We start from the raw sequence: 288,358 nt of genomic DNA on the forward strand, positions 1-288,358 counted from the left end.
TGATAAGTTTTTGAGGGTGCAGACCCCCTATAACCTCTACGTTCAGTGAAGGGTTAGAATTTGAGCAAACGTCTACATTCAGGAATTTAGCAAGGACTGGAAATAATGCCAGTTAGCTTCCTCATCAGGCTAGCCTCAGAAAGGCTCACTGGAGGTGGTCACTGAAGAAACAGAAGGCTGGTAATGGCCTGGATTTTTTGATAATGGTAAGCCATCAGCAGAACATCAGACTCTCTGCAAGAAGAGGGACAGAACTCTATGAGCCCTGGCTGGGAAAAGCTGTACCAAGAGACTGGGGAGCATGGCTGGTTTCTGGACAACCTATGAAGCTATGAGGGGTGTGACCAGGACTTTTTTCAGGGGGAACTCAAGGGAACTCAGTTCTGGCACCTCTCAGGTAGGTGCTATTGTCATTCTAAGAGAAAGAGGGAGGTGTTTATGGTGAGTTCCAGCACCTCTTTTTCTAGAAAAACGGTGCTGGGTGTGACAAGAGACACACTTGGGGTACAATGCTCTGCACCCCTTCTGTTGAAGGCGTTAGGTTGTAAATATGTGTAAATAAGGCATATTTGGTAAGGACACTAACCTCCATTGTGCCTCATTTTCCCTGGTTAAGTGCCAAGAAGCTAGAATCTCTCGCTACCTCCAGGCAGAGATTGGGGTGGTAACATTAGGGCTGGAATATGTCCAGAATTTCCCAGACATACCGAAACAGTGTCCGGATATAGCTCAAAAACTTTGCCGGAAAAAAACTTTTGTGTTCGCATTTTCACTCTTTTAAATATGGCAACCCTAGGTAACAGTATTTGTCTGACATTTTTCTTACCTCAAAAATTGCATGGTATTTTGTGGAGGGTGAGAGGGGAAGTGGCCTTGTTGCACAAGAGCATGAAATCCACTTGAATCATACCTATCAAAACAGTGACAGTCTGGAAGCAGCTGAAGAATAATAGCTTTGGCTCAATACTGCTAGCCTACATGCGCTGCACAGCTCAGTTTTGAACATCTGGACCCAATCAAAAGATCACGAGCTGGAAAGCACTCCTAGAAACAAACTTATGTAGCTTAGAGCTTTGCAGAACTTTATTGTGTTAATGAGAGACTGTGGGAGCCTAAACAGCCATTTTAAATCACACAGTTGTTAAGTTTTGTTTTTGCTTGCACACAGCACAGTGCTGGGCAGAAATTCAACGGAAGCCTGTAGCGTCAGTGTTTAGGGTGTTTGAAGGTTTAATGCAACAATGGCAGCCATACAGCTCAGATTCTTATTAGTTTCATTCTTTACAAGTATTGCGGGAGAAGCACAATATGTAATGCAAGATGCTGGATTGGTGCACTACATGGACCGCCGAATTCTCTCAATAGAGGTATGTGGCTATATCAGTGATATCTGAAAAATGATTTGATTTTCTGTGTAAAGTGGATGTGTGCTGGGGAAATAAATTGCTTTCCTTTTAAAATGAGCTCCTTTTTATAACTGTAGCTTTGATTATGCACAGTGAAGGTATAAGGAACAGCCCAAATGCAAGGTTGTTTATGAAACTTGTTCCTGTTGATTTTATTAGCAAGTAAACATGTTTGCTTGGAATGGGTGCAATCCAGCTAGAGTTAAAACACTTTTAAGTTAGTTGATTTTTCATTGGAAAGCAAGCAAAGGTTTACAGTGTGCTGAACAAGGGCAGGATGGGATCTGGGATATTTTCACTCTTTGGGGGGGGGGATCCATTTGACAGTGTATGAAATTTGAATGCCACAAGGAGCCATCTACTCTTCAAACAGGACTTCCAATATCTCAATTTCTGACCTTTACTACATAGGTGTTCTGGTTAAGCTAAAGAGATTCATTGCATCCATTTTCACAATGCTAAGAGGGCAAATGAAAACTCCTGGATCTTGAAAACACACTTTTTTACTCTAGCAGTTGGGTCCCCAACATGATCACTGTGGGCACCATGGTACCCTCATACACCTCCTTGTTGACAAAGGTTGGGAACTCCTCCTGTAGCATTATGAATCTTATGCATTCAGTCAATGTAACAAGCAGTGCTATTTTTCTAGAAAAAGAGGTGCCGGAATTCACCATAAATACCTCCCTTGTTCTCTTAGAAAGGCAATGCCAGCCACCTAAGAGGTGCTGGAACTGAGTTTCAGCAAGTTCTTGCTGAAAGAAAGCTCTGGTAACAAGCTTTAAGAAGTTATAATTGTTTCAACACTGCATGTGGGTTAGTAGAACAGGAGTCCGCTGTTAACTATGTATTGTACTAATTAGCAATGCAATTCTATATTTGGGTAATAATAATAATAATATCCACTGGGGCTTACTCCCATGTAAGTGTGCCTAGGATTGCAGTTCTATGTATACTTGCCTAGGAGTAAGCCACCCAAAAAATCAATGCTTGCTTTAAAAATCAATGCCTGCTGTTCTCTTTCCCATTATGAGTGAGAATGTTTGAAATTTTGAGGTGATGTTGACATTTCTTGAGAAAAGGTGCAGGCTAGCTATTGTGCACAAGAAGGACCCATGTTTTACTTAGCAGGAGTCCATTAACTTTCACAAATCCTTGACGTGAAGGTTTTTAGCATCGTTTCATCTTCAGGCCAGGTCAATAGCAGCACAGGAATGCTTCAACAACAACAAAGCTGGCAATTCTGCACCATCTCTTCTCAAAGGGCTTACAATCTGAGGTAGATGGGCACAGCAAAGGGAGCAAAGTCAGGAAATGGCAGTGATTAATGGAGATAAGTTAGAGGACAGACAAGTAAGAGGCAGTGAAGAAGCAAGCAGGGTGAAGCCAAGATTATGTGTGATTACTACAGCTGTCACTTGATACGGCTGAATAACTGCTATAATCAATCATTGTGTGATCAATTGTCATGGCTTGCTGCCTATTATCTCCTCAGACAGTCACGCCAAGATTAGAACCAGGCTGGAAGGTGATAGCTATAGAGATGTCAATGAGACTGCTTTGTCCTGACTCACAGAGCCAGGGGTTTATAATACTCACCTCAAATAGGAAGTGAGAATTACAAACCCTTAATTCTTCCCTGGCTCAGATTTCAATCCAATCTGATGAAGAATTCCACTACTCCCTGCCCCTAGCTCTGCCCATCACTCAGACAGTCCTCAAACCTGCATCCTCCCACCCCCTTTCACTACTAACCACTTACCAGGCTGTGGATATTACTCCAAGAAAGGAGGTCTCTCTCACCCACAGTTCCTCATATACTGCTGTTTGGTGTCCCAGGCATGAGAAATATGTTTTCCCAAGAGTTAATGATATCCAGTAGGATGGGGAGGGCACCTAGAACTTGCCCCCCAGATCTGAGGTTCCCTGTGCCTGATTTATAGGGTAGGAGTGGTGGGTGGCAGAGTGTGTTTCTGATCTTGCTTCTTCCATGAATTTGCAGTTACTCCAGTCATTTGTGATGTTACACATCTGAGTCAAATATGCAAGCTCACGTATTTGCAATCTCCATACAGTACTTCTATTTTTCAAGACAGGCAGGTAGGAAAAAGGGTCTTTGCCTTCCCTTCTCTCACACAATAGCTCCAGTCAAGGAAAGAAGGGGAAGCTGGCTTTGGAGGATTTGCAAAGCTGGAGCTCTGAGTAACTGTACTCAGCGGACTCTTTTCTTTGGCTCCATCCCCTCCAGCTGTGCAACATCTGGATCAGCAGGGGCCTCACTGGTGTCTTCCGCCAGCACAGCTACTATTTTTAATGCCTCCGGGGGGGGGGGGAATCAGTAGGTTGTGGTGAAATTTTGCACTCAGCTGTTCTCAAACTTTTTGTAAATGCCCCCCCATTTTTAAGTGTACATATGACAAACACATGTTTGCAAATATATATATATATCATAATATAGTGTACCATATAGGTATACTAATCCTGAAGCCAGGACTTGGTTTTTACTCCCTGTTAAGTTTATACTTGGTAGCAATCCTGCGTTTGCTCTATTAGTATGTGAAAAAGCTATGTGTTTGAGGCAAATCCAGTCTTAGGGATTGATGGAACCCTGGAGGCAGGAAGGATATATTTGTGCTGATGTATATTTGAATAGGGAAAATCCATAAAGAACAGGAAAAGTGCATTTATACACCCAAAAGTCCACCATAGTTACCAGCAGTGATACTGCTATGTTTTCTGGAGAAAATAGAGGCTGAACTTTTTAGAATACAGTGGTACCTCAGGTTACATAAGCTTCAGGTTACATGCGCTTCAGGTTACAGACTCCGCTAACCCAGAAATATTACCTTGGGTTAAGAACTTTGCCTCAGGATGAGAACAGAAATTGTGCTCTGGCAGCGCGGTGGCAGCAGGAGGCCCCATTAGCTAAAGTGGTGCTTCAGGTTAAGAACAGTTTCAGGTTAAGAAAGGACCTCCGGAATGAATTAAGTACTTAACCCACTGTACCACTGTATTCTTTTATGAGGGGGGAAAAAGAATTACGATTCTGCCAAAGAATTAGGTGGGTTGTGTTTTTTTCATTGGGCATACATGTTGCTTATATAAGAATAAGTTTTCTACCTCTTTTTTCATTCAGTACATTTACCTTGCACCAAAACAACACTCCTAAAATGTCCAGTTTCCAACTGTTCCATAGTGCATGCCTAGACATGTCTACTCAGAAGCAAATTCCACTTTTTGTAATGGAGTTTACTCCCAGGTAAGTGTGTATTGGATTGCACACCCAGCTCCTTAAAAAAAAAAAAAAGTTTCTGTCCTTTTGGGCCTCATTACGCTTCAACTTAGGACCAAACTGACCAGTTTTACCTCACATGGTTGTTTCTTGTTTAGTAACCACTACAGCAGGACTGAGCCATCAGGAACATGGTGGCAGGGAAGGACTTTAAAACTTTGTCCCTGCCATGGTCCCAAGCAGAATTACAACCCTTGTCTGCCATTTGCAATGGGAAGCTCTTGTTGAGGAAACAAGTTCTAAGGCATCGATGTGAACTCACCCTCAGTCTGCCAGGATTCACGTAGAAAACAATGCTGGTGGCGTGAGAGATAAGATGCCAGAACCTGACCTCTGGGAATTCTGACTTGAGACGTCCACTTCCACTACCACCCTCCAAGGGCCATACTGCGTGCTTCAATGCTAAAATTAATTTTAGAAAAATCTCTTAGTTAAGCCAGAAGAGAAATGGAATGCTGAGCAACACAAACAAGAGGGACAATAAAGTAATGGAATGCAGCTTACCAAATCAAGGAAGTTGTTTTTGGTGGTTTCACCGGTGACCTTCTCATAAAAGAATATTAACTTTAGAGTAGTTTCTCAGTGGGGTTCTCCTGACAAGCCGTCTGCAGATTTCCTGGTGGAGAGGGTGGGAATATGACCTCACCCCACTTTTCTGCATTATTCCAAAATATAAATTTGTACTGTGCCCCTTCTCAGCCTTCCTTGTTCCTAGGGGCATCTCTGCATGTGTTTTTAACATATCAGAGTGTTGTTTTCCATATGAGCAAGCCCACGATTGGGGACACGGGTGGCGCTGTGGTCTAAACCACAGAGCCTAGGGCTTGCCGATCAGAAGGTTGGCGGTTTGAATCCCCGCGACGGGGTGAGCGCCCGTTGTTCAGTCCCAGCTCCTGCCCACCTAGCAGTTCAAAAGCACATCAAAGTGCAAGTAGATAAATAGGTATTGCTCTGGCGGGAAGGTAAATGGTGTTTCCGTGCCCTGCTCTGGTTTGCCAGAAGCGACTTAGTCATGCTGACCACATGACCCGGGAGCTGTCTGCGGACAAACGCCGGCTCCCTCGGCCTATAGAGCGAGATGAGCATGCAACTCCAGAGTCATCCACGACTGACCTAACGGTCAAGGGTGCCTTTACCTTTAAGCCCACGATTGACCCAGGACTATACAGCTGTAAATATAACGTTTTGTGTTTTAAGTGCATTATACAAATGTGACACTAGATGGTGCAGATAAGCTTGCAGCTAATTCCATATATATTTTAAACGTGTTTTTTTAAAAAAGTATTTTCACAGTGTTTTTTATATCTGTGTCGATCCACCTCCACTGTCTCATCCTTCCCCCATGGTAAAGGACTGCATGGACTGTTTCTGTTACTCTCCACTGCATTCAAAACACCACGTGTGGCATGGGTGTTCTATGCAAAGGATCAGTTCACATGCTTCCTCCTCTTTTTCTAGAAAAATAGCATAGGTTATGTGCATGGTAGGAGGAAAATGCAAGTGCCTGCTCTGTCATGGAAAGCAGATCATTGCTGGCTCCATAAGCTTAGGAACCAGCTCTATAAGGATGGAACAGACCATCTATAAGGGACCGGATAATTAAAATCTGGAACGCTGTTTATAGGGTAAAGCTAATAAATATGGTAAGAATCAGAGAAAGCAGACAACTTGGTGACCTCTTTCTAGAAAAACTACATCTCTTCATAAATTATTGGTGTAAATAAGATTCAAGGCCATGTAAATCTGTATTACTCAGAATTTGGCTTATTTTCGAATTTCCCCCCCTTTTGTTCTTTGTTCTGGTGGTTGTTGTTGTCTTTGCTTTGCTTTTGTAAGGTTTAGAATTTTTTTATAAAAAAAAGACATTTGAAAACAGATTGCAACATTACAAAGAAAGCTTTTCAGATAGAATAAACGAATAAGGAACCTGGCACCATGCATACGGATTCATTCTCAGAGTTTGATCCCAATAATTTCTGGCAACAGACATTCAGTAACATGTCGCAGAAACAGGAGACATAGTTAATTCGTCTGAAATGGAGAAAAGGAAGGTTATTCTAAATGTAGAGCCTATTTAGGAAAACCATTAAACTAGTTCTCTGTCTATAAATGCCCCTGTCTGTGTTCTAACTAAAGAACAGGTTAAACAAATGCAATCAAGATATTGCAGATTATGTCCAGGAATTCCGAGAGTTTTCCAAGAGGATGATGTCGCGCCTGGAAGGACTCAACGTTTTGAAGACAGATCTTAAAAATGATGTTGACCATTTGCTAACAAGAGTGGAAAGAGCGCAAAGGGAAATTGACTATTTTGAATCGGCAAAGGAGTCCCCCGACACCTGCGTGGAAGTCGACGAGGACCTGGTGGAGCAGCAATTAATGGAACAAGAGGAGTCGAAACAGAAAGTCAAGCTCATGCTCAATGCAAGTAAGAACAGTTTAGCTACAACTTTTTAAAATTATCCTTTTAGACCAGGGATAGTGAACCTGTGGCTCTCCAGATGTTGTTGGACTCCAATTCCCATCAGCCCCGGGCAGGTTGGGCAATGGTCAAGGAGGATGGGATTTGTAGCCCAACAACCTCTGGGAGGGCTATAGGTACCACATGCCCACTTTAGTCAATGTATCAGTATTTCAGCTCAGTTCTCATGGTGTGAATCTTTCAGTGTATACATACAGTATCCTGTTGAATTGAAAGCGGATCAGCCTGATGAAAACATTATGGTAACACACCAATTCCCATCCCTGTTTGCAGCATCAAACCATGAAATAGAAGAGTAAGAATTTGTGTTTCATGGTTTTATGTTGCAAAGCAGAGATGGAGTTGCTGGACTCCAGTTCCCATCATCATTGACCATTGGCCGTGCTGTCCGGGACTGATGGAAGTCAAAGTCGAACATCTGGAGGACAACAGGTCCCCCCGTTCTGCTTTAACATCAACATAATTGGCACAGGACGGTATTCATCTAAATAACTGTGCAGGTGAACTTTCCCCCTTTCCTCTCCCCTGATGTGCCCCCATCACCCCCAGATCTACTGTGGAGGGTTGGGTCAATCACCAGAACAGATTTGGGTGAAGGCAGAGAGGGGGAGAACATTCTGTTGCACAAGAATAAATCCTTGAGATGATGGATCTTTCCCATTAGTATTACTCTGAATACAACCCACATATATAAACAGGGAGGGATTGTAAAGAGATGGAGATGGCTTCCATCTGCAAATGATTCCCCCCCCCATGTGTCTCATTATTTCCTGCTGTTCAGTGTCAAGATCACGCAAGAACGTGAGTAACTTACAGCACCGTTTTATACCAGGCTACCCAGAAGTATGTCCCAATGGGTTCCATAGGACTTGTTCCCAAGTATTTGTTTATAGGTTTGCACGGTTAGCTGCAAACTGCAATAAATAAATACAGAAGTTAAGAAGAGCACATCAAGATTTAGTGAAAGTCTTTATTCCTTCTCAAATCACCCCAGAGGAATGTTTCTGGGTTCGGAAATACTGAAATATAATCCATACACCTTGGACTTCTTCACAGTTTTCAATTTGGGGTGATCAGTCGTTGCACTGGTTATTAGATTCAAGCATGGCATGCACACCAAATAACAATAATTTGTAATTTGAGTTTCAAAAGCAATGGGTACTTAGTCCTAGGAGGACAATATTATTGCTCTCTTTTTTTCTCTCTTCATTGCATGATTGCACACAAACACACACAAGAATATTCTTGTACCTCCTGTTCATATACTTGTTACATTACTTTTGTAGTACAGGAAAACATACAAAAACGGTGGCATTATAAGAAGATTGCTCTTGGGAAATTACTTATCACTAAGCTAGGGAAGAAAAATGACTTGTTCTTCCACAGTGTGCTTTCGGATATTCACATAAACATTACAAGCTATGCAAGCCCTTTGCTGCTCTGTGAATATCCCTTTCTAAACAGTTAATGCACAAAACATTCAAAACTACCAATATTTTCTATATTATCCATATATCTAACCGAAGGTCATAATGGAGGTCTTCCACCTTTGGCTGATCCGCCTTAAAATCTGTTGTGGTTTTCTTGCAGCAGACGTTGTTAAAATGTGGGCAATCTGTCTTGATCTAATTTAATTTTTGCTGCAATAACTATTCTTTGTTCAGCCTATGCCTAATTGTCACCGTTTTGACACGGTCTATAAATTTATATTTTCAATTCAGGAAACTCTTGGTTTGTTACCTTTCCTTTTTTCAGTTACTGGATTGGATTCAGACTAAAGATATTTGACCCTAGCTCTGCTATAAATCAATGGGACAAATCAGTAATGACTGGATTTCCAATTGATTTTAGTGAGAACCACAACTGTCCCCAACTCTTAAGCAAGTGGGACAGATGTGGGAGGTACTTTGCAAGCACAAAAGAATCATTTCCTTGTTATTGGTTTTGATGCAGGCTGGCTGTGATATGGAGCACTATCTATTGTGAATGTTTCCAGTGCAAGGCTGACCAAACTGAAGTTGTGGACATCACTGATCTTCATTTCAGTGGCTAGAAGTACTATTTGTCCTTCTTTCAAATAAAGCACAAAAGTCTCATTTTAGTCTGACATGATTCAGGGCTCCCCAGTACTGAAAGGCTTTCAGGGCTGTTAGTTATCCCCCAACTGTATACATAAGCAATAGCTATGGGCATCCAAGACTACAAACTCCCCCAAAGGGAATGGAAATATATCCACTTGTTTCAATTAATTTGGAGTAGGCTCCCGAAGAGGAAAGTGATAGTACTACAGAGATAGTTTCATAAGCCTGTTCTGTAATGTTTTCTGCTGCAGCTTCCTACCTAAAGGGCTTGTTTACTCTGTTTGGCTGGATTGTGCCCCAGAAAGAGCTGTGCAGCCCCCTACTGCGGATTTACAGTGGTACCTTGGTTCTCAAACTTACTCCGTTCCGAAAGTCTGTTCCAAAACCAAAGCGTTCCAAAACCAAGGTGTGCTTTCCCATAGAAAGTAATGCAAAAGGGATTAATCCATTCCTGACTTTTAAAAACAACCCCTAAAACAGCAATTTAACATGAATTTTACTATCTAAGGAGACCATTGATCCATAAAATGAAAGCAATGTACTGTGCTATAAAATAAATAAGACAATATTGTAGAAGATAAAAATTAAAATTATTATTTTTTCTTACCTGCACTGATGTTAGTCATTGGATGGGGGGGGGCGTCTTTTATCCATTTCTGCATTCACACAATCAGTAGCTGAACTGGGTTCCACAGTGACAAAAACGCAAAATAAATAGCAAAAACAAAAGCACCAAACTTAATCCGTTCTGTTTGACTTCCAAAATGTTTGAAAACCAAGGCACAGCTTCTGATTGGTGCAGTCACCCGGGAAACAATAGCTGACAATCACACTAGATGTTTGGCTTCCAAAAAACATTAGAAAACTGGAACACTTACTTCCGGGTTTTTGGTGTTTGAGAACCAAGGTAGCACTGTAGCTGGGGAGGATTGCCCTCATGACGAAGTATACAGGACTTCTTCAGGAATGTTCCAATATCGGGACAGAACTAAGGGCTGGTTCAAATCAGTTTTTCTTAGCCCTCATCAGAGGCCGCTGTTTGGGTAGAGAAAGTATGTGGAGGGACATACTAACCCCCCAGCATTTCAGAACCAAGGTCTTTCATCATGTGAGGAGCCTCCATGCGAATAGGAGGCTCCCTGTTTCAGACTTTTGTCCTTCTTTAACTTAGAAGGTGATCAGAACAGCAATGGGGGGGGTGAAGTTAGTGCCCTTGCCCGTGCCCAACCCCATGTTTACTTTCCCTTACCTGCAATGCCTGAAGGTGTCTCATGTGGTGTTTTGGTAATTATACTGTGGTGAATGTATGAGTGTTGCTGAATGTATGCTTGGCTGGCTTTTGCACGCAGAAGCTTCCAGAATCAGCTTATAGTGTCTCCAGTTTTGTTTTCATTTCTTTTAAGAAGGAAATCAGGTAGCAGAACTCCTGCCAGGAGAATAACTCCCAGTCTAAGTAGATAATGGCCTGCCTGCCTCATGTGGCTTTCCTCTCTGCTAGTCTAAATGCAAACAAACCAATGTACCAAAAGAGTATTGTGGCTTATGGGGATTCTATTAACAAAAACAGGTGGAATGCCAGCGTGAGGAGAGACTGAAAGTTACTTCAGAATAACCCAAAAGTTAATTTCTCTTTCATCTAAAACTAGAGCAAAGTCTGGTGCATGTGGACTATCCATAACAAACCATATCTGTCTTTTGGACTTAAAATGGTTCTTTTTCAATTACTCTAAACACGGGGGAAGCATCTGCCTGATTTCAGAGGACAGGTATAATTTCAAGGAAAAGAGATGCAGATGTTAAGGACATCTGGTCAGCAAGTAGTCGAATGGGAAAACCATGCTGTAGAATGGGGAAGTGTGAAGAGCTCCACCCTAGTCCCTGTAGTGACTGCTACATCCTCTTCCATAGACTTTGTTTGCTGCTAAATTGATTTGACAACTAGGAGGTCCAGGTGGTACTCGGTGAAATTGACTTTGGTTTGGGGGCATCCAGTTGCTGATCTCTGATGTGTCCAATACCAGCCACTCCTATCCCTAAAATTCTTCGAGGGCAAGGAGTTTTGCTCATGGTTCCTGCTAGGATTCACTCTGTGGAGATTACAGGGCCTTTTTAATAGTGGCACCCCAACTTTGGAAGATTCTCCCCTGGAGCCATGTTTGTCTCCTTGCCTGTTTATATTTAGATGTCAGTCAGGAGTGCCAACTTGAATGAAATATTGTGGGGACCCAGGTAAGCCCCACCCCATGTAATCACATGACACGGTGCACCCACACACAATTTGAATGGCAATGCCCAGCAACCTTGCAGGAGCCCGGCCCCCTCAAATATTTTATTGTGGGGGGTGAAGCCCACATGGCCCCACGGAGTTGGCTCCTATCAGTTGTCAGTTAAAGACAGATGTGAGTACCCGGGCTTTTATAAATCGAGGCTACTTGTTTTGATGCCCAACAGCTGGAAATGGTTATTGCATTTAAATGGTTATGATATTGTACAGATATTTATGGCTGTTTACATGAGTTTTATTTATTGGCTGTATTTTGTTGCTCTGCTTTATCACCCTGGGATCTTTTGGGAGGGAGGGCAATTCAGAAATCAAATAAATAAGCAAGCAACTGGCTGTGAAGAAACAGGAGACTATAACAGCACAATACACCATAGAATACATCATATCTGCGGATGCTTTTCTGGAAGTCTACTAAGGCAATTCTGGCTTGGGGTGTATCAGACGGGATAGAGATAGGTCAATTTTGATAATCTATTCACTGTTCCATTTCGTTGTTTTCTTTGACAGAATGTAGACCAATTGTGACGTGTGATGGTACAGGAAACAATTTACACTTTCCTGAATTATGCCGGATGGGGAAAATATTCAAATGCTAAAGCAGAGAATTTACGGCATATGTGTTGATGCTTCTTTTTGTATTTACCTCCCTCCCCCCCCCTTTCAAAGGTTGTAACCACATGATTGCAGGCTTCAAATCCCTGAAGATTGTAAAGAAGTCTGGAGACACACAGGGCTCATGGCTGAAGGACCCCATCAAGAACCCCCAAAAGATCTATTTCTTAACTGGGGTAAAGAACAAAATTGTAATGGAGTTTGCAAATATCCGGGCTTTTACTGAAAGTGGTGAGAAACAGTCAGCTCGCAGAGTTAACCTGCCTTTTCCCTGGCAAGGGACAGGCCATGTTATATATGACGGTTTTCTGTTTTATCACAAATTTGGCTCCTTAAATGAGATAATTAAGTTTGACATTCAGAAAAGAAATGTCACTGGCCGGCTGCTGCTGTCAGGAGCAGGAGAAACCTTCGCCTACGATCTTCTTCCTTCCACTAAGATAGACCTAGCTGTGGATGAACTGGGATTGTGGGCAATCCACACAGAGCCAGATCCTGGTAGAAAGCTGGTCATTTCTAAAATCAACTATGAAACCATGGCCGTGGAATATACCTGGGACACATCCTGCAAAAGCCAGAATGCCGAAGCGGCTTTTATGATGTGCGGCGCCCTGTACGTAGTGTACAATTCACCAGGGGGAGGTACATCTCGCATCGAGTGCATTTATGACACCTTAGATGCCATCAATCCTTATGAAATCCCAACGCTTCCTTTCCCCAAACGCCAGACAAGTCACTCCATGGTGCATTATTACCCCAGAGAAAAGCAACTCTTTGCCTGGGATAATGGATCCCAGGTCATTTACAAGCTCCTGACAAAGCTAAAAAATTAATAAAAGCAACAAGATAGAAATCTCCTCCAAACTAAAAAACTTGCCAGTGTAAATATGGTAATGAATTTACAAGTACTAGTGACTGAGAGGTTATTTTTTTCTGCTTGCCCACAGCTTACACTTATTTTTACACTTTATTTTGCCTTTAAAAAATAAGATTTTTCACCCCTTTCTCCTAGATTGGTGCAGTGCTCTGGAAAGGCCTTTCCCTTCCTTGCAAACAGAGCCAACTTTCTGAGGCAGCAACCTGAATTTGGTGGCAGATTGGGAGGGAGGCGGCAAATCAACAGGTTAGGGTGTCTGAGGAAGTGAGAGAAAGAGAAGGCAATACTGGTTGGTACCCCCCTCTCTCCTGATAAGAACTTGCATGAAAGTGGCCCCCCAACTTTTCTCACAGGCTCATATAAGATCAGTATAAACAGTTAGACCTGGTGAGCATTTAAGGTCCCCATCCCTAATTTGCGGGTTGCCATCTGATTAGATTTCACTTTGATTCTGATTTGATTTTAGGATGTATTTTGATTGATCAGTTGATTTTATGGTAATATGTTATATATTTGATGTTAGCCGCTCTGAGCCCGGTTTTGGCCGGGGAGGGTGGGGTATAAATAAAAATTATTATTATTATTATTTGTGAAAGAGACAAGCATGTAATTCTTGGCCTGGGCACAAGGGAGAATAGTACATAGTTACTGTTGTTTTGCTGCAGCCACACAACATTGTACACACTGGTTGCTTTCAGTCCCCCTTCTCTCCCAGCTATCTTTCTCTTTCCTTTCCTGCTCATTTTCCTCCCACCTCTGTTCCCACCCAGAACTTCTCTTTCCCTGGAGTAAACAGGGAGTCCCATTCAGTGTGGGATAATGGCTTGTTACTTGTAGGTCTGATTAGCACCTGGGAGACTAGGGTTCAAATCCCCACACAGTCATGTAGCTCACTGGGTGACCTTGGACCAGACACTCACTCCCAGCCTAACCTGCCTCACAGAGTTGTTGTGTGAGGATAAAACGGGGAGGAGGAGAACTACGCCCCCCACTCTGGAGCGCCTAGGAGAAAAGATGGTATATATATAGGCAATAAAACAAAATAAATAAAGCCACACTATAGATACAGCACACTTTTAAAGCACACGATTGCCCCAGAGAACTGTAGTTGGTTACAGGTGCTGGGAATTGGCTCCGTGAATGGTAAACTCTGGTTCCCAGGTTTCTTTGGAGAAGGCCATGTGCTTTAAATGTATTGTTTGGATATCACCAGGGATACCATTGGTGTTCTACTTTAACAGCAAAATGACTTGCGGTACCACAACAAACAGATGGTCGGGGGGGGGTGCAGAGGGGACTCCATAACTGCAGCACCAGGTACCGTATTTTTTGCACCATAACACTCACTTTTTTCCTCCTAGAAAGTAAGGGGAAATGTCTGTGCGTGTTATGGAGGGAATGCCTACGGGTGGCATGCCTACGGATTTTCCTCCTCTAAAAACTACGTGCGTGTTATGGTCGGGTACGTGTTATAGAGCGAAAAATACGGTACTTCAGATCAGGTTTCCCACTGTAAACACGCAATAGGTTACAGGCAGTTCCCTCTTGACAACAGTCTCCTGCACATGTGGTCTCCTCCTGCAGCATGTTTGTGTGTGAGAGCTGCCCTCTCACTAGAAGGGGACCTAGGCATAAAATTCTGACTGCTAGAATCATAGAATCATAGAGTTGGAAGAGACCACAAGGGCCATCGAGTCCAACCCTTGCCAAGCAGGAAACGCTCTTGTAGCGCCTTTTAATTCTGATATATTTTAATGGAGCACAGCGAGTAACTCTACATTCCACCATGTAGACGCATGCTATCTATATAACGTCATAGCAAACGATGAACTTGTTTGTACTGTAGAGGATATATTTTTAAAAATGTAAAATAAAAGATCTATATCTTGGCACCTTTGGCTCTTGATATTTAAGATGGTCAGAATTCCAGGTTATTAGCCAGAGCAAATAATGGAGTTGGGGGACAAAAATGAGCTGCTATGACGGAGCCATTCTCAACTGAAGCTCATCACTTGGAAGGCAAGCTATAATTCAATACAGAGCAGAAAACTGGTAGAATGATTAGGGAAGTGGTGTTTTAGTACAAGACTCAATCCAGTTGGTCGGTGTGAAATATCTGCTGCTGTGAAATGTTTGCAATGTGAATCATCGTAGGACACTTGAAAAGTCAATCGGAAATAGTAGGGCTCTTGAGAATTCATAATAAACAAGAGGGGCTTGTGAAGTGTTTAGAGACACATTTATGAAAAGGATGTCTAATCTGAGTAAACCAGTAGTCAATTAACACCAGTTTAAACAAAGCCCAATAAAATAAATCTTTTGTCGTGGGGAAGTGATTTATATAAAGATTTTATGCCTGATTAGCCTGGATCTTTGAACTCGCATCTTGACACTATTTCTTCAACCCATGTGGAATTACTACTAGTACCACCACTACTACTACTAACAACAACAAAACAACAACAACAACAACAGATTAGGCAATCAGTCCTTTTGAATTTGCTTCTTAATACTTCAAGCAAAAATGGTTAAGCTAAACATTTCCTCCTTGCCTTTGTTTTTCTTCTAAATAGCCCAACAAATAGCTATGGTTGCTTGTTCCTGGGTAAATGCTAAAAAAGCTACAGTCAGGCTTCTTCACAAGTAAATGTGTTTTGGAGGACATCATTTAATAGGGTTTTACACGTTTGCATAATTGGTATCTGTCTAGGGCTCTTATGATGGGCATGTGTGAGAGCAAATTTGGATAAATAAAACAAGGGAAGGCTATTTCCAGCTCAGCTCTAAATAAAGCACCATGAATAATGTATGCTCATCTTGGAAGGCAAGCTTTTGATTTTAAACATATGTGCATTAGATATTCATTCCCGTTCTTCTGCAGTGTTTCTGTGTAAAGTGAAGTTAATACTTCACAGGAGACAACATGCAAATTAAGGTCTGCCTGCCTGCAATCTGTGGTCCAGAACAGAGATGATCATAGCAGTTATGGTAGTACCTGGTACAAGGAGAGAGTTTTCCAGCTGTGCAACTGAATGTAAGAAGAATCCTGCCAGGTCCATACAAAGCTTCATCTCTTTCAGCATACTGATTCCCGTGATCCCTGAGTCCCTGATCAATAAGCATCTCTGGCTGTTGTCCCCAACAGCTGGCATTCGCTAGCATATTATTCCTAAACATGGAGTTTTGTTACTCAGTCATCATGGCTAAGAACCACTGTCATACCGTATTTTTCGCACCATAGGACGCACCGGACAATAGGACGCACTTTGTTTTAGAGGGGGGAGAACAAGAAAAGAAAATTCTCCCCCTCTCTGCCCAGCGCCCCTTCAGTGAAGCGGCAGGAGGCGCTGCGCAGAGAGAGGGAGAACTTTCCCCCTCTTGTTTTCCCGCTCTAAAACAAGGTGCCGTTTAAGGTGCGTTCAGGTGGCTACCTTGGAAGCCTGGAGAGCGAGAGGGGTCGGCGTGCACTGACCCCTCTCGCTCTCCAGGCTTCAGGTTCCTTTCGACCTGCTCTTTGGGGCTGGTGGGGGGGGAGCCCACCACCAGCCCCAAAGAGCAGATCAGGGAGCAGCGGAAAGGCGCAGCGGAGAGGCTCCTGCCATAGCCGCGCGTCACCTCTGCAGCCGGGAGAGGGTCACGGGGCTATGGCGTCTTCACTCCATAGGACGCACACACATTTCCCCTTCATTTTTGAAGGGGAAAAAGTGCGTCCTATAGAGCGAAAAATACAGTACTTCCCCAACATAAATTTGTCAAATTTTTAAAGCTGTCTAAGTTAGTGGCCATCACCATATGCTATGACAGGGAATTATGTAACTGAAGTGTGCACTGTGAAGTATCCTTCCTTTTGTCTCTCCTGAGCCTACGGTTGATCAATTTATTTTGGTGACCCCCAACTTATTTTGAAAGAGGAAGAAAGCTTGTTTCATCTAACCACTTCCTTCACACCTGCATAATTTTCATATAGCCCTATTCACACACTTGGTCAAACATGTGTGGACTTAAAGTGAGGAGAGGGGTGTGTGAACATGTACATAAAATAAAATATCTAAAGCATGTTGCATTGTTAGATATTTTTACTCCTCTGCAATTGGCACAGTGGACATTAGATGGCAGCAAATCATTGCCTTTGCTCGTCTTCCTCCAGAAGCAGTTTCAAAGCAGTCATAGAGCATGTTCAGACTGTTAAAAACCTGTTGTTTTTAGTGAAATATTATTTCAGAAAATCCTGGCATCTTCCCTCAAAAATATACTTCAAGAGAGGTTGTTCCCATGGGCATAGCCAGGATTTTCGTTAGGGGGGGTAGGCTTTTGTTGGGGGGGCAGGCTTTTGTTGCAGGGGAGGCAGAACCTCAGATTTATATTGATTTTGATTGATTTAGGCATTCCCCCCCCCCGGCTACGTAAGTTGTATTGGTACAACTTGTTCTCCAGTAAAACTGCAGTATTTATTACTGGGAAAATGCAGTGTCCCAGCACCTGGCTCTGTAGGACGGCAGTTACTCAGGTGTAACAGGCACCTTTTGGATAGTGCCTGTGACTTGACTAATAATGTCTGACACAAATTCTTCCCACGTGTGTGGGGGGGAATTGCATTGTAGCAGCAGAAATCCTCCATCACCTCATGTACTTCGTGAATATCTGAAAAGAGATCCTGTGTAGACAGCTGGTCTTTTTTCTTTTCTTTTCCAAAATAGAAGGCTTTAGCACTGTTTTAGAATGAATTCCATACAAAGCCATTATCATTTACGATATTGTTGTCAACATACCTTAAGAAAATGACAGAATGAACGGCAACGGCAATTAACTAGCAGCAAAATTTAGCTGCTGAAAGACTTAATAAATTAATTCCAGAAACTAAAACCCAGGAAAGAATAATTTTTTAAAAGGTAGAAAGGGAAATACTTTGGTGGGGTGATTCAAGAGGAGAGATACTGTTTCTCTGTTCCTGTCTGTCTGTTCCCCATCTACCTCACCCTACCCCACAACTCTTCTTGGAAAACTGAACTCCCTATTCTTTTTTAAAATGCACCCCATTGTTATTGGGGGGAAACAGACATCTAATACGAACAGAAGTTTCTTTGTGACATTAGCATGTCTCCACTGTGGCCGAACTGAAACAAATAATTCTTTGTGACTGTGAAAAGGATTCTCAGCACGATCAATTAGCCAAGAGACCAGGACAGCTGGGAGAGTACAAGGTCCAAGAACAGCTGAGCCTTTAATCTGCAGTGACCAAAAGTGCCATGCTTGGGTATGTGTTAAATAGCACGCTTATTTTGCCACTGTGCTTGGACTTGTAGATGTCAGCTGTGTATGGTGGGCTGAGAAACAGAATACACTCTTAATGCACTATTGAGGTCATGTGGGTCTCTGACAATGTATTAAGAGAGTTACAGGAGAAACTTCCACTCACATTCTAAATTCTTCAGAGCTCTGATATTCACATTTGACTGGGGCAGGAGTCTTTGGGGAAAGACAAGCGCAAGTTGGGAGAATGCCATTTCACTCATGTCTTGCTTATGGAATTTGGCTCCTTCAATAAGAGCTCGTCAGCATGGACTTATTTCCTCTGCTTCTGGATATTTCATGGAGCCAATGATGAATTGTAGATAATATATGGGAAGGAGTGAGTCTGTTGTCTGACCAAAGCTGCATTTGAAGAGGTGACCAACATTGCTAATAATGCATTGTTGGAGATCTGGGCGACCAACTTCCTGTTAACTCAAAAGAGTTCTTCAGAATGCAAGCTTTGGCTGTTTGCTAAGAAGATACTCTAGCACAACCAGAAATAATTGCCATTGGCTCACAATAATGAATGTGCACTCCAACAGGTGAGAGGTTTCAGAGGAGCAGCATTCCCTTCGGAAGGCGATCACTGAAGATTTATTGGTGTTTTGTTACATTTTGCACTTATTCTACAAAGATACAGGTTGACCATAGGTGAAGGTACAGGATGAAACACCCCAACAGTCCCGCCCATATCAAGTCTTCTAGGGAAGACTACCAATACTTTCAGAGGCCCCTTGCCCGGCCCAGCCCTGTCCTTTTTTTTAAGCTTCAGAGCTCCCAATCTTTCCTTCTTAATTTCTTCCTTAAAGAGAAACCTGGATTGCCCCATCCTTTAGAGAGAAGGAAAGTGCCCCCCCCACTTCCAGAGCAGTCTGTTTGCTCACTATCTAGTCACTGTGAGACAGCTATTGACATCTTCCTTGCAAAGCTTCCCAAAGTCACCCAGACCAATTCCCCAAATTATAACAATATGAATATTCAGAATTCAATGCACTTCCTGACAGGGGAGAAAAACGGCAGAACCAAACACAAATCCATTAGACACACTCTCTCTCTTGTCCAGTGGTAGATTTACGTATAAGCTAAATAAGCTATAGCTTAGGGCCCCGCTCTCTTGGGGGACCCCCAAAAAAATTAAAGGAAAAAAAACTTGGATGTACATTTCCAAAATATAAGATAAAAAACAAATAAAATAAAACCTACATACAGCAACAGTGTTTCGTGTCGTGTAGGCTCTTATTTGTTATGTGCAAATTACTTTAGATACCTATTAGGGCCATAAATTACCATATAGGATATATTCAACACAAAAAACAGTGACAATTTGTTGTTGACAAAGGACAGCTGGACATATAAAGGGCCCCATTACCTTCAGTAGCTTAGGGCCTCATCCGGCCCTGCTCTTGTCATACACATAGTTGAGAAATATCAATGGGGAGAAAGGTGGGATGCAATTTTAAAACACCCCCACACAAGCTGCAATCCTAGCCTCATTTAACTGGAAGAAAGCCTCCACTGAGTTCCAATATGACTTACTTCTGAGTAGACAAGGTTGGATTGCATGAGATAGACTACAAACATTTTTTTAATCATTCAGTTGGGACTGGAGATGATCTTAAAAGCAAGCTATAGACCCTATGTGGGGAATCTTTGACCTTCAAGATGTTGCTGAGATACAACTGCCATCAGCACCAGATGATGGCTAGGAACATACAGTACTATAATGCTACTATGTTTCTGTGTCACCTGCATACTGACAGCATCCAACACCTATTTCCCTGATGACCACACCCATGGGCTTCATATTTATGTTGAATAGCACTGGGGTCAGAATAGAGCCCTGTGGGAGCACCCAAAGCAACCGCCATGGGATTGAATATGTGTTGCCCAATGCCATCCTCCAGAACCAGCCCTCTAGCCAGGATCAGAATCAACTTCACACCAGACCTCCCCCTCCCAACCTAAAGATCAAGTCCAGTAAAATGTCATGGTCAATGATATCAAAAACCATTGAGGTCCAGGAGAAACAACTGGGTCCCACTCTCTTTGTCTAGCTCCCAGAGAAGGTGGTCCATCAGGACAACCAAGACAATTTGGGCCCCAAAATAAAACCAGACTGAAATGGGTCTAGATAATCAGCGTTCTCCAAGCACATATGCAGCTGACTTGCCACAACTCCATTCTCTCAAGCCCCTTGCCCTCAAAGGGGGAGATTTGCAACCAGATGATAGTTGTCAAGTATCGCTGGATTCAAACAGAGGTTTTGAGCAGCTGCAGCACCACTGCCTCTATCAGAGTGTTAAGGACTGCCCCCCCCATTGATGCAACAATATGTTAATCATCTAACATTTGGGTGGTACCAAAATGCAATGCTCCGTGCTAATATAGAAAAGGTTAATTATAGGATTGCAATAAATATAATTTCAGTTCATTAAAAAGCAACAACCTATTCTTGCCACCTTTTAATTACGCTGCACAAGTACATTATAACTAATTGCGCTTATTATGACTACTTAAACTCTGCTTGCTATAAATCCCAAACGAACACAGTCACATTCAAGAACACCAAGAACGCTCAGGAAGCAGATGTTGTTTTGGTCTCAGTGTTGAAGATGTGCAGATATCACGCACACTCAGTCACCTGTATAGGTGACGAAACACAAGATAACAGAAGCTGTTGTCAGGCTCCAGATCAGCAACCTGCACTCACGAGAACTGCTCAGCAAACCCTTTGGGCTTGTTATGTCTCACTATGTGACATGCTATCCTAAAAACCAGATAAGCAGGAGCGAAAGATGTATTATCAGCTTGAAAACTTGGTCTACTTTAAAAATAAAATAAAATTATCCAGGACACAGTTTAGAATGGGGACCCATTCTAAATTTCATGGATTTGCTTTATTTTTTAAAACACCAATGTACACCTGTCACTCATTTATGCAGACTCATTCATTTGAAAGTAGATTGGCTGGAGGAGAAGCCCAGAGAAAGCTTTGTTTCCCCCCAGGAGGCAGTTCTTTACGTCTACCTTCCCCTTCAGGGGCTGTTTCCTATCTCCATCTCTGATTCTGTGCTTATTTCTTTAGACATGCATTGGCTGCATTTGGACAGAACTCATTTGAGCTGGGACAAACTGCGGTTAGCTGGCCTGAACAGGTCACCTGTAATATTTTATGATCCTGACTTGCTCTGGTAAAAGTTTAGCTGCATTTCCTATTAACAGAAAGCAACAGTTGTTGAAAATGGAAGTCGATGCTTCTGATCTCACAGCCATGCTGAAGGGGGAACAGGCTTGTGCATGTAACACTAGACGAGCACTAACTCCAAATCATGCCACTGTCTGCAGCCCATGCGATGAGATTTGCTGGGAGTACTGAGCATCATGCCTTGAACTTCAGATAGCACACATTTCACTCGTTTGCATGACCCTGGCATGCTAATCACACACCCGTTTTTGCATCTTCCTCAGCCCAGGTGGAATGCAGCAGGGAGATTTCACACAAGCAAACTGTGGGGAGGGTTGCCAAAACATGTGCCCTCAAAACACTAACATGCTATGGATTAGTGGTGAATGGCAGAAGCGCATATCTGACCTCCCAGCAGGTGAATCACAGCTGCTTACTGGGAGAGGAAAGGTGGCAGAAAGTGTGGTGCAACGCAAATGCACCAGGAGATGCACCAGATTGGTTTTGCTGGTGCATCGGCAGTGCGCTTTGCCCTCCCCCAGTCCACAACAGTGATTCACCTGCCAGGAGGCCAGGTATGCACCTCCTCTCGACCATGCCATCCGCTACTGCTATGGCTAAGTGCAGTAGAGAGTAACAGGATCTCCTTTTCTTTGCAATGACTCCTTATCCACCACAAATGAGCATGGATATTAATTACTGTTTTCCTTCCTCATAATACCAGAACCCAGGCTCATCTAATGAAGCTGTAAATGGCGAGAGATTTAAGATAGACAATGGCCAACGATGAGAGCAAAAGTCCTCTGTACAAATGGAAGTGGCACATCGCCACCATCTCTCCAGTAGTCTTTCATAGCCTCGTTTTCCATGAACTTCTAAGTTGCCATCTGAGTTGGTGGCCATCACTGCCTCTTGTGGCAGATAAATGTACTAGAACTAGAAATGGTGCTACCATCTGATTTTGCTGCGTTGCACAATCTCTTACTTTTGTGCTGGTTTTAATGGTATTATGAAGTAGATCTTTCAAATGCTTTCAAATCATATTTGATTTATGTTTTGGTGTGTGTATTATAACGCCGCTTTAGGAAGAACGTGGCTTGAAAAGCAGGTTACAAATCTGTTAACTAAATCAATAAATGTGCTCTGTGAAGAAGTACAGTGGTACCTCAGGTTACATACGCTTCAGGTTACATACGCTTCAGGTTACACACTCCGCTAACCCAGAAATAGTGCTTCAGGTTAAGAACTTTGCTTCAGGATGAGAACAGAAATTGTGCCCTGGCGGTGCAGCAGCAGCAGGAGGCCCCATTAGCTAAAGTGGTGCTTCAGGTTAAGAACAGTTTCAGGTTAAGTATGGACCTCTGGAATGAATTAAGTACTTAACCTGAGGTACCACTGTACTTCCTTTTGCAGGAAGGAGGATGCTGGGTGACATAAGCCTTTGATCTGATCCAAAAGGACCCTTCTTATGTTCTGAAAAGTCCCACTGTGGTCAGTGGGAATTACTCATAAGAAGCTGTGCATAGGATTGCATCCTTAGTTTGCTCACCACCACCCAGTTTCTGGTATCTCTTCCCTTAAGGAAGCAAACTGGCTTTGCTTTTAACCACAAAAACATAGGCAGTAATTCTTTTTGAAAAAAATCCTGAAAGTGGAGGTTCTTATGATTTCAGCAGTTAGGATTTTAAAAACAACGTATAATGGAAAAAACCCACAATACAATTAAGGGAATTGGCAACATCCTGTACATTTAACTAGTCAATGGAACTGTGCAATTGTATGTTAAATGGAAATACATATATTGTGACTTCCGTGGAATCCCATGAATTTCACAGACACACTGTTGAGCAGATTAGCAGGTCTAGACTCCTTGGGGATTTATGTACTTTAAGGTTCTCTCTCTAATCCAATTTAGAGGTAATGATCATTGAAATCAGTGGCATTTATTTCTGAATAATCATGGCTCACATTAGGCTGCAGTTCTATACACACTTACTTAGAAGTAAATTTTACTGAGTTCCTTACTCCCATGTAACCATACATAACAAGGAAAAGTACCTCAGGTTAAGAACTTAATTCGTTCTGGAGGTCCATTCTTAACCTGAAACTGTTCTTAACCTGAAGCACCACTTTTTAGCTAATGGGGCCTCCCGCCACCGCCACGCGGTTTCTGTTCTCATCTTGAAGCAAAGTTCTTAACCCAAGGTACTATTTCTGGGTTAGCAGAGTCTGTAACCTGAAGTGTCTGTAAACTGAAGCGTCTGTAACCCGAGGTACCACTGTATGTTTATTGGGACTGTACATTCAACTGAAATTAATGTGACTCCCATGTAAGTATGGAAGAAATAGGATGAAAATAGCACAGAAGGAAAAATATCCCCAGCTTCAGTTTTTCTTATTGCAGGGCTATAGTATACGGATGGGGAACCAGTCAGTGTAGACAGGGATGAGCCAGGGATGTTGTTGGACTCCAACTCCCATTATTTCCAGGCAGCATGGTCAATATTCAAGGATGATGGGAGCTGGAGTCCAATGACGTCTGAATGGAAACAAGTCCCACCATCCCTGGCACTGACAATGATGGAAAAATAAATAAAGGAGAATTCCTGGATGCCCAAATTCAAGTCTGGGGCAAGTACTCATTGGTGAGAGAACTCCAGTCGACATGAACTCAGCATGTAGAGAGGTTTGAGCTGGTGACTCCAGTTTGGCTGCACAGCTCTTAAAGCCACTCTTTTGAGTTCCTATACCAATAAATTTAGGAACTTTCACTTTGTAACTAAGCTAAGGTTTACTGCCTGTGCAATCATTCTGAAACACATGAATCTGGCCTTTGGGGGAATTTGTAAGTACAATCATTTTTAACCTTACCATATGTGTGCTCTTTTCCTATGCTGGGGAGAAGAGGGAAACTTGGGAAAGAAACTGTTTCAGGGGGGCTTTTGGAACTCACAGTGGGGCATATTCTAAAGGTCCAACGGCCTCTATTTCCACGCTTTACTTTGCTGCCTATGTTGTGACTTTACATATCTGCTGGGGATTCCTTCACCAAGGAGAACTTGCCCCGACCTTGGCCTCCAGCAATTCTTCCTTCTATATTTTGTCCCTTCAACCAACAAATACTAAGTGAGCTGGATGCGCTTTTTTAAAGTCAGCTTCCTAGTTCTGATGAGTTTTAACCCCAGCAACCTCAAGGTGGCCGCAGGTGTCCCCCCCCCTTCTGTAGTGGAGGCGTAACTGCACCTGCTGGCATTCTCCCTTCCATGGACCCCCCCTCCCCCTTGCAAGGCCCCTTTACTCAGAACTAAGCCCCACTGAAACCATCGGGACTGACTCCCGAGTAAGCGTACAGAACCCCTCTAACCAGCAGGCTAAGCTTGCTGCTGCACGCAGGAGCCCAGAAGCAGCAGCCCGAGGCTCGAGCGGTCCGCGCGTCTCCCTCCGCCCCGGAGCAAGGCCGGCGGGACTCCCCCTCGCCCGGGACCCGCGTCCCGGCGCCACGCTCCTCTCCGAGTGGAGAATCACGTGGGGACCCTCGCGGCCGTCTGGCCCCGTCTCGGGAGCCAATTGGTGCGCGTGCCGCGAGCGGGCTTGGAGGCGCCTAGGAGCCCGAGCGCGCGCAGCAGGGACGCGGCTGCTTAAAAGAGCTGCGCGGAGAGAAAGGCAGCCGCGCGTTCTTCCGCGGCAGCGGGAGCGCCGCTGGACCTCACCCGGCAAGGTTAGTCGCGTCGCGACCTCCTTTCGGGGCGCAAAGCCGGGCTGGCTGGGCAGAAACCGCCGTCGAGCTCTCTGCTTTGCAACCCCCCAGCGAGTCCCTTGGGGTGGGGGACTGGGACTGGGGAGAGGGAGTCTTCTGTCGCTGCTTCCTCAGGTGTGTTGCATAGGCTTGTTTCACTGGCCGCCTAACTTTCTTTCGCAAACTTAGAGCGTAGCTTCTTTTCTCTCTTTTTTTGCGGGGGAGGTGAGGTAGTTATTAAACTATGGAACTCGCTGCCACAGCATGTCGCGACAGCCACTAACCTGGATGGCTTTTAAAAGAGGAGGATGAGACAAATTGGTGAAGGTGGAGGCTATTAGCCGTGATGGCTCTGCCCTGCCTTCGTGGGCAGAGGCAATAACGCTGCTTGAAACCACAGGAGGTGGGGGGCGGGGAGTGTTCTGGTGCTCAGGTTTCCCACCTGGTTGGCCACTGTGAGAACAGGATGCTGGACTGGATGAGCCACTGACCTGACCCGACAGGCTCTTCTCGTGTTCTTGTGTCTGCGATGGGGGGAGGGGGGCCCCTCTTTGCTTCTTCCTAATGGGTTGTGCTGCTCAGCACATTTTTAAAAGAAGTAAATTTCCATTGAAAACAGAGTATCTTATTTCTGAATGTCTTGGGTTTTTTTTTAAACAACTTGCAGTGCGATACTAATTGTGCTTTTACTTTGGAGCAAATTCCATTATTTCCAGTTAGACTCAAGAGTGCAATCCCATATTCAGAAGTTAGCCCTGCTGAGTTCAATTCCCAAGTACTTGGGGATCCAATCCTGCACGTACTGACTTGGAGGTTCCATTTTCTGAGGGGGGAAATGCCTGGGATCAGACTGCAGTTTCGGAGTTAGCGTTTTAAGATTGCAGCCTCACTGGAATGTAAGGTCCTGAGATAAGCACTACATTTATTAAAGGGAAATGTCCTGGGAGGTGCTTTGTACCAGGGCACACTATGTACCCAGCACTGTCTCTGGCTGGCAACAGTTCTTCAAAATCTCTGAGCAGACAACCTTCACATCACCTGTGATCTTTTCTTTTAACTCTAGGTGCCAAGGGTAGAAGTTGACTTTCTGCATGCAAGCACAGTACTGTGATCCTCCCCTTCCTTAGTCTTTGGAAACATTTGCCCTTAATTCTGACTGTGTGGGACAGTGAAGGGAGGCATGCTTTGCACATGCTCAGAGGCACATGAAGGAGTGAGCAGAGCTGGGCCTGCTGCCCCTCCCCAGTCTTCACTCTGGTGAAGGTGTGAATACAAGTTGCTTTCTTATAGACCCTCTCAATGAGATTGGGAACCCTATAGGAGATGGGGTTTCTGGTCATTTATCCAGAGCAGGAATAGCCAATATGGTGTATTCCAGATGTTGCATACTACAACTCCCGTGATCTGTGACCACTGCCCATTGTGACTGATAGGGCTGATGGGAGTTGTAGTGCTAAAAATCTGGAGGACATCATGTTGACTACCTCTGAGCCAGAGCTGGCTCTGTTCTCACCTTTAGCAGACTACGTGCATGTAGCGGATGTGGACAGCAGGGACAGTTTTTGCATGCACTCTCTCTCTCACACACACACACATACAGTATCTTAACTTGACTAGGCCATATTATGCCTTCTCCAAGCAGCTGGTTCTTGGACTTGAGGTATGATGCTATTCAGAAGTAAATCCTGCTGTTTTCCATGAGGCTTGTAAGTGTGCAGGCTTTTGTAAACCGCTTTGAGGTGTATAAATAAATTAAAGGTTCTAATCTTGAATTCCATTCATCCCCATCTATAATATAATCCCAGCAGTATGCTCCTTATGGCTGCAATCTTGTACTTGCTTACCTGGGAGGAAGCTTTACTGAACTCAGTTGAACCTACTTCTGGGTAGGCAGGCTGCCAGGTAAATGCCTCTGCGTTTAAAAAACAAATAAATTGTATTTTTTGTATTAAACCGTCAGTCTTTTGCATAGGTAAGAATGCACTCTTACCCTCTGTGTTAGTCTACTCTATACTTTCAAGCATATCACACTAGGAGCTGTGGGCCTGCATCATCCTGGGATGTGTGTGTGATGAGCTGAATATTATTATTATTATTATTATTATTATTATTATTCCATCCTATACCTGGTGGTATATAAAACCACAAAATACATAATCAAAATGCACTAGCTGCCTGAGCACATCAATCTTTGACAGGTATCTTATGCAGACACAACTTAAGGCTTGAGTTTGACAGAAGCTGATGAGCGTTTGAAACTAGTCACTTTGAGCCTTTGTCTTTTTTTGGGTCATCCATTGCAAATGGGTTCAGAGTTGTCAAGAAGTCAAAGCATTGCAACAAAATCAGCTGCACAAGCTGGAAGTATGTTTTACATTTAATTGCTTTCTTCCCAGTACATGTGCTTGGTCTCTTGGACTTAATGTGGATTTAGTCCCAGTCCTCTCTATGTTCACCTTGAAGTAAATCCCACTGTGTCTTAGCATGGCTTATACTGGAATAAGGGTAACCAGGAGTTGTGTTTGAGTAGCTATTGAGTTTCACTCTTGGGGGAATATAGCAGGGTTCCTGGATTACACAAAGCTTTTCTTTATATTTTTGGCTAACATAGTTCAAAAATATTTGGATGTCCTATAATGGTTAACAGGCAACTTCAAGTCCTACAAATGGCTTTTGATTTCTAGGGTAAAAAGTGTTGTCTCTTCTTTTGGAACACAAGGCAATAGATACCAATGGTATGAAATAAATGGCAACATGGAAGTTTGGCTGAAGCATGGATGACTAGAAATGGGAACCATATACAGTGGTACCTCGGGTTACATACGCTTCAGGTTACAGACTCCGCTAACCCAGAAATAGTGCTTCAGGTTAAGAACTTTGCTTCAGGATGAGAACAGAAATCGTGCTCCGGCGGTGCGGCAGCAGCAGGAGGCCCCATTAGCTAAAGTGGTGCTTCAGGTTAAGAACAGTTTCAGGTTAAGTACGAACCTCCGGAACGAATTAAGTACTTAACCCGAGGTACCACTGTATTCTGCGATGCACTCTTGGGGTCTTGTAAAGTTGATGTCTTTTAAACAGTTGTCATCTTTTTGGGGTTTATTATTTCTCTTACCCAAAGCATATTACTTTGATCTCACAAGTTTTGTGTCTTACTGCTTTGTTGTAAGATAGTAGCTTTATAGCAGCTGAGAAATGCAGATTTAAGTGTCACTGATAGTTTATTTACAATGATGAGAGTGGCAATCTCCTATACAGTACTTGAGATGTGACACTCTGCGCAAATGGAAAACGTTGCTATGAGACAGAAGCATTGTTACTCCAAAAATATTCTCTGGAGTCTGTGGTTCCATAAAGGACCAATTGAGAGCCACTGAAATCAGGGGGACTTCCTAATAAGTAAATATGACTGCAAAACTATCCCCACCTCCTGGGAGCGAGCCACACTGAATTCAATTACTTACTTCTGAGTAGACCAGGTTAAGATTGCTGGGTAAGTCAGTGCATTTTCTGGTGCGGACGGGTATGCATTTCTACTGAAAGTTTGGTATTGCAATGAAATGGTGACTCCAGCTCCCATAAGCCACAGCAAGCAAGGCCACTGGTCAGGCATGATGGAAGTTGGAGCCAAACAACACCTAGAGGGCCAGAGTTTAGCCACCACTGTGCTATATTGAGACATGATAAAATCAGAAGTTGTTGTCACTAAATTGTCACTTCTGACATTCTTGAGGCTGGAAAATATACCTGGAGCTAGGCTGAATAGGCACATTAAAATATTCTCTTAGCACTTAAGATTTCAGAGGGTGGTGTGTATGTGTGTGTCGGCCCCAAACAATTGGTATCATGTTGTTATCAATTAAGAATTTTATATATTTTTCCATCTCTTCTAACAAAATGGGGAAGCCACACTTGCCCTGTGTTGTTGGGTTTTTTTTTGGGGGGGGGCGTTCGACTCACCTTCAGAATGAAGCAGGAAGCTACTGATTTGCCACCCATCCCCCTTTTATTTTTATTTTTAAAAGAAGCATACTTCTCAGATGAAATAGAGGTTTTTTGAAACATCAGTCTGCTCTGCTGTTTTCCAAAGAAACTCCTAATTGCACTTCTAATTGATGTTGTGGATTACAATTTGGTTGTAATATATCTGAAGAGACTAGGTTTTTGTGTTGTGGTCAAGAGAATCATATTCCACATTTTTGAAAGATGACTTCTGCATCCCTTGAGGTAAAGTCTGCTGGAAAAATTATAACTGTTGGTTTTTGCTGTATTGATAGTACATAAAGCTGAGGAGGCAAATACTGACATTCTAGACTGCATGAGGTGAAGTCTATTTACAGGGAAAGTGCTTTTCACCATAGTTTGGTTCTGGAAATGGAAGTTGTAGAGCAGTGCAAGATCTAGGCTTAAGACCAAACTCATTACAGATATTGCACAAGATTAGTATTAGAGGCGGTTTTTATCACAGTAGCCTTACTGAGGTCAACAAAACTGTGCATAGAATTGCTTTGAAGTGGACTGTTGCGGTTTCAGATGTTGATAATACTCTGTAATTCTCAGTCATGTAACAGGATTTGTGGATCAAGGACCCTTGAAGTGGGTTTTTTTTTTTAAAAAAAGTGCTTAATTGAAACCACGTCATGAAGTGTTTGTGCTTTCTACCTAATCTGTAGCTAACTAGTTAATACAATTTGCCTTAAAATCCCTGGCCCAACGGTGCTGTTGGGAAGGTTACAGTACTGGTGCTTTTGTTTTTCTCATTAGCCAGACTTTGGCTCCTGAATTATATTGTGGTCGCTGGACAGTGTGAATGGAAATAGGATTGAAAGTAGTCCCTAATCTGTCAATGCATGGTGCACCAGCTCACTTTGGGCCTTTCCCGTAGATCGGTTTCTATCACAACAAATGTATGTATGTTTCTGAGTTGCGCAGAATCCAGGTTTTTCTTCTTCCCCTGTAAGAAAGCACTTCTGTTTAGGCGACGTCTCCTATTCCTAGCATTCAGACAGCCATCTATTGTCGCTGGGGGAAATGCATTCCTTTCCTCAGCTGGTGGGACCATTCTCATTGGGAGTGCTGCCTGAAATGACACTATTGGAAGATGCTTGTAATTGGCGACATAAGAGCCACCACAACTTCTCCTCCACTAATGCTGCCCTCATCCTATCCCATGCTGGTGTTCCCCAATGCTTGGTCTGCATGGGAATTGAAGTGGAGACTGAGAATTGCCAATGCAATTCTGGGCTGCATCAATAGGAGTATTAGCATCTAGATCAAGGGAAGTAATAGTGCCACTGTATTCTGCTCTGGTCAGACCTCACCTGGAGTACTGTGTCCAGTTCTGGGCACCACAGTTCAAGAAGGACACTGACAAACTGGAACGTGTCCAGAGGAGGGCAACCAAAATGGTCAAAGTCTGGAAACGATGCCTTATGAGGAACGGCTAAGGGAGCGGGGCATGTTTAGCCTGGAGAAGAGGAGGTTAAGGGGTGATATGATAGCCATGTTCAAATATATAAAAGGATGTCATATAGAGGAGGGAGAAAGGTTGTTTTCTGCTGCTCCAGAGAAGCGGACATGGAGCAATGGATCCAAACTACAAGAAAGAAGATTCCACCTAAACATTAGGAAGAACTTCCTGACAGTAAGAGCTATTCGACAGTGGAATTTGCTGCCAAGGAGTGTGGTGGAGTCTCCTACTTTGGAGGTCTTTAGGCAGAGGCTTGACAACCATATGTCAGGAGTGCTCTGATGGTGTTTCCTGCTTGGCAGGGGGTTGGACTCGATGGCCCTTGTGGTCTATTCCAACTCTATGATTCTAAGTCCTGTGGAAAATGTCAGCATAATTTCAGCTCCAGTGTGGGTTTACTCCATACAGAATGAATGTGTGTGATCCAGTCTTTCTTTAAAACATTTCGAATGAAAATTCCTAGGGCAATTAAAAACTCAGCTCAGGAAGCACAACTACCTTCTTCCTATTCAGTGTAGCGTCAAGTATCTTGCCAGCTTCTCTACCTCTCTTCCTCATCCCCCCCCCTCATCCCCCCCTCATTCTACCTTTACATGTTATCATGCTCATGTATTCTGCCTTACAGCTGAAAAAAAACAGGAAGGGATATTTGATGCTGGAAGAGATGGATGCATTATTGAAGCATGGGCATAGTCAAGGGGGGCAGGATCCCCCCAGATCAAATAAAAATACTTAACAAACTGAGGTTCTGCCCCCCACCCCGGCATAAATCCTGGCTATGCCCATGTTTTGGAGCATGACCAGACCTCTTCACCCCACCCAGTTGCTGCAGATATCAACCCTCCTGAAAACAGTTTTCTGGGGCATAGCAAATGGGTAGAATGTGTCAGAGGTGCCAAGTGTGTCAAGCATTCTCCCGGTGTGGTCTGGGATGTTCATGGAGGTTGCCCCAGTCATGTCTGCCATGGTCCAGAGGTGATGAAAATACCATTTGTTTCGCCATGCAGAAGAATTGGGGAAGCAGCCCTCTGAATCAGGTATGCACAAAGAAGCCTGATGGACATGGCTTTGTGCATCACTGGAGTTCATTGCGGTTTCCACTTTGCCCAAGTCTGGAGTGGACTGTAGAAGCCAAAGTGGCATGGAACCATTCTGCTCTCCACCCAAACTTTGCATATCTTGCCAAAACTAGCAGTGCTGGATTTAGGGCACAGGACATTAAGCCAAGGGGGTGCATAATAATAATAATAATAATAATAATAATAATAATACCATATTACCCTGAAACTAGGAGCCCAGCGAGTTTGGCAAGATTTTAAATTCAGATTGCATCATTGCATACCATACTCGTTGGCTTTGGCAGTAACTAGTTCTTGCCTACACATGGCATTATTTTAATGTTGTAGACATAGATCTTCAATATTAATAGGGAATGATTCATCCACACTAATTATGCCTTTATACAACCCACTGGAGTGCGTGTGTTTGTGTGCCTGAGTTTTTCTTGGATTTTTTTTAAAGCTAAAAACTGATTAATCTTGAGGCTTTAGTCATTTTGATTACCATGGTCAGCTGAGCTCTGAATGCAGAATGAATCTGCCTGTAGATTCTGAGGAGTTTCTGTGATGGCATTTGCTCAGTTTACTCTCCTAATTGCATTATTTAGGAACCTTCAAGGAAGTGGTGCATTTCTTTAGTTTGCTGAGGGGGTGGAGTTGGTGTGTGGGTGTGTGTAACTGAGCATCCTTGGTTGCAAAGCTGCTAGTTCTCAGATGGGTGTCTGTATCTCTAATTTCTAATATGCAAAGCATATGTTTGAACCCAAAGCTGTGTTAGTGCAATAACCACGCTAAATGATAACATATGCTTAGGAATCTGTAATCAGCATACTCTCAGCTGACTCATTGCGCTAAGACTTTTTGATGAATTATACTAATGGTAAATTGTCAACTAATGCTTTCTAATGGTACCTCTTCCCAGAAATTATATGAAGCAAATCAGGTTTGTTGAAGAGATAAGAGACTGACATTAAGGGAAGATCTTGGAAACATTAACTTGTACCTTTTGAAGCATTGTACATTAGCAAATGAGATGCACATTGAGAGCTAAATAGTGTTCTTTCCTAGTTAAGTTTCCCTCATTATCCAATGTAGATTTGCAGTTTGGTTGTTTTGACTTCATTGAAATCTGGATTTGATGTTAATTGGTCTGATTAATTATCTTTCAATGTAATCAGTGCAAGTCCAAGGCTGATTTGCATAGTCATTAATCCTGTTTAGAAAGAGAAAGTGCAGGGCTCACTGAATATAAATGGCAAGTATGCACAACATAAAGTGTGCATCCATTATACCTGAAATGTGCTGTTACACGCTTTACACACCTCATGTCTTCACAGAAATGAAAGCTACAAATAGTATGTTCAAATACTTCACATCTTCTGATATTTGTTGCTAAAGTTTATATTTGTACTGTCAAAATTTCAAAGACACTGAGATCTTGGAGTACTTAAAGTGGCCAGATTATCATTCTTTTTTTGGGGGGGGGGGACCACTCCTCTTTAGAAGACTAAATGTTGAAAGAAGGATTTATACAAATCAGCAAGAATACTGAAATCTAGAATGAATATGGTTGGTACCTGACTAAGCTTAGAGTAGACTAGTTGAAACAGAGTCACAGAATCAGCGTTGGACGGCACCATGAGGGTCATCAAGTGGGGCTCAAACCCATAACCCTGAAATTTATAGTCACATGCTCTACCGACTGAGCTATCTCTCTGAGTTAGTCATAACTAGCTTGCATGCTCCTTAAGTTAGAGGGGACTGACCTTTTGGGGCCTGTGGTCGTATTTGTAAACCAGGGAAAACTGCAATGGGCATGACATGCACGCTGCAACTTTCCTCTCCCTAGCAATAATCCCCATTGAAATTGCCTCTGTACAAAATTGGGGGGGGGGAGCGTTCTGCTGGTTAAGGATGCATAATTTACTTGGGGGAAAAGACCTTGGGAGAACTAAGAAGGCTTTTGCAAGCAGCTACGTGGCTGTGGATGCTGTTAGCAAGCCATATAAATTGTTTCAGTATGGTATACGTAAAGGGATTCCACAGTTTGATAAACTCGACAGCAGTGCTTAAGGTCTGTAAAGTACAGTTGTAGTAACTTTGTCCATAAGCATCATGCCACATCCTTGGATTGTGAGTAATCTTGCCGGCCTGTGGTATAATTTTATACAACAAATAATTGGGATACTACTATTATTATTACCACTGCTGCTACTGCTACTACTACAATCTGCACCATTTTTCTTTCAATTCAGTGATGTAACCATGCATCTAAGGGGCATATCAGTTACCTCAGGAAGCATGTGATCTCAGCGTGCCATTTCCTTAGATAACAGTGAGGTGTGGCAGATGAGAGAGCGCTATGCTTAACCTCTTCCATGTCTGCCATGAGGCCACCTCTCCCTTGGCCTCACTTCTGGTGCTGGAGTTCAGTTTGCAGGGGCACCTGTATAATGACAGGTACATTCTCAGGAAAATATCAGTGGGTGGGGAAACAGTTAATGGTATTCACTGACTCACTCTGGAAAATACCCTCATGGTCACATTAGCCTTAGGAGGGAAATAATAGAATTTGGAATCCTGTGTTTTCCTTGTGTAGGTTGGCCCCAACCATCTTGTACAATTTCAGTTTAGAAGCTATTCGCGTAAGTTGGTGGAAGAGATGTCATTGGCCGACACTGGTATAAACAGAAATGCATGCCACATCGCCTCTTTTTAAAGAAGCAATGAACTGAAAGAATTAATACTAATTGGAATGCGTGCCAAGACTGACAACTATATCCACTCTGTTCCTAGCCTTCAAAGTGACATTACAAAGTACTCCACAAATAAATAATAACTATATTTTCGTCCATTTCATTCACATATTTGGGACATTTGCCAGCCTTTGAGACTTGCAGGCGTCATTATTCATGAATTGCTGTGTTGTGGGAAGAAGCTTGCCATGGCGGGCTTGTATGGGTATTTATGGCAATTTATAGCTTGACACTGGTTCACTTTCATGAAATCAGATGTACAGAATATCTTCTTTTGTTTGCCTTAAACCATAAGGAATCTCCAAACTTTCGGCCTCTGTCTCTCCTGCCATATAATATGTGAGTTAAAGTCTGCCCTATTTCATGGAAACCGTTGTAACAGTCAATGAAGTGTGACACATTTATGTTGTGCTTTTCACTAAGTGTTGCAATTTGTTGTTGCTTCAAGAAAATAAGAACATAATACTAAACTGTTAAGCTGGTCAAAATGTGCCTTAAGAACCAGATGCATCACTTCCCAGCTAATTCAATTAAGTAGAGAGAGGGGCCATTGTATACATTGTGGCAACTTGTTGTCTCCCCCTCCCCTCTCTGCCCATGCTAGGACCAAAGGAACTTGTGAGGTAAAGGCTTGTTTGGCATAAGAAGAGTTTCTAGGGGACATAAACCAAGAGAAGAAAAGATAATCGGTCAAGTAAGCATTGGCTGTGAACAACTGCAAGGAATGAAAGGTGCAAAATGTACAGCTAGTTCCTGGGTTTCCCAGAAGACTTCCTTGGACTGGTTCATAAACAGAAATTTTGGTAGAGAAAAGAGGGGAAAGGTGTTGCTGATGAAGAACGCTGTCTTCAGTTTATTGAATTCATTCATATATATAATTTTTAAAGAGAGATGTTTACAGACTTAAAAGAGACACAAGGAAAGGGGAGTAGAGGAGAAAGGTAAGGAGTGGATGTCCTTACCAAGGATGCCAAAACAGAGGGGCTGAGTTGTAAACAGGCATTTATATTCAGTTAGGGCCACAAGCACACCAACTTGCCCTGCAAGCCTTGTTTACTGGCTGGTGACAGAGGCCAGACTGTACTTCCTTCAGCTTCAGGAACAACTGTTAGTTGGCATGGAGTGTTCTTTCTGGCAGGGAGGGGAGAAACTCACTGCCTGCTGCTGCTGCTCCTTCCTTCCCTGGATAGATGGGGCTGGCCTGGCCTTCCCCTTGCCATGATGGCCTTCCAGGTGGCTGGGGGTGCAGCCTCCAAGAATGACTCTCAGCACTTTGAAATGGTCTTATGGGTGATGTGCGGTCCTTGTGGATTAAAGACACCAAAATGTTGCTATACTTTTACAAAGTGATGTTTCCGAGCAGCTAGAGACTCCCCACCCCCCAATGAAAGGGCCACACGTCTTCTATATAAGAAGTAGATCAGTCTCCATAATAAAGGATTGAGTTGCAGCTGGATAATATTTTGTATAAGAATTTTCCCTCTACAATTAAGGACCTAAGTAAGCAACTTGCATTTTGAATGATGGGACTGGCTTTTTGTTTCTGTTATTCTCCCTTTTTCTCTCTGTGTGTGTCACAGGTGAGTATCTATGGTGATGATTTTTAAATGTTTGCTTTCCAAATCTGTCTTTTAGAGCACAGCTTCAGTCTTTCATAATTTTGACCGTTTCAAAGGAGTGTTGAAGGTTCTGCCTTTATCTCATGTTAATGTACCTTCAATAATTTTTGCTGAAGTAATAATTCTTAAAGATCTGCCCCTGGATCATTATTCTCCATTTCCTTCACAAATGATAGATGAAAGATCAGATAGTTTTTTTGGGGTTTTTTAAGGGAATTAATCAAACTGGCGTTTTGCCTGAAATCAAGAATAGATAATCAAATGCTTCCTGACAGTACAGTAGTTTTGGGTACATCGTGGGCAATGGAAGGAAGTGATTCTCAGATTTATCTCTGATGGTGCTGCTTCTCTGTTGCAGTATCGTGATGGGTGTAACACATTTTCTAGGTTGTCGTCATGCTACTATTATAGAATCATAGAATCTTTTATGCTGCAGTCTGTAGTGTAATATGGATTATAAAGGTAAAGGGACCCCTGACCATTAGGTCCAGTTGTGACCGACTCTGGGGTTGCGGCGCTCATCTCGCTTTATTGGCTGAGGGAGCCGGCGTACAGCTTCTGGATCATGTGGCCAGCATGACTAAGCCGCTTCTGGCGAACAGAGCAGCGCACGGAAATGCCGTTTACCTTCCCACCTCAGCGGTACCTATTTATCTACTTGCACTTTGTGCTTTCAAACTGCTAGGTTGGCAGGAGCAGGGACCAAGCAACAGGAGCTCACCCCGTCGCAGGGATTCGAACCGCTGACCTTCTGATCTGCAAGTCCTAGGCTCAGTGGTTTAACCCACAGCGCCACCCACATCCCTAATATGAATTATACTTGTCCCCAAAATGCAGAAAGCTATGAATGTAGATCTGGATCCCAAAGGGGCTTTGCAGCCCCTTCTCTAGTCTAGCGCCATTGTTTTATTTTTCCTTAATTAAAACAAAATTGTTAAAATGTCTTAAGTTATGCGCAAGTTAACATTTTTTGGGTTTTTAGAAGGTCCTTGGGCAGTGGGAAGAGGCGTAGCTCAGTGTTAAGAGCAAAACATCCCAGATTCAAGCCTGCCTTCTGCAGGCAGTGCTAGGAAAGACTCCAGTCACTGGGAAATACTCCAGAGATTCACTGGCAGTTGGTGAACACTCACCTTCCCCACCTTCTGATCCCAGATGCTGTTGGACTACAGCTGTCATCATCCCCTGAGCACTTACTGGGGATGATGGGCATTGTAGTCCAACAACACCTGAGGACTCAAGGTTAGGGAAGCCTGGTGTAGACTGAGCTAGATGGAGCAATGGTCTGACTCGGTGTAAGACAGCTATCATTCTCTGATATAGATGGATATATTTTGTTCACACAATGTGTTAAGTCATCTTCCTGACTTGGAACGAGGATACCTGAAGGACTGCTCATCTTTACATGTGCTTGCAGATACACTAAGATCTTCCTTATTCCTTACATTGCTCTTTTATGTTGTGGTGGCTTAATGTCCTCATTTTGACCGTCTTGATTTATTGTAAATTTAACTTTTTGTAGACCTCTTTTTTTTGGGGGGGGTTGCAAGATGGAGCCCTGCAGCAGCTGCTACTTAAATCTTTTTTATTTATTTGCTTAAGGGAGAGGAACGGTGTTGAAAGCATAGGTGGAATTCAGCATAGTGCTAAGTGGGGTATGTAGGCAGGGAACAAAGTTCCCTTTCTCCCCCCCCCACCCCACCTGACATCACCTAAACCTGTTTTGTGGGTTTCCACAACCTTCCAGAGCAGAGGTTGTGGGGCAGGTGGGGAGACAGGTTGTGCGAGCACAACTTAGTTGAATCTTGCCCCAAATGTTTAACCCCCATTGTGTTTAGTTTGGGCCTTATTAATGGTCCTGACTAGTGCTCTTCAAGCAAACAAACGAAGAAATCATGTAACTAAAATTTGTTGTTTACTTCATCTACAGTGTGGTTGGTGCTGTTGATCCTAATATATATGTGTTTTGCTTTTATTGGTGTGCATTGTATATATTAAAGTGTATCAGTATCTCCTGCGTGCATAACACAGTGGAAGATCTCCCGTGGCTAAGAACTTCAGGCATGTCAGGCATGCTGTTGATAAACTGCTCTATATATAAACAAAAGCATTCCAGTGTTTCGCATGTCATGACATCTGATATGACAGACTATTTGCGTCGCCCTCAACACTTCATGATTTTTTCAGGCGCTTCTCTTCATGCACCCTTCCTGGCTTTCCTGTGGATCTGATCCTGCACCATGGGAGAAACCAAGACTCTCTCCCGCCCCACTGAATGGGACAAAGTGGCCCTTTAGCAGACTTAAACTTTGTGCAGGGTTTGGGCAAATGTATCTGTAACTCTTCCATGCATGTTGAGTCACTGTTATTGAAGACATGTCATTTGAATCGTCTCTCTTTGGGAACTGTAGTTTCTGAAGTGCAAACAGGCGACTGCTTGGTGATATCGGCTTGAGAAATAATTTCGATTTGCTTTCTTTGCGAAACAATAGCTTCTTGGCACCCAAAGTTTAATCCTGAAATATTACTGATGGAGCTGCTGACAAGAGAAGAAGAAGAAGAGGAGGAGTTTGGATTTGATATCCTGCCTTTCACTCCCCTTCAGGAGTCTCAAAGCGGCTCACAGTCTCCTTTCCCTTACTCCCCCACAACAAACACTCTGTGAGGTGAGTGGGGCTGAGAGACTTCGGAGAAGTGTGACTGGCCCAAGGTCACCCAGCAGCTGCAGGTGGAGGAGCGGAGACGCGAACCCGGTTCCCCAGATTACGTGACTACCGCTCTTAACCACTACACCACACTGGCTCTTGGTTGCATTTTAAAAGCCATCTTTAGGCTGCCTTCTGTCTAATACTTTCTTTAATAAGATTCTTGCTACATTTTTTTCTAAAGCACTTACATTTCTCTCTCCACGAGGACAGATCTTTTGATATTCTGCTGGGATTCTTCCTGGAAGGGGGAAACTGAGGGGAAAGTGGCACCTGGTTTGTTTTCTTTCACTTGAGATGCTGAGACAACAAGGTGTTTTTTTTTTTCTAATTGGAAAGCTCTCATATTAGAAGGTGACAGCCAGGTGGCTGCTGAACTCCCAGGTCTGATGGTATCGCTGCAAACATACAATACACAGATGCATAATTAATACATGGGTAGTGTGCATGTTTGCTAGGACCATCAAAAGGTTTACAGGCTTCCCCTTTCTCAACAATGTGCAAGCTTTCTCATGCCAGTAATAATTTTACCAGGTCTGTGACTGTATAATGCTCTTTGCATCATGTAAGTGATAAGATGCGTAAACATACTACTGCTTGTTCGCTGCTAATGCATGAGGAAGCCAAATGCCTTCAGAACCAGTTTTTTAAAAAAACCGTTGGGGTTGGAGGGAAGCAGTGCCAAACAGTTGTATAATTTTAGAAAGGTAGGTTTCTCTTGGAGGATGAACGCATTTGTTTAGGCACTCTGTCAATTTGAAATCTTGGCATTTCAAGGAACCTATCAGTCACATCTCCCCACCTCCTTTCTTCTACTGCGTCCTCTTCCCATACTGTATGTTGCATGTAGCTGGGCAAATGGTACTCTGTGGAACCGGCAGCTGATCGTTCTGACAGGTCTCCTTAGTGGGAAAGCTGTTGAGTGATTATGATAAAATGGATCACAGCGTTTTGTTTGTGGGCTGGGCTTTGAATTATTGTAAGCATTTCATGTGTGGGTTGGGCTTTTATTACAAGCATGTGGCTTAGGGGTGGTGGTTGTGAATGAAAGCTGTCGTCGTTTGCTTTGCACCGAAGCTGTGATTAGTAGCAATGAGATTTCTCTTGGGCAAGAGCCCAAGTGAGCTTCCCTCCCTTGGCGACTGGTAAAGGTAAGTTTTTTTGTGACAGGTTTAATATTCTTTTATGGGTTTAATCAGCTTTGTATTGTAATAAATGTGTTAAGGTGTCACTTTTGCTTCAAAAGTCCAGTTTGGTTACTACTCTGCAAATTGAATAGGGAAAGTTTCCTTTCCCTCTCCTCCTAGAATTGGGTTAAAATTACCCTCAAACTATGTTTCATCTTCTGCAGATTTCTTCCTTTTTCTCTAACAATTGATATGTTGACTCTGTCCTTTGATATTTTGTGTGTGTGTGTTGCCAGATGGGAGTAAAAACTGTATTTAAATTTATTTTTGGTAGTGACGAGAGTGAGTGCTCAGGGATGGCCAATCAAACCTCTGCTTTTCTATGAGCTCATGAGGTAGCTTTAGGCATTGCTACTGCTCCATGAGCATCAGCCCCCCATTTGCAAGATGGGGATAATAGTTATATGCCTCCTATAGAGCTGTTGTAAGCATCAATGGTCATAAGGCATGCAAAGTGTTCTAAAAGTGCTCAGTGGTCTAGTTTTCATTACTATCTTGATGGTTTATGTTTCGTGTCACACAGATCGTTACTTAGATCTCAGACCATGTTGGAAAGCAGGCAAGGTCTCAGTTCAGTTGTGTGGACTTTCAGGCTCCTCTGCCAAAATGCAGGTGTTCTTTTCTTAGACAGGTACAGATAGATGCATTTGTGTGTGTTCGTTGCTGAAAGATTAGCGATCCCCCCCACCCCCCACTGATAGATCCAATTCTGATGCCAGTGGATTGATAGCATGTTGTAGTGAAGAACACACAGGAGAGGCATGTGTTGAGTTAAAAACTTCGACTTGAAGAAGGCAAATTGAAGGGAGTGTCTGGGAAAAACTGACTCGCCTAAAGCTGTGGTAACAGGTATGACTAGAAAAAGATGCCGAGCCAGTAATATTACCTTATTAATCTGGAGCCGAATGCACAGTACTGTTGGTTGCATTTTAAAAGAGTTCTATCTGCTTCTAGGTTTTCAGTTAAATTCAGAAGGATGAGGTGATTCTCCCCTCTCCTCTTTATTGGGGGAAGAAATATTGGCTTCAAAACACATCTGCTTACACTGTTTTGAGTGAGGTAAATGTATGGCATGGGTTCTGAAAAGCAGAGGGTGCAGCAGGTGAACTGTGTGCTACACTGGCTGCATGGGGTTTTTCTTCTCCTTAGATTGAAGGGCTGCAGCTGCTGACTCTGCGGATTGGAGGCTTGTGTGCCCCATCACAAGCAACTCCAAAACAGGTTTTAAGGCATCGAAAGAAATCCTGCCTCCTCCGCCCTGCCAAACAACACGATAATTTGCATGCCCTTACACAACCACAGTGGCAACCTCTTTTTGCATATTGGCTTTTATTTATGTGTTCTTCATAAATAGCACCGTTGTGGATCACTAAAATCACATCGCTTCATTAGAGTGTGGTGCTGATAACACCAGGGTTGCAGCTTTGACCTCCATATGGGACAACTGCAGATTTCTGCATTGCAGGGAGTTGGACTAGATCAGGGATAGTCAACCTTTTTATACCTACCGCCCACTAATGCATCTTTCTTGATGGTAAAATTTCCTTACCGCCCACCAGTGCTCAATGGAAGGAGGATTCAGCGCAGAACCCACTACCGCCCACCTAGAATCCTGAAACGCCCACTAGTTGGCGGTAGGGACCAGCTTAACAACCCCTGGACTAGATAGTCCTAAGGGTCTCTTCCAATTCTATGGTTCATGCAACTGTGGTGAGCTTGTTCTTGTTGAGATATGTGGGGGGGCTTCTGTTTGGTTTTTTGTACCCCTTTCTCCCACCCATGTGGCAAGTAGCTGCAGCCCCTTAGTTCATGTAGCAAACAGCTTCCTTCCAGCACCACCTGATTTTTGGAATGTATGCTGCACACTTTCGTCCTATGAGCTCATGGGAAACACTGCTGGTAAATGATTTCTAGGTATAGCACAAAGATTTCCAAATGTAAATTGCATATGACCAGTGCAAAGAGGATGTTGCTGTTGAGGCTACCACAGATGTTTGTGCACATAATAATAATATTTATAAGCCACCTATCTGACTGGGTTGCCCCACCCACTCTGGGCAGCTTCCAGCAAATTAAAACACCAAACACAGTAAAACACCATACATTTACAAAACTTCCCTACAAAAGACTGCTTTCAGATATGTTCTTTCCTCTCCCTCACTGATTTTGAATTCCTTTTATTTTACAAGCACAACAATGGCTAGCATGATGTTAGCATCATTTATAAGCATTTCATATGTGCTAGGTGCTGTACAGAAGGGTGTTGTTGTTTTTAACTAGATTCACAGTCTAAAAACATCTGAATTGTGCTCAGCTTCAACCAATGTCCTGGCAATATTAAATTAAATATTAAATAAATTAAAGCAAGGGAAACTCTTTGTTTCTCATCACTTTGCAATTAAATAACCTGATCTTAAATGCTTACTCAGTGCTTCAGAAGTGTATGACAAAAAGTTCTGAGACAACACAAAAAATATTCCGTCTTGTTTTCTTGCTCTTCTAAAGTTTAGGAATCCTGAAACTACATAAGGTTGAAAAAGTTACAAGGTGCTTTTTCACTCCGCAGAGACAGGTGACAGTTTCCCCAATCCATTCATCTGCCCCACATGTTGGGATTTTGAAACACTGTCTCCTTCTAGTCATTAACCGCTGGGTTTTCTAGCATTCGGGTTCTTTCTCTAGGCAATATGAAGTTGCTACATATCCCATGGAAAGTAATTGTTAACAAGCTGCAGCAGGAACACCCTTTGCATAACTAACTTTCCTACAGGGGAAACTTATCTGCATTAATTGGAAAGGTGGATCCTTGCAGGCACTATGCAGTTCTGCCCAAATAAACAGGTTTCATTCAGATTAATATTCTCTGAGGAATGTAAAACTGAGACATGTTTTGTCATAGCAAGCTTGAAAAGTGATGATTTCTGGTCTCTGAAGTGTGTTTCTGAGCACAGTTCAAACTCTAAGCACTGCTTGTTACCAATTAAACCCTATATGATTTGGATCTAGGATACCTGAACTCCCATGACTCTGCCAACCAGTTAGGATCTTCTGGAAGGCCTCTCATTTGGGTCCTGTGTGGAAGCAAACTTAGGCTAGAACCCTTCAGCTGCGCTTCTAGATTTTTATATGAAAGGATTCCTTCCCTACTTAATCACAAGAGCCTCTTCCCCATATGAAGTGGTATAGCCCAAATCAGATCCTTCCTCAATGAGAACTAGTCAACTGTTACTATTTTAAAAAAGATTATGATTCTGCCATTCCCAAATGAGCTTGGGGTGCAGAGTCAATTTTATAGGCACTGGAAATAGGCTGTGATGCTGCTAGCATCTAGGTAACTCTAATTTTGGAGATTCCGAACATGGGTTCAGTGTTTAGGTAAAGTTGTTCCTGTCAGGCCACCCAATTAAGGGCAATCTTGTTGCATCAAACCCAAATCTCAAACCCAAATGGTTCTGCATTTTAGCAATCTGAATCAGCATAGGGTGCTGGGGGGGGGGTTGGTTTCATGAAATAATGGATAATCGGGGAGGGATGGTCTACTTTTTCTAAGACTGTTTTGGTATTTCTGGCTATCGGTTACTATGCCTAACAAGGGAGTCAGCTAGAATGCTAAAGAAAAAGCAATTTATATGTGTTGTTTTCCCTGTTTATATTTACAATGCTTTAAACTGAAGTGCTTCTTTGTGTCTAGATCCAGCCAAGAAATGTGGGGAGCTCCTTTTTGGATAAATCCCTGGAGAGAATGCAACCTAAATGCGTAGGTTCTAGATGAGGAGAACTAAACCCACAAACCAGTGACCGGAATCAATATAGGATAGCTTCCTGTGTTCCCATGTTAGAGTAGACATGGGAGTTTTCTGACTGATAATGAAGTGTTCAGGAGCATTTAGGAAAAGCCTTACATAAGCATCATTTCTTAAATGAGTATAGATTGCTTCTTGATGAAGAGGAAGGGAAGAAAGTGTGGCAAAGTAACATTCATTATTAGAATGCACATCTACAGGAGATGCAAGACCCTTTAAAAATATTATTTCAGCCCCAATTCTTTCAGAGAAAGCTACAAACTTAGTTTCAGTCTTGGTTCCTAAAATGAACTTCAAATCTGCTTGTGGGCAGCAGTCTTAAAACAAGAGGTTCTGTTTAGGAATGTCAGACTTCCGGCCAAAATCATTTTGCTGGCTCCACCACCTGAAGAGCTCTCAGAATCTGGGTTGAACAAGTCTGGGAGAGCCGAAAAACATCAAAGAACTCCAGTTAGCTATTGGCAGGTGCTGTGAACTGAAATATGTGAAGCTATTAAAACAAGGTTTTAGAGAGCATGCATGTAACTATACAACAAAATCTGCACTGATATATATATATTTTAAGAAAATAAATCAGTGGTCAGATTGTTCAGTTCAGCACATTCTCTTTTTAAATGTCACTTTTCATCCTTTTGGAAACTAAAAGAGAACCTAAAAGAAGGGGTAACATGCTGAAGTTCTAGTGCAGGCATGTCCAAAGGCCGTTTTGGGGGCCCAATCCAGCCTGCCGGTCGATTTAATCTGGTTGGTTCCTGCTGCAGTATATGTCCTGGGGTAAAATTGTAAATAAAGTTCAACTTCAATCCTAACAAAAGCTCAACAACTTTGATCACGCATGTTCACTTCATCAAATCTGGCCCTCTTTGGAAAAGGTTTGGGCACCCCGTTCTAGTGCAACTGGCAGAAGTGTATGCAAGGGCAGAAAGCTCCCCGCAGCTACTCCCAGTAGCCACTAGTAAGTACCTGCTCTCTAACATATCATTGCACAATACCCCAATCTCTGAGAGGTGCAAGATTCCAGGGGTTCTAGGTGCTTACTCAGGGTTCAGTTTCCTCAGAATGAGGGACAGTGAAGAATGTGCTGACTTTATGATATATGATTTATTTACCCATATATACAAACTGAGCCTCACTCACAGCATTAACAGCCCAAGAGGGTTTTTCTTCTCCCATAGCTGCAGCCTCCATAGTCAAGCAGAGATCAGGCACATCCTTCTAACTACCCCCCCCACGCATCTTCTGTCTGGCACAGAGCCACTTCCTTTGTTACCTTAATGGCCCATACTTACAGGGTCATTACCAAGAAACTTTATTTGGCTATTTCAACAATTTGAATACTTGCTTAGATTATACCCTTGCTGGATGCAGGAATTAGTAGGGACTCAGGCATACGGTCTACTTGCCCCCCCCCCACCTACAGTTGTATTTACACTCTGAACAAAGTTGGGTGCATGGGAAGATATTTTGTATAGGGCTCTTCCTTTGTCATGCTGCTTCCATAGTTTCCTAGAGTGACATAAATATGTAGTAATTTTGTTTTTTCAAGTATTTGCAGAGGTATTGAGCTTTCAGGAGTACTGTATATTACACTAGGAAGAATTCCAATTAAAAATAACTTTTGATTGGTCAAGGAAAATGGACTGTGGAATAGAGAATTTGATTGGATTGGGCATCTAGACCTTTTTCATGAAGTAGAATCATGTAGCCAGAAAGAAATGCCATTTAAAAAAAATATGGGAAAAGTCACATGATATAGCTCTGTTAGTTTGCCTTTTATGTTTAATGCTGTGTAAAATATTCACAGAGTTCTATGGAAGGTTAAAGGATAACTTCAGAGACATAATTCCAGAGGGGTAGCCGGTTGGAACAGAAATCAACCAAGAGTTCCTTAACATCTTTTAACTCTTGATTTTTTGGGAGGGGGGAATAGACTCCCATGAGAGGTGGTGAACTCTCCTTCTGGGAGGTTTTTAAGCAGAGGTTGGGTGCCCATCTGTCACGGATGCTATAGTTGAGATGCCTTCATTGCGGGGGATTGGACTAGATGACACCCCCCCCCAGTCTCCCTTCCAACTCTAGGATTCTGTGATTTTGTTGTGTCCTGAGTTGTTTTGTATCGCACTCCTGTTTTTCAGACTGCAAAGGGGAGCTACTAGCTTCAGCAGGACTGGGTTAGGCTTGTGAAACTCCCTGACCTGCTCTATGGTGTCTCTCTCACCCACTCTGCCCCTTCTCTTCTTCAGCTCCACCACTTAACTTTGCTTCTTACTTCTGAGGCTTCCCTCACACCTCCATTTGCTCTCTCTCACCTGTGTGGATGCGTGTTGAGAAAATGGTGTCAGTTTCACTTACTGTACGCCACTTTCCTTCACTTGTCCCCCTTCTGCGTTATCCTAAAAAACAGACAAACCTGGCAAGGTTGGACCTTTAATGGAAAGCTTTTTTGGTGTAAATAAATTTTTATTGGTTTTACAATTTCAACTTCAACAATTATTTTTCCATAAAAAAGAATGAGCGATACAAAATATCCAACATGAAGTACAAGAACTAAAATAAAAAAATTAAAAACATCATTTCGGAGGTTCTCTTTAACCTCCTGCCTTCCCTCCATTTTCTTTCCTGGTTCATTGAATATATATATTTTCTGCATAATTATACTTAAACCTCTTTTTCTTATCCTTATTATTTTCTTCATCATCAACCTTTATTACGGTCCAGAGACCCAACAAATCGTTACAAAGCAATACACAATCCTTATTATTTTATCCAAATTACATACACTCAGTTTTTATTTTTTCAGTTCAAATTTCCTTCCATAAACTTTACCTTATTTTAACTACAGTGGTACCTCGGGTTACAAATACTTCGGGTTACAGACTCTGCTAACGCAGAAGTAGTACCTCAGGTTAAGAACTTTACCTCAGGATGAGAACAGAAATCGTGCGGCAGCAGCAGGAGGCCCCATTAGCTAAAGTGGTACCTCAGGTTAAGAATGGTTTCAGGTTAAGAACGGACCTCTGGAACAAATTAAGTTCGTAACCCCGAGGTACCACGGTACTTACAAGTGTTTAGTCAAAGCCTGCCAATGTTTCCACTTGTTTACAATATTTTTGTACATATACAATAAATTCCTCCCATTCTTTTTTAAATTTCTCAATGTCATTGTCTCTGAGCTTTTCTGTAAGTTTTGCTATTTCTGAGTAGTCCATCATTTTCAATTGCCATTCTTCTATTATTGGTATCTTATCTTCCTTCCACCTTTGGGCTAGTAGGATCTGGGCTGCTGTTGTTGCGTACATAAACAGTTTTTTCTTTTCCTTCGAGATTTGATTTTCTGTTATTCCTAGCAAAAATGCTTCTGGTAGCATTCCTTCTGCTTAATGACCTTCCTGTCCAGTAGCGCTTTGGGGCAAGTACTTACTTATTTATTTAAAGGTTCCTGTACTGAATTGTTTTCGCTACTCAGAAGTGCCCAATATGTACTAAAACTTCCTCTATTTTTAGTAACTATTTGTCATTTGTTGTATTACATTGCCTTTTTAAAAAAGTTCAAGGTGGTTAACAGTTTAAATGATTTGATTGAACTGTTTCCCTCTACAGAAATTTTAGAAATAAGTTGGGAATGGGGATAGGTAGCCCTAGCAGTTTCTTAGTTTTTTTAAATGTTTGTCAGGATGTTCATGTGTAGAGTAAAAAAGCACTGCCAAGCCTTGTAGATTACCGTACTTTTTGCACCATAACACTCACTTTTTTCCTCCTAGAAAGTAAGGGGAAATGTCTGTGTGTGTTATGGAGCGAATGCCTACGGATGGCGGGGGGATCTGCTGCAGTCGTGAGCAGAGGATCCATAGTTCCCCTTCCTTCCCTCCTCCATGGCTCACTTTGAAACAGCAAAGCGGGAGAAGAGCTGCTGAGTGGGGAGGAGGCAGAGAAGCAGAGCCTGCTTGCTTCAAAGTAGCAATGCGGGAGAGGAGAGGAGCCGCTTACACGAATGTAAGCGGCTCCTGTCTGGTTGGCTCCTTTAAAGCAACCATGTCCCTCTCTCCTCCCCACTCAGCTCGCTAAATAGCAGCGAGGTTTTTCAGATCGCTAAGCGCTAAGTCGGGGAGGTGGGAGAGAAGCAGAGCCTGCTTGCTTCAAAGGAGCAAAGCGGGAGAGGAGAGGAGCCTTCTCCTCTTATACCCCTCTTCTGCATTATTGCAGCATCCTTCTCCACACACCCCATGCGTGTTCCCAGCGGCGTAGCGTGGGTTATCAGCACCCGGGGCAAGGCAAGTAATTTGCGCCCCCTAACCCCTAACCATGGTCATTAATACTGACGGCTTTACTCTGGGGCAAACTTCGTGGTGACTACTGCCCTCCGTGGTGTTGTTTTTGCAATTAAAGGACCCCTGCCTCAAATAAAGCATCTTGGGGATTGGGGACTGGGATTTGCCAAGGGAGCTGGAAATTGCAGTTCAGTGGCGGGTCAGGGGGAGAGGGTCCCTTCCGCGTCTGGGTGCCGCGGGCCCCTTTGTGCCAAGACGCGCGTCTTTGGGCGTTGCGGCACAGCCTTCTCGGTCTCCCTCCCCGGCCCAGCTAGTCCCGACGCGGCTTCTTTCTGGCGTGGGGAGGGGGCTTCTTTCTGGCGCGGGGAGGGGGCGGCTCTGGGGCAAGTTTGTCGGCCGGCCTCCGGCGCGGGTGGGGGGGCCGTCGGGGCGGGTGGGCGGTCTTGGCGCGCAGGCACTAGAGCGCAGGTGGCTCCGGCTGGGCGCTTCATTCGCCGCCGATGGCGCGTTTGGCGGGCTGCGCGCGTCCAGACAGCGACCCGAGCCTGGGCGGCGTGGCGCTTGGTGCCAGAGCCTCCGCCCGCAGCGCCCCGTCGGGAGACCCGGCCGGAAGGAGCCTCGAGCCGGCTGTCGGACGCGGTTGAAGCAGCCAGGGCGGCATGGCAGGCGGCGGCGGCTCCTCGGCGACTCCATGCGGCCAGCCCAGCGCGCTGGCCGAGCCCCGCAGGCGAACGCTGCCCGTCGGTGAGGAGCGGCTGCCTGGCACGCCCTCCGCGGCCCTGACGTGCGGGGACCGCGGCGAGTGCTGAGAGCCGCTGCCAGCTCGTCGGTTCCACGAGACATGGGGCTCTGCTACAGCCTGCGCCCGAGGCTCTTTGGCGACTCCGGAGGCAGCGTGCAGCCCCCCCCAGAAGTTGCGCCCGGTGCGGCCGGCCCCCCTGCACCCCCCACGCTACGCCACTGCGTGTTCCTTCTCCTCTTATACCCCTCTTCTGCATTATTGCAGCATCCTTCTCCACACACCCCATGCGTGTTCCTTCTCCTCTTATACCCCTCTTCTGCATTATTAGCAGCATCCTTCTCCACACACCCCACGCGTGCTCCTTGTCCCTTGAGTGCTTTTCCTTCCCTCCCCACCTAAAACGGATCCACATGGATCCTCAGGATTTTTGCACTGGGTCACCCCAAATTCACCATCAGATCACATAGCATGTCCATGGCTACAGCTTGCACCAAAAAAAGCACACACCCACTGCGGCCTGGGGCCGCAGTGGTGCAAAAATGTGGTTACAAAGCATGGATCCACATGGATCCTCAGGATTTTTGCATTGGGCTACCCCAAACTCACCGTCAGATCACATGTCTGTGGCCACAGCACGAACCACAAAAATCATACATCCACTGTTTCGTTTAGATTTTTTTTTTCTTGTTTTCCTCCTCTAAAAACTATGTGCGTGTTATGGTTGGGTGCATGTTATAGAGCGAAAAATACAGTAGTTCACGGTGCATTTGGATTTCTACAGCAGTATCCTTAGAAAAAATTTAAAATTTGCATAAAAGGGAGTTCCCCAGCATTTGTAGGATGAAAATTTGCTGGGATATTTAACATTCTGAGAGCAGGAGGATCTGCAGCTCTGTGATTGGCCCATGTAGATTTGGCTCTGTAGCTCTTCCAGGTGATGATACTAGTTGTCAGTTTTACTAAGGGATATATGGCACTTCTTTTATTCTTATATAGTTTTGTGGAGATGTGGATAACTTGGGATCTTTGTTCCCACTTAAAAATGGAAGGGTGAGAACTACTAATTTCACCTCAGTCAGTGACACAAATAAAATTGCTCCTAAAAATGTGCTGCTCTTTGTCAGCAGTTGGTTAAGCTAATATGTTAGAATTGATGGCAGAGTGATGTTGATGCAATCTGATAAGGTGAACTTTCTCTCCCTCCTTTTTAGACCAAGAAAACAAGGCCTGGAGAAGCTAGAAAACATGGCTTCTGATGCTAGCCATATGCTTGAAGCTGCTCTAGAGCAAATGGATGATATCATTGCAGGTATTGTAATTGATTATTTTTAGTCTGCCCAACAGCAGACATGCCCACAAATCCATTTAATACGTGTGGTAATAATGAAGAGTTCACTTTTCAGGAGAAATTCTGTGTTTCTGTTTGTGCGGGTCTTTCTAAGTCATCCTTTGGAAGTTTGCTCTAGCACGTCTGGCCCTAACTGTTCCCCTATGAAGAAATTCACCACACGCCACTGTTTGCTAGGCATACAAACAGGACGGGGATGAGATTGCAGACTGAAGTTACAGAAGCGCTCGTGACGTATCGCCTCAGAGATAAACATTGTATTCCCATGTGCGGTGCTGAGATCGTTCAGCATCTTTCTCCCATATAAAAGTTTTAAGCACTTTTTTGTTCCCACCCCCAATTCAGTTTTCCACTGTTAGTTGTCCTGCCTGTTCTGGCAAAACTGTTCAGGAGATAGCAAATAGAATGAATGAAAATCAGAGGTGTGAGGCGTTAGTCTGGAAAATTAAGAAACTGGCTGTAATGTTGAATAGGTTTTACCCTGCCTTTTTGAGAGAGCATCTGAACCACCTGATGACCCATAACCCTGCAGTGTGTTACTATGCTAACCAGTTGAATAGGAACGTAAATGAAAGTAGTCTTAAGTTTAACAGGGCAATCTTGTGCAAGTCTGCTCTAAGACAAGTCCTAGTAAGTTCAATGGGACTTACTCCCAGGTAAATGTGTGCACAGGGTGTAGCCTAAATCTCATGAGCACACCTCAATAATGTTGGCTTATGGTTAACAGTTTTGGCAAAAGTAACAGTGAGGCTTATGGTACCATTCCATGATATTGATCCCTTATTTTGGAATGCTGCAACTTCTCAGAACTTGACATCAAATCCCAAGTATAACTTATGTTTGAAATGTTGACCCTAACACAAACTGTGTAAGATCAGCCCACCAGGCAGTGGGAGTTTCCAGACAGCTTTGCATAGCTCCACGTTTCTATGGAGAGAAGGTCCCTGTATCACAATGTTTTGCAGAATTCTGCTTGTGTACAGATGACTTTCTGAAGGTCTTAGGAGAATGCAGGAGGACCAGTCCTGAAACAACAACATGGCTGCCCTTCTAGCAACTTTTCCCTTTCAAAAATGTGAGATCAGTTTATTTTTCTACTCGGATCAAATTCCGAACATTCTTTCAGGTCCCACATGGGCAGGTCAGGTGTTAATTACATTTGAAATGCTTGCATTATAGCACATAGTCCATTCCCTCCCCTTCTTTAATTAGGCCAAACCAAGCCTAGGGAAAGAGCCACTTGCCTTGAAAGAGCGTCAAAATGTCCCTGTGATAGGGGTGAACATCACCGCACCATCCATAGATATGGATGCCTCAAGGGGGAAAAAGGTGACCTGGTAATTTTAATTGATAATATATAACATTGCATTTGAGTTCTGTATGTGATGGACTTGTTCAAGGGCACAATGTAAGTAACTGAAATTGGGCATATTATAGACTGTTTTTCTACTTAAAAGAAGAAGAAGAAGACTTGGAATGAATCCAGAGCAAGTCAAAATAAAAGCTTTCTTGCTTGCAATTGTGCTCAGTGGAAATATGATATTACATCTGGAGCGTATGAGGGTAAGACTGTCAGACCAGATCACCAAGTAGAATTGCATTTGACGTGATAAAATTTGACAGATAAGTCAGTGTCTCCAGGCTCTTCTGCTTTGGTACATCTATAATGATAACTGCTCTGAGAATTAAGGATGCTGGATGGTCAGCCTTAGCTAGCTGTCTCTGCCTTGCAAATGCAGAAGAAATTATAATGAGTGTGCCCAATCCCTTAGCTAACATGTTATGCAAGTGCATTAGCACTGTGAGACCCTGTGCTTGAAACAACCCCATCAAACTGAGTGTGGTAAAATCTCTCTGTGCAAATAAAAACAAACAGAAAACCTTGGAGACTGTCTTTTGTCTGGCTTACATAGATCACCTCACATTGGGAAGCACCACAGAATTATAGCTAATTTAAATATTTAGAGAACTATGTGGATAATCTGTACCCCCCCTACATACACAACATAGATGGCTGCTATAACAGTAAGGGCTTATGCGCAGTTACCTTTTGCCTTGCTTTTTCCAGGCACAGGTCTGATCTTTAAAGCTCCATGCCTGAGAACTCTTTCTTTCGCTCCAGAGCTGAAACAGAACAAACGACAATTTGCAGAAAACCCAAATTGCTGTTTGTTGCGCTTCAGCTTTAAAGAGCGGGTTTTTATGGGGAAAGCTCCAGAGCACTTGGACATGGAACTTTAAAGCATGGGCAGTGGCTGGGAAGTGTGGAGGAAAGATAGGTGCAGATAAGCCCTAAGGTAGCTAGGGACAAAGCCGTTAAACCAGGGATGGAGAACCTCTGGTCCCTAGACATTGTTGGAGCACAGCTCCTATAATCCTTGGCCATTGGCCACAGTGGCTGGGACTGATGAGAGTTGTGGGCCAACAAATCCTGGGGGACCAAAAGTTTTCCAGTCCTACATTAAGAACTTTAAACCACATTCCCCAGATGCTTCTTCCAAGTGTGGCTTAATGTAACAGAAAGAACCGATTTGCCTTGGTAGTTCCATCAGTGTTAATGAAATGGAAAAGTTAACTCCATAAATTTGCTCCCAGCAGTACAAAGACAAAGCTTATCCAACTTATTTTGATTATAATGGAATCTCTGAATTGTATGGCTGTGATACTGCTAGGATCTTCGCTTTTCAAACTTTTCTTATGCCTTTGAATAGAGTGGTACCTTGGGTTAAGTACTTAATTCGTTCCGGAGGTCTGTACTTAAGCTGAAACTATTCTTAACCTGAAGCACCACTTTAGCTAATGGGGCCTCCTGCTGCTGCCGCACCGCCGGAGCACGATTTCTGTTCTCATCCTGGAGCAAAGTTCTTAACCTGAAGCACTATTTCTGGGTTAGCGGAGTCTGTAACCTGAAGCGTATGTAACCTGAAGCGTATGTAACCTGAGGTACCACTGTATGTGATTCCGCACGCCGCCACCCCAACTTCACAAGCAGTGCTTGTGAAGAACTGTAGGATGTAGGCAAGGAAGGTGGAAACAAATAATTGAGAACTGAGTTCTGGCTGAGGCTTATGGGAGTTGTAGTCTAGTAATACCTGCATGGAGCAGGCTTCCAAAGCTGCCTTATATAGCATTGATTGCTGAGTTCCAAGGTGAGATGAGCAGGAATTTGGTGTCCTAGCCCTAAATCCATTTGGCATTGGGGCTGATATCTGCCTCACAGTTATGCTCTGCCCCCTTCACAGATGAAAGGGTGATTACTACATCCATACAGGACTCATTTGGGGATCAGTGCCTTTAAAAGTTTGAATACATACATGCTCTAGCTCTAATTCCTCTTTTAAGATACTACAGGCTGTTAGGAGTTCAAAGAGCCAATTTCAATTTTCCTCAACCATCCTTCAAACTCTTAATTGCCCTGAGCATTTCATAACTACTGGAGTCCAATGATTATGCTCAGTTCTCCAGGGGCTATTTTGTGGCTTGTTAAAGGCAAAGCAGAATCTCTACAAGGTGGCATGAGTCAAAACAGGAGGCCCTCAAGTGCATATTACCTAGAATTATAACTGTAAGAGAAGTAAAACCTTTAAAACAGAACAAGACTTGCTGGAGGGGAGGGAATTATAAAACTAGCAGTAACGTAGGCAAAGGGAACCATTGAAAACAGTGTTTACAAGGCTCTCTTCTGCTTAAGTCTTCTGACCTGTTCTTCAGTCAAGGCTGGTCTACAGAGTATACTGTCCACAGTAGTTAGAGACTGGGCTGTGTTTGGGAAGACTTAGGTTCACATCCCCACTCCGCCATGAAGCTCATTAGGTGATCTTGAGGTGGTCATTACCTCTCAGCCAATCCTATTTCTCAGGGTTTTTGTGAGAATCGATGGGCAGGAAAAATTATACATGCTACCTAAACTTTCTGGATTAAGGGTCTCTTGGTACTGCTTGCCATTAGGGGCGGCCTTGAAATGGCTTCCCTTAAATGGTTTCCCTGGCGTGGAGACTTCCAATGCCAGGGAAGCCTTTTACAGGTCGGGACCATGCTGGTCTTGGGACTCACATAGTCAGGAAGAGCCACGTGATAAAACATGAGGATGCAATTTGAAGCTTGTTGCATGCAGTGAGCGAAAACTGTAGAATGACCATTAAAGGTAAAGGGACCCCTGACCATTAGGTCCAGTCGTGACCGACTCTGGGGTTGCAGCACTCATCTCGCTTTATTGGCTGAGCGAGCCGGCATACAGCTTCCGGGTTATGTGGCCAGCATGGCTAAGCCACTTCTGGCGAACCAGAGCAGCGCACGGAAATGCCGTTTACCTTCCCAGCGGAGCGGTACCTATTTAACTACTTGCACTTTGACGTGCTTTTGAACTGCTAGGTTGGCAGGAGCAGAGACCAAGCAACGGGAGCTCACCTGTTGCGGGGATTCGAACCGCCGAACTTCTGATTGGCAAGCCCTAGGCTCTGTGGTTTAACCCACAGTGTGAGATATTTGCTTATCAGTTTAAACGGCCTCGGCCCAGTATACCTGAAGGAGCGTCTCCACCCCCATCGTTCTGCCCGGACGCTGAGGTCCAGCACCGAGGGCCTTCTGGCAGTTCCCTCATTGCGAGAAGCAAAGCTACAGGGAACCAGGCAGAGGGCCTTTTCGGTAGTGGCGCCCGCCCTGTAGAACACCCTCCCATCAGACGTCAAAGCGATAAACAACTACCTGACATTCAGAAGACATCTTAAGGCAGCCCTGTTCAGGGAAGCTTTTAATGTGTGACATTTTAGTGTATTTTTGGTGTCTGTGGAAGCCGCCCAGAGTGGCTGGGGAAACCTAGCCAGATGGGCGGTGTACAAATAATAAATTATTATTATTAAGCATCTTCCTGTATAAATACCAACTTCCATAACACTTGGAAGTATTTTGTCATTCATTTACCTTTTCAGTTGGCGTAAAGCATTGAACTTTCCCCCTCCTGCAGTCAATTTGTTTTTTATTTCAGAACAGTTGTTTGGTTTTTATTTCAGAACATATATACTTCTTGGTTGCAATGAAATCTCAATGCAGTTGTAACAAACCCAAACAATAAAGCATTGGTAAAAAAGAGACAGAGAGAGAAAACAGAATTAATTAAATATTCAACAAATAATGGAAATTACTGAGAAAATACTATATGGTTACCACTTTGTTAAACCATTACATTAAGCCGTTACATTTCACCCTTCTAACATGCATAGCTTGCTTGCTTTGGATATCTTTCTGGGTGAATACATTCAAGTGTGAAGGTGAGTTAGGAGCCAAATCAGAGGCAGCTGCTCTGTAACCTATGTTGCCATGTTTATGCTCGGTTGACTAAATGGGAAATGGTATGGTTTAAGTCCTTTCCTGCATTTCTACTTCACTTCTCTTTCTGTGTGCTTCATCGTGAATTCCTCTGCAGGCAATGTCATTTCTCCCCTTCTCCCCCTTCCAGGCAGAAAGTGAAAGGGCTAATATGGCAACCGCAAAAAGTTGGGTTAAAAATAACACTGCACAAAAGAATGGCATGTGGCTGGAAGAGAGGGTGTCATGGAGATTGTATTTCCGCCGTCATATGCTGGTGCCTATTCTGCCCACACCCCATAATAAAAGCAACTCTGGAATATCTCTACCCTGTGATACTTGGATATTTTCTAATATTCTTCTTTTGCTTTTTGTCCAACTTTTGCTTAAGTCATAGCTACAATCTGAACAAGTAGCATATTAATTTACAAGCAGATGTGAACAGATCCTGGGCTTCCTTTGAGGTATTCCTATGTAGCAACTCTCATTCTGAATTGACAAACCGCTTTGAAGACTAACCTTGTTGTGCCACATCCTAGTGGACATCAGAGGAAGGGCCTTTTCTGTGGTGCCACCCATACTATATAGATTCACCTTCCTTCTGCCCCTTAGGCAAACATATAAAAGTTATGACGCTGGAAGATGAGCCCCTCAGGTCAGAAGGCATCCAACATGCTACTGAGGAAGAGTAGAGGTCAAGTACAAGTAGATTCAGAGCCGATGAAGCTGCTTGGCCAAAGCCGAAAGGTCGCTCAGTTGCGGCTATGCCTGGAAACGAAAGGAAAGTCCAATGCTGTAAAGAAAAATATTGCATAAGAACCTGGAATGTAAGAATCATGAATCTTGGTAAGTTGGATGTGGTAAAAAATGAGATGGCAAGAATAAATATTGACATCCTGGGCATCAGTGAACTAAAATGGATGGGAATGGGCAAATTCAGTTCAGATGACCATCATATCTACTACTATGGGCAAGAATTCCTTAAAAGAAATGGAGTGGCCCTCATAGTCAACAAAAGAGGGGCAAAAGCTGTACTGGGATGCAATCGAAAAATGATACAATGATATGAATCCAAGGCAGACCTCTTAACATCACAGTAATCCAAGTTTATGCAGCAACTACTGGTGCTGAAGAAACTGAAATTGACCAATTCTATGAAGACTTACAACACCTTATAGAAGTGACACCAAAGAAGGATGTTCTTCTCATTATAGGGGATTGGAATGCTAAAGCAGGGAATCAAGAGATAAAAGGAACAACTGGCAAGTTCAAAACGAAGCAGGGCAAAGGCTAATAGAGTTCTGTCAAGAGAACAAGCTGGCCATCACAAACACACTTTCCCAACAACACAAGAGACGACTCTACACATGGACATCACCGGATGGGCAGCATCGAAATCAGATTGATTATATTCTCTGCAGCCAAAGATGGAGAAGTTCTACACAGTCAGCAAAAACAAGACCTGGAGCTGACTGTGGCTCAGATCATCAGCTTCTTATAGCAAAATTCAAGCCTCAACTGAAAAAAGTAGGAAAAATCACTGGGCCAGTAAGATACAATCTAAATCAAATCCCTTATGAATACACAGTGGAAGTGAGAAACAGGTTTAAGGATTTTTGAGTACAAATGGAGACGATGATTAGGAAAGCTGTATGTGTGGATCTCTGGGTGTAAAAGGAGTTGGTCAAATTCTTGGAGGCCAAGGCTTTCAGTGGCTACTAGTCATGATGGTTATATGCCACCTTTGGGTTCTAAGGCTGCAATGCCTCTGAATACCGGTTGCTTGGGAGCAACAACAGGAGATGGCCCCTGCTTTGGGGCTTCTAAGGGGCATCTGATTTCCCACATTTCATGGAAAGCATTGCTGGACTAGATAAGCCTTTTGCCTGATCAACGCTCTTGTGTTCTTAAACAGTGATGCCTTGTTCCTTAACATAGCTTTTGACCACTTCTATTTATTTCCAAAGAGCTTTTGTGGAGTGTCTCACAAGCACCACCCAATTGAACGGAAGCTTTAGAGAAGCACTGCTTGTTGGAATACAAACACAAAAAGGTCTCAGTTGGACCTGACAAAGTAATTATTCAAATGATTACATGTGTGAAAGTGCTGGAGGAATTGCACTGTTAAAAGTGGGCTAAAGCAAACTTGTTTGACATTTATGATGGCAGTAAAAATACCCTTGCATTTCCCTGCAAAATTGTAAAATAAATAAATAAATACTTGTGGTTTTTAGTAGTGTGTCCCTGAAAAGATGGTGACACCTAATGGTTTGTAGGGGCAATTGCAGGTAGCTAGTTTGGATTTGCTATCTTCAATTTTTTCCATAAGACTGAAATTATCTTTGGCATATCCACCCTGAGATTACTATAATTATTGAGTGATTATGATAGGTAAACAAAAATAAAGAGTAATGTTGAGTTGCAGCGGGGGTGGGGGGCAGGGGGGGCAGATCTAAAAATGGGGGTGCAAAATTACATAAGTTAAGTAAAAAGTTCCTTCAGCAAGTTACTCGCGTTTTGAATAACATTTCTGGAAAACTTTTTGAAACTTAGTAGCTTTGTTTTGGAGTTTGCCCAATTTTGTTCCATTTTCAGGTCATCGTTTGGTTTTGTATGTTTTCAGTGTGCTGTTTTAACAGGTCATAACTGTGCTGGGCAGCATTCAATTATGTCTGTTGGTGAGTGGAATGGATTATAACGCTGTAAGGATTGGTCAGATAGGATAATTTTGGCCTTACTTCCCATCCCCTGTGAATGTTACCATTATTGTATCTTGCATGTAAATAACTTATAAGTAACTGGTTCCTCCTAAATTGCTTTTTCGGGTTTTTTTTTGTTTTCTTTTAGGTACCAAAGCAGCTGCGGAATATACAAATGGCGTCTATGACATGGTGTCACCTGCTCAGTCAGTATATTTCGGCACACTACAGATTCTTCATCTTCTGGAAGACTTGAAGCTGGCATTAGAAATGGTCAAGGATCCACAAGAGAGAGAAGCTTTGCGGAATCAGATCCCAGGGACTACAGCAGCATGCATACACGCCTGGCTGGAAGAAAATCTGGTAAGGAGAAACTCAGTGTGTTTCCATATTATATTGAGAGACTAAAGACTTGTGCACTGAAATAAGCAGCCAGCTAACCAGCAGATAGGAGTTCCTTTGTACAGGTGCTACTGGCCTTTAAGAGAGATCATAGTGCATTGGTTTTCCTAGGTTCAAACCATGATAGCTCTAGTTGAAGAATTCCAGTTTGCAGGGCTTATTTATAAAAAAAAGATTATGCCACTTAATATAATAAGGAACTTTTAGGAGTTTACTTAAAAATACAACAGTCAATAAGATTTCCCAAAAAGTAAAACACAATTTTATATTGCACGTAAAAGTGATTAGTGTACAAAACAGAGGATTAAACATTAAGAGTCCATGGGTGGAATTCAACAGTGAGCTAATGCTAATGTTCTGTCAGCACAATTCTGCTTGCCAAATAGAACAAGCGCCTCTCCCCCTGGAGCACATATGTAAAGTTGAATGTTGCGCTAAGAATCCTAGCAGCAACATTTTACAACAGCTGTGCTGCCAAACCAGGTGCAAGAGTAACCCCACCTATATCCCCATAAAGGTAAAGGTACCCCTGCCCGTACGGGCCAGTCTTGACAGATTCTAGGGTTGTGCGCTCATCTCACTCTAGAGGCCGGGAGCCAGCGCTGTCCGCAGACACTTCCGGGTCACGTGGCCAGCGTGACGAAGCTGCATCTGGCGAGCCAGCGCAGCACACGGAACGCCGTTTACCTTCCCGCTAGTAAGTGGTCCCTATTTATCTACTTGCACCCGGGAGTGCTTTCAAACTGCTAGGTTGGCAGGCGCTGGGACCGAGCGATGGGAGTGCACCCCGCCGCGGGGATTCGAACCGCCGACCTTTCAATCGGCAAGTCCTAGGCGCTGAGGCTTTTACCCACAGCGCCACCCGCGTCCCTATATCCCCATACAGTAGTCTTAATTGTGAGGTTACTGTAGCAAGGCTATCCCTGTCAAGGTGTGGGCATAGGTGTGCACCAGCTGAAGTTGGCAATGGGCACTGTGAACCACTGAAATCACCTGAGCCTTTAGTGTCAGCAATGAATCTAGGAGCACCCCCAAAACTATGCACGTGCTCTTTCAGATAGATTGCAACCCCGTCCAGAGCTGGTATATAAACCGAAGTCCTAGATCAACCATCCGTAAGGTCAGAATTCCATTGCAGCTATTAGCCCCCATCCAGCCCATGACTTCAACCAGGTACCAGTTTAGGACATAGATGGCCTCTGCTTATTTAGATGTTGCAGAGAGATCATCAGCATCCTGGTGGCACCTTGCTCTGAACCTCCTTATCATCATCATCATCCCCAGTGGGCTTTGCATAACATTGAGGACAAAATCATTCCTGCGGACAAACTGCCATGGACCTGACCTATACAGTGGTACCTCAGGTTAAGAACTTAATTCTTTCTGGAGGTCCATTCTTAACCTGAAACTGTTCTTAACCTGAGGTACCACTTTAGCTAATGGGGCGTCCTGCTGCCGCCCCACCGCCGGAGAACGATTTCTGTTCTCCCCCTGAAGCAAAGTTCTTAACCCGAGGTACTGTTTCTGGGTTAGCAGTGTCTGTAACCTGAAGCATCTATAACCTGAAACGTCTGTAACCCGAGGTACCACTGTAATAGTCTCTGGATCAGGCCCCATAAGTAGGAGTGAAACAGTAGGAGTGGTCCATGGAGATAGTCCAGGAGGAAGTCAAAACTTCCTGGCAGGAGTAGACATGGTATCAGCAGATGGGGAGTTATGCACAGTCTCAAAGAACACTCTGCTCACCCACTTTGTGACTTCTGAAGTAGAAGAAGCACCTGATTTTAGGATGATATAAGGAGTGTGACACTTCCACTTGCCCACCGCTGATTTCCCAACAGCTCCTTTTCCTCCCAGCCAGGCTTCCTTCCTGTATCCGAAGGCAGATGAAGGGAGAAGAGTGTTCAAAGGAAGGCTAAGGGGAAATGAGTCATGGGTATGGTGAGATTTCTGCATTTGCCACCTGTCCCTTTTACTGACAGCCCCCCCCCCACTTTCTGTGTGATTGTGCTAGAGGCGGGTCTGACTTTAACAGACAGATCTGCTTTGAGCATAGCGTAGCTCAAAGACTTTCAGAAATTGTTGCCACTCAGAGTAGGCAACATAGGATTGGATGGACTGATAAAACATAAGGTAGCACTGCGACATTGACCAATGGCAGGTTTGCAAAATATGTGTATGGAGTCAGCCAATTCTGAACATGATGGTTGATAGTGACATAGCACCAACAACAAACTGTGCAAAAGCAGTTTTGTGAATTTGGCCTCCGACCTAGTTTGGGAAAGAGTTCCTAGAATGCCAAGGAGACTTTGTCTTGCAGGTTAATGTGTCCTGTCGCTTTGGAACAAGTTAATGTGTACTAGGACTATGGAACACTTTCAGGTTGTTTGTTAGCAAAGTGACCTGGCTTCAGATTGCATGCCTCCAAGGTATTGTATCACAATTAGCAACATAGCACTGGAAACTGGAGACTGATGCAGATTTCTAAACATTTCACTTTGAATGGGCTGTCTGTCTCATCAAGTTGGCTCTTACCGTTCAGGATTTTGCCGTCTAAAATAGGACAGTTTGTCTAAAGAAGCTAGATGGCTATACATGGAAGGTCCACCCCATAGTGGGGATCTGAAAATTTGCCATATGGTACAAGTCTAGCAGTGCATGTACTATGTTTTTAAAAATAGTTATTTATGTTAGATAGCCTTGAAGCATAAATCTTAAGAGTCTTAGTATCTTAATTTTTTTCAGTGTTTCCTCTGTAGTAGTCTTATTATTAATTACAGACATAAAGGTAGGAAACGGGTATTTTATTTGACAGCAGATTTGTTTTGTAATAATCTTACAAGTAAATGAATGCATACGCTGCTAGGAGCTTCCTGTACAGGAAATTGCCCAATATTGAGAAACCACAACACTTCTTTTTCTCTCTTCTTAATTAATATATGTCAAGTCATGCTAGTTTTGGCTCTCGGTTGTTAAGCATGATTGACTTCATGCACAATTGGCTTCACTATTTTTCATTCTGTGCTAATATTCATTCTATGCTAACTTCTGCTTAGCTCCTTGTGAAGCGTGCTCTGGTTGACAAATACCAGGGTTAACATTATTTGATACAATTTGCCCCCAAATGGAAAATTAATCTTTAAAACTCTAAATATTTATACATAAACCTTTGCTGAGATTACCTTTATCCTCATATATACGCAATATGACAGAATTATCTTTTGGGTGTTAATAAAATGGATTTCTGTACAGGAATTGTAAGGTAGCTCCAAATACGTTTCCCAGATGTTTCCTATCAATCAAGGTTCTGGTTAGTTTCCTGCATCCACTTCTACAGCTTGAAAAACAAACAAACTTGGAATTCAGTATTAGTGGTTAAGAAGTTTTCCTTCCCAGCTCTTTTTATACATTCATCCAACCGCTACATGTTTAGGGGGAGAATGGAAATAGCACCTTTCCATCTGTACCTTTCATCTGTAGGTCATTAGTTCAAATGTGGTGACAAGCTAGCAGTCTGAAAACCACTGCAATCTGTTTAGTTAGCAAGCGATCTGGAGGTCAAGGTTTCCAGTTGCATTCTTTGTGTTGCATTACGGTTCTTTAAAACTCAAACAGCCTAACTGGCATCCATTGTTCATCTGAATTAGAAATATGACGTACTTAACTTTGTATCTTTAGCAAATATATAGTTCTATCCCATTAATGATTGTGTCTGTGGTGAAAGGTGGGCAATACAACAGCTTCCTGCCCTACAGACTGTGGCTCTGCTATTGATTACTCATTCAATGTCCTCAGTTTCTCCTTTTGAGTTCAGTGATCGTAAACTGATACTTCCTGATTAGGCCATGTCGTCTTTCTACAGTCAATGTGTGCTTCTCATCTGACACAAATCCCTTCAAAGCCAATGTGAAGGTGTGCTTTGATGAAAGCGATTCAAGAGAGACTCCACTTCAAGGTTTAGTCCACTTTAAGGTTTTGCACTACATGTGTTGTCATCCTTTGTTGTTGTTCTAAGTCAAGTTATTGTTGCCAGAACGTCTGCTTTGCAAGTAAAATTTCCCTTGTGCGGCTCTGTTTTTGTCAGGCTTAAGAACAAACATTCAGGTACCCATTTCATTCAATCATTCTTCTTCTCACAGAACACAACCCCTCTCCCTTTTTTCTCCATCAGAAAGCAGTTGTGTATGTTTTGGAGTTGGTCCAAATCCTGATGTTCCCAGAGTCTCTGTGATCTGTTGAAAAAAATTGTAATACACATATGAAGTGCCCTTAGGAAAGAAACATGCCTCCTTAGATCTTAACATACAATAAAGTCCAATTCACTGGCTTTGAAGAAAGCAATCTTTGTCTTACTTGATACATCCCTTTCAGTAAAAGAATGTCAGTAATGAAAATATGAGTGTTCAGTTTGTTGTCCCTTCTTCTTGCAAGTGTTGGAATTGAGGTATTGAATCTAGAGTTCATACGCTGTGCAAATAAACCTTGTCTGGGAGGAAAGTACAACTTGCTTCTAACCTCACTGCCCAGCCCACCACAGATTGGCACTTCTACCAAAAGCGAAAAATGGCTTGCCTGCTTAAATTACAGGCCAGTCCATATTGTCAAAGGCAATTTTGGCGTCTGAGCCTTTTTTTTAAAGGCGGGTTGGATGTAGGGTTGTCTCCTGACTAACCTTTTCATGGAGAGAAGACCTCCTTCCATTTATGGACAGTACTGCTATCCAGCAGAGGCTTCCCCTGGAGAAAGGATCCAGTGGAATCCCAATCCCCCCCTTTCTCCTGCAGCCTCCAGTACCAAGGTCCCAACCCTCCAAAGCAGATTTTTCAGGAGCCACAGGAAGTTGCAGGGAGAAGGAAGAATGGACAAAAGTCCCCTCTTTTCCCTGACAATGGCAGTATCCCAAGAACAAAGTTACATACAGGGGATTTTGGAACAAAGCTCTACATTTCGGGAGTCTAGCCTAAAGCTTTGCCAAATCGATTTGTCCAGTTACCAGTCTTTTGAGTTTAAGTAGGTTAGGCATTTGAGGAGTCTCGTGAACATCTGTAGTTCAAATGTTACTGAACTACAACTCCCATCACACCTGCCTGTTGGTCATGCATACCTGGGGCAGACAACCACCTTCAGTGGGTCACAAGTTCCCCTATCCCTATTTTTAATGATGTTCATATTCATTAACTTATTGCAAGCTGCTTTGTGAAGGCTTGTATTAAGATGGGATGTGTAAGTAAATAGACATGTAAGTAAATAAATGTCAGTAAATAAACAATGCAGAGAGGTGCTGGATCTTCCAAAAAATAAAATAAAAGATCTAGAATTAAAAACCTACTGTGGATGTAATCTTGTTGGTCTGGTTTCTGTTTGATGGAATGAGGGGGGAAATGAAATGTTTCTTTTACAAAATATGGAGGACTGGGTGCACAGCATTTATTTCAAACAGCAATCTGGGTAACTGTGCCAAATAGTTTTCCTTCCGAACAAGAGTAGGAAGTTGACGGTATCTGTTTATGCAACACTTTGAGCTATATTGTAATGTTGTATGGCATTGAAGTATTAAGTCATTGTATCCATATGTATTCATATGTGAAAACACTGTCTGTGTCTCTGTTTCTGTGTGTGTGCTCACTAAATAACACTTATCTCTGGGAATACTTTAGGCTTCGAAACAACAGAACACAAACTGAAATAATTATTGGTTACTTGCTGATATTGGATACAATGACATAATTATTTGCTAAATATTTTAGCAGTGAGGGATCACAAAGTGGGTAGTAATCTTAACATTAAAAATTATACACTAAACCATTCTTGGCATGATCTGCTGAACTATACACTAGTGGAAACTTTTGGGGAAAGTTGTATTTCTAAGGTTTGATGGCTCATAACAGCAGTCCTTTTTAGAATAACACCACAAAATAATACCATAAAATTATATACCATTAGAAAGATAATTTAATGCAGAATATGATGCAACAAACTCTGCCGAAGTATCTTTATTCTATCAAATGTTATAGCCTAATAACTCAAAAAAGAAAGCATAGCTGCCTTATGTAAGAAGTGGATTTCCATAACTGAAAACTGACCTAGAACAAACAGTGAAAAACGTTGGCTGGTCATCTAGAAAGCGATGTAACAGCTAACCTGAATCCAGAAAAATCTGTGAATCTGATTAAAGAAGCAACCAAGGAATAAAGCACAATTGACAGATGCAAAATCCTTGGTTCACTCCTTGGGACACCATTGTAGGGCTGTAATTGCGGCAAAAGATATCCATACAAAGTACTAACAGAAATTATGAGAAGCTATGCAATACTCTTTATCATGGTTTTCTGTGTATAACTTCTTTATTTGGCTATAACTTTTGATAAAATAAAGATAATTAAACAGTTTGTTGCATTATATCCTGTATTAAATTATATTTCTAGTGATATTTAATTTCATAGTATTATTCTAAATAAGAGATGTTATTAGCCATCAAACTTCAAAAATATAAATTTTCTTAAAGGTTTCCACAGTTTTGGCCATTAGCGTTTATACTTTGTTACTATTCCTCCACCTGACTTTACATTTCTCAATGTTGACTTTTCGGTCTTAATGAAGGATTTACAGCTACCACTGCTACTCTGAAAATGTATTTAGATGTGCACTATGAATACTTCTACAACTTTGAGGGGAGAGGGAGATTTGGTATTGGTATTTATTTTGTAAGTTTTTAAAAAATGATGAGGATACAGTGCTCTAGTTCTACCGGCACTGAAGAATGGAAAAAATCCTTCTTAAATATCTTACTACTAAATAAATGACAATAGTTTTTGACTTTCCTTACAATTAAGGATTTGCTTTGGAGCAAATCACTGAATCACCTTGAAGCATCAATTGCTTGATCTTGGTATTGACATAATATGATACATGGCTTTAATTTTGCAAATGTTGATGCTGCATTCTTAAAGGCAGCATTGATAAAATACCTTAAAACTCCTCTTGAAAGTATAGCTAAGAAGAAAGATTTGGATCAGAATTATGTTTGCATAAGAAGATGTAGTAGAATATCCTCTCACCCCCAATTCCAGAGTGATCTTTAGTTTGAATACTTTTTTAAAAATTTATTTTAAAAAAAGACGCAAAAAGCCATTCCTGGAAGTATTCTGAATGTTGAAGTGAGCTATGTAATTATATACTAATCTTACTGTCAGTGCCAAAAATATAATGTATAGTTAAACTGGCCAATATACCAACCTATAATTTGGGCAGGAATCTTGCATTTCTAGTGTTTCTGAACAAAAATGCATAAAACTACAGAATATTATTTAGGGCCCAATTATTAAGAAAGTGGTGTCTCTCTACTTATTTCCCTTTGTGTCATTGCTTCTCTTTCTTCTACAATTACTTGTAAATAGAAGGGGAAGTGTGTTATGGGAAGTGGTCGGAGCTGCAGAAACTTTTGGAGACAGTGATGATTGGTGCACAAGGCCTCAGATTGACTTGGAAAAATTATTTTGAGTTCCTCCATTTTTTGGGGGGGGGATGTCCAAGTTAATCTGTGGAGAGTTTGCTCATTTCTACTCTGGTTTGGCTTCCAATGTGCTCAGTGATATCAACATATGTTCCAATCAGATTTAGTGATATAACGATGAGCAGGTTTGCACATAAGGCTAGCCAAACCATGGCTAAGAGTGAGTTCATGGGGTTCCCAAAGAAGAGATTGTTGTCATTGCACACCTGCTGCTTGGCTTAGTGGGTTGTCCAAACCTGGGCTCATGATTTGTCTCCCTTCAGATGAACCATGAGCTGCATTCAAGTGTTCTTTGTTTAGAGCCAGTGTGGTGTAGTGGTTAAGAGCGGTGGTCTCGTAATCTGGGGAACCGGGTTCGCGTCTCCGCTCCTCCACCTGCAGCTGCTGGGTGACCTTGGGCCAGTCACACTTCTCTGAAGTCTCTCAGCCCCACTCACCTCACAGAGTGTTTGTTGTGGGGGAGGAAGGGAAAGGAGATTGTTAGCCGCTTTGAGACTCCTGAAGGGGAGTGAAAGGCGGGATATCAAATCCAAACTCTTCTTCTTCTTCACAGCTCATGGTTTGTCTAGACAAAGCACAAGCCGTGGTTTGGACAACATGCTAAGTCAAACCATGGCTTAGCTTGCAACGATGCAGCAGCAGGACTGGGGAGGAGGACAGCAGCTACAAGGAGACCCACATGTTAAGCCATGATTTGACTGGGCACTACATGCAAACCAGTTCATTGTCTTGCACTCAAATGTTTCTAGAATGAAAATTACCAAGGAAAAAAATAGTGCTGAAATTGTACTCTTGTTGTGCAGCAATGCACTGGCACAAAAATAAAATCTTTGGGGCATTTTTTAAAAAATGTATAGAAACTCGCATCCTGAAATATTTTTTTCATGCTGGAAATATTTTTAGCCCTATAATCATAACCAATGGACACATTTTTAACTTCAGGTGAAATTTGTAACTGAAAAGTAGCACATTTTTTTTAGTGATGTGGATTTCATTTATTCTATATAAAAAAAGTAATATCTTGGTATTTCTAGTTACTGCAGACCTGACTTTCTGACCTAAATAAATAGTAGAGATCCTCAAATTGTGGCCTGAACACCATGACTTTATCCTTGCCTATAGCCAGAGGCAGGTACCATTTACTGCTACAGCTTCTGAGAAGACAGAGTGGTGTATTGAGAGTAGTGGTGTTCAGTGACAACACACATTAGATATCCCAAAATCTACTGCACCTGCTAGGGGAACTCTGTTTTTCATTCAGGATATGCAACCTGAGTCTAGTTTAATCATGCAGGCTTGGAAAGGGAAAAAAGGAAGACAGGACAAAATAAGCTGTAATAGGGCTTGCAATTAAAACATCATATGCGTTTAAATATGTTCTCGTTTACAAGTAGTGAAACACGAGGCACTGTATTTCTAGTTTGGTAGTGTTTTATGCAAATCTCTGATAGTGGTTTTTCATTGTTCTGCACCCAGAACCGCTTAAAGAAAGGGTGTGGGGTGTGTGTGTGTGTGTGTGTGTGTGTGTGTGTGATAAAAATGTAAGAAAATGCTTAGTTGTACATTACGTTTTTCTTTTTTTAAAAGATATTGGGAAGGTATTATGTAGCTACCCAAGTTTACTAGTGTTTTTGGTTGTTTCCCACTCATGCTGTAATTAGAAAATCCCTGTAATGAGTGTGGAGACTAGACAACTTAGATCATGTATTAAAAAATTGTGAGTCTGTGATATCCCACCTTTCTCATGGGACTTGCAGAAGCATAGATAAAGTTTGCCGTGGGAAACATACCTGTTCAACTTTCAAGGTGGATTCACGGGTTACAGTTTCTAGGCTCACCTTGTCACATTACTGTACAGTGGTACCTCGGGTTACGAACTTAATTCATTCCAGAAGTCCGTTCTTAACCTGGCGCGGATTCCCTACATAGGCCTCCCGCGGCCCTGGAAGCGGATTGCGTTCATATCCCAGGGTAAAGTTCGCAACCCGGAACACCTACTTCTGGGTTTGTGGAGTTCATAACCCAAAGCATTCGTAAGCTGGACTGTTCGTAACCCGAGGTACCACTGTAAACTTGAATGCTTGACATGGAATCTGGATCCAGAGTATATGGGGGAATGCTTCATTCCCTGTAAGCTCCCACCCCCCTGCTTTTTCATTTAATCACCTAAAGCTCTCCTTAAAGGCAAGGGAAGCTATAGCAGAATGTTGCTTTCTGTGGGAGTGCACATTCTGTAGAACTTGTTTTTTCTACAGAGAGATTTATCTGGCTAACTTTCTTCAGGTTTTTAAAGGGACAGTACAGACTTCTTTATTCAACAAAGTATTTGCATATGTTTAACGTGCAGGATTTTATTTGACTGTATTTGACTTTCTTCTGAAGGGACCTTGTTTGCAAAAATGTCAATGAAATATTGGCACTGGAGCAAAGTTGGTAGGTGGCTTTAATGCAGTGGCTGCTTTTATATTTGTAGTGGGAGCTATTTTAGGATAGAGTGGTGGTATATAAATTTTAAAAGTCATAGCAACAAACAAAGAAGAAAAAGGAAGTGATGAAAATGTCTAAAATGCTTTGAAGGAGCTCATCAGTGTGTGTACTTAGGAAAAAGAAGCAGATCTTGTTCCACTGGTTTTGTAAACTCAAGGGTTAACTCTTCCGATTATGTTCCAGGAAGTAGTAGTTTGTCTGTACAATGACACTTTACTTTTATTTTCTGACATGGAGAGATGGCAAACCGTACACTTCTAAACAAAAAGTGGACTATTAAATCAACGTAGCAAGTGGTCTACTTTCAGCAGAGTTCTGCATTTGTAAGTATATAATGCCAAGTAATAAATGCACTGTGTTTCATAATTGAGAATACATATTCTTTATATCCTGGACAAAATAAAATGAATGGGCTGGAAGGTGGAAGGCTTCAATCACTCCTAGGTATCTTATTTAGAAAACATTCACACCAGTTTGTTAAATAGAGAGGTGGGTGTTTTAAAGTTTGTTTAAACTTATTTTTTCTTGCATTTACATGGGGCCAAAGCTCAAAGCTGACATAAAACTAAGACTCAGGTAGCATGTGACTCAACGGAATGTACTTTATCAACATTCCTAACCGATAGGGCACTGACAGGAGTGCCAGATAAAAGCCTCTGAATTTCTAATTTCCTTTTTGGCTCAGAAGAAGGTGCAGGGGGAAAATCAAGGTGCAGTTACATGAAATCTGGAAGAAGTTGCTGAACCAGAAATAGGTATGTTAGATATTTTAAAAGACCGTTTTTGACAAGTGCTGCTAGTGTTCAGGTGTTTAGGCTAGCAAACAGGATGGTGTAGCTCTCCCTTATTGCCTGTTTTCAGGGAGGGGACCTGGTTCTGGGCAGGGACAGCTGGGCTTGAGTGGTGTGCTTCAGTGTGGTAGGATAATGGGGGAAGTGCTAAGCCAATCAAACAAAACTCTTCTGTAACCAGTGCTTTCAGAGCCGCAGCACATAGGAAATACAGTCAGCTTAACTAAAGACCTAGGAGATTTTAACCGAAAACATACATGTAGTAAAGCTTAGCTGATGAAGTAACTAGTCAAGGATCTAACTTCTCTTAAAAAATAAATTACCATCTTCTAATAGTGTGGTCTTGGTGGTCCTACTCATGTATCGCCAGTCTGTCCAAAAACACAGATTCCAGTGCTTTTAATTTCTAGGACATGTTCAGATTCTTCCTTTTGCCTCTCATTTCCACTGAGAATTATGCCCAGGGAGAGAGTAGCAGTTGGCTTTGGGCTCACGTAATCTCTCCCTGCCCCTGCCCCTGCCCCAGGCTCCTTACCCTGGGAGAAACAAACATTATTTTTTTCTGTGTTTATTAGATCATGGGATCTCCTTGGCTCTCTCAGGTATATAACCCACAAGTGAAGAAGTGGGAGAGGTATAGAAGTGTTAGTTGAACTGAAGCCTGTTCTCAGTTTGCCCATTGATGGTGGTGGTGGTGGGTATATTGCCTATGGAGAGCCCTTGTTTTTAAGTTGAGACGCATGCTGACTAGGATGCTCAGGTGTCTTAACAGCAGGCGTTCCTCTCACCATAAATGGTGGTATGATGTGTGGGTGGTAAGAGAACGCTGTCTTGGCAATCTGCCAGAACTTGCTGTCCTCAAGGCTTGAAACTCATTGAAATGTCTGTGGGATGTCTAATTTGTTGAAATAGAAACCAGTATGGGTGGTCTTGGGGAGATTGTTTTAAGTGACCTACGTAGGTTTTCATTGGGGCGTATGTTTGTATATGCTGTCATAGTACGTTACTGCATACCAACATGCCTGAAATATACCCACACTTAAGTTTTTCACCCCCATTTTTGATATATTATGTAGATTTAGAAAATGCCACCAGCCATGATTCTGATTAGGCCCCGCTGTTGCTGCTGCTGTTATGCAAAGTAGAAAAAATGACCCTGCATTAAACTATGTATTGAACATAATACTTGGTTTGGCCCATAGTGAGATTTGGATGAGGAAGCTACAGTAGTTGGAAACTGCTTGGGGAGATAGAATTCCATGCCAGATCAAGTAACCCACAGCTTGGACAAGCTGGAAGCTGTCTTTCACATCTTGTTCTTCCTGTGGGGTACTATTTTGGGGTAGCTATTTTTGAGCCATTCTTAATAACTTCAGTAGTACAATCCTGATATTGTTGTGAAGATGCTCGACTGTTCCCAGTGCCTAGCATTGCTGTAATTCCAAGAGTACCTTTTTGTCATGGTTAAGTGATCAGCTGGAAAAGCTCGTGCCATTCTGTTGCTGTTGCATACCCTCTGGGTTTTGCTTCCTGTTTGGGTACTTCTGTTTCAAGGTGTGCATTCTCCCCATTCGTGGATGCTGCACAGAGCAAGACACTGAGATGGAGATTGCTTCTAGCTCCCACCCCATTTTGTCAAGTGGCCTTTGGCCATTGTGAAAGACAAACTGGTAACAGTGGCACTTGGAAATTCGTTGTTTGCTTAAGAAAAGGCATGTGCGCACAGGTATATAAATAAACTGTGCACATGCCCAGAACAGAAAAATGGGGAGGAGTGGAGGGTGGGGGAAGAGTGACTGAGGATAGAGGCAGAAAATCACCACAGAGATACTTTCTGTCAACCCCCACCCACTGGTGTGCTCTGAATATCCATGGCTGAAAACAGGAATGTGTGGGACCTGATCTGCCCCTCCCTCCAAAACCCCCAGATCTTTGTGACTTCCTGTCTTGAAGAAGCACCCCTAGACATCTCCCTAAGAAAAAGAGGGCCTAGCAGCTGGCACTTTTTGCTGTGGCAGATGACAGTTTCTTTCCATGATCAACAGTTACCCATAGTAAGCATGTCTAGTCTAGGTGAGTTACTTCATGTAGATGTTTCTTTGGGGCCTTCTGTTAAGAAAGGTCGATAGCTCAGTGGGACAGCTCATGCTTTGGGAGTGACAAGTGATAAAATCCCCACCTTCTCCAGGTATGACTGGAAAAGATTCCTCTCTGAAACTGTGGAGAGGTACTGCCAGTCAGTGTGGGGCATTACTGAGCTGGATGGACCAGTAGTCTGACATGGCGTATATATTTTCCAAACGAATAGACACAGTCTGCCTGTTTTAAAGATACTTGGGTATGTTCTTGAGTTTTATTGGGAAATAGCACAACAGGGACACATTTTGGGGTGGGGGTGGGGAGGTGCAGCTAAGAGCTTGTTAGGCATGCAATATGTTCACTTGCCATTTCCCCTTCTCAAGTATTACATGCAATGTATCTGAACGAGTCAAGAGCCAAAGCTAATGCTGTTGCAGAGAAGAAGAAAGGGGTACACTTTGTTATGGGGATTCGATGAAGAGGGCTGAACCATGTGAGCTCCTTAGAGAAAAAGGACGGGATATAAATGCAACAAACACACCTTAAGCATTGCTTTGATATGTGTCCTCATGTGACTACAACAATACCTGAATGCTTCCATCTTCAGCCAGGGAATGTAAACACGTTGAAGGTATTTTTGCAATCTGTTGATGCATTGCCCCCTCTTGGAAATCTGTACAAGAAACGCTTGGCTTTGTGCAGAAGGGGGCTGTCCTAAAATATTTGTGCCTTTGTGAGAATGGAGTAACCAGCAATTCTCAAACGGCAGGGCTTATTTTTAGCTAAGTCTCAGCCTGAAATAAATTGGAAGCTGAGGAGCGTTCTGATAAACACGAGTAAAACAGAGACAGGAAATAGAGGGTCTTTGGGTAATGAGTTCCAGCCACTCTTGAAACAGAAAGCTAGTGAAGGCATTACTTGAAAATAGTTTCTCTATGACAGCCTAGCAATTTTTAGCTTGTTATTTTACCATTAAAAGGGAACACTCTTACTGCACTACAGAGTTTTCAACTGCACTACAGAAGCTTCCCTTTCTCCCTCCCTCCCTCTCTCTTTTTTCCCCTCAGACCATCTGGCATTATGCATCTTTTGAAGCCTTTAGAATGATATTACTGCCTGTTGATGACTGATCTCTGCTTAAAAAAACCCAGATGCTCTCTGGGTTGGGGAGGTGGGGAGACGCTGCCTGAAGTTTGTACAGTTGTGTGTGTACATTCAGCAGAAGAGTTTAGAAGGAGCCCGGGGGACAATTTTAAGTCAAATATGTACAGACATCCAGCTTGCTAGAGGTAGAGAAACTCAGTGTGAGTTGGGGAGAGCGCTAGATAGAAAGATTGTGGTGTCTCTCCAGAACAAAGCTGTGAACCCAGGGAATATAATTGCTGAGATGGGCCCGAAGCATGGAGAGTGAGATTGATATTTACAAACACTTCACGTGGCTAAAGAGGGTAAGTGACTCTTCTGCAGTTCTGTTACTTAACAGCTTTGTGGGTAGAGAAAATGGAATACATTAACTTTTTCCACCTCTGTGGGAAATTATGGCTTGTCCCACAGTCTGAAAATGGGACAGGCATTGAGGAGAGAACCAATATTCCTTTGTCTTTACAAAGATCAGTGGAAGTGTTCTGAGTACTGTTTTAATGTGGTATTAAATGATAACTGTCCAAAGAGGGTTTCAGATCTGATCCTAGTTCACAGCTAATGGTGAAAATGCATGTGTGCATTTCACGTTACCAGCTTTTCAGGTAACCCTTTCTTTCTTTGTCTAACGTTTGCGCATATACTATAGTTGCGTGCTTTTAAACATGGCAAGCTAACCTGTGGATTTTAAATAACTCAATCCCATTGACCACAATAGGTTTGAAATCAGTTTCTCCCAATTCGTTTTGCATTTAGATCACAATGATCATCTTAATTTTTTAGTGGCTAATTTAAATCCAGTATTGAGAAGCACTTTAACTATATTTTATCTATAGGGGATGTGGGGTAGCGAGGATAGCATAAGGCAGAATTTCTTCATCTTCTTGAAGAATTTTTGTTTGTCTCTCTACATAAATGTACTTAAGGTTGCAGTGAAATACACTTCACAAGGAGTATTCATATCACTACTCAGTTGAAATAATGCTAAGTAGTACTGGAACATTCCTCTTCCAAGTGCCTTTGCGTACTAAGGAAAATAATATACAACCTTGGCAAAGTGCAGTATTCATCATTGGCTCTATTAATGACTAAAGTGAAGTTTAAATGAACTGGGATTACATAGTTGAGTTTTTGCACTGAGGAAGTTTGTTTCACTATGCAATATTATGAATGTCTACTTATAAGCAAAGCTCATTGAGCTTAATGGTCCTTACTCCCAGCTAAGTGGATATAAGATAGCAGCCTCAGGTCTGCCATTCTGGAGACTCAAAAGGACAAGAAATGGCAGTTAATATTTTAAAGGATATGCATCTGAGTGATAAAATAATGCACATTTTATTTGTGTAGGAAGTCTGATTTTAGCTCCGAAAGTAAATGGTCAGATTACGTATTTAGCATCATATATTTTCAAAGCTAAGTGGTGAAAGTTCATAGTAAGTAGGACATACAGCATTTGCACTAAATTGATCTTAATATTGGTTCTCTTCAGCTAAACAAATTTTCAGAAAGCCGGACTATGCTTGCAAACTAAGCTCTGGTTTCCTGTGGCAGAAAGGACATTGACACTGTGCAACATTCTTGTGGGAGAACTCATTCTCAAGATTGTGGGCGTAATTGGGATTATATCCAAACACAGTTTGCTAAATATGTGCACGGTGCTCTGTTAGAACAGCCTGTGGAGTCTCTGCTCTTATTCTAAGGAAATGGAAGTGTGATGGAATGTCAGTAGCTGTGAGTAGCTTCTTTATATGTAGAGGGTTTTAAAAGTGTGGTACACTGATTGCAACATGCCTGTGAATAGTGATTCTTAAAGAATGGTTGTCGGGGCAGCGGAGGGATGTAGTAAAGACAGAACTTATGTTGTGGTCCCGTGGGGGATAAAATGAGGAAATGCAGTAAAAGGGCTCCAGGCATTTCTGCATTTCTCCCAGGAAAAACTTGATTCCCATTGTGCTCACACAAGCTCCTTTGATAAGTAATTAAAACATTTGCAGAAAGCTGTGCAGTGAATTCATTCTGATGCCACATGATCCCGTTGCTGTTGCATGCTTGGGCACCAACTGCGGTGGTAACCTGATGCTCTTTTGGCTGGTAATAAAAGCACTGCTTCCTCCAATAGATGCTGGGGGGGGGGGGGAGAGCAGCAAGGGTGAGGAACTGAACTGGGCTCCCGTCAGTTCTCAGTTACGTGTGCCAAACCTGGCTCTAGTTTCACGGGACGGGGGAATGAAATGGGCATAACATCAGTTTTGTTATTGCAAGAGTGCAGAGCCAGGTTTGCTGAATGATTTAGTGGTGAGTTGTAAGGCAGGAGGAAAAGTATGAAGTGGCTAAAATACTCAGTTGATCAAATGATTCAGCTGCCCAAACCTTTGAACCCACTTGCATTTTATAAGCCATAGAATCTAAGGGCTTGTGGTTGCTCTACTTGAACTTGCTTGAAAGTGCCATTCATGATATCTGTAGCACTCCTATCAAATGTCCATGACAAAACACCCCTTCCTTGTAAGCAATTCCAGCCAAGAAGAGGCTTGTTCAAAGTCCAGTCAAGAGATCTTGGGGCACTGGTCATGTGGCAGCATGCGAAAGGGACAAGTAACTGGAGCCAAAACAAACAGCCTCCCCTTTTCTTTGATCATAAAGCAAGCAGAGTTGCTTTTCCCCCCTCTTATCAAAGAGGCTTTGGTGACAAGTAGAGGAGGGATGTGTTATATGTGTATAGTGGCGTAGCGTGGGTTGTCAGCACCCGGGGCAAGGCAAGTAATTTGCGCCCCCTAACCCGTGGATTTGCGCCCCCTAACCCTAACCCCCAGATGTTGCGCCCGGTGCGGCTGGCCCCCCCCTGCACCCCCCACGCTACACCACTGTATGTGTACTCTCATTTAAGGGGGTGATGTAAATTGGCCACAAAAAGCACCTCATTACTTTGTTTTAAATTATATATGCATGGATCTCCTTTCCATTAAAGAAATTGTGGCTTCTAGTAAGCAGGATAAGACTGCAGATTTGAATAATGGTAATACTTTTATTAATGTTAAGTCATGGTTTGTTCAGCTAAGTTACAGTTTGTTTTAATATCCGAAGCAGAAAAAGAAGGAAGAATAAACCAGAATCCTTTGAACCAGCATAATTTAAAGCTGATTTTCAAACTCTCAGATTTTCTGTTCTCTCTGAATTGATAGACCATTGGCAAGTCATGGTTCGGGCTCTGATTCTACTTGAAGAGTGTGTCACAACTTTGGAGACAGAAGTAAACGAATGAAGCTGAGTTCTGAGCAGATGATAGACAAGGGTAGAGGAGCTCTAAACAATGATTGGCCTGTGGTACGTCAGAGTGCTACTCCATTCACTTTGTGTAAAGGACTCTTAGCATAACTCCACCCCCACACCCACACCCATCATGGAGCTCTTGCATGTACCAGGACATCTAAAATACTCTAAGCCCATTACTGGAAGCATCAGTATTACAAACAAGTTGACGTATACCTAGAAATTTCTTTAAAATCCAGTATTTGCTGTAATATGAAGAAATTGGTCATGTAGTAGGCACATTCAAATGAGTGGTTCGCAACAATGGACATTAGTTTTTCTCTTCTTGATATTTTTCCAGACATGAGTGCAGATTAACTAAATCCAAAGTCTTCAAAATGGTCTGTAGGGCTGAGCTACTGAACGAATAGTTGGATGACTACATTTTGTTGGCTCTGCTCTGTTTCCATCTGCCAGTTTGCATTTAAAGGAAAGTCAGAATACATTGAACATGTCTCAACAGCTACACTTGTCTGCACAAGCAGTTGCTTTTATCATCACATGGCTATTATTCAGTATTCCAAATGGAATATAATGGCTTCACATAAACAAACAAAGCAACCAGTCCTTGCGATATAGCTGCAGTGAATAGCCTGGGAGAAAAAAGCAGCTAATCTGAGTAAATTCACCAAAGCACTCCTGCATGTGTGCTGCGTGGAAGACCAGCCTTGTTTGTGCTCAGTTGAATTAAGGAAAGGATGTTTTTGAGTTCTTCTTCATGACAGTTGTTCATACAAGGCTATGCAAGGCTACTAGTAGTGTTGTTGAAACTTGGCATGTCTCTCACCTGCTTCCTTCCACATTTAGCCTGTTACCATGTTGTGTTCCCATAAAATGTTGTAAAAATTTGTCCCCTCCTCCATTTACAAACCATGGGGGCATCTTTCTTCTCTCTGGTCTCCTACTTTTTACATTCTTTTCTTACATTCAGACCTTGTAATACTTCCTCCAAAATTAATGCACAGGCTTTGTATCTTCTTCCTAATTACCTCACATGGTCATTTGTGAGTATAAAATGGGGGTATGTTCCTTTGAGCCCCTTGTTGGAGGAAAGGTGGGTGATAAATGAAGTAGAAAAATCTATTTTCTTTTTTTTAAAAAAAGCACTGAACACTGCAGAAACCTTATATACCTTTCTCCCTCAGTCCACCCAACACACAAATTGCAGTATGCCCCACAAAACTCTACCGTGGCCCTCTTAAGTTATGTTTTCCCTTTGAATTGTTTTAGAGGCTTTTGGAAAGAATTTCTTGCACATTAAGTTAGAGATGAAAGGGCTTCTACCAGGCACACATAATTTATTGGCTCTTTGTGTTAGGTACCCAGGTCCTACTTTTAGGCGCAGAGTAAGGCAGCCACTTCAGGTAGTTGGTTTTTGGATGTATTGAAAATGCAGCGGATTGTAGGTATTTAATATATTATTATATTTCCACTCACGCGAGTCACGTTTGTGCTGCCAAAATAACTCGGCAAGCATTGGGCGCACTATGCATCTTGGGTGCTTTGTTCAGCCTTCAGGCAGCAAAATGTCTTGGGCCAGTCCTGCAGATGCCCAGTACTCCCTGTTCTTAGAGAGCAGTGTCTCTCTCACCTGCCTATGTAAACACATTTCTGAATAACCTTGGAGTCCTCCAGGGCATGTCTTTGACTTTATGCAACCTGTCCCACTCCAGATTGTCTCTGGAGCCTCTTGATAGCAGTCTCCCCTTGTTCCAGTTCTGAGCTCTAGGTCCTGGGATGGTTGCTCCAGTTGTCCACTGCTCCCCTACCTCCTCCTACAATCTACGCAATTCCGAAGCCATATGTGAAAGCTTTCACGTTAATTTGGAAAAGTGTGGATAACTGTGTAGCTCATACTGCTCAAGGAAAATGTCTACACTTCAAATATGACATTCTTTAAACACAGCCAGTGAACGGCTGCCAAAACTTTAAAAGTTCAAAAACCAGATGTTTCTGGGGTCTGTGATCCTTTACCAGGTGAATGACCACAGGAGGTTCTTCTTGGGGAGCCATGACAGCACTTGCTTCCATCATAATCTACAAGCCTGTACCCTTGGGCCATATTGCTATGTTTTTTATCTTCTCATTATGTTTGCCATAAAGAGAGCCAGTATCTTAAGAGATGCCGTCTGAGACAGAGCAGCTGTTTGCTTAGTAGGTGAGCCTGTCTGGACTGCATTTGTCTGTTCTTATTAAACCTCGAAGCAGCTGATGTTTTGGCAGAGCTGATATTTTCTCCTTGGATTACTCTGTCTGATGTGGATGTTGGCTGATGTAGTTCCATCCCAAGATATTTTGGAAGCGTTAATCAGAGCAGGAAGCATTGTAATACATTATCTATTTATGGCTTAATGCAGGATGAATCTTTATCCAGAATTTAATGAATTGTCCTGAGAGAGGCAAAACCTATTTCAACGTACAAAATACACCTGCTCTTCTAGTTGCACCAAGGGGCTTTTATCCTATAGATTCATCCTATTATGGACTTTCTGGGTCAAATGTGTCAGCCCAATATTAGGTCTGGCTACCTAATGAACAGAGGTCAGGAATATGCTGAGCAAAGTTATATCCCGATCATAAAGAACGTTGTGAAAGGAAATAAGACACTCTGTTTCCAGGTAAGTATGTAGATACTGCCCTCTTGGCAATGCCTGTTGCTGCCTTTCGATCCTGCACAAAACTGACTTGAGGACAGGCTCAAGTGAGTAGCCATGAAACTTGCTGGGTGGCCTGTGTCTCAGCTTAACATCCTCTGCAGGGTGGCTGTGAGGATAAAATGGAGCAGGGAGGAGAACCATGTATGGCAACTTGAGTTCTTTGGAGGAAAGGTGGCATCTACATTGACATACTCGATAAGTATCTGAATAGAGGTGGTTAACTCATTTTACCTTTCAAATCCTGGCTGTGGCATCTTCAGCTGTGCCGGGAGTTTGTATGTTTTTTGCTACATACTGGAATTCAAGGAATGTTCTTTATAAAGAATTCAGCAGTTGCATGGAACTGTGTCACTCTTATTGCTTGATTTTCATTTGTTGTGATAAGGGTGAACTGTTGACTTTTCATAAACTGTACAATACTTTTTCCAGTGCATGGGAAGAAGTAATGAGTGTATTAATTGTTCGTCAACAGTGAATCTGAAGAACATGGTAGGATTGCCACCTTGCAGGCCTGGATGCGTACCTTAAAAAAAAAAATCAAAAATTCCCAGTACTGTGAGAGAACGTAGCTGTGTCTTCTCTCTTCTGTTCTCTTCCCTGGTTCTGATGTCTCTGCCTGTTTTGCCCTGGTATCTCACCCACCACAGCAGCCAATGGCAGGACCAGGATAAGAATAGGTGGGATATGCAGGGGTTTAAAGGCAACTGAACTAGAAAATATGTCTGTTTTACATATTTAAAAAATGTGCATTTCCTGTTTTGAAGGCAGGAGGGTAATAAGTAGCAGACAGCTCACTGATTTTTGGATCTGATTTGTCTTTTGTGGAATTCCAGAAATATGCTGGAGTTGGATGGGTGGCAGTGGACTGACCTTACAGCTGGGATCAATTAATTCCCCTCTTAACCACCCCCTTCTCTCTCTCTCATATATGGGTGTAGAGAGGGGGAATGGGAAGATGTTTTCCCTTTTGCCACGATTATATCCTAGGAAATTGAAGGTGTTCCAACTTAAATTTCATTTTAAAATCCTGTAAAATGTTTGTGGCTTAGACTTTGCCTGCAGTCCTAACCCCATTTACCTGGGAGTAGACATGGTTAGGACTGCACTGTCAGCTGAGAAAATTGTAAGCTATGTGATACAATTGTGGCATGTTCTTATAGCTATGATGATTAGACAGTGCTTTGAAGTTCAAGGCAAGATCTAACAATACAATCACATTTCAATTACTTGTAATCTTAACCTGTTGTTCTCTTTAGTCCCAGGTGAATCACCATACTTCTGCCAGTAATGAAACCTATCAAGAACGCCTGACAAGACTAGAGGGTGACAAAGAGTCTCTCATACTTCAGGTATGCAATTTATAGCATCACCATTTGCATTTGGAATTTATTGGTGTGTTTGTTGCTCATTGTGAAAAGCAGGAGAATAGAATATCATTATCTCATGTATTTTATATTCTGCTTTTCAGGGCAAGGACTATTTTTAAAAAATCCCTGTACCTACTTCAAATGAAAGAATTTTGGTCTTGGCCTGTGTGGTGTTGAATTCACTTTATTCTTTTAACAGTGTTATTTGAAATATAATAAAAGTCTTATGCTCTGTTTCTTGGGGGTTAATCGCAGCAACTGTTAGTTATTGTAGTGGTTGTTGTCAACTTTTAAATTCAATTTCCTATCTGAAAATTCTACATATTTTAGATACACATATATATTATAATGAGGGACGCGGGTGGCGCTGTGGGTTAAAGCCTCAACGCCTAGGGCTTGCCGATCGAAAGGTCGGCGGTTCGAATCCCCGCGGCGGGGTGCGCTCCCGCTGCTCGGTCCCAGCGCCTGCCCACCTAGCAGTTCGAAAGCACCCCCGGGGGCAAGTAGATAAATAGGTACCGCTTACCAGCGGGAAGGTAAACGGCGTTCCGTGTGCGGCTCTGGCTCGCCAGAGCAGCGATGTCACGCTGGCCACGTGACCCGGAAGTGTCCCCGGACAGCGCTGGCCCCCGGCCAATAAATGTGAGATGGGCGCACAAACCCCACAGTCTGTCAAGACTGGCCCGTTCGGGCAGGGGTACCTTTACCTTTACCTTTATATATTATAATATTTAAGTACTGAGAGAGCAGAAAACCTTAGGCCTCTATACTCTAAATTTCTGGGTCAAATAGATTGTGGATTCAACTAGATATCAGCAACAGTAACAAAAAACACACCAAAAAATTCACATCCCTAATGGGCAATTGACTTTTAAGGGGGACCTTTTAAGTGTGACCCCATAGCCTTTAATAGTGTCTTGAAACTGCTTGACTGCTGCCTCTCTCTTTATCTCTGCCAGGAACATGTGTTCAAAGCTAGAACAAAGCTCACTTCAGTGTTTAGCAGTAGGAAAATAGTATCAGTCCATTTTGCATAGCCTAAAAAAATTGAAATTTGAGTGAGAAACTCCAGGCTGTAATGTTTGATGGTAGCACCTCTTGTTCCCCTGCTTACTTTTGACTGAAATGAAATGTACAATTGTTCTCAAACTTGGGAGTTCAGTTTTGGTTGGTGGTGCTCATTTTATCCAAGAAGAAAGAGCTTCTCGGTCCAAAGTCTTAAAACAGAGAGGAGAAGGAAAGGAAAGATTTGTGTGATGGGCTTTTTGAGTACAGTCGTACCTTGGCTCTCGAATGCCTTATGTCTCGAATGTTTTGGCTCCTGAACTCCCCAAACCCAGAAGTGAGTGTTCCGGTTTGCAAACGTTCTTTGGAACCTGAACATCCAACACGGCTTCCAATTGAGTGCAGGAAGCTACTGCAGCCAATCGGAAGCCATGCTTTGGTTTTCTAATGTTTTCAGAAGTCAAACAGATTTCTGAACGGATTCCGTTCAAGAACCAAAGTACCACTGTACTGTATTGTGTACAGGGCTTTTTTCAGCTGGAGCTCACCAAAGCTCAGCTCTGGCACTTCTCAGTGGGTGCCCTTGCCATTCTAAGAGAAAAAGGGAAATGTTCAGCACCTCTTTTTCTAGAAAAATAGAACAGCTTCTTATGCTGGTTACAATGTCCAGTCTACACTCTTACCTTCCAACACGAAAATTACATTAAGGGAATGTAACTCACAAGCTGTGTACACTGGTGTTCTACAGGACGGACTGAAATGGGTGTTGAAATTAAGTCAGCGTGTTGGGTGTTCTTTGTATTGTTATGCAGAAATTATTTTCTTCCTCCCCAACACCCAAACATAAGCAGTGAAGGAGAGTGAAATAATTCACCAGGATACTCTCATGCAGTCTGCACTGTGACTGAGAAGTATGGGGCAGTCCCAGAAGCATCATCACTGCTCAGAAAGCAATGGCTCATAGCTGAGTTATGAATAAATGGGCAAGGAAAGCAGGACATGGCAAAATAATATCGCACAGATGCACATAGCTTCAGGATCAGGAAGAACACAAAATGTATGTGTGGTGTGCAAGCTTGAAGTGTTCATCTGTTTTAATCCAAATAAACCCAGTAAGATAAGGTATCTTATTTTCATGAATATTTTCACCTTCCTATGCACTGGCATTGAATATTCAGGGCAATTAGCTGAAGAGATGATCTGATCTGATCATAGTTGTGAGTTCCATGAGTATTATCAGTTCCTGTGCATCTGTTTACCCATTCAAAAGTACAGAAAACAATGTGTGTGTCCTTGATGTTCATGTTACGAGCAGTTGGCTTAATTGTGCATTTTGTTCATTAATCAAACATACAGAAATCAGTGGGCAATTGATGTGCATTGCTTGGATAATTTGCTTAATTGCTGCAAAGCAACTTTCATGGTTAAGCTGATGCATCAGGTTTTCTCAAGAATTTGATTATAATACATGCCACCAGTTAGGGCCATTGTCGAAAGCCGTGAAATGAGGAGTACGGTATTTTACGAGAGGAATATTACAGTGCTTGCAGCATCTCTGTGTGATTCAAGTATCGCAAATGGTTCATTAAGAAACTATTGCAGTAATGTTTATAGTTTGTTTAATTGCTGTCATTCCTTTAGTATAAGATGTAATGACTACTAGGACACAGACCTTTTGACCAGCTTTTGTCTTAATAGGTGTTTATACTTACTACTCAAGAGGCATGAAGGGAATAGAAATATTTGAAGCAAGAATACATACATACTTAATATAGATTATGCCTTAATTATAACTGTTAAGTGATATTGAGTTAAGAGATCATTTTTTTAAGGGGGGAAAAACAATATACCAGTAGACCCAGGGAATTCCCAATGTATTAAAATAGTAGACGGACCATGAAGACTGAAATTGGCCCACCAGTAAAGTAGACAGCGAACTCGAATATGATGCCCCTTTTCAGGTTGCACAAGTAGGGCTGTTCAAAATGTTAATATGTGAGCATTTTTACAGTTGTTCGTGGAGCTGAAATGCTACCCAAAGATTATGAGGAGGCAGATGCTAATTGTTAGTAGATTTTTTTTGGGGGGGGGATTTGTAACTGGTTAATGAGGTGGTCCAGGGACTAGTGTTTTGTTTTCTGTCTCTTGTTTTAAAATGAAGGGGCAGCTTGACAACACACACTTGGGAAATGGGCCCACTAAAAAAAAAGAATAAGAGAATCAGCCCAATCTGTATCAAAGTTAGTAAAGAATACATTCACCACCACCCTCACATTTCAGAGAACTTGGGGCCCTTCCCCTGGATACCACAAAATGTCTCCCCTTGTTTCTATTCAAAGGTCTACTGAAGGTGGGAGAGAGGGTTTTATGCTGTCCCAGGCACAGGATCACCCCCAAATATAGTCCTACTTACCAAGAGACAAAACTGCCCTTGGCTGCTTTTCCAGACTAAAGCTGCTTATATATAATTACTCTTAACTTTGGATAATTGGCTTCCTAAATAAGTAATGCCATTGTGATTTAGTTGGCATTGTTTCTAATGGACACAGGAGATTTGGATTTAAATCTCCGCTCAGCCCTGAAATTCTCAAAGTCTGCCTTGGGAAGCTCACTCTAGTGCAAGAGCTTTGCCCCATGTTTGCCCCATATTTCTGGCTAGTCAGCTACATATTGCAGGTGAACATTGTGTGCATATAGACATTTTCAAAGAATCACATCCGCCTAGACCGATTGGGTGAGACACCTTTTGAAATAGCCCCAGAAAGAAGAGCTACTCTGCAAAATCAAGTGTCTCTCTCTTCAACATTCCTCTATTGTAGCGGCCAACCAAAACTGTTGTGGGCATCACTTGGAATCTGAGCTCCATGAAATGATTTCTTAATGCAGCAGGCATCATTTGGGGTTCAGAAATGGGAACTATGGCAAGAATCTAAAATTCCTAATTAAATGCAAATCCCTTCTGGATTCTATCCAGAAGAGCCAATCCCGACATTGTCTGCTCTTCATGGACAAAGCAGATTTCAGTTCTGAGAAGTAAAAACTGTCTATGAGGTTTTGACATACAGGCTTCCATTGTTGGTTATTTGCCTATTCCATACAACACAAAGCAGGAAAACATTCAGTTGGCAGAGATACAGTTCATTAGATGTAATGTAGCTGGGCACAGGCATCTCTTTGCCTTAATGTTGGCCACCCCAATTCTGCAGACCTGTGAAAGAATTAGCAGCCTGTCAAATGACAGTTGGTTTCCTATATGGTCAATGCGGCTAGAAGTCTTTATGTTAAATGTTGGAGATTACAAACCATACCAATAAAAAGTATGGGTTGGGGAAAACCTGGGAAGCCAGCTTAACATATTTTCTAAGAGGTTGAGAAAGAAGAGACAAGACTGGAAAAATGGATGAAATCTATTGATTATAGTAAGGGATTTCAAACCAAACAAGCATTATGGATTTAAAATGGAGTAGTATTTGTGAATCACTATTTTGGAAAATAGATATGTTTTATTTATTATGGGATAGAATAAGGAATCTATGGAAATAGTGCTTTATGTTTTAACATGGGATTATAGCAGGTAGGAGGATTAATCTTCTGAATAAGCTTTTAGTTAGTAACATTATTGTTAAGTGATTATTAAGGGATAATGGTTTTGCTCACTTATAATTAATAATCTTACTCATTTTGTGTTATAATTATTTATGCTGTTGTGAAAACAATAAATTATTTTATTTTTTTTTTAAAAAAAAGAATTTGTAGTCTGTCTGCCTACAAATCCTGGCTCTTGGCATGTGGATGACCTCAAAATGTGGAGGTGTCTCTATTTCAGCTTGCAAAATCTTTGTAAATCACAAGAGGTGATTTTTCCTTTGCAAAGTAGAACTAGGTTAGCATTTTTTTTAAAAAAAAAAGAAGGCAGCTGGTTTTAAATATGACAGGGCTTGCTTTGCTACACAGTCAACTGCTTTCTCCCTAAATCTGGATTTTTTGGAAAAACCTACAATTATGTACTTTTACTGAAGTACAAAAGGTGTGTCTCTGACGCATACCACTGCAATATTTCTTTCCCAATTTTTATGTTAGCAAACTTCTCAAACAAAGGAGGAGGCAGAAAAGAATATCAAGTCCTTGAAGCTCTTCAGTCCAAATTATTCCAGCGTTCAGGTTTAATTGGCTAAAAGAAATCTGGAGGTGTTAGTTCTGAGAGGTAGGAAGCCCAGGGAACCCTCTGACAATCCAGATTTGCAGAAGGCACACAAAGTCTGTTTGCTTGCTTGTTTGTTTCAGTTACATTAGCTACCATTGGGTTCCGCTGCTATTTATTTCTTCGCATAGAATGAAGAGTTCATGTTGTTTTCTGTAGCTGTGGGGTGACCATTCTTGGATCTCCCTGAGAATTCTTACTAATTTATTCCCAACAATTCAGTGCCTAAACTCTGGCATTCATGTTTAAGCTTGTAATACTTTGCACCTGTGAAAAGCAGAGCACTGCCAATGTTAAAACATGTCTTTTGCATATTACGTTTTTTAAACAGTCACAGAAAGCTTTGTTGATAGGTAAGCTGTTCCCGTGCTCTCGTAAGGAGAAAGGTAATTGGTTGGCTTCCTACAAGACTCTTTCCCTTACGTTTCCCCCTTTCTAAGGAGAGAAGTGTTGGCAGAAGCTGAAAGGGTTGTGCGTGCTCAAAGCCCACTTAAAATATTAACAGGATTCTTCAGGGGCTTTTTCCCTTTGAAGGATTATTTACTCTAAATGCTAGTACATGATCTTCAGTGTTCTGTTTTCACATCAGCATTTGTTTGTTTTTCTAACCTTCCAAATGCCTCTTTATTCATTTTTTTAAAATGTTGCTGGTATTTTTCTTCTTCTCCAAAGTGTGATGCAGTGACTTCTTAAGGTAAGTAGCAAACTGTCATTTTGAAAATAGAGTAAGACATTTTAAAGTCATTTAGTAACTAGTTGAATGCTTTGAGGGGATTAAAAAAAAGAAAAAGCCTGTGTAGTGAGGTGTATGTTGGACTGAAGCCTGGAAAGGAGTGGGTTCAAATCCCTATTTGGAGATGAACTTTATCAAGATGACCTTGGTTCAGCTACTTGCTGCCTTTAAACCAAATCTATTTTATCTGGCTGTTAGAGAACATGAAGAGATTATTCCATGCCACCACCCTATAAGGAAGAGTGGCCAACACATGTGGGTGGGTGCATATAGCTATGATTCGTTACTAACAGTAATGGCTTTTATCCCTGAAAGTATGGAATATTTCCTTTTTATGACTGTTCATTTTTTGTCCTCAATTGTAGGTGAGCGTCCTTACAGACCAGGTGGAGGCCCAAGGAGAAAAGATCAGAGATCTAGAAGTTTGCCTCGAGGGGCACCAGCTGAAACTTAATGCTACCGAAGAGATGCTTCAACAGGTAGGAGGAGTGTGGGATTTATAAGGAATTTTTTTGTGAATAAGCAGACTCCATGTACACATCTGGCTCTATAGTCCTTTGAGATAAATAGGTGGAATTAGATATGTCTCTAGCCTCCTTACAAATAAATTTTTATGAGTTGCTTTTGCTTTCTTGATTAGTGTGTGGTGTTCTATGTTTCAGGCATATAATGCTGTGACCAGTAGGCGTGTAAATTGATACCATTGTGTGTATTATTCTTCATTAGTGTGACAAAGAAAAGTCAACAAGAGGGCTGGATGTGGCTGAAAACCTGTTAAACTGGTTAGATGTTCTTTTTTTATATAGCTGTAGAGGTTAACCTAATGAAATGGGTGGCTCAGAAGCTGTTTTCACAGAGTTTGGTTTGAGGTTTAAATAATGAGTGATTTTATCGAATTTGGGAAGTTTTAAGAGTTTTAATTGATATTCATTATTTTTAACTGAGCACCTGCGTCCGAAGGTCTCCTTATATGCAGCCATTTGCTCGCAAAAGCCCACCTTTCTACAGCAGCAGACAAAGAGGGGTCAGTCTTTGCAACTTGAAGTGACTTGCTGAGTAGAACAAAAGCAACTGTTAATACATAAAACAAATTCTGAGGGATTTGTTCCTTGCAGTCTCCAGGCCTGCCTATAATCTTGGGATTCTAGAAGTACATCACACTCTGAGATCCTGGCACAAGGAGATCCCCGTTGCTTTTCTCCAACACTAGGAGCTGACCCCTGTCTTGAAGCCCCCAAGCATGTGTTTCCTATATGCCTTCATATTCACATAAATTAGAGGATAGCTCAGTCAGTAGAGCATGAGACTTTCAATCTCAGGGTCATGGGTTCAAGCCCCATGTTGGGCAAAAAATTCCTGCATTGCAGGGGTTGGACTACATGACCCTGGTTGTCCCTTCCAACTCTACAGTTCTATGATTCAGATCCTGGAGAAAATATGTGGCAAGCATGCTTCAAAAATACATGCTTGAAGCATGCTTCAAAAATATATTTTTCTGGAACATGCGAAGCATCCCATAAAAGCACACTAGTGAAAATGTGTTTGATAATATCATCATTTGCAAGGGAAATTTAATTTAAATTGGTGAGTTGCATTAAAACAACAACCAGGAATAAGCCCTCCATAATCTTCTCTTATGAAGTACAGTATCTAAATTGCATGTTGCTTTCACTGCCCTGAAGTTGCTTGATAGCCCTAAGCAAGCCATGGTCTCTCTGCAATATGAGGATAGCAATACTGACACACTCAGCATGGTACTTTGCTTGTAAAACTTACAAGATAAGGTAGGTGGGGCGGCTTGAATATTTGTATAGCACTCTAAAGGTTAGGTGTCATTATTCCTACACACAATTTGATACATGGTAGAATTTATCTTCTGTTTCTCTTCCGTACAGCAACGGTAGATCTTCTCAGACGTTTTAGTTGGGATATTCTTCAAGCTAGGACTGACTCACATAATCAAATACAACTGCCAGCAATATGTTTATAAATATATACTGTGTATATATATATATAGTCTCCAGGCTTGGCTATATGGATTCAAAGATGCTAGTGGCAAAGTATTTCCTGGAGTGCAGTGTTGCAAGTACAAACTGTGGTTCAGCATGCCAACTCTCATTGCACATCAGGTTGGTTTTGGAGTTTAGTTTAATTGTGGCATTTGCCATGAGCGTTCTTGAATCTGGGCTGTTGTGCTCTAAACAAAAAGGCACAAACTGCACAGTCCTCAAAATGTTAGTCTTCTTCTTCTTCTTCTTCTTTGGCAATCACTCATAGCCGAATAAAATTGTCTTCCATAAAGACGTTTTAACAATGAGTCCGTAAGTGACTGTGGAGACCAATTCTGGATCCACACGTCCTTTTACAGTGGGGAAATTGGTTTCTGGGCGGGAGTTGATTACGTTGTAGATTTGCCAAGCGTGCCTTCCTCTTAGCATGTTTCTCCCTTGCGTCCTGAGTTTGAGTGTCTTCAAAGCCCATTACTCCTTTGGTAAAGGCTGTTCTCCAGTTGGAGCGCTCACAGGCAAGTGTTTCCCAATTGTTGGTGTTTATACTGCATTTTTAAAAATTTGCCTTGAGACAGTCTTTAAACCTCTTTTGTTGACCACCAGCATTACGCTTTCCATTTTTAACTTCGGAATATAGTTGCTTTGGAAGACAATAATCAGGTATCCACACAACATGACCAGTCCAACAAACGGATGTCGAAATGTTAGTACCCAAATGGTGACACTTTCATCACGTCTATGTCACAGAAAGCATGCATTCATGAGCATAAAGAACTGGTTATCTGTGAAGGTTGGGGCTCTGACTTCTTTCCCAGCCATGTGGCAGGAGCAGTGGAGGAGAGTCAGAGCTTCTCAGTAGTGTGCTCTAACCGTGGTTTCAATGTGACATGTGGGCCAAGCCTTACCCTATCTTTGATCATCACAGCCATTGACTAATTTACTTGGTATCCAGCTATGTTTCCATTTGGTCTCGCTCATGATCCAAAAGCACGTGAGGCAGCTGCATCAGCTGAAAGTGAGCAGGTCTGGGCCAATTCAGTGTCTAGATGGAAGGCTGCCCAGGAACCCGATGTGCACTGCCTTGCATGCCTTGAGGAAAGGCAGGATACAAAGAATGTTAAATAAGCACCGTCTTGGATGTTTGGTGTATTTAATTTCCAAATACTGCTTTCTGATATGAAAGTGCTGTCCCTTAGTCATTGGTGTCTTAGGCTAGTTAGGATTTCTGGGTGGTAAGAGGAAGGTGATGCTCGTTTTTCCTTTTTTGCTATGCTTGAGGTCTCACTTTCAGCACCTGAGGAAAGTTCTGGGTCTAAGCACTGGTGAGGTATGTTTGAAATCAGTCTTTGGCTCTTTTTGCAGGGACTAAGTGTTCAAACAGTCACCCTCCTGGCAAGTTGCATGCTTCTCCTTTCTTTCTAACTTCTCTTTTTGGACTCGTGGTGTGTAAACAGAGAAGTGGAAGCCTGCAATCCTCTGCCTCTTACTGTGTCATCTTGAAATGGTGCAAGAAGCCACATTCTCAGCTGTGTTTTAACTTAAGCGAATATTCCATTTATACCACAGCTGACACACAGCTCTTGTAAAAAGTGCCGCCCTCATCCTAGCGTGATTCTTGCTGAATTTTGGGTAGGACTCTAGCCTGTTTGTTTCCATATTGCTTTAACGAAGGAATGGATTGTACCAGCTTCAACTTTCAGCAGTGTATTTCCCACAAAGTACGTATTAAATGTTGTGGAGTTTAAATGGAATATTCTTTTGGGATGTTCTGTTATACAGCATGAGTTCCTGCTTGCTTTTGTCTTTTTATTATCTTGGAACAGGATGGTGGGGATTTGTGACGGATTGTAAATTCCACTTACCAGGTGAATACTCTCTGTGGGTGAATACCTTGGTCTTACACCAACTATGCAATTCAAGCTAGCTAATATTCCTCAACCCTGTCACCATTTCCAAGTTTCCAGTAAGCATAAATATGCCTGTGCTGCTGTTTTTTGTTACAAATTCATTTCATGCTTAGATTTCAGGAAGATTAAACAGCACTTCAGTGTGAAAACTGAACACAATGTGTTAACCTCGTGCAATGTGGTTTTTATGTTGCGGTTTAGACATTAATATGACTTTAAAGACAAAGCAAACTTAATATATGACATTGTTTTAACAGTTTCTGCAGGGTTTGCATTTTTGGATCCTTGAATTTGGGTCTTCTTTTTTTTTCTTAAGAAAGGAAAAGATTTGGAGGGGGTGTTTCTTGCAACTTACTTTGATCAGTAGTAAATGACAGATTTATAGCAGTCAGAATAAAACAAAGACGTTGCATCATGTACTGCCAAATTTTGTTATGCTTATTTATAAATGTACTAAACAATATAGATTATACTCTGTCTGGCTGTCTCTGCTACTGTCTTTTTACAGATCCTCCTGAAACCCTTGTAGCCAAAATTAGCTCTGCACATGACATGTATTATCTTTTCACTTCAAAACCAATAACGCAATCTGTACTTTTACTTCTTACAACTCTGTATTTATTCAAGTTGCCTTCCAATTGCATCATACCGCTGGAATACTCTGTAATTTCCCCATAACAAAGTGGGTCATATTCCACTAATGAACTGCTCAACATAAGCATCTGCTTGAAGATGGAAATAATGACTTCCACATGTTAGCAACTGCACTGTGGCATTTTATTCAAGCTGTGCTTCAGATAATTTTCAGTTCAGTAGACTTTCTGGACCACAAGTCTCATCTGGCTAAAATTAAAGCAGCACCACTGAAGTATAACATCGGCGTTTGCTTTTCTAAAAACTAAAAGTTAGGGAAGTTGCAAGGGTGCCATGCATTGTCACTTTAAGTAAGGGTTGTATGTAAGTCCTATTCACACATTTCTGTGTTATATTCCACAGATGTGTTCACCAACTATTTTGCATCTCTTACTTTTGTGCTAGTTCAACATGTCTTTCTAACACTCTGGATGGTGATCTCTGCTTGCTTCCTTTTATAACTGCTAGCCTGATTCAAAGTTTGTCCTTACTGTTTGTGGGATAACACCGAAATCCATCTGTGTTGAATTCAAGATTAGAGCTCTTGCTTTCTAGCTGACCCTATTTGCATTTTAATGCCGGCTTCAGAAATACTTAAATTGGGACAAGACTCTCAACAGTTAGCTCCAGATCCTGTTTTCAGTGCCAAGACTTAGTCCTGGATAATGTGAAATAGCAGTTAGGGGAGAGTAGCTTTCAGCTTGTGCACTGTATCACTACACCACACAAGCAGTATTTATAAATTGGGGGTTAAGAGGGGAGGTATTTTGGGGGTGAGAGTTTAAAACAGGATTGGACAAATTCATGGGACAGATCCCTCTTTAGCCATCAGCTGCCATGGCTGTATGGAATCCTCTCCTTCACTAATATAGCACTGCTCTATACATATCCACAAGCTACTTTTCTGTGTTCAGGAACTGCGTGCTTCTGGAATACTAATGACTTGAAGAATCTTGTTCAAGAGTGCCGGGTAAATTGTTTCTCACTGCAAGCCTGGAGACTTTCTGTCCAATAGAGCTGCTTCAGAACCCCCAGAACGCCAATGTTGGAGATGGCAAGAGGGGGTAGCACTTTTTCCCCTTGGCACATAGTTAAATTATGGAAGTCGTTCCCAGAGGAGGCAATGATGGCCACCAACTTGGATGGCTTTAGGGGAGGATTGAATGAATTCATGAAAGATAAGGCTATCCATTACAACTTGCTGTGATGGCTATGATCTGCCTCCATAGTCAGAGGACATCCTGCCCCACTGAAGGGGGTTTGGTATGCTAGGAACCTGAGGCACATAAAGCATTAGAGATGACAAAGTTCTGTTTCAGTTTTATAGGGAGCACTCCCAAGCTGTTGAGGGCAGCCTAACCACCACTTAAAGCAACAAGAGTTCTTCTTTTGTGTGGGGGAAAACCCTCAGCCACCTCATCTTCAAAGTTGAGGCCACACCACCCTTTGCAAGTTCTGTGATCTCCTCCTCTCCCAAGTTTAATCCAGTATTCTAGGTTGGTGGGTTTGCCCCACCCTGCTCCAAAAAACAAAACAAAAAAAGATTTTAAAAGTCTGGACCAAACACTACTCTGTATATGCCTGCAAACTACTTTCCTGTGTTTGGGAAATAAACTCTTCTGGAACACACATTTAGCACAAGCCCAATGCACATTCCAATGCAAGCCTGACTTGGTTGTGCCAGATGACTTTCTGTCCAGTAGAGCTGGCCCAGGAACGAGCAAATTTACCGAAATACATAGGAGCACAGCCGACAAATTAGCCTTAAGAGTTATATTGGGCAGCACTGAACTGGAAAACTGCATGAGCAGAACAACTTGAGCAAGGGGACTTCCTGCCTGCCTCCTTTATGCATGTCCCGCATCACTCCAAAATCTGCTCTGGAGTATTGGGGAAAACCCCAGAACAGATTTAGGGGGTGTGCTGGGGGAGAAGTAATTCTGCTTGCACAAAGCGCTACAGCCTATGATCTGTAGGAATCATGTTGTGATATGTCATTTGAATCCATCCCGCAGCATGATGTTTCAAAAACAAAATTAAAAGCAAGGTCTGATATGTAGGATTCCACACATATCCTGCCTCTGAAATATGTCTGATATGACCATAGGCAGATCTGCAGGAAGGTGAGACTGCTTAACCCTTCAGCCTTATCCATTTTGCCACTTAAAAATCTTCCCTCCAAAATCTCTTTTCACAACCACAAGTAGGAAACAATATGAATACAAGTAGGTCTTCTGCGCGTGGAAAAGCGGGGACAGGGGGTGAGGCTTAAGCAGAGGGAAAGGGTTAAGCACCTCTCCTTCTGACGCTTTCTCCATATTTCAGCCTCCCATGACAACTTCAGGTTTTTAAAAATAAAGCAGGGAATACATATACACAATTGTGTGTAACGTGTATATGAAACAATACGCTAACGTTTAAGAAGCAGAGCTGCAAAATTCATTGCTAAGCTTTCAAAACACACTCAGTACTAACAATTGCTGTGTAATGAATTTGTTCCACTGCCTCAGCAAAAGACCCCTGTTCTGTATTCTCAAGTAAACTTGAAAATCCCTTGCCTTGTGGTGTCTTTATTTTGTCCCAGGTCTAAAAACAATTATGAAGGGTTGCTTTCCTTAATGGTAGTGAACACTTGGGTAAAATGTTTCCATAAACTAAAACATTTTTAAAATGCCTATGTGGCTCTTAACGTAATATTCATATTCAGTAAAGTGTTGCCTGTAAATTGTTCGATTTGGAGAAGGAAGTACTTTTTCTGTCAGCCATGGAATTGAGTGAATAAAAAATATCACAGACATACACTCCTATTTTTGCAGGAGCTGCTAAGTCGAACATTGCTGGAAACTCAGAAATTGGACCTAATGGCAGAAGTTTCAGATCTGAAGATTAAGCAGGTTGGGATGGAGAAGGAACAAAGCGAATATGAAGAGAAGCAGAACAAAGCTGAGGTGAGCCTTGCTTGGTTGCCATTTGAATTCATGACACTGAGAACAGACCTACATGCTCCATCTCCTAAGTAGATATTTAAAATCTGGCCACGAGCGTCTAGTTACCAGCCATGACATGGTGCATGGGAGGGTAATGCTGTGCACTTCCTTCACCCTTTGCTAGTCTCTACCAACTATTTCCAAGTTGCTTTTCACGCAGCACAGATCCCAAGCTCGTTTCTGCAAGCTTTACTGCTCTGGTAATTTTGCTTTCTGGTCAGTCTTTGCCAAGGCTGGCGAAGTGAACTGCCATCTCTCTTTGTTGAACAATCCAGTTATTCCTGATGCAGAAAATTACCCATCCTCCATGGAGGCTGGTGTCTCTGATGAGTCACTGCTCTGGGTAACCTTGTTCCAGTGAGGCGACATGCACATAATAGCACCTTACAGATAAACACGGAGTGGTCTCCAGTGAGAAAGTTCATTCCACTCTAGACATCTTTGGATGCAAGAGTGGACTCCCTAATTTTACCTCTGAAAAAAAGTGTGCCACAGGTGCTAGAAGTCTGGTGAATACTCTGGCTAAGCAGTTTTTCCAAATATGACTGGGAGCAAACAAAGTGTGTGTGTGTGTGTGTGCGCGCACACACACACACACACACACACTTTACCATGTACCTCATTTACCATATCATTGTGACCACTCAAACTCACTCTTCTTATCGCATAGGTGCTGTCATTTGTTTGTTTGTTTGTTTCGACTTCATTCCATGTTTCCTTCGGTCTTAATTTTCTCTCTTCCTCTTGTGTAGTCAGTAGTGAACCTGATCAGTGAACTACAAGAACAAATGTGTAGACTGCAGCTGGACATTAATAGTAAAATCCAGGAAAGAAAATCCCACAGTAGGAAGCCAAATATGGCAGCAGTCGGTCCTCAAGATAGCATTGACTCGGTGACAGAGGTCCCTGTTTGGAAGAATTGCACTCAGTGTGATGTATGAGAAGTAAATTTTGGCCTGAATTTGTGCATTGCCCCCTTTCAGAGACCAAACTAAACTACTAACTGGAGCTTGCTGTGACCAATTGGCATTAGTTTGCGTAGCTTTCAGTAGACAGAGTGCTGTGTTTAAGAAACCAACAGGAAATTTTTGCTTGTCTTGGCCCAGCATGCTTTCATCCAGACCAAGTAAACATGTGCTTTATCTCCCAGTTGTAAATCAGTTTTGTCTCCTGTTTGGAATGATTTTCTCAGGAGTTGCTCCATGTGAAATTAGGAGGGCTGCTTAAATTGTGCTGCAGCTAAGTTGGCCTAACTTACAAGATACTTATCATGGTGTTCAACAGTCTTTTGTATCTATTATGGGATGCTTTGGTAATGGTCTGGTTGAATAAATGCAGGTAGGCACCTTGATTGTGGGTTACATGGTTATTCTTTGTTGTTCTTTGTCTCTCACATATGACATACGTAGAAGGTTTGCTAATGCCCAGAAAAAAGGATACACTTTCAGTATAGGAGGGGGGGGGAGTCAAATTGAGTATGTACTGATTTACATGTGATTATTGCTAAACTGAGGATCATGAAAAGACATGTAAGGATAGACCCAGGGACCTCTCAGGGAGAGAGGGGTAGTCTAGGTCTCTTCATTTCAAGAAGTTAGCACTGTTGCCTCATGAAATCATCATCATCATAAATTTATATGCAGCCATTTTGGGTGGCTGTAAGGGGAAAGAATTCAGAAAGTGTTCCACATAACTGCTCAGTATAGTAAACCTGATTTTCTACAGCACCAAGGGCAATAAAGGATTGTTATGTTTAGCAATTAGTGGTGTGTTTTTTAATTGGAATAAGTTATTTAATATATTTAATAGACAACTTGCATTTAGAACTTCCCTGTTTTATATTAACACCCTATTAAAAACAAACAAACCACCCCCTTCCCTCAGGGCCATGTATATTTTTGGCTGCAGGCTTTCATTTAGGAAAATGAGCTTTGGAGTGTCTTAAAATCATAGGCATATGATTTTTGCTTATTGTGTGCATTCTAAGAGGATCAAATGAAGGGGGAGAGGCATGGTGAATGCTCTGTCGTGTGTTTCTTTGTTTAAACCCCATAAATTTTGATTGCTTATCCTGCATAACAAGCACTTCAGTGAAGGCTTTCTGGAATTTATAGAACAAACCTTTGCTGTGTTTGATCAGAAACCACTTCACATGTCAGGCTGAAAGCTACTTTGGTTAAGCTGATGAAGTTGAACAGAAGAGGAATGACAGTGGTATGCCTAACATAAGCTCGTTTAAAGACTTACTAGCAGCTTGGTTTGTTCATGTTGCCGTGTTGTCTTCTGAATTTTGTAGAATCACATTTTGGAGATACAGTAATACGTTTTTAATCAGTTCATGTTTGATTTTTTTTAAAAAAAGAAAATTATGGTGGCTTTCTCTACTGTGCCATTACCTTCCTTTAAGTGTGTTCCAGATATTGGTTGCCCAACAATGGCAGCAGAACACATCCTGTGTTGTGAACCACCGTGTAATCTTTGAATGAAGGGTGGTATACAGATTTAATAAATAATAATAGCCATTCTGGAAGAGAGAGACCCAAAAGATTTCATCTGCAAGCACATATAAACACAAAAGAACATGATGTGATTGTGGTTCCTGAGAAAAGTGCTGTTAAGAAAATAGTTCTGAACAGTTCGAGCAGTCGGAAATCTAGTTTCTGAACTGCATTGAACTCCTATTCAGAGAGGGAAGGATATAAAAATCACTTGTGTGGTTCATACATTAACTAGCAGAGTCAGCTGCTCTGGAGAATTTTGTGTGTGTACCACTCACTGAGTCGAACTTGTATGCCAGATTTAAAGCAGTTCCTCAGATGACATAAAAATTGTCAGTGGTGTCTCAGAGACAGAGCATTGAAATGAGACAGTTAAAAAAAGAGAGTTTAAAAAAAGCAGCAGCAAAGCATGAAGCTTTTGATTCTATTCAAAGGCACCAACTTGCACCAAAGATGAAGGGGGCCTGGCGTTGCATGCATGTAACATCATGTTCATGACGTCACATTGTCGGGAGGAGGCTGAGTGTGCAGCATGGCTTCAATGGCTGGCGGCGCCTCCTCTCTCGTGCTCAGCCTCCTTCCATGGCAGGAGGAGATGCTGGCCAATGAAGCTTAGCCTCCTCCATCCCCTCAGCATTGGGGAGGAGACTCCCAAAGGATATAGGGGGCCCAAAACAGCTCAACCCCCATAATAAGCTAGTGTCCCTGACTCTCTTTATCACATAGGCAAATCTGATTGGCTATGTGGTTCTTTGGCATCATGCTGGCTACATGTTCTGCAGTTGATGCTGATGAAACAAGCCTTCAAAACATTGGTTTGCAAAGCCAGTTAAAACCATGGCTTCAAATCACTGTGATTAGTTAGACTCTTCAAGATTGTTCTTTCCTTGACAGCTGTCTGGGGTTATTAGTAAAAGAGAGTTCATTTTAACAGACTACCAATTCAAGACTGCTCTCTATCAGCAGTCAGGCCTGGGGTAATTTTATTTTATTGAGATGGGTGCAGTCACTTGACAATTTCACCCACGAGTCCGGTCTCACGAGTAAATGTGTTTTCTCTCTCCCCTCCCCCTCTGCAGAACTTATTACAGGAACTAAAACACCTAAAAATTAAGGTTGAAGAGCTGGAAAATGAAAGAACGCAGTATGAATGGAAACTGAAAGCAACCAAAGTAAGCCACACAACCATTTCACATATTATGCAGAAACAACCCAAGTTTGTCATGCAGTGTAAACTCAAAAGAGGCCTGTAATTCCTTTAAAATGTCATGTGGTCCTAGAAAAGTTTTCTCACCTCCCCAAAGGGAATATACTTACATCCATCCTTTTGCTATGTTTCTGCGTTGGCTGGCAATAAAAGTTTTGAGTGTCAAGGAGCAAAGGGCAAGAGAAGATTTGGGTGCAGTGTGCAAAAAATAATAACAGCATAAAAATGCTTTGTCTGAAGTTTTTGTGTTTCTAACATGCATTAGAGAAAATAATCTATAGTGGTTCTTTGTAATTTATTTTTTTGGATGAGATAGAGATGAAAAGAAAGCTAATGTTAATCTGTTCTTTCAGGCTGAAATTGCACAGCTTCAGGAACAGTTAGCTCTAAAAGACTCGGAGATTGAACGATTACAGAGTCAAATCTCGAGGACATCGGGAAATAATGAAATTGCAGAAAGAGGTAATGATGGGGGGATAGCAAAGTTGCTATCAAAATGTTTTGTCTTCAGTTCTGTTACTGTTATCCATTCTCAAATGGAGAATGGGGTATGGCTTATTACATTTAGGGGAAATATTTTCCAGGAAGTGTAGGTGCCAAAGAGATTGTTTTGTAATCCTCTGTTTGTGGCCTATTTTTTTCTCACTTATCCAAAATGTGATTGCTCTTTTTATGAAAGTTTCTTTTAAAGCATTCCTAAATTGACACAGCAGTTTTATCCCTGTATCCTAATCTTACTATTATCTGTTATATAGTACATTTAAGCATACAGCGCTGTATACAATAAGTACTTTAATCCACATAACCCATTTTACTGGAGGAGTGACAAGCTTTTTAGCCTAGGTCACCCAGGTAGAAGTCCAAGAGTGGCTCTAATGTCAAACATATGGAGTCTGTTTTCTTTTTTTAATAATAAAAAACAGAGAATAAATCTTACCTTTCTCTTTATCTTTTTACTGTTCCCCTTCCCCTTGCTGTTCTATCGATGTCAGGACTTCATAGGGAAATTCTATGCAGTGCTATGAATTTCAGCTCTGAAGGGATTGGTTTCAATAAATGGTTAATATGTAGCAGGGTATACTGGTCAAATATGAACAGCTATTTGCAATGTGCAGCATTTATTAAGGCTATCTCTTACCAAAGTGATGACTGAGCTTTGACAATCCAGTATGATAATCCTTCAGCCTACCATTTCATGTATGAATGGCTGGCTCTCTCTAGTCGAAATGAATCCATTTGTTACTTTGAGAAAGGTAAATAACTCTTTTTAGGTGAGATCCGTTCAATGATGTATTGACACACATTAGATATTATGTTGTTTGTTTATATAGCCTTGAGCTTTGGTATTGGTTTCCATTGTTTGTAGTGTCTATGCATGTTTGGTATAATAGGGTTTGCATGTGTTACTATTTCTCTAACAGTAACTAGGGAATGTCAGCAAGCTTGTTTCCTGCTGAAGTCCATTGATTCCAAAAGGAGGAAGGTTCAAATATTTGAGATGCCTTGGGTTGCCATTCTAAAGCCTCAGTAGTATTTATAAGCCCCATTAAACCTGATAGTGTTGGGTGATCATACATTCGAAGATGTTTACTCTTAATGAGCCCAAAATGGAGTTTGTTGCATTTCTTAACAACAAAGCTTTGTCACCCTCCTTGTCAACGTTTGAACACTGATAGAGATCAGCGGTCATCTCAAATTGTATCTTTTATTTCTGAATGCCTATTCTGATGAAATTGCATACAGTCTCTGATCTGTGTTCTTTCTGCATACCTTATTTGACTCTCTTCATTTCCCACCGTAGAGGAAGTGTATAGGCGAAGGCTAAAAGAAAAACGTAAGCCCTAAGATTTCGCTTTATTACTTTTCACACACAAATTATACCTAAAGTGCACTTCTGCAGCAATAATCATTCAATGTTGGCTCTGTAGTTGACTGCTGAATCGTAACATGCGGGGTGAATATCTCATTGCTTACAGCAGACAGAATGGCTTTAATACAGTCAGATTTATTATCTCACACAAAATCTCCAATGTTGCGTAAGTGAACAGAAAATGGGCATTAAAGAGGCTCTGTCAAAGTTGGTGGACTCCAGAATAGACATTTGTATATTTAAACCACAAAAGATGCATTGCTCATGCACAGCTTTTACCCCCCCACCCTTTTTGGAAAGGGGGTTTTTCTTCCAAACCTTCAAGACCTAGCATTTTAAATATTTCCATCTTAATTGTAGATAATACCTTATTTTTGAAGAAGTCTTCATAAAAGTGAGAAAACCTTGACATAGCTCTTTTAAAAGTCTTTTTTCCTCCTTTAAATCTGACTGGGTGCTTGTGCCTTGCTTGTCGTTAAGTGTGGCTTTAAGAAAAGCAAAAACTGTGTCTGTCCATGCCACATCTATGTGGAAATTCCACTGCCTGCTAAAATATGATTAAAACACATAACCCACTAATTGGATCACTCCCACCACTAGATTTGCAGTACAGCTGTGATAATCTAAACTTTATTTTTTTTTAAAAAAAAACTACTGAATACTAATTCTCCCCCTCCCTGTACTAATATTTTTGCAACACTATTCTTCTTTTCCTTGTGTGTCACATTGCCATCTTTGCAAATTATTGTTTTGAAATGTCACTATTTTAAAAATGCCTAAGATTTGGGATAGTTTTGTTTAGAACACCTAGGAATGTGTGTTGCTAGGACAACTGCTGTAGTCAAATCAGTCCCTGCATTCTCAGTCAGCTGTATCTTCATCCCAAGCCAAAGACTGTTAGCTCTAAAGTTACTTCCATGTCTGCAGTGAGCAAAAAACGATCTAATGAACGCGTACAAAACTTCAACTTCTTCCCAGAAGTTTTTCTCTTTGAAGGGTACAACCTATTCACAAGGTGTATATTCTTATTGGAGAAAGAAAGACAGTGACTCCCATACGAAGGCTTGAAAGCTGATAACCAAAACTTAAATTTTGCCTGTTGATGATAGCAGGGTATAAGGCAGTTAGAAAGTGAGCCCCTAACTAAAAAGCATCTGCTGCTGTTTGGTAAATGGCTTTAGCACGGACTAGGATTTCTTTTGCACTACTTGGTACAGGGGTGTGGAACTTGAGGCCTAGAGGCCAGATGTGGTCTTCCAGGTTCCTGTAACTGGCCCTGGAGACTCTCACTAATCCTGCCCTCCAGTGCTTTTGTGTGGCTGGAATGTATGCTTGAACTGTGATGATGCCTCCCGTTTGCCTAATTGGAGAAGTGTGTGTGTGTGTGTGTGTGTGTGTGTAAGCCCCTGGCTTTTGAGTGACTGGAATGCAGCCTGTTGTACAAAGGTGAGAGTCTCTTGCTGCCTTTTGCCCACCCTTTGCACATCTTTGGTCCAAAAAGTTCCCCCACCGCTGGTTTCCTTCGCCATACAATGAAGATAGATGAATGCAAGTAGCAACAAAATCTGTATTCTACCAATCAATAGTTTTCAAGCCTCTGCATCCAATACCTTATGCAATTTACTATTTTTGAAAGGTCCACGGTTTTATTTTAAATAATGAGTTATGTGCAGAACACTTTGTTTTCTGTCAGAGGGTAATTACTTTGGCTTTGAAACCAGCCATCTAGCTAGTTGTAGTGCTTCTTATTTTGCTAGAAGTGTTTATAAAACAACAGTTTTTGCACTCCATAGATTTTTGTGTGTGCCTGAATATCAGCAAGTGCTTGAAGATGCTGGGCATTAAAGCATTGAATGTTTCAATCACAAAAAATTTTAAAATCGCAATTCCGTTTAGTGGCTGTATTCGGATAGCACATTAAGCCATAACCCGTTGTGTGCCTCAACGAACAGTGAGTCATTTCCACAGTGCCCCTTCCCTAGCACTTAAAATCATGGTTTGTTGGAAGAGAAACAAACCATGAGCACAGATTGGAACACGACAGTAACCAAATGTTTGTTGCTCCTGCTCATGATATGGAAGGAGTGTGTCAGGAGCGATTTCAGCAGCATTCACTCGAGCACTCCTTGTTCATGATAAGCCATGGTTTAGTTGGAGGCCAAGAAGAATCCATATTTTTAGCAGTCAGGAAATTAAAACATTATGTAGTGTGTCATGTCTGTTTCCCTTGAACATGCCATACCTGAGCATCAAGTAGGGGGCCTCAGGAAAGACCTAGTTTGTGATGCAGTGGGAGGGTGGAACTGGCAAAAGAAACTGGCAGCTTGCACAAATTTCAGCTTGCACAAATTTCAGCTCTCGCATCTCTGCATCCAGCCCATTGTCGATCTGTGAATGTTACTGGTTTTTGTTTGTTTGTTTTGTAGGCACCCTGGAAGTGAGTGGAACTGAAGGGTGGCACATAACATTCTAAATGCATTTATTCAGGGAGGTTGTTTTTATCTCATTCCAAGAGACTTCTGCAGTGATGTAGAAAGATCTCACCTGATAAAAACGTGTCACGTAGAACCAGCAGAAAGTGCTTGTGCATGCCCTGTGGTGACAAGAGCTACCACATTGCATAATTTAAACAGAGGCACAGAGATGTAAGGCACTGGCACAGTTTTTTGTTTTGCTTTGAGAAGATTGCCGAAAGTAATGTTACGATTGCACATCTGATATAGCATTACCATTTTGTATACTATAATGGCAGGTAGCAATGTATGTGTATTTTCACATCCTTTATTTCCTTCTGAAACATTTCTTTTAGATCAAGAGGTCCAATGTTTGAAAGTAGGAATGGAATCATTATTGGCTGCAAATCAAGAAAAGGTAAGAAAAGTGCAACCGTTAAGTGTTGTTGTTGTTTGTTGTTTGTTGTATATGCCTCCTTTTCCCAGGCTAGGGCTCAAAGCAGCTTACAGATAAAAATGGGGAGGGGCAGAAAAAAACTAAAAACTGAGAAGATCATCATTTATAAATACATATATATGGGCAAGTCCCCATTTACGTGAGAGTTACGTTCCAAGACACCGTGAATTAAGTGAAATTGCACACATTTGAAACACCATTGGAAATGCCTGCAAACACCCTCTAAACCCTTGGAAACCCCTTTAAAAAACCAACAGCACTTACCAAACGCCACCACAATTGCTCCCTCCAAATCTCCTTGATCAAACTCTCCACAGGCCTCAGCGATTGGCGCAGGGTCTCCTGGGATTGCACTTGCAAATACTTGTGGAATTGCTAGGCACTGTTTGTGTGCCTTTTTGCCCTTTCTGGGCTCTTTTAGGGATGCTTTTACCATTTTTAAAGTCCCTTTCAGGTTTGGCTCCATGTGCATGTACGCAGTCACGTGTCAATTTGATGCGCATAAATTATTGGTTGTTCCCTGTACATAAAATAATCTATTTCAAATGCAGATAATAATAACAACATCTCAGCACGAACCCTTTGATTGATGGTCATGAAAACAGATCATACACTAGGGGCCAGAACTGCAAATAGGGACACCTTACTCAACCAGCAGCACCAGGGCTCCCCATTATTGCTTGCATGCCATTCCTTTTCCCCAAAGATGATAGTAGTTTTGATTTTAAAATCTAAAATTATATTGATACATTAAAAAATAGACAATGGAAATAGCAATGTTACAAGTATTCTTTTTGTCCCCTTCCATGGAATATATCTGATTATTCCTGGTGCTTTTACTGGGGAAGGCACTGGATTGTAAGAGGTGTTTTATTCAATACCCAGCAGTAGGTAAATTGCCCTTCATATCGTGTCTGGCCATTTCAGAAAGCTGTAACTAGTTTAAACTGTAGGCCTTGGTGCCCTGAACTTTCCTATGACTCACACTTTCTTGTCACACCTATTTTCATGAAGGAAGTGCCATGGGGAGAATTTAATCATAAGATAGCCTTGACCCCTCTCAACTTTCCATCACTGGAAACTACCTCAAGCAGGTGGTGTCTCATGACTGGGGAGAAAAATGATTGCTGGACTCCATTAACAGGGTGCCAATATACAGGCAGGCTGTCCCTGCTGATAATATTTCCTAAAGCGCAGAGTGGAGGTGTGTGGGTCCATGTGCCCCCACCCCCAATATGATTGACATCAGCATGATTTCGACAAAATGAGGCAAGGGTATGCCTGCAACATGTAACAAGCTAAATATGATAAAAGCACTTATTTATTTGCACTATTTATAGCCCACTGTACATTGAAATTTTCATTCCAAGAACAGGCACAAAGAAATAAAAGGAAATGGAGAAAAACCGCAATATATAAGCAATCACAAAATCATATAAAGGCGTCCAATAAACAACAAATTAACTGCTTCGTCATAATGTGAAAGCAAGACTACAATAACAACAAATAATATTTCCCCCCAAAGAAACCCATAAGAGAAACAGATTAAGCAACCAGTGAATGGTCTTTGCAACAGTTCCCACCCCATTCTTCACTCATAGCATTCCACTCATTCCCGCTCTGTCTCACACTAGCCCCTGTGTGCGTCAATAGACTCTCCCTCTGTGACAACAGTCCTGAGGATTGTTCCCAATCCTGAGGAAACCCACTGGCTTCAAGGTCTGTAAGGCTGCCAGGTACAGACATGGAGGAGGATTTGATGACCTCCTTCACCTCTTTTCTTCTTACCTGCCAGCACAAAGAGCATTCGGGGACCTCAAGGTCCACACTTCTGTGTAACTACAGTAGAAGTATGTGATAAGAGGGACAGGTAACAGGTGCCCCATGGACAGATTCCAGGTTCAGCTTTCTTTCTCATTTCTTGTGAGCGAATAATCATACAGCAACAAGTCTCAGGGCTGCAGAGACTAGGAAAGGTCTCATGGGCCTCACCTTATTCCCAATATATGTAGATTCCTGTATATTGAAATCCTCACACCATTCAAATCTGTCTGTTTTCCTTCTCTTCGCTTCCTTTTCAGGACCGCCGAATAGAAGAGTTAACTGTATTGCTAAGTCAGTACCGAAGAGTGAAAGAGATCATGATAGCAGTACAAGGTATGATTGGTGGATATACATCACATGGAAGAGCTTCCAAAACTTTGAGGCAATTCTAACAAAGAGTTTTAATTTTTATATTCAGAAAAGGGTTGTGAGGGGAAACTGAGATAGCAGCCCTAGAAAGGCAGAGGGCTGGTTTGTGTGACACAGTAATCCAAACTATGCCTTAGTGAAACTCTGAATACGTGGGCTCCAGTAGAAGAATTTCCAGCTGCTTCGCTCCTTTCTGGTCCTTTTTGCTGACATGCCGTTAAGTCAAGGTTTGACTTAGCATGTTGTCCAAACTGGGACTCACGATTAAGCTCACTAACCAGTAGCTGCAAGTGTCCAAGATACATTCCTGTGGTGGAGAACCATAATAAACACAGTTTCTTCGTCGCCATTCTTATGTTCCCCAACAAGCTTCTTTCCTCTCTCCATTTCTCTTCCAAGGTGCTAAGCCAGTGATGCTTTGCTTGATTTACTGTAGCTTTTAATATGTGGCAATTCTTAAGCATAGAATAAATTTATAATTAGGCCTTTTGGAGTAGTTACTTCATGGAAAGATTCCACATTAAGTATTTGTTAGCATATGGAGCAAATAGATCTTGGGTATTTAACCACCAATGTTCGACTTCATTCCAGTCACTTCTTTAGTATAAGCAAATATCCCAGTGTTTCATTCCATAGGATCTTGAATGGGATTGACCTGCCACAACAGCACACGTAAACTTGAGACGTGGGGCTGCATGGAATGTTTTATCCAAGGGATGATGAACTCGTGTGGGGCTATGTCCCTCCCCTTTGTCCGTGACTAATACTGCTTGGCTCTGCCTTTTGATACATACAATTAGGGCTATCAGCATGTGTTTGTGGAAGCCCTCTGCCTTTGGGGGGGGGTCAAAGAATGGTATTCCTTATTGCTTTTATAACACAAAGTTCATTGACATTAAGAACAGAGTTCTTGGACTAGTCAGTGTTCAGAGACACTCTGCACTGTCAAAATCAGTTCCAATACATGCAGCTGGACAGTGAAGCTTCTGTTTTAGTTACATATAGGACCAATGCATTGCTGTCATCACCTGGGAGAGCTTACCTGTTTGAAAATGTGGCAGACACATTTACCTGCTTGTAAATGTGGCAAACAGCAGGCTACTGGTAACGGATCTGTATTTTTCGGAGGTCGGTTTGAGTAGCTTCCATGTGTGGTCCTGAATACATTGTGTTTCTTTCTGGGAAACACATAGCAACAGCCTGTCCATCTTGACGACAGTCAGCAATACTGAGCAAGATGGAGGGGGTGGTCAAACTTGTTACAGTGCAGCTGCCTGCATTCCTAGGCTAGTGGTGTCACACACGTTCTCGGATCTTCATATTATTTGGCAGAGCAGATAGTGAAAGTTAATTTATTGTCTGCATTGTGAGCTGTTTATCCATAATAAGTCATGCAAGTATTTTTTCATGTCTAAGAAGGAATAATTCATTTTTCTTGTTAAGAGACTTATTTCGAAAAGTTGCCTAGGAAAGCATCTCCCCTTGCCTGACTAGACAGCCACATGAAATGTTATACTTCCTGTCTGCATTTAGAATAACCCAGCCAAGAAGATAAGTGAATAATATATATATAAAGCACAATGGGGCCCAGGATCCACTGAACATGCTTTTACATCCCCTACCCTACAAGGTTCCTTTAAACTCAGAGTGACTGCCCCTTTGCAGTTTAAAGGAAATGTGTGGGAATGGAAATGGAGAGAGGAATGGCTTTCTGAGACCAATCTTCACTCTTTCATCTACGATTATTTCTCATCCATCCTCAGTTGTTATGACTGAATAAGTTTCAGTGTTATCATTACAGATTTTACTAAACATATGGTGGTGGTTGAGATGATAAGCCTGAGATGCTATTTTTAAATCATTGACTTTAAAATGTTATTGGGGGGGGGCAGTGCTTGGCCTAAACCTTATTTTGCTTTTCTTAAACATGAGGTCTAGCAAGAAGCCCATCTGAAATTGCTGGTCTTTTTCTATACAATAGACATATGAGAAGCTGGAAGTAATTTTCCTGTTTTGTAACCAATCTTGCACTCTCTAATATGTGAAATAGATGGGATTAGGCAACATTTTATTCCACACGGTTATATTTTCCAGTGACTTAATGTAACTTTAAAGAGCGTGCTTGCCACAGCGACCCAGTTTGCTTTAATTAACTACAGAACATTTGGCTAATATATGCATAACTGTTTTAGATTGTGAAAAATAAGTTGATCGTATCCCTTTCCTTCTACATCAGCTAGAATTGGAAAGCTGACCTGAGCCCTTAACTAAAAAACAAAATAAAAAAAAAACTTTAATTAAATGGTGTAGGAATTAAAAGCTAAGAATTATAAACTAAACCTAACATTGAAATAAATGACATGTACCAGAATGCTGAATACAAATAAAGTCAATAGGAGCTAGACGCCTGCTTGATTTTATTACACTTCCTGCTCATTTTAACTAATTAAGTAGTACTAAATATAAATACCCTTTTCTTTTGAGCATTGGTAATGAGAGATTTTTAAGTGTTGCCTGAATCAATTTAATCAGTTTGTTATTCAACTAAAGTTTTAATTACAGTTAAAATTACCCCCCCTTTTTTTTTTACTGTTTATACAGTCTATTCCAAATATTATCTCTTAATTGGTGGGTCTGAAATGAAGCAACACAGTGCTGTGCAGACACAGACATTCCAGTCCCTTCTTCCCTGCCAATGTTATATATATATAAACTTAACAGCTTTTCTTTCTAGTTGTATAAAGCTAGCATTTTGGAGTGAAACAGTTGAGATGTTCCTTCTAGAGATAAAGGAACACAGGTAAGTATCCTCCCTTAGATGTGTATCTTCCACAGAGGGATCTGAATCTCTTTTGGTTTGCTCTCCATCCTTACTGTACTAATTTAAAGCAACATTGAACTAGTTACTAAGTTTAAACAACATTTTTAGCTGCTGCAGCAAAACAACAGTACAGGCATTTTTCTGGCCACCTCAGTCAGAATACCTTATCCTTAGAAAGGGCCTGCCTTGGCCCTTCCTCTGAGATGAGGACGGGGCAGCAGAGAGCCTTGCTGAGTGAGTGAGTGAGTGAGTGGATGGGTGCTGGCAGCAGCTGGGGTGACTGAGGACAGTATGGCGAGTGAACAGGGGCTTGTAGGACCAGTTACCTGCTCTCTGCAAGCACCACCTGAAGCGATTCTCTTGCTTATTATCATTGTATGACCCACCTTGTAAATTCTAAAAGCCGTGTTTTGAAGTGACACCATTTCTAAAGCAGCTGAAAGCCACAATCTTGTATCTGAAATGACATTTGGGGATTCTGTGAGATTTGCAAAATTATACTTAGTTGGATATATGTGTCTGCTTCGTGTTGTGGGCTGTGAATTACCAGCTTGGTTTGCACATCATGGTAAGATTATGACCCTATGTTTGGACAACATGCTAAGCCGCACAGAGCTAGGAAGACCAGGAGCAAATCAGCTGTGGTCTCCTCCCCGGGAGTCAGTATGTTCATATGAAGCTGTGGCTGAATTACATGCAAATATGACCAATGTTTCACTGACTGGAATATCTCAAAACCTGAAGAGATTGAACTTTCACTGTGCTTGACACATAGTTCCATACCACCACCTGTTACAAGGGGCTGTGAATGAGGATGTATGAATTAGACCTAAATATGTTAAGAGTCATTGTGAATTTTTGTTTTTGTTTTCTAAAAACAGCCTTTAACCATGCTCTGCTCTAAATTTCAAAATTTTATCATGTTTAGAGACACACATCTAAAAGAAAATATTCTATGCATCTAAATGTTGAACTGATTAATTAGCAAGACGTATTGGAAATTTACTTGCTAAATAATAACTGTACTTTATTGGTTCTGTCTGTTGGAATCCTTCTGTTGTAATACTATGGCTGCTCGATTGAATAATTGATAATTTTAGGCTCTCGGTGATTTTTGGTCTGTGTACGTATATATGGAATCCTCTAACCATGCACAATTTTAAATTCCAATCCTTTTAGGAACTTCAGAAAGAGTTTTGTGTGGAAGCAGTGAAGATGATATTGAAGTAACTTTAAGAAAATGGAATCCCATGAATAAGCCCCAAATAGAACTATATAAGCCAGAGGTTGGTTGGTTCTTTTTTCCATTATTCTATTTTTTTTTCTTCCCATACCCATACTAAAAAGTACTCAAAATAAAATTCTTTTTACACAGGTACCTCCAGGGGAATTGAACCTACCTATGTTGCCTCCTCCTCCACAAAAAAAAATGCTGGAAATGAGGCAAGAACAATTTTTCTTTGTTAAATCTGTGTTTCTCAGAACACTCTTTTTTCATATTGTAAAACATTCTTTGAAATACTTGCTTTTGTGTCAAGAGCATGTGGTCAATTGGGGCAAAACAGTTAAATTTAGAATGCATCAAGAAACCTGCTCTTTAAAATGTGTTCTTCTGTTTACCATTACGATTAACAGTGGAAGCTCCCCAGTTCCTTCAAATAACCTGTTTTCTGCAAATGGACAAAGCCTGGAAGTCCAACATAGGTAAGAAGAATAACGCTGTCAACATTTACCAATCAAGTTATCCTAGACATTTTGAATGGGGATCCTTTCCCCCAAATGAGCAACCACAGCTCCAGTTCAAAGGGCCCTGAGAAATCCAGTGCAATCGGAGATTCCCTACATTCAGGCCTGGCCATTTTAACTGAATGAGACTTTCCCTCCAGGGATACAAAATATAAAGCCAAATCCCATATTGAATAGTTGACCTGACACACAGTTGTTACTGGTTTGACATTTCTGTTTTATTTCTGAATGATAAACAAGAGCTGCGTGTTCTGGGCATTTGGGTGACAAGAAGATCCACTCATGCCTATGGAAGTAGCCAGATGTCAAAAAGCATCATACATCTGGTCCTCAGGCCCAATTTAGATGTGATGCAGGCCGCAGGTTGCAGCTTAATGCGTAGATGAGGAGCATTCCACATGCATCCCATCACATTTAAAAGCCCTTAATTATATTTGCTGGCCCATTAGCATGTAGCAGTAGCTCCACTTTGCTGATCTCCCCCTGGCTGCTGACCACCTTGATGTATAACAAACTGAGTTAGCAAATCACACATGCACATTATGTTTTAAAACTTAATGGGGAGAGTGTGGAATGTTTGCACAAGTAAGAACTTACCTGTGACCCTCATGTATAAACTAGACCTTAAGCTTGCAGTTTATTTGATAGTGAAATCAGATTGCCCAGTTACTCCTGCTGAGAGTGTGTGTGTGTGTGTGTGTGTGTGTGTGCATTAATTGTTGCCTTTCTCACTTTAAGGGCACCTCAGAAAAAAATATCAAGTAGTCTTGAAGACTTGCAAAGTGAATCCTTGGAAAAGGTTGGCTCAGAAATCTTCGCTTTGCCTAATTGTGGATTGCATGTAGAAAATGTTTAACAGCTGAGTCATTCCACTCTGTTCTTTTCTGAATTTTGAGATCAAAGGAACGTGGTTGGTCTGTTCAACACCAAACCCAATCAGTATTCTACCACAGCAATTACTGCTGGTGTATTCTGACCAATATATCTGTGCAATACAAGTCAGAGTCTGCCCAAATTGAATTCTGCATAACACTCAAATTGTACTCAGTTTGTTTTTTTTTATTATTATTATTTTTATTTAAGAAAGATACACTCTTTACATCGTTATACAAATATATACACCCATAAAAGTTTCCATCATAGGAAGAAATAAGAAAAAAAGAAAAAAAAGAAAAAGAGAAAAGAAAAACAAAAGAGAAAGAAAGAAAGAAAGATAACATAAAATAATAAATTGTACTCAGTTTGAAGGTGGCCTTTACTTGTTGCTGTTGTTAAAAACTGTCACCTTCAAATTGATGCATCAATCTAATAGTATTCAGAAGGAATGTGGCTAACCCAGAACTACTTCCGGTGTTTCTTCAGCATGTTTAATGTGAGTTTTTCATTTTATGTATGTAGTCTGTTTTGTAATGTTGTATATGGCAAATGAATGAAGGTCTAGCTTCTCTAGTTATTCCAGAATTCAGAGGTCTATTTTCTCCTTCATCATATTCTGGGTATTTATTGGGTATATAATTTGGATGTGCGAACACTAGAATTTATGGAGATACATCACAAATTTCTATCTAAGAGTGCCAAGTCTACCACTTGGCTCAAGAATACAAACCATTATGCACTTGAGCAAAGAATTTCAGCTTCTGCCTAGAAACCGCACATCCTTCGAACCCGTAAACAACTCACTTCTGTGCACTTTGTGTTAATTATTGCAAGTATTTAAACAGTTTTTGTATATAAAACAAACAAGTGTTTTATATGCCGAAATTTGAAAGCACTTCCTTAGACACAGTGGGACATATCCTTCTGAGTCCTACATGAGGTCATGTCCATTAATTTCAATAGGTTTACTCTGAAGAGGACTAACGTTGGAGGCAACCCTGTACACACTGCCTGTAGAAAATGAAACAAATTCTATTAGCCTCTGTAGAAGCTGTATTTGAGATGTATTTATAAATTTAGAAGGCATGAGACCCGCAGTAATGCCAGGTCGACATGGCACTCTATACTGAGGAGAAAATAAATCTGCTATTGTCCTCGCTGAGGATCACTAGAAATTAGACTAAAAATGGCACGCTCCATTTGACACTAACATTTTGTTTGTTACTTTCTCTCCCTCACATTTCCTGCAACTTCATAGCATGTAGATGCGAAACCAGTAGAACGTGATGTAGCACAAGAGGTATATTAACTCCATTTTAACATTTACTTAACATAATCATCATTTTATGTTGTGGTTCTTCTCTTCTTTGTTTTCCCCTTGAATGCCTCTCTGTGAGAGTTTATATGCTGATAAGTTTGAGCAAACTAGTTAAACTTCAACTTTTTGATCTTCACTTATAAGCAAGTTTTCCTTGGGGGCAGCTGGATGAAGACGCATGCCAGTGCGATTGAGCTAAATATGATGATGCCATTCCTTGCTTTCCCACAAAGGCAGAGCCATGAATTCCCCATGGCTTCAAAGAAAACAAGTGCTCTTCATGTGCTGCAAAGAGTATGAGGGAGAAAGTTCTGTGTGCTGGAGATGATGGAGGCAATTGTGAGCGTAGGGATGTGCTTAGCTCCAGGCCCAATAAGTGGCGGTATTTATTTCATGCAAGAATATCAAAAGTGATTCAGAAAATAGGTAAAGGTAAAGGTACCCCTGCCCAAACGGGCCAGTCTTGACAGACTCTGGGGTTTGTGCGCCCATCTCACATCTATTGGCCGAGGGCCAGCGCTGTCCGAAGACACTTCCGGGTCACGTGGCCAGCGTGACAAAGCTGCATCTGGTGAGCCAGAGCCGCACACGGAACGCCGTTTAAAATAGCAGCACACAAAAATAAAACAGTATAGAAAGGAGAGCATGCATTCTGTTGGTGACCCACAAAACAGTTAAACAAATTGATGTACTTGCTAATGTCTTCATCTTTCTGGATTTTGAAATTGTCAGATGTTTCCTACTCAATAGCATCATTCAGAACAGGGCCACACCTTGACTCCTTTCCTACTTCTGATGTCCCCAATTGTTATCTCAAATGACCACAACAAGAGCGATCTGATGTGAAAAGCTCCTCATTTCCCTGGGAATCTGTGTGCATAAACTGGGGAACATTCCACCGAAACCTGGTGCCACCATGGAAAACTATGTATTGTCCCAGCACTGATTCTTCTGAAAAGCTAAAAAGTTCGTCTGCTTCTGATTGAAATGAATATTGTGCACTTTATTGTTGTTGTTGTTGTTTTAAAAAATCTTTTTACAAAAACACAGAATAAGCCATTTGTGAAAAGCAGCAAATACCAAACCTTGCCAGGGAAGCTTCCTCGACCTGCGCACAACGGCGATACTGGGGCATACAGTACTCCTTCTCCAAGTACGTGCCGTGTGAATGGCAACGGAGACAACAGTATACAGAGCCTGAGTACGTACTTCAGGGAGGAGAACAATTAAAGCATGCCTTCGTGTGATATGCAGCTTGGGTTTTAGCTACTTAATAGCAGTCAGTCAGTCAATTTTATTGTATATCGCTAAAGGCCTTTACAATGGAGGACAGAGAATTTAAGGAAAACTTTCATCTAAAATCATACAACATAACCTGAAGCAATTTACAGCATAAAAAGAAATTCACAACATTAAAATTTAAGATTCACATAGCTGGAATGGAGCTTCTTGGCTCCCAGCGCAAATTTGGCTTCCTGGTGTGTAATATATAGGTGTTTATCTGCTAGGAATTCAACTATCACCTCCTGTGCAGATTGACCTGGAAGCCAATTAAGAATTGGCGATATAAATTTCCTCTGGGCATTGTATACAGGGGGCAAATCAGCAGGGAGTGTGTAATGTCTTCTGCCTGAATGCATCCGTATATACATTTGCGATCCTTATAGGGAATTCCCCAATCCCCTCTAAATATGCTGAGGGCATCTGTTGGAATTTTATTTCTACAAAGGCCCTCCATAGTTGTGGGTAGGTCAGTGTCTCAAGGTGATTGGTCTTAAATTTGGGGGTACCAAGTAGAGTAATAGGTAGCAATGATGGATATTCTGTCTTGGTTGGCATCCTGATCAAAAATCCAATTTCTAAGGTCACGTGGGCTAAAGGCTAAGTAGTTCTCCATTTGAAGACTATAAGCCCTAAGCTTATCTTGGCACTTCTGTGCCTAGTCCCCAGTCCTTAGTTGCTCTGACCAGCAGAGCTTAGTGAGAGTGTGTTCCTCGAAGGCATTTAGCCTGTTCCACTATCTCAGATAGGCTAGATCAATTCTGGCTGATAGCGAGGGGGTGCCCAACTCAGCTCTGACGTGGGCTGCCGATGTCCCGCCAGAAAGCTCCAAATCTGCCTGTAGGACCTCTATTTCAGATTTAATACCAATTCCCCATATTTCAGCTCCACAGAGCAGTTGGATGATGATTTTAGAGACAAGGATCTTAAAAGCTGGCTTGATTAACTGCCCACCCTTTGAATGAAAGAACCCATATAGCTGCCCAGTAGAATGGCCAGATATTAGCTTAATGGCTTCCAGATGGGGTTTCCATGATGACTTACCATCGATAAGTAACCCTAGATATTTAAATCTGGGTACTTGCTTTAGGGTGTTACCGTCTAGAGTCCACCTGGACTTAGTAGTCCTCTTGCCAAATAAAGTGACCTTGGTTTTATAGTAATTAATGTTTAGATGCTCTTTTTTACACAGCTGTCCAAATTTAACCAGCATCCTTCTAAGCACATAGTATGATGCTTTGCTAAATTAAAGGAGGAAACCTGTTTCCACCTACTAGAAGGTGGAAAGTTGGATTTCCAAGTAGCTTAGACCCCAGGACTCTGCTTGGTCATGTTTAATGTGAGCCATTACAACAACTGGGATGTACAGAATATGGAATTTTGTTTACCCCTGCAAAGACTACTGTTAGACAATTTGCAGGGGAGGCTGAAATTTCACATGCCGAATGCTCTGTGGGCATGGCTTCATCTAGGCTAGCAGCTACCATGCTTGGCAAGGCTGTGTAAAGGGAAAACCTGTCCCTAAGCATGTCTGCTTGGGACTAAGCTCCATTAAATACAGTGGAACATCAGATAATGGACCTTGCACATCTGTCTGCAACTATTACCTTTTGATATTGGAGTCCCGGAAAGAAGTAGACTACATGCATACGTCTACTGTTTTAATTACAGAGTGTTAAGCTGCTCCTTTTAAATATCCTAGACAATTTAAAATATTAAGTAATAGTTTCAAACCTAGACTTCACTGGGGAAAGCAAAGTTCTCTGGCTGCTCTCTATAAATCAAGCTGGTAATTGAGTCTAAAGCGGAGTTTTGATTTGTTTTTTGTAAAAAGAAACATCAAACATCAACTACATATTACTGGGATTTATTTTGTGTTTAAGTGGGAACAGCCTGCATTTTATTCCTATTTTCTTTTTCACTTAGGAGTGTTCCATATGAAAAGCAATTTTTTTAAACTGCATAATACATTGTGGATCCTTTTTTAAAAAAAAATCACAGGTCTCACTTTAGAATATTTTCTAGACAGCAGGCCCCAAATGTTCAACTTCATCTGCTTTGTTACTTTTGCTTCCTGTCAATTTTTTATTTCCTGCTTTTGGCTTTTGGCTTTCTTTGCTTTTCTGTAACTTTCCTTTGCTTGAATTTCCCATCGTCTTTGCTTCTTCATGTGGCTTTCTGGTTCTTGGAATGATTGAAGATCGCATCAGGAGTGTCAGTGCACCAATCTTAGGTATCGTACACCTAGTCCATGCTCAGCTTTTAAGCTAGGAATGAATTGCGGGGGGAGTCCCCCGTTACTTCTTGAATTGCACATAGTGGACTGTCTGAAATCTTGATTTTTTTACACTGAAAGGGAAGAGCCCAATTTAGCTCCTAGTAAATGAAATGTAGACAGACAGTGCTAGACTTCAATCTCTGAACTAGAACAGAGATTCAATATAGTGGTTGATTCTAATTGGAGCTAGACATCTATTACTTTGGAAGCAAAATTCATATATTGGAAAGGGGGGGTTAATGTGGCTCCTTATTTAACCATTTTTTAAAATATAAAAACCTTCCTAAATTTATTTTGGCAATAATGTTTTAACATAGGCACCCACAATAATCTTAGAAATTCAACTGCCATAGTTTTTTCAGAAGGATGCACCGTATTTTTCGCTCTATAACACGCACCCGACCATAACACGCACATAGTTTTTAGAGGAGGAAAACAAGAAAAAAATATTCTAAACGAAACAGTGGATGTATGATTTTTGTGGTTCATGCTGTGGCCACAGACATGTGATCTGACAGTGAGTTTGGAGTAGCCCAGTGCAAAAATCCATGTGGATCCATGCTTTGTAACCATGTTTTTGCACCACTGCGGCCCCAGACAACAGTGGGTGTGTGATTTTTTGGGTGTAAGATGTAGCCATGGACATTCTATGTGATCTGATGGTGAATTTGGGGTGACCCAGTGCAAAAATCCTGAGGATTCATGTAGATCCGTGCTTTACACTCGTGTAAGCAGCTCCTCTCATCTCCCGCTTTGCTCCTTTAAAGCAAACAGGCTCTCTGTCCCTCACTCCTCCCCACTCAGCAGCTCTTCTCCCGCTTTGCTGTTTCAAAGCAAGCCACGGAGGGGGGAAGGAAGGGGAACCATGGATCCTCTGCTCACGACTGCAGCAGACCCCCCCCCCCATAGGCATTCCCTCCATAACACACACAGACATTTCCCCTTACTTTCTAGGAGGAAAAAAGTGAGTGTTATGGTGCAAAAAATACGGTAATTTTCAATCCTATATTCATATTACAAATAAGATGAATGTTATTAATCGGTAGTTTTCTGGTAAACCTGACAATTTTATAATGTGATTGCAGAAATCTTTAGCTAGTTCTTCCAGTCTTTATATGTTTTGATACATTCCGGGGGGAAGTCCTCTAACTAGTAATAAAAAATGCAATTTCTAAGTCTGAGAAGAATCACGGACCATTATTTCAGGAATGTTGCCGAGTAAAATTGGAAGTACTTAGCCCTATATGATTTAAGATGTTTTGGGGATTATGAATTTTTGTGAAGTTTTTCCTTTTGCATTTTATACCATGGCTTCATAAATCTCAATGGCATTTATCAATCACAGGGGACTCTGACAATATGGATGGTACAATGAATTCAGATGACCTTTCACCTTTGTCATCGGGAACAGAATCTGGTGCACAGTCTCCATTATCTCCGGAAAATAAAAGAAGTCCAAGAGGAATAAAGAAAATATGGGGAAAGTGAGTTTTTTCAATCTTCTGTATCTTTTTTTTTTTTAATGCCAGTACAGAGAACTAACTAGAAGCATTCCTGCTATCTTGAAAGTTCTTGTGTTTTTATATTAAAGCTGCACCTTGCATTTTGATGTCTAGCAACTTCCTATTTTGAATCTTTCCAAAAAGAATACGCAGGACCCAGTCTGGAAATTTCCCTGGAGATGATCTGGGCTTGGTTGAATTTCGAAGAGGTGGCCTCCGTGCAACAGCTGGACCTAGATTGTCTCGGTCAAAGGACACCAAGGGACAGAAGAGGTAAAGGCTGAGTTCATGCTTTCTGTTTTGCCCTTGTGGATTATTGCATAATGAAACTCTCTTTGTAAACTGTTTCGAGGTTTTATTAAAACCAAGTAGTGTATAAGTTTTGTGAAGTCCTACAAAGAATTTTATAAATTTTGTAGAGTTCTGTTGACTGTTTTCAGCAAAACTGCACCATCGAGCAAATATTACCCCCCCCCCCCTTCATAGAGCAGTGGGAAAAGTGTACCTCCAATTCCAGGAGAAAGTCCGAGCTATTTGCTTCGAAACCTTTGACTTCTTACTAGTAAATGGTCCATTGTCGGACAAATCCCATCTATTGCAGGAGTGCTTGATAGCAGTGTCTCGGGCGGGGCCAGGTTTTTCTGCCTTTCTGTTCCACACTGTATCTTATTACCTTGTCCCTGTGGGATTCAGTGGGAATCGTTGCGAATGGAGCTTTTGTTTGTTTGCTTTTGTTGCTTCCAAGTTGCTTCCATATGAATGGCTTTCTTCAGCATTTGCAACAAGACTACATTGTGTGGCACAATGTTGCCTAACTGCTGTTGTGCCTTAAGTATCAATACACTTGCCAACTTTCATGTCAACCATATTTCCTCATTTAGCTTTGACACAGTGACAAGAAAAGAGAGGGATTTTCTAATCAGAATGGAGCCAAGTGCACCATCCATTAAGTGATTTATATTCCAGTGTTATTACTGATCAAAGGCAAATGATACCTAGTGACATTTAATGATTCGGTATAACAGTAAACAAAAGTCTGTTTCAAGAGGGTGTGAGCCTCTCTCTCAATCTCCCTCCCCCATCAGTAACCGTGGATGACGATTATTAATTTGTAGCCTGCCCATCTGACTGGGTTGCCACAGCCACTCTGGGAGGCTTCCAACATATATAAAAACATAATAAAGCATCAACGTTAAAAGCTTCCCTATAAAGGGCTGCCTTCAGAAGTCTTCTAAAGGTTGTATGGTCACTTAATTATTGTGAAAGTGAGCCTGACAATTCAAGTGCAAAGTGGTTTGCCAAGTGTTGCAAGAAGCAGTCATAATGTTACACTAACATGAACCTCCATTCTTTATCTGTGCTTCCTAGTGATCATAACGCCCCATTTGCCCAATGGGGCACTGAACGAGTCTGTAACTGGCTTGAAGACTTCGGTCTTGGGCAGTATGTCATTTTTGCACGACAATGGGTGACATCTGGCCACACCCTCTTAACAGCAACACCGCAGGATATGGAAAAGGTAAGAAATCTAGAATGACAGTGGTACCATTCTGAGGGAAGTCAGAGCAGCCGAGTTTTTTCCCTTCAAAAATCCACCTCTGATTCATCCTCATTCACATACAGAGTATGGAAGATGGGGGGGGGGGGTTGGATCCTACCCTTAAGTGTCAGAGAATTTAAGCTGACATCCTCACATTGAAACCAGTGGTTGTGATACAGAGGTGCACATACTGCAGATTCTAATATCTATCATGTTTCATTGAATAATTGCTCTTTCAATATGTCCCCTTTGATGAACCATCAATCAAGAATTTTGACTCCCTTGGGGTATAATTTTTCACAAAATAACTTCTAGAACAGTCTTTCTCAACCTGTGGGTCCCCAGATGTTGTTGAACTACAACTCCCATCACTGCTAGCTAGCAGCCAGAGCTCATGGATGATGGGAATTATAGTCCAACAACATCTGGGGACCCACATGTTGAGAACCACTGCTCTAGAAAGTTTCAGAAGTACAGCAGGTAGTTGCAGGAGCACATTCTCTCTTTGGGGACAAAATGTGTCCAAGTGCCAAGTTGGCAGACCTGTTTTAATTTTCATTATTACTGTACTTTGCAGGAACTAGGAATAAAGCAACCTCTGCACAGGAAGAAATTGGTTTTGGCTGTTAAAGCTATCAATACAAAACAAGATGATAAGTCCGCTCAGCTAGATCATATCTGGGTGACTCGTAAGTATTTTAAGTGGTAAAAATGAAATGAAAGAGCTGCTGGTGAGCTTTTTCACCCACTTTGCAAAATCTGTTTTGGTTTAGTTTCAGGGTGAAGGGAGGCAGGGATGAAAAACTCATATTTCATCTTCAAAAACTTTCAGTATACTATTATCAGGGTACAGGGACTCAGAATTGGAGTTTTGTTTTTCATTTTATCAGTAAACTCCAGGAATAGTCACATTAGGGTTATATGGCTTTGTAACACCTGTTAACAGTATTAATGTCAGTCTTCATATTTAAGTAGCTGTTGTAATTGCAAAACTCGAAAAGATGAGCATATATGGTGAGAAATAGAACTCAGAGGTTATAGAAGTGGCAGGAAAGGTACCATTTATTCTCTAAATAAAAAAGACCTTTAGAAAAGATTTTTATATTGTATCATGGACTCTGTGTGTTCTGTAGGATGGCTTGATGATATTGGCTTACCTCAATATAAAGATCAGTTTCACGAATCGAGAGTTGATGGCAGGATGCTGCAATATTTAACTGTGGTAAGAAGCCTTGACCTTTCATAATTTGTGCATAGAAAGAGCCTTTTCTTCTGCTCAAATAAAAGTTGGGGAGGGGGAGATTCCTCACACTGGAATTACAGTTTTACATTTGGATTTTGAGAAATTGTGTTCCTAATTTGTTTTTAAATGTATAAAGTTTAATTTCAAAATCATAAAACATAACACTTCTGTTTCTGGACCAGTAAGAATTTGTAGGCCATGATTTGCCCTCAAGGAACTTTGTGAAGAAGTTGTCTTTTCAGACCATTTCCAGACAAATAGTGTCTGGAATACAGGAGACTGAAAAGGTTGGGAAATGGGCAAATTTCTTCCAACCTGGCTAGGACTGAGATGCAGCAAGTCCAGGCCCTCAACATCATAAAATGGGGCTGTGTCCTACTGGTTACTTGCATACTGAGGAACTGTACCAAATCAAAAAGAGCCCCCCTAGATAATCTTAGAGGGAAACAGTCTGTGGGCAAAAGCAGGGAACCTCTAAGTGAGTGGTGTGCCCCTTTCCCTGAGTTACTGGAAGGGGCTCTGTAGGTTTTGGCAACCATAAAAGTCAAGGCAGCGATCTGGTTCATATTGTGCGCCCCAAGCAAAAGACAGGTTTCAGTTGAGCCATATTCAGGATCTTCGAAGGAGGTGGTGAAGGGTGAGCATGCTTGTTCCACACCCATTCCTACTCATGAGTTGGAGGGTGACTGTTTCAAGCATGGAAGCCTCTTGTACTTGTGGAAGCTTCTGTGTGATGGATAACGAAGAAAAATCTGAGTCCCATGGAGAATCTGCACAAGCAGAAGTGAGCTCCTTGCTTCAGATGGTTGCCCAACTTGAAGAAAATATGAGATGGAGGAAGACTATTCAATCCCCACAGCTCGACCCTTGTGTGTTGCTTTCCCCAGTTCCTGAATGCCTTAAGAAGACAACTAGAACAGACCCACATGGGTTGGTTCTCAAGTTCTGATCTGCTCAGCTCATTGCAGAATAAACTGTTGTTTGTTGACATGGCTTGCCGCTTGTGTTCTCTTGCAGAATGACCTCCTTTTCCTCAAAGTCACAAGCCAGTTGCATCATCTCAGCATTAAGTGTGCCATTCATGTGCTCCATGTGAACGGTTTCAACCCTCACTGCCTACGGAGGAGGCCGGCAGACGAGGTGAGAAAAATATCGTCCCTGTTACCATGGATTTCCTTCCTAGAATAAACCTTGTTTATCCACCCTCTCTCTGCTCCCACCTCCTAAAAAAGAAGAAGAGCAGGTTCTCTTCTGGGGTGAAATACATGTCAAACTTTGCAGATCCGTATCAAGCCAGAAATAATTTAGTGAGAGTGTTGTATGGGAGGAAAGACAAAGTGCTGCATTTATTGAATGCACTTCAGAAGACGTTTAGTGCATGTTCACATGCAAACACGCCTTGGCAGACTTGTACATTAACACACACTCTGCAGAGGGACAGTTGTCTGACTGCTAGATGGCCAGTCTAGGAGTTCAACATGAGAAGGAAGGAGTGTCATGCTACCCAGATAGATGCAGAGCTCTTGCCCCAACAGATGCTGCCTCCTGTCCCAGATTTTGCACTCTTTCCCCCAACTATCAGGAGATAAATTTATCTTCACACTTTTTGTTATCTGGACCACAGGCTATTAATTACATTCACCTTCTAACACCAGTGTCTGAGCATGTGTGCTGATTCTGAGGGACAGAGGATAAAGGGCCTGAGGGCTAGTTCTTGATAGTTCTCAGGAGATTAGGGATCTCAAGCTTGGTTGTGTGTTTTTCAGCCACTTTTGTTTTGCAGCGTTGGCATGCTGAGCTTGTGACTAAGCTGGCAGTGCCTGTTCCTGGCAGCACAGAGTCCGCTTCTAAGCTAAGCATTCATTACTCACTCCCATTATTTGCAATTCATTCCTATGACATAGTGGGCTCAGTGGCTTTTGTTTGACGATTGTAGAAACGTAAGGGCAGTTTGTAAAGAAAATGCATCTAATGGGATGCGCTCGCCCCCTTCTATCCTTGGGTGCCCCTGCCCACCCACATTGGCTTGGGGGTGTCAGGAGAACTCCCAAGAACAGCATGCAGGGGGAGGAGAGTGAAGAATGTTGCCCTGACGGAATGGTCACCTTATTGCAGTGTTGAATTCCTCCTGTATAGTTTGTACTTAGAAGCTTGGCTGGAGGCATTGAAGGCCCTTTTAGAGAAAGGCTATAATGAGTACACACCTCATTTAACTTACTGAAATGCTTTACTTTCTGAGCAAAACTCAGCAACACTGCAGGTCGGGGGGGGGAATTATTGGCTGCAAAGGAGGAATTGTTTTAACAGCTGTTTTCAAACAAACAGATAGAAATAGTAAATGGACTTGTCGTTTCTGTATCTTAACTATGTGCATGTATGCGTCTTAACTATGTGCATCTTTTCTCAACACAGAATAACATTTCGCCTTCCGAAGTAGTTCAGTGGTCCAATCACAGAGTAATGGAATGGCTCAGATCAGTAGATCTGGCAGAATATGCACCGAACCTTCGAGGAAGTGGAGTTCATGGTGGCCTTATTGTAAGAAACCAGATCTTGCCTTTTACTTCCTATATATGTTTAAAAATCGGTTTTCCTAACCATTTTTTGTACTATATGCTGTGAGCTGAACAAAATGAGAGTGTTGTTTGTTGTAGCAGGAAATGTATTCATTGATTACTTTTAAGCCATTTGACAACATATAAATTACATTTTATAAACTTGTGGTAGCTAAGAAGCTAGTCCCTCACTCTGTTGTCATTTAAGATGTGGATCTGTGAAGCTGAAATTAGAGAGCGGAAATTACTTTCAAATCAGCAATTGATAAAGTGTCAGCTGAACCTCTCAATGGATGGGTGCTGTAACAGGTGCATGCTGGGCAGGACAAATTGTTTTTCAATACAGAACATCCTTCACAACATTGCAAGAGTCAGATGGCTTAGATTGAAGATCAGAAATTGGTGGGGATTAAAAGTAATGATGCTCTTGACAGAGGTCATATGGGGAATATTTTTGGATTCTTAGCTGTCTAAGGCAAAATAAGCACTACTATATTCTTTGCTAGTGCACTGATTTCTCAAAGACAGCTCATGAAGCCATCACAGTAATCAAGGTATACTCAACTATATTGAATTTATTTGCTATGGCTGATGAGAAAAACAGCCCATTGGGTATGTTTGCCTTGACCTGGAGATGCACATATGTTCAAATGCGTGCTCTGGCTTGCACAATTATTTCATCATTTCAATGAGGTGGTAAATCTCCGTGTGAAATTGGAAGAGCACAACATTCTCCCGCCTCTGTTGGAATAAATTAGAAGGGATAATTACAGACAACAAGCTCTGTAATTTCCCAGAATGCACTGCTCTTTCCTCATCATGCAGATCCCTTTCTAAACTCCGCCTTGTCATCATTATCATAATCATGTTATTATTTGTAGCCTGCCCATCTGATTGGGTTTCCTCAGCCACTCTGGGCGGCTTCCAACAAAAATAAAATGTCAAACATTAAAAGCTCCCCTATATAGACTGCCTTCGGATGTCTTCTAAAAGTCGTGTCGTTCTTTATCTCCTTGACATCTGGTGGGAGGGTGTTTCACAGGGAGGGCACCACTACCAAGAAGGCCCTCTGCCTGGTTCCTGTAGAGCAGAGCTAGCTTCTTGCCTTGATGCCTGTAGAGCAGAGCTAGCCAACACGATGCTCTCCCGATGTTGCATTGGGCATGCTGACTGGGGCTGATCAGAGTTGGAGTCTAGCAACATCAGGAGGCCACAGGTTGCCCACTCCTGATCCAGAGCGTTGCTGTCCAACAACATATGGAGAGATTAGAATGGAGGAGCCAAGTCATTCTTACTTAAGTGTGTGTGTACACGTATTCATCTCTTCTTCCTCTGCCTTTCCCTTCCTTTTCTTCCGCATTGTTTTGCTACATTATAAGATCCATGAGGTCCAATGCCCTTGCTTTTTCTTTGATTTCCCGCAAAGAATATCTTTATCTGGATGGTATGAGCAGAATTCTACTTATGAGATGCTCTTTCTGGTGGACGTGGAGAGTATGATTTCCAATATCCAATGCAGCCCCCTCTGTGCACCCTCCATCCCCAAAGTGTTCTGGAGGTTTGGGGGCCTTCCAGAACTGTGTGGGAATGGGACAAAGAACTGCAAGCTTCATCTCCCCCCACCTCCTTCCATGATTACGATCAGGTTGCCTTCCATTCCCAGAAAGGCAACTCAGGATCTAGGCAAATATCATGAACATACCGTGGTCACGTGGAAATGTATTGTGCATACTAACCTGTAGATCAGGAACTGCAGGCTCTGTGCATGGCTGTGCCTTTAATCACCCTATACAGAGTCTTAAACTGGTGCTACTGAAAATCGCAAATGAATGTTCTGTTAATTTTATACAGCTGATGGTTGCAAACAAATGAAGAGCTGCTGCTTTCTCTCTGCAATGCCAGGAAGCATTCTAAATGCTGCAGAGAAGGGTTGAAGCGCTCAGATAATTCAAAGCAGCCTTCTGAGTGCTCAGTTGCTTAGGGGGCATGTATAAATGCAGCATGTGTGTTATTTTTCCTGACAGATCCTTGAACCTCGTTTTAATGGTGATGCTCTGGCAATGCTTCTCAACATTCCACCTCAAAAAACGCTGCTAAGGCGCCACTTAACCACTAATTTCAACGTGCTAATTGGACCAGAGGCACAGCAAGAAAAAAGAGAAATATTGGAATCTACAGCTTATGCGCCTCTGACTACCACTGCGAAAGTCCGGGTAGGCCACATAGGAAAACAATAGCAACCACAACCACAGGGTTGTATTAAACGGAGTGTTAAACAGAATACTTTGTATCAATGCAAGGATATTTCTTTGTGCAACAAAATATTCTCTGCCCCCTAAATCTGTCCTGGGTAAAGTTTTAGCCCAAGACACAGTCAGTTGCTTTCATTTTATTAGGTTGTTCATGGTTTGCTTGTTGCAGTGTATACATGTTTTTAATCATTATAACATAAAAATGATGAATATATATATATATATATTTTTAAAAATCTGTTCTGGGTTTCCTCCTAACCTTCCAGAGCAGATTTGGTGATGGCACAGACTGTGTATGGAAGTGGGGAAGAATCCCTGTGTGCTGGCACTAATCCTTGGTGCAGCACAAAAACTTGCCCAGTTTCCTACTTTGCAAATTTGCAAGCCAGTCTTTGGAAGAGTTGAGTTGTTGTGAGTGTTCTTAATTTCTCAGCAGCAGATTATATATCTGTACACCACAGCCTATTTTAGCAACTGTTATGGCTTACCCCAAAGAATCCTGTTAAGTCTAATCTGGTGAGGAAGCTGGCAATTCTTTTAAGTCTGTAGTACTTATACAACCATGAGACTGAAGCGCATAGCTCATGGCATTCACACACTGATGCATGTGTTAAGACCTGTCAGTTGTTGGATACAATATCAGTACCTGTTGTGTATAATAATAATAATAGTTTATCTGCTGAATCTTTTAATTAAGATTGCAAACCTATAGTAATAATACATATTTAGTGGGATCTGTTGTTACAAACGTTTTGCAGAAAGCAGCACACTCCCTTATTATGCTGAAGTTTGCTTGCTCTTTTAGAAGTCATGGGGAAGCAGTTGTTCAGGGAAGTAGCCCTTAGCATGCATTGATCCAAGACCAGCCCACCTATGAGGCAAAGTGAGTTGACTGCCTCAGGCAGCAGGATTCACTGGGGCAGCAGATCCCAATGTCAATCCCTGGTGTGGAGGGTGGCATCCCTTTGGGGTCTGCCTCAGGTGACAAAATGCCTTGGACTGGGCCCTGCATTCTATGTTTCTCTGAAATGAGGAGTGTATGCAGGGATGGGGAATCTTTGGCCCTCCAGATGGTGATGGACTCCCAGTTCTTATCAGCCCAGCAGTCAGGGTGTTGGGAGCTGGAGCTCAAAGAGTTCTGGAGGTCTACAGGTTCCCCATCCCTGGTTTAATGGCACAAATCTGGGCCAGCAAACACACAGACGGAGCATCCTTCACAGCTCTGTATTAAGTATTGCCTTGACCTGAAACAGCTTCAATTAATTGAAGCAGCAGTTCCTAATACAGTCGTACCTCAGAAGTCGAATGGAATCCGTTCCGGAAGTCTGTTCGACTTCCAAAACGTTTGGAAACCAAGGCACAGCTTCCAGTTGGCTGAAGGAAGCTCTTGCAGCCAATCAGAACCCACGTCGGACATTCGGGTTCCAAAGAACATTTGCAAACTGGAACACTCACTGTTCACGGCGTTCGGGAGCCAAAACGTTCAAGTCACAAGGCGTTCGACTTCCGAGGTATGACTGTACTATACTGTCCCGTGGTCTTTGGATGAAGGATGATGATGATGATGATTACTAGTACTACGTTTCTGATGTTGTACTCTTCCTCCCCCTTCACCCCACCCTGCTTCTCATTCTCATTAGCCAAAGAAACTTGGATTTTCACATTTTGGAAACTTGCGAAAAAAGAAATTTGATGAATCTACGGATTACATTTGCCCTATGGATACCAGCCCAAGTACCACCAACGGTACTCAGAGAAGCTACGGCGCCTACAAAGTGCATAATGCCCTCCCTGACAAAGAATTAGACAAGCTGGATCAGGTGGGCCAGGCGGACTGATGTCACTCACCTTCCATCCTCTTCATGCATTCCAAAGCTTACAAATAACCTTTTGTTTCGATTTAACCTAAAATGCATAATGCATCTGCATGGATTTAATGAATGTATTGGGATGAGGCTTGAAGATTCTGATACTTAAAATGCCCATCTGAATTATTTTCCATTTGCAACCACTGCGTCATCCTACTCACCTTCTCGAGCCCTTTTTCAGGAATGCAAAAAGCTTTACACAACAGTCGTAATTGAAGTCCAGGCAGCCCAAAGCCCCAATCCAGCAAGGGTGCTGTGCATGCACTGCTGCTGCAGGGCCATATGTTTATACATATATATATGTTCCGTAAGCGCTACCCAGAGATATTTTTAACTTTTTATATTAGCTTTATATTGTAAGCAGTTGTAAAGATGTGTCTATTTTATTCCAAATAGTACAACTGGATTGTATATTTTTAATAAGACATGCTTATTTCATCTGTGCAGTGTCTGCACCACACTGAATGTACATGATATGTTATTAAAGGAGCTAACGATATATCTATAAAAAAGAAGAATGATAAACAACTTTATCGAACAAAACAATAAAAGTAATGCATTCGGGGGGAAATGTCCCAACTTCTCACGTTGTGATTATTGTGACGAAATCATGCTTAAAACTTAAAAGAGTTTTTGAAGAGGTTATCCAAATTGCCACCCTATTGGTAATACTGAGAAGTGTGTGTAAAGTAATTTTTTAAAACCTGAAAAAAGGAGCAGCTGGATCTTGAGCTTTCTGCAAGGTACAACAGTCTGATGCAACTTCCGTGGATTCTGGTTTCCAAGTCAGAAACAGAATCAAAAAAATGGTAGTAGATCGAAAAGACTAATTGTCGAAAGTTGATTTTTTTTATTTTTTTTATATGCACGATTCATTACATCTAACACATTTCATTATTCCATAATTTAAAATGTAATTTATTATTTTGTTTTATCTAATGCAAGCAATTTTATCATTATCCATTTGTCCTACAATCTTAGGCAGCCTTAGAACAGGTAGGAAGGAAATGTGCATGTAATCAGAACTGTTTTGTGTGCTTTCATCTGTCCCCCCCCCCCAATTTTGCTTCCCAGCCAAGCTCCTTAAAAAGCTCACAATTAAAATAACACACCCAGCAAACAATACCTCCCACTTCTCCTTAGCTTCAGGCTAAGGATAGGAGTTTGAAACACAGCATTGGAATACTGTACTTATTTCGGACTGGGATATTTATACATGATCATCTTTGCATCTCCTAAGCAGGAGCGAATCAACTAACATTATTGTCATTTTTGTGTTCAGGACCTTGAAACTGGGTATTTCCCTTTGAGAGGTATTTTGTGCATTGTACAGTGTTGTTGGTGGGCATTTGCTCTGCAGATGTGTTGCTGAGTAACATACGTGTGCTGTACCTTAATATTTTCTTTCTTTTTTAAAAAAATTATTGGTTTTCAAAGTATCAATGGTTCCTTGCATGCACAAGAGATCTGTTGCACAAATGAAGGCTCCCCTGCATTTGGGTGGAAGCACTGCATATGCAAAGGCAGGTGTGAAGAGAGTGGCATCAAACACATGGAATTGTTGATTAAAGAAACAAATTTGGTTGGATTCCACCAGTCGTCATCTCCCCATACACACACACACACGTGCACACACACGCACGCGCGCACACACACACACACACACACACACACAGATACAACATACATATACACAGTATGCAGGTTTTGCAAATCACATTTTTAAGGTTTGGGCTCTTTGTTATAATAATCAGGCAAGCTTGAATTTGCAGGTGAAGAGGCTGTCTGCTGTAAACTGAGAGCAACTGTGAATTAGAGGGCTGTACGTGTGTAAGGCAAGGAAAAGTTGCAAAGCCTAATACAGACTTGCTGGTAATTTGAGTTTCTAATAGCTTAAATTTACAGGCAGTAGTGGAGGGGAAATCATTCTAATTTTAAAAATGAAAGTGCCAAAATGATGGATCTCAATATTAAGTATATAGATAGGTTTGTGAAATGAACAACTGACATCACTGAATATGTTCAAAGCACGAGCAACCTTTTTTCCAATTATGATGGCAGCATGCTGAATAGTTGAACCTGCATGTATGCATCTTGAAATGTTCTTGACTGCTGGAAAACAGCTTTTGTTCTGAAAATGTAGAATAGCACCCAAATTATGAATAAGGCAAACCCCTTGGATTTATTTATTTTTTTACTTAAGTTATTGCAAAATGAATTGCCTCAAATTTAATATTTTTGGCCCTGCTATCCTATTAACAGACTATATTCAATGGAAAGGTGTCAATTACTCTGAGTATGGCTAATGTGCAAATACTCAAATACTCAAATTCTAATGTTGCTTTTTATAAAATGAAATTTAAAGTCGGACAAGAATGACATTCAGAAAAATGACTCTGAAGATAGTAATATAATTAAACCTATTTTTTCTGAAGATAAAAGCACCTCTTGTATATGCACAATGGTTTAGAAAATATAAAGCATGTGGTGTTTGAATTAGCTGTTTTAATTTCATCAAGCTGAATGGTTTTACAGATGGAACATTCAGAAGGAACAGTAATGCAAATAGGGGAACTTTCTCAAGGAATAAACAACCTCACAGTAAGTACTAATTTATCATTCATAACCTCATCGTATGTGCTAATTCAAAACTGAGATGAGGTGTATTGATATGTTAATTACTCATGTTCATTTATATTCATTTATAGTTAAAACTCCTATAAGTAAGACTATATTATGGAGCTCAATTAAAAGCACAAATTTGACCTAAGTAAATTTACATTTTAAGGACTGGAATGGAAATATTTATATCTTTGTAGATTGCATGTGAAATGAGCTTATCTTTCCTAATGACTTAAGCAAATTTTCAGTCGTATGAGAAGAGAACTTTAGGTTATTACATGCATTTTGCAAAACAAGTCAAATGCAGAAAGGGATTATCTGCATAGGGAAGCGTGTTTAATGCATGCCACAACTGCCTTTTGATCCCAGTCTGCATTGCGACATTTGCTGAACTAGCTTTCCAAGGCTATTAGTTATGTACAAATGCCAGTAAAGGACATGAGCCACTGCTTTATTTGTTGAACAGTTACATCTATTTCTCCATACACCTGACATTCTCAAAAGTCAAAGTCTTGTTGCTTATACTATGCATGACCTTAATTCCACACACAATAAATTTCAGATATTAAATTTGCCTGAAAGCAAATTGAATAGCTAAGCAAATTACTTGTGTGCAACTAGCTTCTACTGTTTCCAATTAGGTTAGTAAACTGGATGTTATATATAATAATTATCTTGAATAAGCTGTTCATAATTTATGCCTATGTAAATCTCCGCTAAATCTGTAAAGGATCTAATCACTTACATCTGTGATTTATGAAGTCTACTATGGTTTGTTTTTTTCCAGACTATGTTAAGCCAAGATCAGTTGCTGAATGATGATAGATTTTTAACAACAGCGTTTGAGGACTGGTGATGAAGATTCCATGTGACCAACACCGCTCTTAATACCTCAGTTGTATTAGGGGATATGACTGGTCCAGGCTGGGTGCTCTATTTAAAAATATGCCACTGAAATGTGTGAAACCTTTTTAAGTGCTGTTTTTCACATCTCCCACCCCAACAGCAATGAAAACCCTAAGGTCTAGGTACTTAATACATGCAGTCAAAGAACCTATGCAACATTTTTAGAAGTAGTAAAATTAAGAGTATGTAAATATATTTTAAAGCACAGTGAGCCATTTACTAGTCAGTGATCCATTTTCTATATTTTGTACTTGCTCATGGTGCATATTATTGGAATCACGTTAGTTTTCTAAGGTATCACCCCTTATGAATGGTTAGTACAACCAACACCATGTTTTTCTTCCAGTCTGGTATAACGATCCCCTGGTATGATAAATATGCTAATTATTTACTTGACCACTTACACTGAAGCTGTATCTAATGTGTCTCCTGTTGGACACTAACACTCCCACCCTTTAAAGACTATTCAGTATTCAGTTTTCCTCTCTCCCTCCCAACTTGTGTTCTGCATTGTACATGAGGTCTGCAATAAGAAAATGTATTGTCCTTTACATCATAAGGCCAAGTAGTGAAGTGGTACCCTACTGGCATGATTATTTCTTTCTGTGACATTCTCCCTTACCAGCATCTCTCATATTGGATGAGCTAAAAAAAAAATCTCCGCTCAAGATGCAATGAAAATATTCATTTACCTTAATACTGCATTTCTTAAATGCTGCAGTTTCACTCTTGCAGTATGCTTACAGTGGATTAATTTCTAAGGATTTGTGCTCAATGAGCTTTATACCATAATAGCTAAAAACAAAACACTTTTCAAAAAATGATGTTTAGAGAGCATGAACGGACCAAATGGACTACCAGAAAGGAGTAAAACCACCAGCTACTTGAAATGTAGACAATATTGTGAGGACTGCCTTCCTTAATAATGCCTGCTATAAATTTAAGGAATTAATTGGAAGAAGGGGGTTACTTTAACTTTTCAACCTAAATTGTGAAGCAAGCAGTGGCCCTTTCATACACCCAGGCTTTTTTCTTTCAAAGTCTCAGTAGTTCTGCAGATGGAATGTTGTAAGCCTGCCACAAATCAGGAGATTAAGATAAGTTTTCCCATTCCATAAATATTCTGGAGGCAGAAGTTTCCACACTAGGGGAAAAAGTTGTCCTTAATTTAAAGCATTTGTATTACCTACTTTCTTCATTGAAGCATTCATGTGATTGTTATTAGGACTGTTGTACTGCACACAGCTGCTTCTTGTTTCCTTTATGAAAATCAGAACACTGTTCTGTCCTGTTCAAAAACTGCAAATAGCAGTTCCATGAGCATTTTGTATCTGCTTGTTTTGTTCCTAAATCTTTGCTCATGCAGATCTGCTCTAAAGACCTTCAAGCCTGCTCTAGTGTAGCACTGTGGACATCTACACATCATTAGGCAAGGGTACCACCTGCTGGTGACAAAGTTTTGGTCGCAAAAAACACACATTCCAAATGTAACTTATGTTGCCATCCTAATAATAATAGCACAACTCTGAATGTTTTTATTTTGCAAGAGAGAGATCAACATGCAGCCAGCAGACATCCATTGAATCAAACTGTGAAAGCTGGGGTGGGTGGCCGTTTGGACTTTACTATTAAGTAACAGGTCCTTGAATGCTTGTACAAGATGAATACTTGAAGCATAAACTACTTAATGGCTTTTCAGCCCTGGAGAGCTTTTGAACGTATTTATATCTGTCATTTCTTACAGTTCTTGAGCTAGTGCACGCTCTTAACGTCAAAAGCATGAAAAAGTATGTTGTATGTCATTTTTACAAAGGTGACTGTTGAAGCATATGCATGCATACAGCCTGTACTAGGGTTTGTGGTCTGGATGATGCCACCTCTCTGAAGCAAAGCAGGGCTGAGTCTGGTCAGTGCTTTGGGTGGGTGACTCTCAACGACATGTATGTCACCTTGAATTCCGTAAAGGAAAAAAGGTTGGCAATAAGTGTAAGAAAATAAAATTGGTTAACAAATGTTCCCAGAAAGGTTTTCCTATTTGACACACAGGTATGAATGTTTGGCTCAGAGAGCTCCAATGTTGCAGAAAGAGTTTCATGAGCAACAGTCAATGAATATACTTCAAGGCTATTAAGAATTGGTGGTGTAATGTTTTGAATATGAATAAGCTACGCCAAGACTTGCATGAGCAATATGGCTCAAATGTATATGTATATATTTCCTAGCTTGTCATCAGTATTATCTAGAATAGTTTATTGTGGCAATGTTTAGATTATTGTTACAGTATGATTAGACAATGTCATAGCAGCTGGGTGGTTAAGACACTGGAAGACACTCCCTGCAGTGTCTTCCAATGCAGTTTATGCAGGAAACAGACCATATTTGTGTCTTAGTCCAAGTACTAGGCATGGTATTTTGGCTATATGGCTTAAGGGAAGCTGTAAGAGGAGGTTTACTGCCCAAATGCTGCATACATGGTTCTGAAATTAAAGACTGAATCCTGCTGAGACTGATTGCCTGCCCCCACCCCCCACTTTTACATCCACCACCCTCCTTCCTTTGGAAGAGCACCTGCCCAACAGTGAAGCTCTTCATGCTGTCCAACCTATAAAAATGGGCTTTGACTTTCATGCTCCATTGGCAGCATGGCCCCAACAGATAGGATGGTCTCAACAGTAGATTTCACTTTCTGCCTACTCTTGCATGGTTCTTACAGGAGGCACTGGTGTTCCCCCTGGTTTTCTGAGATGGGGTTCACTAAAGCTGATGGCATGTGAAAAATCCGGGCGGGGGGAGAGAGACAGTGACAGAATAATGAACATACTTGAATGGTCATTGTGAAGTAAATTATATTACTGCATCACAAACAAATTTTACAAAACAATTTGATGTTTATTAAATGGAAAACTGTTAGCTTCCCCGATAGCCTTTTTAAATGCAGCATTCTTCTACTGGTTATAGAACTACTTTTGGACAAAAGAAGCTGTTGTAATTACATAGTTGCAACAGTTTAAGCAGCATCTCAATGCAGAGGAAGGCATAACCTAGCACCCTTAGTATGAGAAGCAGTGTTGATATAAACACCGGTTGCCATACATCCAGATTATCCCAGACATTTTGGGGATTTCCAATGGCCACATCCCAGCTATGTCCGGGAAATGCCACTCCCATCAGTCATCAATTTTACTACTTGCTTTAACACAAAATTTATATGTACCAACAACGTACTATAAAAGGGATGGTACAACTTCCGGTTTAATAAGCAAAAGTGTTTTCTTTGGCATACCCTAGCTTTTCAAGATTAGGCAGACAAGCAAACTGAATCATAGGTGGGGGTCCACACATCAGAATCAGAGTCTCACTGGCAGGGGGAGGCATATGTTCTTTTATCATGCTATCCGTAATAAAACCAGCACTATACTTCCAGTCTGAAATGAAAAAATGGTGGACATAGTTAGAAAGCTTCAGGGCTAGTCTTCCATATTAATTACTTGTCTATTATATCACCTTAAGAATACATCAGATATGTCTACTATGTGATATCTAGAGAGGGTTTGATCATGATCCAAACACATTTAGCTCTCTTATCTAGAAGAGCTTCCCGATTCAGTTCCATAAAGCCCCTGAATTGAATGAGTGAGACCATTCTGCATGGCAGGAAGCCAGTGGTCCACCAGATAGTTCTGGACTTCCCCACCATGCTGGGTGGAGGCTGATGGGAAAATGGAGCTCAGCAACACGTTAGCCACTCCTGACAGGTGGCCATCAGGTCTCCAGCTGACAGTTTGATGCACATTCCAAAGACGTAACTAGAACCTAGTAAAGCTCTTACTGAATCTTACAAACAGCATGGACAGCATGTATAAAATGCAACAATCTATATGGGGCAGGCTTCTGGTCTTAATCCAAGAGGAAAAAAGGTGCTGGTTGTTCCTTAGAGCTGCTGTTCCTTCTTCTCCTCTCACCTCCCTCAAAAGAAAATCCTAACCATCATGATTCCTGTGGTTACCCCCCAAAGAAAAGTCTTAACACGTGATGTTTTTGTCTTACTAGTGAAATAGCATTTTGCTTTGCAAGGGTTCCTGGGGTGCATCATCAACGACAACCAGGGAAAAAGACAGAAAAATCCTGGTTCACAAACTTTAAAAGCTCACTAGAATTTATCTAACATCATAGCAAGGCAAACTTATCCCTACACTAGAAGTGTGCCATACTCAAATTATTTGCATGCAAGTAGAAGCTTCATTAGTCTGTAAAGCCAGAGTCGCTTACCTTGAGGTGGTCTGTCCAAAGTGTACCACAGTTTAAACTGATCCGAGTGATTTTCTGCTACATCTTCAAGCTCTGGTCTCAATAATATATCTTCTTCTGTCTATCGGTAGAAGGTCAGTGAAACATCCACGAAGTACAATAATTGGGAGATTCATGCATACACACACCTCTCTCAATCACCTTTATGCACCATTGTTTCTAACTTCACTGCCCCCTCTTATTTTTACCTTATTAGGTAAAATCAATCAGCTCCTCAAAAGTTTAGCATTGAGGCCTTTGCTTAGAACAGAATTCCAGTGAAGCAGAGCAAACTGACCTTACTTCTGAGTAAGTGTTATTAACATTAACTTTCTGGCCAAACTTTCTGGTCTATCCTGGATGGGAAAATGCATACAAGCTGCCTTCTCTGGCTGCCTCCTAACACTCAAACTGTTGCTTGTCAAATCCCTGTTTCAGTTCCACTGCTCAAAATCCTTTGTGAGAACCACAGAGAAAAATGAATAAACTAGAGAAGTCTACTTACCTGGTTAGCAAAAAGAAGGTAACACTTGGTGTTATCTTTGGGGTCGTTTGTAATGTGACGAATTAGTTGAAGCATTGGAGTAATTCCTATAAAAATCAAAGCCAAAAGCAACAACTAGGTGTTTATTTTCCATTCCCACAATCAGAGACCCAGTGCTGCCTTATCCTAATTGGATTTTTGTAAGATTTTAGATTACTCCGTCCCAGATTTTGTTTGACTAGCTGTAAAATAGGACAAGGGGAAATGGACTCTTGGCAGTAATGCTTGATGATTAGCCTGCATTTACTATATTCAGTGTAGCTGAATTCACACTCCAGACTAAATCTCTGAGATTGGTAAGTACATTCCTAAGGATGACATCAACATCATCATCATTATTACTACTACTACTACTATTACTTATTTATTTAGTTATTTCTACCATGCCCATCTGGCTGGGCTTCCACAGCCACCCGGTGGGATCAATACTACCTGCTCCAACTATTCCAGAATTATTGCATGACCCTAAGCTCTTGTGCTCAGGATGTTTTCACTGAACCAGACAGTTATAGATCACTCAGTTCTCAAACTGATGTTGGCCAGAGCGTTACTAGGGTGCAACACAGAAAGCACTCCTGCCTCTTAGCGGCCCCACAATTGCCCCACAAGAATGCACCCACAGCTTCTCCCACCCAGCTCTTCCTGCAATGCTACCTTCCACCCTTCTGCCATGGGGCAAAAGGAGACTTCTCCAGCAGGTGAAAGGAAACAGTGGCTGATGCAACTGAATATTGAGCTGAGTCCTCTGACATGAAGGACTTCGGAAGTGCCCACAATGAATAAGGGAAAGCCTCAAGCTAGCCCCACCCAAAGTTTAATGATCACATAAAATATATGCAGTAACCTTAGTTCTTGCCATGTGCTCAGCCCTATCTGTCCCCTCACCAAGGCATAATATCATACCTGTTCCTCCAGCTATCATTCCAACATGTTTTGTAAACTTTATCCTTGCTTCAGACTTCTTATCTGGCTTGATAGAAAATTTACCTGTGTGAAAATGAGATTACAGCTGTCAAGGCAAACCAAAGAGTGAACCTATGACCATTTCAGCAGCATTTAATCACTGTGCCATGCAACACTGCTCTTTAAATCTGCAATCCTATGTAAACCTACTGAAACAGTAGGCTTTACCTCCAAGAAAACACAGGATTGAGCTACAGAGCCAGTCACTCATCATATTAACAGTGAGGCAATATAGTTTAGCCAGTAGAAGCCAGTATTTATAGGTTGGAGTACGTTGCTTCATTTACAGCAGCTAACATGGAATAGAAAACTATGTAATTAAGGCTGTAATTCTGTGCATAGTTACTTGAGAGTACATCCCACTGCACACAGTGGGACTTACTTTCAAGTAAACATGCATAGGACTGCACTGTAAGAGAAGGTATTGATGCACATGTATTTTAAAAAGGACTGGAGTTAGCAATTATCTCAGCAAAAAAATTAAAATGCATTATTATTTAAAGCATTATTATTTAAAGCATTTTTTAAAAAGAAAAATAGGTGCCCAGAGCAGCTTACAAATATAAGTGATATGTTTAGAAGTTGCTCTGGGCAGTGTGATCCTTTTTAAATTTTGAGTTTGCCTCTTTCTTTCTCCCTACCAATGTGTGTGTGTGTGTGTGTGTGTGTGTGTGTGTGTGTGTGTGTGTGATGTCTTTTAGTTTATAAGCCTGAGGTGAGTGACACAAGAGAGAGAGAAAAATATTGGTAGGAAGAAAGAAAAAGGCAAACTCGGGGCACTGTTTTCAATTGTAGAGTTCTTGTAATGACAGCCTGGAATTGAAAGATTTCCATAAGTCCAAATATCTGTGATATCTCAGCAGAACTGATGGAGAGGCCCTGCAGTCCACTCTGTCTCCCTTCCACGGAGTCTGATGAAATGACTGCTCCAATTCTACTGCAGCACATGATAGCTTAAATGATTTAGATACACATCATCTTGAAGCCCCCCTGCTTTAGCTGAGATCTGTAACTCTTATCTCTCAGTGACTTCTGCCCATCTGTCTCTCAAGAGCACCATCACTGTTCAGTTGTCACAAATTCCTGTTGATTACCCTCTTCAGCATACTAATGTTACAGTGTTCGGACAACAGGTGAAATACTGCCCCAAATATCTTCTTCATCACATAATCTAGCAGCTATTTTAAAGCTTCTGGATTCTGTGACCTTATTGTACCTGACCCCTTGTATACCAGAAGTCCATTAGGTCCTCTGAAGTCAATGGTATCACCAATCTTCATGCTGTCTAAATGCTGGGACATCTTCCCACCTTCTGGAAACTTGGGGTGAATGTTTTTGTAGTAAACCTGTTTGAAGAGGAAGTGGGGAAACACACAACAGTGGTAGAAAGAATTTAGCCATTTTACTTTAAAGCAACAGTGGGGTGCAATGGAAAGGAGTAAATAACAACATTTTTCACTCTGCCCTTTGAGCTAAAACCAAGTGTCACAATTGTCTGTTATCACACAAAACATGAAATAGAACCCAGAAAATCCCAGGTTTCCCAGAGTTTGTAACAAAAAAACCACTGCACTTCTATTTACCCTACCAGATAAACTTTAAGAACTCAAGTCTAAAGTACTAAGTCTTATTTGGTCTCTGGATAAGCTTTTGGTAAGAAGTCATCCTAGAAGTAGGCAAGAGGGAGGACCTGTAGTCGTTCAGATGTTGCTGGATTCCAACTCCCATCATGGCCAATGGTCAGGAATGATGAGAGTTATGAAATCAATGAACTGCTTTTAGAATGCTGTGTCATTTTTATTGTTGTTAGCTGCTCTGAGCCCAGCTTCGGCTGGGGAGGACAGGATATAAATAAAATATTATTGTTATTATTATTATCCAGCATCTGGACAACCACAGGTTCCCCACCCTTTCTATGACATCCTTCCCCCAGAACAGCAAAAGATTCACCTTTTTCATTACAAAGTGTTACAGAGCATCACACAATATGCTCACAAGTCACTAATCTTTGTATCAAAGCAGAAACATCCTATCTTTAGTATGGCTGGCATAACACTGGCCCTGCCCTGTTTTATACAAAAGCCTGAAATGGACATATTTATCAGATTTAAGTTTTTTCAACCTCTTTATTCCATGCCTGGATAACTTTCACGTGCCACATTTGTGTGCATCAGGCAGAGGAGCACGTGGATAAATGATGGAGGTGCCTGTATTAATACTTCCCTGTGCACAATGATTCTTTTCAAGCCTTGCCAGAATCCTGGGTTAGATTAAATGTTGCTACTATACACAAGAGAAGACAAAACCCCACAACAGAGTGACATACAAGGATGGCTTGAAAAGAAGTCATTAATTTAGCCAACTCAACTTTTTCCATCCTACTGCAGTTACTGAAGCAGTGAATGATCCAGCCACAGGGGGGGAAAGTCACTTGCACACACACTGGTCCTTTAATACTTCCAGTACTCAAGAAAAAATAATAATAAAGTTGCTTCAGTTACATTTATTCCAATGTATCACTGAAGAAAGAACCAGCTGTTTCTGTACTTCATCTTCCTACTGTCAAGATGCAACCAGGATTTTGAAAGCTTCTTCCTTCCCCAAGTAAAAACATTAAGCTTATTTCCTGCATAAAGCAGCACATTTAACATGCAACTATACATTTGATCTGGGGGGCGGGGCGGGGAATAGATCAGTACAAAGTTCAGTGGCTGGCACTCAAGATATACATCATTACATCCCCCCACCCCTATAACCCACTAAATCCAGCAGAACCTGTAGATATATTCAGTACCCACAGTAGAACCAATCTTCAAAACACCCATGAGAGCACATTGTACACACACACAAATGTGAGTTGTATTTTATTTTCAGTGCCCAGACAGACAAGTCTCTGTTAACATGCATAATAAAGGAAGCTGAGGCAAAGCGTATTTCCCATCATTTCCACACCATTCTCTGATTCCAGAATGAGCCCATACACTTTTAAAATATGTTAATAAGAACCTAGCATGCTTCTTCAGACATAAATTTAAAAATGATCCAATTTCTGGTTGCAAATTGTAATTTAGACCCATATTTATGAGAAATAGAACCAAAATCCAAGCGGGTCAAGCTACCAGCATTAAATAAATTTAAATATACCTTTATGATTAAATCAACATAGCCTCTCACTTCATCACTAGAAACTGGAGTGTAGGCCCGGATCACAAGGTTACCGTCCACTTTGGCAGAGAGATATACATGTTGGCCTAGGTGGGAGAAACTGTTAACTTTTCATTCCAAAGTTCATAATAGCATTAACAAACTAGCTGAACTGTTGGGCTGCTCAAAATTTACATTTTTAAAAGAGAGAGAGAGAGAGAGAGAGAGAGAGAGAGAGAGAGAGAGAAAGAAAGAAAGGAAGGAAGGAAGGAAGGAAGGAAGGAAGGAAGGAAGGAAGGAAGGAAGAATCTTCATAGTTGTGAACATAAGCTTGAAAACATGTGGAAATCAATTTCAGGAAGATGAGGAATTGGAAACCAACACAATCTCACATTATGCTTGCAAACATCATTATTTTTAAGCTGTTATGCCAAGAAAAGTCTGTACAATCTTAATTTACCAGTCCTGACATTGCCTCCACTGACATTGGAGTTGAATCAGTTCTGAAGAGTTTCCAGAGTGATTTTCCAGAGATGGGGTGCTGTCACCCAAAAGGCTCTGTGTTAGAAATCATAATATGGAGCCATGCTTACCTACAGGCAAGCCCAATATATGTTTTGATGACGGAAGTTCAAACCGAAATCTCCTGGTATCATGACTGATCTCCTGTAAAAACACAAAAAGGTGGGTACTGTAGGGTTATGCTATGTAACAAAACATTCCAAAACTTCAAATTTTTAAAGTCACATAATACTCTTCATGGATTTGCTTTGATTAGCAGAATAGGCACTACTACAGGTGCCACATAATGCCCATTCCAAATCTGTAAGAACTTGATTCTTTATTCCTGAATTGCAGGGGGTTGGACTAGATGACCCTTGGTGTACCTTCCAATTCTACAATTCTATCATTCTACGGTCATCTAGTGTGGAAGCACCTACATTTTGCATGTAATCAGAACTGTTTTGTGTGCTTTCATCTCTTCACTTGTTTTTTCAATCTTGCTTCCCAGCCAAGCTCCTTAAAAAGCTTACAAGTAAAATTATACCCTTGGCAAACAATACCTTCCACTTCGCCTTAGCTTCTCCCCTGTTTTACTTCAGCCGATCATCTGGCACCGACTTAAGATTGGCTTAAGAACAAAAAAGGGGCCAGGCTAGATCAATCTGGTGTGTTTTGCTTCCTACAGAGCTCAATCACATATTTCTGGGACACTTATGAGCAGGACATAAAAGCATTTAGGCAAATCCATCTGACCCTGTTGGTCCAGCCACAGTAATTGCTTCCCCACTCTGTCCATGCTATGGCTGTTTAGGGATGTGGCATTCTTCTTTCACTTGAAGAAAGTTACTTGGTTCATTACATTGCACAACAAATTCTGTCGTAAGTCATGTCTCTGAAATAAAAGTAGCCATTTCTTATAGATCTTGAGGTGCTGAACACAAATGCAACAATGAAAACACAAAAATGACTACTGTTTCATAGAGATGTGCAAAGGTTTACTATACACGGTATTTTTCGCTCTATAAGTCGCACTTTTCCCCTCCTAAAAAGTAAGGGGAAATGTGTGTGCGTCTTATGGAACAAATGCAGGCTGCACAGCTATCGCTGAAGCCAGGAGAGCAAGAGGGATTGGTGCGCACCGATCCCTCTTGCTCTCCAGGCATAGCCACGCAAAGCATCTTGAGCGCTGCAGGAGCGCTCCTCCCTCTTCACTCAGGAGGCTTTGCGTTGCTTTCTTGTTTCTTGTTTTCCTCCTCTAAAAACTAGGTGTGTCTTATGGCTGGGTGTGTCTTATAGAGCGAAAAACATGGCAATTGAAGAATGTGCACGTGACAACATGCATCGGTTAAGCCGGCTTCTACATCCAATTCCGCTTAGCCTGTCACTTGCATAGCTGTTCAGTAGCATCTCTGGGCAGCGTCCAACAGAAGTCAGCAAACACGGCAGCAGACCACTTCCCCTGGAATCGTTTCTCCATCGTTGCAATTTCCTGATGAAAACTCATCACTAGCCATACCACAGTTGTCGGGAAAGAAATTTAAGTGTGAATGGAGAAAGTGGATCTTTAAGGACATATTGCAGCCAGGTCTGCGATACAGTGACACGTCTTCGACCAGTTCCTTGTCGTTTTCTGCTCTGACATTCCCATGGAAGCTAGCTGACACCAGACAAAACACATCCCAAGCTTTTTTTCTCATCACCCTGAATGATTCCAAGGACATTCATCAAGCCATTTACATTATAGCAGAACATAAGGTGATCTTCATGACTAGCGTGATTCGAAGTCACTCAGACAATTTCCTTCAGAAGATTCCATTGCTGAAGTCTTGATCCCAGTAAATCCGCTTTGGCCTTGCACAGCTCTACAGCTCACAAAACAAGATTGCTCAGTTCTTCTTGTGTAATAATGTGTGGAGTTTGAAATACATCGTTGCCAAATGAAATCGTGTACTCAATGTGGACTAGGTCATTTAGACATGATCATCTTTGTGTGGATATTTTCACCCCCTCCCATTGCGAGAATCTCCTGATGTTTTCAGAAAGGAGGGGGTGGAAACTGCTCTTTGCTTCTTCCGCTCCTGCCTGTGAGAGTCTGTGTGTTATCTCTGTAGTGATTAGATGGCTGAGTGAGAACTGTAACACTCATGCAAGCCAGTACCTCTTTAATTTAGTTTGCAGTAGCTATTAGAAATAAAAGAAGTTATGCTTCACTGCTTTCTTCCGTGTTGTTCATACTCCGCTGAGTTTGGTGCTCACAACTCACAGTTGTGGGTCCAGTGCACTTAGACCTGATTTCCAGGAGTGGAAGGTCTCTGGAAGTGCTTTCCAGTCGTCTAGCCCAGTCGGGGCAGATCCAGTTGTTGAGCCTAGTCGTTGGCATTGGCTCAAAGGCGTACTGACACTTTGTATCTCCTACACAGGAGCCAATCAACTAATGTTAATGTCATTTTTGTGCTCAGCACCTTGAAATTAGTAAAGATTGGCTGTTTTTATTTCAGAGGCATTTTGTGCATTGTGCAGTGATTTGGCACAGAGATACAGCCGTAACACAGGGAAAACATGTCAAAGTTCGTTTCTTGCTATGAAATGCAAACAGCTAGGAGGGGTTCTAGTTCAGTGACAGAATACACAGCTTTGGTCCTTACTCCCTCATCCAAACCTGCCTGGGTTTTGAGATCTTCAGTGGAGGCTTTTCTCTCAGTCCCACCACCCTCACAGGCAAGCTTGGTGGGTACGCGGGAGAGGGCCTTCAGTGGTTCTCAACCTCTGGGTCCCCAGATGTTGTTGGACTACAACTCCCATCATCCCTGAGCTCTGGCTAGGGTTAATGGGAGTTGTAGTTCAACAACATCTGGGGACCCACAGATTGAGAAAGGAACTCCCTCCCTAGAGAAGCTGGAATAGCTCCTTACTTGCTGTCCTTCTGGCAGCTGAATACCTTCCTGCTCCAACAGGCTTTTAGGAATTGACTTCTTTTAATTAAAGGGCTGGTGCCATGTTGCTTTTAGGGTAATTATATTTTTTAAAACAGATTTTATATATGTATACAGTTTTAATTCTATCAATGTTTAATTGTATTTTAATTATTGCTTTTTCTATGTTTTTAGTTATTCTTGTTTATTATTTGCAAGCTGCATTGATTTCTGTCAGGGAAACACAAGGTATAAATAAATCTAACAATAATAGCAAAAGATTCTTAATCTCAGAGTCAAGGGTTCGAGCCCCACACTGGGCAAAAAATTCCCACATTGCATCCTGATGACCTTTGTTATCCCTTACAACTCTACAATTCTATGATTTTAACAATAAAGAGCACAACTTTTGCATGTACAAAGCCCCTGGTTTAGTCCCTGTCATCTGCAATTGAAAGGAACTCATCCTGGACAGCTACTGCCAGCCACAATAGACAATACAGTTGTGGATGGACCAATGGATTAATTCAGTATAAGACCACTTAGTGCATTCAAACCATGTAAGAGAAGATAATTTACCTCTCTCTCTCTCAAACACAATGCATACTTGATATTGGGATCTTGTAAAGTAATTGGACCTTTCTTCTTCCGAGAGGCCATTGGTTTAAAAACCAACAATGCAACAGATATTGCAACCACCATCCCAACAATCAGGAAAGATAGATCCTGGAAGAGAAAAAAACACACACACTAAGTAAGTACTGTTGAAGAAGCTGGTAAAATGCGGTCTTGACTATGCTACCACTCAGTGGATTTGTAACTGGCTGACTGACCGAACCCAAAGGGTGCTCATCAATGGTTCCTCTTCATCCTGGAGAAGAGTGACTAGTGGGGTGCCACAGGGTTCTGTCTTGGGCCCGGTCTTATTCAACATCTTTATCAACGACTTGGATGATGGACTCAAGGGCATCCTGATCAAATTTGCAGATGACACCAAACTGGGAGGGGTGGCTAACACCCCAGAGGACAGGATCACACTTCAAAACGACCTTGACAGATTAGAAAACGGCCAAAACAAACAAGATGAATTTTAACAGGGAGAAATGTAAAGTATTGCACTTGGGCAAAAAAAATGAGAGGCACAAATACAAGATGGGTGACACCTGGCTTGAGAGCAGTACATGTGAAAAGGATCTAGGAGTCTTGGTTGACCACAAACTTGACATGAGCCAACAGTGTGACGCGGCAGCTAAAAAAGCTAATGCAATTCTGCATCAATAGGAGTATAGCATCTAGATCAAGGGAAGTAATAGTGCCACTGTATTCTGCTCTGGTCAGACCTCACCTGGAGTACTGTGTCCAGTTCTGGGTACCACAATTCAAGAAGGACACTGACAAACTGGAACGTGTCCAGAGGAGGGCAACCAAAATGGTCAAAGGCCTGGAAACGATGCCTTATGAGGAACGGCTAAGGGAGCTGGGCATGTTTAGCCTGGAGAAGAGGAGGTTAAGGGGTGATATGATAGCCATGTTCAAATATATAAAAGGATGTCACATAGAGGAGGGAGAAAGGTTGTTTTCTGCTGCTCCAGAGAAGCGGACACGGAGCAATGGATCCAAACTACAAGAAAGAAGATTCCACCTAAACATTAGGAAGAACTTCCTGACAGTAAGAGCTGTTCGACAGTGGAATTTGCTGCCAAGGAGTGTGGTGGAGTCTCCTACTTTGGAGGTCTTTAAGCAGAGGCTTGACAACCATATGTCAGGAGTGCTCTGATGGTGTTTCCTGCCCTTGTGATGGCCCTTGTGGTCTCTTCCAACTCTATGATTCTATGATTCTATGAATGCCACCCTAATCTCTGAGCAGTGCAAGATGCCAGGGGTTCCAGGCACTTACCCAGGGCTCGGTTTCCTCAGAATGAGGGACAGCAGAGACTGTGGTGCCTTTAGGATATATGGTTTATTTACACATATATACAACCTGTGCCTAAGATGGAAGGGCTCACAGTATTATCACCCCATAAAGTCTTGCTTCTCCCATAGTCACAATCTTGGAATCAAACTGAAATCAAGCATGGCTCTCACTCTCTGGTTTCTGCCTGCCACTTCACACACACACTGGCCATTGTCCTTCCAATAACCAGCCAGGTGAGGGAAGGGGGCCCACCTATCTGACATCTGGCACAAAGCAATCTCTTTGTTATACCAATGACCCTACTTAGGCAGCGGCGTAGCGTGGGTTGTCAGCACCCAGGGCAAGGCAAGTAATTTGCGCCCCCTAACCCGGGGCAAGGCAAGTAATTTGCGCCCCCTAACCCCTGCCGCCGCTGCCAGCTTCTTCTTGCTGCTGCCTGGTCTGGTGTGGTTCTCTCCCGCGCTCAGCGCTGCACTGGGCGGCCGCTGCACTGTCCCTCCCCCAGATAGTCCCTCGCTCTCTCTCCGCACCGCACGCCTGGCACCCACCCCCTCCACAGTGGGCGGCGACCCAGCGGCTCGGATCGGATTCGCACAGCCAGCACTGCAGTGAGAGAGTGTGAGTGAGCCAGGTAGGGGCAGAGAGCTGCAAGTGCGAGCGCCCCCCCCCCAGATGTTGCGCCCGGTGCGGCTGGCCCCCCCTGCACCCCCCACGCTATGCCACTGTACCTAGGGCCATTAACTCACCAAGAAGCTTACTTCAGCACTTGAATCCTCTATTAGATTTTAACCCTTGATGGAGCCAGGACCCCATGAATAAGAAAAGGGACTCAGACATCATGCAGGCTAACCGCCCCACAAAACACTGAATGTGCTGCAGCTGTGCCAGTTTAGCATCACATTTCCATAGCAGTTTTCAGCCCCGAACAATGTGCTTCACCGTAATGATGTCACAGCCCCTTAAAATTCCATGCAGTAGATATCCCTGAGAAACAGACGCTTGCTCAAAGCAATACTGTGAGTCAAATGGTAAAGCAACTTTGAGCCTTGAATTTCTCAAGGACAATTGCAGGCAGGGAAGATTGGTTTATCTGCATGTTGTGTGCAAGGCTCAGGATAAAGTAACAAAGTGCACAGAACCGGTTCTACAAGAACCAGTCTAATCCAAAAACCACCTCTCTCATTTCATGTCAAGACACTTGTGCATTTGGCAATCATCATCAGAGATGGATTTAGGGTTCAGCCGCAATGGACGCAGAGCCTCGGGCGGGGGTAGTACCGCAACTATGATTTAGAATGGGGCAAGATAGTGCTGAATTTTGGCTTCACACAGGGCACTGCTGAAATTTGGGACCCCAAGATCTGTCACTGCCATCAGCTCTCACTTTTATACACACAGTCACTTACATCAGTGCTTCCCAGTGGTCTGCAAACCCCAAGGAGCCTGTATAAGCCACCCAGAGGGTACATGGCACATGACAAAACCTACCATAGAGGTTTCAAAATTCTCAAAAGTGAGAAAGTCCATAGCTTGTGGTTTTGGTTTGGTTTATTTGTTTGTTTTTGAGAAACGGGATACTTAGCTAATTGGGAACCACCAACTTGCATGGATGAGGTTGCCAGCTTTTCAGTCAGCCCCTCCATACACACAGGCATGGGACTGCTGCCCTTCATTGCTTCTCTGCAGGCTTGCAAAAAGGCTTCAGCTGTGCATTTCTGCACACAAATAGGCAGCTAAAAGGCACAAGAGCAGGTCTGGCCATCCCCCGCCCCCTGTAAGTTGGCAACCCTAATTAGACTCTCAAAGAAATAAGGAAATGAGAAGAACAACGCGTTTGAGAAAGGAAAAGCTGTTGAGGAAGCAACTCGTCTGAAGCAGTTTATCTTCAGTTATTCGTTTTCACCCCTCATTACCGCGCGGCAGCCCTAAGCTCGGCAAGCATCCATATCCCGAATGCCAGTGGCAACGATTCATTGGGGAGGAAGGCAAACAAAGGCAGCTGAGGCGAATGGCCTCTTCAGGCACCTGGGCGTACAAAGGGCACTAGCGTCCCCGGGCTGCCTTCGCTGGGCTGGGAGGGAGAGGGTCCCCTTGGCGCCCCACTCCCCCCGCCCGACGCCGCTTTCCTCACCACACTGGACTCCATGATCCACGACGGCAGGTCTCCCACAGAGTGCCCGACCGGCTTGGCGACGGGACCTGACGCCTCTCTTCTCTCAGACGTTTATAGCCCGCTCGCTCTCCTCCTCTCTGGCGCGCTAACGCCTCCGGGAGCTTTTCCCGCCCAGCTTAAAGTTAAAGAGCAAAGTCCCTCGTTGAAGTTAAAGAGCAACCGGTTCCCTCGCTTCTGCGACTGCTGCACGGCCTGCTCCAGAAGCGCCTTCGGAACCTCGACGCGCCTCGCGTCTCTGAACGGTTTCAGCTCAGGGCGCAGCCAGGCTTCATGATGGGAAATCAAAACCTCAGTTAGTTAAGTATTTGTTTTTCTTGTTGGGAAGAGGGCAGCTGCCGCCCCTCCCCCCTGCCTTCCCTTGGTTACTCCCATGGTCCACGGGTTGGCAGAACCGTGAGGAGGCATTGGAGGGACCTGGGGAAAGTTACTAGAATGTACCATGCAGCTTTTTTGGGGGGGGGAGTATTAAGTTGTAGGTGAACATATCAGACGACACAGAGATTCTTCAAACAGCTCTTTTTTATTCACAGGCCAGAACAGAACTGAACTGAAGGGTTCAGCCAGCCTGCTCCACTAGAACGCAGCAGTAACCATTTTTTGCAACTATCCAATCAGTCACTTTCAATCCCTTATTTGCATATGTGGACCTGAGTGAAAACTATCTACAGTATCCCCCTGCTGGCCCAGGGTGAGAACTTCAGTACATAACAGGGAGGCAATTGTTCTTAATTTTCATTTTCCAATACACAAAAAAACCCATAATGACAACAGAAAAGAGCAAAGGAAGGAAGGATGTGAGGAGTGAGTATTCCCAAAACAGCATTATGGTTCCAGACAATTGTGCTTCCTGAACATATTATCCAAGAATGTTTTTCCCAAAGGAATCCATGGGAAGAGGGCGGCTGCCAATCATATTCCTTTGCTTGAGCATATTCAATAAATGGATGCCAAACTATAGAAAAGTTGTCCTTCGCTTTTGGATGTATGTTTTGTTAACTTTCCCATTAATGCAATGGTCCAGAACTGGAGGTTCCAATAGTTTTGCAAATTTCCTGCAGCAGACTTCCAGTGTTTGGCCACTGTGAGCCTGGCTGTTGTGAGCAGGAATCGGAGTAGCTCTTTATTAGAAACCTCCGTTTCCAAACCATCACATAAATATTAAATGTCCATCATCGGTTCCATAGGAGAATGTACCATGTGATTTGATAAACTATATTAATTTGTATTTTTTTTAAAAAAAATAATAATAGTAAAGATTCAGGAAAATTACAGAAGTATGGAAGGATCCTGGAGGTATATTAGGATCTTGGGATAGGAGGAAACCGTGGTGTAGTAGTAAATTATGAACAGCTGAAACTCTTCATGACATTCCCCTCCTCCAAGATATCCCCCCACAGTCAGGTCCCTTCCAAGACTCTACAAGTAAAGTTAACCATTGGGGAGTGCTGGCACTATGACTTCAATGCCAAGTCAGGTTGTCTTACCCTCTTGCTTTGCTTAACATCCAGCCATATTAAGAGTTCAATGGCACCACCCACCCCACCCAATGACATCTACTTTCCTTGCCCTCGCTTCAAGCTACAGGCAGTTGAGAGTGTGCTTTTTAAAAATATAATACATCCATTTAAAGAACAAAGTTATCTTTACTGTAAGGCTGTAGTGACTATTCCAGGTTACAATAAATCTATGAATTATCCTTAATCTTCATCAAGTGCTTCTACCTAAGTAATCACTAAATGCACATAGAAACTTAAATATGCACACACCAATCAAACCTTTATTAATAAATGAATATCCCAATGTGGGGACAGAACAGATGTTTCCATGTGGTGGGGTTGCAAACTAGCTTTATTTTGACTAAGACTCTGGAGCATGAAGAAAAGAAACAGAAAGTACACGTGCTTCTTCTAGATGTCTGAAAGTGATCTTACTGTCATATGGCATGATAAATTGAAAAATGCGTATTAATAGATTTTAAAAAAATAATAATTTATGTTACCTTATATTATAAAAAAATATTCACGTGAAACATTTCATTGGGGAAAACTCACATGCTCCCAGTAAGTTCAATGGGACTTACTCCTAGGAAACTGTGCATAGAATTGCAGCAACATTATTTCTAAATGGAAATGTCCAAAGCTGCACTGATATATTGAAGGCATGTGAAGGCTACGCTGCCGCCTTCTTCAAATTATGAAACATGCAGTCCATGAACTCTGGAACAAAGCTGTCAAGTCACATGGTTTAGCTGTTGGTTTAAATGCTCACATTCATAGAAGATCTTCATTCCTGGCTTGAGGAGTCTGCAAAAGAGGCAAGACAGTCAAGTCCAAGTATAAAACAGCCAAGAGATCATAGCCATCTAATTATAACGAGGCTGTGGCAAACTTGTTATGGGCAAGGGTATACCTAGGGGTTGTTTAGGTCGGCCCCCGCCAAGGGCACAGGACCAGAGGGCAGGTGCAAAAAGTATGCCTCTCCACTCTGGCTCAGAGTGGCTGGGAGCCTTCCTGCCTGTCTGCCTGCTCTCTGAGCTGCTCCTCCACTGCTCTGGGTGGCTGGGCGAGGGATGCAAGCTTCTCTGGGCACCTTGGCAGAGCAGTGCTATTAGACGTGTGAGAGGAGGGAAGAAAGAATGATGGAGAGAGTCAGCAAGAGCTGCAGGAAGAGGAAAAAGACAGAAGCAAAAGCAGTGAGTGGAAGGAGGCAGGGAAGCAGATGGACCAATGGCAGAGGAGGAGAGGAGGTAGAGCAGTCACTGGCAGAGCGTGAAAGGTGACAAAAAGCAAAGTTTTTGGGTTTCTGGTTCATGTTCTTTCCCAGCTTTGGAGGCACAGATATCTCCTTGTGAAAAGTGCAAGGGACTGGGGGGGGGGCGTGTATGTACTGATACAGCAACTTACCAAGGGTGCCAGGGAGCCTAGGTATGCCTCTGGTTATGGGGAAAACAGCCCTCTCTAAAAATGGCTTTTAATTAAGTGCTACTACCACTTGTGATGAATTCAAAAAGAGGTTGTGTTCCTAGCAGTTCAAAGCACTTCACACTTGTGTTCCAGTTTCAATAGGTGAACACGATTTTGTGAGTCTTGGGACCCCAGCCTAGGGTCAGTGTTGGTGTAGCCACAGTTGATTGGAAGAGATGAAGGAATAATTTTAATATACCGAACTGAGAGAGAAATGGGGAGAGGGAAGGCAAACAGGAAAAGGCCATAGGGGGTTTTAGACAGGTGCCTCATATCGGTTAAGGACCTCTAATTAAAGTGTTCGACAAGGTAGGTCATTCATGGATTAAGCCTGCATGGTATCACTGCAATAAAATACATTGGCATGGGAAATAACGTAGTCATTGCTTAACCTGATTGCCCGCTGTACACTTTCAGGTGACCAATAACCGCAAAGCAGCAGCTGTTTTGGTTCGCTTGAGCAAAACCAAGCAAGAGTATTGTGGAAGCCTGAAGGCCAATTTATTGTGGAACAAGCCTTTGTGACAGAGCTAGGGTCTTCACCAATGTAAGGAGGGGCAGTCATGGCCTTACTGTAGTATGTGTGGTAGGCACAGCAAGAGAAGGTGGTAGGAGCAGAACTTGCTCCTGCAGTAGGAGACCAGACATTTTTCAGGGCTGGACTTTGGTAATATGGCACCCTGAGTGAGGACAAAATTTGGCATCCCCTCCCTAAATATTCCTTATTTTCCCTCCCTCCTGCCTTCTGTTCTGCGCATCCATATAAATATAGGTATGATGGTGATGATGATGGTGATGATGATGATGATGCACTCCCGCTGCTCAGCATCCTGTGCAGAGGAACCCCCCTCACCCCCCAAATCCAGTGCTATGTCTTCATGCTCTCTCCCCACTTTCTGTTTCTCTCATTCAACAAGACCCTGAGTATCCTGGTGATTCTCCAGAGGAGGTGAACACACGTGTGATGTGTTTATGTTGCCTTCTTGTGCCCAAAGACAAGAAGCAGAGGACTTTGTCCCAGAGCAGGTTCATGTGTGTGCATGTGTGCAATTGATTTAGCACTGCTTCCATCTCCTCTAACACATGCAGGGGGTGCCAGTAGGTCTGTGACACTTCTATACAGCGCCACATGCCTGTGGAAGCATACTGGACATCCCTCCTTAGAAAGCGTCCCTCTAGATTGGATGCTGTTGTTAAAATAAACAGAGATGCCTACTGGTTCCATATATGTGCTGACCGATCCAATTGGTGAAAGACGCAACATTCGTATAAACTCCTGGATAGCCAGTTCTTCCACAACCATGGCCCCAGCTTATTATTCCATTAAGGGTGTAGTAGCTTGACTCTTCTGATGGACAAACCAGTGGACCTCCTGAATCACCCTAATAAAAATGAATAGAGCTTAAAGTTAATGTATACTTATTTGTAAGTTGACGAGGAAAGATACTTTCAAGAGCCATCAGTGTGACCTCAGTTTACACATTCTGCATTTTCTAAATATTAAGGGGTATTGCTATTCATGTCCTTATCTTCAGACTGTAGGCTGAAGCTAGCAACAAAGAAATGAATGCAGCGCCTGTCTCCTGCAACCACCACTGTTGCCAGCTTTAAGCTGCTCGTTCTTTTATCATTTGCCAGCACACAGTTATGACAGCAAGTAGGTGCTCAACAGAGTGAAAGATAGCAATCTATAGAGCTCTGTTTCTGGATGGTTATGGTAAGAGACACTAGTGCAGAGTAAGGAATTGTGACCAAAAATAATAATATTTCAGATGAGGCTTCCTGCCAACAAAACAGTTCCACTGACATTCATATGAGACCTTCAAGCAGTTATAGACTAGATGCTGCAGCAAAGTGATGCTTTCCTGACTGCCTCACCCCTCACCACGCCTCACTCTGAAGAAGGGCCCTCTTTCTCAAAATGAAGCAGAGCATGGCAATGTCATTGCCACTAAGATAACAGCAAAACATTGTTTAAAAAACAGTGGGGAGGTGAAGGAACCATGGGAGGTGGAAATGGAGAGGCCACTAGCAGGAGAAATCATGAGATATTGATTAATATCCACTGTCCTTGTTCAACAGCTTTCTCACTCATGGCTTTGCACATGCAAAAATCAAACATGCTTACGAGATCTTAGAAAAACAGATATGTCATCTCAGCTTCTACCATGACATTAATTAATTAGAAGACCTCTCATGGGGTAAATTTGCCTATCCCTAGTTTCATTTTCCACTCTGTGTTTTAGTACTTGGTAGTTATGGCTACCCAAGAACCAAAAGAAGTTTTGCCTTGGCTCTAATAAAGTTATGGGTCCCTGTTTTGCTGGGTGTTTGCAGAATTATTGCACAGACCTTGTTAATTCCTGGTTGAATAGAATGAATTTACTCTGACTGCTTACTGTACACGCATCCTTTCCTCCTTCAGTAGGAAATCCGGCACAGAACATTCGCTTGTTCAGACCACCCGGATGGTTCGTATAGTATTTCTGACATTCTTCAGAAACCAAAATAGGAACTTCAAGTTGATGGAGTTTTCTTGAAAGTTCTCCATCTTGAGGGGTTAAAAAGAACACACTCAGCAAAAACTAAGATTCAGATATTAAATGTGAAGAGAACATTATTTTTTCTCTTTCACATGCCAAGCTTAACTTGCATGAACTTAATTCTTTTGCAGTCCACATTTTCAGCTCATGAACCCCTCTTCTCCACCAGTCCCTAATGAAAAAGGAATGGCTAGCAATCATTCTGGCTAATAGATGAACACAAAATTCTTACTGAAAGGAAAATGCACTCACCTTCATAATGAATGCCCCAACCTGTAATGACACACACCCTGGAGGCCTCAAGCTTTTCATCTTTCTCAGGCAGACACACAGAACGAACATAATGATTGAATTCTAAAGGCTCAGTGAGTTCCACCAGTGCAATATCTGAATCTGTAGTTGTGGTGTTAAAATCTGGATGCAGAATGTACTGTTTCACCAATCTTTTCTAGAAATAGGAAAGCACAGCAGGATGATACATGGGAAGATGTCAGCAGCTCAAAGACTGCTCTACTCCTCTCCCCCCCCTTTCCCCCCAACCTTATACTGTATACAACATTAAAGTGTCACATTGAACAAAACCAGTTTTAGAAAGGACTTTATGATATGAAAGTAGAGACAATGCTTGTACTATTGTAACCCAAGAAAATCCTTAATAAAAACAATATTTACAAACACATTTCAGGTAGTTACCTACCTTCACTGGTAACAACCTACTTCACTATAAAGTCCATCATGATGATAGATAGTTGATGATAGAGAGATAGATAGATAGATAGATAGATGATAGATAGATAGATAGATAAAATAAAAAAATCTCTTCCAGTAGCACCTTAAAGACCAACTAAGTTAGTTCTTGGTATGAGCTTTCGGGTGCATGCACACTTCTTCAGATACACTGAAACAGATCTGGCAACTTCTGTTTCAGTGTATCTGAAGAAGTGTGCATGTACACGAAAGCTCATACCAAGAACTAACTTAGTTGGTCTTTAAGGTGCTACTGGAAGAGATTTTTTTATTTTGACTATGGCAGACCAACACGGCTACCTATCTGTAGATAGATAGATAGATAGATAGATAGATAGATAGATGATAGATAGATAGATAGATGATAGATAGATAGATAGATAGATAGATAGATGATCGATGATCGATATAGATAAAGATAGATAGATGATAGATGATAGATGATAGATAGACAGATGTATTTGAAAATACACTTCATGTAAAACTCTTTTTCGTTTTGCTCCCACAGTCTTGGGGGAGGGGGTAGAATTCTTTGTGCATGTTGCAGGATAAGGACATGTTCCTTCCATAAATGCAGAATGACTTGTACTAACCTGACTATTATGCTCTTGTTCTCCAATGTCATGAGCTCCAGCAACCACACTCCAAAAATCTCTGTATTTTTCCCTTTGCAGAGAATGTAATTGGTTAAAACAAACCCGGAAGTTTCTTCCAACAGTCTGTACCACACATTTTCATTCAAGCATGATAATATGTTACTCCCATCCACACAGGGATTCCAAATACACACAGAATAGGAACAAATTTGATTTGCGCTGAAGTCTAAACAAAGTGGGACTTTCTTCTGAGTAGATACCCACATTTTTTGTAGGTACCAGAGGAATATAAATCCTTCTGTCTCTTGCAATTTGGTACATAGTCTGCCAAGAGCTCACCAAACCTACACACGTTTTCATTTACATGCATGCTATCCCTAGTTACTCTGAGTGTGATGACTGGTCTTCAGAACTTCTGGGGTGTTACCTTCTTTGAATTCTTCTAGTATGGTGGGAAATGGGGGTTGGGAGTTCATGTTATGGGAGATAGTGACATATTTTTAAAAAAATCCATAGGTGGCAGCAGCCTCTGTTTTCAAGCAGGGCATCTTCTGCATAGACATGCACAGAATTGCACTCTAAGCATGCAATCCTATATACCAGTCTTCAGCTAATGCCTTCCAGATGGATTACTCCCATCACCCCAGCCAGCACAGTAGTCTAAATCTTCAGCAGGCTGGTGAAGGATGTTATACACACTTATCAATATGTAGTCATAAGTACACATCCATAGGATGACACTCTAAATAATGCATTTGTTAATGTGCTTTCCAAACTGTTCAGGCGCTGTGAACTATTGTTGCTAAAACATAACATAGTACTTACATCCCTTTGAAACAGTGAGCAGCAGTCACCACCCATGTGCTTGTAAGAACCGCCCCTCCACAGATGTTTTCTCCCAAAATTTGTATGCTTGCCTGCCAAGGCCAAGAATATGGTACAGCTTCTTCGCCTCCAACTATCCGACTGAAAAGAAACCTGGGCTGGTTGGATGCTACTCCACAAATGTCAGCTGGCAACAGAGAAAAGAGGAAAAGCTTTTGCACACTGGAGAAAACAACAACCAACAACTTGTGCCTATTACGGAACAAGGCTGCCCACATATAAGTCTCACCACTCCTCCTCTCTCCCTTCTTTTCTTCCCCAACTTTATACTGTATACAACACTCAAATGTACAAGATCGGTAGAAAAGACTTTACAACCTGAAAAAGACACAATGCACGTACTTTTGTAAACCAAGAAAATCTTTAATAAAAATAGTTTTTTTAAAAGGGGGTGGAAGGAAAAAGCTACCCACATTTGGCTGATTCTACAGAGGCAACTTCTATTTAATATGAATGTCTCACTGGATTTAGTAGGACTTGCAGACAAATGATAGGATGGCATTTCAGTGGTGGCTAATGAAGCAGTTCATTGGCCAGGACAACCACCAGCCACAGCATGGTGATGATGGAGGAGGGAGCCTATTCATCTCTCTCTCTCTCTTTTGGTTCCAGGAGCCACTACTGGTGGGAAGGAGCAGCTATCCCAGGGAAGTTTACATTTGCTGACCTTAGCAGCCTGCTTAGTCCAGGAGTCAGCAAACTTTTTCAGCAGGGGGCTGGTCCATTGTCCCTTAGACCTTGTGGGAGGCCAGACTATATTTTGAAGGGGGAAAAAATGAACGAATTCCTATGCCCCACGAATAACCCAGCGATGCATTTTAAATAAAAGGACACATTCTACCCATGTAAAAACACGCTGATTCTCAGACCGTCCACGGGCTGGATTTAGAAGGCAGTTGGGCCAGATCCAGCCCCCAGGCCTTAGTTTGCCTACTCATGTCTTACACTAACATAGTAACATCAACAACTGTTGAATTTACAGACCACTTTGCAAAATAAACCCATCAATGTACTCAGTAAAAACAGAATTAAACACAGGATCACACATCCCAAGTACAATAAAATCAGTTAAACCAGCTCTAAAACACGTAGGTAGCTGTGTTGGTCTAATGTAGTAAAAAAAAAAAAAATGTCCAGTAGCACCTTATAGACCAACTAAGTTTGTTCTGGTATAAGTTTTCATGTGCATGTATCTGAAGAAGTGTGCATGCACATGAAAGCTTATACCAGAACAAACTTAGTTGGTCTATAAGGTGCTACTGGACAATTTTTTTTTTTTTTAGTTTTAGTTTTATTTCAACTCTAAAACAGTCAGGCTATCCATACAAATTTGAAAAACAGAACAGGTTCATCAGATATAAAACTGATCTTCCATAAAATGATTGGGATGCACCTCGGGGAAAGCCTTCCTAAACCAAAATGTCTTCCTTAGGCACCTAAACGTCATCACACGAGGTGCCTGTCTGATTTCAGCTGGTAATTGATTCCAGAGAGCTGGAGCTGCAACACTAAAAGCCCAATTTCTAGTTCAGGGTAAGTGCATCTCTGGGGCATGTGGTATTCTCAGCAGTGCTCCATCTGAGGAGCGCAGTTGCCAGGTAGGGATACAGCGGACAAGACTTTATGGTGGTGCCAAGTTTTTTAGGGTTTTAAATGATCGAAGCAAAATGTGAATGGTTCCTGGTAGCATATTGGCAGCCAGTGCATCTCCTTTAGCAGAAGCATTACATGGTGTCAGTGGGGTACCCCAATCAGCAATTTAGCTACTGCATTCTGAGACAGCAGCAGCTTCTAGGTTAAGTCAAAGGGAATCCCAGAACAGAGCATCCTGCAGTAATCCAAGGTCACAGTGGTCAAGCCATCTCAATCCAGGAACAGCTGCAGCTGCCTAACCAACCAAAGCTGGCAAAAGGGACCCTTAGCCACCAAGGCCACCTGTTTTGCCAGGAGTTAAACTCAGTTCACTGGCCCTCATCCAGCCCACAGCTGTGGTCAGATACTGGTCCAGAGCCTGCATGACCACTCCAAGTTCAGACATTATGGAGAGACAGAGTGATGCATCATCAGCATACTAATAATACTTTGCTCCATATCCCCCCAATGATCCTTCCAGGTGTCTTCATACAGATGCTAACTAACACTGCGATAAGATAGGGTCCTGCAGCATCCCAGGGTGACTCTATGGAACCGACCCTGCAGGTAGGACCAGAACTACCATAAACTACCCTGACACCAGTTTCACAGAGCTGGTCTGAGAGGACACCATGGCCAATGGTATCACAAGCTACACTGAGATGAAACAAAATAATTAGACTCTCCTTGTTTTTCTCCCAGTGGAGGTCATTTATCCGGACAAGCTAGGCTGATTTGACCTCTAAACCAGGCCAACCAGACTGAAATTGGTCAGGGTAACTTGTTTCATCCAAGAATGCCTGCAGCTGTTCTGCCACAACCTTCTCGGTCACCTTCCCAAGAATCAGTGTATTAGAAATCGGCCAATGACTATTTCAAGTGCTACCCCTTTCACCATGCCCTGAAGCTGCCCAAGGATGTCCTGCTGGCTAGGTCTTGTTTACCATGATCCAGATTGAGCATGATCAAGATTCACGCTTGTTTTGCGTGAACTAAAGGATCAATATCTCTACAGAGTCATACAACTTTACCCTCAAAATGTCTTATAAACAGTGGGCCACAGAGGGCTCCAAGGAAACTCCTTCAGGCGCCAGGAACCTCTGAACCGTTTGGAGGAGCTCCACTGGATGGCTAGTAGAGGCAGTGAAGTCTGCAATATATTTTGGATTTGCCTTATTAGGAAAACACATTTTTCCAGCCAAACTTGGTGTGTATGTAGAATTTATAGAATATCTAGAATACCTATAGAATATCTATATAGAATATCTACAAACCAAACCCTGGACTCCTCTCTACATTCATTTTGCCCTTTCCCTTCTCCTACCAAAGGATACCTTCACAGAAGATGATTTACCAGGAATGTCAGTTTCATTCGAGGCATCACTTGTTTCCTCTGGAAGCATTACTTCACTGCTCAAATTTGATATGTTCAGATCTAGTTTCAAAAAGAAAGAGGGGAGAATCATTGTCAGAATTCCTCAAATCAACTTTCTTCTAGGGCTAGAATAATCCTCCATTTTCCATTACCTGCAACAGAGATGAATAAAAATCTGGCTTTGAATCCACCAAACGTCTCTGTCTCATCTGAATGAAACTTGACCAGCATGGTACTAGAGGAACTCACAACTGGTGCTGGAACAGCAAATCCACAGGATCGAGCTAAAGAAGGTAAGTGGCAAGGTTCACAGAAGAACAGAAACAACTTCCCTGCATCTCTGCATACAAAACGTTAAATCCATTGGGTGTCGTAAAAAAAATGGCATCCTCTGTGCTGACAAACTCTTTATATCAACATTGGGTCAGATCCCATTAAACTGATGCACTGTTGAAAGTCAGTGCAGTGAGTTCCACTAGTGAAACAGGACTTCTCCCCTGCATCCTCCACAAATCTGCTCAGGGGGGTTGGGAGAACCCCCATAACAGAAGGAGAGGCAGGGGAGGAGGGGGAAAGTGCTCTGTCTATTAAGCAGAAATGCTTGCACTAAAATGCTTGCTCAGTGTTGTATTACACCCTGTGTGTTAGGTCACTGCTACTATTTCCTTGATATAAAGTAAAGGAATTTGTAGAATGAAAAAGTATAATGGACAGTTTCAGATGCTGACTAGAGGTTTCCCTGTGAGTTGTAATTATGCGCGTGTGTGTAATGCAAGATTAGCTAAATAGTGAAAAACAGTGTGACTACATGTGATGGCAACTGATCCCCTTGTTTAAAAGTGCAGCCTACCACAATCACTTGAAGAAGACTCACTCACTTGAAGTAGGGATGGAGGCCAGTTCTAAGAACCAAGTGTGTACATGGTGTGTAGTGAAATGAATCCATTTCTTGCAGCGTTGCCGCACCACCCACTACTTTCTCCCCAACTGAACTTATTTTGGGTACTGAAACCCAACTGGGAAGAAAGGGATCCTGGCAATGGACTCAAATCTCATTTAGTGCACAGCATTAGAAATAAGTATAAAAAACAAACCTATTTCATTATCCTTTGCAACATTTTCATACACTGTCACTGAGTCATAAGTGCAGCCTTCATTTTCCTCCAATTCAAAATTTTCATATGTGAGCTTAAAAAAAGAACCAACAGCAAAAGAACCTGAAGTTTATCAAACACAAAGGTTTAGTTTCAGATATTTTTCTTATTGGCCATAGATCATTCAGCAGTGTTACTAAGGAAACTAAATTGCTGCCCTGCCTATGGCAAGTAAGAAAATACTATTTAAACAAGGCATAGATTAATGCTGCAATAAAGGCTGGAATAAATGTGCACATGGAGCACACACTTCAGATGCACATGGAGGCTTACTTCAGAATAAACATGCATAGGAATTCTCTGCACACCCCCAAATGCAAACATTATCATTTATTATAATTTACAAATCAAAGCAGATCCACAGTTTACGCTTGACTGCAGTCTACAGTGCTTGCATGTATCAAAATGTGGGTAGCAACCTCTGGGGCCCCAAGGCCAAACGTCATTGTAGTCACTGGAGGCCTCCAATAAGACGTACAGATATAACGTGAATACTGGGGAGTATTAACAGATAAGATATTAATACTTGGAAGCAGAGTACACACCAACATTTTAGAAATGCAAATTATATTGGGGTACTGGTCTATGATGACATTTGTAGAAGAATGTGATGAAAGATGGCTGGAGATGGTTGCTGCCAGAAGAAAAATAGTATACTTCATTTTCTAGTGTCTGAAATTCATATTTGGGAATGAATTATTGATTTACCACAAGAATGTAAACAGAGGAGACAGCATCACATACAACCTACACCCCTATATTACACGAATATAGCAAAAGTGTCAGTGTCACATAGAAGTACACCCAAAATGTATGAATGAGTTTGAAGACAGACAGGTTCAAAAGACACTGAAACAAGAAAGGAAAGGAAAGGGAAAGGGAAAGGGAAAGGGAAAGGGAAAGGGAAAGGGAAAGGGAAAGGGAAAGGGAAAGGAAAGGAAAGGAAAGGAAAGGAAAGGAAAGGAAAGGAAAGGAAGAAAGAAAGAAAGAAAGAAATCCACACACAGTGGTATTAAACTAAGATTTGCTTAGAGGAGGTCTATTGGAATTGATGGATCTGCCTTAGTCATGTTAATGAAGTTTTACCCTGAGTAAAACCTAGTTGAATACTATCCACTTGCATTTAAATGATATCCCAATGCAAGATATTATATGTTAACTAATAATAAAACAGCACCAAAATAAGGCAGCCTCATGAGCGAAATGTTACACTGCTTGTGAAGGTTGGAATCAAACTTAGGGTGTTCAGAGGAAACCCTTTGTGCTGATATCAGTAAATCAGCCCTGCCTTGTACCTTGACCACGTGGTTTTCTGGAGCTTGAACAATCCATTGACAATCTGCCAGATTATTGTAAGCCTCGGGGTAGTGCATGCTTTGTACTGTTCCTTCCTCAAAAAGTATGGCAATAGATCCACAGCCAGAGTCTAGAAAGACAGTGAAGCAAAAGTAAAGTGAGACAATTTAAATAGCCCCTTGGCAAACTATAAACCACTGGAAGCTTTTGTGTGCTCATTATACTTATACAGTAATACCTCGGGTTAAGTACTTAATTCGTTCCAGAGGTCCGTTCTTAACCTGAAACTGTTCTTAACCTGAAGCACCACTTTAGCTAATGGGGCCTCCCGCTGCCGCTGCTGCACAATTTCTGTTCTTATCCTGAAGCAAAGTTCTTAACCCAAGGTACTATTTCTGGGTTAGCAGAGTCTGTAACCTGAAGCGTCTGTAACCTGAAGCATATATAACCCGAGGTACCACTGTAGTAAAATATAAGGTGGTGGTTGTTTTATTTATTATTAAAGGATTGCTTCAGTGGACTTCCAAGAGTCAATTCTGTAATAAGGAAACTTTCTAGATATGGGTATTTGAAGAATAGGTAGATGGTTGGGTTGGGTTTGCCCTTGATTCTTATGGAGCAAGGGTGGCCAACTCCCAACAGACTGCAATCTACTCACAGAGTTAAAGACTGGCAGTGATCTACCCCCTTTTTGAGGGGTTCAGGTCAAAGTTGTTGAGCTGCTTTTAGGGAAGAGGAAAGCCCCGGGTTTTGGGGTGCAGGGCAATAAATGTTGAGCTTTCTTTAGGGGAGCCAAACTTGTTGAGCTTCTTTGGGGGGAGCCAGTGATCTACCAAAGACGTTCAGTGATCTACCAGTAGATCACGATCTACCTGTTGGATGTGCCTGTTACAGAGTCATTTTTTCCTCCAGAGGTCTTCAGAGGTAAGTCTGTAAAGGACTCATGCGGTCCACTTATATTAATAATTGTGTAACTGCTCAGTTCTTCACCATCAAACCCTTCTGTATGGTAAGCCTGTGTTCTAATTGCATCTCGACCAATGACTGCTAAAGCTACAAATCATAGAATCTCCCTAGAGCACTCCCATGTAAGGACTGGTAAGGTACAAAAAAAGTATCGCAATTAATAAAGTAACAGATCTAGTGCCTGTAATCCATATATATTGTGAAGCCTCTTTGGCCTCTCATATATTATTAGAAAGTATTGAAACTTACCTTGAAGAGAATCTGGCTCAATAGTTTGGTATATCATAGAGAACCCAGATCCGTGTTCTTTGTTATCAGATACAAATTTTAGCGTTAGGCTATTGGAACCAACCAAAATCGGTAACGGGGGCTCCTTGCCACAGAATTTCCCTGAAAGACGTTAATTTTATCAATGTAATTTTGCTAATATTTACCTGAGTGGTTCTACTAATGTGAGAAGAACCTGCTTCTGGGTAGGTATGCTTAGGACCATAGTATTCGAGCCAGTGATGTGTGATCAGTGGACTAGGGAGACTAGTCCCCTAAATGTTCCCCTGGGGCCTCCTTCCTAAAACCCAGGAAGCTTCTGTCTGGCTTAGGGAGAGAGGTGCAATGCTCTGACGAGTTCAAGAGTCTGCCTCTGCCATCTTCCCAAAGCCCACCAAGCTTTGGGAAGAAGGCAGGAGAGCTCCAGCATATTATCAGAGCACTGGCACCTCCTTCCCAAAGCCTGGGATGCTTCTGCCCAGGTTAGGGAGGGAATCACAGTGCTTGCACAATGTCAGGATGTTGGGGCATCCCACACGCAATATCCCCCCACCCTCTGTCACCTTTGCAAGCTGGCACCTCTGGCCCTAACTGTTCCCCTTCAAAAAAATGTCACTGCACACCACTAATTTACAACAAGAATGTGTAACCTGGTGGTTATATAAGATCCAGAAGGAGAAGAGTCAACCCAAAAATGCTTCAATATATGTCAGGCTCAACCTAGCATTTGTATCCAGATTTCAGTTGTGTTCATTGTGGGCATCTTAGCAGCAAAGCCTCTGCCCCCAAAAACACCTCTGAATACTCAGCTCTGTCTAAGTGTCTGGAGCATCATTACACATGAAATTCCAAAATCCCTTCAGAAAGGAAAAGCAAGGTCAGGATCGGGCCATCTTAAGCAAGGCGGATGAGAAAGGTGGATAACTCTTTCCTGTCTTCTTATTCTCTGCTCAGCTGGCCATGCACCATTTTCAACTGTAACTTTTGTCAACGTGAAAGTGAGTTCAGTCAATGTGGGTAAGGGCCCTCCAACATCAATGAGGGAAAGCAAAGAGCAACTCCTCTACATTCGTACCCTCCCCTAGGCTGTTGGGCATGGGTGGCCTCACTCAGTGTCAGGCATACTGGGAAGCAAAGCACTACTATGGTAGCCAAGACTTCAGAGGAAAATAGGGGTGATTTTTGTGTCCATGCCATGAAGTCCCCATAGGTGAAATTCCTGTCTGGACAGGTCATTAATGCACATCATGTGTTCACTTCAGTACAGCATGTGCTGGCACCAAATTTTGATATCATATCCAACTTTTCAACTATACAAGAACCGCCTGCTTTTCATTTGGGAAAAAGTGCAGTCTGGTGCCTTATATATTTCGAAGAAGACACTCACCAAGGAGCCTGTTGTCCTTAGAAATCACTGACAAGGCATCATAGTCACAGTACATATCAGATTCCACATCAAAGCGGGTAAAATTCAGCAGTATATGCATTCCTTCTGGGACAAGCAGAGTCCAAACGCACAACCTGGATTGATGCACAAGGACTGAATTCTAGTTGGCAATCAATAAAGCACAGGTGCATGAGACCAGGTACAGTTTCTGAAAAGGGACTTCAGCTACTCACTGGTTGTCCTGGTAAAAATGCTTAGGATGATCAGGGAAAACAAGCTGTCCTTCATTGCCAGGGAGTTTGCCATCTTGCACACTGCATGATGCTGTGATGTGGATATGAAGATATCAAGATTTATTGGTCTAACAGATATGCAGTGGAAAGACAGACAAAACTAAGCATTGCGAAAATAATCATTTCTAATCCATACTTTTTAATCATACACAAGAAATCTTGGACTCTGCCAGTACATACTTAGTTCAGGAAGGCGTTTTCCAGCACATTATACTCACCTGTAGAGCTTTTCATTCTGATATCTAATTAAAAAGGAAAAGAGAAATATCCTAGTGAAGAACTATTAATATTATGGCAAATCAGAAATGTAATAATGAATTTGTAACAACCAAACATCTATTGCTCCCTTTGGGCCTGACTCCATATAACAAGGATGCCCTAAGCAGGTTTCCTCAAACTCGGCCCTCCAGATGTTTTGAGACTACAACTCCCATCATCCCTGACCACTGGTCCTGCTAGCTAGGGATCATGGGAGCTGTAGACCAAAAACATCTGGAGGACCAAGTTTGAGGAAGCCTGTCCTAAGGCAATATATTCATCAACAACTGTACTGGAACAGTTCTAAGTGGAACTCACAGCAGCTGTCATGACGGTAAAGCTGCTGAAATCAAACTGATAATAATAATTTGTAATAATTTTATTATTTGTACCCTGCCCATCTGATAGGGTTGCCCCAGTCACTCTGGGCAGCTTCCAGCATATATAAAAACATAAGGGACAGTATTATCTGCCATACAAACCAGTCAAAACTGCAATTATTAGTTTTACAGAAGAATCAACTTCTCCATACCACCCCAACAGGTTATGTTTTTCTGTTGGGTTGGCAGCGTTGAAGAAAAGATTTAGGGTTGTTGCCGACAAATTAATCCTGTTCACAAAAGGACTTCCATTTGTGCAATGGAACTTCCATTCCCTCTCCTCCCCCCTCCCCCAAATGGTCCTGGGGCTTTCTCTAACCTTCTGCAGTAGATTTCAGGGAGATGCAGGAAGAGGAGAAGGAAAGGGCCTTCCACTACAGAAGTGATAATCCTTGTGCAAATGGAAAAACTTTGCTGGATACAAGCCTTAATATGTGAATTAGGCAGAAGGTGATTAATATTGACTACCGGTGTTGATATGTTGCTGAATCCAAGGGAGCACCTTGGTAAGGTCTGTAAAAACTCCTGGTGTTCCTCTTCTGTTATACTTTTTTCTTAGGTTTTGCATCCAGCCGCGAGCACACCCATAGCCCCATGAGGTCACCCCAACCAGGGTCCAAGAACCATGTTCACGCATGCACACCAGAGATCCCCCAGAGTCACCCTGCAGGGAAAAGAAACAGATCCAAATGAGACATATATAAAGCACTGCATGCAAGTATTTTAAGCGATCCTTCAAAAGTACACCCTGCAGTTGTCCAATGGACAGGACTGCCCCTGCCATGTGGCAGTTTGAAGTGATCTGTTTAAGGCAAAGCTATGAGGATGGGGGGGGGCATGGGTGGCACTGTGGGTTAAAGCACAGAGCCTAGGACTTGCCGATCAGAAGGTTGGCGGTTCGAATCCCTGCGGCGGGGTGAGCTCCCGTTGCTCGGTCCCTGCTCCTGCCAACCTAGCAGTTCAAAAGCACGTCAAAGTGCAAGTAGATAAATAGGTACCATTTTGGCTGGAAGGTAAATGGCGTTTCCGTGTGCTGCTCTGGTTCGCCAGAAGTGGCTTAGTCATGCTGGCCACATGACCCGGAAGCTGTATGCTGGCTCTCTCGGCCAATAAAGCGAGATGAGCGCCGCAACCCCAGTCGGCCACGACTAGACCTAATGGTCAGGGGTCCCTTTACCTTTACTATGAGGATGGGGAACAGGAACAGAGGAAGGCAAGAATTTATATATTGTTGTTAGCCGCCCTGAGCCCGGCTTCGGCTGGGGAGGGCGGGATAGCATTGGCTATACCAGTGGGATGGGACACCATTTGAGTTTTGCTTCGGGCAGCAAAATGTTTTGGGCCTGAAGTGCTTGTGATGGACTGCTGCTTCATGAAAAGGAGTCTAACAGTGGGTGTCGAGAGTGGAACTTAGGATCTTCTGCATGAAAAGTATGGGCTTGTGATGAAGTGCTTGTGTCTCTTTGCTCTGTTCTTCCTGCTGGAAAGTTCCCCCGCCCCATCACAAGATGGAAAGGCAGGCAGGTAGATGGGAAGAAAAGGCTCTTCATTTTACCAACCTGGCAGGCATCCTTTCCACCATCTGGAAACCCAGCACACATTAGAGTGTCACCCTGAACAGGTTTCTTTAAAGTTGACAATGCTCTAGAACATTCACTGTGGTCTAGGATGGGCAACTCCACTTCATGCAGGACTTCAGGGAGGATACCATCTAGAAAACAAGCACACCGTAAGAAACAGTTTTATAGCAAGAACTTGGAAGACCTTCTGCATGACAATCAGGTGCTTTGTAACCAAGATTTGATCCTTCCCACAAAATGCCCAAGCCAGACAGCGAATGGTGTTGGTGGAGGAACAGTACATTACAGCAAGGGAGAAAATATTTTTTTCAGCCATTCATTCAATGTGGCTGCCACAGAAAAATATGGCAAGTGACACTACAAGAAGTAGAGCCAAGACTAATTTTGGAATATTCAGTGTGAGGTCATTGGACATTGCGGGGGGGGGGGATATAGTTATGTCCTTCCTTCGTTAAGTCATTTTAAACAAAACAAAAATAAGAACAGGCTTTTGAATATCTCTTTACAGCAGTATCCAGTATTTGCTCACTAAGAAGCTTGAATAATGACATCAATTTGGAGTTGAAATTGTACACTGGAAGAAGAAATGTTTGCCCAAAGCTCCTTAATTGTGAGAAGGGTCACCTTTCTTGAGCCTCTTCAGTTTGTCATTGCTTCTCTCTTCTCTGCTGTAACGGCTTCAAAACCACTCCCCGGCCCCCTTCTCATTTATTATTGTACCTTTGTTTCAGCATATAGGAAGTCTTAACCAGTTGGGGATTGTGTTGCAAAGGGATGAATCACAAAACATCAACTCGCATCAAAAAAAATTACACAGCTGCTTTGATATGGCCATGCTTCCAAAAATAATAACTTAGGCTTACTTTCTCTTAGGCGACCCCAGCCAGAAGTGACACATATATATCCTGGATCGAACGTTTCATTGGGTTCAGGAAGACATACCGGCCCAACTGTTGAACCTGCCATGAACACAGTGGCATATTGGAATATTAATGTGTGACATATTAGAATAATGTTAATTTAAGTCCCAACCCTTTTCAGCTCCAAATGAAAAGCAACATCACACAAACTGTTAAACTTTTTGGTTTTGTGTGCTTCTCAAATGTATGTAACTCAGAAAAACCTGAATAGCAGCCCTTTCTTTCTCTCATCCATAAACAAGCCACAAAGAAATACGGTTCTATAGGACCATAAAGATTACTGCAAGATCCCCATATCTCTCAAGTCCCAGTCCCATACAGCAGTGTGTAAGCCATTTCCCCATGATGTGACCCCACTTTGCTTAGAAAATTGCCTTATACCACATTATTCTACTGGTTTATCTAGCTTCTGGCTGGGTATGACTTTAAAGCACATTCATAGTGCATTTCCTGCCCCCTAGCCAAGAATTCTGGGCACTGTCATTAGTCTAGTGCTGTTGGGAACTGCAACTCTGTGAATGCCCAGAATTATTTGAGGGAAAGAATGTGTTTCAAATGCACTTTAAAGTTTTAATATTGTCTACAGTGACTGGTGGTGCTCTCTCCAGGGATTCAGGACACAAACAGTAGTCACTAGACCTTTGCAGCCCTTGCAGTCTGCACAGTGGGAGCTATGCTCTGAATCCACCGGATAAATGGGTGAAAAAAACACAATTATCAAGGACATAGAAGATCAAGTCTTGCTGAAGAAAGATCAGCATGGCTTCTGTGAAGCTAAGTCCTGCCTCGCTAATCTTTCAGAGCAAGGATGAGAAAACTTTGTACAGTAGGCTGTATTCTAATCACCCAAAAGTCAGAGGTTACTAAAACACACTCACATCCAGGCCGAGCAAGGGATATTATCTACACAGCTATCAAAGGAGAGGGTGTCTTGTTCATCCCAGTGAGAGAGACAGAGAAGGGGAGATGGGATATGCAGAGCAATCATATTTAGAAATAAAAAGGTAATGGTAAAGGACCCCTGACAGTTAAGTCCAATCACAGACGACAGTGGGGTTGCGGTGCTCATCTCACTTTACAAGCCGAGGGAGCTGGCATTTGTCCGCAGACAGTTTTTCCGGGTCATGTGACCAGCATGACTAAGCTGCTTCTGGTGCAATGGAACACCGAAACCAGAGCAGTGCATGGAAGCACTGTTTACCTTCCTGCCAGAGCGGTACCTATTTATCTACTTGCATTTTTTGTCGTGCTTTCAAACTGCTAGGTTGGCAGGAGCTAGGACTGAGCAACGGGAGCTCACCCCATTGCGGGGATTTGAACCACCGACCTTCTGATCTGCTTTTTTTGCAAAACAAAAAAATATGAAGTTTTTGAGCTATTTTTAAGGAAATTCACCAAAATCTACACTTCCGACATGGGTTGCCACTCGTCCAGATCTCCCCAGACATTTAACCGCCTGGGCGCTGTTTCCAACAGTTGAATCTTGGCTATGTCTGGGAAACTGTGGATGTATTGCAACTCTAATTTAACTGTATTATGTGGGACCCGCTATGTAGCTAGGATCTCCCCCAAAAGACAATCTCAGTGTGCTAACCACATTCCACACGTCAGAAATTTTGCGGTGTTATCCTTTACAATTTCTCAAATTCCTAAATGTACCCAGGGGTGCAAAGAGATTAGTCAGATTGAGAGACCAGGCTATTTGAAGGACTGCCTGCTGAGGCATTAAGACAATTGCAGACTAGCTGGTACCAGAAATAGGATTTCCTCTGTGGGAGCCCTACATCTGTGAAACTGCCCCCTTGCGAAGATCACTGTACCAGCTGCTTTCGTTGTTTTTTAAAGACCTCAATATTTTTTTATTACTGCTTGTGTTTGTCTGAATTGTATTGTATGGGGATGGAGTGGGGAAACAGCCTCCTGCTAGTCCTTTTAAGTGCATGGCTTTACATGGTGACATTATGATTACTGTCTTCCAGCTCTGCTTGTGGGCTTCCCAGAAGCATCTGCTTGGCCACTGAGAGAAACAGGATGTCAGATTCAGCGGTTTGATCCAGCAAGGTTCTTTGGGGGGGGGCAGGGAGACACCTGCTTTGCAAGATCTCTCTCCTCTTTGCTTCCTGTACTCTCAGTTCAGCACACTAGAGAGAGATTGTGAGAAATTACTTGGTGGGCATGCCAGTACCTTCTTTATTTGCCACATTTTTCTTGGCAGCCGATTTGGCCATGGCCACAGCTTGATTCATGACCAAGTCACATGACCCAGCTGGCATGCTGAGAGTGGTTGAGTTGTAAAGCTGGTCATATGGCAAATCAATCACACTACCCTCGCCTTGAGAAACAAATTAATCTACACAGTCCACAATATCCCCATCAATTTGGTCCTAGGAGTTCTCCTGAATAAAGCAACGGAAAGGCACCAGTTCTGGCAATGAAATTTGTGATTCACTTATGCTTTGTGATAATAAATTATTTTTCCCTTGAGTATTACAAATAATGTTTATAACAGGCAGGTAATTGTAGACAAGATTACCATATTTAAAGTGACCGTTCATTCTCAGAAGGGCAATGTCATAATCCATTGGTTTCTTCACATTAAATTTTGGATGTCTGGTGATTGATTTTACATGTAGGGTTTGCTCTTCCTGCTCTTTCTGGCGCAGATCATGCTCCCCAGCAGTTACGGTCAGTGAACCAAGCAGGTATCTGCATAGTGGTAGAAAACCATTTAAAAAAAAGGGGGTGGAACCGATTTTCATCTTTTGAAACAAAGCCAAACAAAATACAGAAATAGCATCACATAGCACCAAACCCTAAATATTTCATTTATGCATTTATATTTATTTTATGACTTTATATACTTCCCTTCAGTAGCTGCTTTCAGGTGCAGTGCACATTTTTTAAAAGCTATGAAAAATATATAACAAAACAACAACCTGGAATTTTTGGCCTTCAAGTGGAATTCCCCATCTGCACCTGCTTACAAAAGAATGGAATTCTCTATCTGTACCTGCTTACAACGCAGTGAGCAGCTGTGATTATCCACTGAGAGGAAACAAGGGTTCCTCCACAGAAATGACGATTATTTCGTTTCAAGGAAACCTGTGCCATAAAGAGAGCATGTCACATTAGAAAATGCAAACCTGTTCTTATTGCATCTGCAAAAGCAAGACAGAAAACAGAAGAGGTGCCGTGCATGTCCCAACATGGTGATTGTTGGCATTCACATTTGAATGTTTACAATCCTGAATGAATTTTGCTAATGTCTGAAAATAGTGTGTGGGGGGGGTGTATGCACGCGGACACACACACCAAATTACTAGGGATATGTAGCAGAAGTGAATGCTAACTATCACATTCTCCTATAGAACTCTTACTTTTCAGAGCTTCTCAGTATCTGTCTTGTAATGCAAACATTCACATGCAAAGAAGTGATAAGTAGACAGTACTAAAATAATCCTGCCACTTTAGTATTTTTCTCCTTCCCTCTCTCCCTATGTTTCAGTGAATGCCTACATTTACATGTTAACCTTCATGCTCATCATATCTTAGTCGTTCCCTGTAGCAGAAAGAATGAGGGGAAGGGGAAAGGAGACAAATAAGTATTATGTGGAATACTGGAACCAGAAGTACTGCTGGAGATTCCCATAGAAGCCTGTGTCAAAGTTGCCAGGCATGTGGGGTTTTTATTTTATTTTAGGAAACTTCAGATAAATGGTCCAAGGAGGCTTGCTGAAGCAGAAGATGACTCATTCTCAGTCCCCTCTCTAGCTAGGAGGAGGCAGCAAGCTAGTTGAGAACAGAAAACAAAAGAAGCATTCTGGGGCAATTAGATTACAAGACACATACATAGAAGCTAGAAAAGATCAGGGCCTTTGGGGCTTTTGCTTCTTTCTGGAGATCTGATGTGGGGAGGCAATCTTGGCTATCATCTGTTTAAATACTGAAGCTGTGTCTCCCCCTATGTTCTACTTGTATATCTGCAAAATTCTAATATTACAGGGCACTCATTAAAAAGAAACACTTCTTTTACCACTGATTTTTGATCTGAAAGATCTGTTTAAATAGTAGACCATATGCTCTTACAGACTCCCTTTCACTGAAAATTAAGGTTACAATCCTAGACCTTGTTTACTTGGGTGTGAGCTCAATGGGTCTTACTTCTGAGTAGACATGCTTAGGGTTGTATTCTCAGTGTATCTTCCGATAGGGCTTCATATTATTTATTTTTTTATTAAATTTATATCTTGCCCTTCTTCCCAAAGGGAGTTCTGGGCAGCAAACAACAAGTGACTTTGTAGGCAATACCCTGTTTTTTTGGTCCGTCCTGCCCCTCACATCCATGATAAGCTAGGCTAGCCTTCCGCAAAAGTCTACTGACTTCTAGATGTTTGGGGCTACAGCTCCCATGAGCACTAGTCAGCATGGCTAATGGGCAGGGATGATGGGAGCTGTAGTCTGGGACATCCAGAGGGCATCAGGTGGAGGACTGCTGAGCTGGAGACCTTAGATCTTGGACTAAAACTGTAACTGGGAGAGATATGCTCACCTGCCATGGGTGAGAACCTTGTTGCACCTGGGTCCCGCCAACAATCCGAGAGAGATAGCTATAAAGATGCCATGAATTTGCTTCCACTTTCTGCCCACACTTGGAATCTGAAAGGCATAAGAACAAGGGTGCAGAAAAGTGAGGGGGAGGGCAAGACACCTGGATGTCATTCTCCAGTTTTTTTCATAAGATGCCAAATAACTTTTCACTTCCAGATGGTACTAATTGAAGTTTTCCCATTAATATCTAATAATCTGTATTATTTCTAATCTTAGGCTGTTATCCTTCATCTATGTATGTCAGAGTAATCCTACTGAACTCAGTATAACTTGCTTCTGAGTAGAGAAGGCTTGCACTGCAAGTCACTATGAACGCAGTGAGTAAAACTCAAGTTACTAGCAAAAACAATCAACACTCAAGGTTCTAAATTTGAGAAGTGCACTCAAACTTTGTGTTTTCATTCTGCTGGTTGACCTTCGCAAAGAAAAATAGCTCAATATATATGTATATGTTTAACAAACATAACAACATCTATGCACAGACCTCTATAGAAATGGTGTTATTGGGATTTCAGATGGAAAAAGAGAACCCAGGCTTTGGGGTGTGTTTGTCATAGCTTATTTTGGAAATATACACAGTGGTTAACAAGTTACATTCTCATGCCAAATAGAAGTGAAATATCTTCACAGAATTGAAATGGGAGTGAAATATCACTCTCCGGAAAAGTTTGCTATAGCTAGAAACCACTGTGAAGTTATAACAGGTTTGGCTTTATCAAAGGTCCAGCAGCACTTTTGTTTGCCTCTATGGCTTCTATCTATCACATAAACATCAAAACTGATATATGAATAAGTAAAGTTCAGAAAAATATACCGGTATTCATTGCTGTCATACAAAGTTTCACGAATAGCCTATCTCCAGGATCATAAAGGAAGTATGTACTACAATACATTTGTTATTCTTTAAGAAGAAACAAGTGATTTCATTGTTTTGATGCATGAATTCCACATGGCAACTCTTCTGAAAAATTATAAAGTTGATTCATATACAATACAGGCATGTCCAAAGTCTGTGGCAGTTCATTTCCTGGGGTAAAATCCTAAAAAAAACACCCTCAACAACTTCAACCCTTTAAAAAGCTCAACAACTTCAATCCTAAAGAAAAGATTAACAACTTTGATCAGCCCTCACGGCCCTTCACTTCATTAAATCTGGCCTTCTTTGAAAAAAGTTTGGACACCACTTATACATGCAATGGCTTGCTTTTCTTGCATTACACTATGCATGTAGCTGCTGTCACAGGGCATTTGAATCCGCTCCTTAGGCAAGGCAATTTGGACTAGGGGAGGGAAATCACTCCACCCCATGCAGAAGAGCTGCAGCTGGGATGAAACTGAGAACTAAAAAAAAAAAAAAAAGTGTTTCTAGATTGCTGCTATTTTTGAGTGGGATTCAATCACACAGGCAAATTCAGGTTTCACACTTATAATGGTTTGGAAAGTTTTGCACAACAAACCCACTTCCTCAAAAGACTGAACTTTCTGCAGTAAGGAAAGCGAGGGAGAAATGCACTGGAAAATGCGAAATGACGTTGTGTCGATGCAAGTGCTATCAAACCTCCACACAAATGGATCAGAAGGAATGCTCATTAAACAGCCAGCGTCTAATCTCCCTTGAAATAAACCAAACTGGGGGCACTCCGAGCGAAGATAACATCTATTAATCATGCGGTAATATGGATCTATGCTGTTAGAAAACATTTAAAGACAAGCACGAAATCATAGCCATACCTTGCTGATTAGACACTGGCGCAGAGCTTCCTTCTCTAAGATACACTGTCCCAAGCATAAGTAACAGCAGATCGCCCGAGGACACTGGCATTTTCAGGCTGTAAGTGACTAAGTTAAACAGCGTGGAGAACTTTATAGTAGCAAAGAAGAAGCTATAACACAGTGGGAGAGCAGTAGCAGTATAATTAAAGTGTAGGTTACTCATTAATCCAGCTGTAAAGCTTTTAACCAGGCATTACTAAATTTTCCCACATTTAACCAACCATGATTCCTTTTCAGTTCTCAAGGGACTGTGGGTTTAAAACAAAAGCCTGCTAAATACTGAGTTTGATTGTCTCAAGAGATCAGCCTATACATTAAAAAGAACAATAAATGCAGACCCCCTGGCTGGTCATCACACAAAGTCCTTTACCAGTTTAGCTGATTATTTAGAAGTCCAGTTTAATTACAGCTGTTTCCAAGGCTATCTGCATCTGATTTCTTTCCTTCTTTTCTTTAATAGATTTGAGAGCAAAATAACACTCTGTGTTGACACCACAACCCAAATTAATTTACTAGGGAACCTAATGTGATTGAATCCACTTGAACTTATTACTAGCTTGTTTGGTTAAATATCTCATCCTAGGAGCACATTTTCAATAAAACACAGTTGCTAGTTCTGCTATATTTATGCATGGATGTTGTGCAAAATTACAAGATAAAGCCTTCAGTTGCACAGAAATTATAGCCTAAATAAAGGAATATAGAACAGCTGGAGAACCAGTGTAGTAAAGTGGTTAGCATAATGGATGATGACTTGGGAATCCAGGGTTAAAATCCACACTCAGCAATGGAATTAACCTGGCAAGTTGGGGCCAGTCACTATCCCTCAGCCTAATCTAGTAGTAGTAGCAGCAGCAGCAGCAGTAGCAGCAGCAGCAGCAGCAGCAGCAGTAGTAGTAGTAGTATACTGCCCTTCATCCACAGATCTCAGGGCAGTTCACAGCATAAAAGCACAAGATAAAAACACAAAATACATAATAAAAACAATAACAAATGAAACCAATAGCCCCCTCCTCCAACTCACCAAATTGCTGTGAGGATAAAATGAGTAGCAGAAGAATCATATATGCCACTTCCTCAGAGGAAAGGTGAGATATAAATGTAATAAAGTAATATAAATAGCAAATTTAAAAATACAAATGAAACAATCCAATTACAAAAAAAAATAATACAGCAGTGGTTTAGAGCCCAGTTCACAGAACTTTTAATGAAGTGCAGCTTGAAACAAATATGTTTTTAATGTCTAGTGAAAACTTCTTTATGAGAGAGTTCCAAAGTACAGGGCCTCTGAAAAAGTAGCATCTTTAATGCCCACCAATCTGTTTGACCTTGACAGTGCAACTTAAGGACCAGCTGGATTTGATTGGAAGAAAGCAGTCCTTCAAATCACCTTTAAACCAGCCTAAACAATTTTTTAAATTATTGTTGTTATAAAAATACTGCTAGTTACCAATACAACCAGCGCCTCCACAGCATCAAGTCCAGGAGAACCCTCGAGCTGCAGACTTAGTGGAACCCAATCCAGGTCAGGTTGCAAGTCTCAGATCAGAACGCTTCCCAGCCCAAAATATTTAACTGGATTAAGCTTCAGGTTTTTCTCTCAGAAATGAACAAAGCAGTTTCTAACTTTTCCTAGGATTATAAAACAAGGTGCTTTTAGGGTCTGGTCCATTGATGAGACACTATAAAAAGGACCTTAAATCCCATGAAAACCACTGCAATTGTAAGAGGCCAGGTTTCTCTTCAAAAGGCAATGTGCAAAATTTCAGAAATGCTGACCTTTTAAAACTCCCAGGCATTCTTGCAATATAAACTATTTATAGAACAGGACGTCACAAGGCATGTACCCCCTAGGATTCCTTGGCACCATGAGTTTTAAAACTTTCCAGAAAGATAACTGAAGCTCTCCTGGACTGTTTTGTACATACTTCAATTATTATTTCTTTTAATAGTATTTAAAATGCATCGTTTCTCAGTCTGTCTTAAGAGCTTGTGTCAGGTGAAGTCCGTGGCCAGTAACTGCTGCTCTCTGTGCCTGGTGCTTGTTTCCTGCTAAGGCAGGCCTGGGAGACCAAATGCATCCAGGCATCTTTATCTGGCCCTTGGACCTCTTCACAAGCCATGCTTCTTCTCCTGTGCTGGGAGACTGACTGGGACTGATAGGAGTCTGTTGTGGAGGGCGGAAGGTTCCCCACCACTGGTATAAGGTATCTCTGATAAGGAGCAAGAGATGGTGGCAGCTGAAAGTGGGCTCACCACTGATAGCGAAGCAGCTTATTTGCACTGCTTCCGAGACAAGCAGGCACTGCCCAATCTTCATTCAGGAGGTAGGCAGCTAAAATCTGGATGACCTTTACCATCAACTCACCTGATCACCTTTTTGCTGCTTGTCCACGGAAGGGAACAGGCACCTGAGCAAATCAGAAGTGCATCTCGGGCTCAGGTTGCTTATTCCGACTGCTCTTTCCCTGGCCGCCACTTCTCCTTGGGGCGTGGAAAGCCGTTCTCCAGTGGAGGAGTGGCAGGTGAGCTGAGGAAGCAGGAGCTGGTGGGAGTGGAACTGGAAGAGACACAAAAAGAGCCAGGTGAAAGGAGAACTAAGTGTCCCTCTCCTGCCAGCTAGCTAGCCTCTGGAAAGCTCTCTCGGTCTCCCACACAGACACACTTGCTTTGCCGAGCAAAAGCTGTGACTGAACTCTGTAGTCAAGGTGGAATGTGTCGTTCTGAACTCGGCAAAGCGGCGGTCCTCCAATCCTGCACAGTCCTAACTCTGTGTTCTCCCCAGAACTCAATTCCCTGCCCAGGATTCTCTCACGCATGTGCTCCTTCGGGCATTTAAAATTAATTCCACCCCAAGCTGGAAACAGTAAATCCAGCTAAGGAGACAGCAGCCCTGGGGAGCATGTAAAAAGGAGAGCTGGCAAGCATGGAAGCGATTAAACATCCTTCTGCCTTTCTGCTGATTCTCTCCTGTATATTCCCCCACCCCCAATCCATTTCAAGTTTCTTGTATCTAAAGCAGCCTTCATTTAACCCTCCAGATGTTGTAGTTGTGCTGACAGAAATTGATGTCCAAAACATCTGGAAGGTACCAGCTTGATTAAGGCTCATATGCTCCCCACTTTGGGACTCTTCTGGGAATATGTGTTTGCCAAGAAACGATCTCGGGTCAGCCCCTACTAGCTATTAAAGTTATTTCTAATATGAGCTATTCTAATATAACAGGCAGAATGTCCAACAAAAATGAGAGAAAGATCGCTTCATAGCAATAACCTATCCTTGCTAATGTATTTGTTTTCTTTTGTACTTGCCTAAGACCAATTTTAAGGGACGCAGGTGGCGCTGTGGGTTAAACCACAGAGCCTAGGGCTTGCTGATCAGAAGGTCGGCGGTTCGAATCCCCGCGACGGGGTGAGCTCCCGTTGCTCGGTCCCTGCTCCTGCCAACCTAGCAGTTCGAAAGCAACCCCAAGTGCAAGTAGATAAATAGGGACCGCTCAGGTGGGAAGGTAATTGGCGTTTCCGTGCGCTGCTCTGGTTCGCCAGAAGCGGCTTAGTCATGCTGGCCACATGACCTGGAATTTGTATGCCGGCTCCCTCAGCCAATAAAGCGAGATGAGCGCCGCAACCCCAGAGTCGGTCACGACTGGACCTTTACCTTTAAGACCAATTTTGGCAACTCATAGCAGGGGTGTTATTGATGAAAATGAGGTCTGCAGATGAAAAATGGCATTGAAATATGTCATAATAATAATAATAATTTATTATTTATACCCCGCCCATCTGGCTGGGCCTCCCCAGCCACTCTGGGCGGCTTCCATAAAACCAAAAATACAGTAAAATCACACGTTAAAAACTTCCCTGAACAGGGCTGCCTTAAGATGTCTTCTGAATGTCAGGTAGTTGTTTATCGCTTTGACATCTGCTGGAAGGGCGTTCCACAGGGCGGGCGCCACTACCGAGAAGGCCCTCTGCCTGGTTCCCTGTAGCTTTGCTTCTCGCAATGAGGGAACCGCCAGAAGGCCCTCGGCGCTGGACCTCAGCGTCCGGGCAGAAGGATGGGGGTGGAGACGCTCCTTCAGGTATTGTGATGGCCTGGGATTCCGATTCGGAGGATGAAACAGAGGAATCCCAGCCTGCACAGGAGTCCCCGCCTCCAGGGCCGGCTGAACTGGGGCAAGGCCTAGATGCTGAGGAGCCTGCACCTGTGGCAGTGCATCAGGAGCTGGCCCCAGGTGAAGCCCTTCTGGCCCCAGAGGGGCTTGATGACTCAGTGGCCACAGGTGAGCCTCCTCCAGGGCCCAGTAACCCTTCGGCCTCTCCTGATCTGCAGAGGCTTAGGGCAGAGAGGCGAAGGGAACTGGTTGCCCCCAGGAGGAGTGCTCGCCTTAAGGCCAGAGGAGGCGGGGCTCCTGGGGGTCGGGACCGCCCCTGACCTTGGAAGAGGATAAAAGCCCAGTCAGGCCGGCCCCAGGTTGCGGGAGCAACGTCGTTGTTGGCTACGGACCTTCCTGTGTTCTTGATCCCTGCTCGGCTTCCTGTTCCTGACTATCCAGTACTCCTGTTCCCTGCTCGGCCTCCTGTTCCTGACCATCCGGCGTTCCTGTTACCTGCTCAGCCTTCTGTTCCAGCGTTCCTGTTCCCCGCCCGGCTCTCTGCATCGGACCTCGCCCCTCTTCGTGTGGACTCTGCTACACTCACGGTACCTTACCCCCGGGACCAGCACAGGTATACTGGACCGAGGCCGTTTAGGGCTTTAAAGGTCAGCACCAACACTTTGAATTGTGCTTGGAAACGTACTGGGAGCCAATGTAGGTCTTTCAAGACCGGTGTTATATGGTCTCGGCGGCCGCCCCCAGTCACCAGTCTAGCTGCCGCATTCTGGATTAGTTGTAGTTTCCGAGTCACCTTCAAAGGTAGCCCCACGTAGAGTGCATTGCAGTAGTCCAAGCGGGAGATAACCAGAGCATGCACCACTCTGGCGAGACAGTCCGCAGGCAGATAGGGTCTCAGCCTACGTACCAGATGGAGCTGGTAAACAGCTGCCCTGGACACAGATTTGACCTGTGCCTCCATGGACAGCTGTGAGTCCAAAATGACTCCCAGGCTGCGCACCTGGTCCTTCAGGGGCACAGTTACCCCATTCAGGACCAGGGAATCCTCCACACCTGCCCGCCTCCTGTCCCCTAAAAACAGTACTTCTGTCTTGTCAGGATTCAACCTCAATCTGTTAGCCGCCATCCATCCTCCAACCGCCTCCAGACACTCACGCAGTACCTTCACCGCCTTCACTGGTTCTGATTTAAAAGAGAGGTAGAGCTGGGTATCATCGGCATACTGATGAACACCCAGCCCAAACCTCCTGATGATCTCTCCCAGCGGCTGCATGTAAATGTTGAAAAGCATGGGGGAGAGGACAGAACCCTGAGGCACCCCACAAGTGAGAGCCCAGGGGTCTGAACACTCATCCCCCACCACCAATTTCTGAACACGGCCCAGGAGGAAGGAGCGGAACCACTGTATGACAGTGCCCCCAGCTCCCAGCCCCTCAAGACGGTCCAGAAGGATGCTATGGTCGATGGTATCAAACGCCGCTGAGAGATCCAGCAGAACTAGGAAACAGCTCTCACCTTTGTCCCTAGCCCGCCGGAGATCATCAACCAGTGCGACCAAGGCAGTTTCAGTCCCATGATGAGGCCTGAATCCCAACTGGAAGGGATCATGCAGTCTCCTAGCATGTAGACCAATCCTGCAATGTCCTAATAAATGACAAGATTGTCAAGATGGGATAATACATTGGTCCATGTAACTGAGTTGGCAAAAATACCGAGAACAAAGATTTCCTGGGATACAAACTTGGTATGTTATAAAAAGCTGCTGTCTGTCAGCCTGATGACCAGACTGCCTCTTACAAAAAAGCTGTAAACTCCAAAGCCATGTTGACCTTTGGTCAAAATATAAACTTTTGACTCAAAGTAGTATTATGAATAAACTCATTTGCTTTCTCTTCTCCCATTACAGAGCCATTGAAGTAAAGGTAACACAATGTTCTGGGATTTAGAGGACCAGTAAGCCTAAAGGTGACATATATTCATCCAGTGTTTTCCCTAGAGCTGAAATGAGGGAGGGTTGGATTTCTTGATTTAATTTTGTACAACTCAGGTAATTAGTTTCTGAAACACAATGAGTTAATTCTTCCATTGCGTCTTGTGCGTCTGCTGCTTCCGATCCTTCCATTGATATCCTTATTATTTCATTCACATGATGATCAGCTTGAAGGTGACTTTTTTTTAAGAACATCAAATTCTATTCAGCAATGAGAAAGAACACACTGAACTGCAGTTGTTGTGTTTGGAAATGACCAGAGAGGAACTCCTACTAAGTCCATTCCAGAAAACATAGCAATTAGTTTGGGTTAAAACAGCAACATTTCAACTAGAAAATGACAACACTGATTTTGGCTCAGAGAATTGTTTGTGTGCATGATTGGCGTGTGTGAGAGAGAGGAGGACAGAGATGATAAAAATCCTTCATATTCATTTCATGTCTTCAATCACTTAATAGTAGGTCTCCTTTGATTTTTGGTATAGGGAACATTAATTACTTCATTTTGTTGTGAAGATCTCAAGTTCTAAAGATTTAGTTCTTCTTTGGTTCTCCAGGGTATGGAAGTGACCTGTCATCAGTTCTTCAGCTGAACTACTTGCTGAAAATGACTCCAGTGAACACAGCAGAGACTTCCATAACTTTCAATAGTCCCACTTATCTTTAACTTTTAATTTTCTTCCCTGTCTTTTCAGAGTTTTTGTTTGAATTCTGAATTGGCACACAAACTGCCTAATGGAGAGGTGGAGGGCAACACAATATAACACAATATAAGGAGTCAAAAATATGAGAGTTGCCTTGTCTTTTCAGTGCTCATCTCTTTTGAGAATGGAAAAAACATTTATACACACACAAACAAACACACACACACAAAATATCAGAATTCTTAAATACTGGTATTTCATATTACAAAGTCATGACAGTTTGTGGCAGTAGCCTTGTTGAGTGTAATGTTTAATTTCACCTTAAACTCAAATGAAACTAGATAAAAATCCTAATTTAAGAGCCAGGTTTCTGAGAAACGAATTGTTCTGAAAAGCAATGAAACTCAGGTCCAATCCTCACTGTAGCAGTAACTTATTGTTATTGAAATCTCATTAAATCACACATTACAAAGACACGGAAGAAGCACAGGTGGCTGCTTCTCACATTGCACCAGGCGCGTGAAACCATTCTGACTTCCCTTCTCCCTCTCAGCCCTTAAGGCCACTATATAAATAAGATATTTCATCTCAGTCTGTTCAAGGCTGCGACAATTTTCTGAGAACTGTCCACTGATTTCTAACATGGCACATGCCAAGGCCAGAATGGTGCTTGGAGTCCTGCCAGGCTCAGTGGTCATACGTCAGTGGAAAGGTGGAGGTGGACGATGCTCTCAGTGCACACCAAGGGCTTGGCTTCAACACGATGGCATTGTTTGATGGGTTTGCACAACCTCTTTCACAAAGCACGTCCCTTTGGGGAGAGGCATAAAAAGAAGACATGTAGCTGGGATGGTTTCCAAAAGGTCCAGAACAAAGTGGCTGGCCGTGCCAAATGTTTTCAGTGTTTCCAAAGAGGAAGAGGCATTCAAGCCAGTTCACTGAGGCATTCTCTTGGGGGCAGTCAGCAATGGCGAACTTTAGCTGACACACGTAACAGGAACATGTCCAGGAACTTGTAAGATCTCGCCAAGCTGTTGCCTCTCTGAATAAATGCAGAGACGGCCCATCCAAATAGTCAACTGGGCGACTGTTGAGATTCCTGCACTGCGGAGGCTTTGACTAGATGATCCTCAGAGCTCCTTCCAACTCTACAGTTCTATGACGCTATGTCTTGGGTGCCCACTCTATTATCCCACCCATCACTGTAGCTCAGTTGCCTTCTCTCTCCAAAAGTTATCAGTCACTAAAATCCTCAGAGCATTGGTGCGTTTTCTAATCCAGCTTTCCCCAAGCTGATTGACATCCAGAGGTTTTCTACTACAACTCTTATCAGTATATCAGTTCACCTGGTGCCTTCATTATACACCTTTAGGCACCAGGCAAAAACGTTCCTTTTTAACCAAGCCTTTGGTTGATCTGATTTACATCCTATGCCCTTTAAAATCTGGGTTTTTTTGAGGGGGCTATTGGGTTGTTATTTTTATTTTTATTATGTATTTTGTGGTTTTATATATTGATTTTAGTCTGTGAACCGCCCCGAGACCCCTGGGTATAGGGCAGAATATAAATTCAATAAATAGTAAAAATAATATATATGATAATGCCTCACAGTCTGAGAGGTTCCACTTAAAAGGGGAGGATTAGCCAGTATTTTACACTGGCCTGGCATCTTCCTTTCAATACTCCAAATATTATGTAGATTCTGCCATTTATTAATTTCTAACATTCACTAATTCTAGCAGCTATGAGTGCCCTTGCACCCCCAAACTCTGTTACCCCAATTTGTAACAATATGTAGAGGGCTGCTGCTTAATCCTGCCACAAGGTGGCAATAGCACACAGCCTCTTGCACTGATAATTTAATCATGCTGGCAGGCTGCCTTTAAAAAAAAAATCCATTCCAATAAATATTTATTGCTTGTAGCCTAGGGCTATTGTAAATACAGCAAAATGCCTATTAGCACAGACATAAAATGTGAATGAATACGCTCTCCTGTTTAAAATGCAACCAAAATTAAAAGAAACCTTTAAATTCCTCTGAGGTTGCTCTTCTTCAGATTAACAAGTCGCAGTTAAAAACCATGAGCATATGGTTCAAGGTTCTCTTTTTAAAATACCCACTGTCTTTTATTATCATAAATAAATCAGAAGCACAAAGACAATACAGTAAGTATATATATAAGTGTGAAAACTCTAGGAATCATCACAGGCTGGGACATGCACTGTGTGACTCATGACCAAGCAAGAAGTAAAAGTAGTGCCAAAAATAGCAACCTCCACCCTGTATTGTGGATGAGAAGCAGGGGGAGGACTGAGACAGTTAAGTCATTCTGAGGAATTAGTTTTGCCAAGAATTAAAAAGATGGTATCTCAAATTACTAAACCTGGATGCTACTGGAGCATGTGGGAGACCAGTGAGGATAATATGTGGAAATAAATATATATACGTGGGTGACGTAGGATACTGTAAATTGACCTCTGTGTGAATAGAGAAGGAAGTCCATCCTCAGAGAATCATAGGATTGTAGAGCAGTGCAGGGAGATCAGACCTTGGAAACTCCTTCTGAGGAGCAGAGGCCTCTTCACCCAACTCGCCCTTAGGCCTTTTGCTCTGGGGCAAAAGTGGATTTCAAGTAGCAGTGCCAATAGAGGGAGGGAGGGTGGCAAGAGACAGAGGCATATGCGACTCAAACTTATAAATGTATTCGGTTGGGTACCCATTGCCATTTATTCGGGCTCCATTGCACTTTCACCACTGGCGTCTGAAGTCATCTATGTATGACACTGGCCGCAGGACATGTCTACCCTGCAGTTTCTTGAGAAACACTGCTGCTTGTTTTCCCTCAAACCAGCTTCCATCCCATTTGAGAACATGAACCGCCATTTACTTTGCACTTAAGCGAAGTGCGTACATTTGAGTTCAGGCTGGGGTTACAGGTGTAGGGAACCCAAACAAGTAACATGCATGGTGTGAATACTGTACGTCCCCCCTCTGATGTGTACATCAATGTGCAAATGCAACTTGCAACACAGTGGAAGGGGAGAACAACCTTGCTGTGCTTGAGACTCCTAATGTGCTCTTATGGTGATGCCAGATTTCTTATGCCTTTAGAAAGTCAAAGTGATAGAGTTCATTGCATTTTACAAAGTTAATTGACAGATATTTTTTAAAACACTGAATGACCAGAGGCTAGAGAAGAACCCAAAACTATTTGTTTTATGGATTGGTAATTGCTTACATTCCCCCCTCCCCTGGCCACTATTGCGAGATAAATATTAATATCTTATCAGGATCTGTATTAGGAATCACTGATTCAGGAGTGTCTATCCCAAATCTGGTTGAAGAACCATAGGAAGAGAGATCAGAGGTCCTGATATTCCCTATCAACAGCCAGCACTCGGACAGCAGACTGAGCAGATAAACAGATCTCTTGGTCACCGCCTTCCACATTATAGTGAGATGTGTGATGCTTTTATTTAAATAGTAACAATCATTTCTAAGATTGCATGCAAGTGTTATGTAAATTTCTGACCTCTTTTGTGGGGATGCAATTCATTTATTTAAATAAATATATTCTCATTGTATTTTAATATTCTGCTGGAAGTTGCCCAGAGTGGCTGGGGAAATCCAGTCAGATGGGCGGGTTATAAATAATAAATTACTACTACTACTACTACTACTACTACTACTACTACTACTAACACCTCCAAGAAGCTCGAGGTGGCATACATGATTTTTCACCTCATTTCACCTGCAAAATTACCCTGTTGGGCAGGTTTGGCTGAGAGGCTGTGACTGGCTCAAGGTCATGCAGTGAACTTCATGGCTGAGTGTGGATTTGAACTCTGGTTTCCTAGGCTCCAGTTCAACACTTTAACCATTATTTAGTCAGCACTTGCACTGACTAAATGAAAGGACCCAGTACTGTGTTGTTGCATGTCTCAGAGAATGTGAAAAACACCATAATAAGCAAGTCCATACACATTTGTTAATGTATTGTAGACGTCCTTTCAAAAAACACATCACAGTTTATTCATTGCTGTTTTTCCTATGCTATTTTTTGTCACAAAGACCCCAAACATAATGACCCCAAATGCTTCCATAAAACAAACATCAAATATAACAAAATCAATAGCATGTGATAAAGTATAATTAAAGCATTCACAAAATCAATAGATAACTGGAAATAAATTCTCAGCAATGCAAGGAGAGACCCAAGCAGAGACCATTCAGATGCAACCTCCAGAGGCTTTGGAAGGCAAATAAGCCTTTACCAAGCAGTGAATTCCCATAAAATTCCCCTTGGGAGAGTAGCATGCAGCTTTTGTTCTGCTCGTGCCCTGTGAGCCATCTATTCTTGCCCTTACCATGTGAGCATCGCTTCTAATATGTCTAGCCATCCTAGTTTTCCTTCCAGCCTGAGAGAGTTCTGCTGCCTTCCAAGCCTGTTCTGATCACAGCTCCGAGCAATTGCATAATACAGCAATTAGTGGGTTGCCTTCACTGTTCTCCTTTTGCTATGCATGTATCACTAATATATGCAGATTCCAACTTTCACCTCATTCTTGCCCTTATTTTTATGAATAGAAGTATTTAATATTGCCAACATAAAAGGGAGCATGCAGTAGCTCAAACTAGCAACATCTTCGCTTTTCAAACACTGCTTTTTTCTTTTCTTTTTTAAAATTGCTAAATAGATTTATTTCCAGTCTAACTGTTACAAGTGTGTTCAACAAGTATAAAGTTGCATTACATGTTCATTTGCTCTAGTTTCTTAAGAGTCAATTCTTCAAACCACTGCTAGCATGTGGTGTGTGTTTTTTTAATTAAAATCTCAGCCATCAAAATAATGCACGGTATATGCCCCATAACAGTCTTTATTTAATAACAAGTTTACATCACAATGTCAACCAACAATAATAATAATAATAATAATTTATTATTTATACCCCGCCCATCTGGCTGGGTTTCCCCAGCCACTCTGGGCGGCTTCCACAGAAACCAAAAAACACTAAAATATCATACATTAAAAGCTTCCCTGAATAGGGCCGCCTTAAGATGTTTTCTGAATGTCAGGTAGTTTTCCATCACCTTGACATCCGATGGGAGGGCATTCCACAGGGCGGGCGCCACCACCGAAAAGGCCCTCTGCCTGGTTCCCTGTAGCTTCGCTTCTCGCAATGAGGGAACCGCCAGAAGGCCCTCGGCGCTGGACCTCAGTGTCCGGGCAGAACGATGGGGGTGGAGACGCTCCTTCAGGTATACTGGGCCGAAGCAGTTTATTGCAACTGAATATGCAAAAGCTTATTAACAGTGAAAAAAATCTGTACTTTGAAATACATTCAGTCAAGCCTGATTTCTGTCTACTGTAGCATCCTATAGCTAGAAAAATTATAACCTCAGTGTAAAGTTAACATAGCAAGAATTAAAGAAAAGAAAATATGGTACATCAGATTGACATTGACTTTGTATGTATTTCCTTTAATGTATTCCTTAGATTTTAAGATCATAGAGTAGTTAGGGAAGAAATTAAAGGTTATCTGGGGGAAGTAGTCTCAATTTGAATTAACTTGCATATCTCATAGCTTTCCAAACTGTGTCGTGACACATGAGTGTGTCGGCTGCAGTGTGCAGGTGTGCCTTGCAAATGCTCCCCGCTTTCCTCCCGGGGCTGGAAAGGAGTTAGTTTAACCTCCGGTTTGCTAGTAAAACTGAATTACTGTGTCGTGAAATGTAAAAGGTAAAGGTAAAGGGACCCCTGACCATTAGGTCCAGTCGTGACCGACTCTGGGGGTTGCGGCGCTCATCTCGCTTTATTGGCCAAGGGAGCTGGCGTACAGCTTCCGGGTCATGTGGCCAGCATGACTAAGCCACTTCTGGCGAACCAGAGCAGTACACAGAAACAGCATTTACCTTCCCGCTGGAGCAGTACCTATTTATCTACTTGCACTTTGTGCTTTCAAACTGCTAGGTGGGCAGGAGTCTTGAAATGATGTATGTCTAAAAAGTGTGTCACCAACATGAAAAATTTGGAAAGCTTTGCTTTAACGTTTTTGTTTTTTTTTTTAATGTGGCCCACAACAAGGCAAATCCCAAACTGAGTGTAAGGCAGGGCAGGTTTTAGGCTGGAAGCCAGGGCTTGAGGAACACAGGAATCTAAAGTTGCTCCCCCAATGAATCAGCTCAAACTGAGCTCTGGTGTTGCAATAGCAGCAGGAGGATTTTCTGTCTACCGGTAATTACTAGCAGCACCTATGCTTCAAGATGTTGCTTTGCTTAAAGGGGCCTAGCCTTCTCCAGTAGTTTTCTACTTCAATGGAATGGGAGAGCCTCAGGTCTTCTCCATTTGTCCTTCGACTCAGAGGAAAGCAGTGCTAGAGTAGAGAGGGTGGCTTGGTCCCAATCCCACAAGTTCCCTCATCTAGTACCAGTGGTTCTTTCTAGTTTTTTATAATATTTTTTAAAATTAATTTTCAGTTACAATAGCCTCATTATAACAATACCAATTTATAATACAATTATTAATACTAATCGTTCAAATACCGAACTATATAATTTAGATAAAGTGGCCCCCTGCATGCTAGATCTGATGGTTTGATTATTTTCTTTATTTCTGCATTCCAAAATCTTATTAATTTCAATTACATTCCGGTCATAATAATAATCATACAACAACTGTAATACTAATAACTTTGATTTGTGTTGACACGTTGAATGATTTATAAAACTACAAGTGAGGAACTCAAACTATATCCTTGTTCTTCCTGTGTGTGGCAATTATTCTGTCCATGGTGTTTCTTCCTGTCCTTGTAAGATGTTATGTCTTTCCCCCAGTTGTTGCTGTTATCTGTCATGCCTTAGGCAGAGCTGATACCGTTAGTATCTTCAGCTCACAATCAGAGGTACCTGGCCTCCCCCGAGGCAATTGAGCGAGATACTGTGTTTACCATCCGTCTGCGACCCCCGGCAGGCTAGGTAAACAAACCCGGCGATTCTTCTCATTAGACGTGAGAAAGAACACACCCTCTGCTTCTCTGCTTCTCCCTCCCTCCCTGCATTCCCCCAGGGAGGGGAAATGAGACAGACAGGAGTCCTTTTTACATGTTTTATTCCTGTCACTCAGCAGCACATAGAAATGCGACTGCTCCCTTCAGACTCCATCAGAAGAGACACACAACTCCACCCCTGTACTTCCAGCACAGGTCATATGACACTCTGAGCTAACATCCGGTGCTCAGTACAGAGAAAAGGCTCCACCTTTTCTCCAACAGTACATCTGCAAAACATAACATCCTGTTTTGCATTCCAGCCATCTGGAGCTGGCTTTTGCCTTGGTGCTTTTTCCCAACATCCTCCCCCAAAAGCATCAATTGGCAAAACATGATCCAGAGAAGAGAACAAACAGTTGTTATACATATAACAGTCCACTGTTATTTCAGTTCCATCCTTGGAACTCCCCACCACTGGTTTCACCAGTGTACCTCTCTGGTTGTCTGGCTTCCAAGGAATGAGTGCTTCTGCATTACCTTGGCTAGCTACTCTCTGTTGTGTCTTTGTCTCTGACTTAGACACTGCTTTAACCTGCTTTGAGTTGTTAACAATAGCAACACATGCAACAGCTAAGTTAGCAAACTCTTTTGAGTACCTCTTTGGTGGTACACCCTTTGTAACTCTCTCAGACCTGCGTATGAGGTTCTGATCCTCTGTGCTCACTGGTTCAACCACTGGACTTTGTTGAGAACCAGTAGCAATGGCTAACAGTGGTTCTTCCTTCATCTGTGAAGGTCTATCCATTGTGTGAGATTTTCTCTCAATGACTGTTACAACTGAACTCTCTGAGTTATCAGTGTCATCGTCAGTACCACTGTAATCTGTGACATCAGAAAAATCATCATCATCATCATCATCTGAATTGTCACCTGTGGGAAATGTGTGTTCTACAACCCACTCTTGCTCTGGAGCACTCTCTAGGAACTTTGTGAGAATCACCTGACCAGATTCAGACAAAATTACTCTGTAGAGACCCTTTTCATATCCCACAAAAATGCCTCTGGCACTCTTTACTCCACCTGGAGCTTCTGTTCTCACATGAGACCCGAAACCTTAAAATAGGCAACAGAAGGTTTTCTATTGAACAGCTTCTCAAAAGGAGAACATCCCAACTCTGTTGAGGACTTTCTCAACCACACGTGAAGATAGGACGCTAGAGATTTGGCCCAATATTCATGTGGCAAATGTGAACTCAGCAATTGCGCATTCATCCCCTTTTGCAATTCTTTGTTCACTCTAACACAGACCCCCCTGTTCCACGCTTCGGTCGAAACAGCAACTTTGTGGTCTATCCCTTTTCCATCCAGGAACTTCTGAAACTTCTGTAACAGAAAAATTTGCTTCTCATCTGTGAAAAGACAATCAATGTTAGCATCATGCATATTTTTAACCTTGTCACAAAACTCCTGAAACTTTTCTAAAGTTTCTTGTGGTTTCTCCATCAAATAAACCCAAGAATAATTAGTGAAACAATCCACACACAAAAGGTAATATTTTGCACTGCCCCTAGATGATTCTAGAGGACCAATCACATCAGCATACACCCGCTGAAATGCTCTGTCGACCTTCGGCACCTTCCGGGCGCTCTTGGTCACACCTGCAAGAGAGATTACGTTAGAATCAGAAGAATTACATTTCATGTAATCACTTTGATCAAAAGTCAACAAATACAGTCCATCTTTCTCTCTGGCAGTAAGAAACAGTTCTCCATCTTTGTAGATCTTGCAGCTTTTAGCATCATAGGACAGCTTCAGTCCTTTCTTTGCAATCTGCGACACACCCAGCAGATTAAATCTCAGTTCTGGAACCAGGTAAACATCGCTTATAGTCAAGTTCAGACTCTCAAGATACACAGTCCCAATTCCAGTTGCTTCCAGCTCTTGACCGTTGGCCTGTTTCACAGTGAAGCTTTGCTTCCTCAACGTCGAAAACAGTTGTCTGTGCGGGCACAAATGTTTTGTACATCCAGTGTCGATTATGAACGCGTTCCCAACATCTGGCGTGGTTCCTTTCGCCATCATAGCCTTTGCAGGTTTCACCTGGCACTTGGTACGGCTTTTGCCTGACGCCTCAGGCTTCGCAGAGCTGCTCTTTGCTCCTCTTGACTGGCGCGGCTTCTTACAGTTTCGCTGTAGATGCCCAGTCTGTCCACAATTGTAGCATCGGACAGCACTCAATGCTACACCATGCTCTCCAGTAGATTCAGCAGTGGGAAGATGTGAACTCTGTTCTTCCCTCCCCCTGTCCTTCACTTCCAGTGCAGCAAGTCTGTCGTGTTCATTCAGGACCACAGCACACACCCTCTCCGCGGTTAGCTGGGCGGCCGGTAGGGAACCAAGCTGACTGGCAACAACCTTGTAGGTGCGATTAAGGCTGTTTATCATCATGAAGCAAAACACTTCCTCCTGAAGACGGAAATTGCGTTCCACCATCTGTTGACGCAGAAACTTCATTTCTGTCAGGTGCGCTTGAACATCTCCATCAGGCGCAAGTCTCAGATTGGTTAACTTCTCAAAATACAGCAACGCTGAAGAACCAGCATCTCTCTGATGCGTTGTACGCAGCGTGTCCCAAACCTCTTTCGCATTTTGTAAATGCTGGATATGCACAAGCTGCTGATCTGAGACACACAGAATTATACAGTCCTGGCCCTCACGTTCCGTGACTCCCAACCTCTGGTTGGTGCTGCAGGGATGGGGTTTTCAATTACATCAAAAAGCCTCTGATTCTGCAGCAGGGCCTTCATCTTTACAGACCAAGATGAATAATTGTCATTATTTAAGGGAGGTGGGCAAGGCAGAGCTCCCCCTTTCTTGGCATCCATCTTGAAGCCAAGCCTCCAGCTCACACTCTCAAACAAACTGTAAAATCCAACAGTTGTTTTTTTCTTTCTCAGGCAGGCAAACTGCAAGCTGTTTACGCTCTTTGGCACCTGGCAGCTAAACTCTGGCTGCTATGGAAAGTCCCTCCAAGAGCACATAAACTTGTAGCCAAAACACTCTGTGGCTTTGTTTCACTTTTGCCCAGCCTCGCAGTCCAGCCCCTTTGCCAGTAACTTTCCAACTACCGTTACTTAGCAAGAGTGCATTCAGGACTTCTTATCTTAACCACAGGAATTTGTGGAATGCAGGCTTCAGCCTCTGAGCTGCAGGCCTTTCCTTCCAGAGCTTTTGTTTTTCAAACGCAGAGCTCCCGTGAACCAGGGAATTAATCAACCTGCGTTCACACTTTTAGCCCGAAATGCAGCATCATACCTTGATCTCCGTTGCTTGGAAAACACCTCTTCTTTCCACCAGCCGTCTGTTGAGCCTCTGGCTTCTCTCAGACGCTTGCCTTCTCCCTTGGAGCAGAGGAGGACATTCCACCAGCCTCTCATGCAGATGTCCGATGAATCGCAACCATCCGAAGGCTGCCATATGTTAGTATCTTCAGCTCACAGTCAGAGGTACCTGGCCTCCCCCGAGGCAATTGAGCGAGATACTGTGTTTACCATCCGTCTGCGACCCCCGGCAGGCTAGGTAAACAAACCCGGCGATTCTTCTCATTAGACGTGAGAAAGAACACACCCTCTGCTTCTCCCTCCCTCCCTGCATTCCCCCAGGGAGGGGAAATGAGACAGACAGGAGTCCTTTTTACATGTTTTATTCCTGTCACTCAGCAGCACATAGAAATGCGACTGCTCCCTTCAGACTCCATCAGAAGAGACACACAACTCCACCCCTGTACTTCCAGCACAGGTCATATGACACTCTGAGCTAACATCCGGTGCTCAGTACAGAGAAAAGGCTCCACCTTTTCTCCAACAGTACATCTGCAAAACATAACATCCTGTTTTGCATTCCAGCCATCTGGAGCTGGCTTTTGCCTTGGTGCTTTTTCCCAACAGATACCCCCTTGTTGTTCCAGAAATTTCTCCATTAGTGAAATATCACTTTTACCAGTAAAACCTGAGCTGAAATAGTACAGAGAGCAGTACAGCAGCTGCGTTTAACCGCTACTCAACCTTGAGACTCCTGCAGTCACATAGCAGGAAATTCTTTTGGAGCTTTCCCTCTGTGAAACTGGTTTAACAAGTATTGAGAACTCTTTTCACAGACTTGTGAAAAGAGCAGATCTAGGCATGAATGAAACAGGTCCCTGATGATGGATTCTGGAGTCAAGATATTCACCATTTTAAAAGGATATCTCATACTGGCCAGGAAAAGGCAATTACAGTGGTACCTCGGGTTACATACGCTTCAGGTTACAGACTCCGCTAACCCAGAAATAGTACCTCGGGTTAAGAACTTTACCTCAGGATGAGAACAGAAATGGTGCCGCAGCAGCAGCGGGAGGCCCTATTAACTAAAGTGGTGCTTCAGGTTAAGAACAGTTTCAGGTTAAGAACAGACCTCCGGAACAAATTAAGGACGTAACCAGAGGTACTACTGTAGAAGCTATTGTCAGGCATCTTGACTGACAGACTTGTAAATACATTGGCGAAACATGAACTCTGAGCATGATCTGATTTACCTGTATAACCCACTTTGTGATGTATCTGTGACTTTTTTGGGTGGTCTTTCTGTGACAGGGTGGGTACTATATGAAGGTTTAAAAATTGTAACACTCTTTTGTTCTTGGCTTTCCACCTCCTTGCGTGGTGTTGAGGAAAACTCTGCTTGCAAACAGATCGATAAAGAAAATATTGGTTTACAGAAAGTGGAAGGAATTATTGGGTATTACCTTGGAGTGGATACTTTGGAAAAAATTCTATATATTGCTGGCAGATGAAGAATTGGAAGTTCTTTTTCTTTTTTTGCTTTCTTTTTCCTTTTTGGTTTGTGTTTTTATTTACATAGCCATGAAGCTCAGTGACTAACCTTATACCAGTAACCATCACTTAACCCAGTGGTGTCCAAACTTTTTTCAAAGAGGGCCAGATTTGATGAAGTGAAGGGCCGTGAGGGCTGACCAAAGGGCCGACCAAAGTTGTTAACCTTTTTTTAGGATTGAAGTTATTGAGCTTTTTGTTGACCCCACAAAATAAATTGCCACAGGGGCCAGATTAAACTGACCAGTGGGCCGGATTAGGCCCCCAAAACGGATTTTGGACATGCCTGACTTAACCTATTTCACAGGGTTGCTGTGGGTGAGGGGGAATGTAGTTTTATATATATATCAGTGTGACAGTGTAACATGTATTCCACATTGAGCTTCTTGGAGGAAAGCTGTCATATAAATGGTACTTAATAAGGATGATAATAGGCTCTTGAAGGCTCTATATATGCACAGCCCCGTACTATTTTGTTATTGATAGACTCACACATTTCAATGACACAGGCATCTGTCACAGTTAGTTATTTTCTCTCCATTGAAGAAGAGCTCCCTTTTGTGTTTGTCTTTTCAGCTAATTGCATACCAACTGGGAGAGGCAGTCAGTCTGCATTCCAAAGGCACTGTGAAATTGACATGTCAAACCCTTAACCCCCCCCCTCATAAAATAATAATTTATTGGTTTTCATTCATAGGACTGCTCCTGAAACCTGCTTCTTTTACAAGCACGGAATTGTGTGGGTGATTGCCCGTGAGTCACATAAAAATATGTCAGGGTTCTTGGGAAAGATCTGCTTGACTGGTAGGTGGTAATAAACATGCATCTCTCCCCAATTACAATTTTAGCTATTTAAGTCATCCGTGGGAAGACTTGTGAATGAAAATTGTAATATGGGACAGGGTCCCCATTTTCAGTACCTGTTGGAACACTTGAACTAGAGGGGGAAATCAGATTACAACAACAACAACAACAACAACAACAACTTGAGAATAGTTGATTATTAAGAAAGCCAATATTGTAGCAGGTAAAGAAGCTACTGCCATGGTCTCCACCCCCCATTCCACCAAGAGGATATGACCCTCTTTCATGTGGCATATTGTGCTCCAATACTGCAAAAGAAATCCATACACAGAAAAGGGCTTATCCATTATGGCTTGGATCCTAGGCAACTGAGTTCTAGATGCTTTACCTGAAGCATTGCAGGCCTGTGCTCATGTAATATAACCATGTTAAAACTGCCAAGTATCCTTTGACTGAGATGGTCTTCTAAGTGCTTCTGTCCTCCAATTAAAATATATTGTTTTAAACCCACGTAGAAGTAAAAGAGATAAAGCATCTATGCTCCTTGCCTGTATGTAGCAATGGCAATGAAGACTAACTGAAGAGCCAAATGACTCTAAAACTATTCAGATAAATAAAATAAATAAAACTAGACTAGACTGTGGAGCTCAAGGACAAGAAGACTTACTTGTTGCCATCTTCACCCGGAAGTCTCCTGAAGGGCAGTATACAAAGCTTGAAAACATACAGATGCTGCCCATCAGGAGAGCCAACTCTAGGAGCCGACATGTTTCCAGCCCCCTCAATATTTGTTGGAAAGGGGCTGAGGCACCTCAGTGTTGAGGGGCCCCGGCACACATTACAGCTTCAGCAGCTGGCTCCTCTGGAGCATTTGGCCTCCTCCAGACGACGTGACGTCACACGTGTGACATCACACACATGCAATGCGCATCAGGCCCCCTCAGTCTTGGGGGCAACCTGGCACCTCTGCTGCCCATGTATATCAAAGTCTGATGATTTTATGATGGGGTTACAGAAGGGATACAAAAGAAAGTAGACAGAATACCATATTTTTCATGTATAAGACGGCCCCTGTTTTTTTGAACCCCAAATTAATAATTTTTGGTGGTCGCCCAAAGTTCTTGGGGAGGTCACCCTTCACTTGGTGAGATTTTTAGGGGGAAGTTAGCCAAAGTTATTGAACTTATTTTTTGGGGAGGTGGTTGCCCTTGAGTTGCTTAGCTTGGAAGGAGGTCGCTGCCACCAATTGCTCATCTGCCCACTCACCGCAGCCAACAATCCTCTGCCCACCTGCTCACCGTAGCCAACAATGCTTCACATGCCCACTTGCTGCCACCACCAACAATCATCCGCCTCTGCATTTACTATTTGTATACAGGACAACCCCCAATTTTTGCCTGAACTTTCCAAGCAAAAAACCATCATCTTATACACGGAAAAATATGGTATATACTAAAATATCCAGGCAGTAGCATGTGAATCAGACATGCAATGCAACACCACTGCTGGGAAATGGAGTACTTAAGAGATAAGGGCGTTTGCTGAACAGAAGATTAGCATATCACACTGCTTATTGTTGTGCATGAATAGAGGTGTGAGTCACTATAATCTTACTAAGCCAGCAAAGTGCACAAGAGAAGTTGATCTTGGAACAGAAGTCATTTCAAAGAACAATATATAATGTTCTTACAAAGAGATGAATGCTCAAATAACTCCACACTTCCTGAACCTCTATCTCAAGTACTCAAGTGTGTTTTATCAACCACTCTGATTTCTCCCACCCACTTCAGGTTCCTTTCCCCTTGCACCTCAAATTAATTGAAGCAGTTGCTATAACAGCGGCAGAAATATTGTCACAATTTCTTATTCATTTGCTCATTGCAAAATCAAAGACATGTGCATGCAGACCAGCCTGCCTCTTCACATCCACTGGAAAGAAAACGGCTTGGGAGAGAGTAGGGTTGTTCTTTTCCTGCTAAAAGTCCAGAGGAAAGGACCAAGAAGCACTCTCTCTCGTAGGATTTCCAGATTCCAACTCCTGAAACTGCACCGTGGGTGCCTGACGCCTGACCTGAACACCATGTGTAGTTTTAAATGACTTTAAAATGATAGATTTGCAACTTAGAATCATAGAATGGAGAATTGGAAGGGACGCCAAGGGTCATTTTGTTCTACCTCCTGCAATGCAGGAATCTCAACTGAAATATCCATGGCAGATGGCCATACAATCTCTGCATAACAACCTCCAAGGAAGGAGAATCCACCACTTCCCGAGGGAATCCATTCCACTGTTTAACAGCTCGTACTGTCAGAAAGTTCTTTTACAAAATAATTTGACTGAACCATCATAACAGGATTATTATTTTTTTAACTTACCTTCCATCTTGTTCTGAATGCATTTTTATCCTATGAATACACAAATTATTTTCCTTGGTAATGCTTTGTTGATGACCTAGAAAGCAAGGATAGGATGGTTGCTAAGCGGGGAGTTTTTATTTGTCAGCCTGCCTCATAATTTGGGGGGCAAGAATTATGGATACTTCCTTAATAGTTGGGCAGTATCTTCATTCCCACCCCCATCACACTAAGTGCCTGTCACTTGAGAGATGTGAGTAAAAATAGAAGGTTTCGGTTGTTTCCACATTTCATCACCAGTACACAGAAGGCCAGGGCTAAAAGTATTTGCAAAAGCGCCAGATCATTCTACTGACCCAGCTTCCATTAGCCAACAGCAGTTACAAGGAAACTGTTGCCTGAGGCAGGGCAGGCCTGTTCTCCCTGCAAAGCACTGAGTGTGGAGAAGATGCAACATGCACCCATGATCTCCATTCTTACTCAGCAGAGAACTTGTGTTTCCACTTGAATACACAAAGCAAAGAATAGGCTCTGTCTGGCAGGGAGCTGAAAAAATCTGGTGGTAGTTAACACAGCAGTTCAATCAAGACCCACCTGAGTCAGAAACTCTTTAAAAGAAGACTGTTGCCAAAGACTCCTTGTCCTATCGGAGTCTCTCAACTTGACTACCTATGCTGTTGTATTATATGTGAGGAAAAGCCTGTTTGTAAGTAGCTAAAATAAGATGGATAGATCTGAACCGAAAGGTGTGTGTGTGTGTGTGTGTTTTCTTGAAATAACATTCTACCTCTTCTGTTGGTCTTCCCTTTTTTTATTCTTAATAAAACTAAAATCTCTAACATTGGTGTAGGAGTCTTGGGTGCATTTTTGCCAAATTAAAAGGAATTATCCCCCTCCCCAAGGGCCTAGATTAGGAGTCAGCAAACTTTTTCAGCAGGGGGCCAGTCCACTGTCCCTCGGACCTTGGGGGGGGGGCAAACTATATTTTGTAGAGAGAAAAAATGAATGAATTCCTATGCCCCATAAATTACCCAGAGATGCATTTTAAATAAAAGGACACATTCTACTCATGTAAAAACACGCTGATTCCCAGACCATCCGTGGGCCGGATTTAGAAGGTGATAGGGCCAGATCTGGCCCCCGGGCCTTAGTTTGCCTACCCATGGCCTAGATTGACCTGCTACAAGGATAGATGTGGAGTTTGACTGGGAAAAGCAAGCTATGCTGTCCTCTGTGGGAGAGACAGGTAAGCTGGATGCTCTCTATGGTTCCCTGAGCATTTGCTTTGGATCCCTGGAAAGTGCTCCTGCCTGCCGTTAAGAGTGAATCAAAGAGCCTGTGGCATGTCTGGCCTACCTAGACAGACAGTCATGGAAGGGAGGGAGTAAAAGGCCCCACCTACTTCAGTTACCAGCGAAGCTTTCTGTTAGGGTGAAGGATGCCATCAGTTGGTACTTTGAGAGGACATTAAGAGGGAAGATCATTTGCCTGACCAAGATCAGTTTTATCAGAGGTTTGGACTGCCAAAGAGATTCTAAGTTGTCTCTCTGCAGTATATGTGTTTGTCAAGGAACTTTTCTTATGCCATTTGCTTCCATGGCTGGCCCACGACATTTGCTGCATGAGGTAAATGACAAGATGACAAGGACATCCTTATCACATACAGAAGTGCCTAGAGTAGAGGCTTCCTCAAACTCAGCCCTCGAGGTGTTTTGAGACTGCAATTCCCATCATCCCTGACCACTTGTCCTGCTAGCTAGGGATCATGGGAGTTGTACGCCAAAAACATCTGGAGGGCCAAGTTTGAGGAAGCCTGGGTTAGACCTTCCGTTAATACTTCCCAACAAATGTTAATGTCAATTTTGGGGGTTGTTCATGCTGCCTTAACCATTTAATTGTGGGTCTTATGCAGTCAAGGGCATGGGTGTTTGCCACTTTGGACAGAATTGTAGTGCTAGGCCCTGAGTTCACAGGAGGTGGCAGATATAAATGCATGTCAGAAAACTGAAACACACACACACACACACACATCCAGTACACAATTTTTTCTTGTTGAACTTAGAAAAGGAGTTTAAGTGGATTTAATTTGAATGAAATTACAAGTACAAGAGAACCAGAAATTATGCCCCAGATTTGAAAACAAAACATTTAACATTCAGCTTTGATTATGCTCCCCAACCCTTTTAACAAATAGACATTAGATCAGTTCTACCACAACTGCAGTCATTTTGGACAGAGGAAGTGGTTCATGGAGGTGCACACAATAGCGGGTCATTTGTGAATAAGAAGTAGATGCAAGAATTTGCAAGGAACACAGAAAAAGTAAGCTTTCCTCACTAATTAATAATTTTCTTCATTTTCCAGTTGTTGTTTATCTTTTGAGCTTCCTAGTGCTCTATCTCCAACACCGATAGGACTGCGTTCACCCTCCTTTCTCTCTCTTTCACTTTCAGGCACAGCTCCCTGCCAGATTATTTGCAGGGTTCTTGGCAGTATTTCTGACAGAAAGAATGCCAAGTATAAGGTCAGGCCCACAGGGTGGAAGAGTAAATAGACAAAACACGTATGTGTTGAGAGGCATTTAAAGAGACCAAACATGGCCAGACATGAAGGTCTTTCCAATAATTACACTTATTGCAATTTAGAACCTAAAATTGTTCTAAAATGCAACAATAATTTGTTGCATTTTAGAACCTGGTCCCAAAGCCCAGTTGTGATCCATCCAGTCACTTTTTAATCCCCTTGAAACAAAGCATTTAATTGTGGCTTCTTTGTCAAGCATAAAATTAATCCATTTATTATTTTGTGTCCCCAGAGTGTTAGTCTTACAGCAGAAACAAAAATAAGGAGTATTGTGGGAGCTTAAACATACTTTAGAGGTCTTCAGACTACAGAGGTTGGATGGCCGTCTGTCGTGGATGCTTTAGCAGATTCCTGCATTGCAGGGAGTTGGACTAGATGTCCAACTCTTGATTCTATGATCTGCTTTGACAAATATCATTCGTTTGTATACCTGAAAGAGCGTCTCCACTCCCATCATTCAACCCGGACACTGAGGTCCAGCGCAGAGGGCCTTCTGGTGGTTCCCTCGCTGCGAGAAGTGAGGTTACAGGGAACCAGGCAGAGGACCTTTTTGGTAGTGGCGCCCGCCCTGTGGAACGCCTTCCCACCAGATATCAAAGAAATTAACAACTATCTGACATTTAGAAGACATCTGAAGGCAGCCCTGTTTAGGGAAGTTTTTAATAACTGATGTTTTAATGTATTTTTAATCTTTTGTTGGAAGTGGCTGGGGAAACCCAGCCAGTTGGGCGGGGTATAAATAATAAAATATTAATTATTATTATTATTATTATTCAAGTAGGTAGCTGTGTTGGACTGACGTAGTCAAAAGCTTTCGAAAGCTTATACCCAGAACAAACTTAGTCAGTCTCTAAGGTGCTACTGGACAATTTTTTAAATTATTATTATTCAGTGTTCCAGCCAGCCACATCTTTTAGAGGTACTCCATATCTATTCCCATCCCTCTGGTTTCCTGCTCCTCCCACCGAACCAAATACTCTACATTTTGTGGGCCCCTGCGCATGCTCCGTTCTCATGGGAGTGTTTTAGTTTCACACACCACACCCAAGTTTACTAGTTAACTCCCTCTTGTGTTCAGCTAGTGCAGCTTTGGCTGCAAGAATACATTTGCTGCTTGTCATTTCCCCTATAGCTGTGTTGTGGGAGAGAGGCTTAGCATTTGAATGCAACCATCAATCAGAGTGGTTGGCGAGTTTCCCCTTTCTTTTCACAGTTATCATGGATTCCAACCAGCTGCCATCTTCTATTACTTTTAGCAAACACCTGTATCCATGGGCTCTGCTTCATTGCCCCATTTAAATGGGCCGTTTGTGTGAAAGTTTTAAAAGGTGGGCTTCTTCTAGTGAGCTCGGAGCTATGTTAAGACATTTAGTGTCTAGGTGCTAGCTTCCTCACGAAGCATAGGCATGAACCAAACCTAAGTCCAGGTAACCTTCCCATATTTTCTTCTAATGTAACCTGCTCTGGGATTAACTTTGGGAATAAAGTTGAACATAGGCAAGTCTAGAGCATGTATTTTAATTCTGTAAAGTGGGAGCATCTGTAGGACTGGGCAGATTCATTGCTAACTTCAAAGTGAGCATCAGTTCATGGAAGCTTGGTCTACGGACTCAACCATTACGGATAAAACTCTTCCTAACTGGAGAGAAGTCACAAGGTGGCTAAACCTTCCATCTGGATATCAGCCTCCTACCCTCAAACCAATCCTATGTGCTCAGAATGCCACCCTTGGTTTGGTTTTTAATGCTTGGTTTGGTTTCATGAAGCACTATTTTGTTGTTTGGGTTAAATGGGTAAAAGTCAATAAAAATACTTACCCCCAAAAATCTTTCAAAATATTTTTGTAAGAAAAGAATTCCAGATGTTGAGATTCTGCTGCCAAAGAGCAGGGATCAGTGTGAGTGTCTCTTAATGTCAAGTCTGAAAGCTTGTCCTCTCATTTTAGCTGCTGTGTAGAATATAGCAGGATTATTCTGCCTTCCAATTTACAAGGTTAAATTATTTGAGCTATCAACTGCTCAGCAATCCCTTGTTTGAGCATTGCCAGGTTTTATATCTCACACACTCTAGTATCCCAAAACATTCTTTGGTAAAGGTTAAAAGCAAAGATATTATTAGACAGAGTTGGCACCAACTGGAGGTGGAGAAAGCATACACTGCCATCTATTCGTATTTGTTTACCCTAGAAAAAAAGCATTACATTTTCTCACCTAAAGATTTTTTTTATCTTTCTATGTTTATACACATAGGCAAAACAGATTAACTTGCCTGTGAATGGCTTAAATTGCTGTAACTGCTGTAACGGCTTAAATTATTGCAACTTTCATATTTTTCACACTAAATACTAAAACCTCAGCTTCTGGAAGGCAGACAAGCTGTACAGCGCAGTAATTCTTCCACACTGTGTAGACCTAACCCAATATGGATCACTGGCAGGGAAGTTTTTGCAAAACTGCACTAGATTGCACATGTTCTAACACAAAAATACCAGATGATGGATACTGAGTTTAGTCTGTATTCACTATCACTCCATTACTGAGCTGCTCTCAGCCCAGGAAAAGGCCCACTTCAGATTGTGCCTGTTTTGGAAGCACAAGCCAGCATGGAAAAAACCAAAACACAGGCACGCATAACCAGTGCGCCCAGAAACAAACTTATTAAGCTAAGTGCAGCACATTCCTATTAAAAATGGATGGGCAAGGCTTTAAGTGAGAGTCACAAAGAATGAAAATAACCGTGCAGTCTACTCTTTCCAAATGAAATATTAAACGGAGGAAAACTGTAGGTGTTGATGTCACAAAGATCAGTTGTAGTTGGAAACCACAGCGTCGTACTTCCAGGTAGTGTCCCAGAGCACTTTAGAGAAGTAGGTACCGTATTTTTCGCCCTATAGGACGCACTTTTTCCCCTCCAAAAATGAAGGGGAAATGTGTGTGCGTCCTATGGGGCGAATGCAGGCTTTTGCTGAAGCCTGGAGAGCGAGAGGGGTCTGTGCGCACCGACCGCTCTCGCTCTCCAGGCTTCAGGAAGCTATCCGCTAGCCGTGGGAGACACAGCTCTCCCACAGCTAGCGGAGAGCTTACCTGCACCCAGAAGCTTGGGGCATGCTGAGCTCAGCACGCCCCAAGCTTCGGGCTTCACACAGCGCTCCGCTAGCCGTGGGAGAGCCGCATGACTCCCACGGCTTGCGGATAGCAGCCTGTTCTGGGGGCTGGGGTCGGGGGAAGCTCGGGCTTCCCCTGCCCCAGCCCCGCACCTGGGGGGGAAAAATAATTCCCCCCCCAAAAAAAACTAGGTGCGTCCTATGGGTCGGTGCGTCCTATGGGGCGAAAAATACGGTAATTTGAAGAAACATTGTCTTCCATCTGCAACTGAATATAATCTTAAGAGGTTAGCCGTTTATTTGCTTATGATGCAGCAAAGGCATCTGCTTAATTCTCACACTTCTGACCTGTCTGTTATTCAAAAACGGTACATCCAATTGGAATAGTTATTCTTCTTTCTTCACTGCAAAGAAGAGAACTTCTGTATTTGGAGGGTGGATAGGTACTTTCTAACTTTTTTTGTGTACACACAGGCAAAAATAATGGTATCACACCCTCCAATTAAATAACAGAAGCCCAACAAGCATTTGTAAACAAAGTCTGAAACACAATGTCATCCTGTTTAAGTCAGCCAAGGCTTTCCTTCAAGCCTGAATAGAAAAAAGGCATTGCTGGGCCTGGGGGAGTGATATACCATCACTTTGGGATGGATGGACAGATGATCAATGATGTCAGAACTCTTTGAATAAATTAAGAACTGGAGTACAGCTTCACCAAATTCTCTTAGTAGTGGGTAAAAACATATGGAAGGTGGTCTCTTTAAAGTGGCACAAGTCACTTCAGGCTTTGAAGTTCTACACCAACATTCTGAATTACTCTGTGAAGCTGATAGGCAGGCAGAGCAGTTGCTGCAGCAAGAGTTTTGCACCATCCCAATAACCCACATGAGAAAGGACCACCGTCACATAGAAAGCACATTTCAGTAGTTATCACTAGGGGCTGCATAGATGGTACTTAAACTTTTCCAGATATGGATAGAGGTAACAGATGTGCTGCAGAAATTCATTCTCCTCATAAATCTGTTACCTGCTTAAGTTTAGGAATTACTCTCAGTGACAGTCAACTAAGGGTAAGAAAATGTGAACAGCCATGAGTAGCCCACCACAGTCCCAAGTCAAAGTACGCCACTCAGCATTTCAATGCAGACCTATGCAGGGTCTTACCTTACCTGCTGTGCATATTGTTCCACATCATCCTCAATTAAGCCACAACCACTCCAATACATTGTGATTAGGCAGAATGGACTGAAAATCTGTGCAACTTTGACAGAATTAGGCCTTGTCACATCTTGAAATTAAAATGGTTCAGAACTGTAAGACAGATACGTTTCTTAGGCAGGAGTCCCAAGTAGCCCATGTTAAAAATTATGTTAAAGGGCTCCTTTAGAATTGTAACTAGCCAAACCCATTGTACCCCATCTTCCCATTGACCAACAAAAAAAAGGGGGGGTTAAAACCATAATTACAAGAGAAAACACTGTTATATGCAAGTTAAGACCATGCCATATCAACGGTTTTTATTTAAAGCCTTAAAATTGAACTGTTGTTACTATTCATGTAGACAAATCTTGGGAGTTCACAAAGATCAAACAGATTTCAATTGCAGCAACATGATACAGTACAGAAAGCTGATGCGTCAGGAAACTGGGATCTCAAGCTATGTAAGGCGTGGAGCTCAGTGTGGAGCAGAATATCTCTTAAGATACAAACCATTTGGAATCTGTCCTGGGTCATCTGCATTCTTTTTTAAAACTGACGAGTAGCAATAAACACTTAGCCGAAGAGAAGAGCTGTGAATCTGTATGAGCCGGGCTTCTTGTACCACTTAGCCCACATTCTCTCTTATGTTTCAGATACTTTTCTATATTTGCTTTGATCCACTTATCTTTCTCTCTCCACACACCCCCAGCAAGCTGTACTCAGCATACTATTGCTTGTAAGCAACCAAGAAAATCACTGTTAGTGGACGGCATATATATGCTGCATAAAAGGTTCTTAAACATGATTGCCTATTCTAGCAATCATTTCCTCCTTTTTCTGGGATGAGTGTTAGTCTGACAGGCTCAGAATATCCAGAGATCCTTTAAAATAAAAAGAAAAACCTTCTACTCATCTAGACTAGACAAAAATTAAGTTTTAAAATTAGTATTAATATGTGGTGGTGTTATTTTTAGAAATATTCCATATATTTAAAGTTCCAAGATTACGTGAATGTCAGCTCATTTTTCAGTGAAAGAAGCAACACTGACCTTTCCCCCCTGTGCCTCATTTCTACCAAACTTCTACTCCAGTACAGAAAGTAAAATTTGTGTATCTCATCCCATCTAAGGTCCTGTACTGCCTGAATAACGTGACAAGTAAAGAAAGACCTTTATGCACTTCCACCTTAAATAAGTAGTTAAATGGTTGGATGGAACTAGCTGAATCCACTTTGTTTCATTCAAGCTTAAATACAATGTAGAAAATGAAGACACTAATAAAAAAATGGTTAGGCCTGTAATCTTATGCATGCTTACTTAGAAGGTCCCAGAGAGGGGGGGGGACAACGACTCTTGAGTACTCAGAGAGACGCTGAGTAAATATGCACAAAATTGCTCGTGTGAGTGAAATTCAACATTAGCCATTTTCAGAATACATCCACTGAAATCAATTGTCTTAAGTAACTTGTCCATTGATTTCAGGCAGTCTACTATGCATGATTTAGTCAGATTTCATCCTGAAGTAACCATGCAACGTTAAATTTCTTCAATTTAGGGTTTTATATTAGTACTCATTGGTAATAGGGGTTCATGTGACCTTTAGCATATGACTGTAATATGTACAGCATAGACATAGCATATATGTAGCCTTGGAAGGGAGCCCAAGAGTTCTCTAGTCCAACCCCTTGCAATGCAGGAATCTCAATTAGATCATACATGACAGATGGCCATCCAACCTCAGTTTAAAAAACTCCAAGGAAGGAGAGTCCACCACCTCTCGTGGGAGTCTGTTCCACTGTCAAACAGCTCTTACAGTCAGAAAGTTCCTCCTGATGTTTAGTCGGAATCTCCTTTTTTGTAACTTGAATCCATTGGTTCAAGGTGCTAGCTTCCAGAGCAGGAGAAAACAAACTTGCTCCATATGACAGCCCTTTAGATATTTGAATATGACTATACATGCAACTTTAGACATTTTGAAATGAGATTTTGCTACTAATTTCTATTTCAAAGCACAAAATGTTTTAACTTAAAGTTTCTACACAGCTTAAACAACTTGATAAATTCAACAAACATCATATTCAGGAATTTGTTTATTTTTGGTTTACAAACAAAGGCACCCAATATTTCTATTTTATAAAAGCTTATGATTTAAAATTTTGTTTTCAGAATCTGTTCCTACAGCAGAAAGCTACATTGCAGGGTAATGTTCTTCTATGGTCCCAAATTTTAAAGTTCTGGCACGCCTTCTGAGTGATCCATTTCAGAATGCTCTTCTCTCACTTTAGACTGGATAGTTTCTTCAAGTCAATTAGACTTTTCAGACTAATACCCAAAATTGTGAATCTTGTTTATTTTAATTAACAAGTCTGAAATTACTGAAGTTGCAACATTAGTATGAACACCAAAACTGAAGGAACCTTTACAATCTAGATTTATGTGGAATGCTAGAACATTATTGCGACATAGTTATGTTATTTCTTTGTATGATAAAACTAGGTAACCATTCAAATTAAATGGAAATCCTAGGAATCCAATATGGCAGCCATACTGGAAGTTAAACTAGTGTGGAAAATTAAACAATATTCTATCAGTTATTCAGAGATCTTTTAAAATCGTAGTATGGATCCTGGTGCAATTTTCTCAGCTGCATTAGCTTCAGGAGTAAGCAGTAATTTGTTCCATAAAAACAGTACAGTGAGAAAATGAACTCAGCATCTAAGCATCTTACAATTGCCTCTCACCAAGTTCAACCACACACACACGTACATATATACACAAATCAAAGTGGCTTGTTGGGTTCCAGGCACCTTGTGCAAAAGTTTACAACGTACTAAAATGCCAAGTAAATATTCAAGTTCAATGAGAAAGAATTAGGGGAGCAGCTGTAGCAGATACAGTAGGAATATTGCACCCAACTGTAAAACCTTAAATCACTAAATCCACAATTTATTGTATTCCAACACTGTAACACCAGACTCACACACTTCTTAATAGTGTGGACTTCGACTATGTAACATTTTGTATCCCTGGAAAATTATATGCAGATCTTTTTTTAAAAAAACAACAACAACTGTACATTAAAGTACTTAATAAGATAAAATATTTAAACTTCAACAAGGAAGCTCTCTCTCCAAAATCAGATGCACATTTGCATGAAAGAAGTTATATTTCCACAGCAGCAAGACATGCTCTATATGTGGAATTATAAGTATAGGATGCATGTGCTTCGCGTAACTCCTATAGTTCATTCAGGATTCATTCACAATTTACTTAGGCATATTAATAAAAAAAAAACCCCAGGCATAATAGAAGTTAATCGGTTGCAACCACACAGGTATGGTAGATTATATCAAATAAAAAGAATGTTAATGATAGCAGAGAATTGTATGTAACTATGTTTTATAGAGTAAGCTTTTAATATTATATGTACTTAATTAAATCTTAGAGCAAGGACTGTTGTAAATGCATTTTTCCTGGTAAAGCAACATGCAGAAAAATACATTTAACCTAGAACCTATTCAGTTATTTATATTTTCTTTATTTCTATTTTCACCATTCCCCCAAACTGTGCTGAGTTTTATTTAGTATAAATATCAATTTCACCCCTTCAGAAGTAGTGCTCGATAATTTGGTTTAAAATTCTGTAGGTAATTTAAGAAATGTGGCATTTCGTAAACAGATTTATGCTCTAAATCACTGAATAAAATTTCAAAGTTCCTGATTTCTTCTGCAATAAAAGGAAAATACTAGTGACTTGTAATGATGTGGTTCCCTTGTGTGCAACTTCCAAGGGATAAATTCACCTCTTTCCTTGGCCATACAAACAGTTCTAAGCCACAAGTCAGAAAAACATGCAGAGAAAAATGCTGTATACTAGCTGCAGTTTTCCCCTTGAAGGATTCCTGCTTTTTCAAGTCAAGGGATTGGAAAGGAGGAGAGAAGAATAAAAGACTAACGAATGCCCAACTCAAAATCATTTACAAAGATACCTCTCTCATAAGAATAACCAGACAAACCAGTTGCAATTTTAAAGTCTCAAATAAATAGCTCTACCATCTAAGCCAATAATTTGTTCACCTTAACTAAACACACTTATTTGCAATAAAAATTAAGTTTACTATGTTAAGGCAGATTTTAATTTCAATGCATTCCAGAATTGCACAGTTACACTGGTCAGTGGCCTAAAGTTCTTCCTCATACAGAGATATTAAATTCATTTGGATATTTAACCTACATATTTGCCTAATGACAGATTGATCCAGTACCAGCCATATGATCTCCACAGAAATACACAATTAAGCATCACGTGTACTGTACTGTATTTCACAATCCAGATCTAATATTTCATGTTTTTACAAAAGACGAGATGAGTAGGTACATTTTAGGGCTTTATGCCATTAGACCACCATATGCATAGATGTCCTAATTCTAGAATTGCCATCTTTAATATCTCATAGTGCTGGATGCTCTGAAGTAAGAGAGAAACTTGTAACAGAGGCTAACGACAAAATACCAGATGTTTCTTGCCATTTGTGATCTTGCAATGAAAATACGCCAGATGAGGATCACAAGCACTGTATTGAAGCCATAACGAATGTTCCTTAGCCTAGGAAAGCAAGGAAAAACAAGATGTGAAAAACATAGGCTGACCCACAAGTAAAGTTAACAACTGTAAGATGAATTGGCACTTGATGCCTGCCCCTGTTGACTAATAAATTGAGAAGTCTAACCATCAGCTACTTGTATAAAGTATGCATTATACAATAAGCCAGCCTTTGCCAACCTGGTGCCCTCTAGATCTTTAGGTCATGCTGGCTGGAGCCGATGGAAGTCTGGACTCTTAAAAATCTGAAGAGCATCACATTACCTATTCCTGCAATAAGGAAATAAGCTGCATCTTTTACCAGTAGATGTTTTCTTTCATGTTTGTCATAGAAGTCCCTACAGATAACCCAACCAGTAACGTTTTCAGCTAAGAAATGCCTGGCTCTGGTTTGCAAACTGGAGGGAAAATATCAGGAATTCCCCCAGAATTCCTTACCCACCAATCCAGGAGTGGTTTCTAGAAGATGGATACATAACTTACAAGTGTTGTGAGAAAGGAAGGGGAGCAGTTCTCCTTTCTTCACTGCATACCAATGCAATCTCAGAGCACAAATCCAAGCCTCAAATTATTCTTTACTATAGTAAAACTAAAAGTAGCTAGGATATTTGTGGCCAGATTGATCATACTTTTGGAAGCTGTTGTGAAGACAAACAGTGGCAAATGTGTTTTTTTCAGCTGTAGTAGACACTTCTTGCTTAATGCCTATATGGTTTGGAAGGTAGACAACACAAAATGGAGTAAACATCCTAGTATATGATATCTTTCTAGTCCGTAGATCTGGGTTTGATCAAATCCTGGGATAAGTTTAGAAACAACTTACCTAGGATTTTGAGAGAGGCAGCCTCAGAACTGGTAGAGCCTGCTACTGTTGACACCAAGAAAAGGGAAAGATGGCACCTCTGTGCAATGACCAAAATTTGCAGCAACTGTGTGTCCAACTAACACAGTTGTGAAACATGACAATTATACACAGACTGTGTGCTAAGGTTGTAAGGGCTAACAGTTAATGATAATTACTGAAGTATAAATGTGTAATAATCATGACTTGTCAACTAGCTGTAACAACAAGTCTTACAGTATTAAGCCAAACTTTACAAATGAAATGTAACTTTTAATTCTTAAGTCAAGAGCACAACAGATTAAACTGTTTCATAGCTAACATCATGTAAGAATTTATGTGCACAATACATTCATGATTGCCAGTCCGAAGTAGAGTCCAGTTTTAATAAACACCTGGGCCAAACCCAGATTTCTAGAGACTCCTTGTGACAAGACTTGTCAGTGAACCAGCTGAGATGGTAAGCCTTCCCCTGTTAAACCCTACATGTTGCAAAATTGTTAGCTTAGCTGCTCACCTACATATAAAAATCATGTTATGTTATAGCACTGTATTTTATTTCATGTCAGAATAGAGCATATGGGTAACTCTAGATTTTTTGTGGTGTCAACCTTTTTTTTAAGCTACCCAATATTACTGCAACTTTCCCCCCAGTCAAATTTAATTAAGAAAAGCAACAAGAATGGTGGGGTCAACCAGGAGATTAAATTTTCCATTTGTACAGGTTTATGTACTTTACATTGTGTGATATTTTGACTTCTATGATATCACAGAAGCTATACTGGTATACTCCAAAAGGAAAATTATCAGTAAACTTTAACACCTTCCCTCAGGTATTATATCTGCATGACAATTCTTTGATCCCAAAACCAGACGGATACAGCATTGCCCTCCTCTGCCCCAGACATTAAAAGAGGCAGTAAGGTTTCAATTGGCATTACCTTCTAAAAAGTAAAGAATAAAGGTTGAGGGCAGAACCTGAAATCATGCTATGGTGAATTTCCCATCAGCACAAGCACCGCAGCTTGCCAAACAGAACAATCTCCTCTCTCGTGTGATGTTATGGAGGCTCTCCTGACACCTGGCCCCACAAGTCAAATTATTTAGGAGGTATACTAGAAGAAGGAAAAGCTCTGTTGAACAAGTGGAAGCCCTTGTACAGAGCTTGCACCGATTGGACTTGTTAGGTAAAATCCACCCATAAACTATACATACTTATTCAAGTGTTTCCGAGCTGCTGGGAGACCAGACATTTCCTCGTTCAATACATATTTCTTCGTTCCCATGCAGTAATTTTCCATATATTCTGCCCAGTGTAGTTGTCGAACATCAAAATTAAAGGTCTGTCACAAAAAGAACGAACAGTATTATGCCAAACTTCACAAATGAAATGTAACTTCATTCTTAAGTCAAGAGCACAACAGATGAAACTGTTTCATAGTTACAGTGGTGCCCCGCAAGACGAATGCCTCGCAAGACGGAAAACCCGCTAGACGAAAGGGTTTTCCGTTTTTGAGCTGCTTCGCAAGACGATTTTCCCTATGGGCTTGCTTTGCAAGACAAAAACGTCTTGCGAGTGTTCCAATTCCCCCCCCCGCTTTCCCCCCTTTTTCTAAGCCGCTAAGCCGCTAATAGCCTTTTAGCCGCTAATCCGCTAAGCCTTTAATAGCCGCTAAACCACTAATAGCGCTAATCCACTAATAGGGTTGCTTCGCAAGATGAAAAAACCGCTAGACGAAGAGACTCGTGGAACAGATTAATTTCGTCTTGCGAGGCACCACTGTAATCAGCAACGCTGGGCAGAAGAATGCTGCGTTGCTCTGCAGCCACCAAAACCTACCATACCCGGATTGCTTCTCCACCAGTGGTTGAAGCAGCAGGGCAGGTGGGGGCGCCACCACTTTCATTTCCACTCCCTGAGGTGTCTAGCATTGTAAATTAGTTTTTATAAAAGTTAAGGCAAAGAAAGGAACCAAGCACACGATTATACTATAGCTTGATTTTCTCCTATTTTCCCTGTCAGCTATTCTTTCTTTGAAAAGCTTGACATGTCAATAGTACAGTGAGTAAGTCATTGCTAAGACAAAAACAAATGTAACTTGCCTTTTTGTCTTCAGGACTCAGCTGGCTCATGAGCATATTGACGTTATCTGTGTTCCATTCCCAAGAATTACTGGTGAAATATTCTAGCAACATCATAGCCTTGTGAAGACGTGTTATTGTTTTCATCATCCTACAGTTCAGGGAAAGATGTTATTCAAGAAAATGACATTTGAAAAACTACATGTCTAAACTCAGATCCTCTAATTGGCTCCCAACCCCAAGGCACTCAAGTATATTTAACATAACTAGAATATTTCTGCATTGCATTTTAGTAAATATTTTAAGGAAAATGATGAACTACATGCTTAGACAGTATATTGAAAACTAGATTATAGAGAGAGATTTAATATGAAGTAGATAGAGTTAAAGAAGAAGAGAAATACTATCTAGTAGTTTTCATTGCCGAGTCAAGAGGGGAAACACTGGATTCAAAAATTTATCTGTAGCTTTCTGGCTTGACCAAAGCTTAGCCTCAATCTACAAAGGACAAACTCTAGAGACAGATGCCCTTTCTCTATTTCTCCACCACTCCCAGAAAACTATTTCTGTGGATAGCATCAAAGGGCAGCTCCCCTGAAACAGAAAGTGCCCCTGAGTATAATTCTCACACAAATAATATGTCGGGTATTTATTTGAGAATCAACACACCAGATGCCCGCTCCCATTATTCCAGAGGCCAATAAGGAAAGTTTACATTACAAAACAATTCTCCTTTCCAATATCATCACAGGTTACACCAACTGATGCAATGCAGTATGCTAGTTCAGATGTAAGGGTTTGCTACATAATATGCAGAAATATTCTATCCATGTTCATTGCCTACCTGGGGCAACAATGAATAATTTGTCTGAATACAGTGCATTCTATTATTAGGATCAATATGGAAAGCAGCTTTTCTATTTTAAAAAATATGTTTATGTATAAATTTGAATCCAGGAAACTGAATATTCATTTTTTAAATACATTTTTAGGGAAAATTAAGTTATGGTGCATATTGTCTTCCTAGAGCAACAACTTATTCCACTGGCACCGGCTAGCCACAGCCAAGAGCATACAGTGAATCTACACATACATTTCCAGCCTGATCCTTAAAATGGAAGGCACTGATGATAAAGAGCAAAGAAGATGAAAAGGGGAAAGGGACGAGAAAATAAAATCAGCATCTGTATGAAACAGCTTTGGGAAAGACTGTGGTTGTTTGCCTATACTGAGCAGGATGGTCAAATTCTACTGTGTGTAAAATATTTTATAATTTAAATAAAAGAAGTATGTTTGGGGGAAAGCTATTTAACAGGAAGAACTACATCCCAAATACAAATAACTACCTACCAGAAAAGCAATACAAGACAATGAAACTATGCAACACTTTTTCCTATTAGGATTTTTTTAATATACATTTCTTCTAAGGACCTAAAATGTGTCTGAACTACAACAAGGGAACTTGTGCAGCTCACCCATATTATGAAAAGCTTAGCCAGAGCTCTTCTTTCCAAACATTCATAAGCACAAAATTCAGAAGAACAGAAAAATACTGACTATAAAGATTTTTAGCAGTAATAAAAAAAATGCATTAAATTCAAGTACACTTGAAGTTAAGGACGCAAGCTTACTAAGAGTGACTATTTTACTTTCTAGATGAACAATTTTGAGTTTCAATTCCCCGGGCGACATCCAATGGGGCTTCTCACCAGCAGAATTGATTTCTTCTGGCATGACAGGAGTTCCTCTTCCCCTCCCTGAACTGCCTCAAAATCTGCTCTGGAGGGCTGTGAGTCACTGGACCAGAGTTGGAGAGGAGGAAAGAGAAAGTCTGCTCTCACAGACTTCGCTCTCCCCTGGCTACACTTTCAAGGCACTCCACAAAAGGAAGTAAGTGGGAGTATTGGTAACTTGGTACTTTTTGCTATGAAATAAATGCTGCTGATTTAAGCTAACCACAACTGTGTCCGCTGTACCAAATACCCTCCTCTCCCCCCCACACATGCTACTGCACCAGTGAGAGGTTAAGCAGTATAACTGCTGTGCCAATGCAGTATCACATACTTTGGTACTATATTGCACTAGCAAGTCACCAAGCATGCTGTGATTTTAACCTAAGAACCTCGCTGGATCAGATAAAAGACTCGTCCAGTCAAGTGTCCTGGTCTTACTGTGTCAACCAGATGCCTATAAAAAGCTGACAAGCAGGATATGAGTGTAGTATCACGCTCCTGTTTGTGATCCCACCATACTGCCTCTGATATTGGAAGCAATATAGCCATTGTGACAGTGCCCATTGATAGCCCTATCCTCCACCCATTTGTCTGATCTACTTTTAAGCTGTTCAAATTGATGGCGATCATTACATCTTTTGGTAGCGAAACCCAGTTTATAACTATGCGCTGTCTGAAGCACTTCCCTCTTCTCTGCACTGAATCTCCAACCATCCAGCTTCAATGGATGAACATAGCTTCTAGTATTAAGCAGGGGGGCATATATGTGGGCCAGATTCAACCAAAGACTTCCGCTAGGGCAACAGCACTTCCCCTCCTTCCCCTAGTTGCTCCTAGAGAGGTTGGGAGAACCCCCAGAACAGCACAGGGGAGATGACAAGGGGGAAACCTACCATCTGGCAAGCTGAAATGATTTCACTAACACAACGCTTGCCATAGTGCAATGTTGAATTCCTCCCTTAATCTTTAGCTTTCTCTTTAGAATGCTTTCATAGGTTAATTTTCATAGGAAATGAACTAATAAACCCACTGAAGACCACTGTTTGCAAAAAGCCTATATTGAGAAACGCCTTTGTGCATTGTGGAGTATTCTAATGTGTGCTGTCGGTCAACACAGACTGCTAGCTAGGTCTTTTACTGCAATTCTGAAGATTCCCTAAAATACGTTCAATATTCTCTCTTCAACCATAGGTGTAAAATCAGGAGTGGTAGGCAAACTGTTTCTATTGACGTTTTCCTACCATTACTGAACTAATGAGATACTGAGCAGTGCTAATCTCATAAGGAACTCGATGATGGTCTGGAAAAGTAACAAAAAACAGTACAAAGCTATGCATATCTAGCCAGAAGTAAGTCCCACTGAGTTCAATGAGCATTTACTCCCAGGTCATTTGTATAGCAGCAGCAGATGCCCTGTGGTTTCCAGATGTTGTTGGACTCAATCTCCCATCAGCCCCTGTCAGCCTGGCCAATGCCCATCCATAATGTAAAGGACTGAAGCCTAAAGTCTTGTACATAGATAAGAATCTTGTTCTACATACATAAATACATACATAAAATTTATGTAACTGACAAGAATGTTAAAGTTCTTCCAAAACCAGTAGAGCAAATTCCTCTGGATCAGTGCAACAGAGCAGAAGCATGCCTTTAGTGTAGCAAGTCTACTTTGATGGACCTGAGAAGCTGGTATTGGCAGCTGAGAGAATGGCATAAAGTCACCAAATTCCAAAGATGTAGGCATAATACTTGCCCATGCTTCCACAATAGCCATCAAGACAATACCACAAGCAATAAAGCATAACAAGCATTATTTCTGTGCATGAACTAACTTTTGGTAAAATATGCTGATGCTGTCACAGAACATGGACAAGTTTTATGCTGGAGCTTCTAAAGTCAATAGAGGACATACCAAAATATGCATTTGGTGTTTTTTTTTAAAAAAAGTAGTAGTATTGCAAATGCTAATTTAACTTTGAAAAGAACAGAACTTGACAGTTCCTCTGTTCCCTCAGATCTCAGTGGTGGTGGTTGTGCAGTTTGAACATCCATTCTGCAAAAGAAAGCTTGAAAATCGTGCCATTTTAAAACTATAAAATAGGAAGAATAAAACTATGCAATTTTGACGAGTTAAAGTAAACTTTTTGCTTACTTAAAAAAGGTAGCCAGAAGAATTATAAGCCGAATGTCAGTGAGATAAAATGTGTTAAGTGACTTGTATCATCCATTAAAAAAAACACAAGTGCACCATGATTGTCATCTATATTTATACAGATGGCAATATATACATATATATTTATTTATCTCTTACGTCTCCTTGCCCTCCCATTCCATTTCAGCTTATAATTTCAATAACAGTGCTAGAGTGGAATGATTCAAAAGACTTAGAAAATGGCTGGGACTGTTAAGATTCATTGTAAGAAAATGAACTTCAAACAATCACTAAGTCCTAAGAAACATCCAGCTCTTTTACTGTTATTGTTGATGTTTCTATTAGTAAATTTACAGAAGAAGCTCATGCCATTGATCTACACCGCCAAAAAGCTTCCATCACCTTTCCAGCAAAGTATTAGCCCTTTCCTTCTTACCACGGTTTCTGACCTGTCAACCTTAGAACAACATCGTATAACAACGCAGGAAGTATGTGACCGACTGTAGTCCAATAATGATGTTTAAGGGGGTTGGACTGGAGTTTAACATTGGGACGCCTTATTGCTTGTTCTAAAGGATTCCTCTTGAATGTCAAATTTATGTAACTCTCTGTAGGAAAAATAAGGGTCACAATGTTTTGAGCAGCTCTTGTTCAAAGAATGAACCCACAGTTAGGTAGCAAATTCAACAGCCTTGATGGTTTAGCTACTTAGCACATTATCCATACTACACCATTTTCATGGCCTGAAGTCAAACATCTCTGTGGATTTAGCGGCACATTCAATCATAATAACAAATAACATGTTGTTAATGTGTTAAATCGTGTAAACATGGGTTTGTCATGAGGAACAGAAGACAGAGCTAGTCACCATTACCTTGGGCTTCTTCCTGTAATCCTGAGGTAGATATCATACAGGAATGCTGGGGCCTTATGGCTTACAGCAATCCAGTAGTGATATAAAAGGTGATTGGAGGTTAGATTTACATTGGGCCGTCTGAAGGCCTGTTCGAGAGGGTTCCTCTTGAAAGTGGATATTACATGGTACTCTAAGAAAGAAAAGTTGTGTAACAGCTTTGATAATAACCATTTAAATGTAATGGACTTCCATGGACAAAACATACAAGTACTATTCTCAATGAATTAAAGCACATCTTTCGTACACATCTTTCACTAATTAGCAATGTTCAGCATTCATTCGGTTCAACTGTCAAGCCTAAGTAGTCTCTCTCACTGGAATTCTTTTGGTGCTTTTAAGTGCTCCACTACTGCAGCTTCATTTCCTTTTCTGTGCTCTCTCTGTTCCTCTTTCCTACTTAATTATTAACCTTGTGTTTGTAAATAATTGCAAATAGAGCTCCACTGGCTGATACTATGCTACAACCTATGTATCACACAACAATTTGTAAGTTGCATTACAGATTAACCCAACATTTTTAATTAGCTCAGGTATCAAACACATCTGAAGTAAATTAAGGAATTGTTCATTAAGGTTTATTTTGGTTTCTCAGACTGAAGGCCTGAATCTGTAATCGTGTACTGTCTTAACCCAACTTCCAGTGAAACTAAAGAAGTATTCTTACAGTAAAAAGGAAGTCCTCCAGAAGAGGAAGATTTATGCACTGCTTTTGACATTTTGACTAGACAGAAAAGAAGATGGTAAAGAATAATGTTAAGATTATATGCAGGCTATTAATTGCCTGGGAAGAGATGCTGTAAAAAATAATAATCCAGGGATGTAAAACTTTAAACAAATTAAGTTAGTACGGTTAGAAATTGGAAAATAACTTAGTCCTACGTAACTGCTTTTTTATATATATCACTGATTCCTCAAAACTCAGCAAATCCCATTTTCTCACGGGCTGCAAGTCAGATATACTAGTTTTACCCACCCACCCCTATCCATCAACTGCTGCTACTCAATATCTAGCCTTGAAACATTTTTTTCTCCTTACAGCTTATCTTTCCATATTTTAAGCATTTAACTAATGCTCATTGCTTTTAACATTTTAGTGTAAGCCACTTTATGAGGTTTGCTTGAAAAGCTACACAGTGGTACCTTGGTTTTCGAACGGCTTGGCCCCCGAACAAATCGGCTCCTGAACGCCGCAAACCCGGAAGTAAGTGTTCTGGTTTGAGAATGTTTTTTGGAAGCCAAACATCCGACGTGGCTTCCGCTTGACTGCAGGAAGGTCCTGCAGACAATCGGAAACCATGCCTTGATTTTCAAATGGTTTTGGGAGTCGAACGAATTAAGTTCGAGAACCAAGGTACCACTGTACATATAATGCCTGCAAACTCCACACTGGTGCAGAACTGCAACTCTTGGCCCTCTTCCCTTTAAGAATCATTATAATGTGCTTTGCTCTGATGTTATAACTCTGATTCAATACTTGAGTAAAACCAGGTGTGTGTATATACACTGTGCTAAAAAAATGTAGAAGCTGGGTACTAGTGCAGTTCAATTTGGTAGAAAAATTGAAATATGTGGGCTGAATAAGTTATGAAAATCTGCTTAATATTTACATTGTTCTGAGTTATTTATTTTATATTTTTCACCATTTTGCATATTTTGTTCTAGAATCATGGTTAAAGCTAAAGGAGTTCTACAGACTACTGAGGCTCTGCCCTCAAACCCCTGGTAAATCTCAATCACCATTCTGCCCTCTGTAATTTCAGCAGCTATTACCCTCACACTGAAACACTGCTTTGAAGCTGTTTAAGGGTTACATGTTCTCTCTGAAAACTTATGCATTTCTGGGGAACCACAGCATAAACACACACATCACTAAGTAAAGCCTCTTTTATACTATATTGTATTTTTATCACTTTTGTAATGCTTTAAAAAGGCAAATATATATATTTGACATATTTGGTACACATTGCTCTAACACTACACGCATACACTAAAATGCTGTGTCACACAATGTATTTTCAAGCATACAAAGCAAAGCAATCTTCTCCCCTATGAGCTTAATGGTTCTAGCAGTCTATAAGGACAGGTATCTATGGAGAGAGCAAATTTAATTGAAAAGCTGCTCCCAATCAGAAAGCAGGGACAAATCAACGTTTGGTCCTTTAAAAGCATTTTTTTTAAAAAAGTGAATCTTCATGCATGGCTTTCTAAAGGTTCACCAATAAGTTAATTTATTAAACTGCAGAGGAAAAAAAGAAGGCATACCAACTTCACCCCAATGGAAGGGATTGGTGCCACCCGTAGTACAGTTGTATACCATAATATTTCTTGGTCTGAAAAACAAAAATTAGTTAATTTTTTTTCTATATTATCATTCCTCTTAAGACAAAAGAATAGTTCACATAATAAAAACAGGGAAAAGGGGGTAAAAATAGCTAACCAATACCACAGCAAATAGTAATATTTGTAAGTAAGAAGCCAAAGATTTTTTTAAAAAACACACTTTGTAGTGTAGCATTTATAAACTGATTCAGCGGATTTATTAATTACTCAACACCAATCCTGGCCCAACTGTACTGGCTGCCAACTGGTTTCCGGACCCAATTCACAATGTTGTTTTTTACCTATAAAGCCTTGAAACAGTTTGGGACCACAATACCTCAAGGACCACCCCTCTCCATATGAACTGACCTGCATCCTGCACTCATCACCTGAGGCCCTTCTTTCTTTGTGTGCACCTTCTGTGAGAGGTTGGGAGGGTAGCAACACAAAAATGGAACTTTTAGGTGATGTCTCCCTGCTTGTGGAATGCTCTCCCTATCTATAGGCACCAGGCAAAAACATTCCAGGCCTTTAGCTAATTAAACCATCTGACATCTTAAATAGGGGGGCATTATTGTTTCTGCTTGTTACTATGTTCCTATGTGATACATTTTTGCTTTTTTATATTTTATTTTTATTGGATTTTATTGCGCTAGACAAAGGCTATGGCAACATCCAAAGAAGGAAGGGGGGACAGCAGTTGCTACATATGCAGTAAAACCACGGTCAAATCCACCAAAATTTCTTATTAAACAGAATAAAAAGTAATTTTCAAATAAAATGTGCAAATTAGATATCAGAGTACCCACTGCGATTGACCACTAGCCCATCCAGTTCTTTCTTCCTAATCTTCCTAGCTGCTAGGTCATAGAGGGCCATTCAACACATTCCTCTGATGGGGATATAAATTGCCCTTCCCTGTGAGTGTTTGCATAATAAAATAATAAAAGTAGGAGACAAACTGGAAATACTCTTACTATACAACTAAGAACAGCTTTGGACCTGCCAGAGAAGTGGGGAGAGGAAGCACAGAGGATGTGTTTCTTTGCGCTCTTCGGATGAGAAACACAAGTATATATGTAATGAGGAAGTCCAAGTCACATTGCTTCCTCTTGTGTTTCTTCTCTAGAACTTCTGGAATACTTCAAAGTACAATAATCAGTATTGGGGCATGGAAGCCTCACGTAGGAGAGTATTCCAGCATTACAATGCTGCCACCCAAAACTTTCACATTTAACTGAGGGCAAAGGCAAGGAGTTCACAAAGCTCCCAGGGACTGTCCGCTAGGATTCTAAAGAGAAGCAATGGGAACTAAACTGCCACAAGTCCACAGCTGAAGAGAAGTGGTGTCAGTAATCGGGGTAGGTAGACTATGTTGCAACACCATCATCCCCCAGAAAATTAGTAACTCATTCCCTCTTATCTATGGATACAGATGAGTTTATCCTAAATATGGTTTAAACTGAAACAAATAATGTGGTTAGTGCAGCTAGAATGATGCAACCTCTATACACAGATGTCTGAACTGCTGCAGAGGTCTCTGGGGTTCTGTCACTTTACATCTGGAGAGACACCAGCAAGATCTGAAGTGGGGTGAAGTTGTGCTCAGTACAGGTTGCCTCCAATCCTGCTTGCACTGGTCTCTTTGTGAAGCAAAAGCATGCCAGAGAAGTCCTAGCAACAATGCAGGGGCTTCTCAGGAAAAAAACCTGTGCAATTTGCCATTGTTTGACGCTTGTCCGGAACACCCCTTGAGCTGTATGCCCCTGGGCCCTGTACTAAATTTGGGGCACGAGACAGTCGCAATGGTAATGGAAGCAATAAGAGTTCCTTGTGGCTATAGAAACAGAAACCACAATCACATATTGATGTAAGCAAATCATTTACTATCATAACACCACCGCTTAGTCAATTTTTAAAAAATGCATTGTCACCTGTTATACCTATTGACTCCGGAATACCAGGCAGCAGCTATTGTTGCGTTGATGACTACATCTACTGGAATAAGATCTGCAACTGCACTGTTTGAGGCTCGCATCGTTCGAAGGATTCCTTTTCCTGCCTTAAAACAAAAGGTACAAGATAAAAAAGCCATTTCAAGCCACTTTAGCTTTTCAGAAAAATATATCTGTCTACATTTTAACTTTTACTTACAGCAATAAAAAGGCCACTAGGTCCATTAAAGTTATCAATCCATCCCTGTTTGGAAACAAAGCATAAGGAAGATTTACTGGCTTAATTGCTATGAAAATAAACTGGGAATCATTTTGCAACTGAATAAATTTCACAATATTTCCATTTTTTATTTACAATCCAATTTTATATTTATATATACTGCCATATGCATACACAGTATATAAACATTTTTTCTTTTCTACAAACAATGTTTTTGGAGAAGGAAAATCAATGAGGTAAGAAGAGGAAGACATTAACTGTTTCAGTCATATTAAGAAAGCATTTTCAAAACAATTCACAAATATCTTAATTCCATAGCATAACTATGCAGTTTTCACAAAACATTTTTTTCATTCAACAAGTAAAATATTTAACAATAAACTACTTTAGAAATGTATGAATAGTCAATATGCTAAGAATAAGCCCATTGGCTCATTGCTTGCTGATTTATCATTAGGCAAGAACCATTTCTTCTGAGATAATTAAAATGTTTCCATAAGAAACTCAAGGAGTAGCAACTGTAATATGGGAAGTGATACTAAGTGTAAGGGTATTATTTGGAAGAAAGTCTTATTCAGGCATAGGCAAACTCGGCCCTCCAGAAGTTTTGAGACTACAATTACCATCATCCCGGACCACTGGTCCTGTTAGCTAGGGCTGGTGGGAGTTGTAGTTCCAAAACATCTGGAGGGCCGAGTTTGCCTATGCCTGGTCTTGTTGATCATGTAACATTGTGATTGTATGTTATTCCTCTTATTACAGGCACAAGGTGTGCAGTACTGATAAACCATAAGCCCCAAGTAGTGCTTCCTTATGGCCCACATCCATTTATCATTTAGCTTCCTTTACACAAGATTTTAAAAGAGATGGCTTAGACTGATCCGGAGTCAATGTATTATCTGCTTTTCACACAGCCCTGGCCTGTGTCTTAGTAATAAAGACTGAATCAATAGTAAATAATGACTAAGAAATTTTGCTATAAAAAGGTTAAGGTTGACTTACTGGGAAAGGCTCCTTCCAGCTGGCACCCACAATTGATGGCCTTATAATGGCTACATTTAGTTTTGCACCTTCCAGTTGCACAATGTATTCTGCTAAGGCTTTTGTATATGTATAAGTATTAGGCCTGTCTCCTATTAGTTTTGGTGTAATATCATTCACTAGGCTGTCATCCATCCACCTAAAGAAATAAACATATTTATTCATTCATATCCTATCAGTCAACTCAAAAGCACCAAAGATGGCTAATAAAATCTGTTCTTCATGAAAAAAAAAAAGTTATATATATATATTTTAAAATATATAACTTAAAAAGTTTAAAAGAAGTTTGGAAAAGCTTTTCTAGTCTGTGGTGGGTTAGAGTCAAAAGTCTCTCACTCAGCCTGTTGCAGGTCCAGCTGAACAGGGTGGGCACCGGCATCATGCTGGAGGGGAATTCATGAAACTCAAAGCAGTCATGTTTCCCCTGGGCAACCTTGGATTACTCATAATTGTAGCTCATTTTTAAACAAAGAATGACATCTTAACAAAACTTGACAACTCATTTGTTACTGAAATTCTGAATGGTCACGATTTAGGTGTCATTTGTGTTAACACATTTGTGTTATTTGTGCATTAACTGCACAAAGAAGGAAATGTACCAGACTGAGATGTTACTTCAGTGTTGACTATAAGAACAGTTAAAGATCCCACAAAAGTTCATGCTCTTTTGTTTTCATTTTCCTTTAATACACTTTTGGTTGACTACTTCATTGCTGTAGTCATTATTTACACTTGAAACAGAATACCTAAAGTGATGCAATTTTTACTCACTGAAATTCCATTAGGAAAATATGCTCCTTTTTATAGTTCAATACAATTTTTAAAAGAATATTTCCTAATTTATCTTCCATCTGAAACAATTATATTGAACAGCAGATTAAAGAAACTGGTTTCTAGTTTAAGACGTATTTTGATGCCTTAACCCCATTCTGTTTTTCAGTAGCAAACCCTGAGTCATAAGGTAGACTTTCCTTTTTTTAGCCAATGTATTTCAGAGAGAAGGCATTTCCAAATAAGCCCTACTTTTCTAATTGCTAAAAATCACCTTAGCATATGGCCAAGATCAGAACCAGCAATGTTCAATCCATTCTCATTTTGTATCAGCTATAAAACAACTTTCCAACATTTTTCAGTTTTGAAAGCATGAAATAAAAGGGGAGGGAAGCATTAGACACATACTCTAAGGAATCTATTAATTTCTTAGGATCAACAGGGGGTGGATAGACCACTTCCTCAATGTGTTTTCGGTTGCAGTATGCAAATGCTGTTGAAACATGGATAAACACATCTAGATTCTTCATTTTCTGGGCCAAGAAGAGAAGTTGTTGTGTCGCAATTACATTGAGCTGAACAGCATCTCTGTTGAGAGAGAGAGGGGGAAAAAACAAGTGTACTAAAGAGTACTTTCAGGTATCCAAACTCAACACGTATGCACAAGATTCCTTTGTGATTTGCTGTCTCCTAGCTGTTCAGGAAACATAGCCTGGTCAAATCCAGCTGCTACTAGTGTATCTGCTGAAAACCAACAGGAACTTTTGTGTCAACAGATGGAAAAGGCAAGTGTTTCCAGTAGCATGCAGCTCACCTCTAATCTTCTTAGCACACTTCTATCCAAATCCCCCATTCTCCTCTTACAAAATATAAGAAGCTTTATGTTTTCTTAGGTTGGGAGGGTACTCAATAATGTGGTTCCAAAACTTCCCTCACAGCAGCACAGACTAACATTTCTTACAAATTGAGCATTAGGCTTTTCTTATCAACTAAATGATGCCAAAATCAAGTATATGATATTCTTCAAATGACGCAGGTCACATATTTGCTGTAAATAAAAAGAAGGTGACACTGGGACAATGAACAGATATCTAGTCCAAGCGTCACATGTCACATAAACTGAACCCCACTATTTGCAGGTCCTTGTTTAAAGGCAATCATTACACACAATAATGCACAAACAGGAGATGTTTGTGTTGAAATTCTTGGCTGGGTGCTATAAGAAAGGATGAAGGCAATGAGTGAGAAAACAGGACTAGAGACATAAAGCTGTGAAGTAAGCAGAAGATTCAGCACGTTATCTCTCTCCTCAGATTACAGACACCACAGTAAGAGGATGGAATTCATTTCAATCTGAAGAGAGAGAAAAATCACTAACTTAATTCTAGAGAGACTACTGCAGTCAAGTTGTGACAAGAAAAAAATAAGTCTATCTAGGAAGCATCAAAACCCTTAGGCAATACTTAAGTAATTCCAAGATAAAAAAACAATAAAACTTTGATTAGATGCAAACTTCTGAACTTGTGCGTTATGCATGCAATAATAAAACTGAGCCACAGGCTCCGCCTTTAATATCTATCACTCATTGAAAGAATCAGCTAATCAAGTAATCCAAGAGTCGGAACACCTGAATTACCTCAGCCAGATTAAATATGCAACAATTTGCTTTACACCCAGCTAGTAAAAAGTATTGGAGCTACAACACTCTATACTGTACACTAGGTAAAGGTAAAGGTACCCCTGCCCGTACGGGCCAGTCGTGTCCGACTCTAGGGTTGAGCGCCCATCTCGCTTAAGAGGCCGGGGGCCAGCGCTGTCTGGAGACACTTCCGGGTCACGTGGCCAGCGTGACGAAGCTGCTCTGGCGAGCCAGCACCAGCGCAGCACACGGAAACGCCGTTTACCTTCCCGCTAGAAAGCGGTACCTATTTATCTACTTGCACTTAGGGGTGCTTTCAAACTGCTAGGTGGGCAGGAGCTGGGACCGAAAGACGGGAGCTCACCCCGCTGCGGGGATTCGAACCGCCGACCATACGATTGGCAAGCGCTAGGTGCTGAGGTTTTACCCACAGCGCCACCCATGTCCCATACTGTACACTAGACTGCACCCAAAAACACAATGCAAAAGAAAATGCCTACCATAATGGGAATGTGTATGAAGCAACAGAGAATGAGACATACCACTTTTGAATTTTGTTTCTAAACTGGTACCGCTACATTTCACACAACTGTCAAATGAAAAGTTGGGCTAATACCTTTTACTCTTCCCTTTTCTAAAGTTTAAAGTGCATAGAATGAATGCATATGTTCTTATTGTGAGCCGAAAGCATTTAGGCAACCAGGGATAAAGCATTTACTTCTTTTATAAAGGTTACAAGATTGCTAAGGTAGCTTTAAAAAGGGAACTAGAACATGTTAAATTAATAGTTCAGACTCACCTTAGAATTTCATTGAATCTTACAGTAGCAGCGCAGTGGAATACAATGTTAGTGCAGTTTATGAGGTTCTCCTTGTCTTCCTCACTAAGGGCCATGTCTACTTCTGTAAGGTCACTGGCAACTGCTATAATTTTTTCATTAAATTCCGGCTGTTCATCTCTCAATCTGTCAAAGAGCTGTCAAAAGAAAACAGGACCAAATATAGCTAAGAGTGAATATACAAGGTCAAAAGAAAGTGTAATGACCGCAAGGCAATAATACATACATATTCCTCGCTCAACTGTTGCAGTATTTTCTTTCCTCAAAAGCAGCTTTTGAGGGGCAACTTTCTCAAATATATGCAACTAACTCCATATTCAAAGCAAAGCCTTTTACATTATGCATATTAAAAGGCTTTATATTTCTTTTTAAAAATGAAAGTCTTTTGAATGTTACAACAAACTGTTTTCATCCATTTCAACAGCTAAATATATCTCTACACCAAATGGAAGCAATGGACAACGCTGATGGGTATGGTTTTCTTTGAGAAATAATTTCTTCCATCTACAAAGAATCTGAATAGGAATAAAATAAGTTCTTCAGTTTAATCTTTATATATTCCTGAAGAGCTTTCTTGCTGGGATTATTACCGAGTTTCACTGCCTACTTCAAAACCTATGCAGACTAGCATAGCTAAGTTCTGTTTACATGCAAAAACAGTGTTAACTATGGAGTTAGTATTTCGCTTACATGTTGAAATCCATGCTCTAAACCATGGGTGGTAGCCTTTTTGGGGTCCAGGTTCAACCTTGATTATAACTCCTGGGACCACATGCCAACAGTGAGTATGCTCCCTGCACTCTGTCCCTCCTCTCCAAACACTCACTTACATGAATGCCTATGCACACACAGGTGCTCCATTCATCAAGTGGTTTGTACTATTGATACAAATGGTCTGGATGTAGACTCACTGTACTAAGAAAATGCAGCTTCAAATCTACAAATTATCACATACTAGAGTCCCGCCACATAACATGTGGCTCCCATGTGGCCCATGGAATGAAAAGTTCCCCATTCCTTTACTACCACATGTATTCTCACTATTATTCAAAACTTTGTTAAAATATTTTTTTTAATGTCAGGTTCAACATAGCCATTTTATGAATGATACCTTGCAGCTGATCATTTCCTCCACGCGTTCTTGAGAATTCTTCCCTGCTTTGTGTCTAACCAACACATAAACCGTTTTCACCTTCGGACAGGACCTTAGTAGCTTTTCCAGAAGAACTTTTCCCATGAAGCCAGTAGCTCCAGTGAGGAGGACATTCTTGCCTTCATAGTATTCTGGGATGGATACCATCATGATCTTAAGAGAATTTAAGAGTAAGTTAGAGTTTGCATCGGTACTGGCCCTTAATCACATTTTATCTGCTAAATTCTTGCCCAATTACATTTGAAATTCCATTTTTACAGAAACATAGTATTCAGCCTAGTATAAATAGTATGACCTGTAGTTGCTGCTAACCATTTTCCTTAGACAAACAACACTCAGATACAAAACTGTGCAATATAAAATACTGAGTTACACCCATTGAGACTACTAAGCTGGGCCTCTCTGGTTGACCCTACATCAGGAACCAGAGGGATAAGCTTTTCAGAGAAAGCTACCTTGACTTTCCCAGCTTCCAACCTCTTAGCAAGCAGCCTATATTTCACTTCTAGGACCTCTCAACTGCATTTCCCCACCACAACTACATTTCCTACATGCACCACGGTGACTGATTCCTCCCCAGCACCATCCACCAATCTACACAATGTGAGACATTTGCAACTTTCACACCAGGCAGGCAAGTCAGCATGCCCACCACACACCAAGCTATCTATGTTCTAAATGACTGATTCTTCTACTGACAGGATAATTCCATCTTCAGAGATGTATTCTTGGCATAACAAAGTATCTATGCACCCCTCAAATGCATAGGTCCTTTTTAAGGGATCACTTTTGTCCTCCTCAGGATGAGGTCTTCCTCATTCCCCTAACACCAGGGGAGCTGTCAGCTTGGGAGTGGGACACAACTTTTACATCCCCAACTGCCTTGTCCACCAACCTCTCTCTACTTCTCCCAGTCACCATCTTGTGTCCTGAAGACCAGGAGCTCATTGTACTAAACACATACCCACAACTTCTGTTCAGCAAACAGGCTGTCATACATGTGACATTATGTGCAATACTCTGGAAAGTCCCCATGTCTCTGCTGGCATAACTATTTTTTTAGTTTGTTGAATTTCTGTACCTGGGAACTAACAAGTGAACAAAGTAACAGTGATATCAATAAACTATTGGGAAGATGGTGTCACATTTTTGCCTGCTACAAATGATAATAGCCATAGACCATTAAAACATGCAGTATCCCTGGTGTCTAAGATATATGTGGGTTATACATTCCAAATTGGGAAAAATGCATATTTCCTTTTTTTTAGAAAAGAAAAACGAGTCAATTATCCAAAAATAATTGTTATAGCCAGTGCTTTTTTTCTTCTTAAAAAAAATGTTTAGGGGCATGCATACCCCTTCATCCCCCCCAGAAATAAAGCACTAGTTATATCTTTCACTATACTGAATCAAGGGCAACAATGAACCAGAAACTCAGTGCTTCATATAATTTGAAGAAAATATTTTAATATAAAAAGTGCTTTGCAGTATTGCCAATACAATCCAGTACTCAACTAGACTAAAGATTTGTGAATCTGTGGGGGTGTGAACAGAGTACTAATTGTCCGACCAGGACTCAAGAATGAAGTATATGCATTACAAGATGTGCTACAGTTAACACATTTTCAGCTGAATAAGAGGTTTTGGTTACTTTCCCCACACCCCACACAAATAATATCTTGAAGACTTTGATCCAAATGCAAAAGCTACACAGTTGGCACATGGCTATTCTAACAAAGAAAGGCCTTGAGAAAACCGTAAATTTATTAGTTTAACACTGAACCCCCTGTTTGCTGGAGCTTCAGACTGTTGCTCCATATCACAATAGTGCTTATAGTTCTCAGTGTAAACTATATCTCAATCTACATATGTTAACTTCTATGTTAACCAATTAATCATCTCATCATAATACTATTTACACTACTGATTTTGTTAAGCGAAGATCAGATTGCTGACATATATGCATAATACTGACATTTCACATATCAATCAGTTATTGAAAAAATATTACACTATATGCATGACAGTTGAGGCCCTTAAAAATATGTCATAAGAAGCCCGATTTTAGGATTTAAAGCTGGAAATACTATGAAATACAAACACTTATGGGGGAAATTTTCCACAAATGAACAGTTTTCACAAATGAAGCCCAAGAGCAGGCTCATTTAGTCAAAAAGGCATGCAGAAGTGCTTATTTTGTTACTGGATCTAGAATTAAGCATGCACATACATGGGATTCATGGGGGGGGGGGAATGTTACACACAAAGCATTCAGATGGGCCTTAATTTATTAACTATGGCGCAATAACTATCAATTCAACCAAATGGAGGATAATCATAGTAAGTGCATATTTTGTTTGCATTTATTTAAATAGTGGCATTCACAGAGCATATGGAGGAGGGAGAATACTTTCCTCCCATACCACAGCCCCCCAAATTAAGTGTCACCCCCCCCAAGCTACTATTTGCCCTAGGAGGAAAGTAGCTATTGGTGTCAAAAATAGCTTCCCTCTATGGGCAAAAAGCAGCTGTTGGAGTTAAAACTTTCAGCTGGGACAGCAGGATGGGGAGAATGGATTAAGCCCCCTCTGCCCGGGCCATGGCCCTATTGTGGATCAGTGGTCCCTTGACTGCTATTTACAGAACAAAATGAAAAAAGACAAATACAAAATATGTAAGTTGGCCCTCAGAATGGATAATATATAGATTATGAAAGTTCCACTATGGTCCTAACATATTGCTTAGCACCTTTCCCTATGAGAGAAACTACTGTTCTTGTTGATTGCAACGAAACACTGCCCTGAGATAATAAGGTCTCAAAAGCAGATGTTATGATCAACATAGCAACAGTTACATGCAACACCTCCACCAAGTTATAGGCAGAGAGGCATGCCGAGTTATCACCAACACATGAGACTACTTCAGAATGAAGCTATAACCATGGAAACTTGAGATATACAGGGAACTAAAAATCCAATCAGCCCAGGCTAGGCTACTATCCCTCCCTAAAAGCACCTAGGAGCACACAGATCTCCCCCATGATGTCTCTACTGGGCTTCACAGCAGTTTTAGAAACTGATATATAAGCTAGATGCCAAATGGCACCTTAAAACTAGGTTACAGTTGCCACAATGGAATGTCTATTTGCCAGTGGGTTGGACTATAAGACCCTCGGGGTCCTTTCCAACACTACAATTTTTTTTTAATTGGGTTTTATAAACAAGAATCATGTTATACGAACAAATATCTATGAATCTATGATCCCAACTACATTGCTTGACTGTAGCTTGCTCTTGCAATAATTCACTTGTCCCACACACAGTGGAAACTGTATTAACTATGAACTAAGGCAGAGGTTTTTATACTTTGGTCGCCAACCTGGTGCCCAGAAATTTCTATGTCATCAAAATTAGACTGATAGCAGTAGCGAAACATGCCTGGCTAATTTCTAACAGTGCTTCATAGCAAATGTCTGCAGCCCTAGGGCACTCCTTCTCTAGGTCTAAGTAAAAATGGCCCTTAAGCACAGGCAGCTCTTCCCTTATCTCAAGACATGGGTTGCAGCATTATGCACACATACAATCCTGAATGAGTATTCAAGAGCTGAAAATCAGCTCTGTTCTACACAATTATTTCAATAGCTCAAATCATTTGTATCTCCCTAGTCCTTCAGTCCCAAGCAACTTACCCTTCCACAATGAGAAACCTTATTTATCCTGAACTAAATAATATAGCTCCTCTCACTTTGGCCTCCAACTCCCTGCTCTGTGTCCTAACACTTTTTTGCCACAAGAGTCACCAATGCTTTGTTCATCATACTAGTAAAAGCAAGCAGCAGAAGTAGAAATAAATGGCATGGGGTTAGTTGCCAAACTGGAAAGACAGGAAAGATATCTTTGACAGAGTGCAGGGTACATTTGTCTCAACTCATGGCTAAATGAGGATGCCGAAGTCAAGGAGAGCTACAGGAGTGTGCCTAAGGTTTGCTGAAAAACTGGCACCTTTAATGTACTGTATTTTTCGCCCTATAGGACGCACTTTTTCCCCTCCAAAAATGAAGGGGAAATGTGTGTGCATCCTATGGGGCGAATGCAGGCTTTCGCTGAAGCCTGGAGAGCGAGAGGGGTCGGTGCGCACTGACCCCCTCGCTCTCCAGGCTTCGCGGACCTCTCCGCAAGCAGCAGGAGCGCACCCGCTGCTTGCGGAGAGTTGCCTGCATGCCGAAGCCTGCGCGCGCTGAGATCAGCGCGTCCAGGCTTCGCGGACCTCTCCGCACGCAGCGGGAGCCAGCGCTGGGCTCCCACGGCTTGCAGAGAGCTGCCTGTTTGGGGGCTGGGGTCGGGGGAAGCTCGGGCCTCCCCCGCCCCAGCCCCGCGCCTGGGGGAAAAAAAATAATTCCCCCCCCTTTATTCCCCCCCCAAAAAAACTAGGTGCGTCTTATGGGACGGTGCGTCCTATAGGGCGAAAAATACGGTATGTGTATTCCACTTGAACTGCTCACTAACATTTAGAAATGTATAGAAAACCAGGGATTTCATTGGAACGTGCTCCAATATGCCAGCCAATAAACGTTTCCTTTCATTGCTAATATAGCATGTATAACCAGTTCATTTACTCACAGATATTCCTGCTATGTGAACATCCACAACAGGTTGCTACATAGTAGCAACTAGTCATTGATTGTGGAATATTGAATTTTGCAATTCAATCTACACTGCAAATGAGAAATAAAGGATAAGCAGGAATGCTGCGCATGCTAGTTTCTTCAATGCTTTGGGTAAGTGTTAGATCAAGAAACATTATGGAAAGCCAAAGAAAAAAATTAAGCTAGTTAAAATTTGACTTTGCATATCTTTGTCACTATTTTCCCCCCCACAAAAGATAAAAAGACCCTCAATGTGAGATTCCTAAATGTTATTTGTCCACAATTTCTTGCAGAAGTGTCCACTCTTAAATGAAACAAACATTTATAAATTCAGTATTCAGGAGCATAACAATGCATTCTGAGGTACTGCCCTTTTGACAGAAATGTTTGATCAACAGTCTGATGGAAGAAACATTTTTAAAAAATCCAAACAGGGACTAATAGCTCCAGCACTGTGGCCAACATTTCCTCTTAATAAAAGATTCTTGTGTCTAACGCTGTGTGAGCATCATTGTGGAGCATACAATAGTTGCTCTTGTTAGCCCCCATATACTGCAACATCTCTGCTTTGTTGGAAGTACAAGCTTTATTAAATCACATTCTTTTCAGAACTCAAGCTTTACAAATGGGAGAAGATATAGCAGACACAAGAGATAACAATTGTAGATAAAATGTGGACATATACCTAAGCTAAGCTTTTCTGGTTAAATAATATCGATAGGAGCTAGAACTTTGAGCTTTGCAGAAGGGCAACATAGCAAGATACAAAGAAAACACTAAATATATGGAGTTAATTTTTAATTTTGTACTATGCTTGCATCAGAGCCTTGCAGACATTTGAAATAATATAGCAAAAAAAACGGTATTTATTTAAAACTATATTAACTTAAAACCAAATATTTTATATAGTTGAACCTTAAAATATAATCTAATATTCAGAAGCACAGAAAACAGGTTCAAGATTATCTACATCAGGAAACAAAAACAAAAGAAGATGCTCCACATACTATGATTATTTAAATCAATCCAAGCTGGGTGAAACATCCAGACAGACAACAAGAGCACTGCTCAGTCAAAGCTTACCAATTACAGTAAACACTTTTTAGGTTTGTTTTCAAAACCAAGTATTCTATAGTAAAAGCATCCTCTTTACAGAGAATGAATGTTTTAAGGTTCAGCAGTTATCATTCCCATCATTTCTAAAGTGAAGAGACTAGTGCAAAACCTTATATAACCAAAATGTAAGCATCCATACATAAGAGGAAGTTATGGGGATGCTTGGTGGCCAATAAATGCTGGCTGACTGGTTGGAGGATGGAGAAGCGAAGGGAAGTATGGATGAGTGCAGGAATGGAGTATCATGGGAAAGGACATGACAAAGTACCATGGACACTTAATAGAGCCCCACAGTAGCATTTTGTTGGAAGTCCCACTTATTCTATATAGTGAGTAACTTAGATTTTTGACTGCTTCTGTTCAGAGACTGAGCTACCTGCCACAAATTTAATCTAGTCTGGCTCTGTTTTTGTCTACTGTTAAATAATGGATGCAAACTCGCCAACTGGAAATAAATGTGAGCATGACAAAAGAACGATTAGCGTAGACAGATAGTGCACTCCTGGTTCTACAGCTGTGTCCGGAATTAATTCCAGATTGCAACAGCAGCCAAGGTACCATTGAAAAGGCCACAAAACTTTCCACTTAACACCTGCAACTGTCATTCATGTTAAATTATTGTGCACTGGGCTGTATTGAAAAACAGAAGTATCAGTATGCATACAGCACATCCAAAAGCATTTCCAGTATCATCGCCGACATCTTTCAGGTACAATTTAAGGTACCATTTTGGGTCCAAAATAATATGGGTTGAATTATCAGAGAAAGTATTTGTTCATCCAATGTGTCTCATCACAATGTCCAAGTTCAAACAAAGACACCCACCTGTATGTCTTATTTGGCTGGCAAGGGTGTATACAAAGTGATGCACTTTGAAGCACCTATAAGAATGGACTGTTATTTTTCTCGAGTGTCAGAACTCAAAAATATTTATGAATCAAGACCAATTTGGCCTGGATTTTAAAACTGAAGACTAAGTTGGGTGAGATTGTGCTAACACTGGAAACTTTTCATCAGTTTTATCCTACCTGTTTTATATGGTTTTAATATTAGCTTTCCTTTTCCTGGCCTCTGATATAAAGCAGGCTGCACATTTAAAATTGTTGCTTCCTAGTGATTTTCTTGAAGCCTGGAACAAGCTTAGCCATCTCCCAGGGAAGACCAGTTCAGGTTGGGACAAACTGCTTCTTGTTCTGAACTAGAAAATAGAAGTATTATATAATATAGTTATTTGCAATAATACATAATTTGCTGTTCTTAAAATTAGAGGAAATCTGTTCAAGTATCAACTTTTGTTATAGTCTTGGCTACCTCACAGAAACTAGAGCCCTTAAAAGAAGAAAAAAAGAATTAACATATTTCAACGTTTGGCACTTTAAGTTTTCTTCCATAGTGTGGAGAACTCCAAGGAATATAAATATTCCACCTGACGAAATGGAACTGATGGCACTGTTGCAACAGTATGGAACATGTTCACCACACCAAAAATATCCTTTATTTATCTAAGGATCATGAAACATAGGATCATGAAAAGAACAAGACAACTAAGTTGAAGATATTATCTAAGCTTAGTGCAAAGTAGTTATATTAAAAGATTCATCAGGACCACATGGGGCTAAAGTTTGTTTTTCAGCAGAATCCCAAAGCAGGACCTCTATAAAAAAGGGATTGCCTCACTGACCTTCAAGCACTGGAAACTGTAAAGAAGGTATGTGCCAATTTGGCAGAGCTGACTTGAACACCAGAGATATGTGCCAAAGGCGAGTTCAACCCCTCATCAGAAACTCCCTGTTTTTTACTTTAGGTAAGACCACACTTCAAGATAAATCATGGATTTATCCCACAATATCAAAGTCAAAGGTCTGCTTTAGAAAAGTACACAGATTGGTGGATCTGAACAGGTCAGGGACGAGTCAAAGCCGTATACTTCTGATCACTTAATATCTTAACATTTTAAATTATGTATTTGCATTGTTCATATAATGGGATGCATGCTTTTGCAGCACTAATTGTCATTTAGAAAATACCAAACATTAAAAATGAAAGTATCTCAAGATTACAAGCATTTCATTCTAACTGAACAGAGTATATTATTCAATGCTATACATCACCCTGAAGAGGAGCATTAAATCCGTAGAGAGATGCAGTTAAAAGGCTTGGCTCTTGATTCTCACTCAAACTGGATGTGAAATCAGAATGGTCACATATGCACACATAAGTGAGTACGGTAATAAATACTTCTCTCAGAAAGTGTTGAGTGCCTTTGGTACTTAAGAGAATGGTAATATAGATTCAACTAAGTTGCTGTGCTTGCAAAAGCCAGTATTTTTGCGGGGAGAACCCTGAGAACAAGCATAGGTTGTGTGTGTGTGAGAGAGAGAGAGAGCGCGCGAGAGAGAGCGCAAGGAGATAATTCCATCTAGGAAGCAGAAATACTTGCATTGGCAGAACCATACTGCAATGTTGAATCGCACCCTATTGTTTTTCTAGTGGGGGGAAACAATCATTACACTCTGATTTAAACAACTAGTGACCAGTGCCTACCATCCCTTTTAGGGGCAAAATGTGCAAACATGTTGTGGCAGCACAGCTCCAGAATTTCCTGTCTGGCTTTCAGTTCATTTCTGGCATTGAATTTGCCCCATTTACCTAAGTGTAAGATCTTTATTGGGACATTTACTATCTATTCTCCTGAACCTCTCAGTGGCATTTGATACCATTGGCGATGCTTTACTTATGGATTGTCTCCAAAAGATGGAAACTGGGGGAACAATGTTGAAGTGGCTCCATTCAAACCTGAGAGGATGTAGAAGGTGGTGCTAGGTAATTATGAGGTTCTGCAAGATTGTTTAATATCTGCATGCAACTGATGGCTGGGGTGCAGAGCTCTCAGTATGCTGCTGATACCTAACTATCTCTCATTTCCATCTGATCCTAGGAAGGGAGCTGAAAGGTTGAACTAATGCTTGGTAGCTGTGAGGCACTGGAACAAGCTGAAGCTTAAGTCAGACAAAACATAAGTTCTGTTAGTGGATGGACTTTGGTTTGGAGTGTGTTTTGGATGGGGTTAGACTCTACCTGAAAGACTATGTTTGTAATTGGAGGATATTCCTTGATCTCAAGTTGCCTGCAGACAGGAAAGGTGCAGGCAGACAGGGGCTTTTTTGTTGTAGCACTCATCCTGTGGAATGCCTTAACAAGGGTCAAACTATCACTATATTGTTTTAGGTGACTAGTAAAAACATGTCTGTTTTAAAAGGCTTTTACCAGACTGTTGGTGGCTTTAGGTTTTCATATGAGAGGTTGGCTTTGATGTCAGTATTTGTGATTTAAAGGGTATAGTTATGTAATTTATTATTATGCTTCAGGTTGTAAACCAGCTTGAGTTCCTTTCCAAATTAGGCAGAGTAACGTTTTGAAAACAAACATAAACAAAATACAAGGCTGGGAGCTTGCCATACAATACCACTTGGAAAATACTGATCAACCCTTCCCCAGTCAATTGAGAGGCGGTGGGAACTACCTGTGCAACTTTTAATTTAAAAAAGGAGAAAATTTCATGATTTTGTACCCCTTTGCTTCCTTAGTTAGCCACTAATACCAAGTGTTTAATCCAAATTCCTAGCCACTTGATAAGAGTAGTAAAGCCACTGCATCTTCCATAGCCACACTTCTCATGCTAGCAAGGGTGAAAGGGGGAGGGAAGGAAAAAGTAGTAATAATAATAATAATAATAATATAATATTAGTTGTATCTCGCCCTCCCTGGCTGAGGCTGGGCTCAGAGCGGCTAACATCATAAAAGTACTCCTTCACTGTGCCAGCTCCTGGGCTGACACAGTAAAGAGCCCTGGATCAAGCCTGCTGCACCAACAGCGACCCAGCAACAGTCCACCAGCACTAGAAACATCAGGTTTTGGTGAGTGCTGCTAGTGGTAACATGTACCTGCCCTTCGTTGGCAGGGCTTCCCCGCCAACAGCAAAGCTCCCTATCAGCAGAGGCTGGCTCAGCAGGGCAAAGCTGGGCACTTTTGCTCCGTCCAAAATCCTTCCAATACAATGCATCAGGGGACTTGGTCATTCTATGCACTGGCTAATAGTGTAAAGGATTTTTTTTACCAGGAAGCATTTTCATATGTAATTATCTTTGCTGAAACTGTGAATTAAATACACCATAATTGGTTTCAGTAATATCAATACCCCAGTATGTAGTTGTTCACTGCATGGATATTTCAGACACTGTCTTCTCAATTAACTACACATTGTGGCAAGAAACCAATTCATTCTCCACTCACCAGAAAGCAGAGCCATTGTAAACATCCAACAGAACTAGTAAGGCAAAATGGTCTAATGGTGACAGTGTTGTTTGTTTTTACAAATTTGTTTCTGAATTTTAAACTTCACTATCTCATGTCAATTGCATCTCAGGTGGAAAATACAAGAGTGCACAAGCTTGTATCAACGGACTATACACATAAGCAGCAGCTACTATATTAAGAAGAATAAAGAACGGAAATGATAGTGGCAAGAGCGGTAAAAAAGTTTCAGGGCTTAACATGAAAGGTACATAATCTCCCCCCCCCCCCAAGTTCTCTTTAAAGTTGTGAAAGAAGGCCTTCTATTTACAAATTCAGACTTGTAAAAAGTTAATCTTTAAGACAGAAACTACCTTAATGACAAATATTTGAGTATTCCTCATTTTTTCCCTAAAAAAAGCTTCCAATATACCTTTATCCAAATCCAGAAATATGGACTATTCAGATATAGTGATTACAAGTCACAGTCACTTTTGCCATTTAATTATCAGCAATGTGTCTCACATAGATTTTTATTTACTTTTTCACACCTCACATATCTTAAGTTTCAAAGTCCAATTTCTGTTTACATTTGAAGTAAAGAACCAAGCCCAAATAAATATTTTCAAGTTGGCTTTATAGCCAGCTATGGATTGCCCTGACAACTCCAGTAAATAAGCATTGTGAAAACACAGATGGAAGAACTGATCCCAATAGCGGCTGGCTTGTATGATGCCATAGGGATCCTGCTTGTCTCCTATACAGTGGTGCCTCAGGTTACAGACACTTCAGGTTGCAGACTCCACTAACCCAGAAATAGTACCTCGGGTTAAGAACTTTACCTCAGGATGAGAACAGAAATGGTGCCGCAGCAGCAGCGGGAGGCCCCATTAGCTAAAGTGGTGCTTCAGGTTAAGAACAGTTTCAGGTTAAGAATGGACCTCCGGAACGAATTAAGTTCTTAACCCGAGGTACCACTGTACTGTTTAAATACAGTGGTGCCTCGCAAGACGAAAAGAATCCGTTCCACGAGTCTCTTCGTCTTTCGGTTTTTTCGTCTTGCGAAGCAAGCCCATTAGCGTCTTAGCGGATTAGCGCTATTAGCGGATCAGCTGATAAGTGGTTTAGCAGCTTAGCGGATCAGCTGATAAGCGGCTTAGCGGCTTGGGAAAAGGGGGGGAGGAAAAAAACCCGCAGGAACTCGCAAGACATTTTCGTCTTGCGAAGCAAGCCCATAGGAAATTCGTTTTGTGAAGCACCACCAAAACGGAAAACCCTTTCGTCTAGCGGGTTTTCCGTCTTGCGAGGCATTTGTCTTGCGGGGAACCACTGTATCCATGTGAAACTGCTGGGTGATGTTGCCTATAAGTTTGAGGTTTGGTGTCAAAGCTAATTACAGTACTCAAGTTTCTTTCAGATTTTCCCATCTGATCCTAAGGAAGTATTAGACGTTCTAAATAGGTGTCTTGGATCACTGAGGGACTGATTAGTGAGTGAACAAAATAGTAATGCAGACAGATGAAAGTGCTGTTGACTGGAATTCTGAAACTGACTTTTAGATGCAGGCTATTTAAGGCTTTACTTAAAGGATGGACTGCTCCCATGTGAATCTACTGTTAGACATAGATCTTCCTCTATGTTCATCTACTATTTAAAGTATATTGGAGGAGGGATTACCTTTCAAGAGGCCACCAAGTCTAGAAGTCACTTCTGAGGAAAAATCAGATCCATCCTTTCAGGCATACCAACAGCTAGTAAATGTGCCCTTGGAGTGCTTTGGTAGCTCTATTTTTGAAGGGATCTCCCTCTTTGGCTTGATATTTTCTTTGTTTTCCTTGCTAGGATTTGTTTTGCTTACAGCTACTGGTTTTAATCAAATAGCTGTTGATTTTAATAGAGAGAATAGTTGTTTTAATATATAACTGATTGTTGGCTGTCTCATGGATGCTTTTTTATTCAGAATGTAAAATAGAAATTTAAAGTGCTGTTACAACCACCATAAAACTAGATATAGTCTAAAATGTTCACCAAGGACATGAATGAAGGACTGCTAAACAATGCCATTTTTAAAGTGATTTTTCATTCCATGTGTCTGAAATTGATATATAATAAGGGATTTTGGATGGACCTAACACTTCCAAAGGTATCTGATCTGTTAAGTAGAATGTGCAGGAAGCAATGTAATGAACTGTGTAGGCTCTACTCAAAGAGTAAATGAGTTAGAAGAAACATTCCTGTAAATGTTGTTTACCTGAAACTTGCTCTTTGAATGACCGTATTGGCCTGAATATAAGCCTCACTTCTTTTTTCCCAAGTTCTGACTGTGAAAAGTTAAAGTGCGGCTTAAATTCGTGACCTTATAAAAATTGGCTTTTACAATATCACAGCTAAAACAGACATACAGTAAAACGGAACGGGTATGAGAGCCTGCAAGTTTTAAAGGAGCTGCTTATATTCAGGCCAATATGGTAAAGCTTTACAAAGTCCTTTGAAACCTTGTAAACATTATCATTTGCAAGCATTAAAAATTCAATTGTGCAGGAAATCTCACTAGGGGCTATAATATGAAATGAAATGAAAGTCACACTTGCCCCTAGAATGACCAGCAAACTGAAAATACAGAAACAATACAGTCATACCTCGGGTTAAATACACTTTGAGTTGCGCTCTGCAGCAACCCGGAAATAACAGAGCACGTTACTTCCGGGTTTCGCCGCTTGCGCAGACGCTCAAAATGACATCACGCGCATGTGCAGAAGTGGCGAAAAGCGACGCGTGCATGCGCAGAAGTGCCGTCGCTAGATACGTTTACCTCTAGATGCGAACGGGGCTCCAGAACGGATCCCGTTCGTATCTAGAGGTACCACTGTACACTCTTTCCAAAACCTCATTTTAAGCTAATTTCTTCAATGCTCAATTGACTTTCTTCCATTTTCACCTCATTTTCCATTATTTTGAAGTTTCCTACATTGCAGGGAAAGTAGAAACTGCCTTCTCTTTGGAATATCCTTTTAAATAATAAAAAGCTTTGAACACATACTTTGGATCAACATACCCAATTTATTTAGTCTTTACTTCAGACTTTTTACTACTTCTGCAGCTGTTTTCAGAATTTATTCTACTTTGTCAACATCCTTCTTGAACTGTGACATCCAGATGTCTCACTAGTGCTTAACAAAGCTCCATCTATACTTTTTATGGCTGCAATACCACACATATTTTCCTGGGGGTAAATGTACTGAACTCATTGGGACTTCAGACTAGAAATTTGTAAGACTGAAGAGAGAGCTGTGGCTCTTTTACATACACAAAACTTTTTAATTTTCTAACATCAAACTAGTAATCTTGGGTGTATTAAGGAAGTTTGCTTCGCTGTGGGTTAAACCACAGAGCCCAGGACTTGCCGATCAGAAGGTCGGTGGTTTGAATCCCCGCGACGGGGTGAGCTCCCATCGCTCGGTCCCAGCTCCTGCCAACCTAGCAGTTCAAAAGCACATCAAAGTACAAGTAGATAAATAGGTACTGCTCCGGCGGAAAGGTAAACGGCGTTTCCGTATGCTACTCTGGTTCGCCAGAAGCGGCTTAGTCATGCTGGCCACATGACCCGGAAGCTGTACGCCGGCTCCCTCGGCCAATAAAGCGAGATGAGCGCCGCAACCCCAGAGTTGGCCACGACTGGACCTAACGATCATGGGTCCCTTTACCTTTTACTAGGTTTTGCAACTGCAATTTCCTTAAGTTTTACTGCAAGCAGTTCTTTTTGACAGACGCACATTTCCTAACTTTGGGTGCTGCAAGAGATACACCCTTCCTTGGCATGCCAAATTTTTTCTTGCCAAAGCCAGTATTCACTATTACATAGGCATGACAGGGAAGTCACACTATGGCACAGATTCGCTTACACTGGAATAATGGCTGCCAAGACCAGAGCTTTATTACAAGGGCCATATTCTTTATCCCCAACATGGAGCCCCACCCAAGGGAACAACATCTTAAGGAAACAGCCAGAAGGCGTTAAAAATACCAGGGCGGGTTGAGATTCATTCTCCACCTTCCACAAACATTTGGCCATGCCCAAGAACGCTTGGTTCCTCATTATGAAAATTGTGCTTGAAAGACCTACAGTTGGGGGGGGGGGGTATACAGTTGCAAACTAAAGATTTCCTCAGTCTTCGTCCATCTCGCCCAACATGTGCTCATGACAACCCTATTACACAACCGCAGGAGAACAAGACCCGCGACCTAGAAACCGTTTTCGGCCGCTTCTGGATGGAAAGGGGTGAGGAAAGCGAAGGAGGGAGGCAACCTGCGTTAAGCTGTTCCCAAGGCTCGGTATTGCAACGAGCGACCTCAAACTTGCGGGGCGCTGCTCACAGCCGCCGGTGCACCTCCACCTCCAGGGCCTCAGACCCAGGCGGCGGCGGCAGCAGCAGCAGCACATCTTTTCCCTTGGCTCCACAACTCCGCTCCGCCCGCCGTTTCCTGGCTCTCTCGGGCCTCCGCATTCTCCAAATTCTTAAGAAAGGGTACAGTAACAATGCCCTCAAATAAATAAATAAAATAAACTCGTGCTCCAGTTAATACTCAGGCCCCTTTCCACTTGGGGGTGCGGGGAACGGAACAGGCCGCCCCCACAACGAGAGCGTCGTTTCCCACCCGGCCGCCCTCCCTCAACTCTTCCCAAGCCGCACCAGGAGTGTATCCGCCGCCCAGACGCCCCACCCCACCGGCTTTGCTTTTCGAGTCTCTCTCCTCCATCCGGCAAGGCTCCCCTCAGAGGAAGCCGCGGCACCCCAGGGGCCTCCTCGCCTCATCTCCCCTTCCCCCGCCCTCCGTGGAGCGGAACTGCCCCCTCCCGCCTCGCCTCGCCCCCCTCCCTCGCCCACAGAGCCCCTCGCTCGCGACCTTCCCGCGGCCAACGGCCACCCGCCCAACCCACCGCCGCCGTCCCTCACCGGCACTCGGGTCCTGCCGCGCGCACAACGGGCGGTTGCGCCTCCTCCCTCAGAGCCGGCTCGCGCTCACCACCTCCCTCTCTCCCTCAAGCCCCGCCCGCTCCGACGCCTCCCTGAACGAATCCGCTTACTTGCTGCTGCAGGTCGTGGTGATGCTGCTGCTGCCGCCCGCGGCTGTGGTGGCGTTGGTGCTGCCGCGCCGCTATGTGCCCAACAAGCGGCCCTGGAGGAAGGAGAAAAAAGAAGACGCGGGGGCGGAGAGATTAGCCCGCTGCGATTGGCGCTCGCACGACGTTACGGCCGGCAGCGCTCCACTCTGCCCTACGCCCGGCCGTCCCTGGTTGGTCGAGGGCCGCGGAGGCCCGCCTCCCGCCGTCCGCTTCGCGTCCATTCAGAGCGCGGGCGGGTTGGCTGCCTCTCAGTTGCGGAGGGAGCTTGGCCAATAGAGGGAGAGGAGAGGAGCAGAGAGGGTCGACTCTGCTGCTGCGTCTCGCCTGGCCTCGCCATTACCTTGGAGGCAGCAGCTCCAGGCGGCCGCCTGTAGAATGAGCATTGTCATAATTAAGAAGCTGTGTACCGGCTGCGCCTTCGGCTCGGCATTGCTTATCACGGCCTTTTCCCGCTAGGCACGCATAGGTTCCCCGTGGTTGCGTCCGACTCGGGAAAGGGAAGTTGCCGCTGCTCGTCTACATCTCCGGATTTCCATCTAGTGACCCATATTCTTACTATTTCCAAAAGCTAGTCCACCGACTCCTTTGAGTTATCATTCTAAGTACCCCCCCTATTGCAACTTAATTTTTTCTTCAGTAACTTGGCGTTGAACGTTCGCACCTAGTCATCACGTACATGGACACAGTGGGGTTTTTTTAGAGTCCTGCGCAGATGTAACTATGGACATAGGAGCCAACTCCTAGGGGCCAAGGTCCCTTTGCCCCACATTCAAATAAAACATTTGAGGGGGCTGCCACCCCAAAGTTGATGGACATCGCCAGGGCTTTTTTTCTTTAAAAAATGTTTAGGAGTACTCATTTTCCTATTCCTATTGAAATACTGTCCCTCAATGAGGCCAAACGTGGATTCACAAAATGTTTAGAAAAAAAGCACTGGCCGTTGCCATTCAAATAGTGTGCATGCTGTGGAAATGTTCGGGGTGGCAGGAGAGGATATCTTGTTTATTAATATATTTCCTAACTTGCGTTAGCAAGTTCCTTTACTTAGCAGAGTGCACCAGTGGCGTAGCGTGGGGGGGGGGCGGCTGCACCAGGCGCAACATCTGGGGGTTAGGGTTAGGGGGCGCAAATCCACGGGTTAGGGGGCGCAAATTACTTGCCTTGCCCCGGGTGCTGACAACCCACGCTACGCCACTGGAGTGCATTCCTTTTCTACACAGCAGAAAACTTGTTGCAAACTTGTGTGAGTTTCTTAAGGCAATATGCAATTCAATCTGGCTTGTCCAGATTGAAATGTGTTTTAATATTTTCCTGGTAAGACCCCCTTGAATCCCTTCTAAAAGAATAAAGGCACCACAGTCTTATTCATAAGTAACAAAAAGAAAGTTTACTCACGATCAGGCAGAGCACAGTGTGATCCCTGAAAGCAGGCTTTAGGCTTAAAGTTTCAAACATATACAAACAGGTTTACCCCTTAAGGGAGATTTACCTAGTGACTGCAGGCTAGCAGTCCAGCAGTTCGCAGGACGAAAGGAAGATATAAAAGAAAAAGAGTAGCAGCATGCCTTGGCCTTTTACCATGTCTGGAAAGGTCACGCCCACCCACTTGTCACATGCAACGAAGGATGTTCCAGCCCAGGAGGAACAGAAAGTTTTGACTGGCTGCACCAAACATTCCTTTGCATGTCTACTTTAGGAAAACAAGGAATGTTGTATTTGATGGCTCCCAATGGATTACATCCCACACATGCGCCACATCATGCGATTGATTATGCGCTTAACTGCCCTCCCCTCAAATATTCTATTGAAGTTGGCATCCCTGACTATGGAAGTCTACAGTAGTTTTTTCCAGCACAGTGCAATAGATTATTTACCTTTAAGAAGTGTCTGTTGAGGGTCTGTTGAGGGTAGGAAGCATATCATTTATTGGCACATAGATTGTCTTTGTGGCTTTAAAGAAGCTTTGTGCATCATGGGGGTGAGCTAAGTGCTGGATCTCATGAGCTTTTTTAATCCATCAGGTATGCAGTGTATCTTAGTTCTGTGTTTCTTCTTCAAACCTCAGTGTTAGCATTGGCTAAGATATTTGTCACATAATACTCGTTTTGCATTTGTAATAATGCAATAATTTAGTGTGGCAACATCAGTACATTGAAACTCCCTGCCAACTGAGATCAAGCGGGAGCCTTCACTGCACCCTTTTTGGTACCTGCTAAAAACATGCCTGTTTAGACAAACCTACCCAGATGCTTAGAAAGTTCAGGTAATTTTAATCTGTTTTAGTATTTTAACCTTTTTTCTTTTAAAGTATTGTTGTGAATTTTTCTCAATTACAGTCAAACCTCTGTTGACAAATGTAATCAGTTCCGGAAGCCCATTCAGCTTCCAAAATGTTTGACAACAGAGGTGTGGCTTCCAATTGGTTCCAAGAGCTTCCTGCACTCAAGCGGAACCTGCACTGGACGTGCAGCTTCCGAAAAGCGTTTGAAAACTGGAGCATTTAATTCCGGGTTTTTGGCGTTTAAGAGCCAAAATGTTCCAAAATGGAGCCATTTAGGAACCGAGGTTTAACTATATATTGCTTTATCTTTTTGTAAACCACCTTGAGGTATTTTACAATCAAGTCATGTACAAAATTAATGAATACATAAATAAGCAATGAAGACGTGGGTCCTGGGGAAAGCGGGGTTTGTATGTGACACTTTTGGTATGGAGCTGCATCTTTACAACACAATAAATGTTGGGTCTACTTAGGCCCACAACATTTCATTCCCTATAAAAGTTGAATTTATTTTATCTTGTCTGCTGTGCTTACACTGAACAAAATATAATTTTCTAAAAGTTTTCATCCTTGCTGTCAACCTCAAGACAAAGAAACCAACTTTCCAAATACTAAGCTTTATTTTTAAATAGAATATTTGATTGGCCTTTTACCTTTGATGCTAAATAAACGTATTTACTCAAGAGTCAGCTGCCTTGTTTTCCTGGATGTGCAGTATTTGGATTCACATTGCACTGAAGAATCCTTGTAGAACTTTACATTTCTGTAACCAGTAAAACCTGCTGTTCTGACCTATAACTTACCCTACCTTTATTTACCTTTTTGGCATTTACTTTATAGACACAGAGTTCCGTAGTCTGTATAAAGTTGTGTGGCAACACAAGAACGGGCCTTTTCTGCAGTGGCTCCCCATCTGTGGAATGCTCTCCCCAGGGAAGTTCTCTGGTGCCTTCAATATACACCTTTAGGCAACAGGCAAAAAGGTTCCTTTTTAACCAGGCCTTTGCCTGACTTGATCTACATCCTATACCCTTTTTAAAATGCTGGCTCTTTTGGGGGGGGGGGTTATTGGGTTGTTATTGTCTTGATTTTATGTATTTGATATTTTATGTGAACCGCCCTGAGACCTCCAGATATAGGATGGTATAGAAATTAAATAAAAGAATAAATATCCCATACTAAGTGGGATACTAATGACACTCTCACTGTGAAAAAAGTAGCTGTGAGCCTGCCTACCCCTTCCTGTCTGGCAGTACATGCCTATATTTTACCGTATTTTTCGCTCTATAGGACGCACCTTTTCCCCTTCAAAAATTAAGGGGGAATGTGTGTGCGTCCTATAGAGTGAATGCAGGCTGCACGGCTAAGCCCAAAGCCAGAACAGGGAGACAGAGTGCTGTCAGCTGCGCAGCGCTCCGTCTCGCTGTTCTAGCTTGGGGTTAGCTGCACAAAGCCTCCGCAGGGCAGAGGGTTGAAGGCACCCCGCTGCCCTGCGGAGGCTTCAAAGGCTGTCCCCGAAGCCAGAACAGCGAGACGGAGCACTGCGCAGTGCTCTGTCTCGCTGTTCTAGCTTGGGGATGGCTGTGCAAAGCCTCCGCAGGGCAACGGGGTGCCTTCTGTTCAGTTTCTGTTAATTGATTCTCATGGGAACTTGCAGATTCTGGCTTCACACAATTAACTCAAGGCAGTGTCAATTTAATCTTGGCAGAAAGCCAAGGTCTGCTTGACCTAGAAACTACTTACTCTGATTGGTTAACGACCAGCACTCAACTCTGTTATCTAGGAATGCTAGCACAGTTTGGTGTTAGGTGTGTTAGGAGTAGAAGTGCTGTGTATGGTAGAGAGAGAGAGAGAGAAAGAAAGGATTTATTTTGCTTTGTTTTGTATGCAGAAACTCTGCTGGTTTTATTTTTTCCTTTTAATAAATCCTGTAAATAGTTATTTTGAGTCTAGCTGACTAGTCATTTCCACCTCGACTAGCTTCTTCGCTGTGCAGGAAAACTCTGCTACGTTTGGGCTAAAGCCATTAGAGCTATGCCTGACACTTCAAAGTTTCCATGACCTTCACCCCGCTGCTCTGCGGAGGCTTCAAAGGCTGCACTCCGGGGGCTTCAGGCAGCTATCCGCAAGCCTTCGGAGCGCAGTAGAAGTTCCTGCTGCGCTCGGAAGGCTTGCGGATAACCACCTGTTCTGGGGTCGGGGGGAAGCCCGGGCTTCCCCCGCCCCAGCCCCACGGCTAAAAATGAAGCCAAGACAGCGAGCGGGATCCATCCCACTCGCTGTCTTGGCTTCTGCCAAAGCCGCACGCAGCCTCTCCCGGCTGGAGAGGTTGCGCGAAGCTAAAGAGGAAGCCAAGACAGCCAGCGGGCTGGATCCTGCTCCCTGTCTTGGCTTCTTTGCTCTTTGGGGCTGGGGGGGGGGAATTAGATTTTTTTTCTTGACCCCCCTAAAAACTAGGTGATCCCTATGGTCCGGTGCGCCTTATGGAGCGAAAAATACGGTAATGCCATGGCACTCGGGTTTTTCACTTCCACACTCCAGCCAATGATGTGGAGCAGGAACAAGGAAACCAAAGGTCTTTTTGGTTTGGGGTGGGGAACCTGTGGCCCAAGGGCTGCATGTGGTCCTTAGCCTAAATTGATGTGGGTGGTGGGACCTTGGAGAAAGGGCAGATGGCTAATGGAAAAGGTGGGGGTCTAAACAAATGGACTTATAGAGGCGGGATTCCTTTTGGAAGCGATCAGTTAAGACCTCCATCAAGGGCAATCTTTCTCTGCTCAAGAAACCTGATGGGCCAGTAGGAACAGAGAGAAGGGGTTATCAGAAAGAGCCACCCACTTTCTCTGTGCACTATTGGCTTCTGCCCTGACCACCCTCAGTGTGTTGATCCCAACAGACCACCCATAAGGGAGAAAAATATCCCCTGTGATGTGTTCTGTCAGTTCCTTTCAGGTACAGGGACCTTGGATGACATAGAGCCTCCTATATCATTACTGTGATATAGGCTGCTTCTCTGGTGGGGTGGGTCATTTGGGTGGAGATTAATCATCTGGTGGAGGATTGCAACCTTTGATTAAGAGCAGCACAAATCAAAGTACCGGTATGTACTTGCACCTTGACACCTTAATGGCAAAGTGTTTGTTCCTTCAGTTCCTAGAATTGTGATTAGGAAAGCCATGGTGAAACAACTTCAGAGATTCTTAGACAAGGGTGGTTTTCTTGGTCCATGCCACTTTCATTGCAAGCCTAGGGTTGTGACTGAATTAGCCTTGGTTGTCCTTTAGAGAGAGGACTTGCGAAATGCCACCTTCTACCTAATCTTTGATACCATTCACCATGGTATTCTTCTGGACTGACACTGTGGAATGGGTATCATTGACACTGTGTTGCAGTGGCTCCATTCTTAGCTGCAGGGTCACACCCAGAGAATAGCACTGGGAGAGTGTTATTTGGTCCCCTGGTATTTGTGCTGTGAGGTGCCACAGGGCTCTATTTTGTCCCCAGTGCCATTCGACATCTATATGAAGCTACTGAGCAGTGCTATTTTTCTAGAAAAAGAGTTGCTGAAACTCGCCACAAACGCCTCCCTTACAATGGTGCCTCGCAAGATGAAAAGAATCCGTTCCATGAGTCTTTTCGTCTTGCGGTTTTTTCATCTTGCGAAGCAAGCCATAGAATCATAGAATCATAGAATCATAGAGTTGGAAGAGACCACAAGGGCCATCGAGTCCAACCCCCTGCCAAGCAGGAAACACCATCAGAGCACTCCTGACATATGGTTGTCAAGCCTCTGCTTAAAGACCTCTAAAGAAGGAGACTCCACCACACTCCTTGGCAGCAAATTCCACTGTCGAACAGCTCTTACTGTCAGGAAGTTCTTCCTAATGTTTAGGTGGAATCTTCTTTCTTGTAGTTTGGATCCATTGCTCCGTGTCCGCTTCTCTGGAGCAGCAGAAAACAACCTTTCTCCCTCCTCTATGTGACATCCTTTTATATATTTGAACATGGCTATCATATCACCCCTTAACCTCCTCTTCTGCAGGCTAAACATGCCCAGCTCCCTTAGCCGTTCCTCATAAGGCATCGTTTCCAGGCCTTTGACCATTTTGGTTGCCCTCCTCTGGACACGTTCCAGTTTGTCAGTGTCCTTCTTGAGCTGTGGCGCCCAGAACTGGACACAGTACTCCAGGTGAGGTCTGACCAGAGCAGAATACAGTGGCACTATTACTTCCCTTGATCTAGATGCTATACTCCTATTGATGCAGCCCAGAATTGCATTGGCTTTTTTAGCTGCCGCGTCACACTGTTGGCTCATGTCAAGTTTGTGGTCAACCAAGACTCCTAGATCCTTTTCACATGTACTGCTCTCAAGCCAGGTGTCACCCATCTTGTATTTGTGCCTCTCATTTTTTTTGCCCAAGTGCAATACTTTACATTTCTCCCTGTTAAAATTCATCTTGTTTGTTTTTGCCCAATTCTCTAATCTGTCAAGGTCGTTTTGAAGTGTGATCCTGTCCTCTGGGGTGTTAGCCACCCCTCCCAGTTTGGTGTCATCTGCAAATTTGATCAGGATGCCCTTGAGTCCATCATCCAAGTCGTTGATAAAGATGTTGAATAAGACCGGGCCCAAGACAGAACCCTGTGGCACCCCACTAGTCACTCTTCTCCACTAGTCACTCTTCTCCAGGATGAAGAGGAACCATTGATGAGCACCCTTTGGGTTCGGTCAGTCAGCCAGTTACAAATCCACTGAGTGGTAGCATAGCCCATTAGCAGCTTAGCGGATTAGCGCTATTAGCGGCTTAGCGGGCTTAGCGGGCTTAGCGGATCAGCTGATAAGCGGCTTAGCGGATCAGCTGATAAGCGGCTTAGCGGATCAGCAGTTAAGCGGCTTAGCGGATCAGTAGTTAAGCGGCTTAGCGGATCAGCTGTTAAGCGGCTTAGCGGCTTGGGAAAAAGGGGGGGAGGAAAAAAAACCCCGCAGGAACTCACAAGACATTTTCGTCTTGCGAAGCAAGCCCATAGGAAATTCGTTTTGCGAAGCACCTCCAAAACGGAAAACCCTTTCGTCTAGCAGGTTTTTCGTCTTGAGAGGCATTCGTCTTGTGGGGCACCACTGTATTCTCTTAGAATGGCAATGGTGCCCACCTGAGAGGTGCCGGAACTGAGTTCTGGCAAGTTCCAGCTGAAAAAAACCCCTGCCACTGAGAGTGATCATTAGGATTGGGGGAGCAAGGTGCCATCAGCATGTTGGTGATGCCTAGCTTCTCAATTACAGGAGAGGCTGTACAAGCCCTCGACTGGTGTTTGAATGCAGAGATGAGGGTCAACAAACTGAGTTGGAGGGAAAGGTGAGGCAGTTCTGGTTGCCTCCGCTGAAAAAAAGGTACAGTGGTACCTGTGGTTACAAACTTAATTCGTTCCGTAGGGCCGTTCTTAAGCTGAAACCGTTCTTATCTTGAGGCGCACTTTCGCTAATGGGGCCTTTCACTGTGGACACGCCTCTGGCGCACAATTTGCATTTGCATCCTTTTTTTATAATAATATTTATTAATTTCAGTACATAAACATAACAAAAGAGAAAATTGACAGTAATAAAGAGAAAAGAATGAAATAGAAAAAAGAAAAAGAAAAAAGAATATAAAACATAAAATACAATGAATCACCACAACATTAACAATTAATTAATTAATTAATTAGATTCCATCTTCATAAACATATTATTTGACCTCCTCAAATCTCTTCCATCTGAGTTTCTTAGTAATTATATCTTTCATAATACCATATCAGAGTCAGAATCATATTTCCTAACTTATATATCCAATCCTAAATTAAACCTCAGCCTAATTAAATATTTCAAGTGATTACATATCTTTAATATTACAATATTTATTCAAATAGTCTTTAAATTTCTTCCAGTCTGTAGGAGTGCAAATATCCAGAGTGTGGGGTCAGGTGGGATTACTATGAGGAATTATAAAATATGCATCAAGCCATTGTGTCCATGATGAATGCATTGTGTTGACTGGGTTTGATTCATTGACAATAATTTCTGATCAAATCCCACAACCCTCTGCATCTCTGGCCATTTCCTCTGCTGCCCATTTCTCTCTCTTAGATAGGCAGGCTCCTGGGTCATCAAAGACAGTGGGCAGCTTCTTTGAAGTAGCCTTTCCAATATGTTAATCTTAGGATGTTAATCTTGGGGTCAGGAAACAGATTTCACATGAAGGTGATAATGATCAATGATCGCTGTCCTCCTGGCCATCCTTCTAATATCATGTATATTGCTTGTTTATCACCTCTGGCACTCCTTTATAGTTCTGTTCATTGTTTACCCCAGAAATATGTGTGCTTATTTTCCCCACGTGGGATTTGTTGAAATGCTCAGAAGAAATCTGATTGGTTCTTAGGAACACTCTGTAAAAAGCTTTTTTGTGAATAAAACGACCTGGGCCAGGGGCTGGAGGCAGAGACAGACTTCTTGGTGTTCCTCTTCTTGGTGTTCCCGGTGAGCCAGCTCCATAAACTCTATCATCTTCATCTGCCATTCTTCAACAGTTGGTAATTCTTGTGTTTTCCATTTTTTGGCTAGCAAAATCCGTGCAGCAGTTGTGGCATACAAAAATGCTTTTACATCTTTTTTGGGCAGTTAAGCACCTGTTATTCCAAGGAGAAAGGCCTCTGGTTTCTTCATAAAGGTATATTTCATCATTTTTAAAAATTCATTATAATTTTTTCCCCAGAAGTCTTTTACCTTGGAGCAAGTCCACCACATATGATAGAAAGTACCTTGCTTTTCTTTACATTTCCAACATAAGTTATCACAATTGTGGTAGATCTTTGCCAATTTAACAGGGGTTAAGTACCATCTTTAGGACGCGGGTGGCGCTGTGGGTAAAAGCCTCAGCGCCTAGGGCTTGCCGATCGAAAGGTCGGCGGTTCGAATCCCCGCGGCGGGGTGCGCTCCCGCTGCTCGGTCCCAGCGCCTGCCAACCTAGCAGTTCGAAAGCACCCCCGGGTGCAAGTAGATAAATAGGTACCGCTTACCAGCGGGAAGGTAAACGGCGTTCCGTGTGCTGCGCTGGCTCGCCAGATGCAGCTTTGTCACGCTGGCCACGTGACCCGGAAGTGTCTCCGGACAGCGCTGGCCCCTGGCCTATAGATGTGAGATGGGCGCACAAACCCCAGAGTCTGTCAAGACTGGCCCGTTCGGGCAGGGGTACCTTTACCTTTACTTAAGTACCATCTATACATCATTTTCATTACATTCTCCTTTAACATTGTACATGCAGTAAACTTAACCCCTTTCTTCCAAAGTCTACCCCAATCCTCCAACATTATGTTATGTCCCACATCTTGTGCCCAATCAATCATAAACAATTTTACTTGCTCATCTTTTGTATGCCACTCCAATAACAAACTATACATCTTAGACATATTTTTAACATTAGTATCTAACAACTCCATTTCCAGCTTGGTTTTTTCAGATGCAAAACCTTTTTTCTTGTCAATCTTAAATAGTTCATTAATTTGGTAATATTGAAGCCAGTTTACTTTATCTTTAATTTGTTCGAATGATTTTAACTTAAATCCCTCCCCACCATCAACCAATAAATCTGAATATCTCAACCACTTATTTTCTATATTGAGCTTTTTTTGTGCCTCAAAAATAGGATCACTGTTGTATTTAAGCCAGTGGTCAAGGCCAGACATTGCATGTGCTACAAATGTTCTGAGCCAATGTGTATCAGATATCTAAAGGCTTATCAGATATCTAAAGGGAACATTAAATGTATGTTTGAAGATATCTAGTACACAAGACGAAAAACTAAAAGTATTTGTTGATGCGGACTGGGGAAGCTGTGTATCTACCAGAAAATCTATAAGTGGAATGGTCATGATGTTTGCCAATTCCATAATTGGATGGAAGTCAAAGAAACAACTGCACAACAGGGCGAGCGAAGAGCTTTTCAGCTTGGGCAACCCATTCTCTGAATGTGGGGAAACACTCAGATTTCTGCTTTAACAAAAACAACCAACTAAAATGTGATTTATCATCTATTACCAGAAAAGCATATCTGGCGCCCCCTTCAGTCTTCTGTGGAAAAGGGCCTATCACGTCACAATGGACAAGTTCTAAAACCTCTTTAGATACTCTGTCACTTTTAGAAGCCACAGGCTTCCTCTTAGATTTGGCCATTTTACATACATTGCAATATAGGAAACAGTTACAGCTATTTACTTTTAGGTTCTTGCACACCTTTTGCATCTCTGAGAGCACACGGAAATTGGCGTGACCCAGTTTTCTGTGCAGTTCATGTACACACCCCTTATGAACTGGCAAATTATCCTGAACCACCTGGGCTGCTTTAACAGGCTTCTTCTGCATTACATATAACCCATTCTCCATCTTTGCATGGCCACATACCTGAGTTCCATTCTTTATCAGACAGCCATCCCGTGTGAAGTTAACACTATACCCTGCATTAATCAAACAGCTTACAGACAGTAAACAATGATCCAAACTGCTGACAAACAGAGTCTCTGGTAGAGTAGTGTTCAAGCACTGCAGTAAACATGTTCCCTGGCCATCAATCTTGCTTCTACGACCATCAGCAAGATAGATTGAGTCTTTTCCATTGGCTGGCTTCCCCAGGGTCTTAAAGTCCTCCTGACTGTTGCAGATAATCCTGCTGCTCCCAGAGTCCAGCAACCATGTTCCTCGAGGTATCTTCCTCTCCTCTCGAGAAAATGCAGAAACAAACTGAGTAGAATGCGTGTTCTTCTTCCCTGAAGAGAACCCCTTCTGCTTACGTTTCTGCGTCGATTGCTGTCTCTGCTCCACGTTGTCTCCTGGAAGTCTTGCCCTGCATTGACGTTGGAGATGCCCGGGTTGGTTGCATCTATAGCACCTCCTCACCGCCATGGCCAAGTCCAAACCTTGGCGTTGCTCCATTGGCAGATTCTGCTGCTGCCCCCCTCGACTGTAACTCCTCCGCTCTTGGAGTTCAGCCTGTCTATCTGACCTCCTTTCTGCTTCTTTGGTCAATCTGCCAACCACATACTCAAGGGTCAGATCTCGGGGACGCATACTCTCCATGCTGTTAACCACGGGCAACCAGCTTTCAGGCAAACTTGAAAGGATAATGTATGTTTGGTCAGTCTCATCATAACGCTTACCTCTCTGTTGTAGTTGAAGAAACAGAGATTTCAGCGTTTGAAGATGAGTTGCCAAACCCTCACCTTCTTTCATAACAGTCCTGAACAGCCTTCTGGTCAGAGAAATTATAGTTCCAGCAGTTTCTCTGACATGCATTGCCCTTATTAAATTCCAGCACTCAAACGCTGTGCTGGCATTTGCTACATGCAATAACTGAGAGTTGCTCAAACACAGCATAACTTGGGCACGAGCCCTTTCATCTAGCCGTTTTTTCTCAGCAGAGTCCCGTCTCAAAACCTCAGTTTCAACACAGTCCCATAGTCCATCTCTCCTTAACAACTGCTGCATTTTAATTGACCAACTCTGCCAGTTGCTTTTTGAGAGAAGCTCAAAAGGGATGCCTCCCCCAATATTTACAACTTGGGAAAACTGGAAATCTGACATCTCTGCTGGTGCTTGCTGAGCCCCTTCTGTGGGGCCTTCAGCAATCTCTCCTGACTCTCTCTTTAGAGTCTGACTGGATGGTCCTGGCTGGCACTCACCGGCTTCTAGCTGCTGCCTCTGTTGACCCTCAGGTCCTGCCCTGTGGTGAAGTTATCATTGTTAGAAAAATCATTCCTTGGTCAAGTGAAAGAATGTGGCCTTGTGGGTATTGTGGCAGCCATAAGGACCCTGGGAAAGGGAGCTGTGTATCTTTAAAACCCAGACTTTTTGGCTCCTTGCCATGAGAGGTTTATGGGAGGAAGGGGGTCCTTGATTAATGGAAGATTTGACACCTGGGCTGGTGGTGTGAATCTCTTCCTCCTTCCCGGAGGTTGTCTGTTTTCAAATTGCTGAGAATTGGGGATCTGGTTAATTTCCACAGGTGGGAGGAAGATTCTTTGATTAAGGGTTCAAACCTAAAACTGACCCAGCTGCAAAAGAGTGAGCTGATCAAATTAAGACTCTTGATTGGCCCAAAAGTTACGACGCCAAGTCGGAATTGTGGATAAAAGGATCAAGGGATGTTTTGTGTTTTGCTCTATGCCATTGCTCTGCAACTCGCAAAGATGCCCGGCTGTAATTTCCATCGTTAGCGGCCGTTTCGTCCTTTTGAAATGGAAACCCTCAAACAGCTCCATTTCACAACAGCTTGAAAGGACTTTCTCTACTCTAAGTGTGTTCCTTTGTGAGTATGCAAAAGCTAGTTATAATGTACAGCGTTGTTATTTTCATGTTTGTAAGACTCATAAGATGTGCCTGTTGATTTTCAACATGTTTTCAGTTATTCTTTTAAAATAAACTTTTATAGTAGAACCTGTTGGTATTTGTGCCTTTTCCGGGGGAATAGCTAAATCCAAGCCTTCCGCTTAGTTACGCTTTACCGAGTGAACTTCTGCCTGCAAGCCTGTGGATGCAGCTTGTAAAGGGGGGGGGATTGCCAGGTTAATTGGACACACTCTTCTCCCTGGATTGTGTCTCTGGGTTCCCCTGAACTAAAGGGAGTGGTGGCAGCCTTACCGGTGTGATTTTAGCCTGTGTTTGAGAAAAGTAACTCCCTCGCCAACCTGCTCAAGATGCCTGGACTGGCCGGAGAGCAAAGTCAGGTCATGGAGGGGTAGCGTGGGCGAGTGGAACGTTACTACATGTTGGCAGCTTGGTGGGATCTAGAACTTCCCTGCGGAAAAGCACTGTAACGTTTTAAAAAAAATTTTGGCACGTATCTTCTGTGGCTTACAAACGGTTTGTTATTTTGGATAGAGATAGTCAGGATGGAACAAAGTTTGGGACAATCTTTGAGAACTATTGATCAATGGGGAGTAATGGGAGAAGCTAGTTCCCTGCCGGTGGAAACCAACCCCATCAGGACTCCGAGTCCTAGTGAAAAGTCCGCGTCCTGGTTTTCCGATGGGTCCCAGGAGGAGCTGGTGGATTCCAGTATCCCAGAAACGATTCGGAAGGGTCAGCAAGAGACCTGCCGTGCGGAAGGAGGGGGGGTTGCGTCAGAGTACCAAACCCTAACCCCTCGAGAGGAGGTGCAAGCAGAGACAGCTTCTGCACGTCCTAGGGAAAGTTTTCCTGTTTACACAGAGTCCAGAGAGATGGATTTCTCGGAGGGACTTGATGTGGAATGGATACGAGATCCAGTGGACAGTGGATTCCGTTCCCGAGAAAAGTGTCCAAAAGTTGGCCAAGCTATTCGTTTAGCACCACTATACGACCGGATGGCGTATGACTTTCAAAGTTTGCCGCAACAGCAGCAAGAAGTGACGGAGAGAGGCTACAGCCGAGAGGCATATGCGCCAGACGTGCGCAGGAAGGTGGGACAGCCTTTGTTTAGCCCGGGAAAGATCTACTCGCCCGTCAATGCTCAACCGCTTCACGTGCCAGTACGTCGGTATGTGGTGGAGGAGGAGGAGTTTTACCAGAGACCTCCGCGTGAATATGCAACAGCAGCGGAACAGCGACGCCCGGATGGGTGGATGCCGCTCAGCAGAGCCCCAAGGTATGAACCGGTCTCTGTGCAGGGGGGAAACCAGCAACAACCGTCCCCTCCAGGACTGACTTTAAATAACCTCAATTGGAGGGTGTTTCAGAAATATCAACCTCCTACTGATGTACTGTGTTACCTAAATCTTTTGAGAGGACTTGCAAGGACATGGGGGTTGCACCAGAACTGTACATGGTGGTTTTGCGCTCCCTGGTCTGTGGGGATTTGGCAGAACTGATGGGAAACCTTCCCCAAGATGACCTAAATAACTATGAGAAATTTAAAAGGCTAGTTATGCGACGGCTTGGATTACACCCTGAGCAATATAGAAAAGCTTTTCGGAAAGTGGAGAAAGGAGGGTTCACAGACAACATAGCCGTATTCTCTGCAAAGATGGCTCAGAATTTTGAACTGTGGCTTGCAGCCGAGGGGGTTCAGGATGCGAAGGATATCAAGCAGCTCCTGTTGGTTGAGCAGTTGATGCGGTCCCTGTCCCCTGAAATTGCTAGCCTGGTTGCAGACCAAAAGCCTCGAACTTTGGAGGAAGCCACCTCCCTTGCTGAGTCTTTCAGGGTTAATCGGGCCCATTGGGCTGCAAAAGGGGGGAACAATGCTAATAGACCTATGATTGGGTCTGGAAGATCTGCCCCCCCCCATTAAGGAACCTAGCCGAGGTGTTCCTACCCCTGCTAAAGACTTTGCTGCAACAGGGGGAGAGCGTTCGAAACTGTCCCCAACGTCTGGACTGTGTTTCTTGTGTAAAAAGCCGGGACACGTGAAAGCAGCTTGTCCCCAGCTGGGAAATAAAAAACCTCCCATCCTCACGTCTACTCCCGCTGTGCGGATGATCCAGCTGCCGGAGGAAGATTGGGAGGAGGAGCAGCGAAAATCCGGAGCGGAGCAGAGTTTGGCTCTGAAGGAGGAGGGTGGGGCAACACCTAAAGCTGAAACACCTGCTGTCCCAATAACTGCTGTTAATGTGGGTCCGGTGAGTGCGGGGAGTAATTTTAAAACCCCCCATGTGAACTGGGCGAAGTTGGAGTTTTCTGCCCCTATTGAAGTCAATAAAACTGTTGTGGAATCGTATCGGGACACTGGCTCAGATATTACAAGCGTATCTAGAGATCTGGTCCTGCCTAGTCAAATGCAGGCAAAGCCTCTGAGAATTAGTCCGTATGGGGTAGAAGAAATTTTCCAGCCAATGGCCATAGTTCCCCTTAAATACAAATGCCATAGCGGGGACCATTTGGTGATTGTTCATGACCCACAAGTTTGCAAAAGCCCCGTCTTGGTTGGAAACGACCTTGGGTTTCAAGTTTACCTGCAACAACAAACCAAGGTGAATCCGGTAACTGTAGCACCTGCCCCCACCTCGATTCAGGCAGGGACAGACTCTGTTGAGCCTGAGACAGGGTTGGATGGAAAACCCGGAGGGGAGGGAGAGTTACCAATCTTGGATGCGGACCCCAAAAAGGACTTTGATGCCCCTGTCGAACTGGGGGATTTGGGTGAGTTTGCTGCTGAACAACAAGCAGACCCCTCCTTGCAGGATTGCCGGGAGGCGGTTGGGGCTCCCCTGCGTGGAGCGGAAAGGGCCCAATTTGTGTATAAAAAAGGCCTTTTGTATCGGCAGTTCATTCCAAAAAAGGTGAAGGACAAAGACTTTGTTTTACAGCTAGTGGTTCCAGCAAAGAAGCGGTCAACTGTTCTCAGTTTGGCACATGAGGATGGCTTAGCTGGCCATATGGGACTACAAAAGACTTTAGAAAGACTGACTCGATATTTTTACTGGCCTGATGTATATCAAACAACTAAAGCATATGTACGCTCTTGTGTAATATGTCAAAAGGTGGGAGATGATTGTGATAATCTCCCCAGTGAGTTACAGAGTGTCCCCTTGGAAGCAAATGTTCTGGAAAAGTGGGGTATCGATTTAGTGGGACCTTTACCAAAAACCCGCTCAGGAAAGCAATTTCTGTGTATAATAATTGATTATGCATCTCGTTATGTCTGGGGGACAAGTTTAGCTAACACTTCTGCTAACAACCTGGTGAAAGCTTTACTCTCTGCCTTTTGCTCTTTAGGAATTCCTAAAGTTTTGGTGAGCGACTTGGGAACTAATTTCATGGCTAAGGTAACTCAGGAGGTTTTGCGAATGTCTGAGGTGCGCCACCATACCTCTATTGCTTATCAGCATCAAGGAAATGGGTTGGTGGAGAGAGTACAAAAGACCTTAGTCCAGATGTTACGTAAATATGCCCTGGCTCATGGTTCCAGTTGGGATCAGGATTTGCCTTTGGTGGTGGCGGCTTATAATGACTCCCATCAAAGGAGTTTGGGCTTTGCACCAAATCAGTTAATTTTTGGAAGGTTTCTGAATACCCCTCTTTCAATGTTGCGCAAGGAGTGGGAAGGATCTGAGGAGGAGATAAAGTTGCCTTCCGTTAGTGAATATTTTGCCCAACTCAAAGGAACCTTAGCAGATGTATGGCAATTGGCCAAAGAGAATTTGGAGAATGCCCGATTAGATCAAAAGAAGGTACATGATACCAGAGCTGTGTGCAAACAATTTGAGGTGGGAGACCAGGTATGGATTTTGCGTCCGTCCCGTCCTCACAAGTTGGATGTGAAATGGCAAGGTCCTGGTGTTGTAGAAGCAAAACTGAGCTCTGTGCGTTATCTGGTAAGCTGCAAGGAATTGCACCCCACCGCTCGAGAGTATCATGCAAATTCCTTAAAGATGTATGTGGAACAAAAGATCTCTGTGCTGGCCATTACGCAGAGTCAGGAGGAGGTACCCTCTCCGCCTGTTGATCTTTTAACTGAGTACAAACAGGCTGGAGCAGTTTCAGATGTGTTGCAGTTGCCTACTTTAAGTGAAACTCAGGCTAAAGAGCTTTATGAGGCACTGCTACCTTATAGCAACACCTTCAGTACAAAACCGGGTAGGACTCACCTGGCTCAGCATCATTTTGTTACGGGGGATTCCCCCCCTATTGCCTCACGCCCTTACCGAGTTGGTGAAGCCATTGCACAGAACATTGAGTCCGAAGTGAAAGAAATGTTGGAACTGGGGGTTATAGAGCCTAGTAAGAGTGCTTGGGCCTCCCCTATAGTGCTGGTTCCGAAACCTGATGGCTCCATTCGCTTTTGTGTGGATTATAGACGGATAAATATGATTACTGTCCCTGATGTGTTTCCTCTGCCTAGGATTGATACACTGATTGAGAAGCTGGGATGTGCGAAATTCATTACAGTTATGGATTTGACCAAAGGATACTGGCAAATCCCTCTGTCCCCTGAAGCTTCTGAAAAGTCTGCCTTTACTACTCATGTAGGCTTGTACCAGTTTAAAGTGCTACCATTTGGATTGCGAAATGCTCCTGCAGCTTTCCAAAGGTTGATTAATTCCTTGATTCATGACATGAGTGAGTTCTGCTGTGCTTATTTGGATGATCTAGCTGTTTTTTCTGAATCATGGCCAGAACACCTTAAACACCTGCAGAGAGTTTTGGCCCGGTTACAAGAAGCAAACCTGACTGTTGTTGTTGTTGTTTAGTCGTTTAGTCGTGTCCGACTCTTCGTGACCCCATGGACCAGAGCACGCCAGGCACTTCTGTCCTCCACTGCCTCCCGCAGTTTGATCAAACTCATGCTAGTAGCTTCAAGAACACCATCCAACCATCTCATTCTCTGTCGTCCCCTTCTCCTTGTGCCCTCCATCTTTCCCAACATCAGGGTCTTTTCCAGGGAGTCCTCTCTTCTCATGAGGTGGCCAAAGTATTGGAGCCTCAGCTTCACGATCTGTCCTTCCAGTGAGCACTCAGGGCTGATTTCCTTCAGAATGGAGAGGTTTGATCTTCTTGCAGTCCATGGGACTCTCAAGAGTCTCCTCCAGCACCATAATTCAAAAGCATCAATTCTTCGGCGATCAGCCTTCTTTATGGTCCAGCTCTCACTTCCATACATCACTACTGGGAAAACCATGGCTTTTACTATACGGACCTTTGTTGGCAAGGTGATGTCTCTGTACCTGACTGTAAAAATGTCTAAATGCCAGTTTGCTCAAGGAGAAGTGGTGTATTTGGGATTTAGAGTGGGGTCAGGGAGCATCAAAACTCTGGAGGCTAAGATACAATGTATTCAAGAGTGGCCTCGCCCTGTGGTGAAAAAAGATGTGCAGTCCTTCATAGGGTTGGTAAACTATTACAGGCGTTTTATCAACCATTTCTCAACCCTGGCAGCTCCTCTCACCAACCTTTGCAAGAAATCCTTGCCAGTTAAGATAGAGTGGACTGAGGAGTGTCAAAGAGCTTTTGATTTGTTGAAACATGCCCTGGCGAGCAATCAAGTCATGTTGGCCCCAGATCAGAGACGGCCGTTTAAAGTACAGACGGACGCTAGTCAAACTTGATTGGGTGCCGTTTTGTTACAAGAAGACCAAGAGAAAAATTGGCGTCCCGTGGTTTATCTGAGTAAGAAATTGCTAACCAGGGAACAAAATTATTCTACCATTGAAAAGGAGTGTTTTGCTTTGGTCTGGGCTCTAACTAAACTGCGTCCCTATCTATGGGGTACTTTCTTTGAGGTTCAGACTGATCACTCTCCTCTGTGTTGGTTGGAAAGAGGAAAAAATTCTAACCAGAAATTGGCCAGGTGGAGTATGGCCTTGCAAGACTTCCAGTTTAAAGTCACTCATATTGCTGGAAAAGAAAATGTGGTTGCTGACACTCTGTCTAGGATGTACCAATCTGTTAAATGATGTATGGATATGTATTCTGCCTGCATGGTCTGCTGAGAAACTATCTTGAAACTGTGTAAATAGTGGATTAGGGGGGTGCTGCTAGTGTGTGTGGTTTAAAAGCTGCTGAAGAACCCCTGGTCCGAGAAAACCTACCTCATTGTAAAAATAGTTTAGAAGGAATAAAGGGACTTAACCCTATATTCCTCTAGGGGGGAGGGTGTGGTGAAGTTATCATTGTTAGAAAAATCATTCCTTGGTCAAGTGAAAGAATGTGGCCTTGTGGGTATTGTGGCAGCCATAAGGACCCTGGGAAAGGGAGCTGTGTATCTTTAAAACCCAGACTTTTTGGTTCCTTGCCATGAGAGGTTTATGGGAGGAAGGGGGTCCTTGATTAATGGAAGATTTGACACCTGGGCTGGTGGTGTGAATCTCTTCCTCCTTCCCGGAGGTTGTCTGTTTTCAAATTGCTGAGAATTGGGGATCTGGTTAATTTCCACAGGTGGGAGGAAGATTCTTTGATTAAGGGTTCAAACCTAAAACTGACCCAGCTGCAAAAGAGTGAGCTGATCAAATTAAGACTCTTGATTGGCCCAAAAGTTACGACGCCAAGTCGGAATTGTGGATAAAAGGATCAAGGGATGTTTTGTGTTTTGCTCTATGCCATTGCTCTGCAACTCGCAAAGATGCCCGGCTGTAATTTCCATCGTTAGCGGCCGTTTCGTCCTTTTGAAATGGAAACCCTCAAACAGCTCCATTTCACAACAGCTTGAAAGGACTTTCTCTACTCTAAGTGTGTTCCTTTGTGAGTATGCAAAAGCTAGTTATAATGTACAGCGTTGTTATTTTCATGTTTGTAAGACTCATAAGATGTGCCTGTTGATTTTCAACATGTTTTCAGTTATTTTTTTAAAATAAACTTTTATAGTAGAACCTGTTGGTATTTGTGCCTTTTCCGGGGGAATAGCTAAATCCAAGCCTTCCGCTTAGTTACGCTTTACCGAGTGAACTTCTGCCTGCAAGCCTGTGGATGCAGCTTGTAAAGGGGGGGGGATTGCCAGGTTAATTGGACACACTCTTCTCCCTGGATTGTGTCTCTGGGTTCCCCTGAACTAAAGGGAGTGGTGGCAGCCTTACCGGTGTGATTTTAGCCTGTGTTTGAGAAAAGTAACTCCCTCGCCAACCTGCTCAAGACGCCTGGACTGGCCGGAGAGCAAAGTCAGGTCATGGAGGGGTAGCGTGGGCGAGTGGAACGTTACTACATGCCCGGCTCTGCAACTGGTGTAGCTGCTCTGTGAGTCGCCTACTGTGGTCCTCTAGTAGTTCAAACTGTTCCAGTAGCTGACGCTGAGTGCTTTCCTGATCCTCAGATCCTAGCCACTCCAGCGTCACTGCAGACAGTTACAGCTTGCCACCAACTGCTCCAACGCACAGCCACTGGCTCCATACACCAGGAGGACTCACCAGCTCTCTGCTGAGATGCTGTCAGTCGTTTTGCACTCTGCACATGCTCAGAAACACTGGGCCCATAACCTGTCAGTGTTTGTAAAAAGCAAAAAAAAGAAGGAAAGGGTTCTGACCTCCCTTTGTCTCCTCAGTCTCCTTGTCGGCACAAAAAGAGTCCACGAGAATATCCTTGCAGAGTTTTATTCTTAAAAGTCTTTGTGCAAAACACGACTGAACAACTATACACACCAGCACCAATCAACCAACCAACCCAAACACCAGCCTCAGCACAAACTAACATTTCTCACTTTATATATACAACTCAGTGCAGGCCGCTGACTCATGCTGACCCTGCTTTATTCGCATTAAAGAAACAGCGGCCATTTTAGCCGTGACACATCTTATGTTCAGGTGCGTCTTATGGAGGGAAAAATACGGTAGCTAAGCCTACAAGGCAGCTTAAAGGTAAAGGGACCCCTGACTGTTTGGTCCAGTCACGGACAACTCTGGGGTTGCAGCACTCATCTCGCTTTAGTGGCTCCCCAAATCAACACAGACTGTGGAAACTTCACATTGGACTTCAAGCATCTGGCATTGTGTGCCTCCCCATTCTTCCTCCAGACTATGGGTCCTTGGTTTCCAAATGAGATGCAAAAGCTGCTCTCATCAGAAAAGAGATTTGGGGAGCCATGTCATCAGCTGGTGTTGATCCACTGTGCTTCATTAAGTCTAGGGTCAATGCAGCCATCTACCAGGAGATTTTGGAGCACTTCGTTCTTCCTTCTGCAGATGAGCTTTATGGGGATGCTGACTTCATTTTCCAGCAGGACTTTGGCACCTGCCCACACTGCCAAAAGTACCAAAACCTAGTTCAATGCCCTTGGGATTACTGTGCTTGATTGGCCAGCAAACTCGCCTGACCTGAACCCCATAGAGAATCTATGGGGCATTGAGACTTCCGGGGAGGCACCTCCGGCAATGGCTGGATTCCTCTGATCGGGAGGAATCAGCTCCGTGGAAATCTGGGTCTGGCTGCCACGGTGAAGGCGGAGACCCATTAAAAATCACAGGCGGGAGAAGCCTGTGAGCGTGGGATTCGGTGGGCACCTTTTGCGCCTCCCCCACTTGCGGGGAAACCTGGTTTCGGGGATCTGGAGCGACGTGGGGTGAGCGGTGCGGTGCTTCGAATCATCTGCTTCTTCCACGGAGTGAAGCTGCATAGCTGTTGTCAGAGAGCGCTGACTTTTTCTTGTGGACAATTTGATTCTAAAGTAACTACCCGTGAGTAGAGCTTAATCGGGAAAATTGGATTTTTAAAACATCTAATTTGGCATCGAAACGGGGAAGTTTCAATACAGGAAGTCCGCCTTCCCCTTTTGTAAATAGACTGAAGCAATTGAGGCTGCAAGCTGAAGTCTTGGAAAGCCTTTTGTAAAAGACTAAATTTCCATTAGTAAAGAATATAATCCCCCCCCCTTGGAGGCAGGAGAAGAGGGGGGGGAGTTGTGGACTGAATTTGCCTGCGGAAGAGACCAAGAGAGGTAAAATACCGCTGCTCGGACCCTGGGAACGGGCTGCTAGTAGGTCCGACGTTTGGTGAGACATTTATTGACAGCGTTTGGATCGTTCATTGACAGCTAGCATAAGAGAAGACACATTGTTTCTACTGTCTCCAGCAGTGAAAGCAACTGAAAATTGAAATTAGTTTTGGGTCGTTTGAACTGTGCCTATAAGAGGATATTATTTATCAATACTTCCCTCTAGTGGAAGTTCTTGAAACTGGCGGCTATATAAGATCTGGGCTGGGAAATTTCCAGCTGTAAGATAAAAACCGTGAGACTGACCTTGAATCTATTGAGTGTTATGGTAGATGGGAAAGATGGAATGTCGCCAGAAGAGGCCTTAGCGGTTGTATTAGTGAAAATAAATGACTCGCTGGAACAGCTTCACAAGAAAACGGATGTGATAAATATGAAAGTGGATGCTGCAAATATTAAAATTGACTTAATGGTAGAAAGTTTAAATAACCTGGAACAAAAGGTGAATACCAATACAGAAACCACCCAGAAATTGATACAGGAATCTACCCGGATACGGCAAACTGCGGATGAAGTTAAGGAGGAAACCCTTGCTGCTGAAGTTAAAGTAATTCAACTGGAGAGAGAGAGAGTCCCATCCATACAAGGACAACTTGATGAATACAAGCTGACATTTGTTATGACTGAAATTAAAGAGAAACAGATGAAATTGAGGATCAGAGCCCTACCTGAGGAAAAGGAAAGCTTGATAGAGTTTCAGGAGGAGATAGGACTAACATTGGTTGAGAAAGAGAGGTATTTGGGGGTCAGTATGGCCACCAGAAATGTGAATCTATTCGAGGGCAACTGTGAAGGACGTTGGCTTGAAGAGAAGGGGGATTTGGAAATAGGGTTAAATTGGAAGTTGTTATTGTTGGGCCGAGTTGCTGTGGTGGGGATGAGGATTGCTGTGATGTTGGGGATGTTGCTTTTGTTTCAAACATTGCAAGCTTTGGATAGGAGGGATTGTCTCAGGAGGTGGCAGAGGGACGTCTCTAGATTTGGTTGGCAGGGCAGGAAGCCTCGAGTAAAATTTAAGATATTAACGGATGCTAAAGGTGGACTTGCCCTGCCAGACCCCTAAATTTTGTTGTGAATCATCTGCTTTTTGCTGGCTGAGAGAATCGGCAGAATCCGAGACCAGGGAGAAGAGCTGGTGGAAGAAGACTGGAAGTTTAAAGACTATTTATAGAAATATTGCAAAATTAATGAATGTTAGAACAAAGTTGGAATGAAGTTATATGGCTTTAGCAGAAATGTTATAAGGAATTAAGTATAAATAGATCAATAGAGCATTAAAGGGAACAAAATAAGGTTAGAATGTGTTAAGATAATTATAGGATAGAAAACAGGAAGATGGAAAGGAATTGCTGAAATAATTAATTGATGTGGAATACAAAAAGGGAGGTGTGAGGAAGTCGTCGAAATAAGTGAACAAAAGATATGACATTGAAATTGTTTAATGTGTTTTAAATGGTCTTTGTTTTGTTTTATTTGTCTTATGTGTTAGTGTTTTGTAGTGTTTTTGTATTGTATTGTGTTGTTTTTCATTTGTTTTTTCTTTTTGCTTCTTTGTAGTGTTTTAATTTTTGGAAACTCAATAAATATTATTTTTTTAAAAAGAGAGAATCTATGGGGCATGGCCAAGAGAAAGATGAGAGACATGAGACCTAGCAGTGCGGAAGAGCTGAAGACTGCTATTGAAGCATCCTGGTTTTCCATAATACCTCAGCAGTGCCACAGGCTGATAGCAACCATGCCATGGGACATTAACGCAGCAGCAAGAAGATGATCAGAATCCCCCTTCGGATCTTGAAATATGGGTCCCCCCAACAAAATTTAAAATTCGGCTTTGTAATTCGGAATTTATGTGATATGATTTAATTTGATGTGATTGGCCAGTTAATAAAAATTATTTATATATAAAAAAAAGATAGCAACCATGCCATGCTGCACTGAGGCAGTAATTGATGCAAAAGGGGTCCAAACCAAGTACTGAGTACATATGCATGCTTCTACTTCTCAGAGGTCCAATATTGCTCTATTTGCAGTCCTTGTTTTGCTGATTTCATTTAATATTCTAATTTTCTGAGATTGCTAATTTGGGGTTTTCATCAGCTGTACGCCATGATCATCACAATTATAACAAATAAAGGCTTGACATATCTCGCTTTGCAGACATTGGGTTTCGGGGTGCGTTCTGGGTGGATGCTGGAAGTATGTAAACAGCTGTAGCAGTCAGTATCTTTTGGCACTTGTGAACCTCTGTTCTGGCAAATCAAGTAAATCAATAAAACTCTTACCTGAGTGTTCTGCCTCCCCAACATGAAGCCTGCCCCACTCCCAACACTGCCCCGCAACATAAATCCTGGCTGCGCCCATATGCTGAGGTGGGGTCTATTGGAGATGCTAATTGCCTCCTTCCCTGTCATTGGATTGCTCATATGAATCAGTGGTGCCAACTTCCAGCTCTTCTTGGAAGCAACAGAGCACACCGTCCCCACCAAGGAGGAGACAGGGGACTCCCCTGAGAAGGAGGCTTGTTCACCAACACAGGAGCCAGATATATGGAGAAACGTGACTCAAAGAAGTAGGAGGCCCAGGGTTCACTCTGATTGTTTAGAAATACACAATCGCTTTGAGGTCCTCTCCCCTAGCATGGAAGACGAAGAGCAGACTCCATTTGAGGATCTCTCCCTCATTACAGTCGATCAGGTATATGAAGACGAGCAGCAAAGTCAGTCCTCAGGGAATGTGCAGGTGACCTTGGAACGGACAGCTCACGGAAGAACCCCGACCAAACCCAAGAGGAGGCGTGTAGTGGTGATAGGGGATTCCCTACTGAGGGGAACAGAAGCAGTGATCTGTGGGCCTGACAAGATGTCTCGGGAAGTGTGCTGTCTCCCCGGGGCTAAGATCCAAGATGTAACTGAACGACTGCAAGGAATCATAAAACCCACTGACGAATACCCCTTCCTCTTGGTTCATGTGGGAACCAATGACACTGCAAGCAATAGCCTCCAGAAGATCAAAAGAGACTACGAGGCTCTCGGCAGGAAATTGAAGCAACTAAATGCACAAATTGTCATCTCGTCTGTCCTCCCAGTTGAACGACGTGGCCCAGGGAGAGAGGGGAAAATAGTGGAAGTGAACAGCTGGCTTCGCAAATGGTGTAAACAGGAACGGTTTGGATTCTTAGATCACGGACTGCAGTTTCTTGAAGATGGACTTCTGGCAAGTGATGGGCTGCACCTCACAACGGTTGGGAGAAATGTTTTTGCCAAAAATCTCAGAAACCTCATCAGGAGGGCTTTAAACTGACTAATGTGGGGGAGGGAGACAGTGCTCCTGAAGGTAGGAGTCTATCAATTAATGAAGATGATCATCCAAATGTCATAGACCAAATGGAGCAAACAGCACGCGGACCTAGTGGTGGGAGGAAAAAATCCTTAAATAAGAGACACGGGGGAATGATTAATGGACTTCAATGTCTCTACACTAATGCGCAAAGCATGGGAAATAAACAAGATGAGCTTGAGCTCTTGGTACAGCAAACTAAATATGACATAATAGGCATCACTGAAACCTGGTGGGATAAGTCCCACGATTGGAATGTAATAATGGGGGGATACAATCTATTTCAGAGAAACAGACCAGACAAGAAAGGAGGAGGAGTGGCGTTATATGTCAGGGATGTGTATACCTGTGAAGAGATCCAAGATTTAGAACCTCAAAGCCAAAGTGAGAGCATTTGGGTCAAAATTAAGGGAGAGAAGAATAACAGAGACCTCATTGTGGGAGTTTACTATAGATCCCCAAGCCAAACGGAGGACATAGATGATGCCTTCCTGGAACAGATGGCCAAGCATGCAAAAGGAAGGGAGATAGTAGTAATGGGGGACTTCAATTACCCGGATATTTGTTGGACGTCAAACTCAGCCAAGAGCATAAGGTCAAACAGATTCCTCACTGGCCTTGCAGACAACTTCATTGTCCAGAAAGTGGGAGAAGCAACAAGAGGAACAGCCATTTTAGATCTGGTCCTAACCAATGTTGATGACCTGGTTAGTGGGGTAGATGTGGAAGGATCATTAGGCACGAGTGATCATGCTCTTCTGAAGTTTACTATACAGCGGAAAGGAGCAGCCAAGCATACTAGGACTCAATTTCTTGACTTTAAGAAAGCCGACTTCATAAAACTTAGGGAAGTGCTGGGTGAGATCCCATGGACAGCAATACTAAAAGGAAAGGGAGTTCATGATGGCTGGGAGTTTGTTAAGAGGGAGATAGTAAAAGCACAACGACAGGCAATACCAATGAGACGGAAACGTGGAAGGTGCCTAAAGAAGCCAGGGTGGCTATCTAAAGAACTTTTAACTGAATTAAGATTAAAAAAGGATGTGTACAAAAAATGGAAAAGGGGGGAAACCACCAAAGAGGAATTCAAACAAATAGCCAGCACGTGTAGACACAAAGTCAGAAAAGCTAAAGCACAGAATGAACTCAGGCTTGCTAGAGAGGTTAAAAGCAACAAAAAAGGCTTTTATGGGTATGTTCGTAGCAAAAGGAAGAACAAAGAAACAGTGGGGTCACTCAGAGGAGAAGATGGTGAAATGCAAACAGGGGACACAGAAAGGGCTGAACTCCTCAATGCCTTCTTTGCCTCAGTCTTCTCCGATAAAGAAAACAATGCCCGACCTGAAGAATTTGGAGCAAATGATTCAGCAAAGGAAACACAGCCCAGAATAACTAAGGAGATAGTACAAGAATATTTGGCTAGTTTAGATGTATTCAAGTCTCCAGGGCCAGATGAACTGCATCCAAGAGTATTAAAAGAACTGGCAGATGTGATCTCAGAACCACTGGCAGTCATCTTTGAGAATTCCTGGAGAACAGGCGAAGTCCCGGCAGACTGGAGGAGGGCAAATGTTGTCCCTATTTTCAAAAAGGGGGAAAGAGAGGACCCAAATAATTACCACCCAGTCAGTCTGACATCAATACCAGGGAAGATTCTGGAGCAGATCATTAAGCAAACAGTCTGTGAGCACCTAGAAAGGAATGCTGTGATCACCAATAGTCAGCATGGATTTCTGAAAAATAAGTCATGTCAGACTAACCTGATCTCGTTTTTTGACAGAATTACAAGCCTGGTAGATGAAGGGAACACAGTGGATGTAGCCTACCTTGATTTCAGCAAGGCATTTGACAAGGTGCCCCATGATATTCTTGTAAAGAAGCTGGTAAAATGCGGTCTTGACTATGCTACCACTCAGTGGATTTGTAACTGGCTGACTGCCCGAACCCAAAGGGTGCTCATCAATGGTTCCTCTTCATCCTGGAGAAGAGTGACTAGTGGGGTGCCACAGGGTTCTGTCTTGGGCCCGGTCTTATTCAACATCTTTATCAACGACTTGGATGATGGACTCAAGGGCATCCTGATCAAATTTGCAGATGACACCAAACTGGGAGGGGTGGCTAACACCCCAGAGGACAGGATCACACTTCAAAACGACCTTGACAGATTAGAGAACTGGGCCAAAACAAACAAGATGAATTTTAACAGGGAGAAATGTAAAGTATTGCACTTGGGCAAAAAAAATGAGAGGCACAAATACAAGATGGGTGACACCTGGCTTGAGAGCAGTACATGTGAAAAGGATCTAGGAGTCTTGGTTGACCACAAACTTGACATGAGCCAACAGTGTGACGCGGCAGCTAAAAAAGCCAATGCAATTCTGGGCTGCATCAATAGGAGTATAGCATCTAGATCAAGGGAAGTAATAGTGCCACTGTATTCTGCTCTGGTCAGACCACACCTGGAGTACTGTGTCCAGTTCTGGGCACCACAATTCAAGAAGGACACTGACAAACTGGAACGTGTCCAGAGGAGGGCAACCAAAATGGTCAAAGGCCTGGAAACGATGCCTTATGAGGAACGGCTAAGGGAGCTGGGCATGTTTAGCCTGGAGAAGAGGAGGTTAAGGGGTGATATGATAGCCATGTTCAAATATATAAAAGGATGTCACATAGAGGAGGGAGAAAGGTTGTTTTCTGCTGCTCCAGAGAAGCGGACACGGAGCAATGGATCCAAACTACAAGAAAGAAGATTCCACCTAAACATCCGGAAGAACTTCCTGACAGTAAGAGCTGTTCGACAGTGGAATTTGCTGCCAAGGAGTGTGGTGGAGTCTCCTACTTTGGAGGTCTTTAAGCAGAGGCTTGACAACCATATGTCAGGAGTGCTCTGATGGTGTTTCCTGCTTGGCAGGGGGTTGGACTCGATGGCCCTTGTGGTCTCTTCCAACTCTATGATTCTATGATTCTATGATTCTATGAATAATGGGTCGGCCGAGGAAAGCCCCATCCTGCAAAATCGATCACATGATGTGGCGCGGACACCCCTTTTGAATGGCAATGCCCATTAACTTGGGGGTGCAGCCCCTAGGAGTTGGCTCCCATGATGTGAATAGAAGGCTCCCATGATATGAATAGAACAATCTCACATATTAATAGCAACAATAGCACATATCAGCTGGAGAGAAGGGTACTGTATGTATTTTGTACATTGTCTGTGTGAGTAGGTGGGCGGGTATGGTCACACCCATCACTGACTGGCATGTGGTCCTCTGAGGACTGATCAAGGATGAATGTGGCTGTTAGGGAGAGGGACGGTTAGGCATTCCTGCTTTGCAGAGAGCTGTCTATAAAGGCACCAAGCCTGGTGGTAGACATTGGATTGGAATGTTTTTATCAGGGCACTATAGGTAATAACACATAGTGTCTAGGTTACACTCCGGGTTACAAAAAATGTCTGCAAACGTGACATGAAGGCTGGCATCATTGACCCCGCCATATGGAAATCCCTTGCGGACGACCACAGAGTCTGGGGACAATCCTGTTAGTTTCTGTTTGCCAGTGAGCAGCTGCTTAGAGTCACAAGGCTCTGTTTATATTCCAGAGACCTTCCAGGCTGTTGGAAGTCTCACGGGAGAAGGGAGACGGATGTGACGTACTGGTTTCTCTGTTCCTTTGTTCAGTTGCTCTCTGCTCTCACAGGGAGAGGATATATTTTTCTTTGCTCTCTGCATAGCTTAATAATAAAGTATAGACTGTAGCCATAAATCTCATCACTTCTGCTGCTTTGATTCTCTGCTGAATCGGAACGTGCCTGAAAGCCTCATTGTGGCGATCACACAGGGCCCCCGGACGTTTCACGGTCTATTGACCCTGTGCCACCACTGCGGTTGCTTTCTTCGTTGCCACCACCCCGCTTCTCACGGGGACACACGGAGTCCAAACAGTTGTTAACATAAACAAATAATCAAGTTTATTTTTAAGTGCAGGAATAAGTGTGTGGTTTCGGTTTATTTTTCTCTTGTCAGTTTCTTAAATCTTAGTTCCTACAACTATAGATCCCCAAGCCAAACGGAGGACATAGATGATGCCTTCCTGGAACAGATGGCCAAGCATGCAAAAGGAAGGGAGATAGTAGTAATGGGGGACTTCAATTACCCGGATATTTGTTGGACGTCAAACTCAGCCAAGAGCATAAGGTCAAACAGATTCCTCACTGGCCTTGCAGACAACTTCATTGCCCAGAAAGTGGGAGAAGCAACAAGAGGAACAGCCATTTTAGATCTGGTCCTAACCAATGTTGATGACCTGGTTAGTGGGGTAGAAGTGGAAGGATCATTAGGCGCGAGTGATCATGCTCTTCTGAAGTTTACTATACAGCGGAAAGGAGCAGCCAAGCATACTAGGACTCAATTTCTTGACTTTAAGAAAGCCGACTTCATAAAACTTAGGGAAGTGCTGGGTGAGATCCCATGGACAGCAATACTAAAAGGAAAGGGAGTTCATGATGGCTGGGAGTTTGTTAAGAGGGAGATAGTAAAAGCACAACGTCAGGCAATACCAATGAGACGGAAACATGGAAGGTGCCTAAAGAAGCCAGGGTGGCTATCTAAAGAACTTTTAACTGAATTAAGATTAAAAAAGGATGTGTACAAAAAATGGAAAAGGGGGGAAACCACCAAAGAGGAATTCAAACAAATAGCCAGCACGTGTAGACACAAAGTCAGAAAAGCTAAAGCACAGAATGAACTCAGGCTTGCTAGAGAGGTTAAAAGCAACAAAAAGGGCTTTTATGGGTATGTTCGTAGCAAAAGGAAGAACAAAGAAACAGTGGGGTCACTCAGAGGAGAAGATGGTGAAATGCAAACAGGGGACACAGAAAGGGCTGAACTCCTCAATGCCTTCTTTGCCTCAGTCTTCTCCGATAAAGAAAACAATGCCCGACCTGAAGAATTTGGAGCAAATGATTCAGCAAAGGAAACACAGCCCAGAATAACTAAGGAGATAGTACAAGAATATTTGGCCAGTTTAGATGTATTCAAGTCTCCAGGGCCAGATGAACTGCATCCAAGAGTATTAAAAGAACTGGCAGATGTGATCTCAGAACCACTGGCAGTCATCTTTGAGAATTCCTGGAGAACAGGCGAAGTCCCGGCAGACTGGAGGAGGGCAAATGTTGTCCCTATTTTCAAAAAGGGGGAAAGAGAGGACCCAAATAATTACCACCCAGTCAGTCTGACATCAATACCAGGGAAGATTCTGGAGCAGATCATTAAGCAAACAGTCTGTGAGCACCTAGAAAGGAATGCTGTGATCACCAATAGTCAGCATGGATTTCTGAAAAATAAGTCATGTCAGACTAACCTGATCTCGTTTTTTGACAGAATTACAAGCCTGGTAGATGAAGGGAACACAGTGGATGTAGCCTACCTTGATTTCAGCAAGGCATTTGACAAGGTGCCCCATGATATTCTTGTAAAGAAGCTGGTAAAATGCGGTCTTGACTATGCTACCACTCAGTGGATTTGTAACTGGCTGACTGACCGAACCCAAAGGGTGCTCATCAATGGTTCCTCTTCATCCTGGAGAAGAGTGACTAGTGGGGTGCCACAGGGTTCTGTCTTGGGCCCGGTCTTATTCAACATCTTTATCAACGACTTGGATGATGGACTCAAGGGCATCCTGATCAAATTTGCAGATGACACCAAACTGGGAGGGGTGGCTAACACCCCAGAGGACAGGATCACACTTCAAAACGACCTTGACAGATTAGAGAACTGGGCCAAAACAAACAAGATGAATTTTAACAGGGAGAAATGTAAAGTATTGCACTTGGGCAAAAAAAAATGAGAGGCACAAATACAAGATGGGTGACACCTGGCTTGAGAGCAGTACATGTGAAAAGGATCGAGGAGTCTTGGTTGACCACAAACTTGACATGAGCCAACAGTGTGACGCGGCAGCTAAAAAAGCCAATGCAATTCTGGGCTGCATCAATAGGAGTATAGCATCTAGATCAAGGGAAGTAATAGTGCCACTGTATTCTGCTCTGGTCAGACCTCACCTGGAGTACTGTGTCCAGTTCTGGGCGCCACAGCTCAAGAAGGACACTGACAAACTGGAATGTGTCCAGAGGAGGGCAACCAAAATGGTCAAAGGCCTGGAAACGATGCCTTATGAGGAACGGCTAAGGGAGCTGGGCATGTTTAGCCTGGAGAAGAGGAGGTTAAGGGGTGATATGATAGCCATGTTCAAATATATAAAAGGATGTCACATAGAGGAGGGAGAAAGGTTGTTTTCTGCTGCTCCAGAGAAGCGGACACGGAGCAATGGATCCAAACTACAAGAAAGAAGATTCCACCTAAACATTAGGAAGAACTTCCTGACAGTAAGAGCTGTTCGACAGTGGAATTTGCTGCCCAGGAGTGTGGTGGAGTCTCCTACTTTGGAGGTCTTTAAGCAGAGGCTTGACAACCATATGTCAGGAGTGCTCTGTTGGTGTTTCCTGCTTGGCAGGGGGTTGGACTCGATGGCCCTTGTGGTCTCTTCCAACTCTATGATTCTATGATTCTATGATTCTAACTTCAAACTGGATTATTCCCAACTATCTATCTAACTCCCTAACAATGCCTCTCACTCTCTCACAATACAACTCAACCAACCCACTGCCTATTCCACCCTCTTCCTTCTCCAACACCCAACACCCAAGCCTCAACTCCCAACTGACAAACCTCAACTCCCCCCTTGCATTCTCACTGGCCTATCACATCACACCCATTTTAACCCTTTCCTTGACCCATCCTAGGAGGCAAACGCCACACTCATCAAAGGCTCAGGTCGTTAATTATTCATCAGGAGGCCGATTCCGGAAGATGAGCCTTATCAGCTTGGCTGAGGGGAGATCCCGACAAATCCGTCAGGTTGTGTATCCACAGCAGTGACCAGAGGAGGAATGACCACTGGGAGGAGCGCAGAAAGAAGAAATGCTACAGGACACCTGTAGCAGGAGAACCAGATGCCTTCATCTGCCCCAGCTGCAACAAAACAGGTCTCTCCCGTATCGGCCTCTACAGCCACAGGAGGTACTGTAACTTCCCAGTGGTTTGACTTCACCCCCGAAGGCCCACTCTTCCATTGTCCTCCCACTCTTCACTGCTTCCCATCAGACCCTCTAGGGGAGGGGTAGCCAACAGGTGCTGCTGGACTACAACTGCCATCATTCTTGGCCCCATTTACTGAGGCTGCTAAGTGTTGGAGTCAAACAACATTGGTAGAACATCTGCTTTGCATGTCATCTGTAGACATTTGAGTTCTGTTTGCATTTTCTGACTGTAGATATTGGAATTCTGTTTTCTATTTTGGTTCTGGCTGCTATGCTTGTTGAAATTATATGACTGGACGTTGTAACTGTTGCTGATTATTGGTTTTAAAGATTAGGTATATATTGTCAACCACTTCGAGATTCATACATTTATGAATGAAAAAGGAAAGTTTTTCCAATAAACAACACATTTTGGTTGGCCTATGTTTCTTTGAACTGCCTGTAATCTTCTTTGTGTGAAATACATGCTCTTTTATTATGTCATAGATGCTTTATTTTTTAAAAAATAATATTATTAAAGTTTCACAAAAAATAAAAAGTTTCAAGGTTTAAACTACAAAAATGAACAAAGAAATACAAGAATAAAACACATAAAAAATACACAATAGAAAACAGTTAACAAAAAAAAGAGGGAAGGTAAAAAAAGAAAAAAAGAAAAAAGGAGCAAAAAACAAAACAGAAAATAGATTAATATTTTCATATCTTATGTTTCATTCACTAGTTTCTTGACCTCCTCACACCTCCCATTCTGTATTCCAGTTCAGATATTGAATTCAGCAAATCCTTACCCTCTAGCATTTATCCTTTATCAAACCCTATTTGCATTTTCGTAGACATCTTTTTGCCAGTACCACTTATTTTCAATCAAACGTCATTTTAACATTCCTTAATTTTACAGTGCTTCTGCAGGTAGTCTTTAAGTTTCTTCCAATCTTCCTCCACCGACTCTTCTCCCTGGTCACGAATTCTGCCAGTCATTTCCGCCAATTCCATGTAGTCCATCATAGATGCTTTAATTGAAATACCTGCATTGCACTTGCAGGAGTTTGGACTAGATGACCGTCGGGCGTCCCTTCGAACTCTGCAATTCTGTGATTTGAGGAACCACTGTTGAATACATAAGAAGGGATATAGAACTGTGGAAGTTCAAAATACAAAATCTGCTAGCCAAGGAAGATTTAGCACTTACTAACTTTTAGAGATATCTGAGAAGTAGGAGAACAGGCTCAGTAAAGGAAAGATCCCCATCTAGTGGTGACTGAGGAAATATGTGTTAAAATTGAAGAGATGGACTTTCCAATATACTTTGAAGTTAAGGGTTGTACAGTATTTTCTGAATGAAAAACACCTCCCTGAAGGAAAACATGTGAAGGTACAGTCTGTCATAGGTAACTAGTCTAGTTCTTCTACCCTCCTTCCTTCTGTATGAATTCATAGATTACCTCAAGGTTTAATTTTAAGTTAGCAAAGCTGAATCTACCCATCACTTTTCCAGAGTAGGCCCAGGCCTAACTATCACTTTAGCCAGTACTGCCCCTTCCCAGTGGAAAATGAAAAGCTATAACTCGTGTTGATATAAGAAACCAGCATTTCTCTTTGTTTCCTCACTCTGTGTTTTCTATTTTTCCTCACTGCTTTAGGTACCTTCAACCTTCCCCCCACCCAAGGTTCTTCTGGAGACTGGCTATGGGCAGGTTTTGGATATCAAGATGGTAACTGGATATTTGGCACCCGGCTTTCTTCAGCTGCTCATTTATACGCAATTGTTATTACAATTAGTTTTGAAGAATACAGAAATAACACTTGTCTGAACACACATTTTCTTGGAAACTGTTTACAGGGTGGGTGAGTGGAATTTCTGCCCCCAAAAACATGTCAATTGATACTTTGTTTAATTGCAACTTTTTGAAATTATTATTATGTAGCAGCAGTGCTTTCTTTCTAAAAAAAAATGTTTAGGGGTACTCTCATTTTCCTGCTCATATTGAAATACTGCTCCTCAATGAGGCCAAATTTAGATTCACAAAATGTTTAGGGGTATGCGTACCCCCAGAAAAAGCACTGTGTAGCAGTAAGGCACAACATAGCAATCAGCATGCTAATTATTTGTTATATTAACATCACATCCTTGCCCACATGTGTTTTTAAGAAGAGTTTTCAAAAGTGAGCTTTTGGGGACTACAAAGCACATTGCAAGACCCTTTGCAAGGGGCTTGGAAAGAGCCCAGAGCTGTGCTTTGAAGTCCCAAGGAACCAGTGGCGTAGCGTGGGTTGTCAGCACCCGGGGCAAGGCAAGTAATTTGCGCCCCCTAACCCGTGGATTTTAGCACTCGAGTGTGAGCGCCCCCCCCAGATGTTGCGCCTGGCCCCCCTGCACCCCCCACACTACGCCACTGGGGCTGGGGGTGAGCGAAGGAGCCAAGGACCCCCCCAAAGGCTCAGCAGGAATTTATTAAATTTATTATTTGCGGAGCCCCCGCGGGCTGAGGCAGCCGAAGCCCCCTCCCCTCGGGTGCCTCCCCGCCCCTCCTCTCCTTGGGCTGTAGGTGGAGCTCCAGATCCGGGCTTGGCGAGCGCCTCTCCTCCTCCCGGCCGGGTCCGGGGGCTTCCAGCCGTGCTCCGTCCTCGCCCCCCCCCCCCCGCGGCTGAGACTTGAGCTGAGAGCCGGAGCCAGCGGCGCCACCTTCTGCCGGGAGACCCTCGCCCGCCCGCCGGCTTCCTCTCAGAGGGTTTTGGGAAGCGCAGGGCACGGCGAGGCCCCTTGGAGCTCTCCTCCCTCCCAGTCGGCAGAAGCAGCCGCTGCCTGTGGCTGGGCCGAGGGGATGGCGTCGGCGTCGGGGTGCGGAGGCTGCCCGTGCCCGGCCAGGCGTCGGTGGCGGCGTCGGCGCTGCTGCAGCGGCTGCTCCTCCTGTGAGCAGTGAGTGGAGCGCAGCCGAAGCGGCGGCGGGGGGCGCGCGTGCGCTAGGGCGCAAGGCTGGCGGTGGCGGTGGGGAGCCCGGCGGAGGAAGGAACTTGTCCCTTCCCTCTGGACTCGCGCCCCCCCCAGATGTTGTGCCCGGTGCAGCCGGCACCCCTGGCACCCCCCACGCTACGCCACTGCAAGGAACATGTGGTTGGGGGCACTTCAAAGCACTGGTTTCACCTGGCATCACTGTCATGCCAGATGACTGACACTTGGGTGGCCCCACCCATCCACCAAATTTGGACTGTGGGGATAGGGGAATAAGGACCTGATGCACCAGTAGGTTCCAGATTCCCACCCCTGATGTATGGTTTAATGGGTCCAGAAAATCTTCTTGCCATCACAGAGTTCAGAGTAAGGCCTGGCAGCCAGAGCTTGCTGGGTTTTTCCTTGTGTGAAAATCAGCCTAAATTTGCATCTATAAATAAGATGCTGAAAATGCAAATTGGGAAAAGAGACCAAAAGCCTCAGCAGCCCAACGTTACCCAATGAATTCAGGTTTTGTATTTGGGCCATCAGAGCCAATCCTTTGTAAAATATTCAAGCCTATTTCATCGCTTCCCAGGCCTTTCTGTGCCTAATCCACCCTCCAGACAACCGGTTTATTGAGCATTTGTCTTCTTTGCCAGCACAGTACTTTTGCAGAGGTTAAACTTAGGCTGCACACGGTTTCCTGCATTAGTTTAACTGGCTAGTGCTTCTGTCCTGTTTTCTAATGTCCCTTTCACACTGCCCTCACCTGTTCCATCATATCTTAACCACTATACTGTCATGTTGCATTGAATGTCATTGACACTCAACAATGAGTAATGAGCATCTACAGATGTCAACTGAGATGTTCTGTTTATTTGTTTGTTGTTTGCTTGCTTGCATTTATACCTAACCTTTATCTCTGAGGAGCTCAAGATATGATGTCTATGCTTCTCCCTCTGTTCACTTAATCTGCACAACAACACTGTCAGGTGGGTTAGGCTAAGAGGCAGGGACTGGCCCAAGGTCACCCAGTGAGATTCATGACTGAGTGGGGATTTGAACCCTGGTTTCCCATGTCCTAGTCAAACACTCTAACCACTGTACTACACTGGTTCCACTTGCCCCATATCCACTGCTGTTTCTCCATTATTCACTCCTCTCCCTCTACACCCTGCCATTCTTATGCCCTTTACCTTTCTGGTATGAATTTCAAAGCTGAAAATACTGGCACACTTTTGTCATCCGGCAAAAGAAAAAAAGTGTGAGACTTGAAATGGGCGGGAATGCAGTACACCCTCGTATGCCATCTCATGGCTCGTCATGCAAACAGCTGTGGCATGAACCTGTGGAAACAGCAAGAATGTTATCATGTGAAACTCCCATGGCTTTCTGGGTTAAGGGGGCTGCAAATGGATTTTTCCAGAACCAAATAACACAGATATGTCCGTTAAACTTGCACCATATCCCATTAGTTTTCCAGAAGTGGCTTTTAAATCATGTGAAAACTCAAAATAATGTGAAATTAACATCAAAACAGAATAAACTGCAGAGTGAATCCAGCCTATGTCCAGTCTTTATTGAGCAGTCTTTCTGATTTGTTTGTGGGGAGGTTATACAACAATGAACATTCATCCTGAAATGCTTGTGTGGTGTGTATATATATCTTCCCATAAATAGTTCATTTAAGCTGCATTTCCCCATCACTTTCCCAATGGCAAAAAGCCAATTTTTAAAAAGTGAATTCATTGTGCTAGGGCGACAAAGTGGTTCCATCCTATTTTCATTGCACAAACCGAAATTTCCAGGATGCACTTGGATCCCACACACAAAATACAGTCATCCCGGAGGTGACCTGTCATGAAATGCTGTTTAGTATGCTACAGTATTGTAACAGAGATGTTAAGGTTTGTCAAATGAATGATGACTACATTGTGTTGAACTTGATTGCTTAGTAATGACTACTGATAAGGAGTTGTTTACAAGGAGATACCTGCTTAATGACTCTCTGTGAGAAAAATTTTCTTGTGTGAACATTGGTGACTGCTGAGCTATAACGACATATGCAATATGCTCCATTTCATGCTGGTGGAGCAGTTAGAAAATGGGCAGAATTAAACATTTTTCAGCTGGCTAAGGAAGGAATGGGCGATTCACATTTTGCTTCAGGGTAAGGGCATGCGCAGGCAATGAGATTTGATTTGGATCTGTATCTCTGTTGCTTTGGGAAGCAGCCCAGTCTGCTCTAAGTTACTCTGTTGTCTGTCCGACTCAATTTTTCTTTCAAGTCCAGAGCAGCTTATTTAAGAATAGAGCTGTTTCCCACCATTCACTATTATAAGGAATAATAATAATAATAAACTATAACTTTTTCTTCATTTGACAGAAGTGGATAAAATTTCTAGGCGTAGGAGCAGAGGCATACCTAGGCTGCCTTGTGTCTTTGGCAAGGAGCTGTATCAGTGTCCCCTGTCCCTTGTGCCCCTGGCACCAAGCGATATCCAGTGACTTCCTCCATGGCCATTGGGGCTGGGTCTTCTCTGCTTCACCTCTTCCCTCCTGCACCTCCTCCTCCTCCTCTGTTGGTCTGTCTGTCTGAGCTTGTGGACGGGCAGACAGGCTCCTGGCCTTTGAAAAACCAAAGTCTATAGGTTCCCTGCATGAAACCCCCTGGATGTATCTGTCTATAATTTGGTGGTCTTAATCCACTCTGGATGGGCTGCTGTACCTGCAAACCAGTTGTGTGAAAAGCAGGGGGAAAGCTATAGTCATTTTTAGATTGCACAATATGGGGGGGGGGGGTTCTGTTGTTGTTTTTTTAAAACAGATCTAATTCTGTCATGAATAACAAAGTTGAGTTAGAAAAGCACAAAATAGCTCCAAGACAGCTTCCCAGGGCCACAGATTCTAGTCACAGATTTTGGCCAGTAGGTTCCTCTGTGGAACCAGAACAAGACATTGGCAACAGATGGGATTGGGGTGGGAGAGCAGCTGCCCCTCTCTCGGCATCCCCTGGCTGAAGTGCCCCCCTTACTTTGGTGAGGCAAGCCCTCATCCGATCAGTGCTGACGAAATGTACTACTGTGCAATTTTGTTGCAAGCCTCAGATTACTTATCTTTTCTACTTCAATACGTGTGAGAATTGTTCGCTTAGGCGCTGGTAATACCAACATGATGATAATGCAGGCTAAGGAAATGTGCCCTTCATGGCAAGGGCGTATGAGATCTGTCCCTGCTTGCAAATAGCCATGAAATAAAATTCAACAAGCAAAGATATGCTGAGGGAAAGTTCAGAACAAATAAGTGTGTGTGGGGGGGGGGGAGAGAGAGAGAGAGACACGGGAGGTTAAACACCCAAGAACCTGAAATAATTGAGATAGCTGAACAAAAAGCCGCAGTCATAGTATGCTAGGTTGAGTACCATTGCTTATACAGGCATTCCCCCTATTGTGTGCTATCAACTCGTGTGGTGCTGGGAAATAATTAAATAATTTAATTCATACCCAGAAATGGTGGGAGAGAGCTGGAGAGTCCTCATGGCTCATGAAGAGACCCTCCCTGAAGTCGGAAGAGAACATCAGTGAGGGCAGAGGAAGCCCCAAAGAGAACAGAGGCTCAGTAGGGCTTTCTTTATGCTGCTCAGCCTCCCCACTTAACAGCTGGTAGTGCAGCAGCAGCCGCCACTTTCCCATGCATCCTGCAGCCTCCAGCTCACCCCAGAGCTTCAGTTCCAGTTGTGGATGTTTTTTGGCACAGTATTTTTGAACTGGATTTGAGAGAGAGAGGCAGAGAGGGCATTTAAAGGGTGTCTAGAGGGTGCTTCCCACTTACGCGATGTTATGTGTGTGGGACTCCAGAACGTAACCCCCCGGAAGTGGAGAGTGGCTTGTATTCAGGTCTGCTGAAATGTTTCACATCCCCCCCCCCAGCAACAAAAGCTGAGAGGAATACTCCCCCCCCTTTCACTTCATGTCTCTGGTTCTACAAAGGCTAGAAATGTACTTCAAAGAAGGCAAGAAAGCAGAGAGACTGGGTATTTTATTTATTTCTAAAAATATTTATAGACCACTATTTTCGAAAAGCTCAAAGTGATTTACAGCAAAACCGTGAGCGAGAGAGAGAGCGTTAAAAACAAACATTAATTAACCTTTGTAGAAAGATGTATTCCTAAGTGCCTGCATAGGCCTGGCAGAATAGATAAATTTTTAGCAGGCTGTTAAAAGTTGAAACAGAAGGTGCCTGCTGATTATTGTTCACTATGGGGAATGCCCATAGACAGTTGTCATGCGAGCATAACCATAGGTACCATGCGGGTAGCTCAGTTGGTACAGATGAGACTCTTAACCTCAGGGTTGTGGGTTCAAACCCCAAGTGAGACAAAAAGATTCCTGCATTGCTGTGGGGTTGACCTAGCTAACCCTCATACTCCCTTCCAACTGCAGGATTCTATGATTTTACAAAGAAGCATTTTTTAAAAATATGCCTTTCAGGTGTTCAAAGCCCAATGTGGTTAGAGGTGAGTGCAGATCCTCTCTCTGTTGCATTTCTGTCTCTGATACCTTCCATGTGTTGGAGGGCAAAGGTCTACAGCAGGGAGCTTGCTGTATGCCTGGAAGCTCCCTGTGTGAATTAGAGCTCGGGTTTTAAAAACAAAAACACAAACCACATGGGAGCCTAGAACGGGTTCCCTTTTGCCTTCCAGCACATGGAAAGTGCCAGGGGCTGGGTGACAGGGACATGCCAGAGGAGGTGGGGTTTCCATCCTAATGCCTTTAGGATCTCGGTGTGCGACTATTTAAAGTCTCAGGCATAGATATTAACTGCATGACTTGTTACCAGCTGTGTTTCACGGTCACAGGAAGATATATGATGCAAGGGAATGCCGGTGACAAAGTAGTTATCGTGCTGGGTTAGTGAGCTAATACGGAGCAGTGTTTTATTACATGACAGGAAAAGGGGTGGGGCCCACGCCACACAGCAGCTGCTGGTGCAAACCATCTGAGCAATGTCAAGAATGAGAGCCACCCTGTGCATGAGAACGGAAGCAGAGCTCTGCTAGATCAGAGCCAAGGCCCATCTCACCCAACATCCTGCTCTCTCAGTGGCCAACCAGATGCCTGTGGGAAGCCCACAAGCTGAACATGAGTGCAACAGCAGGCTCCCCATCAGCAAGAGCCAGTCTGGTGTAGTGGTTAGAGTGTTGGACTAGGACCTGGGAGGCCAGGGTTTGAATCCCCACTTGGCCATAATGTTCACTGGGTAATCGTGAGCCTGTCATTGCTTCTCAGCCTAATCTACCCCAAGGGTTGTTTAGGGGATTAAACGGGGAGGGTGCAGAACCATGTACACCACCTTAGGCTTCTTAGAGAAAAAGTGGGACATTTGCACAATGAATGAATAAATTCCCAGAAGCTAATTTTCAGGATTTGTACATGCTCCTATTGACTCTGCATCCAGTGTGCTCCTGTGGCTGGTTGGGGGAGTGGTGTACACATGACATTAACCACACTATATCTGTCATTGTATTGGACCTGTCATTTCTTATGAAATGCTGCACTTCCCCCAGATCAACTTCAATTCAAATGGAAAAAAGAACAAACTAGCTGAGTTTTAAACTAGCAATGAATCCATTGCTGCAGAGCCATGTGGCTCTGGCAGTGGAGGTAGAACATAGGCGTTGTGGCTAATAGCCACTAATAGATTTCTCCTCCCTGAATTTCTGTAAACTTCCTCTAAAGACACCCAAGTTTGTTTGTGTATTTATTTATTATTGCATTTATATACCATCTTTATCTTCCAAGGAGCTCAAGATGGTGTATATGGCTCCCTCCCTGCATTTCATCCTCACAATAAGCCTGTGAGTAGGTTAGACTAAGAGATGATGACTGGCCCAAGGTCACCCAGTGAGCTTCATGACTGAGTGGGCATTCAAACTCTGGTCTCCCAGGTCAGTGTCCACCACTCTAACCATTACACCACACTGGCAGCCATCGCTACATCTTGTGGGAATGAATGCCACAGTTCAACTGTATACTGTGTGAAAAAGTACTTTGTTCAGTTTGTCCTGAAAGGCCCAATGCTCAGCTACATTGGGTGGCCCAGTGCTGTTGCTTTCATCGTTTTCCTGTAGGCAGCGCTTCAGTTCAAATCATAAAGGCTAGTTCAATAACTGATCCTTTCATACTGGCAGGAAACGGGACAGCTAGTGGAGGAAACCCTGCAGTGAAGAAACGACCTGAGCAAGGTATTGTTTTCTTGGGAACCAATAACATGACCATCATCCCCATGTTGTCGCGTCCATCTGCAGAACATTTCTGCAGAAGTTATCAGTTCATCTGCAGAAATTGCAGAGAGTGTGAGAATTGGACCTTGGCATTTCTTTCAAGTGCTGGGAAAATCTCTTGTTTCTTTCTGCACCACAGCCAGTACGTCACCTGCTGTGTGCACCTGCTAAACACACCTCGATAGGGTAGAATTTAGATTGTGTCCCAAGACTGATTGTTTTATATCTTAAAGCAGGGGTGGCCAACTTCTTCAGGGCCACTCTGTTTTCCAGGTGCTCTCCTAGGAACTGGAATTGATGGATATAATGTCACCAAGCAGTAAAGGCTTCACAAGTATGGGTTGCATGAGCCCAGATAGTGAACAATCATCCTTTGGGGAGGCTTTCTAGAATGCACATGAGGAAAACAATACAATAAAAGTTGTATGAAAGAAGTCAGACCTGCCACAAAATGTTACATTGCAGAATACTTCCCTGTGACTACAGTATATGAGCACTGGTCCAAAGCATATTTTCTACAGCGTTTATATTTGCTTGCATGTAGGATTGGCTTGTTAAGAAATTGAACTGCATCCTTCTCATATGAATTCTTACAAGTCCGGCTGATGAAGAATTGATCAAGATTGGCTGATGAAGCATTCAACGAAACAGATTGGTTATCCGGAAACTCTGTTCCAGCGATATTTGGTGACTGATTATGTATATATCAAACTTTTGAATTATTCTGCTGCGACTGGTGGAGATTTAGAGACTTTGATTGTAATTTCTGATCATTTGTATTAGTCTATAAATAGTATGTAGTGCCATTGTTCTAGGCCATCGTGTTGTGTTATATTGTTCAGCTTGTCTATATTGCAACACAGGGGTCTGTTTACGGACAAAATGTTACATTGCAGAATACTCTCCTGTGACCCTGTTTTCCTCCCCAACATCCAGCCAGCATTCTGTGCCCGCTGGTGACTCTCAGTCCTCATTGGGATACTTTGGCATGGGGGGGGAGAGTTTCCCCCACTTGGTGTCCCCCCCAAGTTTTTTGTACTTCTGCAAACTTTGCTTGGTAGTACTTCCTCCCTCCTTGTGCAAGAATGGTGCTGTTTTGGCAATGACACTCACCTCTGAACATTGGTAACAGAGTCTCACTGCTTCTTTTTCTAACAAGGAAAATTGAGAGCAAATTATTTGACCATACCTTGATTGAAATTTGGTAGCTTCCACAGAAGGTAGAATAAGTGTTTTGGGGGCTGTAACAACTTGTGGGCTACAAACGATCTAAAGTCATAAAAATATAAGAGGTCAGCCTGAGCTCAGTTTTAGATTAGACAAGCTGAGTTTGGAGATAGAAGTTGATGGTAAATCAGAAAAAAAATATATATGGAGCTGTGTGCTTGGGAAGTTATTGCAGTGATGAACCTAGATCTTCATTTCTTCTCCTTTAACAGCCTTGTGCATTACCATGTAGGTCAATTTCACATAAGAAGTGGTTCTTGCTTGTTGGTTTGTGAAGTGAATTCAAATCTACATTGGCCTACGTGCTCATTCACATTACCAGGGCCTCTCTTCCACTTTTCATCTTCACTACAAACAGTCAGGCATTCATTTTTTTTAAAAAAGTGTGAGGGATAACTCAGAGTTGATTTTGTCAGGAGCTTGTCCTACACTCGAGTAGGACCCTAGCAGAGACACATGCCCAACTGGCATGTCTCTCCCTCCTGGTTGATCGTTTGGGAGCTTCAAAAGCTTTCTTCTGCCCAAACATCACAGCGACCCATGCCAACAGACATCAGCACACTTAGGGATCCTCAGAGTCTTCGCAGCTTGCATAACAGAACTCAGCAACTCAGCTTTTTGGCTAATCTACGTTTATTTACATATAAACACACACAGTGCACTGCAATATGGCTCCCTCTCTCTCTAGCATTAGACAGCAAAGAGAATGAACAAAGGGCAATAGTCCCACTTCACGGAACACAGTAACACAAACATCCTGTCTCCGTCACTTCCCACTCTGTGGAATGAAAACATACACCATCATGTGATAGACAACAATCCCATGACTGCAATCATGGAGCAGGGATTCTAACAGATTTAGCTCTCTCATATGAGAAATACCTCTGTCCTCAATTGATTGTTGATGTACTCTGCCCTGAAGCACTCTGCTCTGATTTTTACTTATCTATTTGCTGTGTAAACTCACAGCACACTGTTTCAGCGTACCTTTGAAAGGCATCTGAACTGCCTCCCATACTTTTAGCAGCTTGTGCTGAGATCTGCGCTATCTGCACCATTCACAGGAAGCCTAGGAATCCCATAGATTAACACTGTAGAAGGTGAATCGGTTTCTGGGCTCCTTCACACGGTCTGGGATGGAAAGCCTAATTGCATATGGGGCCCTGGATCATGCCATGCATCAGGTGTGGGGAACCTCTGGCCCTCCAGATGTTGCTCAGCTACAACTCCCATTTGCCCCAGCCATTAGCCATGTTTGATGGGGCGGATAGGAGTTGTAGTTCAGCAACATCTATCTGGAGGGTCAAATGTTGCCCACTGCTGTCACACATAATGAGTGTTGCTCAGTGCTTAAAGGACTCAGGACACAGACATATCATGGCACAGATTTGCTGGTGCTATTTTATTTTATTTCCCTTTTATTTGCGGATTCATAAATTGCTTCACAGCCAAAAGCTACTGAACGATAAGATAAGAACGGATCAAAGATGTAATAAACCAAAGCAATAAAGCCATTTCCTGCAAATGCATAAAACGATTGCTCCTGTTTTGCAGGAAGCAAAACTCCTTTATTTAATTTCTATCCCCCCTCCTACTCCCTGCCTGCCACATCAACAATGCCCATCCCATCTATTTAACAAGCAGATTATGTGGGGTCTCAGGCATGCTTTGTCATTCCTGGCACAGAGTGTCTTTGTTGTTGTTATTGATCACTGGGGTATGTCTCTGAGCCTAATAAGATGAAGCGCCTCTTCATGACTTTCCTTACCAGCATTCCTCTGCGCAGCTCATCAAGCCTGGGATTCTTCTCATTAAAGAGAGATGAGGTAACCATCTTTCCCCATTTAGGCTTCAAAACAGCTATGTAATGCTAGATGAATCCCCCTACGCAAGACAAGGTGTGAGGTGATGGCATGCGGATGACATGTCTGTCTTCAAAACATAGCATATCCAGCACAGAGCACTGTATGGAAAAGGCCTGAACTCATGCATGGTGTATGCTTCAGAAGCAAGCTGCAGACCACCCTGCCACCTCAGATATATAATGCAAAGTCCACTCAGAGCTAGTGTATATCGATAAATATGCCCTGAGAAACCATGTATTATTGTGACTGGTGCTGAGATTTTAGAAAGTAAGGTCTTCTGCAGAATGACCATGAGACTCAAGGACAGGAAAGCAATTTGATCTTGATTGCATTTAAAGGCTAACCTACCTAATTCATGCATATCAAATACTATGCAAACTGAAACACAGTCATCCTTCAAAATTCACACTTTTTTGCAGTGATAGTTTTGCAGCGCTACTGTCAGAGCCATGCAATGTGTACAAAAATGCACACACTAGGGTAGTGTGTGCATAAAAATGCATATATGAGTGAAAATAGCGTACAAAAATGCATTCTCTTAGGGGAAATTGTTTTGCATATATTAGGATAAATTTGTAATAAAATGCTGGTGATTTTTCATGAGGACTTTTAAAAAAAGATGAGCTGATGTGGAAATGTGAAGAACTGAACTGAAGAGTGCAAAAATGAGAACTTGAGAGAAACCGAAATTGACACATTCTCCCATCCCTACATGAGACTTAGTCTTTCTTATGCAGTTTATGTTTTTCTCAATCAGAGACCACCACTGCATTTATAGACAGTGGCGTAGCGTGGGGGATGCAGGGGGGGCCCGGCTGCACCGGGCGCAACATCTGGGGTTAGGGTTAGGGGGCGCAAATCCATGGGTTAGGGGGCGCAAATCCATGGGTTAGGGGGCGCAAATTACTTGCCTTGCCCCGGGTGCTGACAACCCACGCTACGCCATTGTTTATAGATATTGTCCACCTGATGAGAGTGACAGAATTAATAGATGCTCGGGATGGTTGCACATTGCACAATATAAAGAGGTAGAGAATATCTTCAGAAACATTCAGATAGTGTTGTTGTTGTTTTCAAGAGGGACAGGTGGGCAAACATGTTCTAGAAATTTGGCCAGCGCGTTCTAGCTTGTGGGCTTCCCATAGGCATTTGGCTGGCCAAGATGTAGAACTAGAAGGGTTCAGCAGGTGCAGCAAGGCTTTTCCTACATTATTATCATTATTTATTATTTATTGAACTTATATACCGCCCTATACCCGGGGGCCTCAGGGCGGTTCACAGAATAAAATCAAGATATAAAACCACAAAATACATAATAAAAATAAAAACAACCCAATTGCCCCACCCCATTTTAAAAGGCATAGGATATAAATCAGATCAACCAAAGGCCTGGTTACAAAAAGGAACAGTTTTGCCTGGCGCCTAAAGAAGTTTAATGAGGGCACCAGGCAAACTTCCCTGCGGAAGGGCATTCCACAGACGGGGAGCCACTTCAGAAAAGGCCCGTTCTCATGTTGCCACCCTCCGGACCTCTCAAGGAGGAAGCGCACAAAGAAGGGCCTCAGAAGATGATCTCAGGGTCTGGGTAGGTTTGTATGGAAAGAGGCGGTCCTTGAGGTATTGCGGTCCTGAGCCGTTTAAGGTTTTATAGGTCAAAACTAGCACTTTGAATTCTTATGTTAAGGATGTGCTGTACAGAGAGCATGGGACTAGTGTGCACAAAATAGGAGTCACCACCTGGTGGAAGGGAAACAGTTCAGCGGTAGGATACATGTCATACATGCAGAAGGTCCCTTAAAGAAGATCCAATAAAGAAGATCAGGTAGAAGGTGATATGAAAGATCTCTGTCCATGTCTCTGGAAAGCAGCTGTCAGTCAGTAGATAATACTGGCCTGAATATTGTTAAGAGTCAACAATAGTGAGCTAAATTATTGTTGTACCTGATATGAGGTAGCTTCCTTTGTTCCTATTTGCACATAACAGAGAGGCTGGGACAACCAAGTTAGATGGGTGGGGTACAAGGAATAAAATTATTATTATTATGAGTTTTAGAAAAGGAACTAGTATTTTGAAAGCCCACATTCCACTGACATCCTTTGCCTCTTGTCTAGATGCCCCATTGATTGAAGAAGTTATTTTGAAGCTCAAAATGATCAAGAGCTGTTAATAAACAAGTACATTTTTCAGGGCAGTTATAGGGCACCAGGGCCCTTCTGTCAGTTTTTATCCTTCGCTGAAAGCTTCATTTGGTTGCTAGCGTTGCTCAAGAGACACCCGAGGCTACGTCAACTTGGTTATGTTATGGACTAGGCATGCTGCTGTGGTATGTAAGAAGCCACAAATCTTGTCAATCAAATCAAGATCTAAAGGAGTTAACTGACGGTGCTTTCAGATCTCCATTGTGTCAGGAGAGAAACATTCTTTAGACACATTTAGAATGGTTGCCTCACCACAACCATCCATGTGTCACCACTTACTCCTCCTCCCTCCTCTTCCTTGGCTGTGGCATTGTTAGTGAACACATCTAATGCAGCTCCCAGATGTGCGCAAAGAGTCAAACACTAATGCACTGCAGTGTAGTCCCTTCAATAGCTTACAATTTACGAGACTCCCATAAGTAAATGAAAGTGTTTGCATGCTCAAAGGTAAGGAAAGATTTTTATTGCCCTTTCTCAACTAAAGTTGGGCAAAACAGGAAAAAATTGTTGCATGAGTAGGAGGAATCAACATCAATGTGATTTGTCCTCTTGTATGGAATACAATACAGTGGTACCTCAGGTTACATGCGCTTCAGGTTACAAACTCCGCTAACCCAGAAATAGTACCTTGGGTTAAGAACTTTGCTTCAGGATGAGAACAGAAATCGTGCTCCAGCGATGCAGCGGCAGCAGGAGGCCCCATTAGCTAAAGTGGTGCCTCAGGTTAAGAACAGTTTCAGGTTAAGAACGGACCTCCGGAATGAATTAAGTACTTAACCCAAGGTACCACTGTACATTTTATTGCACAATTGCACGTCAGTGCCTCATTCTTTTTAGCATGGGCGAAGACAGCCACATTTATTTATGCTCTGCTGCACATCTTAAGGTCAGTGGAAGATAATGATATATCTTTACATCTATATTTCATGTATGGATAAACCAAAACACACAAATAAACCTGACCAGATTGGAGTACAGATAACTGTTTGCTATTCAGTGAAAAGAAAGGTCACGCTGAGCTTTTTCTCTCAAAATGTGAGACACCAGCATCTTCACCCTATAATTGCTGTCCTTCAGAAGTTCATGATGCCCAGAGCTTTAAATCTGATATCTGAGACAAGGTCATCATTATAAAGTTATTTACAAATTTTAGATTAATAATAGTGGGTTCAAGAGATGCAATGATAAAATATTACCTCTATCCATGTCAAAGCTCTTTTTTGGAATCATAAAGTCATTGAATCTGAAAACAAAAGGTGATCTATGAATGTCTTCTCTTCACACAGAACTTGAATATTTGCAGTTTGACCTCCAGCTTTTCTAATTCTTTTATTTTTCGACATCCTCAGCCTCCATACTTGTTAAACACCTGTGGTCCTGACCCACTGTCAACAGCCCCAGGCCCTCTCCCCAAAAAGAGCCTAATTCAGAATCAATGATTGTACACGGAAATCAACACACAAGTGGGGTCCAGGACTGTCCTCACTATTCCCACCTCCTGTTGCACTTGCATGGTGGTTTGCCTTGCCTGTTTACACCATTGTGTTCTGCACAGAACTCCAGATCACATGGATGCCTTTGCACGTACATGTGAAAACTTCCTTACTGCAGATGTATGTAATGAACACATGGATGTCAGAGCGTGGGACAAGGCAGTGTGTGCAATGTTGTGTGCAGGCCCCAACTCACGTCTTGATTCAGTGTGTCATAGCATATTTATCGTATGCATTTGCTAGGCCGGTGGCTCTGGCTCATGAACCTAATTAGACTGGTCAGGCCTCATCAACTGACCCATGAGGTCATTTTAGCCAAGCCATGCCCACCTTCCCTACACCTGATGCCATACATGATGTCAGATGTGGGACAGGCAAAGGCGGGTCTGGGACAAAAGGGTTTGCAGGTACCGCCAATCAGTTAATTAGTGGCACCTGCATAGGGCTGCCATATTTGGAATACTGCATTCAGCAGCAGTGTCCTGGCGGAAATCAGGAAAATGTCCAGGAAACTCCAGATGTATGGCAGCCCATGTTGGCAGTGCCATTTTTGCCCCTTTCCCTTTAAAATACCTCAAAAATGGCAAAAACTTTTCCGCCTGGATTTTCACAGTTCACAATATGGCAACCCTACATCTGCATTGTGCGCGGCGCTTTGAAGTCAGCTGATAGTTGGGGTTCAAATTGCCATGCCTAAACTGTTTCATTTCAAACAATGCAGGTGAGATTGGGTCACTTGGCGCCATTGTGATCTCAGGGGGTTGACAGGTGGGTGGCCCATGAGGAGAGAGAAGGATCCAGTCAGCAGGCTAGAGCCAGGTTCCTATCTCCTTGCTAGTCCATGGGTTGATTGAAAGAAGCAAGAGGTAACCTATCCAATGCAGCTGCAATCTTTAGGAAGACCACCCCTTCCCAATTAGTAGTGTGGTGTAGGGGTAAGCCAAAACACTTTTCAAGTCTAATTGCTGGTGGGTGGGAGAGTGTGCATGTGTGATGTCCACAACAATTTCTCCTGATTATGGACCAGAAAAGCTGGTGATCCTTGCACTAGGTCAGGCATCTCCAACCTTCAGCCCTCCAGATGTTTTGGACTACAATTCCCATCATCCCTGACCACTGGTCCTGTTAGCTAGGGATGATGGGAGTTGTAGGCCAAAACATCTGGAGGGCCGCAGGTTGGGGACGCCTGCACTAGGTACTATAAAGTAAGTAATGTAGGTGAGTAAGGTAGTCATACTGGGATAGCTCAGTTGGTAGAACAGGAGATTCTTACTGTCAAGGTCATGGGTTCGAGCCCTATGTTGGCCAAAAGATTCCTGCATTGCAGGGAGTTAGACTAGATGACTCTTGTGGTCCCTTCCAACTCTGCAATTTGATGGGTCTATGAAAACGTTTCTTCCTACATCATTTACCCAGGGAGTACAAATTCATAATCATAAAAAGACTGTGACAAGTTGTTAACATATATCATGGAAGGATGTTGGTGAAAGACTTCAAAAATCTAGCTTTGGGCAGGAAATAAGGCCATCCACTTAGCAGTCTTCTGAAGAATAATCTATATGGGATCTAAACCACAGTCTAAAAGTAGAGGTGGTGGTGGTGATGGTGGTGGAGAATCGGTGAACTCAAAATGTTGCCTGCACAATCAAGAGATACAAATAACTCAAGCAAGTGAGCCAACTCACCTGCCATGGTGGAAAACAAGCAGCAAAAAGTCTGAAAAACAAAACAATGCAGCCTTCAGTTACTGAGGAAAGCGTGTACTGCATGTGCAGAACCAAGATAACTAATTTAAAGCTTTAATTCGATTGTAATAGTTAAGCTGCTGCATGGGGGGGGTGCTTGCTTTTAGGTGAAAAGTCTAGCTTAATAACAGTTCTACTTTATTTTTCATTGTTTCCAAAAGGAAGGAAATAAAATGTTCCAATAGCTGGTGTCCTCTCGTCTGATTTCATAGCTTTCACAGCAAGACTCGCTTAAACTTTCACAGCAAGCTTATGTTGATGTTGCAGTGTGAGTAACTGATGACGTTGAAAGTTAGGCTACGGGGTTGTTCCCTGTGTTGCGATTTGTACTTAAAATCAATTTTTAGTGTTACAATAGTCAGCAGGGCACCTGTGTAGCTTTTCCTTTTCCTGACTTGAATAGGTTGGATTTAATGAAGTTGAGCGCGCTGGTAAAAGTTTTCTAGAGCTTGGCATTTATTTTATTAGCTGTTTGTAACTCACTCACAAATGTGACCGTTTTTAGTCATCCGTGGGCTCATTAACATTTAGAGCTGATCATTAATTAATTAACCCAATGACATAATTTCTTTATAATGCATTTTTTCTCCAACCCTAAGCTAAGATTCCCTAAAAGTCAAACTCTTTTGAAGTTGCCCAGGTTACTGTATTTTGCCCTCAACTTTTCTTTTCTTTCAATGCCCCATTAACAAAAGCACATGATGGGTGGTACATGAGGGTCAGGGGGTGTGTTTGGAGTGACATCAACTGAGACAATAAAAGAGCTCCTTAGTTACTTAGAAGTCTTCTAGACCAATTAAGCAGATTTTAAATCAACTTCTGCGGAAAACCTGCTTGAGAAACTTTGGTAAGAACTTTTTCTATTTTCTTTTGAAAGCAATTATTTGTAGCAAAATCAAAATTGATTGTTTCATCCATTATTGGAATGTCAACAGAGGCTTTTGACTGCCAGTCTAAATTATTTCTTTAACCAGCAGCTTCTGAAATCTGTCGGGGAGACTTTTGCTAGGATGGAAACCTATTGACTAGTTCATTAATCATGTAAATCATGTGGAACTGTTTGGAGGATAGTCATATAAGATGTAACTATAGGTATTCTTATGCCACAGTGGTAAAAAATAATATGCATCACAGGTATTGCTTTTAAAAAACACATTGAAAACTTTAATTAAAGTTATTAGGCATCTTACTGCTGTTTCTTTTTTCTTAGTATAACTCTCAAAATGTAAAGCTAGACTTGAAACTGGGCTCAGATTGTTTTCTTTCTGCTCCTTGCATCAGCAGCAGTAATACTGATCACTGCAGAGATTTTCGCAGCGCTCTGTCAGTGAAACATCCAATGATCGTGATGGGTTTATGCCGGCGTGTAGCTTGAGCACCAGATTTTCTGTGCCTATAAACTTTATGGAGCAAAGCA

The 288,358-nt window shown here is 42.4% G+C and overlaps 5 protein-coding genes and 1 long non-coding RNA gene across 22 annotated transcripts; 3 read left to right on the forward strand and 3 right to left on the reverse strand.

Moving 5' to 3' along the window:
- Positions 1-982: 982 nt before the first annotated feature.
- On the forward strand, positions 983-13,617 carry OLFML1 (olfactomedin like 1). Its single transcript, XM_082202637.1, has 3 exons — positions 983-1,367; positions 6,835-7,126; positions 12,212-13,617. Exons 1-3 carry the CDS (start codon positions 1,242-1,244, stop codon positions 12,988-12,990), a joined length of 1,197 nt encoding a protein of 398 aa, XP_082058763.1. The 5' UTR covers positions 983-1,241; the 3' UTR covers positions 12,991-13,617.
- Positions 13,618-25,180: 11,563 nt separating this feature from the next.
- Positions 25,181-130,921, forward strand: PPFIBP2 (PPFIA binding protein 2). Of its 11 annotated transcripts, none has more exons than XM_082214181.1 (29): positions 25,181-25,228; positions 50,060-50,157; positions 58,348-58,562; positions 79,834-79,926; positions 86,249-86,362; positions 93,249-93,380; positions 96,997-97,089; positions 97,478-97,586; positions 98,926-98,958; positions 101,804-101,865; positions 103,986-104,061; positions 108,098-108,204; positions 108,294-108,361; positions 108,554-108,622; positions 109,403-109,463; positions 110,799-110,840; positions 111,909-112,059; positions 114,340-114,372; positions 115,763-115,901; positions 116,064-116,192; positions 117,288-117,438; positions 118,037-118,148; positions 118,593-118,681; positions 119,720-119,842; positions 121,115-121,240; positions 123,282-123,470; positions 125,150-125,329; positions 127,913-127,978; positions 128,787-130,921. In XM_082214181.1, exons 2-29 carry the CDS (start codon positions 50,094-50,096, stop codon positions 128,853-128,855), a joined length of 2,895 nt encoding a protein of 964 aa, XP_082070307.1. In that variant the 5' UTR covers positions 25,181-25,228; positions 50,060-50,093; the 3' UTR covers positions 128,856-130,921. The 11 variants fall into 11 exon arrangements, with proteins under 11 accessions (XP_082070307.1, XP_082070310.1, XP_082070304.1 ...); XM_082214178.1 differs by lacking the exon at positions 25,181-25,228 and adding an exon at positions 39,704-39,999; XM_082214184.1 differs by lacking the exons at positions 25,181-25,228; positions 110,799-110,840 and adding an exon at positions 39,703-39,999.
- Positions 110,850-111,864, forward strand: LOC309527478. Its single transcript, XR_014217256.1, has 2 exons — positions 110,850-111,284; positions 111,468-111,864. It is a non-coding gene; the product is annotated as an uncharacterized lncRNA (long non-coding RNA).
- Positions 130,922-131,773: 852 nt separating the features above from the next.
- Positions 131,774-145,519, reverse strand: LOC309527465 (NADH-cytochrome b5 reductase 2-like). Its single transcript, XM_082214303.1, has 9 exons — positions 145,306-145,519; positions 141,839-141,985; positions 138,437-138,509; positions 137,844-137,950; positions 135,916-136,045; positions 134,640-134,723; positions 133,698-133,783; positions 133,175-133,274; positions 131,774-132,330 (listed from the first exon to the last, which is right to left on the reverse strand). Exons 1-9 carry the CDS (start codon positions 145,318-145,320, stop codon positions 132,158-132,160), a joined length of 915 nt encoding a protein of 304 aa, XP_082070429.1. The 5' UTR covers positions 145,321-145,519; the 3' UTR covers positions 131,774-132,157.
- A 1,675-nt stretch (positions 145,520-147,194) lies between these two features.
- Positions 147,195-171,253, reverse strand: OVCH2 (ovochymase 2). The gene is made up of 21 exons (XM_082213208.1): positions 170,929-171,253; positions 169,139-169,245; positions 167,600-167,691; positions 167,123-167,295; positions 164,533-164,628; positions 163,649-163,800; positions 162,558-162,753; positions 161,670-161,693; positions 161,392-161,482; positions 161,159-161,292; positions 159,754-159,894; positions 158,538-158,668; positions 157,183-157,276; positions 156,241-156,372; positions 156,068-156,148; positions 153,022-153,208; positions 152,194-152,266; positions 151,106-151,301; positions 150,710-150,861; positions 149,527-149,692; positions 147,195-147,650 (listed from the first exon to the last, which is right to left on the reverse strand). Exons 1-21 carry the CDS (start codon positions 171,131-171,133, stop codon positions 147,631-147,633), a joined length of 2,643 nt encoding a protein of 880 aa, XP_082069334.1. The 5' UTR covers positions 171,134-171,253; the 3' UTR covers positions 147,195-147,630.
- Positions 171,254-201,700: 30,447 nt separating this feature from the next.
- On the reverse strand, positions 201,701-238,607 carry FAR1 (fatty acyl-CoA reductase 1). 7 transcript variants are annotated; one of them, XM_082194178.1, is made up of 14 exons: positions 238,459-238,607; positions 237,025-237,116; positions 228,673-228,842; positions 221,842-222,036; positions 220,692-220,867; positions 218,662-218,841; positions 217,444-217,621; positions 216,421-216,465; positions 216,210-216,328; positions 214,210-214,277; positions 211,468-211,639; positions 207,171-207,300; positions 206,283-206,410; positions 201,701-204,229 (listed from the first exon to the last, which is right to left on the reverse strand). In XM_082194178.1, exons 4-14 carry the CDS (start codon positions 222,031-222,033, stop codon positions 204,067-204,069), a joined length of 1,551 nt encoding a protein of 516 aa, XP_082050304.1. In that variant the 5' UTR covers positions 222,034-222,036; positions 228,673-228,842; positions 237,025-237,116; positions 238,459-238,607; the 3' UTR covers positions 201,701-204,066. The 7 variants fall into 7 exon arrangements, with proteins under 7 accessions (XP_082050304.1, XP_082050302.1, XP_082050303.1 ...); XM_082194176.1 differs by having other exon boundaries at positions 216,201-216,328; XM_082194177.1 differs by lacking the exon at positions 211,468-211,639 and adding an exon at positions 211,906-212,077 and having other exon boundaries at positions 238,459-238,606.
- Positions 238,608-288,358: the final 49,751 nt, after the last annotated feature.

This window comes from Podarcis vaucheri (assembly GCF_965113315.1).
Source record: "Podarcis vaucheri genome assembly, chromosome: 1".
In the NCBI taxonomy this organism is placed as follows: domain Eukaryota; kingdom Metazoa; phylum Chordata; class Lepidosauria; order Squamata; family Lacertidae; genus Podarcis; species Podarcis vaucheri.

What these genes read in the sequence shown, in the direction of transcription:
- OLFML1 (XM_082202637.1), top strand. Translation starts at nt 1,242, where the DNA reads ATGGCAGCCATACAGCTCAGATTCTTATTAGTTTCATTCTTTACAAGT. An exon ending in GCCGAATTCTCTCAATAGAG is followed by an intron (nt 1,368 to 6,834) that starts GTATGTGGCTAT and finishes TTCTAACTAAAG; the next exon opens with AACAGGTTAAACAAATGCAA. An exon ending in CAAGCTCATGCTCAATGCAA is followed by an intron (nt 7,127 to 12,211) that starts GTAAGAACAGTT and finishes CCCCTTTCAAAG; the next exon opens with GTTGTAACCACATGATTGCA.
- PPFIBP2 (XM_082214181.1), top strand. Translation starts at nt 50,094, where the DNA reads ATGGCTTCTGATGCTAGCCATATGCTTGAAGCTGCTCTAGAGCAAATG. An exon ending in AGAAGCAGAACAAAGCTGAG is followed by an intron (nt 93,381 to 96,996) that starts GTGAGCCTTGCT and finishes CCCCCTCTGCAG; the next exon opens with AACTTATTACAGGAACTAAA. An exon ending in AAGGAATAAACAACCTCACA is followed by an intron (nt 127,979 to 128,786) that starts GTAAGTACTAAT and finishes GTTTTTTTCCAG; the next exon opens with ACTATGTTAAGCCAAGATCA.
- LOC309527465 (XM_082214303.1), bottom strand. An exon ending in TGTGTTTGAGAGAGAGAGAG is followed by an intron (nt 138,510 to 141,838) that starts GTAAATTATCTT and finishes GTGTTTTTACAG; the next exon opens with GAGATCAGTCATGATACCAG. An exon ending in ATGTTGATTTAATCATAAAG is followed by an intron (nt 136,046 to 137,843) that starts GTATATTTAAAT and finishes CTCTTCAAACAG; the next exon opens with GTTTACTACAAAAACATTCA.
- OVCH2 (XM_082213208.1), bottom strand. Translation starts at nt 171,133, where the DNA reads ATGAGTAACCTACACTTTAATTATACTGCTACTGCTCTCCCACTGTGT. An exon ending in CATTTTTACCAGGACAACCA is followed by an intron (nt 161,293 to 161,391) that starts GTGAGTAGCTGA and finishes GCATCAATCCAG; the next exon opens with GTTGTGCGTTTGGACTCTGC. An exon ending in TTGGGGCATTCATTATGAAG is followed by an intron (nt 150,862 to 151,105) that starts GTGAGTGCATTT and finishes TAACCCCTCAAG; the next exon opens with ATGGAGAACTTTCAAGAAAA.
- FAR1 (XM_082194176.1), bottom strand. Translation starts at nt 222,033, where the DNA reads ATGATGGTATCCATCCCAGAATACTATGAAGGCAAGAATGTCCTCCTC. An exon ending in AGATTCAATGAAATTCTAAG is followed by an intron (nt 218,842 to 220,691) that starts GTGAGTCTGAAC and finishes CTCTCTCAACAG; the next exon opens with AGATGCTGTTCAGCTCAATG. An exon ending in TGAGTCCTGAAGACAAAAAG is followed by an intron (nt 206,411 to 207,170) that starts GCAAGTTACATT and finishes TTTTTGTGACAG; the next exon opens with ACCTTTAATTTTGATGTTCG.